Source organism: Callorhinus ursinus, unplaced genomic scaffold (assembly GCF_003265705.2).
Source record: "Callorhinus ursinus isolate GAN/ISIS: 27379988/994484 unplaced genomic scaffold, GSC_fseal_2.0 scaffold17, whole genome shotgun sequence".
Lineage (NCBI taxonomy): Eukaryota > Metazoa > Chordata > Mammalia > Carnivora > Otariidae > Callorhinus > Callorhinus ursinus.
This window is the reverse complement of record NW_027397079.1, coordinates 22,922,205-23,210,562: the sequence shown is the minus strand read 5'-3', so window position 1 is coordinate 23,210,562 and position 288,358 is coordinate 22,922,205. Positions and strand designations below refer to the sequence as shown.

At 35.5% G+C, this 288,358-nt stretch overlaps 1 protein-coding gene across 5 annotated transcripts; it reads left to right on the top strand.

Annotated features, from left to right (window-relative positions):
• The first annotated feature begins 59,561 nt into the window (after positions 1-59,561).
• Positions 59,562-272,856, top strand: TUSC3 (tumor suppressor candidate 3). Of its 5 annotated transcripts, none has more exons than XM_025886249.2 (11): positions 59,563-59,915; positions 130,624-130,793; positions 164,962-165,079; positions 170,345-170,485; positions 172,629-172,769; positions 186,344-186,433; positions 242,335-242,398; positions 259,432-259,506; positions 262,957-263,047; positions 267,346-267,408; positions 272,563-272,856. In XM_025886249.2, the coding sequence occupies exons 1-10, from the start codon at positions 59,778-59,780 to the stop codon at positions 267,362-267,364; spliced, it is 1,047 nt and encodes a 348-aa protein (XP_025742034.1). In that variant the 5' UTR covers positions 59,563-59,777; the 3' UTR covers positions 267,365-267,408; positions 272,563-272,856. The 5 variants fall into 5 exon arrangements, with proteins under 5 accessions (XP_025742037.1, XP_025742034.1, XP_025742036.1 ...); XM_073902373.1 differs by lacking the exon at positions 59,563-59,915 and adding an exon at positions 60,117-60,232; XM_025886251.2 differs by lacking the exons at positions 267,346-267,408; positions 272,563-272,856 and adding an exon at positions 267,141-267,316.
• The last annotated feature ends 15,502 nt before the right edge of the window (positions 272,857-288,358 follow it).

Here is a 288,358-nt window from a genome sequence, read left to right as displayed (position 1 = left end):
CACAGAGAAGGCATGATCCCCACAAGAATGCTGCCCAAGGAGGAGGTAGGGGGAAAACACCCTAGTTTTTTCCTCTCCTCTTCACTGCACCACACCCCTCTCCACTGCTCCCCCATTATCACCCTGTAATTTCCAGCAGTGCCTCCCATTAGCTGTACCCAGCTGCAGACCTGCTGACACTGAAGCCTGGGAAATGCAGCTTGCAGGAGGAAAAATGAGGAATGGACAGACGGCTAATAGGGCCAGGACAGCACAAGTAAGGATGAGTGTGCTGGTTTTTTCCTCCAATAAAACAGTATATCCTTTGTCTGATGCGCCTCATCTTTGTTCCAGGGAAGCTTATCTAAGGTAAGACTGGATTTCTAGTGAAGAGAATTACAGACGTATTCCATAACCACAGAATACTCTCTCAATTACACATACTATGCTAAATATGGCTGATTATCCTTGGGAAGTTCTCCCTGACCTCTCTGTGTTGTACTCTCTCCAGCTGGTTCACAAGGCAGAGGCTGGAGAAACCAGGGAACCTTACATATTCTGTAGTAGCTACCTCTCAACCAAGAGACTTTAGCTAAAGAACAGGCCCGATGCACTAGGCTCTATTCTAAGTAGTTTACACATATTAGCTGCTCTAAATCATTTAGTTACTTTGTATACTAACAACTTTAATATTCTTTAGTGTAGTTAATGCCATCTAACTAGTTAGAAAGAAATACCTGTACCCCTAATCTACCTGGCTATATTTTACTCAATTTATTTGTAAAACATGTTGAGTACTTACCACATGGATGTCTCCCTGCCACCATATTGGAATTCATTAGGCTGCAGGTGAACGGAAGAGAGGTGTCTCAGTCCTATTTGGGTGGAGTGATGAGACGAAGGGCAATAGGAGTTAGCACCAACTTAAGAAATGCCCACGCTTTGAAGTCTCCCCTAACTGACCACCCAGATATCAATATTAATATGGTAGTTAACATTAGCTACTCTAATGTTATTATCCAATATTATTTCCATATCTATTATTTGAAGAGCTTGTATGCACCCGAGGCTTCTCTATATGGTTCCAGAAGGCAGGATTAGGACAAGAGGGAACAAAATCATCAGCGTCCTAATTTGTTTTCACATTAAAGATGAAATATTCTGATGTTAAGAGCTACCTCCCAAACTGAAGACTGGTAGTGGTAGGAGCCCTGCTTCTAGAAGTGTTCAAACAGGAACTGGGTGGTCCTAAGGATATTATAGAGAAGGTACTGAGTAGGAGATTTGATGTGGTGACTTCACAGATTACTTCAGACACAAATTATGTAAATGTTTAAACATATGACTTAATAATGACTTATATGAGGTTTTGTCCTTGCATATATGCAAAATATGCAAAAACACAAAAGGCGTGGACTATCTAGTGATAATGCTTCACCGAGTCCTATAATACATTATAAAAAAGACAAAGCTGGTGTACCTGGGTGGCTGAGTCAGTTAAGTTTCTGATTGTTGGTTTCGGCTCAGGTTATGATCTCAGGTTCATGGGATGGAGTCCCCCAAGGGGCTCCACAGTCAGTGGGGAGTCTGCTTGAGGATTCTCTCTCTCCTCCCTCTGCCCCTTCCCCCACTCATGCTCTCTTTCCTTCTCTCTGTCTAAAATAAATAAATAATCTTTAAAAAAAAAAGACAAAACTGATGACAGTGGCCACCATTTATTGAACTTCTGTTGTGTTCCATGCACAGTGTTAGGGGCTTGGTAAATAAAATCTTTAATCCTTATAAAAGTTCTGCAAGGTAGGTATTCTTAGAACAGTAAGAACTAGAAGGGTTAAGTAACTTATCCAAAGTCACACAGTGCATCAAAGAGCTAAAAGTTCTACCCTGATCTGACTGCGGATTCTGTACTTCATTGTATGATTCTCAGGTTTAGGCATCAACTTTAAAAAAAAGAAAAAAGAATCCCTAAATATTTACTGAACACTGGGTACTAGAACAGCACTAAGAAGCTATAATGAAATTTTAATATAAATATAAAATGTAATTCTTGACCTCAGGGATTGAACTATCCAGTTAGGAAAAGAAGACACTAACCATCAAGTAAAAAAAAAGATGAGTGCAACAGATCAACCTGAAATCAATTTTACATCTATAAAATAAAATATATAATTTTCCATCATAGCAATCAATTAGCCAGTTATAACCTTTACTTTTTATTGGGTTTGGAAACCAAGATACGAGAATGTCTAAACATCACCCTTTTTTATGGCTGATGGACTATACTAATGATTTCCACTGAAAAGGCCAATAATTGTGCTATAATTTCTTCAGTGACCTGTGCACATAAATTTGCCCTTTGATTTGCATGTCTAGCTGCTATTTAGATAACATGGTATTCTTTGCATTGCCTTCTCTTTAGTAATATGTTTGAAATTTTTGTTCACAATAACCCCAGCTTGGGCTCCATCAGCTGTTCTGCTCTCTACTATCGCTATTGTCCTCAATCTCTACCAGGCTGTTGTTTCAAGTGGTCTTTCAGCGTGCCATATAGAGTCAATGAATTTTGGGTCTGAATTCCTTCATTGTATCTGGATGTCATATGGAGGCATTATCTATCTATCTAGTGACATGGAGCAATGTTTTATTTAACAGATAATAACATTATATACTGTAGATGAAAGATACCTATGTAACTATGAGACACCTCTAGTCAAATTTCCAACCTATGGACACATATCTCGATTGGACTAAAGAATTATTACAAGCAATTCTCAAACTCATATTCTTGACATAGGCAGAATAAGTAATGAATAAGTAATGTGTCATGAACATATATGTTATACTATTTTCATATATATGGCTATAATTTTTTTAAAAAGTCACTGAATTTATATAGCTTTTATCATTTTCTTTAATCTTGTCTCTGCAAGATTATAATTATAAACTTGTTTTAATTCAAGTAGAATTAACATCCAGTGTTATATTTGTTTCAGGTGTAAAATATAATGATTCCACAATTCTATACATTACCCAGTGCTCATCATAAGAGTACTTAATTGCCTTCACCTATTTCACCCACCACCCACCTCCCCTCTGGCAACTATCAGTTTGTTTTCTAAATTTAAGAGTCTATTTTCTCGTTTGTCTCTTTTTTTAATTGTTTGCTTTTTTTGTTTCTTAAATTTCACACATGGGTGAAATCAAATGGTATTTGTCTTTCTCTGACTTATTTCATTTTGCATTATATTCTCTAGATCCATCCATGTTGTTCCCAAATGGCAAGATTTCATTCTTTTCGTGTCTGAGTAATACTCCATTGTGTATATATATATATATATATATATATATATATATATATATATACACACAACATCTTTCTTATCCGTTCATCTATGGGTGAACACTTGGGTCATATCCATATCTTGGTTATTGTAAATAGTGCTTTCTTAAATTACTGTTGTTTTCTTTAGGTAACTACCAAGTAGTGGAATTATTGGGTCACATGTTATTTCTATTCTTAATTTTTTTGAAAAATCTTTATACTGTTTTTCACAGTGGTTGCACCAACCACTTGGTTATTATTTTTTGTCATTTTGATAATATCCAATCTTACGGTTTTGAAGTGACACCTCATTGTAGTTCTGATTTACATTTCCCTGATGATTAGTGATATTGAGCATCTTTTCATGTGTCTGTTGGCTGTCTGTGTGTATCTTTGGAATAACATCTATTCAGTTTCTCTGCCCATTTTTATTTTTATTTTTTGGTTGAAGTTTTTATTTAAATTCTAGTTAGTTAACATATAATGTAATATTGGTTTCTACTACTCAACTTCCAGAAGTAGAATTTAGTGATCCATCACTTTCATATAACACCCAGTGCCCATCACAAGTGCCCTCCTGAATACCCATCACCCATTTAGCCCAGCCCCTGCCCACCTCTCTTCCAGCAACCATCAATTTGTTCTCTCTAGTTAATAGTCTCTTGTGGTTTTCCTCCTTCTCTTATTTTTTCTTTCTTCCCCTATGTTCTTCTGTTTCTTAAATTCCACATATGAGTGAAATCATATGGTATTTGTCTTTCTCTGGCTGATTTATTTCACTTGGCATAATACACTCTAACTCCATCCATGTCATTGCAAATGGCAAGATTTCATTCTTTTGATGGCTGAGTAATATTCCATTATATATACACCACTACTTCTTTATCCATTCATGATTTGATGGACATTTGGGCTCTTTCCATAATTTGCCTGTTGTTGATAATGCTACTATAAACACAGGGATGCATGTGCCCCTTTGAATCAGTATTTTTGTATCCTTTGGGTAAATACATGGTACTGCAATTGCTGGGTCATAGGGTAGTTCTATTTTTAACTTTTTGAGGAACTTCCATACTGTTTTCTGGAGTGGCTGCACCAGTTTGCATTCACACCAACAGTGTAAGAGGGTTCCCCTTTTTTGCATCCTTGCCAACATCTGTTGTTTCCTGTCTTGTTAATTTTAGCCATTCTTACAGGTACGAGGTGATATCTCATTGTAGTTTTGATTTGTATTTCCCTATTGATGAGTGATGTTGAGCATCTTTTCATGTGTCTGTTAGCTATTTGTATGTCTTCCCATTTTTAAATTGGATTGTTTTTTGGGTATTGAGTCATATAAGTTCTTTATATATTTTGGATATTAACCCTTTATCAGATACACCATTTGCAAATATCTTCTCCCATTTAGTAGGTTGCCTTTTTGTTTTGCTGATGATTTTCCTGACTGTGCAAAAGGTTTTTATTTTGGTTGCTCCCAATAGTTTAATTTTGCTTTTCTTTCCCTTGCCAAATGAGACATATCTAGAAAAATGTTGCAATAGCTAATGTTAAAGAAATCAGTGCCTAGGTTTTCTTCTTGGAATTTCATGGTTTAAGGTCTCACATATAGGCCTTTAATACACTTTAAGTTTATTTTTGTGTATGGTGTAAGAAAGTAGCCAAGTTTCATTCTTCTGCAAGTAGCTGTTCAGTGTTCCTAACAGCATTTGTTGAAGAGACTGTCTTTTAACATTGCATATTCTTGTCTCCTTTGTTGTAGACTAATCGATCATAAGAGTTTGAGTTTATTTCTTCACTCTCTATTCTGTTCCCTTCATCTATGTGTCTGTTTTTGTGCCAGTACCATACTGTTTTGATTACTACAGATTTGTAGTATATCTTGAAATCTGGATTTGTGTTCTTTCTCAAGACTGCTTTGGCTATTTGGGGTCATTTCTAGTTCCATGGAATTTTAAGATTATTTGTTCTAGTTCTGCAAAAAATGCTGTTGTTATTTTAATAGGAATTGCATTAAGTCTGTAGATTGCTTTGGCTAATATGGGCATTTTAACAAGATTGGTTCCTCTAATCCCTGAGAACATAATATCTTTTCATTTGTTTGTATCATGTTCAGTTTCCTTCATCAATACTTTATAGTTTTTGGAGTAGAGGTCTTTTACCTCCTTGGTTAGTTTACCTTCAATATTTTATTATTTTTGGTGCAATTGTAAGTGGGATTGTTTTCTTAATTTATCTTTCTGCTACTTCATTATTAATGTATAGAAATGCAACAGATTTCTATACATTAACTTTGTATCCTGAACTTGACTGAAATTAGTTCTAGTAGTTTTTTGGTGGAACCTTTAGGGTTTTCCCTATATAGGATGCTGTCATCTGCAAATAGTGACAGTTTTACTTTTTTCCTTTTAATTTGGATGGTGTTTCTTTTTTCTTGCCTGTGGCTGTGGCCAGAACTTTCAGTACTATGTTAAATAAGAGTGAGAGTGGACATCCTTGTCTTATTCCTGATCTTAGAGGAAAATCCTTCACTTTTTCTCCATTGAGTATGATGTTAACTGTAGGTTTTTCATATATGGTCTTTATTATGTTGAGATATGTTCCTTCTAAACCTACTTTAAGACTTTTTATCATGAGTGAATGTTGTACGTTGTCCAGTGTTTTTTCTGCATCCATTGAAATGATCATATAGTTTCTATCCTTTTGTTATTGTGATGTATCACATTGATTGATTTGTAAATATTCAACTATCCTTGCATCCCTGGAAAAAAATCACACTTCATCATGGTGAATTATTTTTTTAATGTATTGTTGGACTCAATTTGCTAATATTTTGTTGAGGGCTTTTTCATCTATCTTCATTAGATATATTGGCCTATAGTTGTTTGGTCTTATTGTTTTTGTTTTATTTTTTTGAAGGGTCTATATCTGGTTTTGGTATTAGGGTAATGCTGGCCTCATAAAACAAATTTGAAATCTCTCTTATTTTTGGAACAATTTTTTAAAAGATTTTATTTATTTATTTATTTATTGGGGTGAGGGGAAGAGAGAGAGAGGGTGAGAGAAAATCTCAGGCAGACTCCACACTGAGCACAGAGCCTGACACGGGGCTCGATCCCATGACCCCCTGAGATCATGAACTGAGCCAAAATCAAGAGTTGGATGCTTAACCAACTGAAACACCCAGGTGCCCCTAGTTTTAGAACATTTTGAAAAGAAAGGGTATTAACTTTTCTTTAAATGTTTGGTAGAATTTACCCGTGAAGCTATTTGGTTCTGGACTTTGGATTGTTGGGAGTTTTTAAATTACTGATTCAATTTCATTACTATTAATTGGTCTGTTCAAATTCTCTGTTTCTTCCTGATTTGGCTTTTGAAGGTTTTATGTTTCTAGGAACTTACCCATTTTTTTTAGATTGTTGGATTTGTTGGCACATAATTTTTCATAATATTGTCTTAAAATCCTTGTATATCTGTGGTGTTGGTTATTTCTCCTTTTTCATTTTTGATTTTGTTTATTTGAGTCATTTTTTTAATGAGTCTAGATAAAGGTTTATCAATTTTGTTGATCTTTTCAAAGAACCAGCTCCTATTTCTGTTCAAAGAACTAGCTCCTGTTGATCTGTTCTATTGGGTTTTTTTTAGTCTCTATTTCATTTATTTCTGCTCTAATCTTTTTTTTTTTTTTTCTTGTACTGGCTTTGGGTTTTGTACTTCTTTTTCCAGCTCCTCTCGGTGTAAATGTTGGTCCCTTATTTGAGATTTTTCTTGCTTCTTGAGGTATTGCTATAAAATTCCCTATTAGAACAGATTTTTCTGCAGCTCAAAGATTTTTTTGGACCATTGTTTTCACTTTCTTTTGTCTCCGTGTATTTTTTTTTAATTTCTTCTTTGATTTCTTCATTAATCCATTCATTATTTAGCAGCATGTTATTTAATCTCCATGTATTTGTGTTTTTTCCAGATTTCTTGTGATTGATTTCTTGTTTCATACTCTTGTAGTTGAAAAAAATTCATAAGAGTTCAATCTTTTAAAATTTGTTGAGACTTGCTTTGTGTGTGATAGACGTGTGATCTATTCTGAAGAAGGTTGCATGTGTACTTGAAAAGAATCTGTATTCTGTTGTTTTAGGATAGAGTGTTCTGAATATATCTGTTAGATACATCTGGTACAATGTGACATTCAAAGCCACTGTTTCTTTGTTGATTTCCTATCTGGATGATCTATCTTTTGATGTGAATGAGGTATTAAAATCCCTGCTATTGTATTGCTATTAATTTCCTCCTTTATGTCTGTTAATAGTGGCTTTATGTATTTGGGTGCTCCCACAGTGGGTGCATAAATATTTATAATTGTTATATCTTCTTGTTGGATTGTTCCCTTTATCATCATGTAATGCCCTTCTTTGTCTCTTGTTACAATCTTTATTTTAATGTCTATTTTGTCCAATATAAGTATTGCTACTTGAGCTTTTCCTTTGCTTCCATTTGTGTGATTAATGTTTTTTTTTTCCTATCCCTTCACTTTCAATCTACATGTATTTTTAGGTATGAAGTGAGTCTCTTTTAGGCAGTGTATAGATGAGTCTTGCTTTTTTATCCATTCAGTCACCCTATACCTTTTGATTAGATTCAGTCTACTTACGTTCAAAATAATTATTGATAGGTACGTACTTATTGCCATTTTGTTACTTGTTTTTTTTGGTTGTTTTTGTAGTTCTCTGTTTTTTCTTTCCTAGCTCTCTTCTCTTGTGATTTGATGACTTTCTTTAGCAAAATATTTGTATTCTTTTCTCTTTATTTTTTGCATACCTATCACCAGTTTTTAATTTGTGGTAAAATGCATTTAGCAGTCTATATTAAGTTGATGGTCACTTTAAGTTTGAACCCATTCTAAAATCACCAAAATATATACTCCTCCCCCTCCACATTTTAGATTTACAGTGTCATACTTCACATCCTTTTATTCTGTCAATCCCTTGACTGATTTTTATAGATATATTTATTTTACTGTTTTTGTGCTTAAACGTCCACACTGGTTTTATGTGATTAATCTACTTTTATTACGTTTATATGTACCTGTGAAATTTTTTCCTTTCACCATTTTCTTATTCCTGATTATAACCTTTCCTTTCCACTCAAAGAATCCCTTTCTTGCAAGACTGGTTTACTGGTGATGAATTCCTTGAACTTTTGTTTGTCTGGGAAACTTTATTTTTCCTTCTGTTCTGAATGGAAAGAGTGTTCTTTGTGGTGGTGTTTTTCCTTTCATCATTTTGAATATATCATGCCACTTTTTTCTGGCCTACAAAGTTTCTGCTGAAAACTCAGCTGAGAGCCTTATGGAGCTTCCTTTTGCATGTAACTGTTTTCTCTTGCTGCTTTTAAAATTCTGTTTTTCACTAGTTTTTGCCATTTTAATTATTATGTGTCTTGGTACGGACCTTCTTGGGGTGATTTTGTTGGGAGTTCTCTGTGCCTCTTGAATCTGGATGTCTGTTCCATTCCCCAGACCAGGGAAGTCTTCATCAATTATTTCTTCAAATAAATTTCTGCCCCTTTCTCTCTGTTCTTCCTCTGGGATCCCTATAATGGAATGTTATTATGCTTGATGGTGTTGCTGAGTTCCCTTTACCTATTTTCATTTATTTTGTTAAATCATTTTTATCATGTTTATCATTCTTTTATCTTTTTTATCAATATATATTTAAAGATATCTGTTGTAGATTAGCTTTTCGGAGAAGCAGACTCTGAGATGGAGCTTAGCACACAGGATATTTATGAAGGGTTGTCTGTGGAAGGGGGAAGAAGCAAGAATGAACAGAGAGAGTTTAGCTCTGATGCTGGACAAATGACGGCGTCAGCTGTCCTCATGGGGGACACTGGAGCTAGAAGGTCCCTTCAGAGTAGTCACAAGTCAACCTGAGATCAGCCATTGCATGTAATCTAATCAGGAAGTGTTGGCCAAGTCTTTTTGTCAAGTTGTTTCTTCCCTGCTGGATCTTCACTGGGGGGATTAGCATGTGATAGAAATATTCACACTTTGTGCCCATTCCCTTATGTCCAACCTCATAGTTTTAGCCCAAATCTATTTTCCCAAACTTCTACTCTTTCTCATTCTTGGACTCTGACAAAGGGGACCAGGCTGTATATCATGTACCTAACCAACCAAGCCATTCACTACTGTCCATGAGTGCTAATATGTTTTATATATGTGGCACTTCTCTCTTCACACCAAAGTAAACAAAAAACCACATTAATCATTGTACCATCTTCTAGTGTCCACCCATCAACAGGGCTGTGTCGCAGTTACCCTCCATTTTCAACTTGTATCTATTGAGCTAACCCATTTGTGAACCAACTCAGGCTTAGTTCATAGATCCTCCATATATCTATAGGTATAAGCTAAAGGAGAGGTACTAGTTCAACAGTGGCAAGTCACATGCGTGTCTTGGGTACCTGTTCCTATGCCCTCTAGTCCTGCTCATACTTCAACCAAGGTGTGCAACTTCCACATAATGGTGGATTGATGTTGGACCTGCCCAACCGGATGACTTGATAGTTCATGACAGAAACCAACTCATAATGAGTAGTTATGGCTACCAAGTCACTCAGTACCTGTATTCATTTCCTATGCCTGGTGTCACAAATTATCACAAATGTGAGGCTTAAAGAACACATATGTATTTTCTCATACTTTTGGAGACCAGAAATCCAAAATCGTAACCTTGAGCCAAAATCAGTAACCTTGGGCCAAAATCAAGGTGTTGGCAAGATCATACTCTCTTAAGAGGCTCTATAGAAGAATGCTTCTGGCAGTGGCCATCATTCCTTGCCTTGTGGCTGCATCACTCCAATCTTTGCCTTCATGGTTGCATTGCCTCCTCCTCCTCAGTCTATGTCAAATCTTCCATCTCCCTAATATAAGTATACATGTCATTGTATTTAGGACCCACTCAGATAATCCAGAATAATCTCTCCACTTCAAAATTCTTAATTTAATTGCATCTGCCAAGAGTTTGCCATGTAGGAACATTCACTGGTTTTGGAAATTTGAATGTGGATATCTTTAAGGGAGCCATTTTTCAGCCTACTGCAGTACTTCATGGTCAGGCATCTTGGCTTTACCAGCACCCAGTAGCAGGCCTGGAAGTGGTTTTTCAAAGATATATAATTGTCTGCTAAAGATGCCATGACATTGTGTAGAAACCTAGCCATCTAAATTGTGAGTTTCTCATTTAGACAGCATCTTTTCCTACCACTACAATGACTAGTTCCATAGGGTTTTCGGGGTCATATGTCCCAACCTGCAGGGAAGCTTGTAGCACAGACCATACCTGCTGCAGAGCCCTTTTCCTGCTCTGAGAGGCTCTCAAATTTTGCAGTATTTAGAATCATCCAGATTATGTATCAGAACATTATTCCTAGGTATGGAATATCCTGCCTCAAGAGCCAAAGAATTTGACATGGTGTTGTGCTTCCTTTGCCATACTGGAAGTGAGAGATGCGATAATTTGTCCTTTGTCCTTTGCCTTTGATGAGATATTAAAGCATGCTCCTAACCACTGGACCCCTAAAAATTTTACTGATAAAGTAGGCTTCTAAATCTTTATAGAGCTTATCTCTCACATTTTTACCAAGGTTTCCAGCACTCTAGCCAGCTTTTGCACATCCTATCTGGTCAGCATGAAGTCATGGATCAATGTGATGTCATGTAGAATGTCCAGACAGAACAGATCTCTTGGGGCAATATTATGGTAAAGGCTAACAGAAATAATATAGTCCTGCAGCAGAACTGTAAATATATACTGTTGGCCTTTCTGTGTAAATGCAAACTGTTTCTGATCCTCTTTCTTTGCTAGGAATGGAAAATAACTCATTTGTCAAATCAGTGGCTGCATATCATATAGCTGAGGTCATATTAATCTCTTCTAGCAAAAATAGTGCATATATGGCATAGCAGATGCAATTGGGGATTTCTTTTTTTTTAAGATTGATTTTATTTATTTATTATTTATTTATTTATTTATTTATTTATTTATTTATTTATCAGAGAGAGCACAAGCAGGGGCAGCAGCAGGCAGAGGGAGAAGCAAGCTCCCTGCTGAGCAGGGAGCCTGATGTGGGACTTGATCCCAGGCCCCTGGGATCATGACCTGAGCCGAAGGCAGCTGCTTAACCAACTGAGCCACCCAGGCGTCCCAAGGATTTCTTTTAATTGAATTGGTGGTAGTCATTTTCTAGGATCCTTCTGATTGTTGCATGGGCACCAAATTGATTAAGTTAAGTGGAGGTATGATAGAAACCACCAGTCTTAAACCCTTTAGATGTTTTAGAGTGGCACTAATTGTTACAATCTCTCTGGGGCAAAATATTTATTTTGCTTTCTTTCTTGGCTGTACTGGGGAAGAAAGGAGGGCAGTTTCAGAGACTTCCATGTGGCCTTCCCAACTGTGGTAGATTTAACCCCCAAAAGAACCCAATGGTGGTGTTTTGACAAATACTAATTATTTATATTCTGAATATATAATCAAAACCCATAGAAATGGCCTTTGGGTAGGTTCACAGACCAATGGACCCAATATGCTTGGATGGTTATCATTACTTCATTTTTTACCTGTCTTTAATATGCCTCATCTCTAGCAGGAGCCTGTGATGATGTTTTCAGTCTCAAGGTATTGGTGACAACTCAGATCTTGTGCCTTGTAGCTCTTGAAATGTTCGTGCATTTCTCTTTCCCTACCATATAATTCCACCAAAGAAAATGGCTATAGGTCCCTTTGGGGAAGGATGGAAACCTTTACCAAGTATACCTGCCATAATCTTTCAGGGTCATTATTCCAGGGGAAGTGGCCTCTTTAGAGAGTGGGTTCCAGATCCAAAAAGTAGCTCAGGCATAGAAATTGGGAAAGAAATTATAGCCTTATATTGGAGAAATTGCCCTCAGATTTATAATAACCCACCTTTAGTTTCCTTTGATTTTACAAAATGAGTGTACCCTTGTTTCCTACTCACTTATTTTTATCTCTAAGGTCATCATGTTCTATTAAATTTGTAAAACCCTTGCTTTTCCTTCTACTTTACCATTAAATATGAAAATTGCATCTCCCTAACTTCTAACAGTTAATGCTATCAAATGTCCTCTATTTTTCCAGAATCCTATCATCCCTATTGCTATCAGTGATCCTAATTCTCTAATACCCTCTCTTATTGTCAGCCTTCTCCTACAGAGGAAAATCAGCACCACTAATTTTAGTGATGCTGGTCACCCCCCTTTCAATAGTACATTCTTTATAGACTTAATAAATGGTCTACCCCCTGGGTCTTTCCATGGCACATAATCACCTGGTACATCTCTTTGCCTTACATAGCATGCCCACTTCCTTGTGCCTTTAAACAGTTTTTGCTCTCTGCCAAAGTGATATCTGGCACTTCAGCTTAAGTTAGCAGAGGCCATTGATTATTCGATGCTTCCAGGAGACATCCTAAAGGTAAATTTATACCATCCCCTAGTGTCATTACCAAGGTGTTAAATCTAGTATGCTGGGAGAGTGATCTCAAATTAATAAACTTTCCCTTATCCAACCTTACACACTGGCCCTTTTGATCAAAAGCCCTCAAAATTAAATACAACACATATTTTCTTGGCTTTGGTTGTCACACTACTGGCAAAGTCTTGAGAGTCCTTTTGGATAGAGTCATTTTCCTCCTTTATCAGATTCAGCCCATTCCCAACTGGACTATTCTGTAATTGAGCCTAGATACAGACGCAGCGACTTGGTAGGGAATAAGAATAGATCCCGAAGAAAGAACATGTCTTGCATGGGAAAAGCCTCTATATTATCTTCAAGCAAAAAGGAGTTGGTCATTTCAATAGGGAAGGATGAACCATAATAGCGTCCCACTAACCTTCAACTGACCATTTCTTCCATATTTATTAGACTCATGATACATCACAACAGCTAATTCAGTCCCTTCATTGGCATGCCATACCAAATCACTACTAAAATAAAAGTTTTAACAATTAGACAGAGGGGCTAGATAGCTGGGGCTATCTCTGTTCTATCTTCGACCAGTTATGGGATCCTTGTTGCCAGTAGACAGTGAGTGAGTAGTAGACAGACAGTGAGTGATGCACCTCCAAACCCCATCTTAGCACCTGCTTTCTCAAAACATTCCTGGTATCAAGTATCACAGGTCAGTTTGGGTTCCCTGTGAAGCAAATTCCTAAATGGAGTTTAGCAGGCAGGATTTTTATTAAAGAGTACCTTTGGGATCAACACTTGTAGAACAGAGTTTGATGTGTTCAATTTCTGTTGAAAGCAGGAATTTCTATTGTTTTAGATCATGACCATGGGACCAATTCAAATGTTATCAAATGTGTAAGATATAACCAGAGAAAAATAAAAATACAGGAAAATTTGACAAGTCTTTTTCAATGTTTATATCTTACATTAAACCTTAAAATTCACTTTGTTTTGAATGAATTTTCAAAACCTTGACTGATGTGCATAGAGAATTTTCAAAGCAGAATTAAAAGAAGCTACTAGGGCGCTTGGGTGGTTCAATCGTTAAGCGTCTGCCTTCGGCTCAGGTCATGATCCAGGATCCTGGGATCGAGTCCCACATCGGGCTCCCTGTGCCGCAGGAAGCCTGCTTCTCCCTCTCCCACTCCCCCTGCTTGTGTTCCTGCTCTCACTATGTCTCTCTCTGTCAAATAAATAAATAAAATCTTTAAAAATAAATAAATAAATAAAAATAAAAGAAGCTACTAGTAGAGTGACACCTGGGTGGCTTAGTTGGTTAAGCGTCCATCTCTCGATCTCAGCTCTGGTCTTGATCTCAGGGTTGTGCGTTCAAGCCCTGTGTTGGGTTCAACACTGGGTGTGGAGCCTACTTAAAAAAAACAAAACGAAACAAAACAAAACTAGTGGTAGAAATCTAAGAAGGATAAAAGGTAAATTTACTTATTCTTTTAACATATAGTTATTGAATAGCTACTATGTGCCAGATCCTGTTTTAGACACTAGGAATATGTTGGTGAACAAAACAGAAAAAGATCTCTGTCCCCAAGAAGATGAGGGAGGCAGACAATCAGCAATAAACATACTAAATAAGTAAATGATGTGGAAAATGTGATAAGTGCTGGGGGGAAATGAGCATTAAGAGTGTGATGATGATAGCTTCTTTTTTTTAAGATTTATTTATTTATTTGAGAGAGAGAGAGCAGTGGGGAGGGGCAGAGGGAGAGGGGAAGAGAGTCTTAAGCAGACTCTATGCTGAGCATGGAGTCCGATGTGGGGCTCAATCTCAGGACACTGAGATCACGACCTGTACGGAAACCAAGAGTCAGACACTTAACCAACTGCACCACCCAGGTGCCCCATGATGATAGTTTCAAATGAAGGGGTATTCATTGTAAGCATCTCTGAATTTAAGTTTGAGCAGAAACTTGAGGGACAAATGAACCGTGGTATACAGTGTCAACATTTGTCCTCAAGCCCCAATTCTCACAGGATGATATAGAGTGCCCAGTGATGAGTACACAGAGAGTGGGTTGCATTAGAGCAAAAATTCCCTAAGTTTAGGGTATCCCAAACTTTTATACTGAGCAGTAATCCTGCTTGACTTTTATCCCCATGGGGAGACACTAGTTCTTTCAAGGTTGGTTGCTACACAAACAACCTTAAAACATATTCTAGAACAAAGGGAGTCAGTGTCTCTTCTCACAAAACTTAACAGAAATGCTATAGACCCAAAAGGAATGGTTTGTTTTTTTTTTTAATGGATGAGACCTTAACAAGAGCAATCCATGGGATCAATGGGATTTAAAACCTAATTGGACTCTGAGAAACCAACGGAGGGTTCTAGAGGGGCGGGGGGTGGGCGGATGGGTTAGCCTGGTGATGGGTATTAAAGAGGGCACGTACTGAATGGAGCACTGGGTGTTATATGCAAACAATGAATCATGGAACACTACATCAAAAACTAATGATGTAATGTATGGGGATTAATATAAAACAAAACAAAACAAAACAAACAAACAAACAAACAAAAAACCTATTGGAATTAAGTCCTAGAGAGAATGGAAGGAGAGGATTTAGAGACAATAATTACATATAGACAATTATTTTTGAAAAGCTTCACTGCAAAGGAGGACAGATAAGTGGGATAATAGCTGGAAGAGAAATGCATTCAAGACACATTTTCTCTTTTTGGTTTTTAAGATGGAAAAGACAAAAGCATTTGTATGCTGATGAAAATGACCTATTAGAGAAGGAAAAATTGATAATTTGGGAAGGGGATGCAAAATTACTGAAATAGTGCCTTTGAGTAGAGAAATGGGATGAGATTTATTTTAAAATGTAGGTTTCAACCTTCAGATTATAGCTTAAGGGGGAAGAGATCATAAGAACACAGAATAAATGAATAGAGGCAGTGGTAAGTTTGTGGAAGCTTTCTTTTGATCACTTCAATTTTCTCAGTGAAGTAGGAACTGAAAGCAAAAGTTGAAATTGAAAATCAGAAGTGTTAGAGATTTGAGTAGAGATGAGAAAGTATAAAATAGTATTATGGGAGGGTGGGAGAGTGCATGAACCGGAAAACTATACGGTTGCCAAGGAATCTACCTAAGGCCCCTAACCATGAATTTGAAGGTAGATCATTCGGCATGTTTTTGTCTTTTCCCAGTCTTGAGTAGTGGATTAAGTGGATAGTGTTTCAGATTTTTCCATCTTCCTGCTCCTTCCCATCAACTGCACTGTCAAGGTGTCAAGACAATGAAAAATATATAGGTTCTGGTTTATCTTTATGCATTCCAGTTTTACTTGTTTTCTCCCCTTCAAGCTTTTTCTCCCAATTGTTTACCCTGCTGACCTACAGTGACTCTTTGCCACCCCCAGATGCAGAGACTAGAGCCTTCCATAGACTCTTTTACCAGTTCCTGCAAATGTGTAAAATCTGATCCATACTATAAATTTCTTTGTTTCTTATCACTCACAGTGTTTCTGCTCACTTATTTGAACCTCAGCTGATACTGGTAGCTTTCTATATACTCCTACAGACCTTCTGAAACTGGGTCTGGAGGTCAGCTAGGTGTTTTCTTTGTTTGTCATTATTGGTTATAATTACTCTCCCTATTCTTCCCTAACCTCTGTCCCCCATCTCATTTTCAAATATCATATCATCGTGTTATATCACCCACTACTTTCCTTATTGCTTTCATCTTGATGGTTTCATTCCTGGTTCAGTCACTCCCTCCAATGCCAACCCAGCCCCTTCTCCTGTTCTCCTTGCTTTCTCTTTCATATCTAAAATTCTTTAAACATTTTGGGGTTTTTATATATTTTCCTTATTGAGGTATACTCTACACAATAAAATGCAAAGACTAAAGTGTGCACTTAAATTAGTTTTGTCAGATTTTACATCCATATTACCATCACCAAATCAGATATTGAGCTTTTATATCATTCCAGGAAATTCATCTGTGCCCATTCCCAAAGAGCATTTATCCCCCACCCTGCCACATACACACAGGACAAAAGCTTTTGTGGTTCCTCCCATATTAGATTAGCTTTGACTGTTCTTTGTAGTTCATATAAATGAAATCATATGTATTCTTTTGCATTTGCATTCTCTCACTTACCATAATTTACAATCCAATATTAACTCTTGGTAAGTTCAATATCCATATAGATAATAGTTCTAATACCCTATATTTTGAATGCCTTTCCTTCAATGATTTTTTTTTCTTAACTGATCTTATCAATTCATTTCCACTGTTAACCCTTGTTTAGTCGTGATCAACAACAGATTCCTCACACCTTAAAATCTTAATTCCATGCATCCCACTTTCCAATCACCACCACACAATTCTCCAGCCAATGGAATTTTTTTTTAAAGATTTTATTTATTTATTTGTCAGAGAGAGAGAGACACACACACACAACCAGAGAGAGTAGGAGAGGGAGAAGCAGGTTCCCCACTGAGCAGGGAGCCCGATGTGGGGCTCGATCCCAGGACCCTGGGACCATGACCTGAGCCAAAGGCAGACACTCAACGACTGAGCCACCCAGGCGCCCAGCAGCCAATGCATTTTTATACCCTCACTACAACAGCCCTTCAATTCTATCAGAGCACATAATTTATGAATACTATTACCCTTTACTTTTCTCATCTCCAGAATGTCCTCTTCTTCTCCCTTGCCCACTTTAAATTATCCCAGCCATCATTATAACCACCTTCTTGCATATACCCTCAATTCCCTTGATACTTTCTCATTGCCTCCAAGATTGACAAGGCTGGGTGACCTGCAGAAGATGATGATTTTCTCCATGGAGCTATACACATACCTGGCGCAGAACTTGGAGAAACTAAAGGAGGTGACTAGGAAGGTTTTTATGCTGCCCCATGAAAATAAGATGATCCAGGAGAGCAGTGAAACTATGGCACTGGCACACTTCACTGACCTTCAGAACATAATGGCTACTGCTTCACTTTTGTCTTTCAAATACCATGCAAATTTCTCTTATAGCCAACTTTTGCCTAGAGCCTTAAAAGGAAGAGAATTCTGAGAATCATAGTTTCACTTGAGCTGAGTTGACCCAGTACGAAGAAACCAAAGGCTCTCGAGAGAGAGCTGTAGGGGAAACAAAGTTCTTAAGAGAAAGCCAAGTTTCTTTTAGAGCAAGAAGATAAAAGGAACATTTAGAGAAATTATGACAAAGCATAATTCCAGTGGGAATAGCAGAAGTGTTTCTGTAGATGGAGAGGCTTTGGTGATTAGGACAAAATAAGAAGTGCAACCAGTTAATTGGAAATCAGAATGCTGGTGTGGAGGGTGAGGTGGGATATTGGTGTTTATTGAAGCCACATATATAAAGATAATGGAGTTAGCAAGATTAGTTCTGTTGGACTACAGGCTGACCATGGTGGAGAGGCTCTAGTGATTGGGGACAGACAAATTGGTTGTCTGAGAGCTACCTTTCAGATACAAATAAGCCTGGGCTGGTGGTTTTACTCCAAACTCAAAAGGATCTCACTTGATGGAAGTGAACAGATCAGGGGAACTCAGGCTTTCCCTTATCTCATACTTAATTTCCGCAAGAGCCACTATTTTATAACTTATTTGTTCTCGACTTAACTTTTCACCAAAGGTCCCATAGACTCTTTTCCCTCTATGGTATTCACATTTTGAAACTGTTTCTTAAATCAAATACATTGGGATTTTTTAGTCAATCAAAGATTTAGCTGCCAATCAAAAGTAGATTTTCATGAATCAGTCACTGTTATCACAAAGAAGAGAAAAAAATCAACATTCTAGTTGGTCTGAGAAAGGTCATAAAGGAAACAAATTTTTTTTAATTTGCTCAAATTCCAAAAATATTGAAAATAGTGTAGGCTTCAGTTGAACCTGATAGACTAAAAAAAGGAAGCTATACTAAATAACATTAAATAGATTTTTAAAGTTATTAAAAATCTACAAAGAAAAATGGGACATGAAACATCAGTAGATAAGTTATTTTAAAAAACTGTAGAACCTGAAAAGTTCCATGATTTACTCTCTATTCATGCACATTAAGCCTTCAGCAACAGCCAAAATGGAAGAATCCCAGTTCTCTTTCTTTCAACTGGTCACTAGCCTTGGCTTGGTTAACGTTTTTTTCCAAAGCAATAGCAACAAAATTTTAACTTTTAAAATTTAAGTCTTCCATGTGTATATATAGCTAAAATGCCATGTATAACAGTTTTCCTATCCATTCTCCCTACTGTCCTCGGTCCAACCAAGTTTAAGACTGAGACAGTTTATGAAAACTGAGAACACTCAAAAAAGTTGTCCCCCATTCGTCTACCTTCATCAGTTTCCATGTCTCTACATTCCTTTACCCTGAACTTCAGCCACAATAATTATGAGGCTTTTCTCACATTTTGTTTTCTATTTTCAGGCTTTGCTTCACCCATTTTCTCTTTCTGGACTTCTTTCCATTTTTTTTTTAAGATTTATTATTTATTTTGAGAGAGAGAGAGAGAGCACAAGTGGGGGAGGGGGAGGAGCAGAGGAAGAGGGAGAAGCAGACTCCTCACTGAGCAGGGAGCCTGACAAGGGGCTCGATCCCAGGACCCTGAGGTCATGACCAGAGCCGAAAGCAGATGCTTAACCAACTGAGCCACCCAGGTGCTCCATTCCATTTCTTTCTTTTTTTTTTTAAACTTTTTTTTTTAAGATTTTATTTATTTATTCATGACAGACAGACAGAGAGAGAGAGAGAGAGAGAGATTGAGAAGCAGGCTCCCAAGGAGCAGGGAGTCCGATGCGGGACTCGATGCCAGGACCCTGGGATCATGACCTGAGCCAAAGGCAGACGCTTAACCATCTGAGCCACCCAGGCGCCCTCCATTCCATTTCTTAATTAAATCTATGAACACACTCTCAAGGATTAAATTAAATACATATCACCTCCTCAATGAATCCTTCTATGAACCCAAAACCTAGACCAATTGTTCTGTATTTCATGTACACATAGTACTTTGCTTGTACTTCACTTTGGCAATTAACAAAACTTGACACATGTTTATCATGACCTGTAGGCCTTACGTTACTGGAAAACAGAACAATGTCATATTATTCATCTCTGAATCACTAGTGCCTTGAAAACAGTAGCTGCTTAGTAAATAAATGTATATTGAATTTGGGAATGGTGGTAGGTTTGTTTATTCATCTTTCAAGTTGGTCATAGTAGTTTGGAGCAGGAAGGAAGAAGCCGGGTTGATTTATGGGAGAGCTCCTAACCTGAAGGAAGGCTTACATAGGCACCCAGAAGTGCTGATGAGAGTCTATGACTCACTCTCTTACCCCACTCCTGTATTCCCACTCCAGCAAAGGGTAATAGTAAGAATGACATAATACTTATTGAATGCTTACCATAGACCTAACAGGATGCTCATTGCTTGACCTATTTGTTTCTAGTGCTCTTTTAAAAAGTTTTTATTTCTATTAAAGTCATACTAGTACAAAGTTAAAAATCAAATTAGGTTTAAAAACATAATTTGCAAAAAGCAGTCTCTTATTTTACCCATCTCTACCTTCCTCCTGTCTTTATCCCTAGAAGTAACCACTGAGAACTTTTAATCTATTCCCTCTGATACCCACCTCCATATTTCCAAACAATGAGCTCATGATATTATTTCCCGATTTTTCAATTTTAGTTACCATCTATTGATTTTCTGTTTTTCTAAGGATTTAATCCCTTTATATTACCATTTCTTGTTTTTTTAAAATTTTATTTTTTTATTTGAAAGAGAGTGGAGAGAGAGATAGCATGAGCCAGGGAAGGGGCAGAGGGAGAGGGAGAAGCAGAGTCCCTGCCAAGCAGGTAGCCCGGCGTGGGGCTCAATCCCAGAACCCTGAGATCATGACCTGAGCCGAAGGCAGATGCTTAACCAATTGAGCCACCCAGGCGCCCCTATACTACCGTTTCTTATATTTTACCACCATGCATCCAGCAGCATATTTTCACAATGTTCACATCTAAGCCAAATAGTAAACTATGAATGTGTCTTCCTCTCTATATGTTTTGCTGAATGTATAAATTCCTTAATTCTTCACTTGCTTAGTTTTATATATACATTTTAATTTTTTCCCCAAATGCTCCACAATTATATGCCTTGACACGGGTCTTTTAAATTTACCGTGCAAGGCCCTGAAAGTGAGTGTTAAATCTAAGGTCTCATATGCTTTCTTTCCCAAATGTGACTGGATGCATACAGTTTATCAGTTTTGAGTGGTTTTGTAAAAGACCTAAGAAGAATTGTCAAGTACATGATCTTATCACTATAAAATTTCCACAAGTAAAAGCATTTAGGGCAGAAAAAGGAAATAGAATGTATTGTTTGCCCAATTGACTCTCTAGGCACAGGCTGGCCTCTTATTTTCATTTTTATTTGGCACTTGGGCAAACATGCTATTTTACACAGTTTTCATTTTCTAATTTGAGATTAAAAAAAAAAAACTTTGAAGGGTCTAAGCTGTTTTTCTTCAATACTTTCTCATTTTTCTGGGTCTCAGTTTCTCCATTAATAAAAATTATCCTCTTTCGTCCGTAAATTTCTGTAGGGTAAATAAAATATATACACAAATTATTGGATATACTAATCCAATTTCAGTAGGCCAGAGTAATGGCCCTCGGAGGTGTCTACACCCTAAGCTCCAGAACCTGGAGCGAATGTATTACCTTACATGGCAAAGAGACTCTTCAGATGTGACTAAGTTAAGGATCTCGAGATGGGGAGATTATTCTGAATGATATGGAAGTGCTCATTATAATCATAAGGGTCCTTATAAGAGGGAGACAGAGGCTTAAGTGAGAGGAGAGGATATGATGATGGAATCAGGTCAGAGAGGGAGAGGAATATGCTCTGTTGCTGGCTCAGAAAATGGAGGAAAGGATCATGAGCCAAACAATGCAGGCAGCCGCTAGAAGCTAGAAAAGTAAACATTCTCCCCTAGAGCCTCTGGAAGGAACCAGCCCCACTCACAGCTTGATCTTAGACCTCCAGAACTATCAAATAATATGTTTGCATTATTTCAAGCTACCAAAATTGTATTAACTTGCTACAGCAGCAATAGGAAATAATATATCAGTTTATAGCACATCAGTTTTGGAACTCATATTAATCTGGTTTTGACACATAATTATCATGTAGCACTTATTGGTTGATTTTGTAACAATCTCTTTTTAGGGCTATCTACTGAATTTTCACTATATCCTGGGATGTAGGACCCAGAGGTATGGATATAAAAAGACTCTCTTTGGAAAAGAACACACAGTTTATTTCTCCCTGTCCACTGCTCACCTTGGACAAGAGTCCAGTCAGGCACCGAGTGCATCCAGCAAAGACGAGTCTTTAATACTATAGAGTAACGGTTAATATAGCATAGGCCTCAGAGACAGACTGCCTGAGTTCAAATGCTGACTCTGCCACTTGCCAGCTCTCTGACTTTGCAAGCCTCTGTTTCCTGAATTATGGAATAAAGATTAGAACTCCTTCTTGTAGAGGTTTCGTGAGAATTTAATAAATTATTCCATATAAACTATTTAGCACAATGCCTGGCACAAAGTAGGTGTAAGCACTCAGCAAGGGTAAGTTATTGTTAGTATTAGTTATCACTATTATTATTATCATCAGTTTATTAAACTACTCAAAAGAAAACACATTCCTCTTACTGCCACAATGTTATCACTCGTTAGGACTGTGTCCCCAGTTCCCCAAAGGAATTCTATTAATGGCAACATTTGAGCCCCATTTTGTAAATTTTTTCTTTCTTTTTTGTAATTCATATGTTTTCCATTTCAGAAGAGTTAGAGACTTTCTTAACAATACTATTTCGATATCCATTAAACATTAAATGAAACAATAGAAATCTTATTGCCAAATGGCAAGAGTCTGGAAATATTGCCTCCCACATTATGAAAACATGACACATTGCCATCCATCCACCAAGCCTACAAATTCATCAGTTGGAATAAATCATCCCTCTTAGCAACATGAGAACTGGCTTTACATCATGACTATCTTTTTATATGGCTCAGATCCTTTCCTATAGCTCCTTTTTTGTGATAAAATATTTTAGGAATACTTCTGCCAAACAAAGCAACTATGTCAGTAAGTTAAACTGCACTGTTAATTCCAAAAAAAAAAAAAAGAAAAGAAAAGAGAGAGAAAGAGAGACAGAGAAGAAAGACAAAAAGGAAGGAGAAAAAAAAGGAAAAACAAAGAAAAGAAGAAAGAAGAACCAGAATGCTGTTTTGATGGTCAGGATTTTAATCTGTTCTTACGGCATTGTGCCAAGTCTAGTTGTTTTTTGACTTTTTTTTAGGTTTGTACCCAATGTACCATGTCTATATCATTATCAGTCAATTTGAGTGTTAATTGCTGGTGCATAATCTTAGCAACATTATTATTCGTGTTGATAAAATTTTCAGCAGTGAACAATGGGACATTTCCCAGTTGCGTGTTCCATTACCACACTTGTTATATCTTCCCATTCTCTGGTTTCGGTAATTTGCCACGGTATTTCCCAAATTTGTGTGTCCTAAGAATCATCAACTAAAAACAGAAATACTCAAGCTTCTCCCATGGAGAATCTGACTTAGCAGGTCTGGGGGTAGGGGTGGGGGGTGGTCAGAAAAACTATAATTGTAACTGATGAACCCAGTGATTAGGTAAATTAGAAACATTATATTTGTGAAGTTACAAGTCTGGTTGTTCTGTTTTTTTTTTGTTGTTGTTGTTGTTTGTGTGTTTTAAGCCCCTCAGAGGCAGTAAGGATTGATAGTAAAAACATGGAAGGATTTGATGAGCTTCCCTGGTTGAGTGAGAACATTCCTTTCCTGTACCTGAATACAGATCTCTGTAAAATCCTAGGGAATATATTCTTTCCCAGTCTGGCCGCACAAGCAATAGGACACAGTGAAGAGGCTAAAACCAATTTTTAGAATCTATTTTATGAACTCTTGATCCTTGTCCACAACAACCTGGTGTACTAGTCCCTGCAATGGCTTCTAGATGAGAAATTTGGCATCAATAATTGTAAAAATGCCTTGAGTGGAAATTAACAACTTCCATCTCACACTGGAACACATAGTATATTATCCAAACTCTAGAAGAACTCAGGATCCACATTCATTAAGTTGACAGAAAGTTAAGGTGAATTTTAATTTATCATTTCAAAGCATGATTCTCTTATTGTATGTATTAATTCCTTGCCCTCAGGGTCCTTTATAATTGAGGAGTGTTTGTTTTTTTTTCATATATTATATATATATAACTATATATAATATACATAATAATAAATATATATAATTCTGATCACTTTATATATATATTTCATACCTTACCAAAATTTTCTTCATATAGATCTGTACAGTGGAACATGGAATTTTGTGAAAATCAGACAGATGGTGATCTGGCAAAAAATAAATGGGAAAACATCCATTTTCTTTGTATCTTTTAGATTCCAGCTACTCTTTATACTTAAAGAAAATTAAGAGTCTGTGCCCTTTCTAAGTTTTATCAATTTTTTAAAAAACTTAAGTAAAATTCTTTTAAAACTAAAGGAATCTCTAAGGATAAAGACAAGACATAGAAAAAGATGTAAATCAGGACAATTTCTATAACCTCCCATATTCTAAATTGTTTCTGAGCACTAAGTACTGAGAACTTGGTATTTGTTGGAGATTCAAAGAATAAAAGTCGTTGCACTCTTGTAGTTAACAGTCTACTGAGGGGAAAAAAGAGAGAAAGAAAAGGGAAGAATTATAGTTATGTGAGAAATATGCAAAGGGAACAAAAGGGAGAAATTGCTGAACCAATAGGTAAAGCTAGACAGAAAGGAGTAGAGGTGAATAAATGTTAATAGAGAGGTAAAACTTGAACCAGAGTAATAAAAGATGAGTCAAAACTTGCTCTGGGCATACTGTGAGTAATAAAAAATTCTTTCTTAATGGGACAGACTTGAGGATATTTTATTAACTAAAATGAAGGACCCTGTGAAGTGTAAGAGGGCTGGGTGATTGACAAGATCTGTGAGGGAGGAAGAGCATAGGATCCAACAGCAGGAGATCAGATTAGCTAAAACTAGAGATGGAGTACGCTTCCTTAGAGAGTGGACCAAGAAGGTTAAATGGAATTAAGTGAGATTATAGATAAACATATAGGTCCAAAGATAAAACATGAGGTAATTTAATCTAAGGCTTCCTTTCAAAGTGAAATAAGGAAAAACAGATACCAAAAAAGACCACAAAAGCCAGTTTATTGACTGTAGTATGCCACCCACTGTGTTAAGAGCTTTAAATTCATTACCTTACTTGATTTCTCCCAACAGAGTTGGTACAATTACTGTCTCCATTTTACCAAATAGGAATTTAAAAATTTAAGAAATGATGTAACTGCCCCAGGTTACAGAAGTCTTGACTGGTGAGATTATAATTTAAGATAAGAACATCAGCTCAGAATGAGAGGGATAGTTAGGGAAAGCTTTGAATGGTGAGGATAAACTGTCTCGGGAATGGGAGAAGCAGCTAACGGGGATAAAGAACAGCTGAGGAACATTAGTGACCCCAGTAAGGAGAAATTCCTTTGCCTTGATAAAAACCAACATTATTTTAGAGAGAAAAGAATGGATATTGGAGAATAATAGTAAGAGTTTTTTTTCTTTTTTTTCTTTTTTGATGTTCTTACTTGTCAATAATACCTTATGTCGGTTTCCTTTTTTTTTTTAAATCTAATGATCTGTGAAATTTGAAATCATGATGTAATAGTGCAAAAACATCAAGAGTAAGTATTATCAGAAAATTAGAGTCCCAATTTTGGCTTTGTAATTTTTAATATCCATGGGCCTCACCTCATCTTTAAAATGCAGATGATTTTGAAGTTCACATTTCATCCCCATAAATTAACTGACCTAATAAATTAAAAGTGAAATGAATGTGAATACATGAAGGGACTATTTTTTGTGTATCAGTTAATCAAAATGTGCACATGTATATATTTTTTATTTTAATAAGTTATTTCTCATTATGTAATGCTGAGTAGGAGATTCCAGAAAGCTTTGACAGTTCAAACGTAGCAAATAGTAATAAAAATTATCTCTGTGTGCTTTACATGAACAAGACTTAGTTCATCTTCTGTCTTCTTAAATACCTCATTTCCAGCTTAATTCAGCAGTCAGATTTAAATTTAACACTAAGACAAAAGGAAGTCCAATGTTTGAAAGTTACCAAAAAACGAGGCATGTAGTGCTTTTTAGTAAAGTTTCAATGAAGAATAAGCATCTTTGAGAAGCTCAGAGGGTAAATTTCTTCTTGGCTAAAATTTACTAGAACATTATAACTCAGATTCTATCTTGCTTTACCCTGGGAAACAACCAAATTCATTTAGTTTATAAACGAAAATAAGTTTAAAATAGAATGCACATACTTTTTCAAGTGCACATGGAACATTTACCAGACAGATCATATTCTGAACTATCAATAGATTTCAAAGGATTGCAGTCATACGAAATGTTTTCTGTCAAAATAGAATTGAATTAAAAATCAATAACAGAAATATATCTGGAAAATCCCCACATATTTAGAAACTAAATAACACATAAGTCAAAAAAGAAATTACAAGGGAAATTAGAAAGTATCTTGAGCTGAATGAAAATGAAAATACACATATCGAAATTGTGGGATGCTGCTAAAGGAGTACTTAGGGAGAAATTTGGGGCACAAACCATGTATAATAGAAAAAGAAAAAAAGACCTCGAATCAAAGTCTTCAGCTTCAAACTCCAAAAATCTAGAAAGTTAATCAAATTAAATCCAAAGTAAGCAGAACGAAGGATATATTACAGATCAAAGTGGAAACCAAAGCAATAGAAAACAGAAAACAAATAATAGAAAAAAATTAAAGAAACCAAAAGCTGGTTGTTTGTGAAGATAAATAAAATTAATAAACTTTTAAAAAGACAAATCAGAAAAAGAAAAGGTACAAGTTAACAATACCAGAAATGAGAGAAATGACATCATCACAGAAATTATAGATATTACAGTGATAATGAGGGATAATATGTACAAATGCATACCAATAATCTCAGCAACTCATACAAAATGACAATTTAGTTGAAAGATAACCACTCACTTATGAAGAAGATAGATGGAAAGAAAAAAGAAAAGGGATATTAACTAGACTTATTGTGGGCACCATTTTATAATGTATAAAAATATTGAATCACTGATGTTCACCTGAAACAAATAAGATATTGTACATCAATTATACTTCAATAAAAGAAATTAAGGTAGATAATTCTCTATTTTTTAAGATGAATTTGTAGTTAAAAACCTTCCTACAGAGAAAACTTCAAACCCAGATGGTTCTACTGGTGAATTTCATCAAAGATTTGAAGAAGTGATGATACCAATTTCACACTAACTCTTCCAGAAAATTGAAGAGGAGGGAATATTTTCCAACTTTTCCCATGAAATCAGCATTACCCTGATCACAAAACCAAAGATAACTATGAAAGAATGAAACCAGAGACCCATTTCCCTCATCACTATGGATGCAAATATTCTAAATAAAATGTTAGCAAATTTAATTTGATAAAGTATATAAGAGATAATGCTTCCTTATGAAACTGAGAGGGGATTCATTCCTGGAATGCAAAATTGGCTTAACATTTGAAAAACCAATCGATGCAAATCACCTTATTCACTAAAAAGGAAAACCACTGGGGTCTCTCGTCCAAATGGTGACATAGGAAGACCTTGAACTCACCCCCTCCATAGACCATGTCAGCTTATACATGTTTATAGAGCTTCTGAGGAAGAACTGAGGGCTGACTAAAGAGCTTCTGTACAAAAAAAGATGGAACAGCAAAAGAGAACATCAAGAGAGATGGAGACACCATAACTAAAGAAACCCCTGCCCCCAGTGCTGTAAACTGCTGTGAGGAGGGATGGTCCTGAGGGACTGGGAGCAGATTTGTCTGTCCTTTAGCACAGAAAGAAGCTGTGGTTTAAGTTAATAAAAGATTTAGCCCTAGAATTCTGCCAAACAGTGGAGGAGCTGCTGGAACTCTCTCTGGGTCAGAGGGACTGGAAAGCAACGTGAATTATGGTCCTCCTCCACCTTGAAAGCATAGACCAGTGTATGGTCCAGGTGCCCTAACCGGCCTGCCCCCTCAGTGAGCCTTGGGCCCCTAGCCCACACCAGACCCAGCCATCCCATGAAGGTAGCCACAGGATGGTGCATACCAGGACTGGTTAGCACTCACTACAGCTCCAGCCTTCATGTCAAGGTGACACAAGCCCAAAGTACCCAAGAAAACTCCAGGCCTATACCATTTCAGCTTCACACAGCTTGCTAGAGCACCCTGGTGCATGGTGCTCCAGAACCTTCTAGCTGATGTCTGCTTCAGATCCAGCCACCCACCAGGGTGACCCCTGCACAGAACACCTCGTAACATGCCCACCCATGTCAGGTTCAGCCCCATTCACCCAGCCAGGGCACCCCTGCACTGAGTACCCCAGAACACCCCACTTGGACCCACTTTAGCTTCAGCCATTCTACCAGTGCACATTTTTGTGCAGAGAGCCCAAGTACTACACCAGTCTGCACTGACTTTAGCTTTGGCTGTCCTGCCAGGGCACCACTTGCATAGAGCACTCCAGGAACCCCCAGCCTCAACCCCACCTTGGCTCCACCTGCCCCTCAGAGCACCTTTTGTGCACTCATGAAACAGTCCAGTTTATACCACTTCAGCTTCAGCTATCCTGCCAAGGTGCCCTCTGTGTATAGTCTTGGGACACCCCAGCTTGTACCCACTTCAGCTTCAGATGTCCTGCGAGGGCACACACTGTGTGGAGAACCCAGGGATCTAACTGACCTGTGCCCACTTCAGCCTTAGCTGTCCTGTCAGGGTGCCCACTGTGTGGAGAGCCCTGGGACCCTCAGCCCACAGCAGCCACAGCTCCAGCCAGCCAGCCAGCCAGCCAGCCAGCAAAAAGTCACCAAGCACACACAGTCTACATAGGGAATGACCATGCACAAGACCATTCCCTCAAATTTAGGAGAAGTAGTTGTCCTGCCTAATCCATAGAAACAAACACAGAAAGTCACAGGGTAATGGAAAGCACTCAAGCTGAAGAGTGAAAGGAAATTTTTAAATGAGGTTAGGTTAAGGGGTCTCTTGGGCAACATCAAATGAACAAACATTTCCACTATAGGGGTCCCAGAAGAAGAATAAGAGAGAGAAAGAAGCAGAAAACTTATTTGAAGAAATAATACCTGAAAAGTTCCCTAACTTAGGGAAGGAATAGACATCCATGTTCAAGAAGTGCAGAGTTCCAAACAACATGAACCCAAGAAGCTCCACACCATGACACACAATAATTAAAATGTCAAAGGTTAAAAATGAAGAGAAAAATGTAAAAGCAACAGGAAAGTGAAAGGTTATATATAAGGGAAGCTCTGCAGGCCAGAAAGAAGTAGAATGATATATTCAAAGTGTTGAAAAGAAAAACCTACAGCCAAGAACACTGCCCAGCAAGATTATCATTCAGAATTGAGGGAGAAATTAAGAGTTTTGCAGACAAAATTAAAGGAGTCTATCACCACTAAACCAGCCTTATAAGAAATTTAAAGAGACTTCTTTAAGTGGAAAAGAAATGGCCGTAATTAGACATAAAAAATTTTGGATGAAAAGATGTAAAATATGACAGCATACACATAAAATGTGGAGGAAGGAGTTTTAAAAAGTGTTTTTTTAGAATGTGTTTGAATTTAAAAGACCTTCAACTTAATATTGACTGTTATATCATTAGGGTGTTATATATGAATCTCATAATAGTCATAAATACAAAACATATAATAGATACACAAAAAATAAAGCCAAACATAACATTACAAAAACTCATCATCGCAAAAAAAGAGAGCAAGAGAAGAAAGGAACAGAGAAGAACTGTAAGAACAACCAGAAAACAACAGAATGGCAACAAGACTCAAAAAGTACTTTAAATATAAGTGGCCTAGATGCTACAATCAGAAGATACAGTGTCAAATGAATAAAAAAAAAGCAAGACCCATCTATATGCTGCCTGCAAGAGACTTACCTCAGACCTAAAGACACATACAGACTGAAAATAAAGGGATGGAAAAACATTTATCATGCAAATGAAAGTGAAAAAAAAAAAGCCAGGGTGGCAATACTTATAGCAGACAAAATACACTTTAAAACGAAGACTGTAACAAGAAACAAAGAAGGTCATTACATAACAATGAAGCGATCAATCCAACAGGAGGTTATGACAATTATAAATATCTATGCAGCCAACATGGGGGCACCTAAATACATAACGCAAATAATAGATATAAAGAGAAAAATGGAGTAATACAATAAGAGTAAGGTAAGAGTAGGGGACATTAACACCCCACTTACATCAGTGGATAGATTAGGCAAAAAAATCAATAAGGAAAACAATGTTTTTGAATGACACATTGGTCCATTTGGACCTAACAGAGATATATATATATATAGAACATTCTATCCAAAAACAGCATAATATACATTCTTTTCATGTGTACGTGGAGCATTCTCCAGAATAGATCAACTGTTAGGCCAGAAAAAAAGTTTCAGTAAATTTAAAAAGATTGACATCATAGATGGATCTTTTCTGATCACAAGGAGACTAATTATCATGAGCAGTGGCATTAAGTAGAAGATTATAGCCACTGCCTAACTGCTCCCCATCAAGGAGGGGAAACAGAGGAATAAATAAGTTTCTCTCCTCTCACCTTCTAATTCTCTGCCAGTGCTTCTGATTTGCTGAACTCAACTGGAAGGCAGAGAGCAGAAGAGGATCTGCTTATATGGATCTTGGAGGCCAGCCTCAGGCCACAGATCAGGGAGAAAGGGATGGAGAGTAGATCTGCGGAACTCAAAAATACTATTCAGCACATCACTTGCTCTCTACCTTACTTCACCTTCCATTTTTCACCTCTTCTTTAGCCTAGACTTCACTAAGATTGCTTATTACTTAGATTCTATTCTAGGTGACTTCCAGGGAAGATGGCAGAGTAGGAGGATCCTAAGCTCACCTCATCCCACAGATAGACCTAGATAACATCCACATCAGTGTATATAACCCAGAAAATGACCCAAAGCCTGGCAGAACAGACTCTTCATAGCTAAATGTAAAGAAGAGACCACACTGAAGAGGGAAGGAAGGGCAGAGATGCAATCAAGAGCTAAATGGACCCACGGGACTGTTGCTGGGAGGGCGGGATGCTGCAAGCATGGAGAGGGGGGAAAAAAAAACAGACCCTCACACCAGGGACCCCAGGCACATGGAACCCACACAGGAAAGAAGAATCCCCATAACATTTGACTTTGCAAACCAGAGAGGCCAAAAGTTGCAAGTTCTTACAATCAGCAGGGCTTACCCCCTGGAACTTTAAAAATCAGCGGATTCAGCTCTGGGAGAGCAGGAGGGCGAGAGAAAACTAAATCCCCACCCTTAAAGAGACAACACAACAATCCTGAAATACAACATAGAAGCAGCAGTTTGAAAAATGCCTGGGGTATACAGAAGGGAGATTTGTTTACTAATCTCAGAGCATGTGCTGGAGGGACAGGGAATGTTGGGAGACTTCTCCAGGAACCAAGGAGCTGGCAAGCAGGTGCCATCTTCCTCCCCTCAGCCCCCAGCCTAGATACATGGGACACCTGCAGGAACTAGTGCAGCTCCCACACTTGCTACCTAACTTGCTAACAATGTGCCCCTCATTCTCCTACAGAAACACCCCCTCTGGCCAGGACTTGGTTCCAGGACTCCTTCCACAGCAAGCTCAAGAAACCTCGCTAAAACCACACACCCCACCCTCAAGCCACTTCTGCAGATCCACCCCCTTCAACCTGGCCTGACTTGGTCCTGGCAGCTGCAGGTCCCTTTCCATAACAGATCTGACAGACCTTGCTGGCATGGTGCCCCTTCCCCCATGTTCTCCTGTGGACCCGCCACCTCTAATATGCCCTCGGCTAGAGTCCATCCAAAATGGTGCCAAAAATTGGCAATGTGCAAGGGTCCCTGACAGGGGCCAACACCACTCCAAAGTGACTCTTGCCCTGGGGAGAGGGGAAGATAACAACCCACACCAGTCCAACTGGCCCCAGCAAGGTACTGGGGGCAGACATCTAGTCTGACTGCAAGCCCTGCCCACCGATGAAAGCTTCTCAGGGGACAACACAGGAAAAGTGCCTACAGTTTTGAGACACTGCATCTCTGGCAAATGCCTAGTCTGACCCAACTCAAGCCCAAAGAGGCCCCAGACTGGCCAACTAACAACACAAGGACCAAATGCTTCCCACAATGGGCCAAGAGAGTCATCACAAATGACTGGACTAAAGGCAAAAGTGGCTCAACCACAATAGGAGGGCACACACAACACACTTAGGAGATACTCCTGAACCACCAGATTCTGGTGAGCAGGGGACATTGCACTGCAAGGTACTACAAGACCTCTTCTTCATAAGGCCACTACTTTTAAGAGCAAGAGATGTAGCTGTCTTTCCTAACACATGGAAACAGACAGAGAATTAGATGAAATGAGGAGACAGAATATGTTCCAAATGAGAGAACAATACAAAATCACAGCAAGAGACCAAAACGAAATGGAGAGAAGTAATATGCCTGTCAGAGAATTTAAAGTAAGGATCAAAATATACTCACTGGCCTTGAGAAAAGAGTGGAAGATCTCAGTGAGGCCCTTAACAAGAAGATGGAAAACATACAAAAGAACCAATCAGAGATGAAGAACTCAATAACTGAAATTAAAAATACACTATATGGAATAAACAGTAAACTAGAGGAAGCAGAATGGAGCAGTGACCTGGACATCAGAGTAATGGAATGCACTCAGCTGAACAGATGAGAGAAAAAATAATAACAAAAAATGATAATAGACTTAAGGAACTCAGGGACACTATCAAGAGTATTAACATTCACCTTATAAGGATCTCAGAAGGAGAAGAGAAAGAAAGGGGAGCAAAAAGTTTATTTGAAGAAATAATGGCTGTAAACTTCCCCGATCTGGAAAAGAAAATGCATATCCAGATCCAGGAGGCACAGAGATCCCCCAACAAAATCAACTCAGGGAGGTCCACACCAAGACACATAGTAATTAAAATGGCAAAAAGTAGTGCTAAAGAGAATTTTAAAAGCAGCAAGAGAAAAGAGAACAGTTATAAACAAGGGAAACTCCATAAAGCTATCAGCTGATTATTCAGCAGAAATTTTGCAGGCCAGAGAAAGTGGTATGATATATTCAAAGTGCTGAAAGGAAAAAAAACCTCTAGTCAAGAATATTCTACCCAGCAAGGCTATCATTCAGAATAGAAGGAGAGTTAAAGTGTTTCTCCAACAAATAAAAAAAAGGAATTCATGACCACTTAGCCAGCCCTACAAGTAATGTTAAAAAGGTTTCTTTGAGTGGAAAGAAAACACCATATGTAGGAGTAAGAAAATTAAGAAGCACAAAAGCTGTAAAATTAAATATATCTATAAAAATCAGTCAAGGGATTCACAAAAATACTTAGATTCTAATCTAATATTAAAAGTTCACTTCCAGAAATATTTTCTGGTATATATACTTTCATTTAGCCTTTATATTACACATTCATATACATTCAGCAGTTATTTGTTTAAATTTAACTAAATATATATTTTTAAATTTTTCACTCCACATTATTTTTCTTCCCCACATATTCACATATCTTGAGGCTTGATTTGATTTACTTGCTTGGTTAAAATTCTCTTACAAGTATTTTCCTGAGATAGAGTAAAATACTGGTATGATTTCTAAATCTCTGTATACCTGAAAATATCTTTTCCTTAAAACAGAGGAAAACTTTCTTGACTAGAAACAGGATTTGGAGGTTAGAGTAATTTTCTTCAAAGAAGCCATTGATGTCTTTCATTTTCTTAGCATTCAGTGTTATTACTGAGAATTCCAATGACAGTCTAATTTTTTTTTCCTGTATAGATATATTTTTCTTACTGTCTGGAAACTTATGATTTTCTCATGGATTTCTGAAATTTCGCCAGGATATAGTATATGTGCACTTTTTTAAAAAATGATTTTATTTATTTATTTGGCAGAGAGAGACACAGCAAGAGAGGGAACACAAGCAGGGGGAATGGGAGAGGGAGAAAAAATAATGACAAAGCAGGGAACCCAATGCAGAGTTCGATCCCAGGACCCTGGGATCATGACCTGAGCCAAAGGCAGACTCTTAACAACTGAGCCACCCAGGCACCCCAAGAGACTCCTAACCATAGGAAACAAACTGAGGGTTGCTGGAGGGGAGGCAGGTGGGGGAATGGGGTAACTCGGTGATGGACATTAAGGAGGGCACGTGATGTAATGAGTACTGGGTGTTATATAAGACTGATGAATCACTGAACTCTACCTCTGAAACTAATAATACATTATATGTTAATTAATTGAATTTAAATTAAAAAATAAAAAAACAGAAAAACAAAAAACGAAGTTTTCAGAAAGTGCGTTATGAAGCTGTGGGTCAACAGTTTTATTGAGAATTTTGGTATTACCTTATTGACACTTTAATTGTCAAGATGCTCTACACACTTTTAGAAAGTAGGCAAGTTAAAATGAAGGTTACAGGGGCACCTGGGTGGCTCAGTCGTTAAGCATCTGTCTTCAGCTCAGGTCATGATCCCAGGGTCCTGGGATCGAGCCCTGCATCGGGTTCCCCAGCTCAGCAGAAGCCCGCTTCTCCCTTTCCCACTCTCCCTGCTTGTGATCCCTCTCTCATTGTGTGTCTCTCTGTCAAAAAATAAAGAAAATCTTAAAAAAATAAATAAATAAAATGAATGTTAGAGTAGTTTGTGGTAGAGTGCATTGTGTCCCTGAGTCTATGCCAGATTTTCCTCCACTTGAAAGCAGCAGGTTGGCTCTGGGGACAAAGAGTAGGAATCATGTATAGGTGCTAGATTCTGACTACACCTATATCTTACCATGATGACTGAGCAGGCTCACCCTTTCTCTTTCCCTTCCCTCCTTCCTCGCTTTCTCTCTCTCTCTGTTTCTTTCTCTCCTTCTCTCTTTCTTTCTTCTTTCTTTCTTTCTTTCTTTCTTTCTTTCTTTCTTTCTTTCTTTCAGTGGGGCTTAACCCAAAGTGGGGCTCGAACTTACAACCCTAAGATCAAGAGTCACATGCTCTACTGACTGAGCCAGCCAGACATCCCTAGTTCTTTCTTTTTTCAATCTTACTCTTACTTTTCCCCAATTTTCCCTCTTTTTGTCTCATCTACATTACCGCTGCCTGGTGCCTTGGTTTATTTTTCTGTCCACTCTTCCTCCTCCTGCTTCTCCTCTGCTCTTCGCTTCTTACTCCTCTCTTCTATGTATATCTGTGCTTCTGTTAACAACATATAGGAATATGTCATGGTTTTTACTCTAGCAGCGTGGAATTCCCTTCTATGTAATACCACTTCTCAAATATTCATTAACAAAGACAGTTGCTTTTTGTTGGTGTTTATAATTTCCACCGTAAAATCTAACTGGATTTAATGTGCTATCATTCAGATGTTTGTTTCACTCTCTGCAGCATTACTTAAGGGACTGCTTTGCTCTTGTAATTATATAGATACTTAGATCCATTTTGTTCTTGTGTTTTGTAAATGGTGAAAGAGTTATTAGATGTAAGCTAATGAAATAGCTATTTTCTTTCACAATAACATTTATATTTGTAGTGGTCATTTCTTTTTATATTTTAGATTTTTTTTCATAGCAGTGTGCCAACAGTGAGTTAAGCAAGAAAATTAATATAACAAGGATACTAAAAAATTGCTCATCGTTACAAAGCATGCAAGATAAAACGTCGTCCTTTGGATACTGTAATACTTTTAAATATTTTAACTATAAAAGACAAAGTAGAAGATTGTGAAATCTGAGGTGCTGATTCACATTATAATTGCTGAAGGCAGAACTCCACCCTCTCCACAGGGCAGAGCTCCGTGCCTCCTGCACATTCAAGGTACACAATCACTATATCTTATTTTGGTTTTTGGTATGGAATTGCCTAATATATTCATTTATTGAACTATTTTTACAATTATGTTCATTTGGTGTTCATAATATTCTTCAATATCTACTTTATCTTATTTATTTTATGAGGATATGTCAAAGTAGTCACATAAGGTGGTATTCATGATTCCTCTGGAAGCAGCCTCCAAATCAGGGGAACCTGCATTCAGAATTATGATTCAGCCACTTACTAGTGGGTTGGCTTAACTTCTCTCTACCTCAAATTCCTTATCTATATAATGGGTGTAACAAAATGGCTGTGGTTATGAAAGGAAGAAAATAATGTAAATATTCTAGCTCAATGCCTAGCATATAAATGATACTCCATAAATGATAATATTTTTACTTAATTTTGGTTGGAAAATCAATGGACTGCAGATGTTGGACTTATTTCTGGAAACTTTTTTTTCCTATTGATAATCTATATGTTAATCTATTGGCCAAGACCACACTGCTTGATTATTGCAGCTTTGTGTAAAGTTTTAGAATCAGAAAGTGTGAGTCCACTGACTATTCTTGTTCAAGATTGTTTTGGCTATTTGTGGTCCCTTGCATTTCCATATGAATTTTAGGATTAGCTTGTCAACTTCTACTTTAATGTTTTTTAAAAGACTTAATAAAAAAATCCAGTTCTGTCAGGTGCCAGTCCTCAGTGAGATATAAATACCGCCGAACATAAACATACATTTTTTTTTTCTAACTTGCTCTGCTGAGGAATGAAGATAAGACCTCTAAATGATGAACTAATTCACGGAAGATTGACTGATAATCTAGTTGTGCATTTTACTCAAATTCTACTCCCTCAGTTCTAGTATGAAAGGTCATTCAGCATCCTCCTGACACTAGCCAATGTTACATTTTTCTCAGTTCCTTATTCATGTAGCATTTGAAATCAAATTTGGAGACTGTCCAAACATAAACCTAGAGAAAATGACAATGGAGTTTTTATTAATTGTTTTCAGATACAAAAATTTGTACAGTACATTTTCTAAGATTTTATTTATTTATTTGACAGAGAGAGAGGTGAAAGAGAGCACGAACAGGGGCAGGGTGTGCAGAGGGAGAAACAGACTTCCCACTAAGCAGGGAGGCTGATGCTGGGCTCGATTCCAGGACCCCTGGATTATGATCTGAGCTGAAGGCAGACGTTTAACCAACTGAGCCACCCGGCCCCCCCATACAGTATATTTTGTACAAGAAATTCATTATTCAAAATTTTTTCCTATATCCTCATTACTTTCCCATAATTTTCTATTTTTTTGAAATGATTCTGAAAAGTTTTAGGGGACTTTGGAGGAATGTATAAGGAGGTAAAGCTAGTATAGATTTTTTACAGTTACTCATTGTTAATGACTTTCATGGTTGAGTTAACTGAATTTGACTCACCCTCATCTACTATCTCAGAAATGCTTCACTGATCTTAGAATTGACTTATATTTCCTACATTATTATGTCCTTGATATATTCAGCATATAGTGGACATTAAAACAATTACAGAGGAATGCATTGCCAACCAATATACAGAATTCATGATCTATTTCAACTTTTTAAAGCAAGTTATTAAAATGTTTCTAATGTTTTCACCTGACCTTAATTACTGACAGTTTCATTTTGTTTACTAGCTTTCTTTGTTGCAGACTGCTTTTCACTTTGATTACCCTAAGGCATCAGTCATTTCCAATACATTACACTTGGACTGTGTGTCTCTTGATACATACATAGCTTCTTGATAGTATGGCAGGTGATTTTTTCCCCCCAAAATGGTTTGGGTTTCCATTACCATGAAGATTACTTTTCTTAATTAAAGTGGGTAGGTTTATAAATTGGAGCTGAAAGCATTTGGTTCTTCCATGAAACTCTGTTCTGCCATTCATTACTTGAAGTGTTCTCTCTCACATTCACACTACCATTAACCAGAGGGCAAAAATGCTTCTGATTTAGACAGGCTATATTTAGAGAATTAATTCTATGAAGTATAATGGGTTACTCACTATTCCCTCAACATTTGTTGAACAATAAAAATGATGAATAATAGACAGACAAAATATAAAAATAGGCATTATCAATCATGAAGAATATATTTCCAAGTGAGCCTATGGTTTTCATGGTAGTATATAATGTTAAAATGTTTATATTATTTAAGTTTAATTTTAAGGAGTGAACTGATTAATTTTGTATTTGTTTATACAATTAGTTGAATTGACGCTAATTGGAAAAAGTCAATAAAATGTGATAGAATTTTAGAAAAATGAAGGTTTTTAAAGATCATCTAGTTCATGGTACCAATACCTAGATTCATTTCTTCCCTTATACTCACAATTGAAGTCATTAATCAATACCTGTGCTTTCCTTGGGAACCTGAACTTCCTTCTGAACAAAAATTCTAGAGAGCCTCTATTGGTAGCTCGGAGTTGTCACTTGAAATCACAAGTATTGGCCACAATTTATCTTAATCCAAACCTTTTTTTAATGGATGAAGAAACTGAGGAAAAGAAGTAAATTGATTTGTGTAAGTTCATAGACAGTTATTGCCAAAGCTAAAAGAAGAACTCAAACTGCCTACCCACCATTACAGAGTTCTTTGTACCTCATCAAGCTGACCTCCACCCCATTCCTTCCTCAGCATTAACTCTATTGCCAATCACACACATGTGCACACACACTCGTGAAGTCAGAGACAAACAGATAGACACGCACACATCTGTTAGGGCTAAGGTGAATAACAATGTAAACTTTAAATGATTGTGAGAGCTTCCTAATATTTAGTATGAGGCAAAAAGACACAACATTCACATTTAAGGTTTGCACATGGCTATTGGATGATTGCACTTTCTGGAAAAATTATCAAATTCAACAATGTATTCCTCAAAGGGAGAATTTCTTTGTACCTCAGTTTATACTGCACCCTACACAATTACTAAACATCACATCAAACAATTGTTAAGTATCACCTGTATTATAAGTTTTTCACCTCCAATTATGTATTTCCAGATTTTGTGCTTGTTTGATTGTTCTTTTTTCCCCTGAAACATAATTGGCAGATTTCCACCAATGTTGTATATATATGGTGGATGTGTGTCATCTTGAAATAAAAGAGTAAATAATACAGTTTTAAATTTCATTTTTATTTTTAGTTTATGATTAACATACAGTAAAATTTACCCATCTAAAGTATATAATTTAGTGGTTTTTACTATGTTCATAACATTCTGTTATCATCATCACTAATTCTAAAACATTTTTGTGACCCCCAGAAGAAAACCAGTACTCGTTAGTTGTCATTCTCCACTCTCCGTTTGCCTCGGCCTCTGCTAACTACTTATCTACTTTCGGTTTTGATATATTTACCTATTCTGTAGGCTATTCTGTAGGTTTCATATACATGGAATTACCTACTCTGTGGCCTTTTGTATCTGGCTTCTTTCAATTAGCATAATGCTTGTGCTATCTCTTACAATTTCCTTTTCTAGTTTTATGATTTGTTTAGTATTTTCATAATTTTTACTTTTATCATTTAAAAGAAAGTATTTTACACAATAATATATGCTTTTATATTTACAGTTATCTCACATTATAGATGTTATGGTTTTATCTGTATAGTGTGTGATGTTAAGGAAAAAATAGAAAACTAAATACAAAATAGAAAAATAAAGAGAAATAGAAAAAAAATTTCAAATTATTTGTTCTCCATATTGAAAAAAATTTTCAAATCTTTATTTGTTCTCCATAATTATTTATATATATATAAAATGTGTCAATATGTATAAAAGAATATAGTAACATATAGCTATAATATATATCTAATATAAACAGAACATTACATGTGCATATATACATATGTATTATATAGAAGAATTTTCTTTTAACTAATTGAATTAGATTAGGTTATCAAGTCACTTCTTATCAAAAGATACTCTGAGTTTCTATAATTTTTTTCCATAGAATTGTAAACAGGCATTAAGTAAGCTATATATTTGGAGGAACGCTTACTAGTCATGGTAGTAAATTTGAACTTTGAGAGAATAGCCTAGGGTTAAGGCAATGTATGTCATTAAAGATTTATTCAGGGATACTTCTAGTACATACTTAAGTAAGGATTTAAAGCTAGCAATGCTAATAATCCCTCATCTTTTCATAATTAGGTATATACTAAACACAAGTTTTATGCTCAGATTTGCATCTAAACATGAAGAAATAATTTCATTTTAAAAAATAGAATCAATCTAAATTATATTGTTCTCTCTATTCGAAAATGTTTATTGAACTATGCCCATGACACTACAAGACTATCTTAAAATTGAATCAATAAATGAAATCTTTGTATGCAAATAAGTCACAAAATAGCATTTGCTTATACAACAGAAACATTACAACAGTGCTGTGCAGTCCTGTATTTTGGCTCATTGATTTGGCTCCCTGCTCACTCTCATATACACATCTGCTGACATAAGATTTATCACCCATCTTTTAATTAAATTGTTGAAGCATGATGGAGAAGTCATGATTGTGAGAATAATGATTGCATTTTATACTCTTATTTGGCTAATTTTAGGATAGTTTTAAAACTTTTTTTGGCGCTTAAATCCTAATTGAAACTTATTAAAGATTGTGAAGACATTAGTATCTTTTGATAATAATCCCCCAAAGTATATTTTATATAATTAGTGTTTTTCATAGCTCTTCCCTGTGTTATACTTATGTAGGCTTTGAACTAATTTACTACTCATAAATTATAGAACCTTGAAGCTATAGTAAAATCAGTAGTCATAGTGTTGTCAAAAGGTCTATATCTGTCACCAGAAGGAACTGGATACTTGTTTCATTTTAAAATATATTTACATGTAAAAATTCTCTAATTCTTTGAACTGAGTAGTCTGTTCAATAGGAAGCAAGAGTCTTGGCATGTGGTTATAGCCACTATAACCTTTAATCTATCTAGATGGAGAAACTGGAGGTACATATGGATGAAACAGTTGGGAGACTCTGCTCACTGGTGGCTCTTAAGTTAAAACTGCCGGATGTTATTCCCTCAGCCCCCTTCCCTACAATATACCTAATTGGAGTCAGATAGATTCCAAAATTGTATCCTTCCAATTTACCACTTCATCCTGCTTCTCCTTTCATCACCTCATTTTTCTGGAGTGGCATGCTATCTTTTTTGATCACATTTTAGATGAACTCAAATTCAACCAACACTCCCTTTTTGCCAGGCATTATGGAAACACTGAGGGAGAGAGAAAAAACATAAGGCATGGTCTTTGCCAATAAGGATTCTTGATTTTGTAAGTAGAGAGACATGTTTAAATATCTTTAACATTATGAAGACGGAGATTAATGCTGAATTGGATTTTGCTTCCAGGTGTACCATTTAACAACATTATGACCTTGAATAAGATATTAAACTTCTGGAAGCCTTCATCTCCTCATTTGTAAAGGAGATAATTTATGCAAACCACTTGGTCCAGTGCCTGTCACAGTTATAAAAAAATCTTTCCTTCCTTAGATACTTGTTATTTAAACATCAACCTGCATTTCTACAACATCGAAAGAGTCCAATAGGATGCCACGGGTGCCTGGGTGGCTCAGTTGGTTAAGCGACTGCCTTTGGCTCAGGTCATGATCCTGGAGTCCCGGGATCGAGTCCCGCATTGGACTCCCTGCTCAGCGGGGAGTCTGCTTCTCCCTCTGACCCTCCCCCCTCTCATGTGCTCTCTCTCTCTCTCTTATTCTCGCTCTCTCAAATTAATAAAATAAAATCTTTAAAAAAATAAAAAAAAACAAATGGGATGCCACGAAACATCCCCTCCTCTGTATTGTAGGAAACCTCTGCATTATATGATAACAAACAACGTTTTTATTGTATATAGAGATAAACAAATGGTAGAGGAGATTCATGGGTTTTTCCCTCCATAATTTTTCTCATCCTTTCATATTTCTCTTTACCTATCCAATTCCAGCCTGCAACCTGTTATTGCCTCTACCCACAGGAAATTTCTCAAAAATGCTACCATTTATCCATCAAAAATACAGTAAGGTTTTACTATGTGCTAGGCTTAGGAGATGCAGAAATAAGTAAGTAAAAATTCCCATCCATATAGTCTTGTTGGAAGAGGGGGGAAAAAGTAGTCAACCACTGCTTACAGTAAAAATGATGAAAGTGATTGCAAAAGCAGAATCTGAAACAAAGGCTATGTGCGGGTAGTTTATTTAGGAACTGATCTCAGAGGAGTAAGGGGAAGTGGGAATGAAACAGGGAAGAAAGAAATCCTTCACAAGGATGTGTTACCTAGTTGGCCCCAAATGTTGGAGACTGGCACATCATCCCCTTGGACCTTCTGAGGCACTTCATGAAACATGTCTCAGAATTGGTGTCCCCTTTTGGCCACTGACTTCTTTTTCTCATTGGTCCCCTTCCCCATTGGTCAAGGCTAATCCAGGCCTTTAATTTCCCTTGCATTTTCAAGCTGTGCGTGTTTGAGTGACTAGCAGGTCTTGCAGGGACCCCACGGGGCTGTATGAGGAGTAGGTTCTAACTTTCCAGCCTACCTAGCCTCTGATTCCTTTGTTTAAAGCCACAAGGAGGGTAATTTGTGCTTGAATAATTGTGACTGTATGTGACTTCCCTGTTTCTTTTAATTATTCTCAAGTAGATAGAGATATCGATCAACCTTATGAAGGACTCATTTTTAGAGACCCAAACCTATGGTTTAATCTATGGTAAAAGTCTTTTCTCTCATGGGTGTACGGTGGGATTTTCCAGAATTTATATGATGTGTGATATCACAACGGATTAAATGTAGAAACAGAATGAGTATACAGCTGTCTTCTATTAAGCCAGACATGAAGAAGACTGGCAAAAATGTAAAACATCACTCTTTTCACTAATGCCTTAAAAAATATAAATGTTATTTATGTTAAGCAATGGACTTACTATAATTTTTAAATAGTTTGTTTAAATTTTTTTCTCAATTTTACTTTATAATATGACAAACATTGATATATATATAGCCCACATAAATGAAAACTCTTTGGGTCCTCAATAATTTTCAAGAGTATAAAAGTGTCCTGAGTTCAAAGAGTTTGGGAACTGCTACAATATATCAAGAAATGTCCAATTTGTTGGACAAAGAACTCAGAGAGTTCTTGGTGGACTGGAGGATTCTGTGAGGACTTCTTGGAGAAACACAAATGTCTACTGAGTCTTAAATGATACAGGATGATTTGAGCATTGTAGAATGGAAAGGAGCCAGAGAGTCAGGGAGCCAAAAAGAACAAAGACACAGATGCCAATCCCAGAGTAGTGGGGGGTACAGAAGTTGGATCAGTTTGGCTGTAATGAGAAAGCAAGTAACAGCAAAGTACTTAGAAAAGAAAGGTACGGAAGACAAAGACTGGAACACAGGACTAGGGGAGTTTAATCATATTGGCTTTAGGGAGCCAGTGAAGGGTTTTAAGCAAGAGGGTGACATAAATTTAACTCTGCCTGGGAGAAATTCGTCTTGCTAGTGAATTAGATTCCATAAAGAGGGAAACTAGTAGAAATGCTATCATAGAGTCCATATATAAAATGATAAGGACCAGTGCTAGAGTTTCAGGGATTGATGCCTGAGGGATGGGGGGGAGAATGGGGAAGCATTAAGGGAAATAGAGCACTCAGCAGGAATAAGAAAGGAAGATAAAATATGGATTAAGGTAATAAATTGCCACTTGATATTCAAGAGGCTTCTAAGTCATAATTACTAGTTGATATTTGATATTTGGTATAGTTCAAATATTAAGTTTCTTTTTTGGTCATATTGGATTTTTTAATTGTGTGAATGCATAAGCAAAGTGTATGAAAGTTTAAAGTTTAATTTGAAAAACTGATGAATTTCCCATTTTCTTTTTTTATTAAGTTTTTAATTCTAGTGTAGCTAACACACAGTGTAATATTAGTTTCAGGTGTACAATATAGTGATTCAACAACTCCATACATCACCTGGTGCTCATCATGACAAGTATCCTCCTTAATCCCCAACACCTATTTCATCTACTCCCCCATCCATGAACTCTTCATTTCTAATCATGCCAGGTCACTATAAGTTTACTATAATTTGCACATTGATATACACTATTCATCTATTTCACTTAATGATAAAGAAAATACAGTCCTTATTGATTTAAAATTGTTGATTCCCCACCCTTCCACCCCCCACCCCCGCTCTCTTGCACAATCTCTCTCTCTCAAATAAATAAATAAATCTTTAAAAAAATTGTTGATTCACACATTATTAAGCCCTTTCTATATGAAGTATGAATGTTCCTGAAGCTTGCTTTATTTTCAATCAGAAAGGTACTATACGCAATTACTAAGCATTGCTACTGAGCAACAGCTTCCGTATCATTGGACAAAATAAATCCCTGACTTGGAAGGCTTTTTCTCTCATTCTTTAAATGTTCCATATACATTCCCTTCTTCCTACCCTATATTCATTGATATACAATTTTAATGATTAAAATGAGGGTTTTTTTTAGCAATGAAATCAATGTAGATTAAACACCATTAACTAATAAATTGGGGTATTAATTTTAGAGCTTCCTGGTTTTAGCTTTGTGAAATATCCTTTGACATATTTCTTAATAACTAATTTAATCCCTGGAATAAAATGATGAACTCTTGCAGGAAACCAATAGAATTTATCATAATTCTACCACTATAACCTAATTACTGATAATTCCAGCTAAAAATTTAATGTTAATATGAAAAAAAGTCATGCTTAGCTCATCATTTGTGATTTTTTAAAGAATTTATTTATTTATTCATTCATTCATTCATTTATTCATTTAGAGAGAGCTGAGCAGGGGGCGGGGCAGAGGGTGAGGGAGAGACAGAATCTCAAGCAGACTTGCCCTGAGTGGGGAGCCTGACATAGGGTCCGACGCAGGGCTTTATCTCATGACACTGAGATCAGGACCTGACCCAAAATCAAGAGTCGGTCACTTAACCGACTGAGCCACCCAGGTGCCCCAGCATTTGTGATTTTTTTTTTTTAAAGATTTTATTTATTTACTTGAGAGGGAGTGAGAGAGAGTACAGAGGGAAAGGGAGAAGCAAACTCCCTGCGGAGCAAGGAGCCTCATGCAGAACTGGATCCTAGGACTCTGGGATCATGACCTGAGCTGAAGGCAGATGCTTAACCAACTAAGCCACCCAGGTATCCCAAATTACAGCATTTTAAAACCATGAGAACCACAAATAAAGATAACACTGTTAAGTATTCTGCAGCAAACTCACATCTATCCAAGCTTAACAACGTTTGGCATAATAAGGATAGTGAAACTATCTCTTAAGCTCACCTGGCTTCATAATTTCCTTTCCAATATTTTCCTGGCTCTGTAGAACATTTTTTAAATTATTTTAGAATCTCAGAGATACTCTCTACACACTCCTGTGACCCTCTTGGATTCTTTTTTTTTTTAGTATTTTTTTAAATTATGTTATGTTAATCACCATACATTACAACATTAGTTTTTGATGTAGTGTTCCATAATTCTTTTCTCTTTCTAAAAACTTGCTACAGATTGCTTGAATTAAATAGCTTCAATCATCTGTCCATATCCCTACCTTGCTTCTATATCATTTCAGTAAGATAAGTCAAATTTTCTTAGGGAGTCTAGAAAACTCTGGGAGCATCCTGCTAAAGCGCATCCAGACTTCGGACTTAGACTTCAGAACATCTGATATACAAGAATTTAAGGAAATAATGCCTTCTCCCTTGCTCCCCATACTGGGCCCCCAGTTACTAACCAGTGAACAGTCCTTTGAAATGATATTTCTTGGTGTTAACATATGCCCCACTGACCTTTTCGGATACATGGAACATGCTGAACAAATAAGTGGAAAGGCTGTTTGAGTTAACCATATGTTCAACATAATGAAATCATATGCTGACGATTGTTTCTGAAAACATCCCAAACATAGGTTCTAAATGTAATTGTGCAGGTGCATGTTTGTAGTAGTATAATTCATTTGGTAAATCTTTTACTAGGCTATTCTTTAATTCTGCATTTCAAATATGAATTTATATTGATTTTGATAGAAATTCTAGGCAGGAAATATCATATGCAATGAATTTTTAGAAATGCTACTAAGTTCTATGAATAAAAGAAAATGTTTTAATGAATGCCATGGGAAGTAGCATTAGGTTGAAGTTTAGCAATATTTACAAAAATAATCTAATTTCTGTTTTTTACACAGACATAATAGCTCAAGCCTCCAGTTATTTATTAAGATACAGTTTTAAAATAATTGAACATAATTTATCATGATATGCAAAATCACTTTTATTCTGGAATACTTCTAGGAAACACACTCATTATATAAAATTTATTTTAAACAGTGAATATTAAAGTTATTTAGATTTACTAACAAATGAATATATTTAAAAAAATGAGAAAAGGCAGTTAGGATTAAGTATTAGTGCCTAATATTTCCAACTATTAGTTTTTCAACTGTGTTTCTTGGAGCTCTACGGGTTTTCCCTTTACACTTTCCTCTGTATATTCCATATGGGCATCCATATAATAGTTAGGTGTTAAAAAAGTTTTTATGCTCCTGTATTACATCATGTATGGTACTAGGATGTGAAATCTAAGCTCACATCCTTGCTCCCTAGTAGTCTGTTTGCAACACAGCAACTTCAGGGACACTAATATGTCACTGATGGGCTCATCCCTCCAATGGAAACATGCTAAATATCTATATCTGTTTCTTAGAGAAGGACTATGCCTCTTATTTCTTTCTTGCCCTTATTCCTGTATTTACCCTAGTGTCTGGTAGAGGAGAAGAATTCATGTCTGAAGTCAGTTAAATATTTACTGAGTACCTACACCCACAATGGGAGTTAATCTATAGCATTTACAATGTGTCAAGTACTCTTCTAAATATTTTGCATGTATTCACTTCTTTCATCTTCAAGGTGCTATAATTCGTTTCATTTTACAATAAAGAAACTGAGGAACAGAGCGGTGATGTAATCTGCCTACGGACACATCGTTAAGAGGTGGAGAGTCCAGCTCCAAAGCCCATGCTCCCAAACACCTTGCTTTGTGCAGTGGTGGTGTAGGCAGTACACATTGGGGGTAGGGAATACAAAGATAATTAAAGCTCCAAGTGCTTACTCTTCAACGGGAGGGAATTGAACATATGTTCAATGTGATGGCAAATGATGATAACACTAGCAAATATTAATTAAGAATTCATACCTTCTGAGCTATGTAATAATTTCCTTATACCTATTAGTTAATTTAATCCTCACAAGAGTCCTGTGATTTTTTTGATTAGGAAATTAAGATAATTTTGCCCAAGATGTGGAAAGAACAAATCAGCTCCTGGAGCTGATCTGGCTCAAACGGGCCTTGGTATTCCTCTGCTAAATATAAAAAATCCCATAGAAGACCAACATCAGACAAGGCCACTCTGTGACCGTGACAGAGCAAGACAAAAATGAGTACCTTCCATAATCTTGTCAGAAACAAGAACACTGTATAAACCACAAAAATGACCAAACATCCACCTCTGTCAGCTAATATAAGTGTTCCTTTTGTGATCGATTTTATATTTAGTTTTACTTTGTTCCTTTCACCTTCTAGACAAAAATTAAGATACCCTACCATGGAATTTCTCCTGCTTCTGACAGCTCTGAATCCAGAATAGAACCACATTCCTTGAATCTTCCCCAAAAGATTAAGAACAAATCTAAATGCTATAATGCTTCCCTTCTAATACTCTCTTGCTCAGATTCCCTGAAACTCCTCATGGAATAGGATTGAGCATTTGCAATGAGCCAATAAACCCAACTCAGTTTGACTTCGGCTGTGTTGTTTAGATGAAGGATAGTAACAGAAATAGAGATTCCAGCAAGGGTTAGCTGAGCCCCTCACTGCTGGACCGGAACTTTAGACTCAGTAATAATGTACACATTGGAGGTCCTAGAAATCTCTGTTTAAGTGTTCAAATTATCACTCTGGCCACAGATGGGAGGTAAGTTTTACTCTGAACTGAGCTCTGATTAATATTTCATTGTGATTCTTCTGCACTGGGTTTGTTTTGTTTTCTCAGGAATAAGTTCTTTTGGGGCTTTTTGGTTATATGATCGGATTTATATTGTATTCTTGGTGAATTGCTTTTCTGCCTTGTGGTATTTACTTCTATGGTCTGCTGGTTTTGTCCATACAAAGAACAGTCTATGAGGAGGGTCTGGACATAGAACTGATAAGTCCGTAGGTCCATCCTGGGGCGATTGCTGAGGAAGGGGGAGTCCAGAAGGTGTTCTCAGACTGATGGTCTTTGGGTACATGTTGCTTTAGGCCAGCATTTCAAAACCTTGTAAGGGGTCCTCCCCGGTTTTGTGAGAAATGATTTTAGTTTCATGTGCCCGTCAGTTTTGTCTGGCCCCTGATCAGTGCCAAGTTCCACCAGCACCAACCTTACTGATGGCTAGAGTTCTCATGGGGTCTTCTCAGTGTGAAGCTGCACATCTTTCAGGCCAAACCCCTGTTTCCTTTATGTTTTCTAAATATAATGTATACTTATCCTCTGACTGGTAGTATTTTGCAGAGGTAAATTGGAATTGCAGTGACTACTGGGGGCAACGTTTGATTTTAGCAAGATGTTCATTCGGTAGCTCCCTTAGAACAAAAGGAGAAGAAACACGCATGAGAAGATTGTCTTGTGTACAGAGGAGAGATCATTTTCTTTCATGTTGAAGATTCCTAATCTGTTTCATTTCTGTACTTTGGGGTTCCAAAATCTCTGGCTTTTTAATTGTATGGCTTGATAAAATTGCCTAAGGACTTTCTCTTGTCTATGTATACATGTCAAAATGGGTTTTCCTGCATCTAAACTTTGTCATCTCTTTTGTAGATAGGACATAATTAGTTCTTTATAGTGACAATTTAATATTTGTCTGAAATTGGCTTATTTGCACTTCTAATTTTTCTCTTTCTGCCTCTCCCTCCCTTTTTCTGATGCCAGGAAATTTTAGAGTAACAGATTACAAAAATCACTCTGTTGGTATGTGTGCCCTCTGGGAGTATCTAGTGGAGACAAACTGAAAGAAAATTTTTTAAATAAATAAAGACATTATTGTTACATTTATTTTAAAAATTGTGGTGGCTGAAGAGTACATTGACTTAATAGGCTTCGTTACTATAATTATGAGGCTTTCAAAAAAGACCTTAGTTCCCATACGAGAGAACTTTGGCATTATTTAAGGAGTGTAAAATTTGGTTTACCAAAAAAAAAAGAACTTCAGCACAATATTTAGATTTATACAAGACCAGGGTTAAATGTCACATGGTTTAAATTCACTAAACTGATATCATGATTTAAGTAAATTATTACTGTTTTCCTGACTTTTCAAAAAATTGAGAAATATAAAAACATATTTAAATAATAAAATGATAATAATGGATGTTTTTTTAAAAGTTTAATTTTATAGGGGCACCTGGGTGGCTCAGTCGGTTAAGCATCTGACTCTTGGTTTCAGCTCAGGTGATGATCTCAGGGTCGTGAGACTGAGCTCTGCATCGGGGCCCTGGGCCAAGCAGGGAACCTGCTTGAGATTCTCTCTCTCCCTCTCCTTCTCCCTCTGCCCCTCCTCCAGCTCACACGCACATACTCTCTCTCTAAAATAAATAAATAAATCTTGAAAAAAAGTGATACAAGTTTAATTTTATAAAATTCTTATAGTGCTTCTAATCATGAAGACTTAACATTTTAACTAAGATTATATTCCAGGTTTTAAGAACTTAGACTATTCAGGACAGTAGCAACTACTATAATAGCCACTGTAGCTACTTAAAGTTAAATTAATTAAAGTTAGATAAATTAAATATTCAGTTCCTCAGTTGTATTAACTATGGTTCAAGTGTCCAATAGTCACAGATGGCCAGTGGTTACCATATTGGACAGCTTAGATATAGAAAATTTCCATAATCACAGAGTTCTATTGATAGCACTGCTTTAGACATACGATTAAGCTAACTAATAAATAATCTTTGGGTGCCTGGGTAATTTTTAAGTAAGACACAAACAAACAAAAAGAAACCCCAAAAAACACCAATCACTAAAAGGATTCTGCACCACCTACCAGTGTGTGGCAGGGATTTTTCCACAGCATCAAACAATTTTCAGACACTAGGTTGATGTCTTATAATTTCAGACATTAAAATCTACCAGGAGATAGTATCAGATCCCATGGATTAAGGGCTCAGTCCTACAAGACTGCTTCTCTTCGCCCACCACCCCACCAACTCCAGTCACATGGCCAGGTTAACATCACCTGTGCTTCTGACCAACTGGCTCTAGGTTGGAGGTTTCAATGACCCCCTCCTTAGGTTTGATTAATTTGCTAGAGTGGCTCACAAAAGTCAGAGAGACATTTTACCTACTAGATTGCCAGTTTATTATAAAAAGATATAACTCAAGAACAGCTGGAAAAGGCGAAAAGATGCCTAAGGTATTGTATAAGAAAAGGGGCTTGAAATTTCCATGCCCTTTCCAACTATACTATTTTCCCAGAATCTCCACGTGTTCACCAACCCAGAAGCTCTCAGAACCCAGTCCTTTCGGGTTCTGAGGGTGGACTCAAAGTTCCACCCTCTAATCACTTGATTAGCCCCCTCGGGAACCAGCCCCCACCCTTAGGTGGAGTCCAGGAGTCACCCCATTGACATAATAACAAACATCTTTATCACTCACATTACTTAGGAAATTTCAAGGGTTTAAGGAGCTCTATGCCATCCCCTAGGATCCTCGGTTTTGTTTCTTAAATTCCACATATGAGTGAGATCATGATTTGTCTGATTGAGTTATTTCGCTTAGCATATACCCTCTAGTTCCATCTACATCGTTGTAAATGTCAAGATTTCATTTTTTGATGGCTGAGTAACATTCCATTGTGTGTATATACCACATCTTCTTTATCCATTCATTTGTCGATGGACATCTGGGCTCTTAGGGGAAGGGAGGGAAAAATAAAACAAGACGAAATCAGAGAGGGAGACAAAACTTAAGAGACTCTTAATCATAGGAAACAAACTTGAGTGTTCCTGGAGGGAGGGGGATGGGGGATGGGGTAACTGGGTGATGGACACTGAGGAGCGCACGTGATGTAATGAGCACTGGGCATCATATGAGACTGATGAATCATTGCTCTACTTCCAAAACTAATGATACACTATATGTTACGAATTTAAATTAAAAAAAATCTGTGCTAAAGATCTAAAATATGAAGCTAAAAAAGTAGATGTATATAACTAGTTTATATTTATCATGATTATATATACTGTAGGATTTATTTTGTGTTTTCTATTTACTGGTTTTATTTTTCATCATTTGTTTTTAATTCCCTACTTCTTTTTGTTTTATGCACCTGGGTGGACAGATAATGTACTCTCTATATGTTCCTCATGCTCCTGTTGTTTTAGTAATAGAGTATATAACTCTTCTTACAACAGTTGGCTTTAAATATGTAATATGTATCCTTAACTTTTTTTCTAACACAATGTAAAATTATGCAGTAGCAGTATCTCTTCAAAAGACAAAAATGTTCGTTGTCTTAACCACTCTCTGAATAATACCTCTCTTGCTGCTAAAAGAAAAAAAAAAAAGGAGCACTGTGCCAGAAACGGGGATGAAGACCAGATATATATTTCTTATTATAAATCACAATATCACAATCACTAAACATAATTTTAAATTTTGTAGAATAGGTAGAGATGGGCAAAATATACAAATGCATTTGAATTACCCTTGTAAATAGATATAAAAGAAGACATTAGCACTCATGAAGAAAAGATAGCTAAATAGTTCTTGCTTTTCTGTCTTCTGTTTTTCTCTTGTGTCTGGAGAAAAAAAGTGGTTACTTTGGTTAAATACGGTAATTAATACAAATGTTTGAGTATTCTAGGTACTCTGATTACAAAGATATATATATATTTATATAAAATAATGCATGTAATTTTCTGTTTATTAAGTTATTATAGTTTATCAATATGGTATATTATAATATATACATTGTTTTGTTTAATATATTAACAGGTTGTATTTTAAAGCTACAGTCAAAAACTTTAATTTACAGATTTATTCATTTTTTATCTGTGAATGCCTAAAAACACGTATGGTAAGGTGTTTAATAAATCTTTTACTATAATATTATTTCAGGAATAATGTAGAGAAGGCCTAAAATTATAATTTTAATCTCTTTCTATAAAGTCAACGTTATTTTATGACTAGATTAGCACTTCATTTTTGTCACAAAAAGATGCTTTTTATATCTTCTCAAATGATTTTTGAAAAGATTACTTATGTTTGAAAGAAAAGTTAAGTTCTTAGTAATCATTACTATTTATTTCAGTGTTTTGACACAATTACATGTAAATATTTTTTGTCTTTAAAGAGATACTTATGATTTAAGTGAGTTTCAATAAGCAACTTGCAAACAAATATATATACAGAAACAAAGAGAAAATATTGGTTACTGCTGGATAGGAATTGGAAATCACAACAGAGATGATATTTAAGTTGTGCACTGAAGAATGAGCAAGATTTTGAAGTACAAGGAGTGTAGACAAGGTCATTCCAGAAAGATGCAACAGTGATAGGGGCAGGAACGTGCAGAATGTGGTCTATCAAATTGCTTTGATAACATCCCTCTACAAGAATTTAGACTAGATATCCCTTTGTGCATTTTAAAGTAAACATCTAAAAGTTTTCATTATATGCTTAAATACTTGCGATTACAATTTCCATCAAGTTATAAATATTGATATTAATAAAATAAAACTGTCACAGCATTCTTATAAATATTACCAAAGGAATGGAAATTATAGCAATCTTTATCCATCAAAAAACAAACTCACAAACAAGAAGGAACTCTTCTTTTTAACAATTGGATATTTTATATTATCTTTTTATCCTCCTATAAACTTGTATTTCCATTATGCTGTCTCCAAGGGATTTGAAAATTTTACTTTTTAAAAAAATTATTCTTATTTTTTTAAGATTTTATTTTTTTTAAGTAATCTCTATACCCAACATGGGGCTCAAACTCACAACTCCAAGATCAAGAGTCACACATTCTTCGGACTGACCCTGCCAGGTGCCCCCCAAATTATACTTTTTTTTTAAAGATTTTATTTATTTATTTGAGAGAGAGAGAATGAGAGAGAGAGAGCACATGAGAGGGGGGAGGGTCGGAGAGCGAAGCAGACTCCTTGCCGAGCAGGGAGCCGGATGCGGGACTCCATCCAGGGACTCCAGGATCATGACCTGAGCCGAAGGCAGTCGCTTAACCAACTGAGCCACCCAGGCGCCCAAATTATACTTTTTTTAATGAAACTTTTTATTAAAAAGTAAATTTTGTATTGAAATATATCATATATACATAAATCACAAAATTATGGCTCAATAAATTTGCACAAAGAAGATACACTTACATAATAACCACCAATCAGAACAAGAAATAGATCATAGATTTTTTCTAGTACTCCATAACCCTCTTGGTTCCTCTTCCACCATCCTGACTTCTCACCTGAGGTATTTAATACACTAACCAACTTAATGGTCAGATCATATATAGAAATAGAACTCTGACCTATAACCTGCAATATGTGCAGGAAACCAACCGCTTATCTGTAATAAAGCCCCCAGGAAGCCAGCCTGGACCTGTAGGAGGTCAGACTGCTATCTCTAGTCAATCCAGGAGTCCAAACAATAACTTCTTTAACAATTGGCCCCAAATGGCCAGCACTTAATTAAAAACTGATATCTACCTAATTTTTGTCCCTGTTTCAAACTTAGGACCAACTACAAAAAGCCAAATACGCAGCCCTAACCAATCACAGAGATGTCCTCCTTCTATTTAGCCCACATACAAGGCGGGGGGGTGGGTAACCTGAGGCCTTCCCTTTTTTCTATTAAGCTTTCCTATTCCTCTGCCTGCCTTTAAGTGTGTCAAAATGCAAGTGGGGGTGGCTTACTCCCTTGCTATAGCAAGCTCTGAAAAAAGAGTTTCTTCCTGTTCTCATCTGGTTGGTCTTTGTTTATTTGCATAAATCCAAATACATTAGTTTTGTGTCTGGATCCTTATATTGTAAAATTCATTCATATTATGCATAGATGTCATTACATCATTTTTATTGATATATAGTATGACTGCATCACAAGTTAATTATCTGTTTAACTGTGGATAGATGTTTGGTCTCTTTCCAAATTCAGGCTTTAAGAATAAAGCTGCTACACACATTTCTATATGTCATTTGGTGAATATATGTCTATTTGGAACTGCTGGGTCATAGGTAGGTGTATTAACTTTAGTAGATATTGCCACTTTCACAAAGTGGTTGAACTGATTTAACCTCCCACTGGCAGTGTAAGCAGATAGAATTTCATCCTAATTTTTTTTATTTTATGCTTGAGAGCCTTCTTTGCAAAAAAGAATTGTATGAATTGAAATTTGATTTAAACAAACTTCTGACTGTGAGGCTATATTAAATTTTATCTGTTGCACTGAGTTACCATTAGTTATTAGGTGTACCCAATTTATCAAAATAACAACATATATTACGAATTTGAGAAAATAGTAGTAAACATGAAAAAATGCAAAACAAAAGTGTATTGGGAAAACATTACTTATAGAAATAATTAAGGTTTTAAAAATTCATTTACATGTCTGTGGATAAATATTAATTACTGCTAGAACAAGATAGTATTCAGCATCATTTTATTCTTATTTTTAATTTTTGTTTATAGTAAGTATTAAAGAACTATGATTACAATAAGGAGTCAGGAATAGGAGTCTGTTATCACAATATCAGTCAATTGCTTGAACTCCTTTTGAGTAAAGGGCCAAAAATTACATAGTGTTCTATTCCCCAAACAATTTTTAAATGATCTATAGCTGATAACTGGAGCATGTCCTCCTTCAATACTGTTGAAAGCAAAAATGGGGATGGAGGGAGAGATCTCCTTCTTTAGCTAAGATAAAAGGCAATTGTCCTAACAAAGCTGGGCAAGAAGAACCAGTAAGAGTTAGCCTGCACCTCAGGCACTTCTTCCAAGTCCATCAATTTTAGGAAGGAACACAGGATTGCTGAGATTTTGGAAGTGAATTCTTTTAAAACTATTTGTCTATGTAGTCTTTGGTGTAAACTCCAGTTTGAAGGCTGCTTCAAACAAGAGTAAAGACTTTAACTTTGCTCCAAGCCATTATCCAGAGTTTGGACCTCATTTGGAACCTAGGGATGAGCTACTGAAAGTCTGTGGACTAAAGACAGTGACATGCTTAGTATTGTACTTTAGGGAATAAACAGAGAATGGCTGGATGCATTCATTCATTCAACAAATGCACTATTCTGTATAGTGTGGACTCAAAGAAAACAAAGTCTTTGCCTTCATGGAGTTTACACTCCATTGGGGGGAAAGACAGATAAATGAATAGAAATGCATAAGGCATAATAGTCAGTTAGTGATAGATATTATAAAAACTGTAAAACAGGGATTATTCTAGACAGTGTAGGTGAAAGCCCTGTTTTACCGAGCTTACATGCTAATCCTAAATAAATGAATCAATAGCTTAATTTCAGATAATGATGAATGTTACAAAAAAGTTAAGTGTGTGTGTGTGTGTGTGTGTGTGTGTGTGTGTGTGTGTGTGTGTAGGGTAAGGAGTTTAGTTTTTAGAAAGGGTTGTCTGAGAGATGAGACTGATGCAGGCAGGCTGGGTCCCGAGGACCAAGAGGGGGTCCAGCAGGACCAGCCAAGAGGGTCCTTGCTAAGCGCAGCAGGATAGAAATCAAGTGTGAACCAGTAGGAAGTGCAGCAGAGTTTATTGAAGATATGTAGAGAGTGCAAGTACAGACAGTGTCCAGGAGACTTGGAAAACAAAGGAGAGAGAGTCTCTCCTTTGTTTGGGGTCTAGGGTTTTTATTGATGATTGTGGTCTGGTGCATGTGTCCTCTCAGGCATCTACAAGCAGTCTGAATGAGAACAGGGTCCAGATGTCTATCATAAGTCACTGATTCCCTGGAGCCAGGAGGTCTTGGTGTTGAGATGTCTAGTGCCAGTGGTCTAGAAAACACACATGATGGCCTTGCCTGGTCATTCCTACCCAGTCATTCCTGAGATGTTATCTATTGTGCTGGAAGACTCCAAAAAAATCATTAACTCCTTGTCCTTTACAAGGAGGACATACATTAAGGCAAGTGTGTGTGTGTGTGTGTGGGGGGAGCGGGGTGCACATCCTAGCAAAGAACAGAAGCAGGAAAAGGAGCTAAAAAGCCAGTTTTCTTCCCCCCATGGGTTCCCTTCAGTTTCCCTATCTCACGATGACATTTTAGGAGCTCTGAGCCTCAACGTAAATAAAGTGACAAAGTTTGCCACGTGACCATCTATCTCTGTGAGAAGGGCGAAGGAACAACAGTGTGAAGGACAGAGACAGAGTATGCTTGATGTATTTAAGGAAAAGGAAACAGCCCCGCTGGAGCAGAGTGAGAAAGCAGAAGTAGGGGATGAGGTTGGAAAGGTAACCCGGCTCCAAGTAACAGTAGCGTCCTGAGGGCGTGGAAAAGACTGATTTTTATACTGAGGACAGAGAAAATACTTTGCACTGGTTTATGTATTAAAAGGATCACTCTGACTAATTTACCAAGAATAGAATGCAAGAAGGTAGGATTAAAAAGTCTTGGATTAGGCTGGTAGAGGAGGATGGTAAGATTAGAAGCAAGGGGAGATTGGACTAATAATGATGTCCGATGTCTGTCTAATGAATGCTGGAGTTACATAATAAAAAGAAGAAAACAAATTCTTAAGACACTGTGGAGGCAGAGGAAGTTGGAAACCAAATACAATGGCAGTATGGTTGGAGAGAATGGGCAGCTTGGAAGCTCTGAAAATTGGGAATTAGGAGGACGATGGTGTCACAAACTAGATCCCAAGACCTGACCTTTACTGCTTATATTCACCTCCCTCTGTCCTACATTTTTCCTTAAGCTCTTCCTTCTGCCTTATATCTTAACTCAGGCAAATGGAAAGCAAAACTACCCCTCAGGCAATAGCAACTGCCCTGACAAGACCTCCAGCCAGCCCAGACCACTCAGACAAGTTTGACCGTAACTCCCTATCATGTATCTGCGCAGGTCACCATGGAGTGGCCTCTAGAATGACCAATAATTACCTTTGTCTCATTATAATACTAAACAATGCATGTACAGGCATGTTTCCTTAAGGTGCACTGCGTGACCTTATGCCCACCTCTATATACAATAATAAGGATCCCCTTTTAAAATATTCCTCCTAAACCTAAACAAAAGGAACCCATTCACCCTTGCTCCAGGAGTCACGGCTTTGGAAGTTATTTCCTATGATGTCCTTATTTACTGCAAATAAAGTTCCCTTTGTGCAACAACTCAACCGGTGTAGTTTCTATCTGTGACCCAGCGAGGAGTGAACTCACGTTGGTTCGGTTACAGTGATACCATTAATTGAAATAAAAGAAATTAAGATAAATTTGGGAGATGAAGAGGCAGATGGTGGATTTTGATTATGTTGAGTGTATCTCCATATAAACCATAAAGTTACAGACAGATAAAAGTGGACGCCACTTTCACAAGTCTGAAGGAAAAAACAATGGGCTATTCTTTTGGGGGAAGTTACTATGGGCAAAAATGCCCACACAATAGTGGGAAATCAAAAGCCTGGAAGATAGATTTATTTGTAAATTCCTTTTAAAAAGGTCGCATAGCATAGTATATAATAGTGGCTATTGAGCTTGACTGCCAAAGTTCAAATTCCTGGTACGCCTTTTTCTAGTTGTATGACTTTGAGTTAGATCTCCTGGCCTTAGTTTCTTTATGTGGAAATTGTTACAATAGGACTTATCTAATAAGGTTGTTGTGGAGCAGGAGTTCTTAATCTGGAGTCCATGAAATTTGAGGGCATCTATGAAACTTGAATTGAAAAAAATTTAACCGTATTTCTATTAACCTCTTATGACAATCTTGTTTTCTTCAATTATAAAGTAGAAAGCAAAGCATGGTAGTATTAGCAGTACATATGGCTTTGTTCCCTGCAGAAATTACAAATAATTTCATATCACAGTACAGTAGTAGTAGATATTTTGAAACAGTTTGTCATCATATTACCATATTTATTCAAATTGCTGTTAGATACCCTGCTAGATTTCATATGATTGCAGAATTTATTTTCAGCCCTCATGCTACTTAGTTGGCCACCTATCCTACAGTTCTGTGCCTCTTGGTCAATCATAATCACACTGTGAAGTCTGAATGTTTATACATTGGTTCTAACATCTACCCTTGCTTTCCAGCTTTCCCCAAATACAAACCACCAGGTGAAAGGAGGTGAATTATTTTAATTTTGATAATGGTATTTAATTATAACTGATTCCTTTGTAATCTTATGAATTTAATTTTTGCAGTTAGAAATACTGTTTTAAGACTGGGCCAGTAGGTTTTATTACATGATCAGAAATGTTCATGATAAAAGAGAAGAAATCTTGAGGTAGAATAAAAGCTACATTAGAACAATAATGGAGGATAGTTGGAAGAAAGGCAGGCAGGAACAAGCCCTTACCCCCTCCCCCCCCAAGAGGAAACCACCCTCAAAAGGATTTTACACCACCCTGAAAGGAGCCCTCCACCCTTTTCCAAGTGATAGATAGATGGCAAAAACCTGACTGGATGATGGAGGGTTAATCAGATTAAAACCGCCCTCCAACAAGCCCATAAAAAACCCTTAGATCTAAACGCCAAGTTGGCAACCCTCTTGGAACCTCTCCCTGTTGGGAAGCTTGGTACTTTCACTCAATAAACTTTGCTTTGCTGCCCTCCACTCTTCCTCTGGTCTCCCTCGTCATTCTTCCAAGCAGCCTAACCAAGAACCCGGCACCGAAGTTAAAGAAATCCTGTAACAACAGTACTTGACCCATAACAGATAGGTTTGCTGCTATTGTTCTTAAAATGTTCAGAGAGCAGGAATTAAAAGTCCTTTTCATTTTTGCATTCCCACTTGTCTAGTCCAGTGCTCTGCACTTCGGCGCTCCATGGTTACTGAATGAATGGGAAGGAGTGGTGCGAAGGTTGGCTCCTCAGGCCCCTCAACTGGGGCTGCAAGGAACAGCTGTGAAGTTGCAGGCGGCTAGTAGGACTAGTGCGCATCCGCGGGATTATACTACGTGGATTGTATTAGAGGCTTGAGAGGGCTCAGTATGTGAGCCACAGATGTGTCTCTAAAAACCTCCCAATGGAAATGGAGATTGCCCCTTGGCCACAGGGGCCATGTGCTTATTAATTCCTTAAATCGCTCCTCCATTATCCTAGAAGGCAATTAGGTCTGTGGCTCCAGGTAAACAGGAGTTTACTTCGGCAGGACTGAAGAGGCCCCTCGCTTATTCCCGGAACCTCGCACTGGTTTCAGTAACAGTGCAGCGTTCAGCCGGCCAGCTAGAGAACCGTGGCCCCGCGCCGCGTGGGTCTCAGGGAGAACTCTGGCCGGGGGCGCAGCGCGCCGTGCACGAGGCCCCCATTCCCTCGCCACGCCCACTTCCTGCCCCATCCCAGGCCTTTCCAGGTCCCCTCTCCCGGTGAACCGGATGCTCTGTCGGCTTCCTCCTCCGCGTCCTCGGCGGCCTCCGCTTCCCTGGTGCAGCCGCAGGCACCCCCGAGGGCACGGGCAGGGGCTCCCGGCCGTTAGCCTGGCAGGAGTAGGACGCCGGTAGGAGCTGGGCGCGCACGGTTACCGAGCGTGGAGGAGACACTGCCCTGCGGCGATGGGTGCCAGGGGCTCTCCTTCACGCCGGAGGCAGGCGGGGCGGCGGCTGCGATACCTGCCCACCGGGAGTTTTCCCTTTCTCCTCCTCCTGCTACTTCTCTGCATCCAGCTCGGGGGAGGACAGAAGAAGAAAGAGGTACAATGCATCTCTTGGCCTTCCGGGTGGGCCCAGGCTGGCTAGGGCGGGCCGGGGGGGTGGCGTTGCCAGGCAGCCTGGCCGCGTTGCTAGGCAGCCGGGCGGCTGGGCTTGGGCGAGGGCGGCTTGCGGGCAAGAGCCCAGCGGTTGGGGAGCCGGTGGGCCACGCAGTCGCGGATGTGGGGTTAGCCTGGTGTTTTCTCAAAAACAGTAAAGCGTGCCCTTTCACTCTGCGCCTGAGCACCGCACACCTTTCAGACTCACGGCGCCCTTGACCCTCGGAGGCCGAGCTCTGGGCCCCGGAGTCACTAAAAGGGGTGTGTTGGATGTGAAAATACCTTTTAGGAGTATTTGCAAACCTACGGAGAACTATGTGGTCTTTCTGTTCGGTACTCAGCTTCCTTCGTTATTCGTTTACGTTTGTATGCATAATTACCATTTTTAAAGCTGTAAGGTTTGTTTTTCTTTAGGTTGAACTCCTGTAACGGTGAGAATAAACTCATAATTTTGTTAGGTAAATTTGTGAAGATCACCTGATTTCAGTCTTAGTCCTCTAAAAACTTTGATTAAGAGGATTGAAATCACTATATTTAAAATAGTAATTTGTGAATTTCAGTTATCCCTCTTTGCCTTGGATACTCAATCTAGCAGGATCGGAAAAAGTTATTTGGAAATGCGAGTAGTGTTTCTAAGAGTACATTGTTTTAGTAAGAGTATTCGCTTATTCAAGATAGTTTTTCCTGGTGAAGTATTACATACACGTGACTCAAAATCTAATTCGTGTTTAAAGTATTACGACAGGTTTCCTGATAGCTGGGTAGAGAGTGAAAAAACAGCTTCATGTGTAAAAATAATTGATTCTCTTCACTCTTTGCCTGAAACAACTCTGAACTCAATAGTAACTTCTTCCCGTTCGCTTTTTAATTTTATTTATTTTTATTTTTTAAAGATTTTTTTTCATTCGACAGAGAGAGACCAAGTGAAAGAGGGAACACAAGCAGGGGGAGCGGGAGAGGGAGAAGCAGGCTCCCCACTGGCAGGGAGCCCCATGCGGCTTGATCCCAGGACCCTGGGATCATGCCCTTTTGAAGGCAGAGGCTTAAACAACTGAGCCACCCAAGGCACCCCTACCTTTTTAATTTTAACATGAAAGTAGACATGAGAAATTCTTCGTGGAATTCTGGTAAGAGGTTTAGAGAACTGTTAAAATTAAAACTATACTTACAAATAGAAAGATATATATTTTTTAGCATTTTTTTTTTAGCATTTACATACCACATTCCAACAGTTTTAGATGTCATAGTTTTTCTTTTGTTTCTTTTTTTTAAAGATTTTATTTATTTGACAGAGAGAGACACAGCGAGAGAGGGAACACAAGCAGGGGGAGTGGGAGAGGGAGAAGCAGGCCACCCGCGGAGCAGGGAGCTTGATGTGGGGTTCTGTCGACCTGAGCTGAAGGCAGACGCTTAACGACTGAGCCACCCAGGCGCCCCATGTCATAGTTTTTCTTGAGGAAGGGAGATTAAAAAGTTTTTTTCCGAGGATTACCACAGCAGAGGGCAGTAGAAAACAATGAGAAATTCCATGGAAATTTGATGTTTTACTTCTTAGAAAGATCACTGTGGGGGCACTTGGGTGGCTCAGTCCTTTGAGCATCCCCCTCTTGATTTAGGTTTAGGTCAAGATCTCAGGGTCTAGAGATGAGCCCTGCCTTGGCAGTGCTCAGCAGGGAGTCTGCTTGAGATTCTCTCTGGCCCTCTCCCTCTACCCCTTCCCCCCACCTTCCATCTCGCTTTTGCCGTTCTCTCTCTAAAAATAAATAAATCTTAAAAAAAAAAAAAAGAGGGGGGGGAAGACCACTGTGATCACAGTAACTTTCACTTGGAAGAAAAACCCAAAAATCTGTAAAGTGTACCTCTTCAAAGCATCTTGGTATCCAGTTGTACACTACTTTACAGGTGAAAAGCCTTGTTAATTTAGCACAATTACAATTAACATCTGTTCCATTAACATATTTATAAAAGAAGTTTTAAATGAAAAATTGGAAGAAAATTGTTAAGGATTAGAAAAGGATGTCTTGGGGCGCCTGGGTGGCTCAGATGGTTAAGTGTCTGCCTTTCAGGCTCAGGTCATGATCCCAGGGTCCTGGGATCGAGCCCTACATCCGGCTCCTGGCTCAACGGGGAGCCTGCTTCTCCCTCCCTCTGCCTCTCCCCCTGCTCATGCTCTCTCTCTCGTGCTCTCTCATCTGTTTCCCAAATGAATAAATAAAATCTAAAAAAAAAAAAAGAAAGAAAAGGATGTCTTCCAGAACTACTTTTATTTCTCTTAAACGGGAGGGTCTAATACTACTATTTGGTGGTATTGCAGAATACATATGTTTAAGGAAAAGAAGAGCAAAATAACAAATAATTGAAGTTTTAACCAACTAAGCCACCCAGGCGCCCAAATAATTGAAGTTTTAATACTTTGCTCAATGAGTACACATATCTGGAATGTAGTATGTGAGAATAAACTCACATTACTTAAATCTATTTGTGAAGTTCAGAGCACCTGATTTCAGTCTTTTTTTTTTAAGATTTTATTTATTTATTTGACAGAGAGAGAGAGCACAAGTAGTCAGAGAGGCAGGCAGAGGCAGAGGGAGAAGCAGTCTCCCTGCTGAGCAGAGAGCCCAACATGGGGCTCCATCCCAGGACCCTGAGATCATGACCAGAGCTGAAGGCAGACATCTAACCGACTGAGCCACCCAGGTGCCCCACCTGATTTCAGTCTTAGTCCTTAGTAACTTGGAGGGCTGTGGTGTCTTTCAATGCTAGAAGAAATACATTCTTTATTAGAAATAATGGAAAGTGGTTGGTTATCATTGTGGTACTTTTCTAGGGGTATTCCAGGGTTGTTTTGAACATGTCGCTTCATTCTTTGCTGAATTTAGACACGACTGAATCAGCAAGTATAGCAGTTGGAACTTAGTTTACTACAATAAATATTACTGATGTAAGTGCTAGAGGAGTTGACTTGGCATGAGTAGTATATCCCTTCATACTGGGGAGGCCAAATTGACGTCGAAAGTTAAGCCTGGAACCAAGAATGGACTTTAGTTGCTTTTAAGGAAGTAATAGTTACGAGGTTTTTGAGTCAGACAGATGGTCCATTTACAACTCAAGTCACTATCTAATTGTATGACATCAGGAAAACCACTTAACTTCCCTTAATTTTAACTTCGTTTTAAAACACAGATATAATACCTACATCTCAGGGTTGTCACTGGGATTGAATAAGATTGTATATAAACTACTTAGTGCAGTGCCTTGAACATAACAGATGAACAATACTGGTAGCTATTATTATGTGTTCATTTAATGAGAGCATTGGATATGATGAAATCCTAAAATGTGATAAAATATTTTAAAATTTTTTTGCTAAAGTGATTTTATCGTAATTGTAAAATATATAGTTATTAGAATAAATTGCCTATTTTATTATGAAACACAGAGAGTTCCAAACTCTTATATTGTTTGAGAACTTCCCCGGAGATTTTGCAACATGGAAGAATTGGTGGTATTCATGAGTGTGTGTGTGTCTGTCCACATACAAGTTTTTGTATCTGTTTCTTCATGAAGACATTTAATTCATTAAAAAATAATTTTGTTATATTCTCTAAGAATATAGTGAATAGCAATAGATGAGTGAATAGGCAAAGAAGATTGGAGATTTTTATAGTCACTTTCCTTAATTACATGGAATATAGTCATTAAACTAATTTTTGAATCCTCATGTAAAGTGATATGGATTTGTGGGAGACTAGTTTCTTGGTAGTATATCATTTGCATATTTAGTGCATCATTTTCTTTTTATTTTAATGGCTTCCCTATTTTCTACATTGTTAACACTTAACCAGTTAATCAGCTTCATTTAGAATTGTTTTAATCTATAATAACACCTGATAATATAAAAGGAACTCAAAATCTGTAATTATTTTCAGTGGATTTATTGACTTTGACATTATCAAAAGAAGCTATTAAAATAATTTATCCTTTACGTTAGCTAATAGGCTATGACATGTAGGTAACAATGAATATGCATTATGAAAATTTGAGCAGCTCATAAATATTTTTGCGAAGTAATATGATTGCCTAAATGAAATATCTCAATTGCTTCTGACAGAACTTCTGTATGTCATTAATGTTTTTAAGCACATTTTACACTGAAATGAATATATCCAGTTATTTTTTTAGTGGCATAACCATTAAATAGAGACTTGACTATCTTAGCAAATGAAGAAAAGGGAGAGGATGGAAGTTAGCAATGGATTTTATCTTTAAACAAAGAACTCAAGTTGAAAACAAAGTAAGTTTGTAAATACATGAGCACAACTTTAAGAAATGCACAGTAATTATGCATCGATATATATACACATAGACCACGGATTATGCCCATGCAGGTATTTCATCTAGGCTAGACTTTGTGTATAGAAACTGTTTGCTGAGTAATTGGAAGTGACAGAACGGCTTGTCAAGTACTGTGAAGGCTTAGCCCACTGTAGTTTCACAGATGATGGCAGAACGCCTGGAATTCCCTGGCCCCAGGTGGACGGGTTATCACTCAGCAGCTGCAGATTTGCCAGAGTATCAGCATTCATGCTGATGACACAGGCTAAATGACCCCTACAGGTGTAGGAAGTTTTGTAGCAGAAGAACCTTGAGCTTAAGGAGCTCAAATCTTTTATAATGGGCGGAAAGCTTGTTTGACCTTTGACCAGAGGGTGACACTTTCATTTTAGAAGGGACACTGTCTTCCAAGGCTTGTGTACTATATACATCCTTGAAAAGTTTTCCAGAACAAAGTCCGTTAGTACTTTGCTTGCATGTTATGTAGAAATCTATGAAGAATTGTTTCCTTAAGTAAGAGAGTAATTTTGTCGAAAGAGAATTTTGGAATATTTTCCTCCGTATACATACACCACCAGTATATTCAGTTCCAGATATGTGATCTGTTCTACATGGAAGACAGAAAGGGAAAGGGCAGAAATACATAACCTGAGCCACAGATTTATCAGTTGTTAATCTTTTGCCGCATTTACTTTTGCATTTTCTCCATATTCAGTGAATTTGGATGAGTGTGATCCGGATGCCAGTGACTGACATTGGTTACTTTGGTGGTCACCACGGTTTATTTATCTTATGATTGCTTCTTTCCATAAGACTCCCTCCTGGAGCATCACGCTAATTCCACCAAGATAGAAAATTTACCTTTGTCTGAGTATAGGAGTGGCTCTTATTCCCCTGCTAGACAACAGGTAGATCACGAACAAATGTGTATGTTATATAACATTGAGAGAGAGAGAGAGAGAGAGAGAGAGAGCGAGCATGTGTGTGCAATAAAGGGACCAAATAGTATTTATGTAAGTGTCTATCTACTTTTTATTTTACCTATTGGGCAAGATATCTGCTGCTTCTCAAATTGAGCATATCTAAAGGGGAACTCTTTTTTTTTTTTTTAAAGATTTTATTTATTTGACAGAGAGTAAAGCGGGGGGGCCGTGGGCAGAGGCAGAGGAAGAAGCAGGCTCCCCGCCGAGCAGGGAGCCCAATGCGGGGCTCGATCCCAGGACCCCAGGATCATGACCTGAGCCAAAGTCAGACGCTTAACCCACTGGGCCACCCAGGGGCCCCTAAAGGGGAACTCCTAATCCTTCTCTTTGCCCACCTGTTTTCTCATTGCTGTTAACAGTGCTATTTTATGGGGAACAAATTTTAACATCCTAGAATCTCATTTTTTAAATATCACTTGCCAGTATAATATGACTTTGTCGCTCTTACCCTGTATTTTGCACATTGTATACAGAAAGGCTGGCTCTGCGTACTTGCTTGAGGAGTTGTACACAGATTTGAAGAGAACATCTTGCCAAAATTGGGTTTCTTCCTTAATAGCTATGAAAAACACATAAACAATGAGTTTGAATATTAAAATTTCAAAAAAGTTATTTAAAACAATAGGTAATATTTTTTTTTCGTAGTAATTGGTATCTATCTGCCTTCCCACATCGTTGTCTGTATTTCTATTTAATGATAAAAGAAAAAAGATCCACAGTGAGCTTATGGAGTTCTTCAAAATCTATGATAAAAGTCTTAACATAGAAGAGTAGAAGAACTCTGAAGCGATTTATCAGCTGAAAAAAAGTTAATAAAAGGAAGTCTTTACTAGTTTATTGTTGATTGTTACTAAAGTTTTGGTTGATCATATAAAGATACCTAATTAGTTTGACATTTGGAGGTGAAAAAGAAATTTCTTTCCATTGCATGTTACCATGAGAACTTAACTACCTCTAATGAAAAGGAGCACTTGAGTTTAGGTTGAATAAATTGTGATACTGATTTTATTAAATGGAACTCTTGTTATTTGTTTCAGGAGTGTATTTTTAGAGATGGCTTAACATTGTCAATATGATTTAACTCAACTTTTGGAAATATTTTAATTCAAGAGTCTTCTGTGCTTGGAAAACAAAACCACTGGGAAATTAATTTATATGAGTATTGTGGTAAAACTTGGGGTACAGAATTCATTATAAATTGTGGAATCTGCTTACTACTCATATTAAATATTAAATTGAGGGGCGCCTGGGTGGCTCAGTCAGTAAGCGTCTGCCTTCGGCTCAGGTCATGATCCCAGGGTCCTGGGATCCAGCCCTGCATCAGGCTCCCTGCTCAGCAGGAGGCCTGCTTCTCCCTCTATAGCTCCCCCTGCTTGTGTTGCCTCTCTCACTGTTTCTCTCTCTGTCAAATAAATAAAAAAAAATCTTTAAAAAAAATTAAATTGAGTTACCTTAGGATAGATAACTCATTGAATTTAATAAACTTGGAAGTTGGAAATAAGTCTAAATTATATTAGGAAATGAAAAAAAGTTACAATAGAACAAATAGGAGATAAAATGCTAGGTATTTCACTTAGGTTAGATATGGTCTTTACAGTATCTTTGCTTGGTGGTTTGGCAGACAGCTTTGTTTGCCTTACCTTTATTTTGCTAATAGTACCTTGTTTTGATTTAGAGAAACTGGGACTGTCCCAAGCCCCAAACATTTAAGTCAAAGATTATTATTATCCAAATACCTTAGAAATTATTGGTTTAGGAGTGAGCACATATGCAATTATATGGGGACTTGTGACAAGTCTCCTCCTCTTTCATAAAGGACACAAGGAAGGGGAATTCTCTCGTCTTTGTTATATGAATATGAGAATATGATGCTTGAGTTCCTGAACCCATTTTGTAAACATTAAAATACAAGCCTGAGGGCAAAACCAGTAAGTTCATGATGGCAGAGTAGAAAAATGGAAGGAATATGGGTGTTTAACATGACTTAACTAGCCTTGTAATTGCTGTAACTCTGGACTCCTTGTTAGGTGCTAATAAGTTTCATATTGTTTAGGACATTTTGAATTGAATTTTCAGATTTTTTGTATTTGAAAGCATTCTGTTGAGGAAAGTTATCTTGGATTAAGAGTTTTACCCATGATTGTCATTTAGCCAACTTGTAAATTTACAGTCTTCTTTCTTTTTATACTGTGCTTAGTAGCTTAACAATTATCTAGCTATATGACCTTCTTTGTTAATTAGATAATAAATGTTAAAGGATTATTTATATATATGTAGATCTCCCTTATCTTTGTATATTAGTGATCATTATTAGAAATCTGTATGTTTTGGTGTTTTTAGAAGTGAATTTTTCTATGTGTTCCTTTTATTAATATAACTTTGTTTTTATTGTATGAATTGAAGTTCTCTAAGTATTATATGTCCAAAAAATTGTAGGAAAGGAATTGGAAATAAATTTATTATGTGCCTTAAAAGCTCTTAGCCCAAGAAAGGAGAGAAAGGGTAAGGCGTGCCTCAGATATATTTCCTGTATGCTGTTTTCTGTGTGAATGCTTTACTTATTTCTTTTGCTTTTGTGTGTGTAATAGAGTGGTACATAGTTTCATTCTAAAGACTCCCAAATGATCATGTTTTAATATTGTTCTTTTGGTTTACATTTGAGTTTAAGATTAAGCAAAAGAAAAGTTGGGACCCTCCTCCCTCTAAGGATGAGGATATTGGGCAATGCTGATTGTTCCATGTTTTTTTTGTTTGTTGTTTGTTTTTTAGCATTGGAGCTTTCAAAGTGAATAAAGGATTTTTGTCATGCTCAGGAAAGTGAAGTGGTATGCTTTGTCTTGCTATTGTCTCCTGTACTTTTTCCCCTTGGAGACTTTATGGGGAAAAGAGTGGCTGAGTCCAGGTGTAATACTATCATGGTGGTACTCTAAATTTAGCTTCCTATTGACAGGTACATGAGTCACATGCTTTGATGTTGGAGCATATTCCAAATCATAAAGAGAGTCGTAACCATAGATTTAAAAAAAAAAAATTCTGCATTATGGAATGTTAGAGCAGAAGTGTCAGGTTTCAGGCTAAATAACAAAGTTGGGAATAGAAGTTTGGTTTCCTGACACCAGAGTTTATATTTCCATATTCCCATGCTCAATTATGCTGTCAGATTTTCCTCCCTCCCCCCAGCCCCTTCACCACTTTCATTATACTCTATTTTCCTCTGTCTTTTCATAGCTGATGTTTTAACTTTATAACTTCCTCTTCGTGGATATTCGTTTTTTAAAACCTAAATGATTAAAAGTTTGGCAGGTGTAAAACCTACTAATACTGCTTAGACATGATTCCTTTGAGAACATAACTTATAAAATTAAGCCATCTCTTTCTTTATGAACCTGTGTAAGTAAATGAAGTTAGGCGACGGTAAACCTTAGTCACAAGAGTCAGAACTCTAAAACGGCGCAGAACCCAAAGCAGTGCCTCCTCTAATTCCTAATACTAAGTGAAGCATATTCACAAATCTATTTGCCAAAGCCAGAAATCTGAGCACATTTCACTTGGTCTCAAACCTTTACTTACTTGTGACTTTTTTTTGACACTCCTTCCGTCACCCCAGCTAAAGATATTCTGTAACTTCTCCGACCAATGCTGTTTTTGAGGAGTACTGTTTACTTACTGTTTAAATGCCACAGGGTGCAATCCAAGGTTCTTTGCGTGCTATTAGTGCTTTTCCTGAGTGAGCCTCTGTCTGACTTTTCCTTTTGGCTCTCTCTCTGCTCTGAAATGCTTCCCTTCAGTGGCAAGTTAAGTCACTTACCCCCCTACCCCGTTTTGGATGAGGGACTCCTCACACAAATGGATCTTTGTGTTTATTTCTTTATAACACTTAGGTGAATTATTGTCTCGTCTGTCATTCCTGTTATTCTACAAGCCCTTTGAAGAGAAGGGTTTTTTTTTTCCCTTCATTTCTATACCCACATATTCAAGCATAGTGCCTTGCAGTTGGTAAATGCTTAGTGAAGTTATTTTGGTCAAGTTACTTAATCTCTCTAAGCCTCTTTTCCTTATCTGTAAAATGAAGATAGTGTGTTCGTCTGTACTGTAGAGCTGTGAGCCTTACATGAGATAATCCAGTAAAGGATTTAGCAGCATAGTGCATGGAACATAGTAAATGCTTCGTGTTAGCTTTGATGCTGATATTGGTGAATGAATTTGTAGGGTGTATTCTTGGTTGTTTTACATGAATAGCACACATTGATTTGACATTACAAGAGACAAAAACTAATGCATTTGATATGCATAATTTTTTATAAATAGTTTGTTTTCCTATTTGACAAGTTAGGGCTCTTGAGAATGTCATTGCTTTCTTCATTGCCAGACATAATGGGTACTTTTACTACTTGACTTTTATATGGTATTTAACATTGTTGGCTACTACTGCCTCACCCTCACCCTCCCCAGCTTTATTGACATATACTTGACATACAGTATTTTGAATATTTAAGGTGTATAACATGCTGACTTGATAACACTTATATATTAGAAAATGATCATCACCATAGCCTTAGCTAACAGCTCTATCACATCACAACTTCTTTATCTAATCTTTTACTGATGGACATTTAGGTTGTTTCCATATTTTAGTATTGTAAATAATGCTATTAGGAACATGGGGGTGCAGATATCTTTTTGAGTTAGTGTTTTTGTTTTCTCTGGATACATTCCCAGAAGTGGAATTGCTGGGTCATATGATAGTTCTATTTTAATGTTTTTAAGGATCCTCCATTCTGTTCTCCACAGTGGCTATGCCAGTTTACAGTCCCACCAGCAGCATACTCACAGGTTCCTTTTTCTATGTATACTCACCAGCCTTTGTTGTCTCCTATCTTTTTGATGACAGGCTTTTTAAACAGGCATTACTTTTTTTTTTTGATGGCCATTCTAACAGGCATGAGGTGATATCCCATTGTGGTTTTTTTTTTGTTTTTTTTTTGTTTTTTAAAGATTTTATTTATTTATTTGACACAGAGAGAGAGACAGCGAGAGAGGGAACACAAGCAGGGGGAGTGGGAGAGGGAGAAGCGGGCCTCCCGCGGAGCAGGGAGCCCGATGCGGGACTCGATCCCGGGACTCCGGGATCATGACCTGAGCCGAAGGCAGTCGCTTAACCCACTGAGCCACCCAGGCGCCCCCCATTGTGGTTTTGATTTGCATTTCTCTAATGACTCATGATGTTGGACATCTTTCCATGTAGCTGTTGGCCTTTTGTATACCTTCTTGGGGAAAGAAATGTCTATTCAGGTGTTTTGCCCATTTTTTAAATTGGATTTTTAGGGTGTGTGTGTGTGTGTGTGTGTGTGTGTGTGTGTGTGTGTTTGTTTTGTTTTGGCTGTTGAGTTGTATGAGTTTTTTATATGTTTTGCGTCTGGCACAAATATTTTTTCTCATTCTGTAGGTCATCTTTTTACTTTGTTGGTGGTTTCTTTTGCTGTAGAAGCTTTTTAGTTTGATGTAGGCCCACTTATTTTTTGTTTTGTTGCTTGTACTTTAGATGTCATAGCCAATCATTGCTAAGACCCATGTCAAGGATTTTGTTCCTGTTTTCTTCTAGGCATTTCATGGTTTCAGGTCTTATGTTTAAGTGTTAATCCATTTCAATTTAATTTTTGTGTGGTATAAGATGGGAGTCTAGTTTTATTGTTTTATATGTGAATATCCAATTTTTCCAGCACCATTTTTTGAAGAGATTGTGTTCTCTACACTGAATGTTCTTGGCTCTCTTGTCAACTATTAGTTGACTGCGTATGCTTGGGTTTATTTGTGAGCTCTTGATTCTGTTACATTGATCAATTTTTTTTTTGTTTTTATGCCAGTACCATACTGTTTTGATATTTAGTATTATAGTATTGCTGGAAATTAGGAAGTGTTAGGTCTCCTGTTTTGTTCTTTCTCAGGGTTGCTTTGGCTATTTGGGTTTTTTTATGGTTTCATACACATTTTAGGATAGTTTTGTCTACTTCTGTAAAAATGCCATCGGAATCTTGATGGGGATTGCATTGAATTTATACGTAGCTTTTGGTAGTATGAACATTTAACAATTTTTTTTTCAATCCATGAACATGGGATACCCTTCCACTTATTTGTGTCTTCTTCAGTTTCTTTCAGTCTTGTAGTTTTCACAGGGGCACCTGGCTGCCTTAGTTGGTAGAGTACATAACTCTTGATCTCAGGATCATGAGTTTGAGCCCCATGTTGGGTGTAGAGATTACTTAAATAAAATCAGTCTTTTTTTTTTTTTAAGATTTTATTTATCTATTTGAGAGAGAAGAGTGAGAGAGAGAATGAGCACAAGTTGGTGGGGGGAGATTTTTGTCCCATGGAGACAGGGTGGTTAGGGGAAAGAGCTAGACCTCAAACACTGATCTTCTGACTCTAAGTTCATTATTTTTTCCATCAGACGCTTAAGTATTTGATACTCAAAGTAGTAGCAGGCATTTCCCAAGTATACGAGGTCCCCTTTAACTGAAATTAACTAATACTGAGAAATAGATTTATGAATCTAGTTAAAATTAGGAACAGTGTTTCATAGAAGTGAAGAAAAAGGAGCTACCCATATAAAATTAAATCAAAACTATGAAAATTCATTCAGCTGAACGTGTGTTTAAAATTTAGCTTTTAATTCCAAGTAGTCATGATTTGTTAGAATAACAGTGGATGAATAAATGCTGATATTTTTGGTGTGATTTTTCTCAGTAAAATTGTATGATAGCATGATAGGACATCTTCAGTTAGTGCTTGACTTTTGACTATGATTTTGGAGATTACTTTCACAAAAATATTTTCAGGTTTACCAGTTTTCTCAGGGGCATCTCTGTTATTTAATATTCATATTCTTTTTGATGTACCTAATGTCATCATCCTTGTTGGTTTTTCTTTTATATGCTAATTGTTATAATTCTGACATGTCCTCATTTGTCAGTGATTTTACATATAATTTGAGTAGTTCTTATGCATCAGTTTTTAAAAATCAACTTGATGAAATTCTTTGCTATTACTAAGATTGTAGTCAAGTGTGAGAATGACCAAAAAGTAGTGTGACATGGTGTGTTGGGCTATATGCTGGGGTGAAATGAGGATGGATGTCTGCACAGGGACTACTTTTAGAAGTGGTTGGTTCATTTGTATTCCTCGGTATTTAGGTGCATATACTGTGTTTATTTTCTGAAAAAGTAATGCATGGGCTTCTGAAGAGAAGATACGCATATATAAGGGACAATAAACCTTGTCCACATGTAAAAAAAAAAAAAGTGGTTGGTTCATTAGTGAATGTAACATAAACAAACATATATTGCCTCTCTATGCAACTTTGTATTTTTGTGTGTGTGCACATATTGAATACTTAGATAAGGAGCATCTCTTGTGGCATATGCAGGACTGAAGACTGCTATGAAATTGCTGAGTCCAGTGGCTTGTGTTAGGTTACCAGTAAGAAAGGACAGCTTAAATAACATGGGGTACCTATTATTTTTGTCCTCTGTAGGCCTCCTCTTTCTTCCCTCCTCTTTGTTTTCATCTTTACACCCTTCTTTATGACCACATAGGTGAGTGTATTACCAGGCTAGGCTAGTCGTACTGCTCATTGCACTTGTCATATTTGGCACAGGGCTGGGCAGGTGACTTAGACTCATTCACAGGTTTCTCTATGTGGAGCTAGTAGTACAATTACCTTGTTAATTGGTGCATTACATTGGAAGGATGTGATTTAAGGTTGCCTATCATTCCTGGCATGGAAAACTCTAATGTGTGGAAACTAAACAGATATGCAAAGACTGAAGAGATTTTTCACCGATTCAGTAAACCCTTGAGTATTGACTTTGTGCTGGTCTTTGTTCTAGGTACCATCAATACAGAAGTAAACAAAACATATAAAAAATATTGTCTCCTTTGAGTTTCTGTGGCTAGAGGGAGTAGTGACAACACCAAGTTAGTAGATCAATGATTAAATGCATGCACAGTAGTCAGCAATGGGAATTTCAGACTCTGGCAGGACTGGGTTGTTATATGGCCCAAACTAGAGTTCTGTTTTTTGATTGAACCAACAGTTGTTAGGTTTCCAATATTGTTTTTCCTTTTCTGGGACCACTTGTTGGGCATCTCTAGTCAGTTTTTCTAGATTGTCATTTGAGGGGATGTTCCTTTGGAACATGCCAGAAGTTTGGTCATTGGCCCTTTTGAGAGCAGCAATCTTAGCAGAAAAATCACCATGGTAGTCCCCTTTTGCTTCTAGGAAGTTAAGTTTGGAATTTCCAGGGACCCTATAATAGCCAAAGTAGCTGGTAGGAGTATGGCATCTAGTAATTTGGACATTACAGCATTTTTAATCTTGTTTCCATTAGAGATAAGAAAACCTTGCTCCTTGCAAAGTCATGGGTCACCTCAAAAGTTTATATTATCAGTGTAAATATTAGGGGTTTTGCCCTTAGCTAGAGTGTAAGCCTGGGTAAGAGTATGAGTGTGAGCTGAGTATGAGTATAATGGATTTTTCATATATGGCCTTTATTATCTTGAGATGTAGTTCCCTCTAAACCAACTTTGTTGAGAGGTTTGTTTTTTTTTTTTGTCATGAATGGATGTTTTATTTTGTTAAATGCTTTTTCTGCTTCTCTTGAGATGACCGTGTGATTTTCCTCCTTTTTCTTGTTAATGTGATCTATCATATTGATTGACTTGGGAATATTGAAGCTCTCTTGCATCCGTGGTATGAACCCCACTTGATCATGGTGAATGATTACTGTGTTGTTGGATTTGATTTGCTAACATTTTGTTGAGAATTTTTGCATCTATCTTCATCATAGATATTGGCCTGCAGTTTTCTTTATTTGTAGTGTCCTTGTCTTGTTTTGGTACCAGGGTAATTCTGTCTGGCCTTGTAGAATGAATTTGAAAGCTCTTCTTCATCTTCCTCTTCTTCATCTTTTTCTTATATTTTGGGAATAGTTTGAGAGGAATATGTATTAACTCTTTAAATGTTTGGTAAAATTCACCTGTGAAGTCATCTGGTCCTGGACTTTTGTTTGTTGGGAGTTTTTTGCGTATTGTTTCAGTTTCACATTGCACTTTACACTTTAGCACTCAACTTATTACATCAATAGATAGATCATCCAGAGAGAAAATCAACAAGGAAACAGTGACTTTGAATGACTTTTTAGAGCAGATGGACCTAACAGATACATTCAGAATATATGATTCTGAGACAGAATACAAATTCTTTTCAAGTGCATATGGAACATTTTCCAGAATAGATCATGAGTTGCAATAAATTGAAAAACATTGAAATCACATCATGCAATTCTTTTGACCACAGTGGTATGAAACTAGAAATCAAGCACAAGAAAAAATCTGGAAAGAACACCAATACTTCTAGTTTTAATAACATGCAACTAGACAATGAATAGGTCAACCAAGAAATCAAAGAGAAAATAAAAAAAAAATACATGGAGGCAAATGAAAACGAAATCATAACAGTCCAAAATCTTTGGGGTGCAGCAAAAGCTGGTCTTAGAGGGAATTTTATAGCAACATAAGCCTACCTCAAGAAACAAAAAATCTCCAACATTCTTACCTTACTAAGGTAAGGTAAGGTAATCTAAAGAGGCTAGGAAAAGGAAAAAACAAAGCCTACGGGCAGTAGAAGAAAGGAAATAATAAAGATTAGAGTGAAATAAATGAAATCGAGTCTAAAAAAGCAATAGAAAATATCAGTGAAATCAGAAGCTGGTTCTTTGAAAAGATCAACCAAACTGATATTCCTTTAGCCAAACTCTTGAATAAAGAGAGGGGACACAAATAAATTAAATAAAAAATGGAGGAGAAATAACTGATACCACAGAAATACAAAGGTTTATGAGAGAATGTTACGATAAATTAGATGCCAAAAATTGGACAACCTAGAAGAAATGGATAAATGCCTATAAACATATGACCTACCAAAATTGAATCAGGAAGAAATATAAAATTTGAACAGACCAGTTACTAGCATTGAAATTGAATCAGTAATCAAAAAGCTCCCAACATACAATATTTCTCTAATTTTTAAACGCTGCTTTTAAAATTATGCCTACTATTTGTTTTTTCATCAGTTAAGCAACTCATTTTCATTAAAATAGAGGCTTTTTTGCATACTTTATTAATAATGAATTATGGTTTATATATACAAAACATTGATGGATAAGTTTTCTCAAAAGAGCCCGTAGATATAAAAAAGGTACCCACATTATTGTTATTCATTTATATCTTGTCTGTAACCCTGTAAGTTCTTTGTAACTTTTTCTGTATAGTGAAACTGATTTTGCACATTATATGATCTTCACTGAAATTTATTTCATTTCATAAAACACTGTTGCACATGTTTTTGTTTTGGAGCGTTTAAACAATATTTTATGTACAGACACACGTACATTGAATGCTGAAACACTTCTTTTGAATGTTAACTGATCTTCCTGATGATGTGTGATGGAAATTGGTTAAAAGATTGTATTTGTTGTTTTGAAATATGTCAGAAGTATATAGCATATGGAAGTACATAAACTCAAATATAGACTTGTGTTTTTTCCCCCTCCTTTGTTAATCTAAGGAAAACTCAAAATTCTCTTGAGTAGCAACCACTAGTAGTTTTGTGCTTGGAAGAAGAATTTGGAAATTATTTAAAAAACATAATTGTTTAGATTTAATTAAAATAGGCACTAAAATTTACATATCATTGGTATGTTCCACTGTAGTTTATAATAAACAAATTACAATAACTAGCATTTATTAAATACCTGCTATGTGTCATGCTTTGAGTATTTTTATATATGTCATCTCATTTAAGTACAACTTAGTGTAATTTTATTTTATAGATGAGGTTCACGTAGTTGAACTATTTTGCTCCAAATCATGCAGCTAACAATTGTGCCAGTATTCAGATACACAGTTGACTTCTAAGTTGTTCATTTTAACGAACTACTAGTTTATCTGTGCTTCTCATGTTAAGGGCAGAAGAGTGAATGCATCCTTTGGGGCATCTGGAGGTGTAGCAGGATACTGCCTGATTGTTCAAAATGTCTGTGGTATTAGATTTTATATTAAACATTCTGCAACTTTGCCTTCTATTGTATTATGTTAGGGTTTAAAAAAATTTTTTTTTAAATGTAATTGTCTATTTTTTGTACTCTCAGTTGTTGAATGTAACTATTGCTTCAGGATAGCATACCATGTTTTTCTTGGCATACCAGCAAGTATGGTATGGTATGGTAAGGGTGCCTAGGATTATTCTCTTTGTGAAACAGGAGAATCAGAGCTATCATGCCTTCCAGTAGAGTATTCGTAGTTATTACCAGTTTCAGCCATACAGAACTTGTGTATGTCAAGCATTTAAACAGTTCCTAAACATCACTGTGGTGGCATCTGCTAGGTTGCCTTGCCACACTTAAATAGAACTTGCTGGTAAGGAGATCAGAGAACCCAAAGGAATTTAGACAGTTTCATTACTCCAGACACAGAAGGCATTATGACCTTCAGGTTCTAAAGGGCTCCTCTATCTCCACTCATGGGGGTGATAGAGAGGTGGGCTCTGGTGGATGCTGTGCACTCGGTAAGTCTGTGTCACAACTGAGGAATCCTGAGTTTAGGAAACCTGTTCTTTAAAGGAGTCCTAACCTCTTTGCAGTCTTTGGCCTGCAGAGGGCATATTTTTATTATTCTGGTTGGGAAACAAACTGTTCTCTGACCCAGAAGGAAACCCCTGTCCCTAGCTTCTGCGACTTTTTGTTTTGGAAACATTACTGAAAAGATATTCTGGGAGAAAAGCTGTCGTAAGACATGCAGATATTGGAGATTTGTCTCCCAAGCACATGCCACCTTGCAACCTCCCTGGCAATTCCAAATATATGGAGAAAACACAATTATCTTCATTGTGCAAGGTAGAGAATGAATTGGCCAATCCCTTTCTTGGGTAATTTTAGCTATTTCCCTAGCCATTTTTGGGTGATATTTTGTTCCTGGAAGTTTTTCCAGTCTTTTTTTTTGAATCCTTTATCTCTGTTAGGTGCACTTAGGGAAATTCAGCATTGTTCTGTTAAAGGAGCCTCAGTGACAAATTGTTAATCTACCTTAGTCCCTCGTTAGTTTTTTTATGCACTCACCCGATAGCTTTCTCCTTCGGTGCCTCCCTCTCCTGCTGTTGTGTACACTTCAACACTACCAGGAAGATCTGTAGAGGTATAACCTGCCGCATTCCTCTTTGTTGCTATCGGTAGCAGACAACTATGATTGTAAATATAGCTATGATGAGGATGGGAAGATTGCATAGGTCATAAAAATGTCAGAAGCCATTATTTTTCTAGCGCTCAGCTTCTTCTCTGTTGTCATCCTGTTCTTATTTTTTCCTTCGTGTAGTTAGACTTCATCACATTGTCTCTCTTGCTCAGACTCTTTCTTAAAACCAGAGGTTCTTTTCTTTTTTTGCCAGTTAGATTATGATGGGACTGGACAATAGATGTGATTTAGTAAAGCATTCAGCTGCCTCTCAACCCCATGAGCATAATTTATTTATTGATAATTGTGGTAACTGCCTCACAAAGCCTACTTCAGGGTTTTTACTCACAGGTGTTTCCATAGAGGTAGACTAGCATTCTCATTCCTTTTCAGAATTTGGGAGGATTTATACACTGTCTTAGTTGGGGCAGCTATAACAAAATACTGTAGACTGGGTAGCTTATAAACAAGAGAAATTTATTTTTCACTGTTCCGGAGTCTGGAAGTTCCGTGAGGGTGCCAGTATGGTTGGGTTTTTATGAGAGTTCTGGGTTGCAGATGGCTGACTTATTTTATCCTCACATGGTGGAAAGAGGGCAATAGAGCTCTCTGGAGTCCCTTTTATAAGGCATTAATCCAATACATGTGGGCTATACCCACATTACCTAATTACCTCCCAGAGGTCCTACCTCCTAATGCCATCACATTGGGAGTTAGGATTTCAACATGTGCATTTTGGGGGGGACACAAATACTCAGTCCATTGCATCCATTTTAGAGAAATCACTCAAACATTTTAAGCTAGATGTTACACATTGTGTGCAAATGAGTTTTCATCCAGAGTTAATTCACTTGGAAAACATTTAGAGGGATCAGCCAGTTAGGACCTGTTAAGTATGCCTAACTTAATACTTCCAGCCTTAGGGAATGCCTCCTGCTGTGGAGCTAACTATCCCAGGGTTATTAGAGACACACCTAGTTTGTGCTTCCCTTCATGATGCTTCAGATACTGCACTTTTTTCTTTCTTTCTTTCTTTTTTAACAAATTGGAGGTTTATGGCAACGCTGCGTCCACGCACCATTTTTTTTCTTAACCACATTTGCTCACTTGTCTCGGTTATATTTCACTAATTCTTGCAATATGTTAAACTTTTTCATTATTATTTGTTATGGTGATTTGTCATCAGTGATTATAACTCACTGAAAGCTCAGATGATGGTTAGATTTTTAGCAATAAAGTACTTTTGGATTAATTTAAATAAATTTTAAGTTAATGTTTTTTTATTTATCCTGCTTAATAGACTACAGCATAGTGTAAACATAACTTTTATATGCACTGGGAATCCAAAAAATTGACTTGACTTGCTTTATAGTGATATTAGCTTTATTGTGGTGGTGTGGAAATGAACTTGCAGTATCTCTTAAGGTATGCCTTGTATTTTTTTAAAAGTTATCTTGAAGGAGAAAAGACAGTTTAACTTTTGGGATTTGGGGGGCTTATTTTTATATAATATTTAATTTTTATTTACACTTTTCTTGAATTTATTGTTAGCAATTTTTAAAAATACATTGTCATTTAAAATGCATATTTCTTGGGACATAGTTGAATAATATTTGCATATATACATACACATATTTTATATATGAACATATACTCTGTGTTAGAAAATAACAGGAATTTTGTAAAGTTCAGTTTTTTTTTTTTGGTAAAGTTTATTTGTGTGAGTTTGATCCTTAACACTTTGCTTTGTTTTATTTTTTTTTTAAAAGACTTTATTTATTTATTTGAGAGAGCGAGAAAGAGCACATGAGAGCGGGGAGGGTCAGAGGGAGAAGCAGACTCCCCGCTGATCAGGGAGCCAGATGCGGAACTCAATCCTGGGACTCCAGGATCATGACCTGAGCTGAAGGCAGTTGCTTAACCAACTGAGCCACCCAGGCGCCCAACTTTGCTTTGTTTTAAAAAGGACTACAGCTTCCTTGTGAAGTAGCCAGTGTAGTATAAAAAAGCGGCTGAACTGGGATAATTTGATTTTATTTTGCAATGATTATTCACACTTGGTTTTCAACTGCAATGGAGTCTTTTCATGACAAATTAAAATATTAAGTTAGATGAATCTAATGTATGTATGTATGTACATACTTTGTTTTATTAAGTAAGAGGATAATTTATTTCAGAAATTCTTTTGTGTTATACTTCTTTTACAAATATGTAATCTTACTTTTGGTGGAAATGATAGATGTTTTAGACTTCTTAAAGATACTTTTACACCCAAGATTAAAACGAATTTTAAATCTAGGAAAGGGTTATAAAAGTCAGTCAGAAATTTGTGATTTATATATTAAAATATGTATTATTTTCAAGTGGGAATAGTAGCAACTGAATAAGATTACCAATTTCAGATTTTGAACTGATCTTAGTTTTTTTCCCCTATGGAAATTTAAAAGATACTATACTTAGGTTCATTTTTGAACCTATGTAGCACAAAAGTTTTCATTTTCATTTTTCTAAATAAAGGTTTTCTATTAAAGCAACAAATCAGTTTTTAAGTGATGTGTGCAGAATTCTTGCTTTCTTAACTGTGAGAGACTAAACTACAAGTTCATTAGTTGATGGACCGGCTTCCTTTTGCTAGGCAATTAGGAATCTGCTTTTTCTATCTGATGTGAAAATAGAATTAAATATGTTGTTTCTCTTGAATGAAACTTGAACTAGTTTTTATAAATTTTTTTTACTGTTTCAACATTTTTCTTTATTGTTACTTGTGCACCCAAGTGGATTGAGGGATACATTCATGCTGTAAGAAAGGGCATTTGACTACTTTGATTATACACAACAACATATTAAGTTTCTAAAAATTCATATTAACATTTTAAATGGCAAATAATGAAAGATTAAAGAGAACAAAAGTTAAAGATACTGTAAATAACTTGAAAGATACTTATAGGTTTGTAGGTGACCATATAATTGACATCAGAACTGGAACAAATTCGAGAGTAAAAGGGGGTGCTCATAGTAATTATCCTGTGGTAATAGGAATGATGTAGGATGATGGCTCAAGCATATCTAATACAAGTGGTCTTAATGATGTTATTAAGGACAATATAAGTTGTATATTTTGGCATAGAAATTTTTAAAATGTACATTTGCCTTTTTACACAATGCATCCTAGAGTTAAAAATCAAAATAATATGTTTGATGTTAATCATGTCAGGACAGTTTAATCCTACTTAGATTTTTTTGAGGTAGAAAGCATGTTTCAGACTTTTGTTTTTTCATTTGGTCGTGCTTTGTAGTTTGTTTCTTTATTTTTAATCTTTATTTGATGAATTGCCATCCTTTACTTTTTCCGGTGTGGTTTTTTTTAGTTGTTTGAACATACGTATAATAGCCACTTTGAGGTCTTTGTTAAGCCCAGTATCTGGACCCACTCAGGCAGTTATTCTCTAATCTTTTTTTTTCCTGTGCAAGGTTTGCACTTTTGTGTTTCTCTGCATGTCTTTTTGTTGTTTCTATGCATGTTTTTTGTTGAAAACTGGATATCTTAAAGATATTTTAGGAACTCTGGATTCTGACTATTCCCTTTTCCCAGGCCTATTCTTGTTCTTTTACTTTTTTATTTGTTTAGTGGCTTGCCTGGATTAATTCTGTGGAGTCTTTTATTTCCCCTGCAGTGTTCCTCCTCTGACTTTAATGCTTAGTTTTTTTGCATCCTTGTTTCTGTTTTTAAGCCTGGCTTCCTAGGAATTGCCAATGATTGGTTAGAGGTTCCTCCAAAAATTAATGATACAACTACCATATGATCTGGCAATCCGATTTCTGGGTATTTATCCAAAGGAATTGAAATCAGAATCTTGAAAAAATATATGCACCCCCATGTTAATTACAGCACTTTTCACAACAGATGTAGAAAAAACTTAAATACCCATTGACAAATGGATAAAGAAAATGTGGTATATGCATTCAGCCTTGAAAAAGAGGGAATATGTGACATGGATCAACCTTGAGGACATTATGCTAAATTAAATGCCAGTCACCAAAAGACTGGCATTTTGATGAGACATCTAAACTAGTCAAATCCATAGAATCAAAGAGTGAAATGGTAGTTGCCAGGTGCTGGGGGGAGGGGAAAGATGGGGAATACTAATCAATGGACAAAACATTTCAGTTAAGCAACATGAATAGATTCTAGGGATCTGCTGTACAACATTGTACCTGTAGTCAACAGTAATGTATACTTGAAATATTAAGTGTTCTTAGTATAATAAAATAATTTTAAATACTATCTCTGCCCCCCCAAAAGACTGTGCTAAGCACCAATTGGAAACAGTTGTGAATGAGACAAAAATTTGACTATGTTGCTGTATTAAGATACAGCCTATACTGTGTTTTCTTACATCTCTAAAATGTTTTCTGACTTCATAGACAGGAAGCATTCAGTAATGCCAACTGAATAGGTTAACAGCAATGAACATTTCTGGTAGGAGGAGGAGCCATTGCTGATGTGGTTTCTCTTTTGCTGCTACCTACCTTACATTCCTTCTGATCCTGAAGTTGAAGAGGAAGTTTTTTATTTTTTGAAGGTGCTTTAGAATTTTTCTATAGCATCTCCTGATTCTGTTGATTTTGTGATCCTAATTTGGGTTAGAACTGAAGATTAGGCATAGTGCTCTGTAGTTTTTGGCAGATTTTTAAACTTCATTGTTTAGCAATTTGACATTTAAGAGAATGAAAATGTTTTTAAAAATCCAGTAGTAGAATGAGCAGTGAGAAATGTATAGAATCGTTGAATCGTACACCTGAAACAAATGTAACACTGTATGTTAACTGTACTGGAATTAAAAAAAAAATCCAGTAGTAATTAGGCTATTCTTACATTGATTATCTACACATATTTCAGATAAAGTTCTTTACCACTACAAAGATAATAAACAGTGGACCCGTTAATTTCATTTGTCAAACATTTAAGTAGACTGCTATGTGACACTGTTTTCAAGCACTTTACAAATATAAACTTAGTGCTCTGATTTTTCTACTAATTGTAGTCCATTAAACATTTCATATTTAATCACAGCAGTTATAGGATTTGGTAGTATAGGGATTCTTTACTAAGTTGTGTTGTTTTTTGTTCCAACATTCGTAGTCACTTGGTAATGAAATGAAGAGCAAGTAAAGCACTCTTAAGGTTTGAAAACTCTGGCCAGTGCAGAGAAAATTGACGGAGATGGTAAAGAGTGAAAACCACATTACTTGGGGAATATTGGAAATAATTTGGCAAGTTTAACTTAGAAAATGAAAGATAAAGGCTCATTATTGTTCCCATTAAATATTTGACAATGTATCTTCTATGGTTAAGACTTACTTTTGTAGCTCCAGAGGGCAAAATTAGGTTCAGTGGATGGTTATTATTTGAAGTATTATCACCATTTTGAAATTAAATCTGCCCGTTGAGATAGCAAGCTAATTTTTATTAAAAGTATTGACCTTTGGTGATCAATTGTCAGGATATTGTACATGCCGTATTGTGTGGGAGGTTTAATTAAATTATATCTACTCCAATGCCAATTATATCCTTTTGTGAAGGGAAATAGTGAATTATATTTTAAAAAAGGAAATTTTTTTGGTTGTTGGACAACTCTTAAAAAGGTACATTATAAGCATGAGCCATTTCTATATTGTAAGCCAAAAAAAACCTTCGTATTTGAGAAGAGTCTTCTCTAAATGATTAGAATACATTTTTAGGAAGGAAAAATCAGGAATGGGAAGAAGAAAGGGGAATATGATCTCAGTGAGCAGATGTGCTTAATCAAGTTTCATGACAAGTGGTATTAAGTAGATTGCCCTTTCTGCTGATGGGGTGGTAGTTTGCAAGAAAATGCTCTTAAAAACAGCTACTTATGGAAAGTGTGATCAAATGCATTGGCACAACTGTTTAATATTTCTGTGGGAATTAAAAATATTTAGATGCTTAGTTGATGTTAAACATTTAATTTTCTTTAACATATTCTCAATTGTGAACCTCATAAACATCATTAATTTGAGTAGAGGACAAATGTTTTGATATGTCAGTGAGTAACTGTAAAATTGTTAATCAAGTTTAATTAAAAGCAAACTGATCAAGGAGGATAGTGTATTTGTTTTTGTATTGTAAAAGTGGAAAAATATTCTACTTACATGTAAGAATTGTCTTATAATACTTTTATGTGTTTTGATGAATTTATTACTTGTTCATTAAATGTATACTAGCACAACTGGAGGAATTTCCAGGTTTAGGGGGAAATCTAAAGGCAAAGAAAGTATATCCTATTCAGAGACTGTTTAGTGAGAGAGACCTATATAAATACTAATAACAATAGATAAGTGCTAGGTAGATTCACTTTATGACCCGATAAGAATAAGTCCATATCTCTACATGGTAAGACTTAGAAAGGCTTCAGAGTTAGGTATTTGATTGAATTTAGTTTTGACTAATGAGGAGTTTGACATCTTGGTGGAGGATTTAAGTGGGTGGGTGGGTGGGTGGGTGGTGGTGGTGAAGGGAGGAGAATGGAGAATCTCAGCTGGTGAGAACAGCATTCCCCAAAGGTACAACAATCTGAAAGTATGAGTTCAGGGGATTTCAAATACTTAGGGCCTTTGCATGTGCAGGGTTCTGTTGGGATTAATGTGAGGTGAAGATGGACAGGCAAAAATGGAAGCCAAGCTTTGAGGGTGTGAAATGCTAATACAGAATGTTTGAAATTAACATTGTAGGAGATGTGAAGACATTGAAGGATAATACACAGATTTGTGATACACTACATATCTGTGTTTAGAAAGATAACTTACAGTAGTAGAGAAGAGATTTGGGGCTGGAGATGTTTTTTTAAATATAACACTCTTAGAATAAAGACCAGTCAAGGCTATGAAAGTACTAGTTTGGGAGAGATAATGAAGCCTAAGATATTATGATAAAAGGAAAGGAGAGAAGGGGATAGAGCCAAATGTTTTAGGAGGTGGAAGGGCTGCTAGGGTATAGGAATGGAGGAGAAGGGGGACTGTAGAATGGATTGTATGTTTCTGGCTTAGGCAACTGATGTATTCACTGGCATTAGGAATATAAGTGTGGGAATTATATTAGGATACACATGAATTCAACTTTAGACACATGGCATTTGAAGTCCTTGGCAATTTCATTTGAGGTTCAGGATATAAACTTTGGAATCCACAATTGGTGTTACAAATGTGTAAGCTGATAAAGCCATAAATGGAGATGAGATCACCCAGGGAATTCATATAGAATGAGGAGACAAGTTGGCCTGTCTTAAAAATAATTCAGAGGGGAAGGATACAGTGAAGAATGCTGTGAAAAATTAGTGAGGGTGGGATGAGGAAACTAGGAAAAACATCTTAAGGAGGGAGTGATAAATGGTTCCAAATACTATGTTCAAATAAAGTAAAGCCAGAAGAGTATCCATCAGATTTGCCAAGTCATTTTTAGTTTGTCAAGAACAGTTTAAGTGGTTAAGTATGGAGGATTGAGTGTTGTGGGTTAAGGAGTGAATTCAAGGCAGAAGCAATTGGACAGATTACTTTTTAAAGAGCAGAAGTGGGGAAGAACACAGTTAACTAGAAGTAAATATGAGCTCAAATGATAAGTGTTTTGTTTTTTATGGGAGAAGCTAGAACTTGTCTACAGGAAGAACATCAATAGAAGCCAGTAATAATTGATGAAGGTGGGTTAGTAGAAGGCTAAATGATTAATCAAGGTCCTAGAATGACTTGATTTCTGTGTCCCTTCTGGGACACATACCTTTGGATCAGGAGGTCCAGAGTAATTAGTGTGGATGTAAATAATTTAGGGGTGAGAAGTTGAAGGGTTTATGTAATAAATAACATGGCTTAATTTTTCTCCATGAAGTAGGAGGCAAGTCATCTGTGTAGCAAATATACATTGTTCAGGGCCAAACACATCTATTGCTGTGGAGCCAGTGCTGACATGGAGAAGTAGCTGTGGAGCAGAGTCCCTAGATCTTTGATAGATACCAACAGCAGTTGAATGTAGTGCTTCTCAGTGTGGTCTTTTGACCAGGAACTTATTAGAATGAATATTTGGGGGCCATACTGACCTACTGACTTTAAAACTCTTAATTTAAAAAAATGAGCCCTCAGAGTAATTCTGACTCATGGTAAAGTTTGGGAACTATTGCTGGTTGGGGGAATTACACTTTGAAAAACACAGTTTTTTTTTTAAATACCAAATTGTCCTGACTTTCTTAGTCCTTGTTGCTATTGTAGCAGCTGTTTTTCATCTTGTGCTGAAACAATTAACAGAAACTTCATGATCAACTGACTGTATATTCAGATTTTACTACTTACATACTGGATTACTGATAAATATGGCACAAACTGAAGGTAATGTTTATGGACTTTATTCCTTACACTGCCCTTTCTACATTTATCCTGATCTTGAGTTTATTTAAATTTTTTTTCTAGATATACCTGTATTCACTTGCCAGAAATGTACTTTTTTCCATGTAATGTGTTGTTATAACATTCAGTTTTATTACTATTTCTGTCTTTTATATTACAAAGAAAAGGATCTGCCATTCATATTTAAATGATACTCCCATGGTTTTTGGGGTTTTATCTTATTTTATTTTTAGAGAGAGCGTGCATGAGGTGTGGAGGCTAAGGGTAGGGGCAGAGGGAGAAAAAGAGAGAATCTTAAGCAGGCTCCACACTCAGCGCTGGGCCTGAGGCAGGCCTCCATCTCATGACTCTGAGATCATGACCTGAGCCGAAACCAAGAGTCAGATGCTTAACTGTTTAACCGACTGAGCAGTCCACGCACCCCACCCCCATGGCTTTTGAATAGCCCTTATTGTATATCTTGTTTCACCCTGCTACCCAGAAACATGCCAAAAGGAAGACTTATTAAAGTAGGGTTTTAAGTTCTTGAATAGAGTAAGTAGAGTTGTAGAGCAGTTTGGCTCTGGTGTTTAAAAAGAATTGACACTTAGATAACTTAGTCTCTCAATAGAACTGCATTACCAAAGATGTTATAAGTTGATAGTATTGGTAGCATAATTATGTGTAAATGCTGTATTTATACCACTTTTTAAAAAGTGTTCTAGATTCATTAAGTGTTTGAGTTTCTTTATTAGAATTAGTTGACTTTATTATTTTCAAATTAACATAGTTTCTAGGTTTTTGCCTCGGAAACAAAGCTTTTTTCCCCAGGTAGTTATTCTGAGGTTGCTAGTATTTTGACTATTACTATTCAAAGTGTGGTTCTAGATTGACAGCATCAGCTTCACCTGGGAGTTTAACTGTAGCAGTTTGGACTCACACTCCAGACATTTCGAGAATCTTCAATTTAACAAGATCCTTAGGCGATCCATATGCACATTAAAGTGAGAAGCATGGCTTTAGAAAATAGAATAGGGTAAGATTAGAATCTGTGTTAATGTTGGTAAGTTGATCAATTAGAAACTGTGAAAATTTAAAAGGACAAACCTCACTAAAAAAGAGTTGCTAGGCCATAATGAGGAGCTTAGAAGGGAGTCCTAACATTCAAATGTCAATTATAGGAAGAATTGTTAAATAGGAACTCCAACAGTCCTGTCAGTTACCTTCCCCAAGGAAGAATCCTCAACAGGAAAGAATCTGTCACAGGCCTCAACAGAAATTGGCTACGCCTGCAACTCAGTGAGTGAAAAGCCATTGTCACCCTGACCTCTTGCTTTTCTCCAGTGGACTGTCTTTCAGAACAACCTCTCCCAACTTCCTCCTCCTTTTACCCCTCTCCTTTGTTGGACTTGCTTATGGTTTTGCCTTAGCTTGCTTGTCTTTAATTGCAGTTCTCTGCTATTTTCAAATAAACCCATTTTTGCTGGTAAAATCACTGGCAGTTTTATTTTTAAAGGTAACAACATCGGGATGAAGTTGGGAAGGAAAAATGTAGTATGGAGCAGAGTTAATTTAACGTAAGGCCATTAGTAGGTAATTAAAAATTAAATTTTAAATTAACATTAAATTTACTATGAGATAGAAAATAAGCCCACTGCCACATTGGAATTCATAAGTAGTGTGCTGGATCACTAAGCTCATATTATTACATCCCATAATTGTTAGATCATATTAAAATTCTATGTATAATTCCAAGCTTTGCAGCCTTAGATGAGTTGGACAATATGTGTAAGTTTGAATTGAAAATTTCAAAACTGGGGCGCCTGGGTGGCTCAGTCGTTAAGCGTCTGCCTTCGGCTCAGGTCATGATCCCAGGGTCCTGGGATCGAGCCCCACATGGGGCTCCCTGCTCGGCGGGAAGTCTGCTACTCCCTCTCCCACTCCCCCTGCTTGTGTTACCTCTCTTGCTGTCTCTCTGCCAAATAAATAAAATCTTTGAAAAACAAAAAAAAGGTTCAAAACTGAATGAAATTGGAAAGGGACAGTAAAAAAATTTTAGAAACACCTTTACTGCTAAAAAAAGATGAAAAAAAATACGGACTTGAGTATTTGCTTCCTGGTAGGTCACTTAACTGCCATCATCATCACCACCTTACAAACAAGTAAACAGCATTAGGCAATGTAAGTAATATAGTCAGTGTCCCACCAGATTTTATGATAGAGATAAGACATGATTTGAATTCTTCTGGCTCTTGGAGAAGTTGGGGGAAAAAGATACTTCCATGTAGGAGCAAATGAGTATAAGATCTCACTGTCTTAAGTAAGGATAGAATAGCAAAGAATTAATAAATTAAGTTCTCTTTAAGATAAACTTACTCATGTTGGTGGGATAAATTTCACTTCATCATTAATGTATCTCTAATTCGTGATAAGTATTTAAGTTTTTAATTAGACTCAACTCCATTAAATCTCTGTTTAAAGTCTCTGATTTGGATTTAGGCAGCCACATATTATATTGTAATAAAATAGATGGATGACACTTATGAATATTTCAATTTTAAGATGAGTCATCCTAGATTTTCTTTCCAGTTTATCCCAAAATATTTAATTATTTATGCCCAAGTTCTTATAAGTTTGTTTTTCTAAATCTTGAGAATTTTGTTATATAATTACTCGTTTAGTACAGTTGACCCTTGAACAATCCCAGGGTTAGGGGCACTTGACCCCCTATGCAGTTGAAAATCTGTGTATAACTTCTCACCTCCTCTAAACTTTACTTGTAGCCTACTGTTGATCAGAAATCTTACTGATAACATAAATAGCTGATTACTACATATTTTGTATGTCATATATATTTTTTACTTTATTCTTATAATAAAGTAAGCTCAAGAAAAGAAAATGTTATCATAAGAGAAGTACATTTATAGTACTGTACTGTATTTATCAAAAAAAATCCACGTATGAGTGGATCTGTGCAGTTCAAACCCATGTTGTTCAGGAGTCACTTGTATATACATTTATGTGTACTAGATGGGATAGAAAAATAAGCTACATTTCTACTCTAGTTAGTAGTTTTTGTTTATTTTTTGTTACTTAACCCTAATAATGTAGTTTTGCTTTATTTTTCATGTCTGTTTTCTTTAGGTTTTAATATTATGTTTCTTCAACTGTTGTGATACTCACATGAGAAACATTCCCATACTCACTCTTCTGTGGACCTCTACTCCTTGACCATATGTAACTGATTTCTGTATGTCTTTTGTCAATAAACTAGGGGTATAAAAAGTTACATGCCTTTACCGCTTCCAAAATACTTGTAGTTTATTCTGTTGATTTCTCCTCTGTGAAGATACATCTTAGGAGATAAATCTTAAATTATTGATCCGTTCAAATAAAGAAGTTGTGAAATTTCCCTCTCTGTTACTAATGAAATGTTTAATCACGTTAATAACAAATTAAAAAGAGTAATAAATTTTGTCCTCTTTGAATGATTGCATGTGTATTCTGAGATAACTAGAATAGTTATCTCAGAATACACATTAGAAAATACTATTAGAAAATAGTATTTTCTTTTTTTTTTTTTAAGATTTTATTTATTTATCTGACAGATAGAGAGGGAGAGAGGGAACACAAGCAGGGGGAGTGGGAGAGGGAGAAGCAGGCTCCCTGCCAAGCAGGGAGCCCGATGCGGGGCTCGATCCCAGGACCCTGGGATCATGACCTGAGCTGAAGACAGACGCTTAACGACTGAGCCACCCAGGTGCCCCGAAAATAGTATTTTCTAATACTATTTTTGTCTGTTTCAGTGTATTAGAATTTTTTTTGAGGTATTAGTTTTAGGTGTACAACATGATGCAACAATTCTATACATGCATATTTTTAATAAAATTTGATTTTATTTAATGGAGAATTTACTTTATGATGGCAATGATAGGGGCCACACAGAACCTTGAATTTTTATACCAAGCTGAGCTTGCAAAATAGCTTTGCCATTAACTGACTATGAGTCTTTTCGAAAGTCATTTTTCTTCTCTGAAATTCTCTGGAATTACTCACCTACAAATTAAGTAGATGGACCAGAAATTTATAGCCTTTTCTTGATACCATTTCATAATGGTACGAACCATTATTTTGGTAGGTGTGGTAAGGAGATAATTATGTTCTTACTTAGTTTTTTAACATTTAAAAGGTAAATAATATTTATAACTAATTTTAGTTTCACCGGAGATTTCTTGGCTGTATGCCTCCGATCTTTGCTGTTTTCCACTCAGATATTCATCACTGTTTTTGTTTTGTTACCTCTCAATTAATTGATGTATTAGCTTTTGGACTCAACCATTTCTTATACTTTTATTTAGAAAAGTTTTTTTTATTTATGTGAGCCTCAGCTTTACTAAAATGTTCTAGTCATTTCAACCGTGAAGCAAAGGAATGGATTTTCTAATACTATTTTTGTCTGTTTCGGTGTATTACAATTTTTTTTGAGGTATTAGTTTCAGGTGTACAACATGATGCAACAATTCTATACATTACTTAGTGCTCAGGTAAGTGTAGTCATCATCTGTCACCATCAGCAGTTTTAAAATCTTACTGGCTGTATTCCCTCTGCCCTACATTTCATCTCTGTGACTTCTTTATTTTGTAACTGGAGGTTTGTACCTCTTAATCCCTTTTATCTAGTTCAGTCATCCCCCCACTACCTCCCCTCTAGCAACTGCCTCTTTGTTCTCTGCATTTAACATTGTTTTTTGTTTGCTTATTTGTCTTTTTTTTCTCTTTGTTCGTTTTTTTCCCCTTAAATTCCACATATAAATGAAATCATATAGTACTTGTCTTTGTGTATGACTTATTTGACTTAGCGTTACACCCTCTAGTTCCATCCACATTGTTGCAAATGGCAAGATCTCATTCTCTTTTATGGCTGAGTAATATTCCTATATTTATAAATCACATGCACACACACACACACACACACACACACACACACACACACCCCGCATCTTTATCTATCCATCTACTGATGGGTGTTTCGGTTGTAAATACCCAGTAGTAGAATTACTAGATCATATGGTATTTCTATTTTTAATTTTTGGAGAAACCTCCATACTGTTTTCCATAATGGCTGCACCAGTTTGCATTCCCACCAGCAGTGCACAAGAGTTTCTTTTTTTCCATATCCTTGCCAATGTTTGTTATTGTCTTTTTGATTATAGCCTTTCTGACAGGTGTTAGGTGGTAGCTCACTGTGGTTTTGATTTGCATTCCCCAGATGATTAGTGATGTTGAACAACTCTTCATTCGTTAGCCATCTGTACATCTTCTTTGGGAAAATGTCTGTTCAGGTCTTCTGCCCACTTTTAATCAGAATATTTGTTCAGTTGATGTTATTTGTGTAGGTTCTTTATATATTTTAGATATTAACTCAATTGGAATACCACTGGCAAATATTTTCTCCCATTCCGTAGGTTACCTTTTTGTTTTTTGTTTTGTTTTGTTTTTGATGGTTTCCTTTGATGTGCCAAAGCTTTTTGTTTTGGTGTAGTTTTGGTAGTTAATTTTTGCTTTTGTTTTCCTTACCTTAGGAAAACTGTCTAGAAAAATGTTTCTGTGGCTTATGTCAAGAAGATTACTGCTTGTGTTTTCTTCTAGGAGTTTTATGGCTTCAGGTCTCACTCACATTTAGGTCTTCTAATCCATTTTATGTTTATTTTTGTGTACGGTGTCAGAAAGTAAGGTCCAATTTCATTCTTTAGCATGTAGCTGTCCAATTTTCCCAACACCATTTGTTGAAGAGAAATGTCCTTTCCCCATTGTACATTTTTGTTTGTTTTGTCGTAGATTAATTGGCCATAAAAGCATGGGTTTATTTGTGGGCTCTCTCTTCAGTTTCACTGATCTGTGTGTCTATTTTTTGCTAGTACCATACTGTTTTGATTACTACAGCTTTGTAGTATATCTTAAAATCTGAGACTGTGATACCTCCAGCTTTGTTTTTTTTTCCTCATGATTGCTTTGGCTATTTGGGGTCTTTTGTGGTTCCATATAAATTTTAGGATTATTTGTTCTAGTTCTGTGAAAAATGCTTTTGGTATTTTGATTGGGATTGCACTGAATCTGTAGATTGCTTTGGCTAGTGTGGACGTTTTGATCATATTCATTCTTCCAATCCATGAGCGTGGTATATCTTTCCATTTGTTTATGTAGTCTTCAGTTTCTTTCATCATTGTCTTATATTTTTCAGAGTACAGGTCTTTCACCTTCTTGGTTTAAGTTTATTCCTAGGTATTTAATCTTTTACATGAAAGTGTAAGTGGGATTCTTAATTTCTCTTTCTACTACTTCATTATTAGTTTATAGAAATGCAGCATATTTCTGTATATTAACTTTGTATCCTGCCACCTTACTGAATTCATTTATCAGTTCTAGTTGTTTTTTGGTGGAGTGTTTAGGGTTTTTTTTATGTATATAAGATCCTGTCATCTACGGTGACAGTTTTTCTTCTTTTCCAGTTTAGATGCCTTTTTCTTTTTCTTGTCTGATCGCTGCAGTTAGTACCACCAGTACAGTGTTGAATAAAAGTGGTGAGAGTGGACATCCTTGTCTCGTTCCTGATCTTAGGGGGAAAACTCTGTTTTGCACCACTGAATATGATATTAGCTATGGGTTTTTCATATATGGGCTTCATTACTTTATAATATAGCTCTCTCTAAATCTCTCTAAATCAAATCAGTTTTGTCGAGAGTTTTTATCGTGAATGGATATTGTATTTTGTTAAATGCTTTTTTGCATCTGTTGAAATGATCATGATCATGTTTTCCATCCTTTCTCTGTAAAGATGATGTATCACATTGATTGATCTGTGGCTATTGAACCACCTTTGCATCCCTGGAATGAACCCCAGTTGATGATGGTGAATGATTTTTTTAATGTATTGTTGAATTTGGTTTGCTAATATTTTGTTGAGGACTTTTGTATTTATCTTCATCAGAGATACTGATTTGTAGTATCTTTGTCTGGTTTTGGTGTTGGGGTGATGCTGGCCTTGTAAAAAATGAACTTAGATCTTTTCCTATTTTTTGGACTAGTTTGAGAAGAATAAGTATTAACTTTTTAAAAAAATATTTGATAAAATTTACCTGCAAAGCCATCTGATCATGGACTTTTGTTTGTTGGGAGTTGTTTGATTACTGATTCAATTTCATTGCCAGTACACATCTGTTCAAATTTTCTATTTCTTTTTGATGCAGTTTAGGAAGATCTTAATATTTCTAGGAATTTATCCATTTCTTCTAGGTTATCCAGTTTGTTGGCATATACTTTTTCATAGTATCCCCTTTATAATCCTTTATATTTCTGTCGTGTTAGTTGTTATTTCTCCTCCTTCATTTCTGATTTTGAGTCCTCTCCCATTTTTTCTTAATGAATCAGGCTAAAGGTGTATCACTTCTGTTTATCTATTCAAAGACCAGCTCCTCATTTCACTGGTCTGTTCTATTGCTTTTTTTAGTCTTTATTTCATATATTTCTGCTTTAATCTTTATTATTTCCTTCCTTATACTGGCTCTTTGCTTTTTTTGTTCTCCCTGTTCTAGCTCGTTTAGGTGTATGGTTAGGTTGTTTGAGATTTTTCCTGTTTCTTGAAGTAGGTCTGTATTGCTATAAAGTTGGATCCTAGAACTGCTTTAGCTGCATCCCAAAGATTTTGGATTATTGTGTTCTTATTTTCATTTTCATTTCCATTTCTGTCCATGTGTTCTTTTTAATTATCTCTTTGGATTCTTGGTTCACCCATTTACTCTTTAGTTGCATGTAATTAAACCTCTGTGTATTTATATTTTTTTCAGACTTTTTCTTTTAATTGATTTCTAATTTCATAATGTCAGAAAAGGTGCGTGATGTGATTTCAGGCTTCTTGAATTTATTGAGACTGGTTTTGTGGTCTAACATGTGATCTGTTTTGGAGAGTGTTCCATGTGCACTTGAAAAGAATGTGTATTATGCTGCTTTTGGATGGAGTGTTCTGTATATATTTTTTAGGTCCATCTCATCTACTGTGTCATTCAGAGCCACTGTTTCCTTATTGATTTTTTTTTATCTGGATGATGTAGCCACTGATGTAAGTGCAGTGTTAAAGTTTTCAACTCTTAATGTATTACTGTCAGTTTTTCCTTTTAGGTCTGTTAATTCCTTTATGTGCTTAGATGCTCCCATGTTGGGTGCATAGATATTTACAATTGTTAATATCCTCTTGTTGGATTTTTCCCTTTATCATATATAGCGTCCTTATTTGTCTTTTGCTACATGTGTGTTTTAAAATATGTTTTGTCTGATACAACCACTGCTCTCATAGCTTTCTTTTTGCTTCCATTTGCATGATAAATGTTTTTCCATCCCCTTACTTTCAATCTGCATGTGTTAGGTCTGAAATGAGTCTCTTGGGGGTAGTGTATAGATGAGTCTTGCTTTATTTTCCATTTAGTCACTGTATGTGTTCTGATTTGGGAGCATTTAGCCCATTTACATTTGAAGTAATTGGTGATAGGTATGTACTTATTGCCATTTTGTTACTCACTTTTCAATTTGTGAAGTTCTCTGTCCTTCTTCTCTTGCTCTGTTCTCTTGTGGCTTCATGGCTTTATTGTTAAGCTTGGATTCCTTTCTCTTTGTGTGTGTATCTATTATAGGATTTTGATGTGTGTTTACTATTAGGTTCATATATAACATCTTATATGTATAGCAGTCTATATGTAAAGGTGATTGTCGCTTAAATTTGAACTCATTCTAAAAAGCAGTATATTTTAACGCCCCCTTGTTTTATGTATATGATGCCATATTTTACCTTCTATTTTGTGAATCCTTTGAGTTTCATAGATATAATTGATTTTACTGCTTCTGTGTTTTTTTAAAGATTTTATTTATTTGAGAGAGGTAGAGAGAGAGAGGGAAAGAGGGATTGAGAGAGGAGCAGAGGGAGAAGCAGACTCCCCACTGAGCAGGAAGCCCAATGCAGGACTCGATCCCCGGACCCTGGGATCCTGACTCAAGTTGAAGGCAGACGCTTAACTGACTGAACCACCCAGGCACCCCTGCTTTTGTGCTTTCACTTTCAGAATAACTTATAAGTTAGTCTAGTACCTTCGTTATATGTTTGCATTTACCTATGAAATTTTTTTCTTTCATAATTTTCTTCTAGTTATGGCCTTTTCTTTCCACTCAAACAATTCCCTTTAATGTGTCTGGTTTAATGGTGATGAACTTCTTTAACTTTTGTTTGCCTGGGAAACACTTTATCTCTCCTTCTATTCTGAATGATAACCTTGTAGAGTATTCTTAGTTGTAGGCTTTTTCTTTTCAGCACTTTGAGTGTATCATGCCACTCTCTTCTGGCCTGCAGTTTCTGCTGAAAAAATCAGTTACTAGCCTTATAGGGTTTCCCTTGTATGTAACTATTTTCTTTTGCTGCTTTTAAAATTCTCTTTATCACTGCTTTTTGCCATTTTAATTATCATATATCCTGGTGTGGTCCTCTTTGGTTTAATGTTGTTTGAGGCTCTATGTGATTCCTACATCTGGATGTCTATTTTTTCCCAAGGTTAGGGAAGTTTTCAGCTATTATTTCTTCAAATAAGTTTTTCTGCCCTGTTCCCTCTCTCTTCTTCTGGGATCCCTATGATGGAAATGTCATTATGCGTGATGATGTCACTGAGTTCTCTTAACCCATTCTCAATTTCTGTTATTTTTTGTTTTTGCTGTTCAACTTTATTGTTTTTCATTACCTTGTCTTCCAGATTGCAGATCCATTACTCTGCAACCTCCCATCTGCTATTGATTCCCTCTAGTGTATTTTTATTTTAGTAGTGAGTTCTTCATCTCTGACTGGTTCCTTTTTATATTTTCTGTCTCTTTGCTGAAGATCTCACCGAGATCCTCCACTCTTTTTTTTTTTTTAAATTAGTGCGTATCTTTATGACCATTACTTTGGATACTTTGTCAGGCCTATTGTTTATCTTTGTTTTAGCTCCTTTGCTGTAGTTTTGTGCTTTTCTTTCATTTCGGATATATTCCTTTGTCTCCTCATTTTGGCTCTCTTTGTTATGTTTATCACTTACTAAAGTGCTATAAAGTACATTTTCCCATGGCAGTAGCATGGTCAGAGCATTATTACATAATGATATTTAAATAAGTCATTAATATTTATATATGTATTTTTATGAGTTTCATTGTTGTTTTAAAATTTTGTTTAAAATGAAAACTGTTTGAGTTAGGATTTGTCACCGGTCAGTCCCATAGATTAGTTCAATAATACAGTTACAATTCAAATGGCCAGATTTTTGTTATCCCATCTCTGCTATCCTTACTTTTGTAACTTTTTATAGTCTTTTTTTAGTTTTCACCATCATATTGAAATTACTCTGTTACTTTTTGCTGGTTTTCTCCTTTCTATACCTAAGATTCTTTTAATCCTTCTATTCTTTATGCGCTTTGCATCTTTGTTTATCATTGCTTAGTCCCAACTTTCTTTTTGTCCTTCTTGCCTTTTAATTACTGCTATCCCTTATTTTCTTCTCCATCAATCAAAATGTTACCAGTTCTGAAGACCTAGTGAAAGCATTAACCTACTTGGTTGTCTCTGATCATTATAGCCAATATTAATATTCTTTTCATTATTCTCTATCACTAAGTTTGGCATGTACTAATAATACTAAGATATGAGATGTTTTATACATGTATGTCTTTTCTCCCCCACTTTTATTTTAAATTTATGTTCTGAATTCAGTTACCCTTATTTGAGAGAAGCCTTTTTAAATTAGAGAAAATCAAAGCATTTGGTTTATTTTGAGTTCTTTCATGCACTGAGGTAAGAGCAAGCCAAGAAATCAAAGCTGTAATAGTTATGTTGGTATCAGAGGTCACACTTGATGTTTTTGTGATATTCTGTTCTTGAATTGTATGAGTGTTAACATGCTATATTTGTGCTAATGGTATTTACTTGAGAATCAAAATTGATGTGTGTTTATTAATTCACATGTTAAAAATAGGCTTGAGGATGAATGGAAACAAATCTGAATTTTTTTTTTTAATGGTGAACTTCATTTTAAAACCATAAAATTTCCTGATTTGGAATTTGGAGTATAAAGATTTTGGGATTTAGTATAACATCTGTATATAAGTTAAATGTATATTCTAGTGTGATTATATGTAATGTATCAGTACTTTAAATATGTCACTGTGCTCTCTCTTCCTGGCATTATATCCAGTTGGAAATCTGCTATAATCCTGTCTTTGTTTTTGTGTATGTAGTGTGCCTTTCCTTTTCTCTTGCTCTTTTTAAGATTTTTTTTCTAATACCGGTTTTGAGAAATTTGATTATGCTGTGCTTTGGTGTAATTTTCTTCATGTTTCTTGTATTTTGGATTTGTTGCATTTCTTAGATCTGTGGGTGCATAATTTCATCAAATTTGGAGAAATTTCAGCCATTTATTTCTTCAGATATTTTTTTTTCTGTAATTACACATTTATTGGACCACTTAAAGTCCCACAGCTCACTGATTTTCACAACAGTTTTTATTGGCATGTCTTTAAGTTCACTTTTCTTCTATATGTCTCATCTTCCATTAATCCCAACCATTATGTTTTTCATCTCAGATATTAGAGTTTTCATTTCTGGAAGTTCACTTTGGGTCTTTTTATATCTTTCATGCCTAACATTTTGAATATATTGAATGCAGTGAATTATACTCTTTGTTAATTTCACCATCTCTGTCAGCTCTGGGCCAGGTTTGATTGATTCATTTCTCATTATGGAATGTATTTTTCTGCTGCTTGACATGCCTGGTAACATTTGATTGGATTCAAGAATTGAAATATTACCTTTCTGGATGCTGTATATTTTTGTATTCCTATCAGTGTCATTGAACTTTATTCTGGAATGCAAGCATTTTTGATCCTTCAGGGCCTTGATTATAATATTTATTAGGCAGTACCAGAGCAGCATTCTGTTTAGGGATGATTATTACCCCCTATTGGGGCAAAATCCTGTACTGCACCCAGTGCCTTGTGAATTAAGTTTTACAGTCTGGCTGGTGACACAGGCACTATCTTGGTCCCTTTGTGAGTGCTGAATACTGTTTTCATTATCCTTATGGGTAGAGCTTCTTCCTGGCCTCAGCTAATTTCCTTTTGTGCAAGTTTTGATCACCACTGGGCTGACTACTCAAGGGGACCAGCGGTAGACCTCTGGGTTTCTCCCCATGCAGTTCTCTATCCCCAACTTCTCTGTCCTGGGATTCCAGCTGCTTTGGTGACTTTCAGCTCCTTCTCCTTAACTCAGGAAGTTACCTGAGATCTATCTGTATTCTTCCTCTCCCTGCCTCAGCCTTGAATCTGTCTCAGGGCCATAGGTCAGAACAGCCATAGGGCTCGCCTTGTTTGTTTCCTGTCTCTTCGGCTTCACTGTCTTTTATTTCCTGATGTTTACTGTCCTAAGAACTGTTTAATATATTTTATTTGCTTTTGTTTGTTTCAGGTAGGTGGGTAAATACAGTCCCTGTTGCTGCTCTTGGCCAGAGATGAAAGTATTCTATTTGTTGTTGCTTTTTGAAAAGCATTATGAAATTGATGAGAGAAATTTTTAGAGTTAGTCATTTTTAAGCCTGGTGTAACACAATGTAACCTTCATATCGGCTTTATGTTACTCTGAAGTTGTCTGAAAAATTCAAGAAGTATTTTCTAGAATGTGTATGGAAATCAAAGTAGACTTGAAAACAAATTTTTTTTTTTAACCATACAGGTTGTACTTGAGCTATTTTTGCTGTAAGAATTAAAATGACAATCTTAATAAGTTCAAGGTATGCTATAGGGAGTTAGTGGTTTTAGCAAATGACTATAATTCGACCAGTTGAATAAAGGTTCCAAGGGTATATTTTCAACATATTTCTCCAGGTCCTTACAATTAAGGTTTTGTATAAAATAGCTTTAAGATGATAGGCAGTCTGAAAAATAAACTGAGGTTTCTAGAGGGGAGGAGGGTAGGGGGATGGGTTAGCCTGGTGATGGGTATTAAAGAGGGCACATTCTGCATGGAGCACTGGGTGTTATGAACAAACAATGAATCATGGAACACTACACCAAAACAAATGATGTAATATATGGTGATTAACATAACAATAAAAAATTAAAAAAAAAAGATGATAGGCAGTCTTCCTCAAACTTAGACATTTTTCTAATCTCTCACCTACAGTTTTAAAACATTTATTTGCTCAGAATGCATTTACAGGGAGCATTTAAAAACCTGAGTATTCCTTTTCATTTTATAGTCACATGTTCTTACTGGGAGCATATAGTCTATCTGTAATCATGAGATGAATTTTCTGAAATGGGTTGTTTTTAAAGTTGATTTTATTTGCTCACAGGAAAAACATATTTTTTTCAGTGTTGTAAAAAATTATTTGGAACTTCAGTTAATATGCCTTCTAATAGTAGTAATTGTAGGCTAATTATGGGGTGTACTGTTCATGAGTTATAACCTTAATTTTTATACACTGTTGTTATGCTAATATCCTCATATGTCAATTATGCTTACATTTTCTCTATAAAAACCCAAATTTAAATGACTTATGAAGAGGCTTTGAAAGTGGGATATATGGTGTGGGCATTGGATAATTTACATTATTTATTTATTTATTTATTTATTTATTTTTTATTTTATTATTTTTTTAATTTATATTACTTTAAATGAGTAGATGTGGTTTTTTGGCTGGGATTGAATATAGTTTTATTATTCATAACTCTTTTCTCCCTTCCCTTGAATGTTTCATAAACTATCTCTCTTCTAATGATACTCAACTATTAGAAGATATTCTTTTAAAATTTAACATAGTAAACTGGCCATCGCAGACTGTGATGGGGGGTGTGCAGTTGGTGATAGGGTTGATAGTGCAATTTAAAGCTTGGACAGATAGCAGCATTTGAAAGTAAATAATTAGTTGTGGAAGGCTAGGAGAAAATGGATCAGTTCAACAGAAGTAAGAATTATTACCCGAGAATTATCAACAGGGAAGATGTTAGAAATAGAATAAAAAGTAACATATGAGGATGAGGTAGCACCTTGCTCAAGGTCAGAAATATGACAGTGCAAGGAGGAGCTATGGTAGTAATAAAGATCTGCTGCAGATTTTAATGGTGGTAATTTAATCCTTCTTGGTCCAACCCAGGAATTGTCTGTACTGATTGAGAAGGCCCAATGGCCCTATGAGCCTGGGTGATCTGACCGAAATATCGTTTAGTTTATCTGAGTATAATCTGGGAAACTTTTTTTTTTTAAGATTTTGTTTATTTATTTTAGAGAGAGAGAGTGATTGAGCACAAGCCGGGGGTGGGTGGGTAGAGGGAGAAGGAGACTCCCCACTGAGCAGGGAGCCTGGGACCTGGGATCATGATCTGAGCTGAAGGCAGATGCTTAACCAACTGAACCACCCAGGCGCCCCGGGAAACTATTTTTTTGAAGGAAATTTTGTATTATTCTTGGGTCAATTAGGTGCTGGGTTCCTGAAATATTAGTTGTTAATTTCAGTTTATCAGTATGCTTGGTAATTTATTGAGTAAATTCATGTGCTACTTTTCTTCTTTTTCTTTAAATTATTCTCTTCAGCTTATTGAAGTTTGGGTTATATAAAACTCTGCAAGTAATTTTTTTAAATGATCAGGCCTATAAAATAGTAATAACCTAACATCTAAAGTATTAGTTTCACGAGCCTAAAACATTGGGTATATAATAGCAAAATATACATTGAAATGAGACTGACACTAGTTAGAAAAACCTTCATGAATGTGTTCTTGGAAAATGATGACCAGATATCTGTTACTGGAATTAAGGACATCTATTGAAAGTATATGTCTAATTGGCTTCTTGCCTTGTAACAATTTTACATTTTATCATTTGTCAGAAATAAGAATCACCTAAATTTTTAAAGCAATTGGAATTCTAATTTAGTAATAAGGGGAGAACCCTTTACTTGATACTATGTGTTGTTTTAGATAATACTAATAATAGTATGTAGTAATGTCCACTGATCAGCGTTTATATATGTATACATACATACACACACACTTATTCTGTGGACCATCAGTGATAATTTTGAAGCGCTTTATATATGTATATGTACATACACACATGTACACTTATTCTGTGGGCCATCATTGATAATTTCAAAGTGCTTTCTGTACAATTTCTTGTTCTTTCTAGATTCACGATAAATAATTGCAGTGAGCATCTAGCTATTTCCAAACTCCAAGAGTTTCTGGTTGAATAAATCTGACTCAAGGAGGGATTGGGAGAACATAATATAAATTTAGTTTTTATATGATTCCTGTCATTATAATCTAGACCTTCATCCACTCCCCCAACACTACACCCAAATGTTCATTAATTAATACATTAAATTTTTTTCTTTGGTTTTTCTTGTTTATACATACTGTAGTTTCATGATATGATCCCCTTTTTACTGAAATTTTGATTGAGTTAGATGACCTTTAAGTTTGTTCCAACCTAGAGTTGTGATATTTATAATGTTTTCCTCTGTCTTATAGTCAAAACTAACATGTTATATTTTGTTCCATTGCTGCTGGATCATAAGTAGAAGTACTGAAGTAGATTTCCATTCTCTTTTATTTCTGTACTTTAAAATAGGTTTGTAGCAACTTTTTCAAAGTTAATTAATTTCAAGTAAAATACTCTTCATTTAACCAGTACACAAGTATAATTCAAAATGTTACTATTGATTTGATATTTAATCTATGCTGGATAATTTAGGAGATCTTTTTGTGTTGATGAAGTAATCAGTATTTTCCATTTTTATATAATGACTTTCCTCTTAAAGATGTATAATTTTAGCATGGTAAGGCAAAATTTCATATAATTAAATAGGATATGTGTACATACTAATTTTCTATTAGTCCATGGAAGAACATTTAAGTGGCAGTGTGGGGAATGCTGACATTTGCAATGAACGTAAAAGAAAATAATATTGCTGTAGTAATAATAATTAAGAAAAATGTTGAAAGGTTAAGTTAGGTAAATATATCAGAAGTGCTTATATTTAGGGATAAGCACATTTGATTAGGATTTAGGTAGGCTTAGAGAATGTAATGAGAACATTAATTAACTTGAGAATTAGAGATGAGTGATGATTCTTATAGTTTATTTTGTGTATAAATTTCTTTCCCTTGATGAAGTTTTACCATTATTAGGATCCTTAAGTTTGTTAGGTGTATAAATGACATTGTTTTATCTTTGTTTTGTCTTAATGGTTACAGAATAAAATGAGTTGGTTGGGCAATGGGGGGAGAGGGATAAACATGAACATTTGAGGAGGTGACTCAGTACTGGCCATGAGATATGTATGAGATGTGAGATACTGTTTTGCCATATAAGTTAATAACTGAAATCACTTTTTTAAAGATTTTATTTATTTGAGAGAGATAGAACACATGCACGAGGGAAAAAAAAAACAACAAAAAAACACATGCACGAGAGAGGGAGCGTGTGTGCACCAGCAGGGGAGAAGGACAGAGGGAGAGGGAGAAGCAGGCTCCCTGCTGAGCAGGAGCTTGAAGCGGGGCTCCATCCCAGGACCCCGAGATTATGACCTGAGCCAAAGACAGATGTTTAACTGACTGAACCACCCAGGCACCCCTGAAATCACTTTCTTCTTGAACTCTCTCAATGAATACTTCAGCTACTTGCTATAGATTGTGATTTTTTTTGTGTTTGTTAGCATTGTTGAACTTGCTAATAACGGAATTTGTCCCCGGTAGATTGGGTAAATAGAGTATCAACAGTGTGAAATTGCTTTATAACAACAGAAATAACTAATCCCAATAACTTAATGATGGTAATTATACATATTAAGAGCTTATGTGTGCAGGTACTGTGTTAAATATTTTATGTATTTAGTGTAAATAACTTTTTTTCATTTCAGCGGGAAAAACACAGGTTCACTCAAATCAAGAAAAGTAAAGTCGATAACACTAAAGAACTTTAAAATATGGGTTAACTTTGTAAAAGGTCATCAGTGGATTTGTTTTCACAGTATCCTTGGGTAGCAAGCCTAAGGTGGGTTTATTTAACCAAAAGATTCTTATGAGAATGAGGTCTTAACCAGTTTCAGGGACTGTTGTTTTAATAAGCAGCATGGGTATTTATTCATTAATTATAGTGATAGCTGTCTACTTTTTTTTTGGTATTGTATAAAATACATTACCCCTACCCCCACAAAAAAACCCCACAAAAACCTCTCACACAAATCTTTCTTCAAAGTGTTCTGTGACCAGTAGGCACTCATAATGGGAAGGTCTAAGTGCTTGAAGCAAGAGGTTTGTAGATTGAAGGGATCTGAGAAGAGATGCTAGTCCACTGAACAAGACCATAGTGGTGACGCACTTACCTAGTGGCACTGCCTGGTAACCTAAAACAGTAGAACAAAGCTTAGGTCCCTTTCTGTGGGACACAAGTGATCAGAGCTAAAATTTTGGTTACTCCTGTAACAGTTTTAGGTTTAAATTTGATACTTTCTATTTAAATTAATCCTCCACTTAAAAAATCTGTTGTCCTGTATCAGTGGAGACATTGCTTTAATGTTAGGTTCAAGCAGAATCTGAGGAGACTTTATGCAGGCAGTAGAGATTTATAGTGGTCTCTTAAAGCTAGTGACGATGGTTCTCGTGCAGCCTGGTGGCCTGGGTTCAGCAGTGGCAGCACTGCTGGGCCTGTAGACTGTGACAGAGGCCTGGAGACACAGTACAGCTGCCCTATCTGTCTGAAGGTACATCACCACCCCATGACCTTTGACACCCGTGGCCATGTGTGAGTGTGCTGGCCTCTGAGAAGTGATAGGGTGGGGTGTCTGTGCAGGGCCTGTTAAGGCCCGAGGCTTGTGGCCTCCCAGTAGAGCCTTGAAGCCTGCTGGACAGAGGACTAGGGCAGGGGCTGGGCAGCACCAGGGGCACAGGTCTCCCTGTGTAGCGCCATTCCTGCCCTCTGGGGGCTTTCCTCCCCTTGTCTGCCAGCCCCAGGCACTTTATCTGACCACCCTTTGGCATACAGGGGAACCGGCAGCCCTTCCTGGTCCAGCACCCTGGGGGCTGCTGGTGGCCTTAGTAGGCCTTTCTGGGTACTCAGAGGGCAGCATTCATGACCTCTGCACCAGTAGTTCTCAACAATTTGTTGAATGGATTCTATCAATTATATCTTCACATTTTACACTCACTTGTTTTATATATATATATATATATATATATTTTTTTTTTTTAATTTTATTTATTTGATAGAGAGACAGTGAGAGAGGGAACACAAGCAGGGGGAGTGGGAGAGGGAGAAGCAGGCTTCCCGAGGAGCAGGGAGCCCGACGCGGGACTCAATCCCAGGACCCTGGGATCATGACCTGAGCTGAAGGCAGACGCTTAACGACTGAGCCACGCAGGCGCCCCACACTTATTATAAATATTGTTGAGTTTATATTTAGAGTCAGTTTCTCATCTTGGAATGAGAAGGTAATTCAGTAGATTGAGATAAACAGCATAGAGTTTGCAGATCTTGTGCACATTTGTTAACAATATGCACAAACCCCTCACACACAGTATCTGTTAACATAGTGCCTATGTGTTCAATTTATGTTAGCTGTTGTTATCGGTACAAAATGCAATAAAAGTGATCTGTAGAAAAGTGAAATTAGATGATTACCTCATACCACAAATAAAAATAACAAAAATAAAAATCTGTTAAATAAAATTTTAATGCTTATATTAGAATATTTTATGATATCGGAGTAAAGAAGGTCTTTTTAAATAAGACAGAAAGAAGTACAGATTATAAAGAAACATACTGAATTTGACCAATTTAAGAAACAAAATTCTGTATTACAAAAGATATCATAAATTATTTGTGGAATCTTACATGATAGAAGATAATTGTCACTCATGTAAATGATTAATATTAATTACTAATACATTGCTAATTAATTACCAATTAAAAACCAGGAATTCATAAGAAAAGACAACTATAAACAAGCAATTTGTAGAGAATACTCAAGTGGTTAATAAACATTAAAATGTCTTTAATATCATTGGTCATGAAAGATATGAGAATTATAAGATTGAGATGCCATTTGTTACTCATCAACCTGGAAAAATATTTAAAAGTCTGAAACTTCTTATGTTGATAAGGGTATGGGAAAATGAAAATTCATACATTGCTAGTGGGAGTGTAAATTGTTATAATTAGTTTGGATAAGCAATTTGGTAATATCTTACAATTGGTCACTAACTTTTTGGTGTGTTGTGGGCACATTTGACAGTCTGGCATCTGTGTACTTCTTCACAGAATAATTTTTAAATGAATAAAGTATATAGAAATGCAAAAGATAACCATACTGAAATATAATTATCAAAGTATTAAAGAATGTGATACAGTATATAAACAATAAGTTATCTAACAAACTGAATAAAATAGTAAAATATCTGTGATTTCTATTGGTTATCAAGTCAGGTATTGTTAATTCTACTGTTTGGTTGTTTCCATTTATCATTGAAATGTTAAATTTCAGTTAGACGTTTGTGAAAATGAAGACCTGTTTCTTTTCCCCTTTCCAAGTTTATGGTCTGTCTCTGAATTCTTATCACGGAAGCTATGGAGACCCAGTTTAAGAACTCCTGTAGAGAGAGTTGCTAAACCGTTGGACAGTGCTCATGATTGTAGCATTGCTTATAAGAATTTAAAGAATAAGCAGGAAAAATCAAAATGACTTGTTAAAAAAAATTGGAAAATGTTAGAATGATATATGTATATGATGGGATGCAAATGAATTACATATATGTTAACATGCATAGGTTACTAAAACAAGATTTTGACTTAAAAGTTCCAGTATGATATTTGAAGCGAACATTATGCAAATTTAAAAAAACCCATATAAAACCATATTTTGTATTGTTTGTGATTTTATGTACCTGTGTGTGTGTCTGTATAGATACAAAGATAGATTTGAAAATATAATACTTTTACCTGGATGGGAGAGAGAGGGAGATGGGATAAAAGAGTTCAGATACACCTGCAAGTGTTTTAATTCTTTATGTTGAAAAACCCGTCAAACGTTATTCAGTGATAATTGTCATTTATAGATAGTGGATACATAGGTATTTACTTTGCTAATCTTTGTACTTTTCTTAAAACAGTTCTCAAAATTCTTAAAATGATTATGATAAAAATATAGTTACTATAAAGAAACATTATAATAAAAAAGTGGCACAGAGATAGTTTAGTAGAAAAGGGAGTAAACTTCAGTCCTTTGTTCCAGTTATATATAGCTTATTTAAGCACATACTTAAACAGTTGATATTTTGTGATTAATGCAAGATTTGGTTTGCCCTTTGCTTTTCTGTTTAGATAGTAATAGTAAGCCTTTGACTAGTGGTTGATGTTTATGGTAGCACAATGGGAACTCTATGAATAAGGTGGTTAAGACTGTGTTACTGGGCAAGAACTTAATAGCCCTAAATTTGTCCATTTCTGGCATGTTTATTACCAGAAAAACTCAAACCTTTATCTTACTAGACACAGGCAGATGGTTTTATTTTTTTTTAATTTTTTATTGTTATGTTAATCACCATATATTACATAATTTGTTTTGGTGTAGTGTTCCATGATTCATTGTTTGCTCATAACACCCAGTGCTCCATGCAGAATGTGCCCTCCTCAATACCCATCACCAGGCTAACCCATTCCCCCACCCTCCTCCCCTCCAGAAACCTCAGTTTGTTTTTCAGAGTCCATCATCTCTCCTGGTTCGTCTCCCCTCTGACTTACTCCCCTTCATTCTTCCTCTCCTGCTATCTTCTTCTTTTTCTTTTTTCTTAAAATATGTTGCGTTATTTGTTTCAGAGGTACAGGTCTGTGATTCAACAGTCTTACACAATTCACAGCGCTCACCGTAGCACATACCCTCCCCAATGTCCATCATCCAGTCACCCCATCCCTCCCACCCCCGACCACTCCAGCAACCCTCAGTTCAGGGTTTTTTACCTTATCTTGGTTTCTTGTATCTCTTCTCTCTAATGGTTTACTGGATTAGATTTGAAGTGTCTGGAATTGCTTTCTTCAGTTTCTCGGTAAAGAGAGACATAAAATCCTGATTATTGAAGAAGAATTTTTGATACTTGCTCCAGGTCATAAAAGAAGGTGTTGGTCAATAAAGATGAATGTAGTAGTAACTGCAAGTTAGAGTATAGTAGTCCCCTCTTCTCCATGGTTTTGCTTACCATCCTTTCAGTCAGTCATGGTCTGAAAGCAGATGATCCTCCCGCTGATAGATGATCAGTCAATAGTAGCCTCAGAAGATCAGTAGGGAAATGAGACAACGCTTTGTCACAATGCCTCTGTCATTCACCTCACTTCATCTTGTCATGTAGGTATTGAATCATCTCACATCGTCACAAGAAAAGAAGGGTGAATACAGTATAAGATTTTTTGAGAAAGACCACATTCATATAACTTCTATTATAGTATTTTATAATTCTGTTTATATTAGTTATTGTTAATCTCCTACTGTGCCTAATTTATAAATTAAACTTCATCAAGGTATGCATGTGTAGGTAAAAACATAATAAATAGAGATTGGTACTCTGCAGTTTTTGGCATCAACTTGGGGTCTTGCAGTATATCCCCTATGGATAAGGGTGGACTGCTCTATAATGAAACATCCTCATTTTCTCAAATACCAGACTGACCAAAAGTAAGGATTAGATGGAAGTGAAGTGAGTGTAGCTTCCAAGAGAGTGGAATCAATCCATAGATGGGAAGATTAGGGTAGGAACACAAAGAGGCAAACAGTAGTGATGTAACACCTGGCTGTGTTAAGTATTTCTTCCTAGAGGAATCAGAATTTCTTATCTTTTAACTTCTCTATTTGGGATATCTCTTTCACTGTCTCTTTCCAATTGGCAATAACTATTCTGTGTAAAGTAATGCAGGTGAAAATTTCAAACAACATAGACATTTATAAAGTGCGAATTAAATATACCTCTGTAATCTCTAGAAATAAACCATTATCATTTTGCTATACATCTTTTCAGATATTTAGCATATATGTAAAAACAAGTTGAGTGAATAGACATAAACATATTTTTAAAATATGAAATAGTACTTTACACAGATTCTGATAAGAAATCCTGTTGGATTACTTAAACATAAGTTGTGACTATCCTTTTAGGTAAGTCTGTCTCATCTTCTTAATGACTACAGTAGTGTTCTACTTTATACTATATTATCATCCAACCAGTCTCCTTTTTATAGGCACAGAAATTATTTCCAAATACTTGTAATTATGAACAGTATTGCAGTGCACAGCCTTTGGTATAAACACATGTGCCTTGTCTGACTATTTTTTTAGGATAAATTCCTAGAAACATTATTATCGTACTAAAGGGTATACACATTAAAATTTTATATGTATTAGTAGTGTGATCTTGAATGATTATACTAATGTACATGCATGTGGTGTCCCTTAACTTTTTCAGTGACATTTTCAATATAACAGATTTATATGTGAAATGAAGCAAAATGGTTTTATAATATTTTTGCCAAATGACTATTAGCACTAAACAAGGACCTGTGTCCACACTACTTCCAGGTTTTAATGATGAACTTTTGCTTTGGGCTGCTGTCTCTAGTCATAATCACAAATGTTTTAAAAAGCGTAATTTTCCTTCCTTCCTCCCGGGGAAGGGTGTCTGGACTGAGGACCATGTTAGCCATAAAGGGGCTGTGTTAATTCTATTTCTGCATTTCCAGTCAGTTACTTCATTAGCTATATAAGTATTTATTTAAGAGGCATGGGCCTGGTCACTGGAGAGACAATGATGAATAAGACACAGTTCTGGGCTTTAAGTTCTGGGTTTTAGTGGTAGAAATTTAGTGGTAGAAACTGATAAATAGATAATAAGCCACTCTTCTTAAAACTAGCATCATAGTTATAAAATGATATATGTTTGTAAATTGATACATTATAACAAAAGGAAAATAGAAATGTTCAGAGATGAGCGCAAAAAAAAAATTCACAAAAAAATTACAGCATCCAGAAACAACTGTTATTAATGTTAGGTGAATTTCAACATTTTATTGCGCAGATTTTCAAACATACAGAAAAGTTAAAAGAATTTTACACTGAATAATCAAATACGTACCACCCAGATTCTACAGTTAACATTTTACTTTGCTTGCTTTATCATGTGTCCATCTTATTTATCATCCATCATTCCATCTTTTTTCAATGGATTTTATAGTAAGTTGCGGACATAATTATACTTCCTTTCTTCAACATGCATAAATTTATTTTAAATAACATCATGTTGTGATTAAAGCCTATATTGATTGACTTTATCCTGTAGATGTGGAAATTTGTATTCTTACATCCCTCTCAGATTTCTGTCTCCATCTCTAAATATTTAATAACTTTGTCTAATTATGAAACATAATGTGTTATAAATCTTGAATGACCATATGACTTAACCATACTGGGATATTTTTGAGAGAGAAAAGGGGTGCTATTGATGAATACGTAGGGACAACAAGTACAATTTGGGACTTCCTAGGCAAACCAGGGTGGTCTGACTGTAACAATAATTGCTGGAGTTTGTTCTTAGTTTTATAGTTAAGTGTATTTGCATTTAATACATTAGACACTGTAGTCAACATTTGGTCTTTTACCATAGCTTCTTTATTTCCTGAGTTCTTTATTCTGATTCACCTCTTAGCTGGATTTTATCCATAGTTTTTCCTTTCATGAGTTATTTATTTTGATTTATCATTTGGCTGGGTTTTATCCTCAAGTAGTCCCTCCTCTGCCCCAAGAGGGTCTAATTTGTACTGAATTTGTTAATTTCTTTTTGCTTGCTTTGTTATCTTACATTATTTTTGTACTTTTAATAAACAATAGATTTCAGTGTGTTTTTGTTTTTGATATTGTAGGGATATATGGAACAATAGTAGAGGCATCTCAGTCTATCTTGGACTGGGGGGGATGTGAGATTAGAATCTTATCTCCAATAGTACTCAATGTTTTCTACATAAAGCCCCATGTAAGAAATTTCTTTGGAGATTTTGGTGCCCCAAACTCTTTGGGGCTCTGCCAAGAACATAGATTTCAGTTAGTAGGTAGCTGTGATAGTTTTTAAATAGCATACCTTTTATACAGAATAACCCAAACAAATCTTTTTTTTTTGCTCTCCAAAAAACTTAATTTGCTCCTGCCATTTGGAAGTGATTTGGTGGACCAAATACGATTTAGGCTAATAAAAAAGGAATTGGAAAACTTCCTAAGTACATGGAAAGCTTTGTTCTTGGCTTGTTTTCTGTTGGATTCCATTTAATTTTTCTTGGTTTTAATAATTTAACTATCACAGATTTTACTGGTTAGTTTGTGTGACTCAAGAATAAACTTGCTGAAAAAAAATCACTTCTAAGTTTTGTAATTTATGAATAGTTAATGTTTTTATTTTTTCATATTCTTGCAGTAAAAATTTCTTCAGCTGTATCACTCAGTGTGATGCTATTAATAGTGAAGTTACATACAAGGACTTCTAGAGCAGTGCAGATTATTTTATGATCTAATGTATTATTATAATAGGGTATCTGCTACACTCATTTACTCTGGCAATGGCTGCATCCGTGCTTGCTCTCAAGGGGGAGTAAGGCCAAATGGCTGTGTACAGCTGCAAGTAGATTTTCTCTGCTCTTAATAGCTGCCATGGATTCTTTGTTATCAGGTACCTGTTTTAAAATGAGATATTTATTTATACAACAGAAGGTATATGAAGGAGTCCAAGAAAGATGGTGACAGAAACTAATGCAGTGGTGGAATGAAAATGAGTTGCTCATTTAACCCATTTTGTGATTGTCCCTTCTTTCACTTAGCATAATACCCCCTAGGTTCGTCCATGTTGTTGCAGATGGCAAGATCTCATCCTTTTTTTATAGCTGAGTAATAGTCTGCGTGCACGCGTGCGTGTGTGTGTATGTGTATATGTATCTCATAGCTTCTTTATCCATTCATCTATCAGTTGACATGTGGGCTGCTTCCATAGTTTGGCTATTATAAATGATGCTACAATAAACATAGGGGTTCATATATCCCTTTGGTTAGTGTTTTCGTATTTTTTTGGTAAATACTAGTGGGATTTCTGGATTGTAGGATAGTATGGTTTTTAATTTTTTGAGGAACCTCCAAATTGTTTTCCAGAGTGGCTGCACCAGTTTACATTCCCACTGGTACTACAAGAGGGTTCCTTTGTCTCTACATCCTCACCAATACTTGTTTCTTGTGTTTTTGATTTTTGCTATTCTGATAGGTGTGATGGGATATTAATATTTAATTATTTATTCAAATTAAATTTAAAAATAATCCATTTGAATAGGGTTAATAAATGATCAATTCCTAGGTTATAGCTTAAAATCTTACAAATTGTCCATTCATTGAATACATATACATAGGGGAACGTATATAGAGAGAGAGGAGCTTCAAGGCCTATCAGGAACTAGCCATGTTCAGATACATTTGAGGGATACAAAATAGCAAAAATGCGGATCTTTCCTCAGGGAAATTTTCCGAGCAGAGTTCAGGTTGATAAGGCCACTAATTAAGAGTTTTACTGGAAATATTTTTACTGAGTTTCTAGAAAAAGTTTACTTAACTGAATATTGTAGCACCATCAATGGAAGATTTTTCCTTTCTAAAAAGCATGGACATTTGGATAAACTTTTTCTCAAATACCTTTATTTCTATATTTCTTATTCAGATCTGAATTGAATTACATATTATCTTTGACGTGTTGGGCTTAAAAATGTATGTAAGCCCCCATATAAACTTGTGGATACTGCTGTATTGTCTTGACAGCTAGAATCCCTTTTATGTTCTTATACAGACCAGGATCTGCTATGAGGTGGAACTGGTCTGGGGTTTTCTCCTAGTCCTTTAATTTTAAAGTGCTTAATGTTAAATACATCAAAAAACTTTCAGTATGGGGTGCCTGGGTGGCTCAGTTGGTTAAGTGGCTGCCTTAGGCTCAGGTCATGATCTCAGGGTCCTGGGATCGAGTCCCTCATCGGGCTCCCTGCTCTCCCTTTGCCTGCTGCTCCTCATGCTCTCTCTCTCTCAAATAAATAAAATATTTAAAAAACAAAACAAAAAATTTTCAGTATGATTTATTAAATGTATTTTGAATCTCTTACCAAAACCCTTGAAATAATAATAGTTGAGATTTTCCTATAGTGTAAGATTACATTTCCTGCCGAGATACCATGATTTGCCAAGTTCTTAACTGATTAAACCAACTTCTTGTTTGAACCTTTGTCCTCTTCATGGCATGTGTACTGCCAGAGGTTTTATATTTTCGATAAAAATGGTCTATTTATCTTATTGTGTAGCTCACTGTGGTCTTCTCAGTGCTCTTAAGCCTATTGGTGATCTTTAGTGAACAATTTGTAATGTATTTGGGGTGGTATAGTGATTAATCTCTGATATTTTGGTTTCTGGAAGCCTTAATTGCCGTTTATATTTTTTTCAACTCTGAGAGCAATGACATAATATTAATGAATAAAGGTTTTTAGTATCAGATAATTTCAGAAGTTGAAGGAAGATAACTTTTCCCCCAAATGTAGAACAATATACATCTGGCTGCTTCTGTTTGATTTTTCAGTGGGCTTTGGTTGAACATCTTAGATTTTAAAGTCTTGAAAAGTAAAGCTCTTTTTCTCTCAGAGGTCTCTATAAAATACAGGGAAGAACAGAAGAGGTCACGACGTTTCTGTGTGTCACCAAGAGATGTATTTCAACATGTACTTCTTGTCTTCCTTCCAAATCTATATCCTGTAAGTGTGATAACACATAGTACCTGCGTAAATACTATGTAGGTAACTAGTACACAGACCTGAATAGCTAGCTATCCCTCTGGCAGATGTCTTTTTTTTTTTTTTTTTTTTTAATATGTAAGACCATATACATATTTTTGTTTTGGGGTATCTGGTTATTATTAAAATGTACCGAAGGATAAGATGGTGGAAACAGAAACACGAGTATAAAAGTATTAGATTAGTGAGGCTTTTTTCCTGTTTCAGCTTTACTTTGGAATGAAGTTTAATTTAATGTTGTATACATGTACCATTTCTTTGTATTTTTGTTAAGAGGGTTCTAGAGGGGAGGGGCGTGGGGGGATGGGTTAGCCCGGTGATGGGTGTTAAGAGGGCACATGTTGCATGGAGCACTGGGTGTTATAGGCAAACAATGAATCATGGAACACTACACCAAAAACTAATGATGTAATGTATGGTGATTAACATAACATAATAAAATTAAAAAAAAGAATTGGTTTGTTTAAAAAAACATGAATTGTGAAGAAGTTGAGTAATGTCACATATTGGGGACTGGCACATAGATTATGCCAGTTTGTTTATTGTATAGATTGCCTTAAGATTCAGTTTTCATAAAAGCATTAAGATAAAAATATAAATCAGAAAGCTGGGCCCCTGTAGTTAAAATGACTGCCTATCTTCATTAATATGTGGGATCTGTTCGTCTTTTCCTTTTGCAAAGTAACAGGTAAGAACAGGGTTTCCCCTTGAAGAATCTAAATTTTAGATTTCTTTTTCTTTTACTGATACTGTCAATTTATGGTACTTATGTACCTGTTCCCAGCCTTATGCCAGAGCAGACAAAACCCATCTACTCACACAGTCTTCACTGATATTACCAGTCTGGGTTTCAGAATTTTCCTTTGTACTGAATTTAAATTAGCCACTATCCATCAGGTAGTGTTCGTAGAAGTAAGATCTTATATGCCATCCTTTCCTGAGTTGGCACTAAGCCATTTACTTAAAGCCACAACCGCTACACATCAACACAAATTAGCTTATTTGCTATAAAGGCCTTGACAGTGAGATTTGTTGTATGCATTTTTCATTTTCCATAAATTTAAAACAATGCTTGTCATGTAATTAGTAATCCACAATGCTTGTTTATAAATTTAGCACAATGCTTGTCATGTGATAAGTACTCACAAAGTATTTGGTAACTCTGAAACAGAAGGTATTAATGAGATTTTTTTAAATTCCCGCTGTTCCTTTAGCAGCCTAGTCCTAACCCAAGGACTAGGTTAGAAACGGTCAGTTTAGAAACTGACCCGAGGCAAGGAGCAAAATTTGTGTACCTATCCTTTGCAAGATGATGCCCTAGAAGTTTTCCATATATTAACTTATTTAATCTTACCAACATCTTTATGAGGTATTATTTCAATGATATTGATGAAGAAACTGAGATTTACAGAAGGAATTTGGGCCAGTCACATTGCATGTAAATACAGAATCATCATTTGAACTTGAGCTGTCAAATCCTTTTTCTATTTTTAAAATGGTCGTATGGCACTTTCTCAGCTTCAAAAGGTTGTATTATATTTCATCTTACGGACATTTCTGTGTTCCCTTAACTACACAAAGTTCCCTTAGGCATGAGTGTTTTTTAATTCTCCAGTAGGAATAGGGAGTTCAGATTCATGGGCATCACTTTCTTTAAGAGACCAAGGGGAACGCCCAAACACCTAAGGAGGTGAAGTCTTGGAAGTAGTAAGTGAAACTGTAGCAGGAAGAAAAATCTCCCAGTAAAAAGACGTACAAATGGCCTTGGAAAGGGAAATACTTGGAAGGGATAAATGTACTCAACCTTGTCCATAAACAAGGCCATATTCCTGTCACAGAGAAATGCAGCAGTGGAATAATCTCTATTTATGGACATAGCTCAACATGTGAGTCTTTCTTAAATTTTAAAAGCTTGTATTCAAATTAATCAAATGTTTTCTCCTTACTGAATATTTCTCTGATGCTGTCTTGTAACTTTTTTTTTTTTTTGAGAATTAGCTCAACCTTTGTAACAAATGCTCTTGAAAGTTTGAGTTAGCCATGATGCCCTAAAAAGCTCCCTTCCTAGAGCTTTTTTTAAATTTCTGTACAAAAGTGACTAGTTCAAGGTGCTGTGCAGTTTTCTCTTCTGTTGTTGCGTTTTCACTTCTTCAGTATGTAGACTCCCTTGCTTAACATTTTATTCCAAATGCAGCATGTGTATTTTAGTATTAGGATATTGATTGCAAGAATTTTTTTTAAAGATTTTAATTTATTTATTTGACACCGAGAGAGAGTACAAGCAGGGGGATTGCAAGAATTTTTTTTTTTTTTTTAGGTTTACTCTTTGTTTTACTTTCTGTGGGGTTTGAATTTTTTAAATTTTTTTTAATTTTATTTTTATTTTTTATTTTTGTTTATTTTTTTAAAGATTTTATTTATTTATTTGAGAGAGAGAGAGAATGAGAGATAGAGAGCACAAGAGAGAAGAGGGTCAGAGGGAGAAGCAGACTCCCCGCTGAGCAGGGAGCCCGATGTGGGACTCGATCCCGGGACTCCAGGATCATGACCTGAGCCGAAGGCAGTCGCTTAACCAACTGAGCCACCCAGGCGCCCTTATTTATTTATTTATTTTTTTAAGATTTATTTATTTGACAGAGAGAGAGACAGCGAGAGAAGGAACACAAGCAGGAGTGGGAGAGGGAGAAGCAGGCTTCCCGCGGAGCCGGGAGCCCGATGTGGGACTCGATCCCAGGATCCTGGGATCATGACCTGAGCCGAAGGCAGACGCTTAACCAACTGAGCCACCCGGGCGCCCCGGGGTTTGAATTTTTAAATAATCTCTGAAACCAGTAAGATTCTGCAGTATAGTATAGAGGTTTAGTGTATATACTTTGGAAGAAGACTGTCTGGGAATCATGAGTCTACCATTTGCTAGCTGTGTGATCCTGGACAGGTTACTCAACCTCTCGGTGCCTCAGTTTCCCTCCCTCTAAATTGGAGAGAGTGATCACCCCTCTCATGGGATTGTTATGAGGACTGAAGAATTCACTGATGTAAGGAAAGTGTTTTGTAGAGTGCCTAGCATATAGTAAGCATTCAGTATCAGTGTTAGCTAGTATTACTACTACTACAGTTCTTTAAGGTTCATTACTGCTATGTTTATAACACCTTTTGTTTTTCATATTTTTTTAGACTTATTAATTTGTTAGTATAGTTCAGTATCTTCAGAAATTGTTGCTGTTTTGTGTATATATTTTTCACACGGACATTTTATTTACTAAGTATATATATTGTCTTTGCTATGTATAGAAATTATTGACTTTTAAAAAATTGGAACGTTTCTTTTAAAAAATATATACTAAAACTAATCCTCTACCTCTTAGGCTGAAGTATTTTATCTCAGAGGATAGGTCAGCAGTATCTTTTTACTGTAGTAATGGGGTGTTTGCAGCTTGTCAAATAAGTAAAAGTGAAAGAACTCACTAGAGATGTCAGTTGTTAGATTAAGATAACTCTGTTGTACTTTTTAGAGTCTGTTCCTAGTATACTATTCAGCGTAGGGCAATGGTGAGAGCTGAACTTCTTTAGACTTTTGTTCCTCATCTGTAAAGATATCTGTCTGCTGCTATGATTGTTATGTCAGTTTGCTAAGACACCATATGTGATGTCTACTGCAGAGTCTTTAGCGTATAAAAAGCACTTAAGATTTTGTGTAGTAACTAGACAAAGATAGACTTTTATTTGGGAGATATCTCATTATTTTTTTATCATCTAGTATTTAACCTGAATATAAAGATCTTCTCAAGTTCTCTCGTAACAGCCAGAATTAAAACTATGGTTCTCACTGAAGTGTTGTGTTTTTGTTTGTTTGTTTAAAGATTTTATTTATTTATTTGAGAGAGAGAGAGAGAGGGAGAGTACAGAGGGAGAATGAGAGGGAGAAGCAGACTCCCCGCTGAGCAGAGAGCCCAGTGAGGGGCTCAGTCCTGGGACCCTGAGATCACGACCTGAGCTGAAGGCAGACGCTTAGCCGACTGAGCCACCCAGGAGCCCCTGAAGTGTTGTTTTAATGTATTTTCAGAATATGTGGGAAATTTGACAGGAAAGGAATTGTAGAATTATAGTGGTAAGATCATCCTTTGTTATTTTAAAACAATAAAAACAATATTACCAATGCTGCCTTATATTTGTATAGTACTTTATAAGGATTTTTATCATCCATTTGTGTTTATCAATAAATCTTTATGTGGGCAGGTCATATGTAGTACATGAGTCCATAGGTTCTAAGAGGTGAAATGATTTGTCCAAGCTTACATGTTTAGTGACCAGAACTTAGCCCCCTTGCCCTCCTCCTTTTTTTTCAGTATTTGTAGACTTTGCTTGGTGCTCTCTGGTGTAACTATGTGTATCAAGTTTCATCAATTAAGTTATGCTTGAGTGTTGAAGCTAGAAGTCTGCAAATAGAAATTTAGTAAATTATGTATTCCTTATATTTTTTAGGCATTATTTTTCTTGAATTTTATAATTTAGGTATAGAATTTTAATTCAGAACATAAAGGCTTTCTTTCATCCTGATGTACTTTTTCCATAACTTTATTCTTACCATTTAGGAAAATGTAATGGTCAGTGCTTATAGGGTATGTGATGTGCCTAACAGTACTTACCTGGGATACTTTTTAAAATCAGAAAAATACATAAGTTATAACTATATATTTTGGTGATTTATTTTTTTTTTGAAACTGACATTACCAGAATCCCAGAAGTTAGCCATTCAGTTATTACCCATCCCCGCTCCCAAAGTTAGTGACAGTCTTGACTTTTATAGATTACCTTTATTTTTGAATAGTGGGGGCTGTACTTTTCTACTCATCATTATATTTGTGAAATTCATCCAAGTTTTTCAAGTAGTTGTAGTTTAGTCATTCTTACTGCTGTATAGTATGTGTCATATGAACATACCGCAATTTATTAATCCATTCTGTTGATGAGCTTTAAGAGTTGTATCCAAACTGGAACTTTTAAGAATAATGCTGCTGTGAATATGCATATATTTGCCTTTTCAAGAGCATTCCTATATGCATTTCTATTAGATATTGATCTAGGAATGGAATTATTGGTTCATAATACATACTGTCAAATAATTTTCAAATCCATTGTACCATTTTACACTCCATTTAACTATGTAGGACATTCAGGGATTGTCTGTTTTTCCCTTGTAGCCTTTCTAGTGGGTACATAGTATTATCACATTATGGTTTTAGTTTGCATTTACTTGATGAATGATCATATCGAGCACCTTTTCTAATGTTTGCAGATATTTTTTCTTGGGAAGTGCCTGTTCAGATCTTTTTGTGCTTTTTAAAAAATCAGCTAGTCTGCCTTTTTCTTACTGAATTGTAAAGAGTTCTTTATACGGTCTTCTTACAAAGTCTTTGTCATATATGTGTATTGCCAATATCTTCTCCCATCTGTGACTCGCCTTTTCCCTCTTTATGATATCTTCCAGCAGTTAATAAAGTGCAGCTTATCAATGTTTTTCTTTGATGTTTAACACTTTTTTTCTTTCTTTTTGTCTTTGTATATCCCCAAGCCACAAAGATTCTAACTTACATTTAGTTCTAAAGATTTTGTTTTGCCTTTGATATTTGTGTCTGAAATCCTATCTGGAATTAAATTTTGTATACAGCTTTGAGGTGTGGATCTGGATTCAAACTCAAATTTGAATAACCTGCAAGTATTACACATTTTCCTTTCTCTGAGTGGCATTTATGTAATTGTACTGGTTTAAGATTGTTTATCTGGCCTAGTTCTTGCCATATATCATGCATGCTTACAAAGAATTACTTTCTAGGCGTAGTCAGGGAATTAAATTAGAAGAACTTTCACAATAAACTGTCTCACTGGGTAGAAAGGTCTAATTTTGTTTAAATAGTTGCAATTTAAAAAAAAATATATTGCATATGTATATGCATATAATATAAAATACATATGTATATAATATACATACATATGTGTATCTGTATAACATACATATACGCACACATCTCATTACATAGAGAAAACAGCACAGGCATTAATGACAGAGAAGCCAAGTTTGAATCCCTTTTAACTACTTACGAATTTGATCTCAAGTAAGTAATTGTTCTCGGAACCTGAATTTTTTCTCTATAGAATAGGGTTGTCGGTATGGCACCTGACACATTGTAAAATGGGACATGCCTAGTATGGTGCCTGATACATTGGAAGTACTTCCTAAATATTTGTTCCTTTCCATTGATTTGGAGCCTTATATTGTACAGATGATAATGGTACATTTTAAAAATAAATTATTGTTTTCTTTAATGAATGTGGTTAAATGTCATTGTCTGTGTCTTTATCAGTGATGATATATTGACATTAGTGACGTGGGAAGTAAAAAATCTTAATTTAGCTTGTGTAGGTTTTATTTTTTCCTTCGTTTATAAACGTCATTTATATAGTTAATACATTGCTTGTATGCCTTTAGTGTTTCCTTGTGTTTTTCTTGTGTGCACAGATGAAACCATTCAGAAATAAATCAAAGGTATATATTTTATTTTTTTTAGTATTTGAGAGAGAGAGAGAGGAGTGGGAGAGATAGAGCGTGCCTGCGGGGGGGGGGGAGGGGAGGAGAGAGAGAATTTCAAGCCCACTTGGTACTGAGCTTAGAGCCTGACATGGGGCTCAATATCATGACCCTGAGATCATGACCTGAGTCTGAACCAAGAGTCGGATGCTTAATTGACTGTACCACCCAGCCGCCCCATGAAGGTATATATTTTAATTTCAAGTGTCTCTGACTTTTGGATTGTTGGCTTTAAAACAGGGAAGAGATGTTTTAGGTAGGAGATATAAAAACTGATCACTTTGCTTCTTATGCTTGAGTATTTTAGAAATACTCAAAAAAAAAAGAAGAAAAAGTAGAGGTCTTATTCTTTACTGCCTTTTAATAGTGACTAACTTCTATCTTAGACGCTTATAATTAATGGTATATATTTGCATATAAAATTTAAACTAGGGTAAGAGGGGAGGCAGCATACAGGTAGACCATGACGATGCGTGTGGTAGGTGGTCTGCTAGTTTCTACAAAGGGGAGGGACTGAGGATCCCTCAGGGGCTTTATGAAAGAATCCTTGAATGTGGTTTTATTTGAGTTGTCCCTTTAGGACAAGGATAAATTCACCAGGGACTGGCAGTGGAAAAGGGTGAAGTACATATTCCGTGCTAGTCTGGTGATGTAAAAATAAGTGCCATGTTTCTGAGATTGATTAAAACAGTGGCTTCTCAACTTAGTCTTCATGTTAGAACTGTGCAGAAAATTTATTAAGGAAAATACTGGTTCTTAGATACTCCCAATCCAGGTATAAGATATATGAGGTAGAGAATGAGGTAACAGTAGGAGGTAAAACTAGTGAAATAGAGATTAGGGCCAATAGTGATCTTGGTTCTGTGTGCCATGTAGATTTTCTTCTGTCCACTGGGTAGGCGCTGAAGGTCCCCCCCCTGCTGCAATTCTCTCTACTTTTTGTGTCTTTCAGGGAAGTTGGAACTTGAAAGTCAACATACCTTTTATTAGCATGCTATAATTTTTTGATTTATTCTGCAAATATTTATTGATGCATGCTATGTGCTAGGTGCTATTTTAGGTGTCTAGAATTCAGGAGTGAACAAACAGACCACACGCAGTCCCTGACCTCAAATAGAGGGTCATCAACATCCAAAACTGAACTCAGTTTCTTACAAACTTGCTCTTCTATTTGTGCTTTCCTGTCTTAGCGAATGAGGAAATTGTTTACCTCCATGCTCAAAGCAGAAACTTTAGTATCATTCTTTAGTATCATTCTTGATACATTCTTTGAGAGAAATGTATCAATCTACATTTCTCTCATCTCTTCTCCCTGTGTACTGCTTCTGGTCTGCTCTATGTGTTTATCATTTTAAGCTGACTTCTACTGCCTCTCAGCTGACTCTTCCCTCTTCTGGTGGGTTCTCAGGCTTGCAGCTTGAGGAATCTTTCCAAAACAAAAGTCCATAGCCTTTAACTTTTTAACTTAAATATTTTCTTTTTGACAAAAATTACTTATATTTAAGGTGTACAACATGATGTTTTGATATATACACTGTGAAATGATTACCACAAACTAACTAACATATCTGTCATCTCCCTTAGTTACCATTTCTTTTATTGTGGTGAGGATACACTTGACCCTTGAACAACTCTGGGGTTAGGGGTGCCCACTCCTATGCAGTCGAAAATCTGTTATAACTTTCGACGCCCCCAAACTTAACTACTAATAATCTAGTGTTGACCAGAAGCCTTACTGATAACATAAAAAGAAAATTAACATTTATTTTGTATGTCACATGTATTTATACTGTAGTCTTACAATAAAGTAAGCCAGAGAAAAGAAAATTATTAAGAAAGTCATAAGGAAGAGAAAATAATTTATAGTACTGTATCTAGTGGCAGTGTTTCCCTAGTTGGCTGGCCTCAGCTCAAAGGCATGAGGGCAGTAACAGCCTGGAGGTTCACCACCACCCGGTGGCCGTCTGCATGTGCGGCCACATGAGAGTGCGCTGGCCCACAGAGGCTGTCAGGCTGTGGTGCCTCGGCAGGCAGGTGTCTCACCCTGTCCCAGAAGGGCAGGCCCTAAGGCTAGGGGTCCGCCCCGGAAGGGGGAGGACCTGGGAGACAGGGCTCTTGGTGGAGCGTGGAGCGTGGAGCCAACCCTGCCCCCTTCTCCAGCCTGCTGCCCACCGGCCTGGGGCACGCTCCCCCGGACCATTCCTTCTACTGTACCTTAGCCCTGCCTGGTCCTGCCCTTCCAGCAATGAAGGGGAGAACTTGGGGGACAAGGCTCTTGGTGGAGCGTGGAGCGTGGAGCCATCCTTGCCCCCTTCTCCAGCCTGCTGCCCACCGGCCTGGGGCATGCCCCCCCCCCCCCCCCCCCCCCCCCCCCTCCCCCCCCGCCTGGGGCCCCCCCCCCCCCCCCCCGACCACTCCTTCTACTGTGACCTTAGTTGTGCCTGGTCCTGCCCTTCCGGCAACAAAAGGTCTCTGCAGGCCTCCCAGGTACTCAGAGGGCATTAGGTGCCACCTTTGCACCAGTTGCCTGTGATTTGGTCCTGTGGTGACTGGGGTAGGAGGTTATAAATAAATAACTTGTGGCTTTTGCTATTAACTCTTAAAATAAGCAAAAAAAATTAAAACCCACATATAAGTGGACCTGCCCAGTTCAAACCCTTGTTCTCATGTTAATTGTATTTGAGATTGCTCTCTTAGCAAATTTAAAGTATATAATACATTATTATTATTATTATTATTAACTTAGTCACCATGCTGTTTTAGTTTCCAGAACTTAACTTATAACTGAAAGTTTGTACCCTGTGATCAGTATCTACCCTCAGCCCCGACCCTCCAGCTTCTTGGTAACCACCATTCTATTTTATGTTACTGTATGACTTTTTCCTTCTAATTTTTTTTTTTTTAGATTCCACATGTAAGTGACATTACGTGATATTTGTCTTTCTGTATCTGGCTTATTTCATTCTGCTTAATGTCCTTCAGGTTCATTCATGTTGTAAATGGCTAGATTTCCTTCTTTTTTAAGGCCGAATGATACTACATTTTGTGTGTATTTCACATTTTCTTTATCCATTCATCTGTCAAGGGACACTTAGTTTGTTTCCACATCTTGGCTTAGCTTTTAATCATTTAAGGCTTTTATGATTTTGCCTCTGTTTTCTTTTATAGCACAATTATCTCACCAAATAGCAAAAAAAAAGAAAAATTCATTACACACCCAGTATAAAGAACATGTACCTTCATTAACAGTGCTGTCAGTGTCATTTTAGGCTTCACTAAACATCATCATTTACCATATTGATGTTTGATTTTATTAATAAGTTTTGACATTACTTTTGTATATAGTTTTAAATTTGTTTTATTTAAGTTAAATAAAAGTTGTGCATCTGCATCCTCACCAACACTTGTTTCTTGTGTTTTTAAGTCATTCTGACAGGAGGGAGATGATATATCATTGTAGTTTTGATTTGCATTTCCCTGATAATGAGTGTTGTTGAATATCTTTTTCATGTGTCTTTTGGCTATCTATATGCCTTCTTTGGAGAAATATCTGCTCTTGTCTTCTGCCCATTTTAAAATTGATTTTTTTTGTTTTTTTGGGTTTTGAGTTGTATCAGTTCTTTGTATGTTTTGGATACTGACACTTTATCCATTATGTCACTTGCAAATATCTTCTTCCATTCAGTAGGTTGCCTTTTAGTTTTGTTGATTGTTTCCTTTGCTTTGCAGAAGTATTGGCAAAGATTTGGAGAAAAAAGAGCCATCATGCACTGTTGGTAGGAATGCAAACTGGAGCAGTTGCTGTGGAAAACAGTATGAAGTTTCTTCAGAAAGTTAAAAATAGAACTACCCTATGATCCAGTAATTGCAGTATTGGGTATTTACCCCAAAAATACAAAAACACCAAATCGAAGATACACATGCGTTCCTATGTTTATTGCAGCATTATTTACAATAGCCAAATTATGGAAGCAACCCAGGTGCCCAATGATTGATTAATGGATAAAGAAGAAGTGGTATATATATGCAGTGGAATATCATTCAGCCATAAAACGAATGAAATCTTGCCATTTGCAAAACACAGATGTATTTAGAGAGTAAATACTAGGTGAAGTAAGCCCGTCAGGGAAAGACAAATACCATATGATTTCACTCATGTGTGCACTTTAAAAAACAAAACAAATGAGCAAAGGAAAAAAGAGACAAACCAAGAAACAGACTCTTAACTGTGGAGAACAAACTGATGGTTACCAGGGGGGAGGTGGTAGGAAGGATGAGTGAAACAGGTGATGGAGATTAAAGAGGACACTTGATGAGCACTGTGTAATGTATGGAATGGTTGAATCACTATATTGTACACTGAAGCTAATATAACACTGTTAACGATACTGGAATTAAAATAAAAAACTTAAAAAGTTCATGTCTATATAAAAAAAAGTTACACATCTAAATATAGAAGCCAAAGTCTATACCTGTTATATATCTACATATTGAAATAATATAGTAAAAATAATTAAGACACCTGGGATCAGCACACTATTAAAATTTAAGAAACACCACTCTATAAAGTCAGTGACATCAGGGACTTTATCATATTTTACTCTTATATTCTCAGGTCCTAATTCTGTGCCTGGCGCATAGGAGATACTCAGTAAATATTTTTTTGAATTAGAGAATGGCTCACATGTATAAATATGTGCACTTTTGGAGCTGTGCTTCAGTTTTTCAGTGTGCTTCACATATCATCCTGAGGATTTCCCAGCGAAGTCTACCAAAATCTGTTGATCTAAGAGTTTTGCCTGATTGTTTTCTTTTCATCACACCTTCATGATCCTGATCATAATATTTCCAAAAATTAAAAATAATTATTCATTTTGAAAATGGGCTAGGGTAAAGCAACACTAGCCTGTAATTTTCTCTCTCTGAACTTTGAGCGCAGAAGTTTTCATTCCAACATAGACTGACCAAGAGGTGAAACCTGTGTGCATTAAAAAATTTAGGGTGTAATGTATTTTTATATCTTATATTTATGCTTTTCCTTTTTTATTTTGAAATATAGTTTACCTTTGAACAACATGAGTTTGAACTGTGCAGGTCCAGTTATATGAGGATTTTTTACAGTACAGTACTGTAAATATATTTTCTCCTTTTTATGATTTTCTTAACATTCTTTCTGTAGCTACTTGGTTATAAGGATACAGTGTATAATATATATAACATACAAAATATTTGTTAATAGACTGTTTATGGTATCAATAAGGCTTCTGGTCAGCACAGTCTATTAGTAGTAGTAGTAGTAGTCTACTACTAATAGTATTCTATTTGGGGAGTTAGAAGTTACTAGTGGATTTTTGGCTGTGTGGGGGGTCAGGGCCGCTAAGCCCAGGGTCTTTCAAGGGTCAGCGGTAATTTTAAACTTACAGAAAAGTTGCAGAAGTTGTGCGGTGGTCCCATATGCCTTTCACTCAGTGTCTCCCAGGGTTAACAATATGTACAGTTTCAAAAATAAGATGTTAACATTGGCTCAGTATTATTAACCAACCTATAGACATTTAAATGTCACTAGTTGTTTGACTAATGTCACTTTCTTGTTCTAGGATCCATTCCAGAGTTCCACATCCTATTTAGTTGTCATGTCTCTTTAGTCTTTTCCAGTCTATGACAGTTCTCTGTCTTTCCTTATCTTTCATGAACTTGATACCTTTCAAGAGTACTAGTCAGTTACTTTGTAGAATATTACTAATGTGGGCTTGTGTGATGTTTTTTCATGATTAGATTGAAGTTATGTGTTTTTGGCAAGAATACCACAGAAGTGATGCATTCTTGTTAGTAGATTGTATCAAGGGATACATGATGTTGAGAAGTCTTATTACTGATATTGTTAACACTGATTACTTGGATGAGGTGTCCGCTAGGTTTCTCTATTATCACAGTACTATTTTTCTATTGATAATTACTAAATATCTTTGGGCAGGTACTTTGAGACTATGCAAATACTATGTTTCTCCTCAAAATTTTACCTATTAAGCTTAGAACCCATTAGTGTGTATTACTAATTGTATTTCTGTTACCTCTGCTACCTCTCCTTTATTATTTGGAATTCTTCTCTAAGGAAGAGTAATCCCTTTCTCCTGTTTGTTTATTCATTAAGTTATTTATATATATGTAAGTATGGACTCATGGACTTTTTTCATTATGTGATTTAGAATTCAATACTATTGTCATTTTTCTTGTTGCTTACATTTTTCAGCTTTGGTTATTGGGAGCTTTTTCCAGTTGGTTCCTGTGCCCTTTGACATGCCTTTCTTGAGCACTAATTTACTCTCTGGTACTACGAGATAATCTGGTCTCATGTTGTTTTTCTCTGTCTCAGCCTTTTAATCAGCTGCTACTCTAAGAAAGCCTGGGTCTCTTTAATGGAGAATGATATTTAGAAACAAAGATCTTGGTGCCATGTGTGCTCATTGTATTGGGATGTCATTGCTCCCCAACCTTCTTATTGGACAGAGCTGGAAATATATGTATACTAATCCATGTATTCATACAGGTTCATAGTTTTATCTGTATCTATCTATAAATATATATGTGTCCATATTTTTATGTATGTATGTGTGTATGTATGTGTATGTGTGTATGTATCTATACATTCAATCAAATACTCTTTTCCAAAGTTATGTGTATATTCTTGATTTATAATACAGTTAGCTTTATTTTTTAAGGTTTATATTTCATTTTGCAATCTCCTCCCCCTTGGTTGAATTTTTAAAAATAATTACTTAGAATTCATTTTTATGTCATATATTTCTTTGGGTTTTGACAAATGCATAGATGTGGTTCTATCATCACAGTCATGAGAGAGAATACTTCAGTCATCCCTCATGCTTAACATTTTGGAAGAAAATATTAAAAGTGGTTTGGTGCTTACAGTGCATAGGAAAATTTTACCAGTGGATTTTACTGGTGTTTGGTTTGAATAATCACATTAAGAGCGAAACTTGTTTAATTAATAAAGCAGTTAGGATATTAGAACAGGAGGGAGACTTCTTAATGGCACCATCATTTGTTATTCATTGTGGCTCCAGAACATGGATTTGTTTTTTCAGATTTTAAAGAATTGAGATTTTTAATATAATAGAGATTTTTTAAATAAAAGTAATTCACAAGATATAATCAAATAGATATTTTTAAAACATTACTTTTCTTATTGGCTCTATGTTCACCCTGTAAGCAAAAAGAAGATAATTTAGAAGTGATAAAATCTAATCCTAGTGCTATTTTAATTTGTTAGTATGGAAAGGGTTTTATTACATATATCTAAATCTCTTCTATCTAATAAATTACATTTGTGAGTAGATGAAAGATAAAGGACATGAGATAACTAGTAAAAGATGTAGAACTGATATGTAGAATTGTGGAAAAATGTTCCATTTTGCCAGAAAATAACAGTGCAGATTAAAACAATGAGAGGGCGCCTGGGTGGCTCAGTTGGTTAAGCGACTGCCTTCGGCTCAGGTCATGATCCTGGAGTCCCTGGATCGAGTCCCGCATCGGGCTCCCTGCTCAGCAGGGAGTCTGCTTCTCCCTCTGACCCTCCCCCCATCTCATGTGCTTTCTCTCTCATTCTCTCTGTCTCTCAAATAAATAAATAAAAATCTTAAAAAAAAAATAAAAAATAAAAAAATAAAAAAAATAAAACAATGAGAAACCATTTTAGTTATTGAGAGATTTAGTTATTTAGTTATATGAGTGAGAATGAATACCCTAGTCTGGTGAAGGTGTTGTGAAACTCACTCAAATACATGAGTACATAGCAGGTAACATTAGCATTTCACACCAATACCATACTTTTAAGCATGGTAACTACAAAAATACTGATACAGTTGACCCTTGAACAACAGAAGAGTTAGGGGTGCTGACCCCCACACAGCTGAAAATCCAAGTACAACTTTTGAGTCTAACTACTGTATAGAATACAAACAGCATACAAAGTATGTGTTAATTTTGACTACTGATGTCATAGGTAAGGCTTGCAGTCAACAAAGGTCAAGTAACACTTACTTTGTATGTTGTTTGTATTCTATACTGTATTTTCACAATAATACATAACTTTTTTCTTAATTTTTTTCAGTATTTCTAAGCCACTCATTTTGCAAGTTTTCCAAATTGTCTCTCCAAAATATTTCCCATATATTTATTGAAAAAAATCCTATTTATAAGTGGACACATGCAGTTTAAAACCTGTACTGTTCAAGGGTCAACTGTAGTCTGTCAGGCTGATGCACACTTGTGGGACTGGTGGGTATTTTCTTTTTTAAAAAATATTTTCACTCATATGTGGAACATAAGGAACAGCATGGAGGACATTAGGAGAAGGAAGGGAAGAATGAAGGGGGGGAAATCGGAGGGGGAGACGAACCATGAGAGACGATGGACTCTGAGAAACAAACTGAGCGTTCTAGAGGGGAGGGGGGTGGGGGATGGGTTAGCCTGGTGATGGATATTAAGGAGGGCACGTACTGCATGGAGCATTGGGTGTTATACGCAAACAATGAATCATGGAACACTACATCAAAAACTAATGATGTAATATATGGTGATTAACATAACAATAAAAATGTGTGTATGTATAAAATGGAATCATTTATATGTTGAATTTAAAAAAGAATTCAAATAATAGAATCAAATAGAAAAGTGGTTGCCGAGGGCTGGGGCACATACAAGGGTTGTGGGGGGGGGACAAGGAAAGGTCGGTAAGTGGGGACAGACTTTCAGACATAAGATGAATAAGGTCTGAGGATCTACTGTGTAACATGGTGACTATAGTTAATACTGTATTGTGTAGTTGAAATTTTCTGAGAGTAGGATTTAAGTGTTCTCACACACACACAGCACACACACCGAAGACAAAAAGGTATTCTATGTGAGGTGATGGATGTGATAATTAACTAGACGGAGGGAACCCTTTCACAATGTATATGTATATCCAATCATCATGTTATAAAATTTAAATATTTTACAGTTGGGTCAGTTATACTTGGTTACTTATACTTGATTGAATATACAGTAATATAAGTAAAGCTAGAAAAAAATAAACCTTGTTGAGAAAAAAAGTCTTATTTCTGACTCAGGATTCTTGTTTTTGCCAGCATCCATGAAACTGGCTTGCTTCCTCGATAACTCAAAAAGTAGAGGTAGAGCAAAATTCCTCTGCCTTTCACAGTTATTTAATGCCTTGAAAGATACATATTGGTGTAATGATGTGACTTTTTTAAAAACAAGAACAAAGAGAGTAAGATTACTTTAGAAATACAGAATTTAAAAGGAAAGTGTGTGTTTGTATTTGTATTTATTGTATTTATTGAGAAAAGTATATGAAAATACCCTAGGAACTTGCAGGTAAGTATCTGTTTTTTAGACCACTTCCCTTCTGCCCTCATGAGGGTTTATTTATCTCGCTCAATTTCCAGTCTGGAGGTTCTGTCTCTACATAGAGGGTCACAGTCCTTCTTATAAATAAAATATTTATACAGTATATATTTTATTATTTTAAAATTATTTCAGAAGAATTTATAGATCCTGAATTAACTCACTGAGTGTTAGGGTAAACAATTGAAGATTTTAAAATAGTAAGACAAACACTAGTAAATTATGCTTAACATGGAAAAATACTTTCACTATTTCTCAGAATTCAAACCAAGAAAAGTTAGTAAAAGTCCTTCTGCTTAGGTTTTAGCTATTTTGTGTGTATTGATGAAGCAGAGCAGTATCTTCTAAAATAAGCTTTAATTTTCAGTTTAACAAGAGTATTGTTTTGTTTTGTATGGAAATATATTCATATTATATTTGCTGTCAGAATTAAAGGCCCAAAGTCAAATATAATCAAATCCAAATAATTTGTTTTGACATTAGAATGAATTTCAGTGAATACCTTTTGTTAAGGTAAAATTTTGTGTTGTTTTTTTTTTTGTAACAATTATGCCAGTAATTAGCTATAATACTTCTTTTTTATACCGTCAGTCTGCCATTGTGCACTTACCTCAATGTTCCGTCCCATTACTAATTAAGCATGTTGCTCTTTGACCAAGCTACTGCCCCTCTGTCCCTCCTCTCTTTCATTTCTTTTGATTTATCTTTTCTCTTCCTCAAGTAGGTGCAGAGCAATTCACCAAGTCTTTTGCCCTAACCCAGGAAAGAGGTCTGCTTCTCCTCTCTCCTTCTCCTCCTCTTTTTTTTTTTTTTTAAAGCTATGGGTTATAATCGATATACAAAACATTGAACACATTTGATATATGTATCAGTGAGTTTGACATATGTACACATCTGTGATTCCGTTACCACAATCAAAGTACTAAACACCTACATCACCTTTAAAAATTTTCTTTTCTTTGCATGTGTGTATAGGTTGTGGTACAAACACTTAACATGAAATCTGTCCTTTTTAACATTTTAAAGGTCACAATACTCTACTGTTAACTATAGATACTATGTCACAGGGAATCTCTAGAACTTACTTATCCTGCACAGCCGAAACTTTATATCCATTGAGTAACAATTATCCATTTCCCCCTCCCCTAACCCCTGGCAACAAACATTCTTATCTCTGCTTCTAATGAGTTTGACTATTTTTGATACCTCATACAAGTGGAATCATGCCATATTTGTCCTTAGGTGACTGGCTTATTTCACTTAGCATAATATCCTCTGTGTTTATCTGTGTTGTTGCAAGTAGGGTTTCCTTCTTCTTCTTTTTTTTTTTTTTAACACTGGACATCCTTTTTCAGAGCCTCCTTCTGTTTGTTTTTTTTTTATATAATGGCCAGAGTTTTTTGTTGTATTTAGTGAGAGGATTAGGAAAAAGCATGTCTGTTTCATCTTTATGGAAGTGGTAGACTGTTTTTGCTTTTGTTACTGTTGTATAAACCTTTGTGATCATTAGGAAAAATAAAATGAAATATTTTATGCATACATAGTCAATTAATAATGAATACACTCACCAAAAGGACTTTTAGCAGAAATTAGTTTTGGTTAAGACACAATTTCATGTAATTCAGTTTATATGAAATACAAAGTGAAGAACTTTAACTCTGTGTTAAATTTAAATTCCTATGTTTAATTGCAGAATCTTTTAGCTGAAAAAGTAGAACAACTGATGGAATGGAGTTCCAGGCGCTCAATCTTCCGAATGAATGGTGATAAATTCCGAAAATTTATAAAGGCACCACCTCGAAACTATTCTATGATCGTTATGTTCACTGCTCTTCAGCCTCAGCGGCAATGTTCTGTGTGCAGGTAATTTATGTATTCTAAAAATATTTTAAATTATTATCATATGCTTGTATATTTATTACATATATATAAATCTGTATAATAGAATTCAACAGCTGTTCAAGGTTATAGTCAGCTATAAATGTGGATTTAAAAGTAAACTCAAAATCAGGGGCGCATGCGTGGCTCAGTTGGTTAAGTGTCTGACTCGGTTTTGGCTCAGGTTGTGATCTCATGGGTCCTGAGGTTGAGCCGCAGGTCAGGCTCTGCTCTCAGTGCAGAGTCCGCTTGAGATTCTCTCTCCCTCTGCCCCTCACCCTGCTAGTGAGCATGCGCGCGCCCTCTCTCTCTCTCTCTCTCTCTCTCAAATAAATCTTTGAAAAATATAAGCAAGCTCAAAATCAGTGTATTTTAGAAAATAATTTGATAGGCTAATATTTTATTGTGTAAAATACTTATTGATCAATCCATTTGTAATCATAAAACAAATTTGCTTCTTTATGTCCTGTATGAAGGTAAATATGTGATAGAATTTGGTTTGAATATTGCCTTGTAGGTCACCTAATTATGTTTTATGGGCAATGAAGTCATCTCCTTAAACATATTCTATTTTAATAGTTTAATAGAGAGGACACACTTTTACCTACAAAAGTCCATTTACTTTTCATTACCTCAATGATTAGAAATTTCTCCCAATGATACAGAAGTACATCATTTCAAATGAATGAAATATTTTTTTTAGTGGGAATGTACTAAAGAAAATTTTGGACAAGTACAAATACATATGCAGCAACGCTTTAAAAAATTTCTGTTTTTGAAATAATTGTAGATTTACATGCAATTGTAAGAAATAATACAGAGAGACCCTGCATACCTTTTATTCAGTGTCCCCCAGTGGTAACATCTTGCAAAACTATAGTATAATATCACAAGCAGGGTATTGGTATTGATATCGTGAAGATACAAAACAGTTCCATCACCATAAGAATCTCTCCTCTTGCCCTTTATAGCCACACCCACCCACCCATTCCCATTCCACTCCCACATCCTGAATTTGTGCTCCATTGTGTTGTTCCAGTAATGTGATGTGAATGGAATCCTACCCTTAAAGATCTTTTGGGTTTTGCTTTTAATAACTTAACATAATTCCCTCAAAATCCATCCAAGTTACTGCATTTGTCACCATTCTTTTTATTACTGTGTAACATTTCATGGTATGAATGTACTGCCATTTGTTCAGCCATCCGTTACAGAACATCTGGGTTGTTTCTAATTTTTGACTATTACAAATACAACTGTTGTGAACATTCTGGTACAGGTTTTTCTATGAACTTAAGGTTTTATTTCTCCATGATGGCTAGGTTGTTTGGTAGTTGCATGTTTAGCTTTGTAAGGAACTGCCAAAATGTTTTCCAGAGTAGCTGTATTATTTTACATTTCCTGTAGCAGTGTATGAGTGGTCTAGGTTATCCATATCCTTATCAGCATTTGTCACTATTTTACTTTACTCAGTTTGCTAAGTATGTAGTGATAACTCATTATGGTTTTATTTTGCATTTTCCTAATGGCAGTGGTGTTGAAAATCTTTTCATGTGTTTGTTATCTGTATATCACATTTTTGATGAACTATCTGTTCATGTCTTTTGCCCATTTCTAATCAGATTTTTTACTGAGTTTTGAGAGTTCTTTATGTATTGTAGATACTAGTCCTTTGTCAGACATGTAGTTTTCAAATATTTTCTCCTAGTCTATAGTATATCTTTTCATGTTCATGACTGATCTTTTGCATATTTTAATTTATGAGGCCAGTTTACCAGTTTCCTATTTTGTAGCCTACTTTTGTTATCCAGTTGAACTCTTTGCCTAGCCCTGTATCCCAAAGTTTTTCTCTAATTTTTTTTTTTCTGAAAGTTTTATAGTTTTTTGTTTTACATTTTCATCTGATCTTTGGAAGAAAGTATTTAATCATTAATGATGGTACTAGCTGTAAGATTTTTGAAGATGTTCTTTATCAAGTTAAGGACGTTCTCTACTAGTTTGATGAGAGTTTTGATCATGAATGGGTGTTGGATTTTATCAGTTTTTTTTGGTGTGAATTGATATGATTTTTCACCCTTAGGTGCTTGGTATAGTGCTTTATAGTAATGGATTTTTGTATATTGAACCAGCCTTGCATTTTGGAATATATCCTACTTGATTATGGTATATTACTCCTTTTATGTATTACTGGATTCTGTTTACTAATAAAAGTCTATTAGAAATTTGCATCTAAGTTCATGATAGCTATTTATCTGTACTTTTCATTTTTTATACTGCTTTTTGTCTAGTTTGGTATTAGGCTAATACTGGCCTCATAAAATGAGTTGAGAAATGTTCCCTCCTCATTTACTTTTTAGAAGAGATTGTGTAAGATTAAATAATTTTACAAGATTGTGTAAATTCTTTAAGTATTTGATGGAATTCTTCAGTGAAACCATCTGGGCCTCATGATTTTAAATTACATATTTCATTTCCTCAATGGCTAAGGACAATTCAGGGTGTCTCTTTTTGGCTGAACACTTTTTCAAGAACACTTTTTATGTGGTGATTCCACTTAGTGACTCTCCACATTGCATAGTCATTTGTAGACTTTTAGAATTTAAATCATTTTGAATTCTAGTGGAAACAAGTTATTAATAACATGGGTCAATGAAAAAAAAAGTTTCAGACTAGTTTGCAGAAAGGGAATTTCAGTGTCTCAACATTTTCTAGAAGATCTTATGATTTAATAATGACTGTTGACTGTATGTTGGGGGCATGTCTAAAAGTGGGTAGAGAAGATGGTGAGCAAAAGTATTTTGAGGGGCTCCTGGGTGGCTCAGTTAAGTGTCTGCCTTTGGCTCAGGTCATGGTCCCAGGACCCTGGGATCAAGCCCTGCAGTAGGCTCCCTGCTCAGCAGGGAGTCTTCTCCCTCTGCCCCTCCGCCTACTTGTGCTTTCTCTCTCTTGCTGTCTCTCAAATAAATACAAATAAAATCTTAAAAAAAAAAAGTGTATTTGAAAAACAGCGTTGTAGATGATTCTGGATTCTCCTTTCATCTTATATAAGGGACAGTATGCAAGTTGGCATTAAAAGTGTTGTCAGAATTGGGCTAGCACATTTGGATGAGTCTATATACTCAGACTGTCCTACTCAGACAAAAACACCACCTTAATTGGCATTTTGGTGTAACAGTTAAGTTTCCACTAAAAATACGTGTCTTCTGGCATCCTCTAACACCATATATATTTTAGGAAAATCATTTGCTCTTAAAAATTGAATATATTGCTTTCTTATATTTGCCACTATTAGGAAGTATATTTAATTGATCATTATATTTTTTGTAGCTGTAAACTAGAAAGACTTTATTACCCAAGTATTTACTTCATAGTTATATAAAATTGTATGTATTGTGATGATACAAACTATAATGTACTGTTAAATGTTGTATCCTTTAGGTATTATTTTACTTAATGCATTATGTCATTAAATGAATTGCTGAACATGGAGCCTTAATTTTTTTAATGACACATAGGTCAAAATAACCTGTTTTTTACAGCCTATTTTGTAATAAACTTGAAAATTTTAGAAAAGTTTTGGATTTATAAGAGAAAAAGGTTGAAGTTATTAGAAAGTTAAAATAATAACTTTAGAGAAGAAAAAGTAGATTAAACTTTAGAAGCAAATAAAAAGTAAAGAGCAGACATGGTTCCCATACCCAGAATTCTTCTCCCTCCCCTGCATCAGTATTCTGACTTAATTGTTTTTGGGTAGGGCCAAGACATTGACATTTTAAAAAGTAAGATCTCTAGGTAATTCTAGTGTGCACCCAGTATAGAGAAAGAGAAGGTAATAAAAGCAGGTACGTGATTCATAGCTTTTATTTATTTACTTTTCATTGAGCAGTGGGAATGGGAAGGTTTAACTAATTGGATGACCATATAGCATTGAGAATCCTTTTGAAACTATAATACCCAAATTCTTAGTGAAGAATCTGTAGAATTTAATGATTTTCTTCCCCAGTACTTAGCAACGGAGGAGAAAGAACACTCTGCTTAGAGGTTAATATGTTTGGTTTATGGTGTGAAGTGGATTAGGTAAATGATTTTAGGTGCTAGTGAGAGTATATTTGAAAGATATAACTGTGGGTCCAGAATTGGCTGGGGGTTAGAGGACGCCGGGGATAGCTGATAAACTAGATGTGATATAATAAAGCTAAATTTTTCGTGAGAGTGAAAAACAGGTTTTGTGTAAAAGTAAGGTGGAATTGAAAGGAAGTAGTTATAAAAGGCTTTTTTAAATAACTAAATTGCTGAAGTATAATGTAGATGATTGTTGATCTTGTAGAGACATTTGAGGAACTATAAGGCTGTGGTGATGTCTGGTTTATAAACATGTATTTGAAATTACTCAGGATGATAAGGGAACTGGAGAGGAAAAAAAATTAAGTGAGCTGATAGAGGGATACCTTGGACTTTATTAGATGAGGATGATAAATTTATTCTATAGGATAAGTAAATCTCAAAGAAAGATCTGTTAAATAATTGTGGTGGAGCAGTGGTCTGTGATCTATTATTGAGCCAAGAGAGTATTTTTTTCATATGATAGTGTATTTCATATGATAGTGGGCAGTGTGGATCAAACAGATCCCAAGGTGACAACTATGATGAAATATAGAGAGGAGTTTCCAGAAAAATTTTCAAGAAAAATTATTCAAACTTTATTTCTTTATTACAAATTAAGCCTCAAGGGGAGATGCAGATTCCCTGAGAAAGGCAACCAACCCATCATCAGTAGCCTTCTTTTTTTTTTTTTTTTAACATGAATTAAATTTTCCTGGATCCTTCTGTGTCATTAGAATTTTGGACCATTTTTATAGTACTGCTATAAATTTTTATAATTCTACAGAATCATTGAAAAGTTCATAGCTATAATTTTTTTCATAGCTATAATTTAAAACTCTTAGTGCTTCCCTCTGTGAGATGGAGATGTTTTTTGCTTTTCTTCTTTTTTTTTTAAGGAAAAGTGAAATTTTCTTTTAGAGTTGACTCATACTTAGATTTTCCAGTTGCTTTTCTTTGCTGAAAGGCTAGTGAATGAGCTATTGGCTTCCTATAAGCCCTCTCACTAAATCATTCTGCTTTTCCTTTTTACACAGTTAGTTTATTCACAAATTTCAGAATTCAATTCTCACCTTCATCAATGCTAATATCAAACTCCTTGGCCAAATAAAGTTGTTAATTAAGACTACGCAGTACAATTCTCACCTCCCCTAAGTGTTAACTCCAAACTTCCTTTATCAAATTGTACTATAGAGAATATTTCCTATAATTGCTAAATCTCTTAGGTGTATTCTACCGCAAAGTTACTCATTTCTTCCAGAATTCACTAAAAATTCTAGGAACAAAATATCCTTTTCTAGGGTTATTACTATGGATCAGTAGATGCAGGAAAAAAAATTTAGGTGAAGGAAAATTAAAAAGTACGTGTAGAATCAAGCAGAGTGCATGAATAATCAAAGTTTGCTGACATGTTGGAGATTAATATCTTATTGGACTTCAATAAATGAAAAAAATTAGCAATTACATATTTTAAAAAGCATGAATAAATTATGATATTGACACATGAATGTTCCTTCCTCCTAAATATAATTATTATGTGTAAACTATTGGGGTTGCATTATTAAGTTGTTGTGTGTGTGTGTGTGTGTGTGTGTGTGTGTGTGTGTGTGTGTGTGTGTGTGTATATATGTACACACCCACACACATACATATATATATATAATCCTACATCATTCTCACTAGTCAAGAAGGTAGGCCTGAAAAAATACCCATTTTATAGATGAGAACATCAAAGCTGACGGGTTATATAATTTATCCAAAGTCACACAGCTGTCAGGGTTGAGTTTTGGAACTCCAGATCTAGTAGAGTTTAATGCTTCCCTTAAGTGTATATGTTCGTCATTGCTTTTACCGTGTAAACTGTATTTGCATTTTGATTTTGTGTTCCCATCTAAGATTATTAATCATAGGGCAGGATCCGTCTGCCAGCATTTCTTAAACTCATTAGATCATGAAAAGCTTTCATTCAGAGTAGCCATCTCATAATGGACTGGCGATTTAAATGGCTGGCCAAAACTATGTGGAAAAGAGCTCATCAGCTCATCAGCCTTTTGTTTTACTACAGTGAGGTTACATCTCCTAGGAGATTAGATTCTAAAGTGAACACAGAAGGTGAAAATTATGTATAAATAAAATTACTCTTGTACATAACTTGATGCACTTGTAAGTGCTTTATGAATGGTTTTGGGATTATAACTTTTATCATTTCCTTTTTTCCTTAGATAATATTTCTCCATGGACTTAATTCTTAAGTTTTCCTCATATGCGTGGCTACCTGAACAGAATATTTCACTTCTTTGACAAAGACTGGCAAACTCTTTTGACGTTCACACATTCTTTGCCTGGCTTGGGTAATGAGAACTGTGTCAGGTTTGATTGAATCCATGACTAGTGTAATATAAATGAAGATCTCAGTTTATTGCTGAGCTCCATCCAGTTTAATTTTTTTTTTAAGTGAAAGCATATACATAACTTCATAAATTTCTTGCTAGGTGTCCCTTGAGATTGGATAATCTCAACTCTTCTAGTATTTTCAGTGAACTCTTACTATCTATGTGACATTGTAGCATTTTCGGAGCTCTTTGTATTTTCCATATTCCAAATTCCATTTCCATGTTTATAAGCCCAGCTTTAGTCCCCCGTCTTTTAAATTTCAAACCTACCAAAGTTGAAACAGTAGTACAAGGATACCAGTCTACCCTTTACCAACATTCACTAATTATTACCATTTTGCCACATTTTGCTTTAATCCTTTTTTAAGTCAAAAATGCATCCCATATCACCAAACGTATCTATAATTTTTAGATATTTTGAAATATCACCATTGAGTAGTATGCAACTTTTCAGAAAGGGACTATCTTACATAATCAGAATACCATTATCACTTTTAAGAGAATTGACATTAATTCAATGATATATTCTTCTTATACTGTCCATATTTAAATTTTGCATTTGTCTTCAAAATGTCTTTTATTTCTTATTTTTTGTTTCAATTTTTTAAAAATTTGAAATGGAAGTATGGTGACATGTAATAAATTAGTTTCCAGTGTATAACATAGTGATTCAACATGTATATACATTACAAAATGCTTACCATGATAAGTGTAGTTACCATCTGCCACCATACAAAGTTACTACAATATTATTGACTGTATTCCCTATGCTGTACTTTTTTAAAAATTTTTTTTGAAACTTAATCTTTTATTTACTTGTAAGGGTTTTTTTTACTTAGAGAGAGAGAGAGAGAGAGACAGAGGGAGAGGGAGAAAGAGAAGCTCAAGCAGACACTGCTCTGAGTGAGGAGCCTGACGTGGGGCTCAGTCTCAAGACCTTGAGATCAGGACCTGAGAGTTGAATGCTTAGCCAGCTGTGCCACCCAGGCGCCCCTAATGGTGTACTTTTCATTCGCATGACCTATTTGTTATAACTGGGAGTTTGTACCTCTTGATTCCCCTTCACCTATTTCATCCATCTCTCCAACCCTCTCTCCTCTGGCAACCACCAGGTTTGTTCTCTGTATTTGAGTCTTTGCTGTTACTTGTTTGTTGGTTGGTTTTGGTTTTTAGATTCCACATATAAGTAAAATCATATGGTAATTGTCTTTGTCTGTTTCACTTAGCATAATACCCTCTAGCCAATCCATGTTGTGAATGGCAAGAATTTGTTCTTTTTTAAGGCTGAATAATATGCCATTGTATATATACCACATCTTCTTTATCCAGTCAGCTATCAGTGGATACTAATGTTGCTTTCATACCATGGCTATTGGAAATACAGCTTCAGTGAACATAGGGGTGCATATATCCTTTTGAATTAGTGTTTTCTGTTTCTTTGGATAAATACTCAGAAGTGGAATTACTAGATCATATGGTATTGTAATTTTTTAATTTTTTGAGGAGCCTCCATACTGTTTTCTGCAGTGGTTTGCATGAATTTACATTCCCGCCAGCAGTGCACGCGTTTCCTTTTCTCTACATTCTCACCAACACTTGTTATTTCTTGTCTTTTTGGTACTAGCCATTCTGACTGGTGTAAGGTGATACCTCATGTGATTTGGATTTGCGTTTCCCTAATGATGAGTGATACTGAGCATCTTTTCCTTTGTCTCTTGGCCATGTGTATGTCTTCTTTGGGGAAATGTCTATTCACGTCCTCTGTCCATTTTTTAATTAGATTGTTTTTGTTTTCTTGATGTTAAGTTGTATGAGTTTTCTTATATATTTTGGATATTAACCCCTTATCAGATATGTCATTTGTAAATATCTTGTCCTATTCAGTTTGTTACATTGTTTTGTTGATGATTTCCTTCATTGTGTAAAAGCTTTTTATTTTGATGTAATCCAAATTGTTTCTTTTTGCTTTTGTTTCCCCTGCCTGAGGAGACAGACGCCAAAACAAACAAACAAAAACATTGCTAAGACTCATATCCAGGAATTTATTGCCTATGTTATCTTCAAGGAATTTTATGGTTTCAGGTCTTACATTTAGATCTTTAAACCATTTTGAACTTATTTTTATATGTGGTATAAGAAAGTGGTCCAGTTTTGTTCTTTTGTATGTAGAGATGGTTTTAACCCCATTGTATATTCTTGCCTCCTTTGTTGTGGATAAATTGACCCTATACATGTGAGTTTATTTCTGGGTTCTCTGTTCTTTTTCATTGATCTCTGTCTTTTTTTGTGGCAGTACCCGTACTTTTTTGATTATTATAGCTTTGTAGTAGATCTTGAAATCTAGGTTATGATACCTTTAGCTTTGTTCTTCCCTCTCAAGATTGCATTGGTGTTTTGGGGTCTTTTGTGGTTCCATACAGATTTTTAGGATTCTGTGTTTTAGCTCTGAAAAATGCTATTGCTTTTTGATTGGGATTTCATTGAATCTTTAGAATGCTTTGGGTCGTATGGATGTTTTAACAATATTTATTCTTCCAGTCCATGAGCATGGAATATCTTGCCATTTGTTTGTGTTGCCTTTAGTTTCTTTCATCAGTGTTTTATAGTTTTCAGGGTACAGGTCTTTCACCATCTTAGTTTATTCCTAAATGTTTTATTCTTTTTGGTGCAATTGTAAATGTAATTGTTTTAGTAATTTCTCTCCCTACTACTTCATTATTAGTGTATAGAAATGGAACTAATTTCTGTGTACTAAATTTGTATCTTGGAACATTACTGAATTCATTTATTCTAACAGTCTTTTGGTGGAGTCTTTAGGGTTTTCTATGAATAGCATCATGTCATCTGCAAATAGTGACAGCTCTACTTTTTCCTTACTAATTTGGATGCCTTTTCTTTTTCTTGTCTGATTGTTGTAGCTGAAGCTATATGCTTTTTTAAACATTAAATACTAGGTGGTCTGTTATGACTGACCCATCCTTAGGTACAGTTTACCATGGTACTGAGGGATGTCAAGATAGTATTAGACTTTCACATGAGAAGCACAGCCCTAAGGAGTGTATATAGTGCTCCTATGAAGTGTTGCTTACAATTATTGACATTCCCCAAGTGGGACCTGCCTCATTTAAGGGGTACTGCTTGACAGTGCTTCCAATGTAGTCTTTTGACTGGTTGGTAGATTTTGGGTCCCCAGCTCAGTTTGCATGATTAAATTGTGTTCCTTATTTCAGACAGCCCACTTGAGGATAGTCTAACTTGCCTTATTTGCCCATGCCACTAACATGATATCCCTTGTGTACTCCCAGGAAACAATAGCCAAGGGAATGGGCTGATAGAAACATCTAGAAAGGTCTATTGTATTTTGTATGGAAGCCCAGTAGCCATTAATGTTTCCCATAAATTCCTCAAGCTTAAGAAGAATGGCAATCAAAGTTAGTCAGAGCCCACTGGTAGAAGATGGCAGGTCCAGCACTTGGTTAATTAAAAGGTGCTTGAATTGCTTTGGAGAGCTGCAATTCGGTATATTTTTTTTTTGTGAGAAAGTCTCCAGGAGTGGTTCTGAAAGGCAAAAGTTCATGGCTCTCCTTTTCCTGTACCTCCCAGGGTCTGAGTTGTTCTCTTTTCACATACCGAGATTGCTCCTTGCCTTTTAACACCATAAAATTGGTGTCTCCCATCCTCTCCTTTTTAGTCCAACTTTTATATCATGCCTTTTCACTTTCAGTTTTTGTTCTCTTACCTGTTTTAAATTCTTTTCAGTAGTGTCCTTTATTACGTTTTCAGTCAACTCTGGCTTTTGAGCATTGAATAATGCAGTGTTCATTTCTGCAAGGATTCCATTTTTAGTTTTTTCCTTGTATTGGTTTTTAGTCAGCTCTCATGTAACATGTTTGTTTTTATTCACTTCTATTTTGAGTTTTTGAATTTATGATTTGAGATTTTTTTTTATGTCTTCAAATGCTTATTTAATGATGCCTAATACAAGTTGGAATACTGTGTTTTATTTTTCTCGTCATGGTTGTTTTTTTCAGGTAAATTTTTTATCAGTTGAAGGATTATGCTGCTTTTCTTTTCTTTTTATAGTAGTGTTGCATGGATACCACTTGCTATGTGCTGCTTCTAAATTTTTTTTTTTTCTTTCCTAGACCAGAAATAACAATTTATATGTGGAGGTGATGGTGATACTTCTGAGTAGCCTACTAATTTTTTTTAAGTTTTATTTTTAAGTAATCTCTACACCCAACTTGGGGCTCAAACCTACAACCCCGAGGTCAGAAGTCACATGCTCTACCAACTGAGCAAGCCAGCCACCCCTAGAATACTACTTTTTGAATTTGTTAATTCAGGTACCCTTTTCTCTTTATAAAACAGAATACGTTGAACACAGCAGTTTTCTTCTTTACCTTTTCCTCCCTTTTCCTTTTTTTTTTTTTTTTTGCAGTAGCATCTTCTGGTTCTAAGATAATTTCGTGTTTCCATAGGTCCTGTACTTTTCATAACTTGCTTCTCCCTTTCACTGTATCACCAAGCCTCTAAGGACTGTCTGACTCTTCTTTGTTGCCTCTCATTCCCCACAAAATGGTACATCCTTAAGGCTGCTGTGTTTGTTCCTGTGGACTTGTAAGCCTCTTCTTTTACATTGGCTAGCAGCCACTTTCTTATCTATCAAGTCTTAGTCCTGTTCTCAATATTGCCTAATTCAGGTGAGATCTTTTCTTTCTCAGTGTGTGTTTTTGTTTTTTTTTTGCATTCCACATCTGCTAAGATTTCTGTTCCCCCCTTTTCTGTGGTCCCTGTCCTTCCTGTTCTTGCATGGGGGTCTGAGGTCACGGATGTGAATTTCCCCACCTTTCTATAGCTTTACATTCTCCAGTTTTTTTTTTTTTTAATTCTAGTTATTCTCTAGGGATGAATAGTTTTGTTTTCTCTTCTGGTAGATCTGCAGTTTTTAGAAGCTGTTAGTTGGTTGTTATTATCCAACAGGAAGACTGAACTCTAGGCAGAGTTAATCTTAGTAGGAAAACTTGGAGTCTTTACACAAGTGAGAAAGTTCTCTGAAGGAAAAACTATTATACAAATACGATGATGATGGTGACATGCCAATGCTAGGTCACATGCAGTTAAGGGCTTTGCGTTTTCTATGTACTAAGTAGGATTTTATTGAATGAAACTAATGATTAATACTATATATTGGAAAAAAAACACATTGAAAAGTTTCTTGTTATGTAATTATGAAAGTAAATAGGCTATAAAACAGCATTTTATTCCTTTAGAAAGCTTTATTTATGAAGAACATAACTGAAATGATACAGTTATAGTCTTTTTTTTTTAAAAGATTTATTTATTTATTTGAGAGAGCGAGAATGAGAGAGAGTACATGGGGGGGGTCAGAGGGAGAAGCAGGCTCCTTGCTGAGCAGGGAGCCCGATGCGCGGGACTCGATCCCAGGACTCCGGGATCATGACCTGAGCCAAAGGCAGTTGCTTAACCAGCTGAGCCACCCAGGTGCCTGATACAATTATAGTCTTGATAGCTACTGTCAAGCATTCAAAATAAAGTACATTTTTTCTTTAAAGCTAGAAATATTCATACATATAAATTCATGTTCACAAATGATAGCATTCATGTTGTTTTTAAGCATTTGTTCTTGAGTTCCATGATTTTACGATGTTAGTCATTAACATATTAAATGTAGTTTACTATTGATTGTGTTCCCCACCTTAGTCCCTAAATAATTTCTCTTAGATGCATAGGAGGCTTGGTCCCATGGGAATAAATTTGTACAGTCCAGGGCTTTGTCAATTAGAACAGCTTCAGATTTATTCTTTGTAGTAGATCATTGTCTTTGTGAGTAAAATCCAATGAACAACATGACTTGTTCCTTATTTTTTTGCGTAGGTGATGAACCTGTGCAAAAACAAGTTAATATAGCAGACCTGAGATTACTGTCCTTAGAAAGGTCTTTCTCAAAAGTTCAGTTCTTCATTGGTGTATGGAACTTGGATTTTAAGAATGTTCCCACAATTCCATAATTGGTAAGAGTCTCACTGTGCCTAAACTCTTTATACAAACAATGTGGTTTATGCTGAACACGTGCTTTTGTTCTGAGAGTCTGGAATTTTGGTCTGTGCTAGGCAGAGGGTATCTACATGACCAGCCCTCAGTATACATCCTGGACACTAAATCTTTAATATGTTTTTTTGGTAGACAGCACTCTGCATGCACTGTCACAACTCACTGTTAAAGGAATTAAGTGAATCTTGTGTGACTCCATTGGGAGTCACTCTTAGAAGCTTGCATCTAGTTTCCTTCAAAGTTTTTCCAGGTGCCTTTTCCCTTTGCTGATTTTGCTTTGTATTCTTCCACTGTAGTAAATCTTAAAACTTTCACTGTAATGAATACTGACTATAGACTAATTCCCATGAGTCTTTTTTTGTGAGTATCTGAACCTGGGGTTGGTATTGAGGACACCCAGCATGCAACCGTTTAATAATTATGAAGTGTTTCTTAATACTATTGATGACGAAGTTATGTACTTAATATTCATTTTAGTTTTTTAACTTAAATTCTCATGTTTCAGGTCTGCAGAATAGTGTTTGTTGATTTGTTTTTCCCTTAAGAATCTTAAATAGAACTGGCAATAAAAAGAATCTTTATAAAGTTATGGCTTTTTGCCATGGAATTGGATACTACTGTGATGATACAATATTATATTGATTCTGACATTTAATTTATATTTTGAACCAATATTTTTTGAACAGTCACTATGTATAGATACTGAGCTGGATACTAAGGAGGTAATGTGAACAAACTGACCAAATTGCCCCTGTCCTTGATCTCAGAATTTAGTTGAGGTGCTGAACAGTCTCTCATTACACAATTAACCTTGTAATTACCTATTGCCTAAATACCATGAAGAAAAAGCACAGAGATCTATGAGAAGACCCTGGTTTTATCTGTTAATATCGATGTCTAAATAAAAAGGCTTATTGGGGAGGCTGGATGGCTCAGTCAGTTAAGTGTTTGCCTTCAGCTCTTGTCATGATCCCAGGGTCTTGGGATCAAGCTCCATGTGGTCTGTCTCCCTGATCAGCGGGGAGTCTGTTTGTCCCACTCCCTCTTCACCTCCCTTCACTTGTGCTCTCTCTCTTGCTTTCTCTCTTTCTCCAATAAATAAATAAGATCTTTTAAAAAAGGCTTATTTTACAAAGTAATAACTGAGGTAATAAGATCTGCAGGATGAGTAGGAATTCACAAGGCATGTATATCTGCTCCCGTGCCCTGGACATGGCTGTGCTCTCTGTCTGTAAAAGATAGGCTAGAAGAGAAGGAAGGAAGGAAGAGCACCTAAAAAAAAAATTCAACTTCAAGAGTAAGCCTAGTTTGTTGAGGGAAATAAAAGAGAACTTTTAGACCTGGTATAGGGTAAGAGGGGAAATACCTAAGGATGAGATTTGAAAATTCAGTCAATGGATTTCAAGCTAGATACTGGACACACTGAGATTTGCATAACCCTTTGCCATTTACTAAAGATGTTCTAATATCTCATGCTTTTAATTTCATGACAATCAGGAATTATTGTCATGCTACAAAGGGAAAAATAAACAAAGTATATGTGACTTTTCCAAGTTTATATATTATGAAGTGCAATGCCAGTACACAAGTCCAGATTTCAAGAACTCAAATGCTATGTATATATTTACTACTTGGCCAAAAGGATAATAATAAGAGTAGTATTACATTATTTGGAAGTCATGTTGAGAATGTTATGGTAGTTTTATATTTGTTTTATTTTACAGCACATTATTGTACTTTTATACATAGAGTGTTTTTCTTTCTGAACATAGATTAACATGTTTAACTTTTGAGGGAAGACTAGTATAGGATCAGATGAAAATACTTCATCTCTGAAACCTTTCCATTGTTTTGGAGTGTTCATTTTTACCAGCTATTCCCATACTTCTCTGTGCATAAAATATACCTGGAAAGCTGGTTAAAATATATTTCTGGAAGACATTTTTTTTTAATTTTTTATGGTTATGTTAATCACCATACATTACATAATTGGGTTTTGATGTAGTGTTCCATGATTCATTGTTTGTGCATAACACCCAGTGCTCCACGCAGAACGTGCCCTCTTTAATACCCATCACCAGGCTAACCCGTCCCCCCACCCCCCTCCCCTCTAGAACCCTCAGTTTGTTTCTCAGAGTCCATCCTCTCTCATGGTTCGTCTCCCCCTCCAATTTCCCCCCCTTCATTCTTCCCCTCCTGTTATCTTCTTCTTTTTCTTTTTTCTTAACATATGTAGCATTATTTGTTTCAGAGGTACAGATCTGTGATTCAACAGTCTTGCACAATTCACAGCGCTCACCATAGCACATACCCTACCCACTGTCTATCACCCAGCCACCCCATCCCTCCCACCCCCCACCACTCCAGCAACCCTCAGTTTGTTTCCTGAGATTAAGAATTCCTCATATCAGTGAGGTCATATGATACATGTCTTTCTCTGATTGACTTATTTCACTCAGCATAACACCCTCCAGTTCCATCCACGTTGTTGCAAATGGCAAGATCTCATTCCTTTTGATGGCTGCATAATATTCCATTGTGTGTATATACCACATCTTCTTTATCCATTCTTCTGTCGATGGACAGTCACAGTTTGGCTATTGTGGACATTGCTGCTATAAACATTGGGGTGCACGTACCCCTTCGGATCCCTACATTTGTATCTTTAGGGTAAGTACCAGGTAGTGCAATTGCTGGATCATAAGGTAGCTCTATTTTCACCTTTTTGAGGAACCTCCATACTCTTTCCCAGAATGGCTGCACCAGCTTGCATTCCCACCAGCAGTGTAGGAGGGTTGCCCTTTCTCCGCATCCTCGCCAACATCTGTCGTTTCCTGACTTGTTAATTTTAGCCATTCTAACTGGGGTGAGGTGATACCTCATTGAGGTTTTGATTTGGATTTCGCTGATGCTGAGTGATGTTGAGCACTTTTTCATGTGTCTGTTGGCCATTTGGATGTCTTCTTTGGAAAAATGTCTGTTCATGTCTTCTGCCCATTTCTTGATTGTATCATTTGTTCCTTGGGTGTTGAGTTTGATAAGTTCTTTATAGATTTTGGATACTACCCCTTTATCTGCTATGTCATTTGCAAATATCTTCTCCCATTGTGTCCGTTGCCATTTGGTTTTGTTGACTGTTTCTTTTGCTGTGCAAAAGCTTTTTATCTTGATGAAGTCCCAGTAGTTCATTTTTGCCCTTGCTTCCCTTGCCTTTGGCGATGTTTCTAAGAAGAAGTTGGTGCGGCTGAGGTCGAAGAGGTTGCCGCCTGTGTTCTCCTTTAGGATTTTGATGGACTCCTGTCTCACATTGAGGTCTTTCAACCATTTGGAGTCTATTTTTGTGTGTGGTATAAGGAAATGGTCCAGTTTCATTCTTCTGCATGTGGCTGTCCAATTTTCCGAACACCATTTGTTGAAGAGACTGTCTTTTTTCCATTGGACATTCTTTCCTGCTTTGTCAAAGATTAGTTGACCATAGAGTTGGGGGTGCATTTCTGGGCTCTCTATTCTGTTCCATTGATCTATGTGTCTGTTTTTGTGCCAGTACCATACTGTCTTGATGATGACAGCTTTGTAATAGAGCTGGAAGACCGGAATTGGGATGCCACCACCTTTGCTTTTCTTTTTCAACATTCCTCTGGCTCTTCGGGGTCTTTTCTGGTTCCATACAAATTTTAGGATTCTTTGTTCCATTTCTTTGAAAACAGTGGATGGTATTTTGATGGGGATTGCATTGAATGTGTAGTTTGCTCTAGGTAGCATTGACATCTTCACAATGTTTGTTCTTCCAATCCATGAGCATGGAACGTTTTTCCATTTCTTTGTGTCTTCCTCAATTTCTTTCATGACTGTTTTATAGTTTCCTGAGTACAGATCCTTTGCCTCTTTGGTTAGATTTATTCCTAGGTATCTCATGGTTTTGGGTGCAATTGTAAATGGGATCGACTCCTTAATTTCTCTCTCTTCTGTCTTGTTGGTGTATAGGAATGCCACTGATTCCTGTGCATTGATTTTATAGCCTGCCACTTGACTGAATTCCTGTATGAGTTCTAGCAGTTTTGGGGTGGAGTCTTTTGGGTTTTCCACATAAAGTATCCTATTGTCTGCAAAGAGTGAGAGTTTGACTTCTTCTTTGCTGATTTGGATGCCTTTGATTTCTTTTTGTTGTGTGATTGCTGTGGCTAGGACTTCTACCACTATGTTGAATAGCAGTGGTGATAGTGGACATCCCTGCCATGTTCCTGAACTTAGGAGGAAAGCTCTCAGTTTTTCCCCATTGGAAATGATATTCGCTGTAGGTTTTTCATAGATCCTTTTATGATATTGAGGTATGTACCCTCTATCCCTACATTCTGAAGAGTTTTGATCAAGAAAGGATGCTGTACTTTGTCAAATGCTTTTTCTGCATCTATTGAGAGGATCATATGATTCTTGTTCTTTATTTTATTAATGTATTGTATCACGTTGATGGATTTGCAGATGTTGAACCAACCTTGCAGGCCAGGGATAAATCCCACTTGGTCGTGGTGAATACTCCTTTTTAATGTAAGGTTGGATCCTACTGGATAGTATTTTGGTGAGAATTTTTTCATCCATATTCATCAAGGATATTGGTCTGTAATTCTCCTTTTTGATGAGTTCTTTGTGTGGTTTGGGGATCAAGGTATGGTGGCCTCCTAAAACGGGTTTGGAAGTTTTCCTTCCATTTCTATTTTTTGGAACAGTTTCAGGAGAATAGGTATTAATTCTTCTTGAAATGTTTGGTAGAATTCCCCTGGGAGGCCATCTGGCCCTGGGCTTTTGTTTGTTGGGAGATTTTTGATGACTGCTTCAATTTCCTTAGTGGTTATAGGTCTGTTCAGGTTTTCTATTTTTTCTATTCTATTCTATTTCTATTTCTTCCTGGTTCACTTTTGTAGTTGATATCTTTCTAGGAATGCACCCATTTCTTCCAGGTGATCTAATTTGCTGGCATAGAGTTGCTCATAATATGTTCTTATAATTGTTTTCTATTTCTTTGGTGTTGGTTGTGATCTCTCCTCTTTCATTCATGATTTTGTTGATTTGGGTCATTTTTCTCTTGTTAAGTCTGGACAGGGGTTTATCAATCTTGTTAATTCTTTCAAAGAACCAGCTCCTAGTTTCGTTGATCTGTTCTACTGTTCTTTTGGTTTCTAGTTCATTGATTTCTGCTCTGATCTTTATTATTTCTCTTCTCCTGCTGGGTTTAGGCTTTATTTGCTGTTCTTTCTCCAGCTCCTTTAGGTGTAGGATTAGGTTGTGTTTTTGAGACCTTTCTTGTTTCTTGAGAAAGGCTTGTATTGGTATATACTTTCCTCTTAGGACTGCCTTTGCTGCATTCCAAAGATTTTGAACAGTTGTGTTTTCATTTTCATTGGTTTCCATGAATATTTTTTAATTCTTCTTAATTTCCTGGCTGACCTATTCATTCTTTAGTAGGATGCTCCTTTGCCTCCATGTATTTGAGTTCTTTCTGACTTTCCTCTTGCGATTTGAGTTCTAGTTTCAAAGCATCGTCATCTGAAAATATGCAGGGAATGATCCCAATCTTTTGGTACTGGTTGAGACCTGATTTGTGACCCAGGATGTGATCAATTCTGGAGAATTGGCTGGTCCCATGTTAGGGGCATAGAAATTTACAATTTTAGAACTTCTTGTTGGATAGACCCTTTAAGTAGGATATAGTGTCCTTCCTCTTCTCTTATTACAGTCTTTGTTTTAAAATCCAATTTGTCTGATATAAGGATTGCTACCCCAGCTTTCTTTTGGTGTCCAATAGCATGGTAAATGGTTTTCCACCCCCTCACTTTCAATCTGGGGGGGGGGTCTTTGGGTCTAAAATGAGTCTCTTGCATTTAGCACATTGATGGGTCTTGTTTTTTTATCCAATCTGATAGCCTGTGTCTTTTGATTGGGGCATTTAGCCCATTTACATTCAGGGTAACTATTGAAAGATACGAATTTAGTGCCATTGTATTTCCTGTAAGGTGAGTGTTACTGTATATTGTCTCTCTTCCTTTCTGGTCTATGTTGCTTTTAGGCTCTCTCTTTGCTTAGAGGACCCTTTTCAATATTTCTCGTAGGACTGGTTTCGTGTTTGCAAATTCCTTTAGGTTTAGTTTGTCCTGGAAACTTTTTATCTCTCCTTCTATTTTCAATGACAGCCTAGCTGGATATAGTATTCTTGGCTGCATATTTTTCTCATTTAGTGCTCTGAAGATATCATGCCAGTCCTTTCTGGCATGCTAGGTGTCTGTGGATGGGTCTGTTGCCAATCTAATATTTCTGTCGTTGTAGGTTACATATGTCTTCTCCCGAGCTGCTTCCAGGATTTTTTCTTTGTCTCTGAGACTCGTAAGTTTTACTATTAGATGTCGGGGTGTTGACCTATTTTTATTGATTTTGAGAGGGGTTCTCTGTGCCTCCTGGATTTTGATTCCTGTTTCCTTCCCCACATTAGGGAAGTTCTCTGCTATAATTTGCTCCAGTATACCTTCTGCCCCTCTCTCTCTTTCTTCTTCTGGAATCCCAATTATTCAAATGTTGTTTTGTCTTATGGTATCGCTTATCTCTCGAATTCTGCCCTCGTGTTCCAGTAGTTGTTTATCTCTTTTTTTCTCAGAGTCCTTATTTTCCATCATTTGGTCTGTGTGTCACTTATTCTCTCTTCTGCCTCATTTATCCTAGCAGTTAGTGCCCCCATTTTTGATTGTACCTCATTAATACCCTTTTTGATTTCGACTTGGTAGATTTTCGTTGTTTTATTTCTCCAGAAAGGGTTTCTCTAATAACTTCCATGCTTTTTTCAACCAAGCTAGTATCTTTAAAATCATCATTCTGAACTCTAGTTCCGACATTGTACTGTTGTCTGTATTGAGTTAGGTCCCTGGCAGTCGGTACTGCCTCTTGTTCTTTTTGTTGAGGTGATTTTTTCTGTCTTGTCATTTTGTCCAGAGGAGAACAGATGAATGAGAGAACAAAATGCTAACAGGTTAACAACGTCCCCAGAAAATATACTCTAAAGAAATCAGAAAAGACTTGAAACCGGGGGAAAGAAAGGGAAATAAAGATAAAAGAAAAAAAAAATTAAAAGAAAAAGATAAAAACAGATACAGAACAGAACAAAACAAAAAACAGAATATGATCAAATATGATTAGGCTGGTGCATAGATCAGTGCCACACACTAGATTTTGGGTGTATTTTGGTCTTTTAGAAGAAAGTGCCTCCCAAAATTTTAAAGAAAGAAAATCTTATATATGTACAAAAATAAGGGATGGAATATGACTGTAAAGATGAAAACTATGAAAGATTTTATAAAAGGAATTGATAAGAAGTTGTTTGAAAAAAGAAAGAAGAGGTTTTAAAAGAAAAAAGAAAATAAAAGGGAGAGAATGTGATCAGGCAGGAGACTAGAACAAAGCCATACATTAGAGATTTATGGTATATTTTGATCTTTTAGAAGAAACTGTATCTCAAAATTTTAAGGAGAGAACAACTGATATATATATATATATATATATATGCCAAAAATAAGGGTAACTACTATGAAGGGATAGAATATGACTCTAAAAATGAAAAATAAAAATGTTTTTTAAAAAAGGGATTGATAAGATATTGGTTGAAAAAGGGAAAAAGAAAAATTAGAAAAAAAGACAGTTAAAAAAATTATCTTTGAAAGACTAAAGAATCATGGTAAAAAAGCCATGAATTCTACGTGCAGTGTTCCCCTAGCGCTGGAGTTCTGCCGTTCTCATTGATTGGTAAACTTGATCTTGGCTGGCTGTTCTTGCTGATCTTCTGGGGGGGGGGCTCTTGCCATGGTTCCCAAATGTCTTTGCAGGAGGCGGAATTGCCCCTCCCTTGACAGGTCCGGGCTAAGTAATCTGCTCAGGTTTGCTCTCGGGAGCTTTTGTTCCCTGCAAGCTTTCTGTACAGCTTTGTAGTTGGAGAGTGAAAATGGTGGCCTCCCAATCTCCGACCCAGAGGAGCCAAGAACTCGGGGCCCCGCTCCTCAGTGAGCCTCCAGAGAAAAGCATCAATCACTCCTGTCTCTGCAGTCTCCGGCCGCACTCCGTGCTCACCCGGCCTGTGACCCGAGCGTTTCTGTCTCTGGCACCCGACCCTGTGCGGCGTCTCCAAACCCAGCAGATTCCTGCGGTTCCCCCTGCGCTGCTCCTCCCGGGGGAGGAAGGGGAGTCTCCCCCGATCTGCCGCTTGTTGGGTCCCTGCTTCCAGAAGGTGGTCGCTTTTCTGTTCAGAGAGTTGTTGCTATTCTTTTCTTCGATCTCCTTTTGAGTTCATAGGTGTTCGGCATGGTTTGATCCCTATCCAGCTGAATTCCTGTGACCATACGAAATCCAGGTCTCCTACTCCTCTGCCATCTTGTTCCTCACCCTCTCTGGAAGACATTCTTAATAGACTCTAACTTGTTATGTGATCACGGATTTGTGTTTACTAAAAGACACTAACATAAATGAAGATTCCCTTTTATGGACTTAGTAGTAGACTGAATATGAGCTGGAGGATATATCAGTAGAATCCTTGAAAACTAAAAACCAGAGGGAACGAAGCTTGAAAAAAAATCCAGAATATCCATGGACTGTGGGACAACTACAAAAATTTCAATACCAGTGTATAATGGGAATAATCAAAAGGAGAAGGAAAGGAACATAAGAAAAATTTGCAACAATAATGACTGAGAGTTCTCCAAATTAATGCCAGATCTCAAAGTACAGATTGAGAAAGCTCAGGGAACACCAAGCAGGTTAAATGCCAAATAAACAATACCTTGGCATATCATTTTCAAACTATAGAAATTGAAAAACAAACAAAAATTCCTGAAAGAAGCCAGCGCTGGGGGGAAAAAAACCTATAGAGGAACATGAACAAGAATTACATCTGACTTCTCAGAAACCATGTGAACAAGAAGACAGCAGAATGAAATATATGAATGTTGAGAGAGAGTAGAAGAAAAAGCCAACCTAGCACTTGCACCCTATAAAATTGTTTCACAAGTGAAGGATAAATACTTCGTCAGACAAACAAAAATTGAGATTTGTTGCCAGTTGACCTGCCTTGTAAGAAATGTTTTAAAAGAAGTTCTTTAGAGAGAAGGAAAATATATAGGTCAAAAACTTTTGGGTCTATTTAAAGAAAGGAAGAACATCAAAGAAGGAATAAATAAAGGTCAGATAAAAACTTAGGAAATAACATATATACAGATTTGGAAGGAAGACATAAAACTATCTTTGTTTACAAACAACATGATTATGTAGAGAACACAAAAGAATCAACAAAAAGACTTTTGGAACTAATGATTAATTATTGCAAGTTTGCATGATATAGGGCAAATATGCAAAAGCCAATTGCCTCCTGTATACCAACAACAACACATGAAATTTGTAATTAAAAACACAATACTATTTACATTAGCACCCCCCAAAATGAAATAAAGACTAAGGTATAACTCTAACAAAATACGTAAAAGATGTATATGAGAGGGTGCCTGGGTGGCTCAGATGGTTAAGCGTCTGCCTTTGGCTCAGTCTGCCAGAGTCCTGGGATCGAGTCCCTCATCGGGCTCCCTGTTCCTTGGGAGCCTGCTTCTCCCTCTGCCTCTCTCTCTCTCATGAATAAATAAGTAAAATCTTTAAAAAAATTTATATGAGAAAAATTACAAAAGTAATGAATGAAATCAAAGAATAAATAAGTGGAGAGATATTTTATGTTCATGGATAAGAAGACTCAATATTGCCAAGATGTCAGTTCTTCCCAATTTGATCTATAGATTAAATGCAATCCCAATAAAAAAATTCCAGCAAGTTATTTTGTGGATGTTGATAAACTGATTCTAAAGTTTATATGGAGAGGCAAAATACCCAGAATAGCCAACACCATCTTGAGGGAGAAGAACAGAGTTGGGAACTGACATTACCTGATTTTAAGACTTATTCTAAAGCTACAGTAATCAAGACATTGTGGTACTGATGAAAGCATAGATGAATACATCAGTGGAACAGAATAGAGAACCTAGAACTGCACCTCCATAAATAGCTGATCACTGACAAAGGGTCCAAGGCAACACAGTTAAGCAACAATAATCTCAAATAGACATCCACATGCAAAAAATGAATCTAGATACAGACCATTATAACTATCACAAAAATTAAAATGTATAGACCTGAATGTTAAATGCAAAACTATAAAATTAGAAGATAATATAGGAGAAAACCTGGATGACCTTGGGCATGGTGATGCCTTCTTGGAACACCAAAGACATGATTCATGAAAGAAATAATAAAAAACTGAACTTCATTAAAATGAAAAATTTCTGCTCTGTGAAAGGACAATATCAAGAGAATTAGTAGACAGGCCACAGACTGGGAGAAAAATATTTACAGAAGACTCATAAAGGACTCGTATTATCTGAAATATAAAAAGCACTCTTAAAAGAATAAACACACACACACAGACACACACGCAAATGGGCCAAAGACCCTAACAGACACCTCACCGAAGAAGGTATATAGATGGCAGATCAGAATATGAAATGATGCTCCACGTTGTATGTCATCAGGGAAATGACAATTGTGATCACAATGAGATCCCACTACACACCTATTAGAATGCCAGAATTCAGAAAACCAAGAACACCAAACGCTGACAAGGATGTGAAGTAACAGGAACTCTCATACATTGCTGGTGGGAAAGAAAAATTGTATAGCTACTTTGGAAGAACGTTTTTGTACAAAACTAAACATAATTTTGTCATATGATAGCAGTCACTCATGTTGGTATTTATCCAAAGAAGTTGAAAACAATGTCCACATGAAAATGTGCACACAGATGTTAATAGCAGCTTTACTCATAATGTCAAAAACTTGGAAGCAACCAAGATGTTTTTCAGTAAGTACAGATAAACTGGTACATCCGAGCAATGGAATATTATTCAGTGCTAAAAAGAACTCAACTATAAAGCCATGAAAAGACATGGAAGAACCCTAAATGCATGTTACTAAGTGAAAGAAGCCAATTTGAGAAGGCTACATACTGTGTAATCCCAACTATATGACATTCTGGAAAAGGCAGAAGTATGGAGACAATAAAGATCAGTGGTTGCCAGGAGTGAGTGGCGAGAGATGAATAGGCAGAGTACAGAGGATTTGAGTGAAAGTACTCTTGAAGATATTATAATGATAGGTATATATTTATACTTTTATTCAAGCCCATCGAATGTACAATACTAAGAGTGAACCCCAAGGTAAAGTATGGAATTTGGGTGATATGATGTATCAATATATGTTCATTTGTGGTTTAAAAAAAAAAAATGTACCATGCTCGTCAGTGATGTTGATAATGGGGGAGTCTATGCATGTGTGGGGGCAAGGAATATATGGGAAGTCTCTGTTCCTCCGATTTTGTCATAAACTAAAACTGCTCAAAAAACAAAATAAAGTCCGAGAAAAAAATCCCAGATGATTTTTGATGCAAGTGGTCGGGGAACAATAATACTCTTGAGAATTGAGTTTGTATCTTTATCTTTATATATAGCTGTAGGTGTAGTTATAACGTGGCTCTTATTACCTGAGTTCAAATTCTGCTGGCTCTAATAATTACTGGCCATGAACAGAGCCAAGTTGATTAATTCTGTTCTTCAATTTCCTCAAATGAAACAGAGATAAAGCCTAGTACCTGTATTAAAAGGCTTTGTGGAGACTAAATGAGAGAAGTGTAAATACCTAAAAGCACACTTGCACACTGTAAACCTCAAATGTTACTGATGATGGTGATGCTTTTAGTTAAGTAGAAAACACCTAATCTCCATCTCATGGAACACAGTGTTTTTCATCTTGTGTCTGCCTTTTTGATTCATTGCCATTAAAGTTCACTATAAAGTCTGCATATTTTAGGCTCTTTACCACATGTTCAGGCATCCTGTAGGATTCATATTACGAGTTAATGCTTTCCTATTTTCAACTTGTTAGGTTTTGTGATAAATGTATTCTTTTATTCAAATATTTTTGGATATTCTAATAATTCCTGGGCAAGTTATTATAAACAAGATTTACATTGTTTTGAACTTGTTCATTTGTTGTTCTGTATTCATTATTTAACATTATATACATTTCCCTAGTAGGTGGACATATCATATGGCAAGGGCCTATATCTTTCTGCTCACTTTTACAAAACCCTTCCACACCCTGTATTACTTCATCCATTTATTCATCCATCTGTTAATTCTTTATTGTTCCACAAATATTGATCAATATATACTACAGTTTTTATGTCTATAGTGTGTGTGTGTGTATAAACTTGTTAAGTGAACAATGGATGAATCTGTTTCTTTACTACATTGTGTATCAGTCTTTTTCAGACTCAACCTCTAAGCATTTATATGTTATTGTTAACCATTTTTTTAAAGAGAACAAAAATTCTACTGACTTATAACTGAATGTTTACTATGTGTGTGTGTATATATATATATATATATATATACACATATATAAAATTCAGTATCTCTTATGTTCATACACAATTTTGACTTGAGATACATGTTTGAATCACATATTTCATGTTACAGTTGTTTTCCAAGGAAAGGTAATCTACTTAGGTCTGATAAAGGGAAAAAAATACATGCATAGAAAACATGGAACATGATTGACACAACCTCTTTAATTTTTCTTACCAAGTAGTCAATCACAATATAGTATTGAACTGTTGATACTTCAACTCTTCAGAGGCATGGGGTTTGTTGAATATATTTCAATATATTTATTAAAGGTCCTGGGAATGTATAGCATAACCAGAGGAAAATCACTGTTAAAATGTTTATATATTGTGCTGTTTACCAGTTTGTTTGTTTTCAGGGTACCAGAACCGTAAGTAATAGGCATTCTACTCACATCAGATCTCTCTTTACATATTGTTATCTATAAAAATTGATTAATTAGGGGTTTTATGAAGAAATACTTTGGAATAACTTTGTAATGTGTATTTATATACATATATGTCATCATAAATCTATGACTCCAAAAGACATACATTGAGATTTTGATAAGAATCTGTTACCTTATAGGAAGTTTGATTAACATTAAAAAGAAAAACCATATTTCTTTAAGAAAAGTCCCTTCAAGGACATTAAAGATAAAAATTACATTCATCATGGGAAATATATTAAATATCTACAGCTACAGATGAGTTAATAATCCCTTTTAGTTTTACATAACCTTTTAAAAAGGGTTATAATATTAAAAAGTTACAGCGTTTGGATTAGGTGATGTTTTTTCTTGTTCCCATAATAAAAAAATTTAGAAGATTTAATATAACAGATTTAACAGAAGCATGCCCTGAAGTTATTGCCTAAGCCCTTCTGGATGCTTTGATGCAACTTGACTGCCCTCTTCAGGCTGTATAAAAGTATATTAGAACAATTTACAATGTCCTTTAACCTTAAAGAGAACTGGGTTTACGTTATCAGGGCACATTCCTTCTCAGGAGTCCTTTTTACTTTGAATAGGTATCATTAACTTTGAAATACATATTTCCCAGTCTCATTGAATTATTTAATGACAAACAGATCTGTTCACCGATGCTATTGCTACTGAATTGCACCCAACAGAAAAAAAGGCCCCCATTTACGTTGTCAGTATTATATTTTCTCTAATTATTATATTTGTGTTAAGAAAGTGTAATTTGCTTGGCTTCACTGGAATTCTCTATTCCAGCTAGAAATCTTTTTTTCTTTTTAGATTTTTTATTTATTCATTTGAGAGAGAGTAGGGGGGAGGGCCAGAGGGAGAGGGAGAAGCAGACTCCCCGCTGGAGCTCGATCCCAGGCAGAGGCTTGACTAACTGAGCCACCCACACACCCCCTAGCTAGATATATTCTTAAGTAGAAGCAACCTGTCTAGAAGAGTTTTTGGTTGCTTTGTGCTCTAGATTCCAAAGGAAAATATGTAAGAAATAGGTCATAACTTCATTTATATACTAGTTTAATAACCTCGTATATTTTCCCAACTAGACTAGTATAGTAACATTTTAAGTGTTTCCCAAACATTTATTTTCTCCACCTCCAATATACAATACACACTGTTGCCAGATACCACTTTTTAAATTAATATTTTGTACAATCCACTTTTTTCAGAACATTTATAGTTGTTCACTGTAGAATAAAGTCAAGGTCCTATTTATATTTCTACTGGAAGAGAGCTTCCAGTCTCTTCTTGCCTTATTTTCTAACATGAAACTTGTATTCTATTATTTGAGATACATAATACACATTTCAGGCTGGGTAGTCTTTTTTTATACTGCTTCTGCTACCTTAATATTCTCTTTCTGTCCTTACTATAATTTTAGTCCTTCCATTCTTTTCTGAATATTTTCACATTCATGCTTTGTCCAACTACTGCAGTCCACTGTGATCTCATTCTCCTCTGTATTCCATATATATCGCACTTAGAATCTGCATTCTTTTTTTTAAATGTACAGTTGATCTTTGAACAACACAGGGGTTGGGGCAATGATCCCTGTATACATTCAAAAATCTGTGCATAACTTTTGACTCCCCCAAAACTTACTAATAGCCTACTGTTGACAGGAAGCTTTACATATAACATAAATAATTGATTAGCAGATATTTTGTATATAATATGTATTATATACTGTAGTCTGATAATAAAGCTAGAGAAAAGAAAATATTAAAGTTATAAGGATGAGAAAATACGTTTACAGTATTGTATCGAAAATTTTTCATGTAAGTGGACCTTTGCAGTTCAATCCCATGTTCAGGGGTCAACTGTGTATGTATCTTATTTATGCATTAGTACATTTCTATTCATTTTTCTTAAAGGTGGAGATTGTGAGTTCTACTTTATTATTGTAGCACATATTAAAATGCTGAAAAAACATCGTTAAGTTCTGGGTTCCATATTTGCATATGAAATTGACATTATGAATTATGTTAGATGATGCTTTAGATGATGTTAGACGTTAGATGATGACTTAGTCATTATATTAGATGATGTTAGATTGATGATTTAGTCATTATAACCTTTCAAATCATGCCTAGTATTCCTTTGGCAAATAGCATGTATTTGTGATGGTAAATAGACTTAAAATATTTCTTTTTCTTCTTCCCAAGACCACCATCCTCTTTGACTCCTCAATACTCTTTGTCACATATTCTTTTTTTTTTCAAGAGACTATTAAATCATTTATTGATTACACATGATAATGGATGATACACAAGCTTTAATCCCATCTATAATTTTATCTGATACCATAATTCAATTTAGATATATTGCATAGGATGTGCCAACAATCATATTAATAACCAAATAAACTCCAGGACTTTGCTTGGGTGACCCTTTTAATGGTGAACTCCAGGTCACAACACATTAAGTGTCAGTTCAACTACACCAAGGTTTGTGGAGACAATGGCTTCTGTGCCCAAGCAGGTTGCAAATCAATTTCAAATGGAACCTGGCATCACCCTGAAGGAATTCCAACTTCACACTGTTGGGGTAGTATACCAAGATGGCTTCAGAGTAGACTAACTTTACACAGCACATTTAAAAAAAGACACATTTAATCAGCGTCATGATCAGACTATTACATTTAGCAATCAACAGCATGGGTGCAAAAAAAAAAATCTACATTAAAACCCTTTGTTGGAATGCTTTACACTTTCCACAGAACAGAAACTAAAATAACCTGTTATACAATTAGTCACAAATACAGTCCTCGAGTTTTTTGCCCGTACACATGAGTATTGTCTAAAACATGTCTTCTTTGTAGCAGCTAGGCCCTGCCACCACTGTGCTTGGCTGAGTTCACAAATCTGTTGTAACCTGTAGCTTCCCTGTCACTTCTCTGGCTCTCCTCTCCTGCAAAGCTTTGTTTCCTGGCAGTAATTAAAACCTTCTGCCACTGCCATAGCTACTGCTGCTGCTGGAACCACCTTGGTTTCGTGGTTTGGCAAAATATTGGCCTCCACCACCATAGGGGCCAGAGCTTCTGCCTCCAAAATTTCCTCCTTTCATGGGTCCAAAATTTGAGGATTGATTGTTGTAATTGCCAAAATCATTATAGCTTCCGCCCCCTCCAAAGTTGCTTCCATCATTACCAAATCCGTTATAGCCATCCCCACTGCCACCATATCCACCACCACCTCGACTGCCACCAAAGCCACCTCGACCACTGAAGTTCCCTCCACGACCAAAGTTGTCATTCCCACCAAAACCACCTCCACGACCACCACCAAAGTTTCCAGAACCACTTCGACCTCTTAGGCTGGACAAAGCACTAGCCATCTCTTGCTTAGATAGGGCTTTCCTTACTTCACAGTTGTGGCCATTCACAGTGTGGTATTTTTGAATGACAATCTTGTCTACAGAGTCATGGTCATCAAATGTTACAAAAGCAAAACCTCTCTTTTTGCCACTGCCTCAGTCAGTCATGATCTCGATCACTTCAGTTTTCCCATACTGTTCAAAATAATCTCTTAGGTGATGTTCTTCAGTGTCTTCTTTAATGCCACCAACAAAAATCTTTTTCACAGTTAAGTGGGCACCAGGTCTTTGAGAATCTTCTCTTGAGACAGCCCTCTTTGGTTCCACAGCTCTTCCGTCCACCTTGTGTGGCCTTGCGTTCATGGCTGCATCCACCTCCTCCACAGTGGCATACGTGACAAACCCAAAGCCTCTGGAGCGCTTGGTGTTTGGATCTCTCATTACCACACAGTCCGTAAGCGTTCCCCATTGCTCAGAATGGCTCCTCAGATTCTCATCGGTTGTTTCAAAGCTCAAACCTCCGATGAAGAGCTTCCGCAGCTGTTCAGGCTCTTTGGGAGACTCTGACTTAGACGTGACGGCGGTGGGAGGGGAGACTTTAATGATGCTTACTCTGCGGCGTCCACGGGCAGAAAGTCTTTGTCACATATTCTTGTTTTACTTTCTTCAGAGTACTTATGATTATCTGAAATGTTGTATATACTTGTATGGGCCCTCTCTTTCTCACTGGACTGTATTCTCCTTAAGATCAGAGCCCTTGCTCCTTTTTAATTTTTGGCAGCACTAATGTATATTTGTATAGTGAATGAATGCATGAATGTATATTTAGTAGATTCTAGTAGGTCTGGGCTAGGTTACAGCATTATGAGGGAAAGAAATTCAACATTATTCCTATGCTACATCATTCTATAAGATACTATACATAGATGTTGAACACTAAAATTTGATTGATTTCTTCTTGCATATTTTTCAGAATGAATCATTTTCATTTCTTAGAATATCATTGTCACAAGAATGCCAGCTTTTGCTGATTTGCTATTTCCCTTAGTTTCAGTTTTTTGAAGTTAAAATGTTCTTTTGTGGAAAAATATACTGTTTTTTTTAATTGTGATGTTAATCTGTTTAATGATTTTTTCTAAAGGTAGCATTGTTCTCTTGAGGTTTGTTAGTGTGCAAAGATGTTCAGACCTACTTAATTGTTGGTGCCAATTTACTGTGTGAAGTGCTTCTTTAAAAAAATCAATGATGAATACTTACCAGTATTATATTCCATATGACAAAAATCAAATCAGATTTTAGGGCTTATGCTGGTTTTTACTGTTTTTATTGTAGCAGTGAGGCACTGTTTTAAATAGATGAGGGAGGGCATAAGCTCTGTATTCTCTGTGTATTCCTCTAATAAACAGAGAGCATGTTCTCATTTATGTCACAGCTTCATTTTACCAGCATCTTAACTTCTTTCCCTCCTTAGGCCTTTGTGCTTGCTTTTCCTGCTACCTGAAATGTTTATTCTCTAGCTTCTTTCAGTGTTGTGATTTTCTCATCCTTGGGATTTGAGCTTTAGAGTCATTTTATCTGAGAAACCTTTCTTGACATTCCATGTACATAGATCCTCCATTATTTTCTGTAATACCATTCTATTATTTTCTCAGTGTGTATTGTGGATTTTAATTACATATTTGGTTGTTTATTATATGTCTCTCCACTGAAATATCAACTTCATGAGAGCAGAGACCTTAGAAATTAGCTCACTTAGCTATTAAGTGCTCAATAAATGGTTTTTGAGTGAATTATAGTAAATTAAATCTTATTCAACCACCAAAGCTTTAAAAGATTGTGATCATTTTCATTGAACATGTTCTGCCTACTGAGCGCAGTGCAGTCTTAAGCTAATCCTTACAATGATCTGTTTTTGTACTATGGTCCAATAAAATGATGCCCTTAAGGTCTTTATGCTAAGTGACCTCAGATTATAGCCCTGTTCGTATTTAACTCTTTTAAATATATATATTTTAATCACAGCAATATTATGTGCTCTTTGTTAATTTAGAAAGCCTAAAATGAACAACTACACTCCCTAGCCTCTACACTCATCTGTGTGTATACTTGGCCATAGGCAATCACTATTACTCCTTTTTATTTTCTTCCTCTAGTGATTTTTTTCTTGATATTTCCAAATATTATTTTATAACGGTATTTCATAAAGCAGACTTGATGTTTCTTGCTATGGTAGGTAAGGATTTAATTCATCTCTCCTTATTTTTATAGCTTCCTAGTTCTTCTTTTATTATTGTAACAGTAAATAGCATCCTTCTATTTCTTGTGCATTAACTATAGATGACCTCTCTTGATTCCCTATTTGGTCACATGAAGATTAGTAAGTACGCCCCTTCTTCTCACCTCTTCCCCTTCCCTTTTACCCACCAAATCCTGTTAATTGTACTTTTACATCATCAAGGGTTGATAGCATTTACATTCCATACTGTTCAAAGTAATGAACCTTCCTCATTTCCAATTAAAATTATGATACATTTTAATTTGCATCATATATATTCATTTTCTTGTAGTTTTTCCTGGACCAAATATGTCTTACATACTATGGTCTTAATATCTTCAAACTTCTACTGATTCTAATGATTGCTTAGAATCTTTTTATCTTAAAGTCCAATTAAATTTCTGTTCTAATTTGTACTTTATAGCTTCTTAGGTGGATCAGTTTTCTTACACATCTTCTACCCTGCCTACCTTAACCATAATTCTAGTTGCCCTTTTCCCTTTCTTACAGCGTTTCTCTCATACTCTCAAGTTTTCTCATTTTTTCATTCATATTACCTTTCTTTCAGTTATATCCTAAGGTAATTTCACATTCCTTACATTTCTGAGAATATGTTTATTTCAAACTTAATTGTTTGGCTTGATACAGAATTCTACATTGAAAATAACATGCTCTCAAAACTCTGAAGGAATTGTTCAATTATCTGCCAATATCTAGTGTTGGTAATTACTGTTCCAGTCCCAATCTCATCATTTGTCATTGTGACATATTTTTTTCTCTGACCTTCTTTTTCTCTATAATCTGGAATATCACAGTATGTCTGGTGTTGGCCTTTTCTTGTTTTTCTTACTTAGAACCTGGGAAATAATTTTAATTTGAACACTTAGTCTCCTTTAATTCTGTCTCCAGAAATATTTCCTCCATTCTCTCTCTCTCGTATTTCTGGGTCTCCTCTGAAAGTTGGAATTTTTGGATTATATCTCTAGGTCTCTTTCTCTCTCTTTTTTTCCAGTATAGTCCACCTGTGAATTTTTTATTCTGTGATTTTTATTTAACACTACCTTCTAATACTGGTATTTAATTTGAACAATCATATTTTAAATTTTAAGTGCTCTCTTTTACTTTCTTTGTTCCTTTTTTCTATGATATTGGGGTGTGTGTGTGTGTGTGTGTGTGTGTGTGTGTGTGTGTGTGTGTGAATACTATTGGAAGAAGCAGGCTATCGTGGGCCTTGAGCATCCCTGCATGTTCTGACTGGTTATGCCAAGAAGGCAGAGGCCTGATTGCTCTTTACCTGGGCAGTGTCTCAGGGGTGTGTGTGCAGTGAGAAGCCTTAAGGAATGAAACAATGTCTCCCACTGAACAAAGCACAGGCTTCTTCTTACTTATTATAAAAACAGTAAGTGCCTCAACCTTGGTGTTCTCCTTTAACACAGTTAACTGTGTGTGCTGGCATTCACGAAGGACCCTTTGTGTCACCAGTGAGATTTGGGGGCAGGGGGAACTGATGTGAATGAACATGAAGTAATAAAGTCCTCTGTCTCTGACCCAGCAGTCTCATCTTTTCTGCCAGCCTCCATGAAACAGTAACAGGGTAGCTTGTTAGCTTGTATATAAGATAAAATCTCATACCCTGCACGGTTCTTGACAAATTCCTCTGACTTTTTCTGAGTATATTAAGTTTCTTCTTAATGTTTTTGTACTTCTTTGAATTATGTTTCTTCTGGAGTCTGTTTTGTTTGGGATTTTTTTTTTTCTTTAATCATGTTGGGTTTTTCTCAGTCACATAAAGTGATTTTTTTTTTTTTTTTAATAGTCCAGTCACTTAGGTATAGAAAGACTCACATAGGAATTGGTTGGGAGTGGGGCAGGAGTTTGGGTCTTCTATCTCATATAAAGAAATTGAATTATGATCTCTGAGTTCCATTTCTTATCTCCAGACTCCGCTGCTTCTTAATCCAGCATTTTTCCTCTTTCCTGCAGTGCAGTCTCCTTTTGTAATTGTACATTCCTCCATCAAAACTTTTCCACTAGCTTTCTGTTTTCCAGGTATTTCTTGAACTCTCTTATTTACTGCTGACTACTCCAAGTCTTTGTGTTATTATGAGATTATACATTTTTATCTCTTCCATTTTGGGAGAGGGAGGAGATAGACTCCTTTCTCAATTATGTGGAGGTAACACACTTTATAAAAACATGTTTTAATGATCACTTGTTGCTTCTTGTTTCTATGACTGTACTTATAGCCTTCTAGCAATGCCGTGTCTCTGTTTCTACTCCAAACCTACACTTAAATAAAGCTTTATTATTTGGAAAATCAACAAAATGTCCACTAGAAATTAATTCAAAATAGGAGTGGATAATGTTCATAGAAGAGGGCTTATTTGTGGCATTTGGTTTAACTACCAGTAGAATTTTTACTTACTTTTGCTAATTAGTAATTTTGAATGTAAATGCACTTTTAGATAAATGGAGTATATAAAAGATGCAGTATAATTGCGTTCACAATGTAAAAAAATGCCTATGATTTTTGTTCTGTTATACTGAATTGCCCATATTCTTAAAAATTGCTTTATGTCCTTTACATAAAAATCATCTGAAGATTTAAATTTTATGTATAGGGGATGCCACAAACCCTAGAATAAGAAATGTCGGTTATTTAAAGTGCCATGCCACACACTTTTTGGCCCACATGCTTTCCATTACAACTATTCAGCTCTGCCCGTATATAGTACAATAGCAGTCATCACAACACAAATGAATCAGTGTGGCTGAGGTGCCATAAAACTTTATGAACAACATGATACGAATCTTAAATAATTTTCACATGTGATGGAATATTTCTCCTATTTTGTTACAATCATGTAAAAATATAAAATCAGTGCTTGCAGTCTGTGCAGAAATTAGCCAACCCTGGTGTTGGAATTACCTGTTATTAATAGCTTTGTTAATGCTTGAGTACTGATATGTTTTTACTCTGCCCCATTCTCCTTATCAGGCAAGCTAATGAAGAATATCAAATACTGGCTAACTCCTGGCGCTACTCATCTGCCTTTTGCAACAAACTCTTCTTCAGTATGGTGGACTATGATGAGGGGACAGATGTTTTTCAACAGGTATTATTTTGCTAATAAACTTAATAGAGTTGGTTATGGTACGTTTTTGTCAGTCAAATAAAAATACAATTCATTGAATAAGTTAATAAAGACAAGTAGTTATAATAAATTCTGTGATGTGATTAAAATAATTTTAACCAATGTTATCTTTATCATTGAACAGTTTTTGCTATTAGTATGCTAAACACATTTTAACTTTTCCATTATAGAGGAAATAGATATATATATTTTTAAAGACTTTATTTATTTATTTGACAGAGAGGGACAGTGAGAGAGGGAACACAAGCATGGGGAGTGGGAGAGGGAGAAGCAGGCTTCCCGCTGAGCAGGGAGCCCGATGCGGGGCTCGATCCCAGGACCCTGGGATCATGATCTGACCCAAAGGCAGATGCTTAACAACTGAGCCACCCAGGCGCCCCGAGGAAATATATTTTTTCCAGTGTATAGTGGTAGTTTACATTTTCCTTATTTTGACGTTTAACTGTATTGGGTTTAGGTGATATACAAATTTATTAAAATTTATATAAATTCAACGTAATTTTTACTTAACCCTCACTTTTTCCAATGTGACAGAGAGAATTTTACATGTAAAGTCATAAATATTTATTTAAAAGTATTCCTATTGACTGAATTGTGTGCCTCCCAAACTCATGTTGAAGCTATAACCTAGAAGTAACTGTATTTGGAGCAAGGGCCTATAAGGGATAATTAAGGTTAAATGAGATCGTAGAATGGGACCCTAATCCAATAGACTGGTGTCCTTATAAGAACCAGCAGATACTGGGAGAGTATGTCCACAGAGAAAAGGTCATGTAAAGACACTGCAAGAAGACGACCGTCTGCAAATCAGCAAACCAGGTCTCATCAGAGACCAGTTCTACTGGCATCTTGATCTTGGACTTCTAGCTTCCAGAACTGTGAGACAACAGATTTCTATTTTTTTTTATTATGTTATGTTAATCACCATACATTACATCATTAGTTTTTGATGTAGTGTTCCATGATTCATTGTTTGTGTATTACACCCAGTGCTCCATGCAGAACGTACCCTCTTTAATACCCATCACTGGGCTAACCCATCCCCCGGCTAACCCATCCCCCCACCCCCCTCCCCTCTCGACCCCCCAGTTTGTTTCTCAAAGTACAACGTCTTTCATTAAAAAAAAAAAAAAAAATTCCCCCCCTTCATTTTTCCCTTCCCCCTGTCTTCTTTTTTTTTTTTTTTAAACACATAATGTATTATTTGTTTCAGAGGTGCAGGTCTGTGATTCAACAGTCTTACACGATTCACAGCGCTCACCATAGCACATACCCTCCCCAATGCCTGTCACCCAGCCACCCCATCCCTCCCACCCCCCACCACTTCAGCAACCCTCAGTTTGTTTCCTGAGATTAAGAATTGCTCATATCAGTGAGAACAAATTTCTGTTTTTTAAGCCACCCAGTCCGTGGTATTCTGTTATAGTAACCGGAGCAGACTAACACATTCTCATTTACACAGTCTTCTCTGTAGAGCAAGATAATGAATTATAGCGTAAGGATGCTAGTTGTCATCAATTTTGTCATGGTTGTGTCATCATCATTGCTAACATTAAGTGCTCATGATCCAAGCACTCTTCGAAGTGCTTAATGTATATTCTTTCATTTAGTTTCACAATGATCCGATGAGGAAAATAATGTGATTTTTATTTCACATATAAATAAATTAAAGTATGGAGAGGTTGCTTTTCTAAGTTTACAAAGTTAGTGTAATATAGGGCTAGAGTTTGAGCTCGGTCGTCTGTCCCCAGAGCTCTAGTTCTTAGTTATGCTGTTACCTTGCAGCTACTAATATTTTTGTATTTATCACTATGTGATCAGTGCCTTTCAAATGTAAAATTTATTGTAGTACATGGCATTGATTAGTTTGGTCTCTTTTATTTTTCTCATATGTGACATTCTTTGGCATTATACTTTATGAGGTCATGGAAAAGCATTTAGTTCTGTAAAGAATCTAGCTCACTAATTATAAAGGGGCCATTCGTAAGTATTTTTTCTTATTTGCTTCCAGATTGATTATTTGAATGCCAGTTTCTAGTTGAATAAGAAATTCTTTTTTTGCCTTCAGAACCCTTTATTCTTGGTCTTTCCTGTTAGTATTCCTCACTTATTTCTTCCCCTATAAATTTATTGTGCCTTTTGGGATGTTTCTTTCTGTTCACCTATTCAGCAAATGTTATTGACTGTCTACTCTGTAGGAGCAATGGATTGGTGAGAAACACATACATAGCTCTTCCCCATAAAGAGCTTACAGATCAGGGAGCTGATAGTAATAATATCATAATAATAACACACACACACACGTGTATGTACAGATCTTCCTTGACTTACATTGGGGTTATGTCCTGATAAAGCCATTGTAAGTCGAAAATATTGTAAGTCAAAAATGCATTTAATACTCCTAACTACTGCATATCAGTTTAGCCTACCCTACCTTCAGTGTGCTCAGAACACTTAAATTAGTCTACAGTTGGACAGAATCATCTAACACAAAGCCTATTTCATATTAAAGTATTGAATATCATTGTGATTCATTGAATATGGTAGTGAAGGTGAAAAACAGAATGGTTGTCAGTGTATCAGTTGTTTCATGATCTCATGGTTGACCGAGAGCTTTGGCTCACTGCACTTGGTCAGCATCATTAGAGAGTATTGTATTGCGTATCACTACTCCACAAAAAGATCCAAATTCAAAATGTGAAGTACAGTTTCTACTGAATGTGTGTCACTTTGGCACCATTGTAAGGTTAAAAAATTGCAAGTTGAACCATCATAAGTCAGGGACCATCTGTAATTTCAAATAACCTTACAAAGGGAAATTATAGTACTATAAGAACCAAATATTATTTCATGTAATTTATAGGTCTCCATGGAATCTCAGGAGAATTGACCTTAGAGATCATCAGGTGAAGTGCTATTCATTATACGCTTGAATCCTCGCTGCCATATTAGGGAATAGCTGTCCAGGTCCAATCTGACCGCTAGAGCAGAGGCTTCAAGCCCAAATATCTCTCCTGGCCAGGTTTGTAAACTAAATGAAGAAAGCAGATTGGATTAGTTTAGTTGCATTATGGTATCTTTATTTATGTACATTCTTAATATATTAAACACATTAGTTCTTGTATAATTACATATGTTCTCTCCTATTTTCATAAAACGAAGTCTTTCTGGGTCTTTTTTTATAAAATAAATCTTTAGTGGAAATACTATTTCATTTTTCTCCTAACTACTGTAAGAAATAAAATCAGCAAAACAGTGTGGAGCTGACTGTTGATCTCGTTGTTGAGGAACCAGTATGGTGTGCATGAGGACTGCAGCAAACTGGAGCAGACAAACTTGACCTCAGGGATGCAGCTTGGTCCAGCTGTGTTTACCAAATGCAGGCCACATGTAGCTAGAGCTGTTTTTTTCAAGGAGAAACCCAAATATGAATTTTTATATCTTTAAAATGTGAGCAACTAATTCAAACTGTGCTGAATACCGACTGCATAGGCTGCCAGTATATAACCATATAGATATATTGTTAGATAGAATCATTGAATTCTTTTGTATGCTTTAGACATAAGTTTGTTTTTTTTTTTTTAAGTTTGACATAGATATGAAAGTTGACATCAAGATTGTTTTTAGTTGAAAATTTTCCTCAGGTTAATTTTGATTCAGCAGAATTCTGAATATAGAACTGCTTTGTCTTTTCTAAAACCTAGCCCCTGGCTTAGCAATAAGAGTTATTTTAAAATGCATAAAAGTAACAGTTAGTGGCTTTTATGTGGAATTATAATGTACAAAAACAGGGAAGTACATATTTTGCATTATTGAGAACTAAAAGATTTTTAATGCTAGGTTTCTTTTCTAACTATTGAACCACATTTTGTTGAAGTGCTCTTTCTAAACTGCCATTTTAAAACATTGTGCTGTCTGAAGATAATATTAATATGAATGCCAAAACTTGGTAATTCCTGATTTACTTGGGACTTGTTGGGAAAGTAACTTCAGTTATATATGATTCCCATGCAATGGTTGAGGCTAAGTGAATGATGACAGACCAACCAGTTAATGATTGTGCTGTGTTAGAAGCAGGTCTGGACTAGCAATAAGATCTGCGTTGTACCCTGCTTTGTGTAGCCTTGGGGAATTTGTACATTTTAATGATGATGAAAGCTTTGAATTGTATGATTTTTTTTTAAACTCTAAGATTTTTAGATCTTAAACCTTAGTAGGAATTTTTTGATTGTTCCAACGCAGAGAGTTTTTACTTGTAGTATGTTATTTACGTGTTGGCTCTAGTTATCTCTCATGCATCCACCATGGACACACACACGAACAAAGTCTAGCATGGGAAAAAGCACAGAGAAGAAAGCAACTGGTGACTGTGTGTTTTGTTCTCTTTAACCAGCCTTACTAATGTCCATAACGTGCAAGCCCACTGTTGGTACTGCTGCATCTTTACTTTGATGTCAGCTGCAATGACAATTTTTGCTTTGATTTTGCTTTTAATTCTCAGTATTGGGAAATGCTGAACTATATTGCAAGTCAAGGCCAAAAATCTAGTGGCCTTTTATTTGAGACATTTTTCATATTTCTGAGCAGTGAGAATTTAATTTATATAATTTTTGTAGTTTGCTATTCCATGCAAATTAACCTAACATTTGTTTTAGGTATTATATTCTTAATAAGCACCATTTATATTAAAAGTAGTCTTCTATTCAATGCACTTTTCAAATGGAATTACCTTTAGAAAATAATTGTGAGATATAATCATTTTTAAGACACTTGAATTAATAGAGAAATTGAACAGAAAAAGATGATCATTGTGGATTTCTCCTGTAGTCTGGTAAATTCAGGTTGTTTGTGTTGGTTTCTGGTATAATCATCATTTTTAAAAAGTCTTCAAATTTTTAACAGAGAATTTAATAATTTGACATTAATGCTTTTATGCATTTTTTTTCAACAAGTGCCAGTACTTTTTCTTTAATAACTGCTTAAGTGAAATTGTAATGTTGTATGTGAAGGTTCTGAGAATTTAGCCAAATTCACAAGTTCTTTTTCAGTCAATAGCATATTACAATGAATAAGAACAATAATTAAGCTCTGGAAAGCCACTTAGATTTTCATAATATATGCTATCTTTTTAAAATTCATGCAGGAAAAACCATAAAATGTTAGATTAATGAGATATAAAGATTGCTGGGATATTGTATTTAGTATTTTTTATCTTATGTTTTACAGCTCAACATGAATTCTGCTCCTACGTTCATGCATTTTCCTCCAAAAGGCAGACCCAAAAGAGCTGATACTTTTGACCTTCAAAGAATTGGATTTGCAGCTGAACAACTCGCAAAGTGGATTGCTGACAGAACGGATGTTCATGTATGTTTTTATTCGTCACAGTTTTAATAATAGACTAATTAGTTTGGTTTGTTATAACACTGTAGTAAGGCCACAGGATTCTTAAAATTAACTCTATAGAACATTTTTCCTTGCTTAGAGAAAACTGTGTGATAGCTGTAACCCGAATTTTGACTGAGTTAGGTGAATTTAAATGGTTTTTAGAATAATGGTACATTGATATTTTAAGAACCACTAAAAAGTACATGAGTTGAGCACAAAGTAATTTCAGAGGCTAAAATATATATGGAATATTGTTCAAAGGTATTAGTAAAGAAATTCTAGAATATGTGCTATAGTGAGCACTGTGAATTGTGTAAGACTGTTGAATCACAGGCCTGTACCTCTGAAACAAATAATACCTTATGTGTTAAAAGAAAAAAAAAAAAAGAAGAAGATAGTTGGAAGGGAAAAATGAAGGGGGGGAATCGGAGTGGGGAGACGAACCACGAGAGACTATGGACTCTGAGAAACAAACTGAGGGTTCTAGAGGGGATGGGGTGGGGGGATGGGTTAGCCCAGTGATGGGTATTAAGGAGGGCACGTTCTGCATGGAGCACTGGGTGTTATACGCAAACAATGAATCATGGAACACTACATCAAAAACTAATGATGTAATGTAGGGTGATTAACATAAAAAAGATGTGTAATTTTTATTTAGCTTTTGGGCAAATACAAATGATATAATACTTTTCATGAACCACGTGAGAAAATATGTATACTGTTCTTTGGACTATGGAATAACTAATTCTGTGTGTGTAATGTCTTTATTTTATGTAATTGAGCTTTAACAATTCTACTTCTAGAAGTTTAACCTAAGGATATATTAGGGATGATTCAAATACTCAGCCATAGAAATATTTGTTAAGTAACATTCATTATAATGGAAAACAATTGGAAATAAGTGAAATGTCTAAAAATAGGAGACTACTTACATGTACTGTAGCATAGACAACAATGGTCTACAAGTATTCTTGACATAGAAAGAAGCTCAAGGTATAGGTTAGAAAAGTAGTATTTATAGTATGATCTAGAATTTTGTTTTAAAGCATAAATATGAGTGTAGATATGTAGACAGTTTATTGAGGAAGTAAACAAACCGAAATCTTGATGGTGGTTAATGTCTATGTGGAGGGCTTAAGGCTGCTTTATTCCTTCATCTCACCAGAATTTTCTTTTTTTTTTTTTTTTAAGATTTTATTTGAGAGGGAGAGAATGAGAGATAGAGAGCACGAGAGGGAAGAGGGTTAGAGGGAGAAGCAGACTCCCTGCTGAGCAGGGAGCCCGACATGGGACTCGGTCCTGGGACTCCAGGATCATGACCTGAGCCGAAGGCAGTCGCTTAACCAACTGAGCCACCCAGGTGCCCCTCACCAGAATTTTCTATAGTGAACAATTATAACCAGTAATTTTAAAGTACATTTATTCTAGAATATGTAATTTTACCATAAGGTCTAAACACATTCTTGGTCAAGATGGGTGTCTCTCATCACCATTAACTCTTGTCATCTTTTTTTTTTAACCTTTTGGCAAATACTCAGTTCTGCAACAGTATCATTTAGTTCATAGAGGATACTAAGGGTAATACTGAAAAACTACTATTAATTCTTTATAAGGGTTACTGAATTTTCATCAGAAATGATTCTAATCTATTGATCATGCCTACACTTTAAGTTGCTTGATAACCCTGTGAATAGAAAAACCACTGGTACACCAGGTGAATTGTATGGTGTGTGTATTATATGTCAGTAAAGATGTTAAAAAATGTTAAAGATGTTAAAATGTCCCAATTTGGAATAATAAATATATTACACGCCTATTTCCTCCCCCTGTACTAGATGATCCCATGTTTCATAGGTGAAACACAGCAGTTCTGGGTTAAACATAAGTAATGTGTATGTATAGTAACTGTTCACCTAAAGCAGGTCTTTTTACACAACCATGATGTTGGAAGCCATTTGTTTCTGATTTGTAAAGGGTAAAAGGAATGTTAGTTCCACAAATGAAAAGTAGGGTGGCACCTTTTTAAAGTTTTGGAGTTGAAAATTGGAAGGACTGGAATATGGTCAAGAGAAAAACACTTTTACTTTATTCAGCTCTTAAAATTTTCATTGCATGTTTGCAGATTCGAGTCTTCAGACCACCCAACTATTCTGGCACCATTGCTTTGGCCCTGTTAGTGTCACTTGTTGGCGGTTTGCTCTATTTAAGAAGGAACAACTTGGAATTCATCTATAACAAGACTGGTTGGGCCATGGTATCTCTGGTATGTTATTACACTATACTTTTTCTCCTTATTTCTTTGTAAATAGTATAAGTTGTATGGTTGTTGATTTTCAACAAGTGTCAGAGTATTCAGTGAGAAAAGAACAGTCTTCAACAAATTGTGCTGGAACAGTCAAATGTCCTCATGTAAATAATGAACCACAACCCTTAACTCACACCACATATAAAAGTTACTCAAAATGGATTATGGTTCCATATGTAAAACTAAAATTATAAATCTTCCAGAAGAATACCAGATCTTTATAACACAAAAAGCATAAACCATGGGAGAAAAAATAAAGATTAAAATATTTACTCTTCAAAAGAATCCATAGACTCAGAGAAAATATTTGGAAAATATATGTGTATGGGGCATATATCTAGAATATGTGAAGAATTATTGCTACCCAGAAGATAGAAATCATGGTTTTAAAAAAATCGTCAATCTGTTTATAGGTAAGATGGTATATAAACATACTAGCCTCTCTCTCCTGCTAACAGAACTATAAACCTGGAGTGAATGCAAAGCTCCTCAGGTATTTGGTGTAAAGATCAGGTGGATCAGGTAAGAATACCAGCATTCAAGATGACATTTAGTTAGTAGATAAAAAATTACCAACCTTCTGCATCTCTACATCCTTGATTTGAGTTTGGGCAATTTGGAGCAGACAGAGAGGTATCTAGGAGATACCTCTAGTTCTGGCTCAGGAGAGTAGAAGAGATTCTTGTGTTTTTTTTCTATTTTCTTCTACTCCAATTCCTCATGCAATCCTGTGGCAGAACAGTAGAGACAATGAAAGCAGTTGGTAGTGGAAACTATAGGAGCCAAACTCTTAAAGGGGAACCTTTCTCATCATGTCAAAATTTATAGAACTGTATACCAAAAGAACAAAAAGTCAATTTTACTGTGTACTAATTCAGAAAATAGGCAAAAGATTTGAAGTGGTGCTTGACTAAAGAGCATAGACAAAGGGCAAAAAAGCACATGCAAATTCCATGGTAGTGAACACACATGTGGCTTGGATGTTCTCGTGGTCCAATAAAAGTTTCTGTTCTGTATACTGACATATATCCTGTGCGTCACCTAAGGCAAAGTGACAGCGCCCTGTTAAAGAAGATGCTGAACTTAGAATCCTCCATTTTTGGTTGGTAATTGATTGATTTTGATTGTGGTACTTGTAGGCAAAAATCCATGTTCTTCACCCTGGGGATAAAGAAAGAAAGAAGTTATAGTCTTCCACTGCTGGCTGTTGAATAGCCATTCTCCTCTCTCTTCAATTTGAGACATTGCATAGAGGTTAAGAGCTTGAAGGATATGATAGGCCCTTGTGGGGTCTTCTGTGGAGACCAGGATATCAGTGTTGTAAAATAAGGGTGTACAATTGGAAAGAAAGGGGAAGGTGGCCTGGTTAATCCTGTAGAACAAATAAGAAATATCCTTTCGGAGAATTGCTGCATTGAGACCCCACACTGCTGAGTAAAACAATGTATAAATCTAGAAACAGTAGGCTTTTTGTTTGTTTCTTTCTTTGCTATCTATAAGGAAAGGACTCCGCCCCCCCCCAGCTTTACTGAGGAATAACTGACATATAACATCCTGTGAAAGTTGAGGGTATACAGTGTAATGACTTGATACCTGTATATATTGCAAAATGATTACCATAATAAAGTTAGTTAATACCTTTATCACTTCATATAAATTACCTCTGTGTGTGTGTGTTGCGTGGTGAGAATATTTAAGATTAACTCTATAACTGGCAATTTGTACCCTTTGACCAACATCTCCCTGTTTTCCCCACCTTACAGCCCCCTGAAATCACCATTCTATTCTCCCTTTTTTTAGATTCTACATATAAGGGAGATCATAAAGTATTAGCCTTTCTCTAACTTATTTTACTTGGCATTATGCTCTCCAGGTCCATTCATGTTGTTGCAAATGCATGATTTTGTTTTTTGTGGCTGAAATGTGATATATATATATATCCATATTCATCTGTCAGTGAGCACTTAAGTGGTTTCTACATCTTGACTGTTGTGAATAATAATGCAACGAATATGGGGGTTCAGATCTCTCTTTAGGATAGAATATGGTTGCTTTCAGTTACATACCCAGAAGTGGGATTGCTGGATCATATGGTAGTTGTATTTTTAATTTTTTAAGGAACCTCCATACTGTTTTCTATAGTGGCTGTACCTTCTACCTTCCCACCAACAGTGCGTAAGTATTCCTTTTTCTACATCCTTGCCAACACTTGTTACCTCTTGTCTTTTTGATAATAACCATTCTAATAGGTATTAGGTTACTTCATTGTGATTTTGATTTCCATTTCCTTGATAATTGGTGATTTTTGAGCATCTTTTCATGTACCTGTTGGCCATTTTTAGGTCTTCTTTGGAAAAATGCCCATACAGGTTTTGTGTCTACTTTTTAATTGGATTTTTTTTCTTGAGTTGTGTGAGTTTCTTATACATTTGGACTCCTTCTCCAACATATGACTTGCATATTATTTTTTTTTGAATGACTTGCATATTATTTTCTCCTGTAAGTTGCCTTTTCATTTTGTTGATGGTTACCACTGGTTTGCAAAAGCTTTATAGTGTGATATAGTCCCATTTTTACTTTTGCTTTTGGTGTCATATTCAAAATATTGTCAAGACCAATGTGAGTGAGCTTTTTTCATATGTTTACTTCTAAGAGTTTTATAGTTTTGGGTCTTAGGTATAATCCTTTAATCCATTTTGAATTAGTTTTTGTGATTGGCATAAGATAGGTGTCCATTTTCATTCTCTGGCATGTGAAGATCCACTTTTCTCAGGACTTTTTATTGAAGAGACTATGCTTTCCTCATTGAGTGTTCTTTACTGCCTTGTCAAATACTTGTTTTGTTTTTCTGCAATTTTGGTATGTATGTATGTATTTTATGTTCAGTTAGCCAGCATATAGTAGTACATCATTAGTTTTTGATGTAGTGTTCAGCCATTCATTAGTTGTGTATAACACCCAGTGCTCATCACCATACATGCCCTCCTTAATACCCATCACCAGTTACCCCATCTCCACAGCCCCTTCCTTCTGTAACCCTCAGTTTTTTTTTCTGGAGTCTAGAGTCTCTCATGGTTTGTCTCCCTCTCTGATTTCTTCCCAGTTTTCCCTCCCTTCCCGTGGCCCTCCACACTGTTCCTTATGTTCCACATAAGCGTGAAACCATATGATAATTGTCTTTTTCTGTTATGACTTATTTCACTTAGCATAATCCCCTCCAATTCCACTCATGTCGATGCAGATGCTGGGTATTCATCCTTTCTGATGGCTGAGTAATACTCCATCACATCTTCTTTATCCATTCGTCTGTTGAAGGGCGTCTTGGCTCCTTCCACAGTTTGGCTATTGTGGACATTGCTGCTATGAACATTGGGGTGCATGTGCCCCTTCTTTTCACTATATCTGTATCTTTGGGGTACTTGTATTTACCCCAAAGATACAGATGTAGTGTCAAATACTTGATGATAGTACTTCTGTGAGTTTATTTCTGGGCTTGCAATTCTATTGCATTGGTCTATTTCTGACAGTACCATTCTGTTTTGATTACTTTATAACATACTTTGAATTCAGGGAATTTCATGCTTCCAGGTTTGTTCTTTCTCGGTATTGTGTTGGCTATTTGGCATCTTTTTATGGTTCCATACAAATTTTAGGATTTTTTTTTTCCTATGTGAAAAATGTCATTGGAATTTTGATAGTGATTGCATTGAATTTAGGTTGTATAGACTTATTAACAATATAAATTCTTCTCTATGAACACAGGATATTTTTCCATTTGTTTCCTTTCTTTCTTGAATATCTTTTACCTCCCTGGTTAAATTTATTCCTAAGAATTTTATTGTTTTTGATGCTATTGTAAATGGGACTTTTTTAAAAAAAAATTTTCAGATGTTTTGTTGTTAGTCTCTAGCAACATAACTGATTTCTATATACTGAAACTTTATTGCAATTGGTTATTCTAATAGGTTTTTGGAGGAGTCTAGGAATTTCTGTATATAAGATCATATCATCTACAAACAATTTTACTTTTCCCTTTCTGATTTGGATAATAGTAATAATAATTTCTTTTTCTTGCCTATTTGGTCTGGCTAGGACTTGCACTATGATGCTGAACAGGAACGATGATAGTGGGCACCCTTGTCTTGTTTCTGATCTTAGAGACCTTCCAGCCTATCATCATTTAGGGTGATGTTAGCTGTGGACTCATCAAATAGGGCTTTTATTATGTTGAGCTATATTTCTTCTATATCCAATTTATTGAGAGTTTTTCTCATGGAAGGATGTTGAATTTTGTGAAATACTTTCTGTGTCTATAGAGATGATCATATGGTTGATTTTCATCTTTCATCCTATTAATGTAGTATATCACATGCCTTATCTTTATTGAACCCTCCTTGCATACATGGAATAAATCCCTCTTAATCATGGTGTATAATCTTTTAATGTACTGTTGAATTTTGTTGAGAATTTTTGCATTTGTGATTCATCAAGGATGTTTATTTGTAGTTTTCTTCTAGTGTCTTTATCAGGCTGTTGAAATTGGGGTATTGTAGTCCCTGATTACTGCTGGGTTTTTTTTTTTTTTTTTTGTACCTTCAGATATGTTAGTGTTGGCTTAATATGTTTAGGTTCTGTGATATGGTCATATATATTTACAACTATGATATTTTTGGATGAATTGACTCATTTTTCATTATATAATGACCCTATTTATCTCTTGTGACCATTTTTTACTTCACCTCTATTTTTTTTTGATGCGTGTATAGCTACCCTGTTCTCTTGGTTTCCATTTCTGTGGAATATCTTTTTCCATATCTTCCCTTTGAAAGTATTTTCTGCTTGAAGCTGAAAGGAGTGTCTCCGGGGCACCATATAGTTGGGTCTTCTTTTTTTATCCATTTATCTACTCTATACCTTTTGAATGGATAATTTAATCCATTTACATTTCAAGTAATTATTGATAGGTAAGGACTTCTTAATGCCATCTTAATTGTTTTCCGCTGCCAGAGGGCTTGGGGTTTTATTTTTTTGGCAGGCGGGGCTGGGGGGAGTCATTTTGTCACTTTCCCTCAGTTGAGCATCTAGGAAGTATTAAAACTGTGAAGTCTTCTCAGTGCACTTTGAACCTGGAAGACAATCCAAACAGGCCCCTGGGATTATGAGTCTGGGAGGTTGGACATGTCCCCTCATCCAGGAATTGTGATGTCTAAGGAACAAAACCCAGACTCAAAACAATAAAATAAATTCCATACCCCCAACCCAGGGGGAAAAAAAAATCAGTCTATATGTAAGAGGCTACTGCCAGCTGTTTCTGGCTGGTTTTTTGTTCCCTCCTTTATAAGGTGATGATTGTTTACCGTGGTATGCTTTGACTCCCTTCTCTTTTTCTTTTGTGTATTTTGTGTAGTTTTACTTTGTGGTTACCATGAGGCTTACATAAAACATCTTATGATAGGAATATCCTTATGATACTCCTCATAAGGATCCTTTGTTATTGAGAGAAGCAGAAAGTGCTAAAGGGTGCAGTGTTAGTGGCAGGTGTCAAAAATTGGCGAGAAATATTTCTTCCCAGACAATGAGGACCCCGTCCTGAGGAGGAATACTTGTGGTTGGGACCTTACTTGGATACAGAAGGATTACATGGGGAGGTGGTAAGGACAGCTCAGGCAATGAGTGCTAAGGAGCCAGAGATGGCAGAATTCAAAGTACAAGCAAAGATCAACCCAGGAGAATGAGTGGTTTACCTTTGAAGTACTGATCATGTTTCTTAGTGGCAGTGGCTCATGAAGAAATCATGGGGAGTAAAGATTTAGGGGAAGAAGTCTGCCTGAAATTGGTTAAGTTCTGAGAGACAAAGGAGGTATGGTTACACAGAGGCATCATATTTTAAGGAAATGGCCAGTTTTCATAACAACAACAACAGATTGAACCGCTGAGTTATGTGGTCTCTTGCTTGTAGCCATTTCACCAGTTCAGGAAAAATGGATGCTATTCAAATATAAGCAATATCAGAGCAATATCAACAAAGGATTTAACACAGTATCTGTGCATATCTGTTACAAGGAAATAATTTACAAATGAGAGCAGCTTTTCCTACAGATACAGAAAACTTACCAGAAAACTTTTGCTGGAAAGTTAAGTGAAATTATAAAAAAATCACTCTAGTATGGATAATGAAGTGCTTGCAAGAAAGAATGTAAAACTAAATATGAGAATTTAGAGATGGCTAGAAAATAGGAAGTAGTAATGTGGCATATGACAAATCTTGCTTATGAACATGGAATCAAAAGGTTTTTCTTTAACAGTACTACCAACCAAATTTAGCTGTATATAAAATAACAAAAGTCAGTTTGTAGGAATGGTTGGTTAAGCCATAGGGGAAGTATAAATTAATTGAAAACCATCACAGTAATGGCTTAAAGTAGAAGTACTGTTACTAATACCAGAGAAATTACTTAATATTCATCACTTAAGATTTTAAAAAGTTAGCCAACTATAAATACAAGTGAACTTTCTTAATTAGGTAAAGGATATCTTAAAATGTCTAGCAAATACCTTATTTAGTAGTGATAATTTAAAATAAAGCTTATTACATACTATTCATCATTTTATTAGTGGTCTTAGTCAAAGCTTAAGAACAGAAAAAGAAATGCAGGGAGTAAATAAATGTAAATGAGTAGATATGTCATATTTACTTATGATTGTCCACATGGAAAATTCATCATTTATGGAGAACCAACAATAAAAATTATTACTAGAGTTGAACAGGTTTTCTGAATTCAAAGTCACTATCCAATAATCATTAGGATTTTTATACAGTAAACAATTTATATAATTGGACATAAGATTTTTAACAATAGGAAGAAAAAATATACTTAAATCTAACAAAAGGGGCGCCTGGGTGCCTCAGTCGTTAGGCATCTGCCTTCGGCTCGGGTCATGATCCCAGGGTCCTGGGATCGAGCCCTGCATTGGGCTCCCTGCTCTGCAGGAAGCCTGCTTCTCCCTCTCCCACTCCCCCTGCTTGTGTTCCCTCTTTCGCTGTGTCTCTGTCAAATAAGTAAATAAAATCTTTAAAAAAAAAAATAAATCTAACAAAAGATGTAAAAAATGTTTACAAATAGAATATCAAAATTCAGACTATATATATCTGTATATATTTATAGCTCATTGTTGGTTTGTGTGGTAGTCCTTTATCCTTCAAATATAAATTTGAAATTTGAGTTTTTTTTCTTTAAGTTCAATATTTGCTTACTTTTGATAATTGAATTATAATGGATCAATTATACTCCAATATAATTGGATACTAGAGGTGATCTCAAGCACCTTAGTAAGTTTAAAAGTGTTTTGGGTTTTGCTCAGGCTAGTTTTCGAGTTGTTTCATTCAGTAAAGCTACCCAGGTTTTTTTTTTTTTTTTTTTAAGATTTATTTATTTGACAGAGAGAGAGAGAGAGAGACAGCGAGAGAGTAGACATGTCACTCCCCATCCCAAGCAGGGGGAGAGGGACAGGGAGAAGCAGGCTTCCTGCTGAGCAGGGAGCCTGATGTGGGGTTTGATCCCAGGACCCTGGGATCATGACCTGAGCCGAAGGCAGATGCTTAACGACTGAGCCACCCAGGCGCCCCTACCCAGGTTTTTTGATGAAAATATAGTACTTGTTTCAGTGTTTTTGTAAAGTTAAAACTTATTTAGTATTTAGTGTCATGCCAAATCTTGTCACTGTTTTAGGCTAGTGAAACACTGATAATCTCTCTGAATTAGACTCAATTGAAAATAGCATGCCTTCATTATCCTCCTCCCCAGAATTACTGTTGTAAGCTAGTAGTAATCATCATTACTATTTTTTGAGTCTCTTCCTTCTTTGCGGTATGTTTTATGTACTTATTCCTTACAATAATGATGAAAAGGTATTCGTATTGTCCTCCTTTTATAAACAAGGAAGCTAAGATTCAGTAAACTCAACTCGTAGCTCACACAGCTAGAAAATGATTAACTAGGAATTGTTTCTACGTGTCTGACTTCAAGTTGTATATTCTTTTCACGATGCTGGGCTTCTCTAAATCTGGACACATATCTCATATGTTGGATGTTTAAACCAATGGATGTAGTGGGCCATTATGACTACAAATAAATGCCTAAGAATATTTATATGGTGCATAAATGTTAAATACTTGAACAGATCCATTTTCTTCCATCCAGATTTTGTATTTCTGCTTTGAATCCTTGGAAGCCATTTACCTTGGCATAGCAGAAAATATTCTAATATTCACAAACACACACTTGAGAAGGAAATCTTGGCAAGTGTGCATGCTCCCCAATGGCAGACTTTTAGAAGTCAATAACAGGCTGCAGAGTACAGACATGTTTTCAAACAATATGTTTTAAAACTCTGATGACAAAATGTTGAATTAAAAAAAGCTCCTCTTGAAACTTTTCTCCCTCTGTTTTTCATTAATATAGAAATGTACAAACTGTAATCTTTTCCTTAGCTGTTGATAGCTTATGGAAACTAATTTGAATCTTCTTTACATTCTGCCTGATAGCCACCACTACCACCACCAAACCTGACTCTATTTATTTTTAAAAAAGGCTAGGTTGAAGTGAAAAGATGGATTTGTTCATTTCTAATCTTATCCAATTCTTAAGCTATACTTACAGAGTTAACAGGCTAGCTACCCAAAATGCTAACCCATTTATTCAGATTCTCAAACATTTGTCTGTGTGAAATAACCAATATCCCATTTTCCTTCAGGAAAGAGAATGTTTTATAGTAATTTTTGGCAAACTATTATCTGATTTGTGGAAACTCTGATGAAAGCCTTGGATTGCACAGAAAAGGAAAACTTCTAAAATAAAAATAATGAATTAGAGCGGACCACTTCTGTAATACCAAAAATCGTATGCAAAATGAGAATAATGAGAAAAAGTTTGTAAAAGAAGCTCTATCCACATACCCATTTCTTGGTAAAGAACAAGTCTGTATACAATTAGCAATTGTATATTGAACCTATGCAAAAATAATCTCCCAGGGGATTACTGTTACACATCCTTAGTTCTATAGACTGTATTCTATTGCTGTTTTTTTTTTTTTTTTGTCTTTTTCATTATTCATATTATTGTATATGACTCACAGGTAGGCTGAGAATGCAGTATTTCTTGGTGAGAGGAAGCTGTTCATAGTGCTTTAGGGTGTAGGATAGAGACAAAGTTTGCAATTTCCTTATATAGAGAAAGATACGCAAATATTTAAAAAGGTAATATTAGAGCTTCCTGATTCTGAGTTTAAAAAAAATTTGGTAAAGGAATATTCATAGGTTCCTCCTGGTCTTGAAAAAAAATATTATTAACTCCTGTTTATAACTGATGATAATTGTTTATAGAGCTGAATAAGCATTGATTCTGGTTTTATTCCATTTTCCTTTCCTCCCTAAAGAAGAAGGATGATAAACAATAAACTTACCCAGTACCTGTTTTATGATGAGTTTAAAGTAGAATGTTGGGTAAAATATTGAACTACACTGGTACATAACTTTAAGGAGTATAATATAAATATATAGTTTATGGTTTTCAGAAATAAACGTTGACTTGGAATATCAAAATGAGTTAAAATGTTATGTTCCGTAGCCCTTAGCATAGATCTTCATGGCAGCCTAAAGCTCCTCAAAGATGGCTATCATTTGAAAGCAGAAATATAAGTGTGATAAATAGTTATATTCATTTCACATGCAAAGAAAAAAATCCTAAGAATTTACAATTAAAAACATGAAAGATAAACATCACTTTAAAAATCTAATAACCCAAACTTTGTTATCACAGTAAATCTTAGTAGGACAGAAGCTGTTTTCTGCCTTTTAACACTGATGATCTATATTGTAAAATGATTCACATATCTTAATGTGTCTTCTGTCTCAAAGAAATTATATCAGTTTAATTAGGTAAGTTTTGTGACAAACCTAAGCTTGAAATTAATACAAACGATTACACAATTTTCACATTCCTGAAGGGTTCTTTGGTGTCTGCATATTGTGTTGTATCAGTCAAAATGTATTTCTTGTGACCACACAAAAATGCAAGGTGGCTCTGGCTTCAGAATGAGCACCTTTACAAATTTATTTGAACTAAATTATGTAATTTATGCAAGTACTATCTCTGTGGTTTTTTATTTTGTTATCTTTACAAGTGAGAAGCAGATAAGTGCTGCTAATATTTTTTTCAGTAAAGCAACTGTTGTTTTTAAGTTTGAGTCGTTTGAAGATGGGTAGGTCTGTTTGCAAATTGGTAGTTTCTATATATAGCCTCATGTATATTTTTGTGTTAGGATTATGACAAGAATATTATGAAATTTTAATATATTTTTAGGTTATACTTTTCTTAATAAATTTAGTTCCTAATTTTGTGTAATGAGGACAGACAATAGCCCAGTAATTCAAAGAGTAGTCAAAGATGACTGTAGAGAGGATTATATAAAACAGGATATTTAGTCTTTCCTATAAACTGAGTACAGTTGACCCTTGAACAAGTCAGGTTTGCATTGTGTGGGTCCGTATATCAGATTATTTTCAATAAATACAGTACAGTACTGGTAAGGTATTTTCTTCATGATGTTCATACTATTTTCTTTAGCTTATTCGAAGAGTAAGTATATAATAGGGGGCACCTGGGTGTCTCAGTTGGGTATCCATCTGACTCTTGGTTTCAGCTCAGGTCATGATCTTGGGCTTGTGAGAGGGAGACTGCTTAAGATTCTCTCCCTCTTCCTCTGCCTGTCACCTCTCCCCCCTTAAAAAGATTTTTTTTCTTTTTTTTTTTTATTTGAGAGAAAGAGAGTGAAACAGGCAGGGGCAGAGGGAGAAGGAGAGAGAGAGAGGGAGAATCTCAAGCCGACTGCATTGATTGCAGAGCCCAACACGGGAGAGAGTGCGATCTCACAACCCTGAGATCATGACCTGAGCTGAAATCAGGAGTTAGATGCTTAACCAACTGAGCCACCCGGGCACCGCCACCCTCTTTTTTAGTATAGTCTTTATCTGGTTTTGGTATCAGGGTAATGCTGGCCTCATAGAATGACTTTGGAAGTTTTCCTTTCTTTTCTATTTTTTGGAATAGTTTGAGAAGAATGGGTATTAACTTTCCTTGAAACGTTTGGTAGAATTCACTTGTGAAGCCATCTGGTCCTGGACTTTTGTTTGTTGAGAGTTTTTGGATTCCTAATTCAATTTCTTCACAGATTATTGGTCTGTTCAAATTTTCTATTTCTTCCTATTTTGGTTTTGGTAGTTTATGTTTCTAGGAATGCATCCGTTTCTTCCAAATTGCCTAATTTGCTGGCATGTAATTGCTCATAATATTCTCTTGTATGTGTTTTGGTGGTGTTGGTTATTATTTCTCCTCTTTCATTTGTGATTTTATTTATTTGGGTCCTTTTTCTTTTTGGTAAGCCTGGCTGGAGGTTTATCAATTTTATTGATTTTTTTTTTTTTTTCAAAGAACCAGCTCCTAGTTTCATTGATCTGTTTTATTGGGTTTGGGTTTTTTTAGTTTCTATATCATTTATTTCTGCTCTAATCTTTATTATTTCCTTCCTTCTGCTGGCTTTAGGCTTCTTTTGTTCTTTTTCTAGCCCTAAAGGGTGTAAAGTTAGGTTGTTTGAGGTTTTTCTTACTTCTTGAGGTAGGCCCGTGTTGCTATATACTTTCTCTTAGGACAGCTTTTGTTGCATCCCAAAGATTTTGGACTCTTGTGTTTGCATTTTTTCCATGTATTTTTTTTAAATTTCTTCTTTGATTTCCTGATTGACCCATTCATTGTTTAGTAGCCTGTTGTTTAACCTCCATGTATTTGTGGTCTTTACAAATTTTTTCTTGTGGTTGACTTCTAGTTTCATAGCACTTGGTCAGAAAGGGTGCATGGTATGATCTCAGTCTTTTTGTATTTGTTGAGGCCTGATTTGTGACCTATTATGTGTTCTACTCTGGAGAATGTCCCATGTGCACTTGATAAGAATGTATAGTCTGCTGTTTTGAGATGGAATGTTCTGAATATATGTTAAGTCCATCTGGTCCAGTGTGTCATTCAAAGCCATTGTTTGCTTATATAGTTTTTGCTTAGATGATCTGTCAGTTGATGTAAGTGGAATGTTAAAGTCCCCTGGTTTGTATTATTATCAATTAGTTCTTTTATGTTTGTTATTGTTTTACATATTTGGTTGCTGTCAGGTTGGGAACATAAATATTTACAATTACTATATTTTCTTGTTGGATTGTCCCTTTTATTGTGATATAGTGCCCTTCTTAGTCTTCTTGTTACAGTCATTGTTGTGAAGTGTAGTTTGTCTAAGTATTGCTACTCCAACTTTCTTTTAATATCCATTTGTATGGTAAATGTTTCTCCATCACCTCACTTTCAGTCTGCAGGTGTCTAGGTCTAAAATGGGTCTCTTGTCTGCAGCATATAGATGGGTTTTGGATTTTTAGTCCATTTACATTCAAATTAATGATAGATATATATTTAGTACTATCTTAATTTTTTTTTTTTTTTTTTTGGTCATTTCTGGAGATTTCTCTGATCCTTTGTCTTTGTCACTTTTGGTCTTTCCAGTCAAAGAACCCCATTAGTATTACTTGCAGGGCTGATTTAAATGGTCATGAACTCCTTTAGTTTTTGTTTGGGAAACTCCTTATCTCTCCTCCTATTCTGAATGATAGCCTTGCTGGATAGAGTATTTTTGGCTGTGGATTTTTCCCATTCAGCACGTTGAATATATGATGCCACTCTCTTCTGGCCTGTAAAGTTTCTGTTGTGAAATCTCCAGCTAGCCTTATTGGTCTTCCCTTATCAGTTAAGGACTTCTTTTATCTTGCTGCTTTTAAGATTTGTTCTTTATCAGTATATGTCTAGGTGTTGCCCTGCGTTTGTTGATTTTGATTGGGAGTTCTCTCTGCCTTCTGGATCTGGATGTCTGTTTCCTTTTCCAGATAAGGCAAGTATTCTATTATTTTTTGAAATAAATATTCTACTCTCTTTTCTCTCTCTCTCCTTCTTCTGGGACTCCTATAATATGAATGTTACTATGTTTGATGGAGTCACTGAGTTCCCGGAGTATATTCTCATGTTCCATAATTCTTTCTCTCTTTTGTTCAGCTTCATTATTTTCTGTTATTTTATCTTCTGCGTCACTTATTTGTGTTCCTGTGCTTCTTCTAGCCTGCTGTTCATTGTATTCTTCATCTCTGATGGATTCTTTTTTAACTCTTTAATCTCTGTGGTAAGGATCTCCCTGATGTCTTCTATTCTTTTCTCAAGCCCAGTGAATATCCTTATGATTATTGCTTTAAATTTTCCATCAGGCCTATTACTTATATCTGTTTCACTTATATCTCTGGCTGTAGCTTCATCTTGTTCTTTCATTTGGGATGAATTCCCAAAGTCCCATAGTTAGTGAAAATTATTCTAATGGGTGAAATTTTTAAAAAAAATGCAGTACTGATATTCCTTGATGTACGTATTATAACATTACACCCTGTTTTTCAGTGTATAGTCTTTGCTATGACTTCTGGCCAGATGTGGAATCATATCCGTGGGCCTCCATATGCTCATAAGAACCCACACAATGGACAAGTGGTAAGTGCATGTTCTAAACATCCATATTTTAAACTTTAATCCTGTTTAATTTTTAAATAATATTCACACACACGTGGGGCCCGAACTGAGGACTCTGAGATGGAGAGTCACATGCTTTTCTGACTGGGCCAGTCAGGTACCCCTTTCATCCTGTTTATCAGAAATCATGTGCAGTATTTAGTGAGAAAGGATTTTGTCTGTAAATCTAAAGTTTTGTTCTTTCTCTTCTGCTACTACCTCTACTGTATGCATACACACATGCACATATATATATGTATATTTTAGGGTGAGGACTGCTTTACTGTTTAAGAAAATTTGTGTACCTACCACATCAAATAGCCATTCATAACCTAGTTTTTCACCTTTACATATTGCTATGGCAATAATATGTAATGCCAAAAGAGGAAATAGGAACAGTTTATAGGCGGTGTCCCATAAATGGTAAATTTAGTTAAGGAGAGATTAATTAATTAAAACATCATTAAGAACCCTGGCAGTCATATTAGATTGCTAAGAAGTGTTTGTTACAAAATTGAAAGGGAAATTGATATGCAGTTAAATCAGTAGCAAAGTTCACATTAGTAACTGCTACTGAATTTATTTATTTTGTTGCTTTACTTCTTTAGGTTTTTTGTTTTTGTTTGGTGAATGGGATATATTGTAATAGATCAACTTTGGAAAAATAGATCAACTGTCTTTGAGGCTTTAACATTTATTAGGTTGGTGAAGATTAACTGTTTAAAAATGTGACCTTTTTTCTGTAACTCTTTCATTTGGAAAACATACAGATTTTGAGAGAATAATGTAATGACACCCCTCATGTACCTGTTACCAAACAATTACTAGCCAGTAACTAATACTTGTTCCATCTCTTCCTCCATTCAGTTCTCTTTACCTTCTGTCGGATTCTTCTGAAATAAGTGCTCAGTATCATTTCATTTCATACAGAAATACCTTCGTAGGAGTCCCTAAAAGATAAGGTCTTACCACAGTCACCTAGAATATTAAATTCTTAATTTGTTTTTTTGTAAATAAATTCCTAAAATTGTAATTCTGAATAAAATTTTCATATGGCAAAATGTTATAAATTTTCTGGAACTCTATAAATATAGATTACAACATAAGTTTGAAGATTGATTCTTCATTGCTTTTATAGTGCTTCAAATACCTTTAATATTAAAGCCAACAAGTTATTATTTCTTCTTCCTACATTGTGACTTTCTTTGAACTTCTTCGTGGAACTCTGTACATTGGGAAATATTTCACTTTATTCATTGCCCGTTCCCTGACTGCCCAGTCAGGTTTTAAGGACTAGTGGCTAATTGCCAGAGTTAGATAATGATCAGCTTGGTCTCAGATTTCTCCTGAAGTTGGCAATGATACGGAGTTAGACTGGATGATTAGCTGCCATAGTCATTTAGACTTGGGTTTTGCCACGTGTGTATATTTTTGAAATCTTTCACTACTTAGAGGGGTTATTGAATGTTTAAATATTCAAATTGAATTATTTTAAAGAAAAATAATTGGAAATAATTATCAAGCAAGTCTTTCCAACAGCCCGACTAGTAGGTGGTATCCTTTCCTCTCCTCCTCCCCGATACCCCCACTCTGTCTCTTTCCTGTTTTATTTTGCCTTCGTAGCACTTAATCATCTTCTAACATGCTATCAAATCTACTTATTTTGTATTTTTATTTCTCTGCTTTTTATCATGACATCAGTAAGACATAAAAAGTCCTGCTGTCAGGTCTTATCAGTTTTTGTCACTGATATGTTCCTATTTCATAGAGAAAGTCCTGATGAAAGATTGGATCACTATTATGTTCCTGCTACCTCAGAGAATATTCCTTAAGTTGAAAAGCATGAAGCATTGCTTTTTATTGTTTGGTTGTTAAAGTATATGGAAAATTAACCAACATTCTTATGAAATATGTTTACTTGTATAGGGGAAGAAAAAACAGTTTTTCTCTACTCTTCTGAGTGTTTGGCTAGGACCCCTATAACAAAATAAAGAAGTATAAGAGAAAAACTTATTAACACGTATACTTCCTGTACACATGGGAGAGACTCAGGGAAAAATTAGTAACACTCAGAGGTGTCTTAGAGTCCAGACTCAAATAACCATCTTCAGCTAAAGATAGAAAAAAAATATGTGCAAGGGAGGCCACTTACATGGAGGTGACCAGGAAAAGCAAGGTAATTAAAAGTAAGATTTATTATGCAGAAGTCAGTCACAGGTACCCCCCTCCACACATTTTTTGATAAGGGTCTAAAGTTGTTTGTAGGAATTTACCTTTGTCATTCCTGGTAGAAGGGGAGGAGGGACACCTTCGGAAACATGTGCTGCCTTTAGGCAGATTGGGGAGGCCAGAGAGCTTTTCTTGTATCTTCTTCTCAACTTCCTTCAGGCCAAAATAATCCTTACACGAAAGTGACATATTTTTCTTACTGTAATCTCTGTTATCTATTGCTTTTCTAAACCATCTAATCTCCTTACATGTAGTTTACTGGAGTAAGAAGCTCCTAAAGTTTGTGCCAGTAACAGTAACTGAGAATGGATGTGACCTATTGTTTACTGACTACATGTGAGGCAGTAGACTTCATAAGCTGAATATTTTAGGCTACCAGGTGAATATTCCTAAAATATAACTTATTATAATATGTATGGACCTGAGTTACCAGTGTACAATCCCAAGTACCTGTCCCATTTCCTGACCATTGTGATTTTGCTTTTCAACCTGTTAACTCTACTACTTTGCAGAGAAAGTGTTAGCCTGTTTGTACTGTTGTATGTTTCCTAAACTTTTTTTTTGCTGCTTCCATTCCTGGAATGTCCTCTGTATCTATGATTGTACCTCTCCTTCATATCTCACCTGATTTTGCCATCCTGCTGAGATGTGTTACTTCTTAATTACATTGGAAGTGCCCCCGACTTCCCTTTACATATTTATTAACATGTGGTTAGTCCACTTATCTATGCATTTTTTAGTATAATGATTCTTTAATGTTTCATATATCCCATTTTAGTCAAGTCCTTATACATATGGAGTTTCTTTGAAGCTATTTTCATCTCTACAACTTGCATTGAGCTGGTCCTCAGTAAATGTTTTATTAAATGATTGTAAGGACTCATACTAGAAGATTTTTGTTTCTAAAATTGGATTATCTTTTAATTTTCTCACTAGTCAGAAGAATAATAGGATTAACATGTCACTATTAATTAAGCATAAACCAGTTACTCACCTTAAAGTTCAGGTTAGAGATTTTATTTATTTAGAAAATTATCTTTTTCCACATTTTTATATTACTATTTTTCAGGTAGTGATTGGCATGGCCCTTAGGAAAAGGTACTCTGAGGCCCAGAGGAACACATTAGGAGAATTTTCTGTATTTTTAAATGGAAAAGCATTTCCTTCATACATACATCTTTTAACATATTTATCTTAAATTTCAGCAACTTAATCAAAAGTTAGAAATAATGAAATTTAAACCAAGGTATTTAAAAAGATGAATTTTGTTCCAAACTCTACCCTCTTGTATTTTATAAAAATATAAAGATTTTAGAAATTCAGGAGCCTCTTTTACAGCAACAATTGCATGAGTGTGCTCTTGGCCACAGAGATGTGGATACAGTTTTAAGTTGATATGAGATATTAACTGCTTAGCCGTATAGACAAAGCCTTTAATCTGCCTATTAAAGCACAGTGAAAAGGGCAGCAGAATGTTGCCTGTTAGTATATAGCTTTTTTCTTGTTTTGCATTTTGACATATTCCAACAAAATTTCTCTTCCTTCCTTTTTATATGCATAATGTCAACATACACTGAAACAGGAAATTATGGTTTAAGTTTTGCTTTAATGAATTGCTTTACATAATAATGTGTTTTCATATTACTGAAACATGGTTACTGGTACAGAACTTTAAATAATGATTGTTCATTAGAATGATAACAGCAGATGTTTTTCTTTATAATAGATGTGTTCAAATTTCAAGATATAACTTGAAAATTAGTACTATCCTTCTTTGGTAATTTCTTCATATTTTAACCTGTATTTCTAAAGAGAAATTACCAAATCTCTAAAGAGAATTTGTGTTTTTGAGAATAATTATCATGAGGCTATTTACCTCTTTCAGTGGTATGGAGTATCTTATGAATATATAAAGAAATTTTATAACTTGGCATTAATTCTTGATGACCAGTGTACATCAAGTGCATTAGGGTGGAACTAAGAGAGTACTTCTTACTGGTTTTCACATCTGTAACAATTTCCATTTACTCTTATTTGTAGGTAACTATTATACACAAAGATCAGCTGAGTTGTAATTTTTGTTGAGTTTTGCTAAATTAATTACATAAATGTTTTACTTCAACTCAGATGTTTTGAGGAATTCATTCATGAAGAATTTATTCAGTGTTATGTTAACGTGAACTAACTTTGTAAATACTTGAGGATTGCATTATGAAAGTCTGTGATTTACAGAATTATTTTTTTCCTTTTCTCTGAAGTTGTGATTTCTATATAGAATTCTGGGTGATTATTGGTTCTTTTGTCCCAATACTATATAACTAGATTGCCATTTTTCCTGTATAAGTTTAGAAAGAATTTAAGATCAAATTTTATATTTTTTAAGCATAAAAACCACATTAATTATAAAAAGGCTTACTTTTATTTTTTTCTTCACCCTGACCAATTTTCATTTCAGGCATTGATTTATTAGTATTATCACTTGATATTTTAAATTACACTTTAGGAAATTCAAATGTTTAAGAATAGTAAGACAATCTTGAAAGAGAAGTACAATGCTAAATGACTTTAGGTTACAGATTTCAAACCTTTTATTAATTGTGAAAGTATATTCTGTTAAATTGGTGTATTTGTCCTTCATGCATATGCACACAGTTATGGCAATAGTAATGCCAAAATGCAGTGTGGAACATTTAAAAATGTAGAATCTTAACAGTTGTCATATACCATAAATATAAATCCCATATGGATTATGGAGGTAAATATGAATGGAAAACATGCTACACTGAAAGACATTATAATTAGGAACTTTCATCATCAAAATGTTCCTATCAGGAATGTGAAAAGGTAAGTCAGAGAGTGGAGAAATCTTCGCAAGGACTTGGATCCAATACATATAAAGAAGAAACACAACTCAGTGGCAAAAATTTGGGGAAGACTTGATCACACTTTCTCAAAAGAAGCTATTGGAATGGCCACTAAACATATGAAAAGGATTTCAGCATTATTACTTAAGTAAATTGAAGTTAAAACACAGTAAACTGCTATGATACAATCACCACAATGATTAAAATCAGTAACACTGATACCATGCAGTTTCAGTACCTAGAAAATGAATTCATTCAAGCAGTTTAAAAGCTGACAACATGTATTAAAACAATCATACTCATACCCGTGATCCTGAAATTTTTCATAAATACATATTCAAAAGAAATGCATACATATGAGTGCCAAATGCAGTGTATAAAAATGTTAATAGCATTATTCTCAGTAGCCCCAGAGTGGCAACAACCTAAATGTCTATCAGTAGAATGATTAAATAAATTATAAATAGTGGAATATATGTAACTACTTATAACAAAAAGAACAAATCTCAAAGATATAAAGTAAGAGAAGTCTGGCACAAAACCAGGCAGAACTTAACTGTGGGTTAAATGTCAGAGAAGGTACCTTTGAGCTGTGTGGGTTGTAACTGGAATGGGACAGGAGACAGCTTCTAGATACCCTATTTCTTCATTTAGTTAATAGGTACACAGGTGCAATCAGTTTGTAACCTTGTGAAATGTGAACTCTTCTGGGTGTATGCTATACTTCTATAAACATTTTTCTATACTCTGAAAACTTTAAGACGTTGATAAAAGAAATTGACAATAAACACAAATAAATGGAAAGATATACCATGCTCATAAGTCAGAAGAATTAATGTTAAGTTGTGCAGTGCATACTACCCAATGCAATCTGTAGCTTCAGCGCAATCCCTATCAAAATACCAATGGCATTTTTCACAGAACTAGAACAAAGAATTCTAAAATTTGTATGGAACCACAAAAGATATGGAATATCTTGAGAATTAGAAAAGCAAAAGCTGGTGATATCAAGAGCCCTGATTGCAAACTATACTACTAAGCTATGGTAATCAAAACAATATAGTACTGCACAAAACACATAGAGAGTCCAACAATAATTGACCATATAAACATGGGTCTAATCTTTGACAAAGGCAGCATGAATACACAATGGTCTCTTCAATACATAGTGTTGGAAAAACTGGGGAGCTAAATGCAAAAGGATGAAACTGGACCACTTTCTTACAACATACATAAAAATAAACTCAAAAGGGATTTAAGACTTCAATGTAAGTTCGGAAAAATTCTTAAAAGGTAACATGGTATTGGATATTTGCCTAAGCAATATTTTTTTTGGATCTGTTTAGGCAAGAGCAAAACAGGCAAAAATCAACAAATGGGACTACGATCAAGCAAAAAGCTTTTACATAGGGAAGGAAATCATTAACAAAATGAAAAGGCAACCTACTGAATGGGAGAAGATATTTACAAATGATATATTTGATAAGTGGTTAATATCTAAAATACACAGAAAACTCCCACAACTCAGTATCAGAAAAACAATACAATTAAAAAATGGGCAGAGGACCTGAACAGACAGTTCTCCAAATACATACATACAGATGACCAACAGGTACAGGAAGAGATGCTTAAAATCACTAATCGTCAGTGAATGCAAATCAAAACCACAATGAGATACCGCCTAATGTGTCAGAATGGATAGTATCAAAAAGAAAATAAGGGTTAGCAGGAGGAAAGGGAACCCTCATACATGGGTGATGGGAGAACAAAATGATGACACCACTATGAAAAACAGTATGGATGTTTCTCAAAAACTTAAAAATAGAACTGTGTGATCCAGCAATTGCACTTCTGGCTATTTATCCAGAGAAAATGAGAACACTAATTTGAAAAAAAAACACTAAATGCACCCCTATGCTTATTGCAGCATTATTTACAACAGCCAAGATATAGATGCAATGTAAGTGTTCATTATTAGGTGAATAGATGATGTTTGTGATGAATTTGTCCCCCACCCTTAGGGAACATTTGGTAGTTTCTCTGCAATTTTGGTTGTTACAACTGTGGGGGCATCTGCCTACTAAGGGCAGTTAGTGACAGAGGCCATAGATGCTGGTGAACATCTTACAATGCAGAGGACAGTTGCCCACAACAATGAATCATCTGGTCCCACATGTCAGAAGCAGCCCTGTTATAGAGCTACAGAGAACCTTAAATATAATTTTGTCTTCTCAGATGTTTTGCAGCCAAGGAAACATTCCACTTAGCATTTATACTCAAAGGTTGACTTTCTTAAGAAAATAAGTAAATTGAAGTAACCAGTGCTTAGGATCACACTGACCTATAGTTCGATGTTTAGGATTGTTGTAAATATTGAAAGCCATCAGTAAATATATTGATATAGAGATGTTTTTGATATAATCATTTTCCTTAATATACCTTAGTAAACATGATTTAATCTTAGACATTTAATATGCTTAAAAAAAGATGTTTACATAAGAGAAAGTGAAGAAGACTCTTAATCCCAAAGACTCCTTTTTATGCCTTTGTTCTCTACTGTTTAAGAAAAACAGGGTTGAATTTTTCCCAAGCTCTCCTCTTACTGGTTATTTCATTAGGGGGTATTATTGAGTCTTTCTGTTCTTCTGTAAAATAAGTCTAATCTTGCTTTTCTTACCTTGTATAATTCTTTATGAAATAAAATATGATAATAGATGTATAATCAGTTTTAAAAATGGAAAGCACGCAGCCTTAGTTTGGATTCCTCCCAAAACAGTCTCAAAGGCAATAATTCAAGTAAGAGTATATACATATTTAAGAATATCTATTGTATCTTTATTATAATTTTTAGCAACTATATAGATTGACAGATCATGTATTCCTTTATAGAAGATTTGTTATTTTTGCTCCATCAACAGGGTCTGTGTTTTGAATTGTATTTTCCAATAGTAGTATGGATTGCAGTCCTCTGAGCTCTGCATCCCTACTGCTTTTTCACCTTAAAATAGACAGTATACACTTAGGGAAACACGGGTGAGAATGGCACAAAGTTTGTGGCCATCAATAGAATCTACGTGTAATGTGTCCATTTGTCAGCTCCAAACTTTTCATTCTAGTTTTAATAGTCTAATATTTTAACTGGACTGAGCTACTTGGATCAGACAGCTTAATAAAAGACTATGGGGGACGTCGTTGGGTCTTAATTTAGCTATTAGTTTACAAAATTCAACATTTGTAATGTTGGTGACTTTATATTTCCATATATTTTGGAATAAAACATGTCTACAAGATCTAAAAATGCTATTATAATTTCACTGCATTGAAAATGTAAGTGTAGATAGAGTGTAAAGAAAATTAATAGCGCACACAGTGTGATGCTGTGCTGATTTGCAAGTTTGTTTGTCACCATTAAGATGCTTTGTAATGGCACAAGCCAAGTACTAATGGTCTACTTAACAGCATGAAAGTCATCACAAAAGCAGTTATTACTGTGTAGCTAAAGGGAAACTATACAACTAACTGTATCATTACATAGGACATAAAAAGATATTTTCTGTTAAAAAAAAGACATCATCCTGAATGAAATGCATTCAGTGAAATAAAGCTTATATTTAGATAATAACTCCCAACATATATAAGTGTAGTATTCTTTTTGTTTTGTTTTAATTTCCCAGGATTTGGCTTTTCACTGCTGCCTGAGGATTGCTATGGGTTTACCATATAAAATCCAAAATATTTCACTGCACTAAACCTAGTTCAATTGTGAATGAAACTAAGAGCTGTGTTCTCTGTGCACATGCAAAAATATTGTATTGCAAAAATGGCGTGCTGCTTAATATGGAATTTATCAAAATGGAGCACTTTTTCTGTGTCTCAGGCAGCCACAATAGTCTTACACTTTCTCAATTCCTTTATACTTTTATGCCTCAGGGATTTTGCATATGCTGTCTTTTTGAGGGACATATTTTAGCCATAAGTTGGAAACTGTATGGACTTATTTAAACTAAGAAAAATTATTTTGAATGAAAATATTTACAGGGAATTCAATAGTTTTACTGTAATCTTCATACCTCCACCAGAGACAATGTCAGCATGCAATTAAAATTTTTAAATATTTGCAAATGACACTACAGACAAAGCGCTGATATCCAAAATCTATAAAGAACTTCTCAAACTGAACACCCAAAAAACAAATAATCAAGTCAAAAAATGGGCAGAAGACATGAACAGACACTTCTCCAAAGAAGACATACAAATGGCTAACACACATGAAAAAATGTTCATTGTCATTAGCCATCGGGGAAATTCAAATCAAAACCACACTGAGATACCACCTTACACCAGTTAGAATGGCAAAAATTGACAAGGCAAGAAACAACAAATGTTGGAGAGGTTATGGAGAAAGGGGAACCCTCTTACACTGTTGGTGGGAATGCAAGTTGGTACAGCCGCTTTGGAAAACAGTGTGGAGGTTCCTCAGAAAGTTAAAAAGAGAGCTACCCTATGATCCAGCAATTGCACTCCTGGGTATTTACCCCAAAGACACAGATGTAGTGAAAAGAAGGGCCATATGCACCCCAATGTTCATAGCAGCAACGTCCGCAATAGCCAAACTGTGGAAAGAGCCGAGATGCCCTTCAACAGATGAATGGATAAAGAAGATGTGGTCCGTATATACAATGGAATATTACTCAGCCATCAGAAAGGATGAATATCCCAACTTCTACATCAACATGGATGGGACTGGAGGAGCTTATGCTAAGTGAAAGAAGTCAAGCAGAGAAAGTCAATTATCATATGGTTTCACTTATTTGTGGAACATAACGAATAGCATGGAGGACATTAGAAGGAAGGGAAAAATGAAGGGGGCGGAAATCAGAGAGAGACGAACCATGAGAGATTATGGATTCTGAAAAACAAACTGAGGGTTCTAGAGGGGAGGGGGGTGGGGGGATGGGTTAGCCTGGTGATGGGTATTAAAGAGGGCACATTCTGCGTAGAGCACTGGGTGTTATGAACAAACAATCATGGAACACTACATCAAAAACTAATGATGTAATATATGGTGATTAACATAACAATAAAAAATTTAAAAAAATTTAGATAATCATAATCGATATACATTGAAGATATGCAGAAACCTTACAGTGGATTTTGGAATTGGGATTCTGCTCTGTCATTTATTCATGTTTTTATTTTTCCATCCAGTAGACATTTCCTGAGAGCCCATTAAATACTAGATCCTATATTTGCCTTAGTAGTGCCAGTATATCATGGAGCTCATAGACTAGTGGAGAGATGTAACATCATACGGGTTTGCATAAAAGCTCAGTTAGTAAAGCCTCACCAATTGGTGCATTGCATGGCATTAGAAACTGGAATTGTTCTCTCATTTTGCCTCAGTACCATGGTCACTTTGTTGCTGTGACCCTGAATCTTATTTTTTAGAAGTTTGGCCTTACATCTTATTCCTTTTGATTTTTAAACTTTTTGTGTCTATTTGGACTCTGGTAAAACTCCTTGCCTTTAGCATCTGCTGCTGCTGTTCTGTGCCTTCATCATCGCAATATAGTCTTAATCCTCAACTCTGCCTGACCTTGATTACCAGCTTCTGGAACCAACCCAAACTATGCCTACTCTTACTTTCAGCTGTTGCTACTTGTGATCAGGCAATTAAGAAGGACCTTGTGACTTGTATCCTTACCTCTAATCAAAGCATTTCACATGATAGATACTAAATAGTTGAATAGATGGATAGATCTTTCTTTGCAAAAAAGAGTTCAATGTATATTTTTAGCCTCTCAAAAATGTTTGTTTAAAAAAATGGTTTTCCCTAAATTTTGTTTGTATTTTGTAATTAAGACCTTGAAAGCATATACACAGAGAATTATAGAACTACAAAATGAGAATGTGTTTTCTTTTGTCACACTTAATCTAATACAGTTAAATATTCTGAGACTCCAGAATAAATGCAGTATCAGAGGAGAAAATAGACAAATAGCCATCCTTTCCACAGAGAAAAGGATATATTGCTTTCTAACTGGTTCGTATTGTTTAAATTTTTTCCAATTTGGGAAAATTATTTAGTGCACTAGAAAGAGTAATGTGGTCTTTAAAAGCCAAGGAAATTATTCTCATCCTACCAATGAAACTGAGTCAATTATATTAAACATAATTCATAATAGGCATACACGTTCTAGTTTGAAAGAAGCTAAAGTTATGTCTTTACAGCTTCAAAATAAGACCATGTAAATGTCAGTAACACAGTAATTCTTGTTTAATGTATGTTTTTTAAACATTATATTTTGATTTTCTAAAATGCTAATCAATGATTTAAATACAACTATTCTTAAACCTGGATGAAATTTACATTCAAAAGTTACTTCAGTATATCACATTTAGATAAAAAGATTAGGAGCTATGAGAAAACTTGTAAAATTTAAGATTAGGTTCAGTGAAATATGTTTTACTGTTTCTTATATTAAGGAAGTTTTGTGGTTTTTTGTTTTTATTTTTTTTTTTTGGTAAAGTCCTAAGCACCACCAGTAACATGTCACATACTTACCAAAACAGAGAACCAAATATACTATGTCACTTTTATATTAAAGGTCACAATAGGATTTGGTAATGTTGTTGGACCAGATTATGCTTTAGTTTATAAGTTCTAAAACTTCAGAATAATTGATAACTCTTAAGGGAAGAAACAATAGATATACATTGGAGAAATTTCCCATTACTTTGGATGAGTCATGCTGAATATTTTAAAATAACAGTAGATCTCTCTCACCTACTTCCTCCCTCCCCCTAAATGTTATTAAACTTGTGGTGTCATTTTAGCTAAAAAAAATCAAATAACCTAAAGGATGGAAGAATAGCATGCAAATAGAAAAATGAATCAGATATATTTTTTTGTTATTTCTGATTTAAAATAAACACATAAAATATTTTATTGTAACTATTATAAATTTTGGAATGATGGTCTTCCTTTCTCCATACTTCTAAATCCTTTCTCTCCTAGTTCAGCTGTCACTTTTTTGGTAGAGTTTCTTCTTTATGTTCTTGGATGCATATAAAATTTTCCTATTCAGAACGGCCATGATAGTTATTTGTCTTACCTTTCAGTTTTATATTTTTGCATAATCATGTCCCCTAATTAATTTTTCAGAGTATCTTGAGCACAGAATCAAAATATTACTTGTCTTTATAATCCTCTATGAGACTGTATACACTTTGAATAAATGAGCAAGCCAAAAAATATACACACAAAATGACCAAACCTAAGGGATTTATATAGTTTTTTTTTTTTCTATATTTGGGCTACCAATGCTGCCTGTGTTTCCCTAGCTTTTTATAAAATGTCGAAGTTTTTATGTTTTTTTTTATTTTTGGCTTGTTTTATGTTAACCTTAAAAAGTGCCTGATTTTTTTTTTTTCTATTAACTAGGAGACCATTGACTAATATAGTATAGAAATGATTATTTATGAAATTATTTCTTGCTCTATAACTATATTTACTCTACTTAATATTTTTCCAATATAGGTTGTAATTGTTTATTCCTTATGTGCACTAAAGTTTAATCTATTTGAAAGATTTTGGACTGGTTCCAAGTGTGTGTATTTAATTTGGACTTACCCCAAATTGTGTATTGAAATACAGAGTTAATAAATATATACCATAAAATGTTTTAAAACAACTTAAAAATATTACTTGCCTCTACTATAATGTATAATCTCTTATTTTATCCATGAGTGTAACTTTTTAAAAGCTTTAAGATTCATTCCTGCATTTTATAATAGATGTACTACTAACAGAGGAACTGCTGTGTTAATAATGCAAAAATGCTAAAATTCTCTCCCAAGGAAGCAATTACTGTGAATAGCAACATTTTATTTCTGCCAAGAAATGAAATTATTGTGTCCTACATCACATCTCACAAGAATCTGTCAAAAGCTCTGAAAGTTAGGTAACATTACAGTTTCCTTTCGCTAAAAAAAATGAAAAGGTTTTTTTTTTTTCCTCACAACAGAAAGGAACATTATGAAATAAATCATCACTATTTATTTTATCTGAAATTTGATTTGCAATTTACTTATTAAATCTTTAAGGTTCAGGCTCAAAATGTAAACTATGAATCTTTGGGGATGATTTTCCAGTTATAGGAGATTGCGTCATACCACTGTGCTCTTTCTTTGAAGCACGTATCTGTTTAGGTTCAGTTTAAGTGGATATGCAAACTAATACCTACAGTTTATTCTCATATACTCAAACCTGTGAGGCACCAAAAATGGTATATGCTTTTCAAAAAATTTAATAGTATAAATAATATGTAAGTTTGCACACATATTACGCCACCACTTTGTTGTTCTTCAGGAATCCTACAACTGTTCATACAAACTACCTCAAGCCTCATATATGAAGAAGAAATGTTTGCATTATTATTATGATAATCTCTATGGAATCTAAATTGTTTGGAACTGTTACATCTCAAAATAATGTTTGCTATTAGGTAATTATAGTTTCTGATGTATATTTTGATACTGTACCATTCCTACACTTTACATGAAAATGAAGTGTTTTTTTACACCTTTCATTGTGATATGTCCTCACGATATTCTGGTGCTGTTTATATTTTAAGTTTTGATAAATAGAAATAATTTTTTTCTCCATTTTGCTTATTAGTTAATATATTGAGTTTTGAAAGCATGGATTGTCTTCAACCATATATTAAACAACTAACAGCTTTATTAAAATACACTAAATATAACTAGCAATCACTAAGTGTAATAACTCTTCAGTGAGTTGTTATTTACACTTCATTACTGATTAAGCCATTACTAAAGGCATTTTCATTTTACAGTGTTTTCATTTTCTCATTTTTCCCCTTACACTCCTTCCATTCATCATGGTTTTAGAAACTTTCAAACCTTTATTCTGCTCTCTTGTTCCCTCTCTGTGTTTACTATTTCATTAATGCTAGTAAAATTCTGGACAACCTAGATTTTTTTTTAAGTATCCAGCTATCAGCAGTCAAAATCTATGGTAAAATCTAACATTAAAAGGGATGGTATAATCTGAGATAATTAATGTGGCTTTTAAAAGTGCTAATTGCAAAAAATAACAATGTATGAGAACCTAGCTTCCTTGTCTACCCACAAAGATCAAGGGTTAGACAGCTATCCACAAATAAAAACAACACTGCAAGAGGCTATAAAGTCCACTGTTAGCAACACAGTGAACAAAAAAAAACTGAGAATAGTAGCACAACAAAAGAAGGAAGACTGCTTCATTTTGCATGCATCATCCCATGCTGGCATTATTCACAAAGAAAGAACTTTCCCAGCTAGAAAGTATTCCCAGAGCCTAAGAGGGAAGAGTGGATGAGCAAAAAGCCTTTTGGTGTACTGTGCCCTGGTCCACTTCAGTTTTACCCACCCAGACCAGCAAAGCTGAGACATATAGTACCAGCTAGGATCAAGGAAGACAAGAAGAGGCTGCTATTAGCTGACACCCAGCAGGAGAGATTTCCATAGAGATTTGCTCTGAGCACAAACTCAGTAAGTAAAGCCACTGGTGAAGCCAATGGCCAGGGTAGCCACCAAGGACCCCCTGCAAATTTTGCCATTTTTCACCCCACAGGTATTTTCTTTTTTTAAGTTTTATTAATTTAAATAATCTCTACACCCAACATGGGGCTCTGACTCCCAGCCCCAAGATCAAGAGTGGCAAGCTCTTCCAACTGGGCCAGCCAGATACCCTACCCCCCACCCCACACAGGTATTGCTATTCACTGACCCCAGCTGCTGAGTTCAACCCTGCCCCACTGGAGCCTGGGAGTCCTGTTGGAAGCCAGTTCAAGACTCTGCCATGCAAGATGAAAGCCTAGAAGCCCTGCTCATCACTACCATGGTAGACTGAGCTAAAGAATAAAGAAACAGCACACCCCCCAACCTGGTACCAATACATTCCCCTCACTCGGTTCCCTGGACCACTAGACACAGGGTGATATCACCCTCTGCTGTGCAAGGTTTTTTCTTATCAAAGTCAGTCTATAAGGTCTGGAAGATGCAACTGCTTCTTACAATGCTTAGATACCAAAGCAAGTCTACAGGGATTGCAAAGAATCAGAGAAACAAGACAAGACTCCACCAAAGGAGAGTAAATCTTTAATAACTGTCTGCAAAGAAATGGAAATCCAGGAATTGCCAAATAAAGAATCGAAAATAATTGCCATAAAGATGATCAGAGATCATACATAAGAGAATACAAATAAACAATACCAGGAAAACAATACAAGAACAAAGTGAGAAATTCGCCAATGAGCTAGAACAGTAAGATTAAAAAGACTCAAATACCCACAAGCAAGCTGATGATGGCTGCTGCCAAGGCTTAATGCTAACAATGTGGGGAAGAAACTGCCAATCAGGGTGCCCACCGCAACTGATTGCAGGCAGCAGGGCTGAGTAGTAACCTACCCATCAGCAAGCCTGAAGGGGCTGCAGCCAGGCCTCTCTGCTAACAGTGTGGGGAGCAAACCTAGATAGTAGTTCATTGCAGACAGTCCTTTCAGCTAACAGCACAGGGAGCAAACCATGCCCAACAGTATACCCACAGCAATCGTGGCTCAGCCATAACAGGAGGGCATATACAGCTCACACAGGGAACATACATCAACCACCTAGTTCTGGTGATAGGGGGAATTGCACGACAGGGAACCACAGGAACCCTTTTACATAAGACCACAACTTTTTTTTTTTTTTTAAGATTTTATTTGTTTATTTGAGACACAGAGATACAGAGAGAGAGGGAACACAAGCAGGGGGAGTGGGAGAAGCAGGCTTCCTGCTAAGCAGGGAGCCCGACGTAGGGCTCGATCCCAGGACCCTGGAATCATGACCTGAGCTGAAGGCAGACGCTTAACGACTGAGCCACCCAGGCGCCCTAAGGCCACAACTTTTAAGATGAGGAGACATAGCTGACCTGTGTGATAGGTAGAAATAGAGTGTTAGACAAAATGAGAAGGCAGAGGAATTTGAGGAAGCCAAATGAAGAACAAAACAAAATTATGAAAAAAGAACTAAACCTAACAAAAAGCAGCATGACCAATGAAGAGTTCTAAGTAACGGTCATAAAGATAATCCTCAGACTTGACAGAAGACTGCATGAACACAGTGAGAACATCAGCAAGAGATAGAAAATTTAAAAACCAATCAGAGCTGAATATACCATAACTGAAATGAAAAATAAACTAGGTGAATCAGCAGTGGATTAGAGGATACAGAAAAACGTATCAGCACTCCTGAAGACAAGGTATTGGAAAGCAACCAAACTAAATAGCAAAAAAGAAAAAGGATAATAAAAAATGAGGTAGGTTAAGGGTACCTCTGCAACATGATTAAATAAAATATTTGCATTATATATAGGGATCCCATAAGGAGAGTAGAGATGAGGAGGCAGAAAACTTATTTGAAGAAATAATAGCTAAAACCCTTCCTAACATGGGTAAGAGACAGAGACTCATGTACAAGAAGCAAAGAGAGTTCAAAACAAGATGAGCCCAAGGAGGTTGACACCAAGATTACATGGTAATTTAAATGACAAAAATTAAAGGTAAATGGAGAATCTTAAAAGCAGCAAAAGAAGAGCAAATTGTTACATACAAGGGAAATCCCACAAGGCAATAATTGCTGGTTTTTCAGCAGAAACTTTGAATATATCATGCCATTCCTTCTGGCCTGCAAAGTACAAAAAGGAAAAAATTTACAACCAAGCATACCTGGTAAGGTTATCATGCATAATTGCAGGAGAGTTTTCCAGACAGACAAAATTAAAAGGAGTTCACTACCAATAAACCAGCCAGCTTCAAAGGTGAATTCTACTAAACATTTAAAGAAGAGGTAATACCTACTCCCAAACTATTCCTATAAATAGGGAGAGGAAAGCTTCCAAATACATTTTATGAGGCCGGCATTACCTTGAAACCAAAACCAAACACACTAAAGAACAAACAAAAACTACACACCAGTATCCCTGATGAACACAGATGCAAAAGCCCTCAAAATATTACCAACTGTATTCAATAATACATTAAAAGAATCATGATCACATGGGATTTATTCTGGGGATGCAAGGATGGTTCAATATTTACAAATCCATCAGTATCATAAACCACATTAACAAAACAATAAAAACCATATGGTTATCTCAATAGACAAAGAGAAAAAGCATTTGACAAAATTCATCATCTGTTCATGACAAAAATTGAACAAAGCACGTTTAGAGGGATAATCCCTTAACGTAATAAAGGCCATATAGGAAAAACCCATAGCTTAAATCATAATCAATGATGAAATACTAAGATCTTTTCCTTTAGATCAGGAACAAGATAAGGATTCCACTGTCACCCACTATTATTTCACATAGTACTGGAAGTCCTAGCCACAGTGATCAGATAACAAAAGAAATAAATGGCATCCCAATTGGCAAAGAGGTAAAATTGTCACTCTTTGCAGATGACATGATACTGTAATAGAAAACCCTAGAGGCTCCATCATATAACTATTAGAATAATTGGATTCAGTACAGTTGCAGGATACAGAAATCTGTTGTGACAACACACTAATAACAAAGTAGCAGAAAGAGAAATCAAGAAACTTTCCATTTATAATTATACCAAAAGAATAAAACACTTAGGAATAAACTTAACCAAGTTGCTTAAAGATGTGTATTCAGAATACTATAAAACACTGATGAAAGAAACTGAAGATGACCAATAAATGGAAAGATATTCCATGCTCATGGATTGGAAGAATTAATATTGATAAAATGTCCCTACTACCCAAAGCAATCTACAGATTTGATGCAATTCCAATCAAAACAACAGCACTTTTCACAAAACTAGCATAATCCTAACATTTGTCTGGAACCACAAAAATCCTTGAATGGCCAAAACAATCCTGAGAAAGAACAAAGGTATAGGTATTATCCTACCAGATTTTAAGATATACTACAAAACTATAATTAAAATATGGTACTGACCCAAAAATGGACACCTAGATCAATGGTACAGAATAGAGAGCCCAGAAATAAATCCATAGTTATATGGTCAATTACTCTATGGCAGAGGAGGCAAAAATATTCAGTGGGGAAAGGACCTCGTCTTCAGTAAATGGTACTGGGAAACCTGGACAGTTATTATAAAAAGAATGAAACTGGACCACTTTCTTAACCATACATGAAAATAAACTCAAAAGGGATTAAATGCCTAAATGTGAAACCTGAAACCATAAAACAAGAAAACATAGGTAGTAATCTCTTTGGCATTGGCCTTAGCAAAATTTTTTAGATACGTCTGCTCAGGCAAGGAAAACAAAAGTAAAAATAAACTATTGAGATTGCATCAAACTAAAAAGCTTTTGCACAACAAAGTAAACCATCAACAGAAAGACAAGGCAACCTACTGAATGAGAGAAATTACTTGCAAGCGATATATCCAATAAGGGGTTAATATCCAAAATATATAAAGCACTTAACTCAATACCGAAGAAACAATCTAATTTAAAAATGGTCAGAGGACCTGAAGAGACATTCCAAAGAAGATACACAGATGGCTATTAGATACATGAAAAGATGCTCAACATCACTAATCATCAGGAAAATGCAAATCAAAACCACAGTGAGATAACATCTTATACTTGTCAGCATGACTAATGTCAAAACAAGAAATAACTAGTGTTGGTGAGGATATGGTAAAAAAGGACCCTCATACACTGTTGATGGGAATGTAAATTGGTGCAGCCACTGTGGAAAATAGTATGTAGGTTCCTCAAAAAATTAAAAATAGAAATACCATATATACTACTGGGCATTTTCTCAAAGAAAACGACAACACTAATTTGAAAAGATATGCACCCCTATGTTCACTGCAACATTTTTTACAATAACCGAGATATGGAAACAATCTAAGTGTCCATTGATGGACATGAATGAGTAAAGATTTGGTATATATACATACAATGGAATATCACTTAGCCATAAAAAAGAATGAGATCTTGCCATGTGTGACAACATGAATGGACCTAAAGTGTATTATGCTAAGTAAACTAAATCATGCAGAGAAAGACAAATACATATGATTTCCCTTATATGTGGAATCTGAAAAACAAAGCAAACAAACAGAAAACAGAAACAGACCCATAAATATAGAGAACAAACTGGTAGGTTACCAGAGTAGAAGTGGGGTAGAGGGATTGCCAGATGTGTGGAGAGGAGTGAAGATACAGGCTTCCAGTTATGGAATGCATAAGTCACAGGCTGAAAGGTACAGTATAGGGAATATAGTGAATGGTATTGTAATAGTGTTGTGTTGTGACAGATGGTAGCTACACTTGTAAGGATAATGTAAAAGACAGTATGTTTTATACCTAAAACTAATATAATATTGCCAACTATATTTCAATTAAAAATTGAATCTTCCTATCAAAAGGCACAGAGTGGCTGGATGGATAAAATAAATGTACCTACTGTATGCTGCCTACAAGAAATTTACTTCAGCTTTAAGGACACACAGGCTCAAAATGAAGAGAAGGAAAAGATATTCTATACTAGTATAAACAGAAAGAGTGCAGGGGCAGCTCTACTTATGTCTTACAAAACAGACTTTAAACCAAAAATGAGCAGGCAACTTCAGGAGATAAAAGATAAGAACTTCATTATATAATGAATAAGGAGTCATTATTAGTAAAGAGATCTGAAGAAAGAAGTAGGCAACAATACAGTAATAGGGACTTAAGTAGAAACAAAATATAAATCAAAACAAAATGTCAATGAAACTAAAAACTTGTTTTATAGAAAACAAGTGATTTTTTTATTAGAAAAAAATGCCCTATTTTAATACAAGATCACTATGAGAATGTGTACTATAGAATGCAACAAATTGGTCTTAAAAACAAACATTACAATAAGAGAAAACTTGATATACTGCATCTTCGAGGAGGCCAACTAGAAACCAGGCCAACTAGAAATAAACACACAACTCCAATCACCCCCACACACAAGTATGTACAGGTTACATCAGCAAACATTTAGAAAACGCACTGGAAGATGAGGATGAACACACCCACATGTGTACATCCACATATGTATATGTTTACATGAATTTCCTTTATTTTACTCAACTAAAAGAAATTCTTGATCTAAAATTATTTCATGCCTAACACTCTTAAATATATATATTTGAATATATATGAGTGTACACACACACATATATATGTATATATTTTTAATATCATAAAGCAAGTCTACATTCTCCTGGGAGCTGTGCACTGGAAGTATAGGTTGTATTTTGAATTCTCTTAGGGTAAAATTTGCATACAGATAGCAGTTGTTACATGGCGTTTGCCATTTAAGTGTAACATTACCACAAAGCTTTATACAGCACCATTTACACTATGGAAGAAGAGTATCAATGATTGGTGATCAGTGCTTCAAACTTTTAAACAAAAGTGACAAGTTTTTAGCTTAATTCAGGAAACAAGACACAATTGGAAAGAAAAGACATTAAAAGTGTTAACATCGAAATATGAAGGATGATGAGACTACTATGAACAAAACTGTGCCAATAAACTATAGACCTAGAAGAAATGGATAAAGTCTTAGAAACATACAACTAAGACTGAATTATGAAGACATAGGAAATTTGAAGAGACTAACAATGAGTAGTAGATTAAGTCAGTCAACAAAAGTTTCTTGATACAGAAAAGCCGTGGACCGTATGGTTTCACTGGTGAATTCTACCAAGAAATAATTAACATCAGTTCTTCTCAAGCTCTTCCAAACAACTGAAGAGGAAACACTCCCAAACTTACTTTTACAAAGCCAGCATTACTTGGATACCAAAGCGTTATACAGACATTACAAAAGAAGAAAATTAGCAATATTTCTGATGAATACAGATAAAAAAATTTTGGCACAATAATAGCAAACCAAATTAACAGTACATAAAATGGATCATATACCACAGTCAAGTGGGATTTATCCCTGAGATGCAAAAGTGGTTCATCATAGGCAAATTAATAACTGATTTACCATAGTAAGAGAATGAAAGGTAAAAACCTTATGATCATCCCCACAGATGCAAAAAAAAAAAAAAATCATTTAACACGTTACCACATCTTTTCATGATAAAAGCACTTAACAAATGGGTATGGAAGAAACATACTTGCACACAATAAAGGCCATGTATGACAAGTCCACAGCCAACATCATACTCAATAGCAAAAGGTTGAAAGCTTTGCTTCTAAGGTCAGAAAGAGTATTCACTCTCATCACTTCTATTCAACAGTACTGTAAGTTCTAGCCAGAGCACCACCCAAAGCCATCTATTAATGAAGCGTAATCCCTATCAGACTCCAATGACATTTTTCACAAAAATAGAGGAAAAAAATCCTGAAATTTGTATGGAACCAAAAAAGTAAATAAATAATAGCCCAAGCAATTCTGAGAAAGAATAAAGCTGGATGCATAACACTTCTTGATTTCAAACTATGCCACAGTACAATATTAAAGCAGTATGGTACTGGCATAAAAATAGAAACATAGCCCAGTGGAATAGAATCAAGAGTCCAGAAATAAACTCTCTCACAAATGGTCAACTAATATTTAACAAGGGAGCTGAGAATAGTCAGTGAGGAAAGGACAGTCTTCAATAAATGAGGTTGAGGAAACTAGGTAACCACATCCAGAAGTATGCAAGTGGACCCCGACCTGTTACACCACTCAGAAAATTGAGTTTGAAATGGATTGAAGACTTAAATGTAAGACTTGAAACCATAAAACTCCTAGAAGAAACATTGGGAAAAATTCTTTTGACGTTGGTCTTTGCAATGATTTTCTGGATATGATACCAAAAGCACAAGTAACAAAATCAAGGATAAAATGGGACTACATCAAACTAAAGAGCTGCACCGCAGAAGAAACCATCATCAAAATGTAAAGACAATCTACAAAATGGGAAAAATATTTGCAAATCATATATGTCGTAAGGAGTTAATATCCAAAATGTATTAAGAATTCATACAACTCAATAGCAAAAATTACAAAGAACTTGATTAAAAAAGGAGCAGAGGACCTGAATATATTTATCCAAGGAAGACCTACAAATGGCCTACAGGTATATGAAAGGATGCTCAGTATCACAAATCATCAGGGGAATGCAAGTTAAAACCACAATGAGATATTACTTCACACCTGTTAGAGGGCTGTTATCAAAAATGTAAGAAATAATCTGACTTATTTATAACTAGAAGTTTTTATTTATTTTTTATTTATTTATTTTTAAAAGATTTTATTTATTTATTTGACAGAGAGAGACACAGTGAGAGAGGGAACACAAGCAGGAGGAGTGGGAGAGGGAGAAGCGAAGCAGGCTTCCCGCGGAGCAGGGAGCCCGATGCGGGGCTCGATCCCAAGACCCTGGGATCATGACCTGAGCCGAACGCAGACGCTTAACGACTGAGCCACCCAGGCGCCCCTAACTAGAAGTTTTTATTAATCCCCTCTACATATCTTGATGTACAGCATCAGGAATATAGTCAATAATATTTTAATAATGTATGGTAACACATGGTGGCTCTAGTTACTGTGGTGAGCATGCAATAATGTACAGAATTGTCAAGTCACTATGTTGTACACCTGAAGCTAATATAACATTGTATGTCAACTATACTTCAATAAAATAAAAAAATATATATGTGAGATAAATTGTTACTGAGGATATAGAGAAAAAGGAACCCTTGTGCCCTTGTGTAAATTGGTACAGCCACTATGGAAAACAATGTGGAGATTCCTCAAATAATTAAAAATAGAACTACCATATGATCAATCTTCTGGGTGTATATTCAAAAAGTGAAAACAAGATCTTGAAGATCTTGGAGATACCTGTGTCCTTGTGTTCACTGCACCATTATTCACAATAGCCTAGATATGGAAACAACCCACATGTTTGTCATTGGAGGAAGGGATAAATAAAATGTAGTGTGTATGTGTGTGTGTATATATATATATTGTTCAGCCATGAGAAAGAAATCTTGCCATTTTCAACAACTAGAATGAACCTTGAGAGCATTACACTTTAGTGAAATAAGCCAAACATGATAGGACATAATTTAATAGTATAACCTATGTATGGAACCTTCAAAAGCTGCACTTAGAGATATAGCAGAGTGGTGGTTAGCAGCATTTGGGGATGGGAAATGGGGAAATACTACTCAAAGGTACAGACTTCCAGTTTAAAGATGTATAAGATTCTGGGGATATAATTTACAGCAGGATGAATATAGTTAACAGTACTGTATTATATACCTTAAAGTTGCTAAGAGTAGATTTTAAATATTCTCACCACAAAAAAAAAAAGGAATGGTAATTACGTGACAGGTTGGAAGTGTTAGCTAGTGCTATGGTGTTAATCATTTTGCAATATATAAGCATATCAAATTAATGGGTTGCACACCTTAAACTTACACAGTGTTATAAATCTTTATCTCAGTTAAGCTGAAAAAAAAAATACTGCACAAAAACACTTTAAAAAAAAAGGCTACTTGCTCTAGAAAGAAGTTTAAATGCAGGATGAAACTTACTTCATTATTAATTATAGTTGGATTTTCAAATGAATTTTATATTCTGGTAGCACAGGACTTTTTTCCCCTCATAAGAGTTTAGATAAGGACAAGCCATTGGAATGCTTTGTGGCTTTTTAGACTTTGTGTAGTTACAAAGAGCACAGACTTTCTATTAGGCCATAACTAAGGCACTGGAAAATCTAATTCAATGTTACACAATACACTTATAGATAAAATAGAACTTTTAAAAGTATTTTTTTTTTGACCAAGTGGTTGTCCTTGCAACAAATGCCATTGAAGAATTACATAAACAACAAAAACCCATATAAAAAATCTTGCTAGCTCATTAGCGGGATTTGGGTCCACATAAAGAGTAATCTCATGCTGCAGTCTACTTATAGAATCCATTTGAATAGAATCCATTATTAGTTGTAGAGACTGAATACCTTGTCTTTTGCACTTTCCTGGGATGAAAAAAAGAACAAGATTACAGGGACTGCAGTAAGCCTAGGTAATGATATAATAAATATCCCAAGTTTGCTCAACTCCAAATAATCTGAGTCTAGGAAACGATGGCAGTGACTCAGAAAAAATGAAGTTCACCATGCTGTACCACTGGAAATATTTACATTTGAACCCATTCCAGTTTAATTCAATGAATAACTCTGTGTTGCTCTGATGTTGTAACAATATTCTGGGCTTCATTCTGACATTCATGAATTTCACAATTTAGTCAAGGATGTAGGTAAGTATACAGTTTGGTTCTGATACTGTGACAAAGAGCTATAATCATGATACAAGCAAAATGATACATGAGCACAGAGTAAGGAGTAATGAAAGACCTTTTCCCTCAGGCTGAGTATTGTAGGAAAAGTAAAATTTCATCAAAGGACAAGCAGAAAGTATATTCAAAGTAGGACAGAATGAGCAAAGGCCACATGCCTTGTCCAGAGAACAGAAAGTAATTTTATGTGATTAGTGCCTTTAAGTGTTGAGAAATAAGGCTATAATGATAACTTTGTGCTAGATTTTGAAGCACCTTGAAAACCTTGTGGTGATTTGCTCATTATCATGTGAGCAGTAGGAAATCATGGAATGATCTGAAGCAAGAACTGGGTGGAGTGACCTGAGAGAATGTCTGTATAAAAGTTTTTCATTATTGCTAGGCTGCACCTGTCTTGGTCCTTTCGGTAGAAACAGGCTTTTATTGGAGTTTTTTTGGGGGGGCGGCGGTGGAAGCTGTCTGGGCCCATTGGCGTTTCCTGGCTTGCCAGCTTCCTCAGTATCATCCAGTCTCAAACATATCAAGTGCAAAGAAAACTCAGTGAACTCACTGTTGTGTTGAACCTGGGTTCCTGAGGTCCCAGGACTATATGTTTCTTCTATTTTTCTGAGTCTTTTTATGTTTGTTTTATGTATGACATAACAGGGTTTAGGACAGTATTTACTGGAGAAACGGAGAAAATGCACTTTCTCCATCTTGTCCAGAACCAGTAGTCTTAATTTGACTTTTATTTTTTTATAGAAATAAAGTATACAACAGTATAAGAGATCTTAAATACACAACTTGACAAGCTTTGATAAATACATGTCTTAACAGTCAAGATATAGACCATTTGTATCCCACCACCACAGGTTGTTTTTAAGTCCTCCATTTATACCCTCCCCCTCCTAGGAAGCCACTGTTCTGATTTTCATCCCCATAGATTAATTTGCCTGCACTAGAATTTTTTTTTAATTACATTGTATATGTCTGGATATGTTTGTTTTACACAGTGTTCTTGAGATTGAAATGATTTGTAAAATGTGAGTGTGTTTGTGTACATAGATTTTACTATTAAAATTTTTAAACCATAGAACAATATATTAAAAGTAATGTTTTAGAAAGGAATTTTGTAGTAGGTATATTAGGTATTTGGGGAGTGAGGGGATGGTTGGTGGGTCATTGTCAAAAGTAGGTATACCTGGAGATGTTTAACTCCCCACAGTGTCATTGTTAGCTGTTAAAGCAGAGGTAAACGTATTAGAACTTTACTACAGTAAGAACGTCTTTGCCATGTCTTGTAAGAAATAGAATATTTATAAGATCTTGGGATCTGGACTCAGATGATTTAAAAGGCAGAAACTGATTTGGATTAGGCAAAATTTCTTACAGCACAGTTTAGGTTTGCTGAGCACTGTGGAGCAAAAAATCATAATCAGTTTGGCCAGGTGTTCAGACTATTGCCTCTGACAAATTGATAAGAATTTCCTGAAGCAAACAATGAGTTGTTTTGTGTGAGTGTGCGTATGTGTGTGTATAGTCTTATCTTCGCTAGGCAAAGATTTCTTTGGACAAACTACTAAGTCATGTTGACACAGATAGTTCTCAGAGATAAGTTAAGAGGTTGTTGATGAATTTCAGGTTACTAAGGCTGTAAACCAGGTAATAACAATGTGATGAGAATGGAAGAACCATTATATAAGGAACCAATTGGGTGTGTGGAGTAAAATTAAAGGGATTCTGTTTTCAGGGCCTGATAGGGTTTATTTTTATAGACTTTTTGCTTTGTCATTTATTCTTCAAAGACTTTTCATAGATCTTAATGGGTGGAAGGGAATCTAGAAGTTATCAAAGCCAGAATCCTCTATTTGGCTGAGCAACCCCTTTACAACATCCATATCAAATAATAGTGTTTGAGCCCCTTAAACAATTTAGATGGTAGGGAACTTTCTCATGAGACAGCCAGTTTTAGCTTTATTCGTTGGGAAGATGCTTTGCATATTGAGTTGAAAACTCTTTCTTTGTAATGCCTAATAGAGTACTAGTACTTTCCTCCCCACCGCCCCGGAATCTCAAATCTGGACTCTTTCCTAGGCAACTTGTCTTCAGGTCCTTGATGGTGTAACTCCTCACCACCTGGTTACTGCTGTTTGCTTTCTGGTTGGTCATGCCACTCTTGGTAAACTGCTCTCCAGATGTGTTCTGAACAGGGAGAAGTATCGCTATTATTGCTGGGTACCAAACTTATATTACTTTAAAAAAATTAACAACACAACAATAACAAAAATAAATCTAGCTTTTCTCTTGGCTTTTCTAATTGCTACATCAGACTGTTCAGCTCATGATTCACTTGGTTTCAGCTTTACTAGGCACAGGTGAAAATGCCAGGTAGTGGAGTTAGAGGGAGGGAAAATGGAACTGCTTGTTTATGTGCACAATACCTGGAAGTGTACTGTCTCTGTTCACTGATTTAGTAAAGACTCCTCTGCTCTTTGCTTCATATCCTGTTCACCTCATTTGCTTCTAAAAGTGAATGGTGGAAGAAAGTATTTATAATGAGGCTGTGTGAGTCAAAACCACACTTCTGCAAGTTAAGAGAGAAAATGTTGCTGTATTTCTGATGTAATCCCCCCTCAAAGAGTTAATGGTTTCAAAAAGGAGAGTAGAAAATATTGTCAGCAGAAGTCCAAAAGAATAGACAGCTTTTGGGTTTCTCATTTGTTTAAATAAGCCTCTGTCCTTTGGTAATTAACTCTTAGATAGGGAGAGATACAACACATTTGAGTCTACTTGAACCTGAAAACACTTGTGCAAAGGAGGTAGCATTGAAGCTATCTTGTTATTGTTTAATTTAGATCCTAGAACAGGAAGAACTGCTGAGATGCTTGCTGTTGATTGCCCATATGATGACAGAATCTCGTTCTAGTTGCATGGCTTGCTATTATTAGGGAAAGAAGTGTCTAATCTCTTTTTGAATTCAAGGACATTGTAAAAGAATTAGCAGGGGACACTGGTATGGCTGTAAACTTTAAAGAGAGGTGCCTGGATCCAGCCTAATTAATTACAGAATATAATATCATGGAAATAGAAGTAAAACAATACATTCCAACTACCCTACACTATTGATTTCTTTTTCTGAACCATTTTAAGTGGGAATTTCTTCTTCAAAGTTAGCATACTTTGGGTTGCAAATGAGTTGGAGAATTTGATGTTTCAGTCTCATTTTTAACATATATGTATATTTATTAGTGATGCTGAAAATGACAATTTTTGGCAGCCTTGTATTCATGTCTTCACTCAGGAGAAGTCTAAAGAGTGTCTACTGTGTGCCAGATATTGTCTTAGCCTGGCTGCTAAGTGATCTTGGTTAGGCACTGTAAATTAAGTGGGGAACAAAACAGATAAATCTCCTAAACTCTAAAAGCTTTCATCTTAGTTAGGGGAAACAGACAATAAAAAAGCAAGTGTGCCAGGTGGTACTAAGTACTTTGAGAAAAAATAAAGCAGAGCGGAGGTTGGGAGTTGGGGGAGAATGCTTTTTTATATAGTGTTTTGCATAGTTCTATCCCCAAAGAGGTCATGTGAGCCTAGACCTGAAGGAAATGAGAGAATAGAGAATGATTTGTACTAATACCTGGGAGGAGGACCAGGAGCAGCAGTGGCAGCAAATGCAAAGACTTTGAGATGGAAACATGTTTAACTTTTTGTAGGAACAGCGAGGAAGCAGTGTGGTTGCAGCAGTGAGTGAAGGAGAGAGTGTTGATGGAGGAGATCAGCGAGCGTGACAGCAGGGTTCCAGGGGCATGGGTCCCCGGAGTGGGAGTGTGGGTTAGCACGCATATAGTGTATGGCCCTGTGAGCTATGGTAAGGACTTTGCATTTTAATCTAAGCGGGGTGTTACCGTAATGGGAGGATATTAACCAGAGTGGTGAGATGAAACTGACATGTTTAAAGAATCACTTTTTCAAAAAGACAGTCACAAAGCTTAGTTTTCATTCAATTTATGGCAACCAATACAGTAGCTTCTAACACTGGTTCTCCAGAGGACACGTACTGCTGCTCTCTCCCCTACACAGAAATGCGTTTTGGAAGTGCAGGGAAATATTTTTGCTTTTTTAGAGACCGAGGATCAGAGAAGCAAAGTGTTCTGCAGTATGTGGGATACTAACAATAAAAATTGCCCCACACCAAATGTTGTGCCCCAGTCCAGAAACACTGCCCAGGAGCAGCACCAAGAGACCCGTGCATGCCAGTTAGACGACCTTTTCTTTCTTCCCCCTTCCACCTCCTTCCTTCTTCCCCACCTCTGTGCCCACATCTCCTTCCCTCTTTTCCTTTTTCCTCTGCAGCAGATTTACAGTGCTTGGAAATAGAAAAAATGAACAACGTTTGTTCCTTTGTGACTAAACTTTATCAGCATAGATTTTGTAATGGGAAGGATCCTTACTCAATCATTTAAATTTTTAAGTGAAGAAACCAGGAATCCAAATAGATTAAATGATTTGCCCAAAGTCACATAGCAAAGTTGGCATCTCATATTTTATGCCTTTATTTCATTAGTATATTATTTACATTCTTGTATTTTTATGACCCATTTGTTCAAAGATAATTTAAAATGCCCTGGAAGCATTTTTTTTCCCCCCTGATCTTTTTAAAGACAGGAATCAGAGCCACAGTCACCAGAATAATTATTCCAAAGAAGAAGGGCAGGAACAGTATTTTGGTGATGAAAAGCAGTACTGCTAGAATATTTTCTTAGCTTTTTATGGTGAGTGCAACTTTATGGTGGCATAGATTTTTTTAAACATATATTTTGAACAAAAACAAACTAAATTTTAAAATATTCTAAACATAAATAAGCAGTAATACTTGTTTTAGAAATCTAATGCAGAATCTATTCATATTTAGAAACCAAGATGAATATAATAATTGTTAGTAAGATGTGATTACAATATCATATATATTAACTTACACATAAATTTAGAATAAAGTAATAAAGTATTTATGTAACCAATTTTTTGGTAATAGAGCTACCAAACTGCCTTTAAAATGACTCTTACCTAAATGTTGATAGCTTGCTCTGATAGAACTTTCTCAGAAGACTGCATTCTAACCTCCTTAAGCATTACTCTATGATAGATTAGAAAAAGCAAGGTCTTCGTGCATCTCCTCTGGAGTACTGCTTCAGTCCTGTGGTAATGGCAGGTAGGTCTTATGCAATCACTCACATCTCTTAGATATTTTAGAAATAGCTTCTCTTTCTGCTGTCATTCCCCCCTTTATGCTCTGAGTCTTACTTATAATCAGGTGAAACTCCACGTTTCCTTTTTGCTCGTAAAACTTGAATCCCTGTGATGTGACTCAACAGAGGTCAAATTCAAGGCATCCATTTTCTACTATGTGTTTTCTTATATGTTGTAAATTTGGGGTTTGGGTGCCAGTTACATATTCTCTTTTAAGATGTTCATATTGTACATGGTTGAATCTCTCCTAGTTTCAATAGTGGGCCTAACAGAAATAGTTATCTTTTGTAACTAATTCAACTAGACTGTGATCTAGAGACAACAGCATTACCTCCTATTGTCTCAGTACTCCTGATATAGCCCAGTATTGCATAATGCTCCTCTGAATATTGGTAAATAATGAATGACTATTAAGGCATACATTCATGGTATCTTTTGATGTATATTTGTATATCTGCTGCTAATTTTAATTTTAGAGCCTAGGAATATTATTCTTTGTATTTATTTTATCAGTCGATCAGTTAAGGAAGCAAAGGGAAAGAAGAAAATGTTATTTCTCATGAACAGCATTCTATTTTGAGGTGTTTTCCCCAGGTAATGGAGCAAAGATTTTTCATAATATATAATCTAACAAAGATATTCAATTAGGTATTAAAATACTAATTCTTAAGTAAGCTAATCAAGAAAGTAACTTCCATCAGGACTTTGTACTTTACCAAACATGTCACAATCAAAATGTGAATTAAGGGTTTGAGATATCAATAGAAGCTTCCATTCTGAAATTATATTTGTAGGAGTGAAGAAAAGATAATACTATGATCAATTTTTTTTTATATATAGTATAGCCAATTTCATGTTTATATTAAAGTGTAGTCTATAATAAAAGATATTAATACAGTGATAAGTATTTTGTAACTTGAAAGTAAAATCACAGGCCTGTGTATGGATGAAACATGAACCATACTGAACTCTTGATTATGCAAAGATGTGATCACAAACATATTCTGAACATCCTTCATTCTACAACAATTTCAACGTTTAAGGAAACTGAAGTACTTCTAGAGAAGTATATATTAAGCGTCAAATGTATTCTGCTCTTTATTCTACTGTTTTGTGCTTTTAAATTTGAAGTTGTAAGAGAACTCATGAAATTGATTCAGGCATCCAGAACAACATTAAAACAATAATAACTAGAAGAATGCTAGTTTTGATCATTCAGTCGTAGGAATTATAAATCATTTGCTAACTATAAAAAGTATATTTCATGAGTTTTAGACTTCATTTTTTTCTGAATACTCATTTTGTTTTCTTTTTACAATATTAAGTCTCTCTAAGTTTTACACCTATTTACTATTATATTAAACATCTGTAAAGATAGAGAAACAGGTGGTTGTAGAAGGGAGAAGGGTGGTGGGGTCGGCCAGAAAGGTGAAGGGGATGGAGAGGTACAAACTTCCCATTATAAAATACTATAAAAATTTTGTATGGGGACAGATGGGAACTACACTTGCTGTGGTGAGCGTTTGGTAATGTATGTAACTGTTGAATCACTGTGATACACCCGAAAACAATATAATATTAAATGCCAACTCTACTTAAATATTTTAAAAAGTCTTCCAGACTAACCTAATTTTATATAAGGTGGTATTATTCACTTTGAGATTCAGCTACTTCTTGCATAGTGCCTACATAGAGTAACTGAACTAGATAATAGGTGAATGAAAATGCATATACAACTGGAAAATGCTTTTGACAAGTTAATCTCAAAAGCTTTAAATTTACTTTTTAAAAAAATCTGAAATTAGGTTAAAGTTGTTGGGCTTTTGTTTCCTATCCTTCTGTGACAAGCACTGTAACAATAGTGTTGAATATAATACACAAGTGTGTAAGTTGAATGGTTTATGTTTTTTTCTAAAACCTATACATTTATTTTTTCAGCAAGTAATTCTTGACCGTCTATTATGTCAAGTACTACTAAACACTGTACATCAAAGGAAAATGAGTTTGTTTTCTCTCTTGATAGGCTCTCAGACCCACACTCAGTGATAGATATAAAGTCGGATATATTTCCGTGGGAGCGAAAAGGTAGCAACAGTTTACTGCCTGGATACATCTTCAGGAGATGAGGAAAGAGAAGTGGAAGAACCCAGACCTTTACAATTAAGTAGGATTTTTCACAAGCAGATAATTGGGTGTCTTAGTTTTCTAGAGCTGCCATAACAAAGTGTACCACAAACTGGGTAGTTTAAAATAACTGAAATTTGTTCTCTCACAGGTAGGCATTAGCAGGGTTGGTTTCTTTTGGAGGTTCTGAGAGAAACCATGCCATACCTCTCTCCCAGCAGTTCTTGGCATTCCATGACTTACACGTGTTTCACTCCAATCTCTGCCTCCACCTTCATATCACCTTCTTCTCTGTTTCTGTCTCCCAGTGATACTGTCATTGGATTTAGGACCCACCCTAATTAAGTATGATTTCAATCCTAACTAATTACATGTGCAAAGACCCTATTTTCAAATGAGGTCACACTGAATTTCTGGGTGGGCATGAATTTCAGGAGTCAGTATTCAACACCCCCCCCCCCACTACACTGGCAAAGTAGCATAAAGTAAAGAAAATGCCTAAAGGCATAGAGGCATGAAAAGTTATTGGAAGGTTCAGGGTAATAAATTTAGAGGAAATGGAGTAACCTGAGAACTGTTCAGGCGACACTGAGGAAGTCGACTGGGCACAGACTTGGAAAAGCCTCGTAGGCTACACTAAGATGTTCACACTATCTTCTCTAGGCATTTGGCTCTCAGAAGCCTATCAGCCTTTGAGCTGCACAGGCAGATTTGTATTTTAGGAAAGTGATGTATGAAATTGTTGAAAGTCTAGTTTGGAGATTGAGGCAACAGATGAATAAATGTGTGGTAGTGACTACAGACAGATAATTACAGAACTCCACAGGTAGTAAAATGAGCGGAGTTAAAGAGAGGATTGAGATGGTTTTCAGATTGGCTTGGGAGCAAGTTGATAATGCACGCCATAACAGATTTTTGGTGGGGAAGGAAAGAACATTGGTATTTTAGATACAGCATGTGATTGAATAATCAGCAGTTATTTAAGAACACTTTCTGTTTAGCATTATCCTGTGTACTTTGGAGATTCATGTGCATAATTTTGATCCTATTTCAAGAACTTTACAAACCGTTTGGAGTCATGAGACTAATAATAAAGTGAAGCAGAAAACAATTCAAATCCGTATATAGGCAAGTATAAACTTAGTGGTTCTGATTTATAAACACTTCAGAGTTTCAGATTCAAAAAATATTTGTGTGGAGTTGAGTGCTATGAAAAGCTTGATTGTGAAAGTGGTACTTAATTTAGACTTGATAAGTCATATTTAAGTTGGTTCAAAAGAGGACAGGAAACACTCAAAATGATAGGTGATCATACATTAAGATGGGAAGGCATCAATGAAAGTGGTGTGTGTTATACAGGAAAGATAGCCTGCGGGCAGCCAGATGTTACATAGTATTAAGTTTGGAAAGATACATTGCAGCTGGCATAATCTGTCTTGGAAGGTCAGGTAGGCAGATTGGTTACCTGCTTAGCTGATTGGTTAGTTACCTTTGAAAAGAGTTTTCTTTTAGTAATATTAATGTGAGAACAATGTACAGTTCTGTTATTTTACTAGACGGACGAGAGCCAATCTGGGAGCTTTTGCCCAAATCCAAGTATGAGATGATGAGAACAAGCATTATTAGATTTTGTGTATTTTGGCTCTTCCATATATTTTCCAGTTCTCCTTTGGCAGATTGAACTCGACTTAATCTATCATCTTGTGTATTTTATCTCTTAATTTTCTTTTTCCTTCTCCCTTACCCTTTAATTCCCCCATCAGAATTTAGTTCAGGCAAAACTCACACGAGCCATCTAAATACACTGAATCTAAGAACACAGGAAAAGCAACGAGCCATTGAAAAAGTGGGTGATGATGACAATGATGATGAATTACTAATGAACACATTAGGATGTGTTAGGAGCTTTCTGTGTTACCTCCTTCAGTCTGTACAGTGCTCTTATATGAAGTCATCACTATTATCTCCCAATTACAGGTGAGGAAACTGTGACTCAGAAAGGCTAAGCAGCTTGATCAAAGTAGAGTCGCAGTGGAACCTAGATCTGTCCAACTGTATAGTCTAGATTCACAATCACTGATAACAGCATAGTGACTCACCTTCATCTCACTCTTGTTGCAATCCATTAAGTTGATGGCTTCTAGATTCAGCTTCCTAAAGTCACATCTCTTTTCTGTTCAAAGTCTTCTGTGACTTCTTATGCCTGTAAAATTAAAATAAGGTATAGTTATTTCTGCCTTTTGTCTAAGGCCTCTCCAAATGTAGTGACAACCTACATTCCTAGGCTGTACTTTCTTCCTGGTAGCCCTTTATATAGACTATATCGTTGCTTACCTCAGTGCTCCCCGACCTGCCCTTTCTGGAAATTTTCATTCTTTTTTCTAATGTTGAAATTTACTTTAGGTTTTATCTAGCTTTTATGGTATCCTGTGTCGGAACTTCTGCTGTCCTATGAAAGCCGCAAAATGCCTGGCAGAGAGATTGAACTAGAAGATGACCAGCAGCCATTACAGTTTTATTCTGTGGAAAGTGGAGATTGTCTATTGGTGCGATGGTAACAGTGAACTAAGAAAGTTCAGGGACTGCACTGTTTATCATGACTTGGGGGGGAGCACCGGAAATAAAGGATTTATTGGAACAGTTCTGTCAGAAAAAGAGAGAGGTTGTACACCTTACCCTAAGTATAGAAAAGGTGGTATTTTTCATCGGGAAGAGACCATTTCTAGGCTTGTATATAACAGCAGTAATAAAGGCTTTGCACCTATAAAAAAAAAAAAATCCTCTAAGAGAGAATTCTTTCTCTTTCATAGTGATTTGCTACCACTTATGCTACATAATTTTTTTTGTATTTTATGTAATATATATTTAAAGTGGATTTTAAACTCCTTGAATGCAAAAACTCAGTTATTTTTGTGTTATCTAGTATAGGGCCTGGTGCTTTTTTAAACCAAGATATAATAAAAGATTAAGAGTGGAAATGAGTTCTGACCTAAAGTGAGCCCTTATACTATAGTCAGTGATCAATCAGCTTTCTGGACAACTGGAGTAGCAGGGTTTAAAATCAGTAGATTCATTGAATGACCTAGAAATGTCTATGGAGGGAAAAAGCATTGCTGAGCTGATAAATTACTCTGAAACTCTCAACTATTGTTTTTCCAATTATGTTCTGGAGATCAGCTGCATAGACCCGCCCCGCCAGGGTACTTGATAAAATGCAGATTCCGGAAAATGGGATGCAGAAATATACCTTTATAGCATGATTCCTAGACTATTTACTTATTTATCTGAGTGGAATTTCTAAAGAAACACTACATCTCTTTGGAAAAATGCACAAATCCTGTGTGCAGCTTAGTTAATTTTCATGAAAAGAAGACACCCATGTAACTAACACCAGATCAAGAACTGGAACATAACCTCCATTCCAGAAGCCATTCCATGCTCCTCTGTAGTCACTAACTAGTCTACCACCTCAACCCGCCCACCCGTGCAAGGGTTTCCTGAGTCTTACGTACATTAAATTTTTGTGCATTAAATTTAAGAATTTCTGCCCTAAAATGCAGGCTTGTTTCCGGGAATGCAGACATAACAAACATTATTCCCCAAACCTACTACCTCCTTTTCTTCTTCCTCCTCTCATCCCCTCCCTACTAGCTGTCCTCCTTTGTAATGAAAATCATGAAACATTTCTTCTGAAGAATTCATCTAAAGTTTCTCCTCTGTGTTGAACTCCTTAAGCTCTAAGGTTACGTTTCTCTCCCTTCTCGTGTAGTGTTCCTTAATTCATCCATTAGGCATAGAACATTCTACCTTTTTTCTCAGACATTTGGAAGATTGAGAGGATGGGCATAATTTCAGAGTATCTGTGCCATTGATAATCTATTTTACTTTTTCTAAACCAAAAATTTAGGTGACTAAAGAGGTTACTAGGTTCTAGACCCCCCCCCAAAAAAAAGTACAAAAGACAGATTTTTAAGTTGCTTTAAGCATTAATCAAGGACTCTTAATTTTGGAATTTGTGATAGTTTAACATTATCTTTAGATAAGTTTATCATTGTACTGTGCAATCCTGTTTTACTAAGCAATTAAAACTGCAAACACTTTTATCTGAGTTTTGTTTAATTTGCTCAAGCAAATATCTTTTAGTGAACAATAGTACCTTGATTGTTTATATCTATTGGGATGATCTAATTGCCAGTATATTTTATTGAAATAAGTTTTCCACTTGGAAAATTTTATTTGACAATTAGAGTTATTCTATTATTTAAGAATCTGTTTTAAAATTTATATCTTCCTCCTCCCCCCAATTTGATATAGTCAGGTTTTCACTATTTTTAGGGACTGAAAGGAAATCATAAACAAGAAATTAACTTTATGAATTCATTGTTATGATTTGTTAAGCAAAAACATTGCAGTAGCTACCATATGATATTCCAATTAAGATAAATCATAATTGTTCAGCCCTTTATTTTTTATATTTTCAAGGGAAAAAACCTCAATAAGTTGATTTGCAGTTTCTGTAAATGATGCTACATTTTTTTATTCCTTAGAATTGACTATTCTTTGTATCACTTATACTCTTTTTTGAAAGTGTCACCTATTTTTTTAAATTTATTTATTTTTGCTTAAATTCAATTAACATATAATGTATTATTGGTTTCAGAGTTGTAGAGGTCAGTGATTCATCAGTCTTATATAATACCCAGTGTCAGCTATTTTTTTTTACAATATTGAAAACAATCACGTAGTAACTTCTTTGAAAAGTAAGATTAGAAGGTCTTAAAAGGACTTTTAAAGGTTATCTAATTCATTCTTCTGCCTTCAGATATGATTAAAAAAAGTTTTTTTTAAGTCCCTTTGTTGAGAACACCCATGCTGTCAATTCTTTTAGCACACTGACTTCATATTATCATTTTTCTCTTTAAATTCTATAACCTACCTTTCCATTCCAATTAAACTGCTCATTTGGGAACTAGCACTTGACATCTCATCAAAACTTGTGACAATTCCAAAACCAAGATCTCAAACTTGAAATTAATCATTGAATTCAGTTTCTTCTGCTCTCTTATTTTTGCTTATTCTGATCTTTATTCCTTATCTCTTTTGTTGAATCCCTCCTATGTTTTCCTATTTTGTCAGCCTCTTTTAAGGGACTCAGCTGGTCTCCTAAGGACACTAAAATCAATTTTTCTTTAGAATCTCCAGCCTATTTTTTTCAACCATATCCTTCTTGCCAGTCCTCATTATTAAGCTCTGCTCTTCATTTGGCTGCTACTTGTAAATAGCGTGGGAAATAAGGAAGTTTTGTTTTGATAATGTATTCCACAATGTTTATTCCTAAAGTTTCTCACCACTGCACGTCTATCCCGGTCTTCACACTCATTAGATGACCTTATTTCCTGGGTGAGATACCAGAAAAGTTGTCTGTATCCATAAAGTTACTTAATTTCCTATTCACTTTTCTGTGCACTTCAGTCTGGCTCTTGTATCCACTGAAAATCACACTCACACACACAAATTCCATATAATTTCACTTACGTGTGGAATCTAAAAAACAAAAAACAAAGCCACTCTAACAAGTATTTCCATGTTGTTAGATGGACATTTTTCAATTTTGAAATTTGATTTGTCCTACACCATTTGCAGGCAATTCTTATTTTTCTAGAATGTTACAAACTACTAGATGGCAAGAATATTTTTGCCCTTCTTTAAAAGAACATGTTGATCCCCACAGAATACTCAAATACTTTTTCTAACATTGTAAAAGACTCAAATAATACGTAACTATATTTAAAACGTATAGGCCTCCTTTTCATTACTCTACTGTCAGTTTGTAAAATTTGTTCCACAAGTAACAGTGATTTACAGTTTTGTGGGGATCTTACCAATTGCTTTTCCACACATGTCCATTTGTAAAATATATATGTATGTGTAATATATATAATTTATGTTTATAAACATTTGAAGTTCATAAATGGGCGAAGATACTTGCAAATGATATATCTGATAAGGAGTTGATATCTAAAATTTATTAATAAATCCCATAATTCAATAACAAAAATGATTAGAAAAAAGGAAGAGGACCTGAAGATTTTTCAAAAAAAGACATACAGATGGCCACCAGACACATGAAAAGATGCTCAACATCAGTCATCATCAGGGAAATGCAAATCAAAATCACAATGACATACCACCTCACACGTGTCAGAATGGCCATTATCAAAAAGACAAGAAATAACATGTGTTGGCGAGGATGTGGAGAAAAAGGAACCCACCATATACTGTTCAGTAGGAATAAAAATTGGTACAGCCATTGTGGAAAACAGAGTGGGGGTTCTTAAAAAAAAACAGGGGACACCTTTGTGGCTTAGTCGGTTAATCGTCTGCCTTTGGCTCACGTCATGATCCCAGGATCCTGGAATTGAGTCCTGCATCAGGTTCTTTGCTCAGTGGGGAGCCTGCTTCTCCCTCTGCCTGCCGCTCCCCCTGCTTATGCTCTCTCTCTGACAAATAAAATCTAAAAAAAAATTAAAAATAGAACTGCCATAGGATCCAGCAGTTCTTCTCATGTATATTTATCCAAAGGAAACAAAAACACTAATTAAAAAAGATAAATGCACCTCTGTGTTCACTGCTGCATTATTTATAATAGCCAAGATATGGATGCAACCTAAGTGTTCATCAGTACTTGAGTAGATAAAGATATAGTATATATACACAATGGAATATTACTCAGCCATAAAAAGAATGAAATCGTGCCTTTGTGACATCATTGGACCTAGAGGGATTATACTAAGGGAAACAAGTCAAAGAAAAACAAATACCATATAATTTCACTTATGTGTGGAATCTAAAAAACAAAAAAACAAAGCCAGAAACAGCCTCACAGATAAAAAAAACAAACTAGTGGTTGCTGAAGGGGAAAGGAGTGGGGTGAAATAGATGAAGAGGTTTAAGAAGTACAAACTTCCAATATAAAATAAGTCTCATAGAGATATTAAAGTACAGTGTGCAGAATATAGTCAATAATATTGTAACTTTGTATGATGACAGATGATAACTAGACTTATTGTGATCATCTCATAATGTATAAAAAACATCAAGGGGCTCCTGGCTGGCTTAGTCAGTTGGGCGCACAACTCTTTATTTCTACTCAGGTCATGATCTCAGGATCTCGGGCTCCATGCTCATTGTAGAGTCTGTTGGTCCCTCTCCCTCCTCCTTACCCCTCTGTGCACACTATCTCTCAAATAAATTATCTTTTTAAAAAATCAAATCACTATGTTGTATACCTTAAATTAATAATATATGTCAATTATAATTCAATAAAAAAATCATCTACAGAATAAAATCACTCGTGTCCTAAACAACAATAAAGAAATATTATTACATTTTTAAGAGTAAAATCCAAATGTGATGTTGCTATTATTGTTCAAAAGGAAACTGACAATGAGAATTTCAACCATCAATCTCAACAATTAAAGTATTTTAAGAAAACTAGCAATAATTTTTTAGGTTGGAACATGTATTATTTTGCCAGGACTTCCATAACAAAGTACCATATATTGGATAGCTTAAACAACAAAAACTTACTCTTTCTCACAGCTCTGGAGACTACAAGTCTAAGATCAAGGTGTCAACAGGGATGATTTTTAGAGGTCTCTCTCCTTAGCTTGTAGATGGCTTTCTTTTCTTCCCTTCCCTTTGTCTTTTTTTTTAATTTTATTTTATTATGCTATGTTAATCATCATACATTACATCATTAGTTTTTGATGTAGTGTTCCATGATTCATTGTTTGTGTATAACACCCAGTGCTCCATTCAATATGTGCCCTCCTTAATATCCATCACCAGGCTAACCCATCCCCCATCCCCCTCCCCTCTAGAACCCTCAGTTTGTTTCTTAGACTCCATAGTCTCTCATGGTTCGTCTCCCCCTCTGATTTCCCCCCCTTCATTTTTCCCTTCCTACTATCTTTTTTTTTTTTTAACATATAATGTATTATTTGTTTCAGAGGTACAGGTCTGTGATTCGTCAGTCTTACACAATTTACCACACTCACCATAGCATATACCCTCCCCAATGTCTGTCACCCAGCCACCCCATCCCTCCCACCCCCCCACCACTCCAGTAACCCTCAGTTTGTTTCTTGAGATTAAGAATGCCTCATATCAGTGAGATCATATGATACATGTCTTTCTCAGATTGACTTATTTCACTTAGCATAATACCCTCTAGCTCCATCCACGCCATTGCAAATGGCAAGATTTCTTTGGTTTTTTTTGATGGCTGCATAGTATTCCATTGTATATTATACCACATCTTTATCCATTCATCTCTTGATGGACATCTTGGCTCCTTCCATAGTTTAGCCATTGTGGATATTGCTGCTATAAACTTTGGGGTGCATGTACCCCTTCGGATCCCTACATTTGTATCTTTGGGGTAAATACCCAGTAGTGCAATTGCTGGGTCGTATGGTAGCTCTATTTTCAACTGTTTGAGGAACCTCCATACTGTTTTCCAGAGTGGTTGCACCAGCTTGCATTCCCACCAACAGTGTAGGAGGGTTCCCCTTTCTCCACATCCCCACCAACATCTGTCGTTTCCTGACTTGTTAAATTTTAGCCATTCTGACTGGTGTGAGGTGGTATCTCACTGAGGTTTTGATTTGGATTTCCCTGATGCTGAGTGATGTTGAGCACTTTTTCATGCGTCTGTTGGCCATTTGGATGTCTTCTCTGGAAAAAATGTCCATGTCTTCCGCCCATTACTTGATTGGATTATTTGTTCTTTGGGTGTTGAGTTTGATAAGTTCTTTATAGATTTTGGATATTAGCCCTTTATCTGATGTGTCATTTGCAAATATCTTCTCCCATTCTGTCCGTTGTCTTTTGGTTTTGTGGACTGTTTCTTTTGCTGTGCAAAAGCTTTTTCTCTTGATGAAATCCCAATAGTTCATTTTTGTCCTTGCCCTTGCATTTGGCGATGTTTCTAGGAAGAAGTTGCTGCAGCTGAGGTCGAAGAGGTTGCTGCCTGTGTTCTCCAGTAGGATTTTGATGGACTCCACACCAGAATGTGACCATATTTGGAGACAAGGTCTTTAAAGAGGTAATTAAATTAACATGAGGTCATTAGGGTGGGCCTTAATCCATACTGACTGTCTCTCAAAAAAAGACCTTCCCTTTGTCTTTATATGGTCTTTTGTGCTTGTCTCTGTCCTTATCTCCTCCTCTTAAAAGGGCGCCAGTCAGTATGGATTAAGGCCCACCCTAATGACCTCATATTAATTTACCTCTTTAAAGACCTGGTCTCCAAATATAGTCACATTCTGAGGTTCTTGGGTTTGGTACTTCAACACAGGTATTTGGGGAATAGTGACACAACTCATCCCATAAGAGAGCATTACTATTCATTAGAAACATTTGTTAAAAATGTTTCTCATAAAAACTATTGGTCACTTATTCATGCTCTTGACCTCATTTGAAAAGTGTTTAATGGAGTACAAATTTCATGTTAATGTACTACAGATTAAATGCACTTTGAGTGAAAGTGCATCTTGAAGGAAACTGCCTATTTATTGAAGCTTTAGCAGTTGTTCACAATTGAGTAACTTTCAGTAACTTCTACGTCGCTTGTTGAGAATGGGATAGATATCTTTACTGGTGACATAAGGCATTTTGAGATAGTGTGCATAAAGTACACAGTACATTTTAAAGTATTCACATTCTGGACGTTACCGTTACTAAAAGTGTTCCGTTGTTAGGAGTCTAACAATAGAATTGTTTTTGTAGCTCTACCTCAAACACATTTATAAAGGATTTGGATAATTAATCTATAAATTTATGTAAAGAAAAAGTATTGCAAATACAGATTTCATCTTGAAACCCAAGTTTATTGAAGTTATTATGCAATCATCTAAAGATAGAGGAATGAAACAGATAGCCTTCTTAGCTTCTTTCCAACCATAAAATATTTTAATTACCTCAAATTTATACATTATAAACATACTATATTTTTAGTTACATTTGGTAAGTTATAATTGCTGGAATTGCTTATCAGGAAGGCTTTAAAGTTGATAGCAACATGGTTCTAAAATAATCATACTAATAATAAAGTTGTGAGTTACTTTAAAGCATCTGGTATTAATCCAAAACAGATTATTTCAGTACTGAATAAATAAATACCTAGGTTGTATTTCTCTTGAATGGTAAATACATAGTTTTTTGTTCTCTACCTGCTGACTTTTCTTTCAATATATTCATAGTTTTATTAAGAACAGTTGAAAATCCTTTCAAATTTCTTCATCGTTCTCTGTTTTAGAAAAAAGTACTTCCTTATTATAAATGAAAAACTTACGGAAGTAGTTTACTATTGGTATGATGGAAGGACTCATTTCTTTCCTATTTTTTCCAAATAATATTTCTTTGAAAATAATACCTCTCTTTTGTGTTGATGCATGATTTGTATACAGAAAAATGCAAAGAACATGGCGAGGGGAAGAAGAAAACCAAGAAACAGAACTCATGGTTACCAAAGGGGGGTAGAGGGATGGGTAAAATAGGTGATGGGTATTAAGGAGGGTACTTGTGATGAGCACCTGGTGTTTTATGTAAGTGTTGAATCACTAAATTCTACGTCTGAAACTAATATTACATACACTGTACATTAACTGGAATTTCAATAAAAACTTGGAAGAAAAAAATGCAAATATTAGAAATCTGTAATTGCAGATGAGTTTTGACTGTGTTTTCCCAAGGGAGAATTTGTGAATGCCCTTTCCCCCCTAATATGTATTTCTGATTAAGGATAAATCTGAGGGATTTCTTATGAATTAGCCAGCTAAAAAAAATAAATAAAGCTTACAGATAAAAGAGAAGTGCTCTTCGTGTTTAAGGTAGGTGAACTTAATGGTATCATACTTAATAAGTGAAAGTAAATTTTGATTTTGATATTTGGAAGCTAATGTAAGTTTTGAAATCTATAAAGTTAACTAATATTTTAAAAACAGAAGCATATACAACAAAACCAGTTTATGTGTAAAAATTGGTCATGTGCGTGCAAGTATCCCCTTGTAATACACTAATACACAAATATATTTGTAAAGCATTAATTACTAATGATGGAATACACTTGAAATCTCCTAAAAAATACATTTTTTTAAATTATATCCTTGTAGTGCATACCAATAACCACCAAAGGTTACTATCTGTGTTAAAAAATGTTATTGGCTTTTGGGGCACCTGGGTAACTCAGTCGGCCAAGCGTCTGCTTTCAGCTCAGATCATGATCTCAGCGTCCTGAGATCGAGCCCCACATCGGGCTCCATGCCTGGCATCAGGCTCCCTGATCAGTGGAGAGCCTGCTGTTCCCTCTCCCTCTGCCTGCAGCTCCCCCTGCCTGTGCTCAAGCTTTCTCTCTCTCTCTCAAATAAATAAATCTTTAAAAAAAATTTTTTATTGGCTTTTGAAAAAAACTGTTTACTTTAGAATCATTAAAGAGCTCACTAAATCTAAAACCAGTAAACTCTGATTTTATTAATTTTAAATAACATTCACTATAGTTTAAATCATCACTCTTTTTCTCTAAGAGTTATATAGATAAAAAAATCTGAGTTAAACTGTTCATTCCAGTTTGAAGAATTTTACTTCAGTTTTAGCTTCATTTGAGAAGTTAAAAAAAATAGGGAATTGTTAATAGATGTTCTGGGTTTTTATTTTAAATTCCTGAATCACTCTAAATATATAGATTCTTATAATCATTTTACATTTTACTTTAGGGTTTTAATGTAGTTTATATTTAAATTGTTTTTAAAATACACTGAAGTATTTAAAGACTGTTCTCTTTTTTAAAATAATGTTTTGTGGGGCACCTGGGTGGCTCAGTCGATTAAGCATCCAACTCTTGGTTTCGGATCAGGTCATGATCTCATAGGTCACGAGAATGAACGTCCCATGGGCTCTGCTGCTCAGTGGGGAGTCTGCTTGAGATTCTCACCCTCTGCTCTTACCCCTAGTCAAGCACTCACCCAGACTTGTGTGCTCTCTTAAATATTTTTTAAAAAATAATGTTTTATGTTTGTATTCTATAATATATCCCTTTTCCTGAAACAGGATTCTAGACTTAAAACTCAAATGAATAACACTAAAATTATAAATGACTAAGATGCAGATTAAATGTGATAGACAATAAATATTATAATAGTTTAAGAGCCGTAAGTATTTCCCCAAGACAAAATTCTCAGGAAAGGTTTTATTAAAAGATGGGGAATTTAAGTTTGCCTTAAAATCAAGGCAATAAGAATAAAGCTCATTCCTTGGTATGTATCAGGAAAAAGAGAAATGAAATAGCCGTAAGAACCTGTATAGAGGTAGAAATGGGAGAGAATATTTGGGAGCTGTGAACAGAATTTTTACTGAAACATAATTTATATATATATATGAGCAAAATTGTGCTTGATTTGGCTACCTCCAAACTCCTTCCCAGTTAAGATCACATAAACAATTTTGCTTCCCATTTTGTGTTAGTCTCTTTGTCACATTCTACCTGTTTGAAATTCTCCCATGTCCCTAGCTTCTCTTAACATAAAATACATTGAAATACCCTGTTTGAGAAGAAAGGGAAAAATAAAGCAGGGGGGAACCAGAAGGGGAGACGAACCATGAGAGACTATGGACTCTGAGAAACAGACTGAGGGTTCTAGAGGGGAGGGGGGTGGGGGGATGGGTTAGCCTGGTGATGGGTATTAAGGAGGGCACGTACTGCATGGAGCACTGGGTGTTGTGCACAAACAGTGAATCATGGAACAGTACATCACAAACTAATGAAGTACTGTATGGTGACTAACAAAACAAAACAAAAACCCTGTTTGCAGTTAACCATCTTTGGAGTCTTTTTTCTTCCCTTTCAGCATTCAGTAAGTTTGCCTTTTATATTTCTCTAAAAGTCATTGTACACATAAGTAAGTTGATAACCAAAAGATAAGAGTCCTTACTAAATGCCATGCAGCTTAATAGCTACTTTTACTAATTTACGATGTCTAATCCTATAGTATTTCTCAATAAGAAGGATACTCTTACTATCCCCATTTACAAAGGTAACTCAAGCACAGATTCAAATCTTGGTCTACTAAATGTACAGGGTTAAGCACAGTGCTCTCACTCTCTTTTGCCTTTATGCTTAGATATTTCTTTATGCACATATGCTATATTTCCTTTTGAGAAAAAAACACCATGTTTTCTATTTACTTGTTTTTCTCATTTTATGAAGTGCAGTATCTCTTACTCCTAAGTACTGAATAGGTATTTGTTGTATTGATTGACTGATTGACACAAAAGTATCTAGCTTATATTGGCAAGGCCTCTCAGCAACTTTAAATTTTCTAAAGTTTGTGAGTAGTAGGCTGATGAAAGTGGTGATTTTGGACGATTTAGCTAAAAGTGAGAGATTAGAGAGTAAAGATTAGGAAACCATAATCCAAGCATGATATGATAAGCATTCACACAGAATCAGTTGTGTCAAAGTAATAGAAAAATGCCAACTATAGAATAGAAAGTGTTCACTGACTTTGTGACTAATGTAGGCACAGATGTCAAAGTTGAAAATGAGATCAGAAGAATGCCTGTATTATTGAGAGAAGCATGGAATTCTGGCAAAGAAATTAATTTGGAGAATATTGACATTTGAGAATATTTTAAAGTGTTAGGATATTCAAGTGGGATATTCAAATAAATATACACAACTTATAGTATGATTTGAAAATACAGACCTGGCTGAGAAGGGGTGTTTCATACAACAGAACTGTTTGATTGAAAAGTATGCATCAGTCAAGAGAGAAAATATAATAGAGAACAGAACTTCATGGGCAAATAATGTTAACGTTTTTTTATAAGTATGTTTACCATTTGAGTGACCTGTATTTTAATAAACTCATACAACAGAACCTGTAGATTGTTTTAAATTCCTATTTCCTTAACTGAATGTAAATGTTCTATGCTTGTATTAGTTAAAATACTACAACGTATATGTTTACTGTGATTTTTTACTTTACATTTTTACTACGCATTCATTCTATCATTTATAAAGTTACACTTTCATCTTGCATAAAAACAGAGGAAATAAGAAATGCTGTTCTTCCTTCAAAATATATCCAGGATATATCACTTCTTAAATACCTGCCATCAACCTTCTTTAAACTATCAGCATTTTATGTCTGGATTACTCTGGTAACTTCTCTCTGGTCTCTTTGCTTCTATCCTTGCTTCATTATGGTCTGTTCTCAGTATAGCTCCTGTTACTCCTCTACTCATAGTAGACTGTAAGCCTCTGAGGCCAGGTTTATTTGTTACCTATTTTATTTCAAGTGCCTAGAAATGTACCTATGATATATTAGATATTCAGTAAATATTGGAATAAATAGAATGACAGTAATAGCTAACACTTAAGGCTTACTTCATGTTATACTTTTCTAAAAGCTTTAAATTTTTATAAGAACCTAGTTTTATAGATGAAGAAACTGAACCCAAGGTTAATTAAATAACATACCCAATCCCTCAAGCTGGAATTCAAACCTAGCAACCTGAGCTCTGTAACCAGACCTCCCAACCATTAGAGTATGGTACTTCTATTAAAGATTATCATGTTTGGTGCTATAAAGTTTTTTTTAGTAGAACCTCAAGTTGTATATCAGCCTGTTATATGCAGACTACTTCTTATATAACTGAATTCATATTGATAGCGTACTGATTAAATATAAAGATGAATGTTGATAATTTATAGCCTTCAAATAGTTAAGTTTAAGGAAAGAGAAAATTAAACCAAGAATTTAATGTCTTGTTTGGCAGATTAGCAGGTTCAACCAGTAACACCCATCATTAGTTAAACCCATTCTCAAGGCCTACAAAGCCATGGTACTGTCAGCCGTGTTATATGGGTCTAATATCTGAATCCTTATCAGTCTCATTTTCACTTCTTAGACAGGTTTCATTTATCATACTTTTGTACTATATTTCATATCAAATGTCAAGATAGAGTCTCTGATGTCAAAGATTTAGAGGCAGTGATTTCCTAGTTTCACTCATCAAAATGCAGTGGTCCTAGATGTATGGAGAAAATGGATGACACTGGACTTTTAAAGCAATTGGCAAACTTCAGAGAAAGTGTCATTATTAAGACAATATAAGTTTCAAGGATATAAACTAAAGCTTTCTGAAGAACTAGACTAGAAGAACTGCCATAGCAGATAGTTCAGCATGATGTAATGGGACTCGACTCAGCAATATTTTGCTCATATTGCAATCAGTGAGGCAGCAACATGAATAAATACAAAGTACAAATAATGTTCAGAGGATGATTTAACAGATATGCTAAAAGATTCATTATTAAGGAATAATTGCCTGGCCAGCCAGGGCATTTGTCATCTACATGAATATGCTTATGTGTATAGAATTACCAAAGAATTATCTATCATGTGAGTACTAAGAGTAGAGATGTAGACATCCATTTTCACAGACACATGAAAAAAAGAAGAGAAATGTAAGAATCTGTGCTTCAAAAGAGTGATTCTTGTTTTTTTGTTTAAATGCCTTTTATAGACTTTGCTTGATAATATCTTTTTTATCACCTAATAGCTTCATAGGTAACAGTGATCTGTACCAGGAAAGTGAATTACAGAGATATTAAAAGGCTTTCCTGGGGGGAAATCATTCAGTTTGTTGGCAAAACTGGAATAGGGTACAGAGAAGCTCTGTTCCTAACACATGTCTTAGACCAGTCACAGGTGTAAAATATTTGGTGATATAAAATGATTTTATTTTTAAACACAGAATGATGTAAAATTTAAGCTACATTAGTTGTTTTGTTGTTATTGTTCTTGCATTTTGGATTAATTTTATAATAACAACTTGGGAGTATTAAACTACTTGACGGTTGCTTATTTTTGAGGATATAAAGAAAAAAAACATACATTTTTATTATACTTTTCATATATACCTGATATGACAGAACTAAAGCTTTCACATTATAGATTTACATATTCAGTATATCTCACATTAAAAGCTATTCAGTTGGATTTTAAAATGCTGAACATAACTTCTTTTGAACATTTTATTTAGTTACAAAAGAAAATTCTATGAGAATAATTATACTGTGCCTTTCAAGTTTTCTTTTGTTACTCAATGAAATGAAAACTGTAATAAGGCTAGAAAATGTGTTGTCAACAAAATATTACTAAAATTACTTAGAAGGTGAGTCATAGGGCCTTTTAAATTTTTGCCGTACACTTGGAAAAAACAGTCTCATTATGTTATAGTTTTACTCTCTCAACATTTTGAAAGTACAAATGAGATCTTTATCTCATTGGTCATATTACCAGTTCTGTTCAGAAAGTAAAAGACACCTCTCCAAACATAGTTTATCCCGTTTCTCTCACTAGTGTCTGAGGCTTAGGGTTGTTACTTCTTAACCCTAACTTTTCCAGCCCTGCACTCTATGTTCTCATTGGTTGACCTTCTAGGAAGGGACAATTATAATGAACTGTTACACAGAATATTCTGTTTAGGATTTCCTTAGTAATGGATTGAAAAAATTTTTTTTATTCTGTTTTGTTGTTACTAGCCCTGCCCCCTTGCAATACAGGAATTACCAGTCAGTAAGACTGGTAAATTCAGGTAAAGCTCATGAGAGAGATTTCTCCACTTTACTATCAGGGCTCATAACTTTTTGTGGAGAAGGGTTTGAATTGGACCAACCACACCCTTTCTAGCCTGGGGTCACAGTTATTCTAAAACTGTCAGTTTCTCTTAGGTCCCCAGTTAGGAGCTGCTAGCCCACCATTTGGTTCTGCCACTTCCAATATGCTCAGTTTCCACTTCTTGGTGACTTTTACCCTGTGTTTTGTAGTGTTCTAGAAAATATCTCATAATACTGGACAGGATGACTGAAATTTGAATTTTCAGACTTGTGATAATATCTGTTGCTCACACATCATGTAGTTTTTCTGTTGCTTGGGGCCGATTTGCAGCCAGCACTCTTTTTATAGGCTCGTGTCCATAGAGCTAAATGACTACATTTGAAATAACAATTCTTTATTATTTATAAAAACAAAAACTCCTCCTACTAATAAGGTGTTTTCTCTGGATATGTAGCAGTTCTTTTATTATAAAAAAAAAAAAAGACAACCAAAAAACCCAACTTCTTACAATAAGATGTTTTCTCTGAATATGTAGCAATTCTTTTATTACTTAAAACCAAACTTACTAGTAAGACTTTTTTTCTCAGTAAGTAGCCTCTCTGACAACTTTCAAAGGATTACACATTCCCTTCTTCCTATACAGCCTCTTACAAAATGTAGATGTGTAGAAATGGCTTTCAGCTCATGAGCGGTGCAAATTTCTGGTACTGCCACAGACCTGTTGCATTATAATCTCCACATATGATGTCTGAGAATCTGTTTTATTGAACAAATATCCCAGGTGAATCTCATGCACCCACATTTTGAGAATCACTGACCTAGGTTAACTGGTCAACCTTTTTGGTCTTCAACTGTAATAAGAAAAACTGAAGAAATCCTTTTTGGAATATGGCTGGGGCAGGTAAGGGTTTCATACTCCACAACTGGTCATGCATTAAGTTCACCTGGAATAGGGCTTAAAGACGCCCTAAAATTTCAGTTAAAGGGAGAGTGGTAGCTTATTGCTAACAGCCGACTGATGAAATACTTTGAGAGGCAGACAGATTTATTAGTTTTCATGAAGAACTGTTTTAGGTCTATTGTAATTATTTAGTAAGCCAAATATTTAATGAAGTACTTAGGAATTTCAAGCCTGAGGTATGTGCACCCTCTGGAGAAATCAAACACAGTGGCATTCTTTGCACCTAGATGTAAGATAATACTTATTTATAGCTCTTCTTTAAGTCAAATCCAGAAGGACTCAGCCTAGCTATTTTATGATCGATATCACATCTGCCATTTAGTGTAGCAGCCTAGCAAAAACTGGTGCTACCTTAGAAAAGTTGCTGTAGGATGATGAATAAAAAGCCCCTAAGGAAAAGGCTAGAAATGTGTAACTATCAAAAAATAGAGAAATCTTTTATTAGAATGTCAGAGTGATAAGTACCTTGGGATTTTAACTTGTTTGTGCAGTAACAGTGGTGACTCAGCGTACTTCCTTTTGCCATTAGCTAAACAGAAGCTTGTCTGCCTTCCTACCCTCTTCTTTCTCTCACACTTTGTTTTTACTAGAGACCCAATTAATTCGTTCCATGTTAAGCAGGCATCATGCAGGGGAAGATCATAGGACGCCTTTAAGTATTTCTATTAATTTTAACACTAAGTAAGATAGTGTATCTTAACATTTTAAAAGACTCCTTTCCTGGACATTAGAATTCCGAGGAAGAAACTGAAAAGGAAATACTAAAGATTATTCCATCTTAGTGTTCGGTGTACTTTCGTGCACAGAGGGGTCTCAGGACGAGGATGTCATTGCTACGGTCCTACTACCGTATGTATTTTGAAGTACCATCTTATTTCCTTAGAATTACATACTAAACAATGTGGCTCAGCTGGTAAGCGTCTGCCTTCGGCTCGGGTCATGGTCCCGGGGTCCTGGGATCGAGCCCCACGTCGGGCTCCCCGCTCCGCGGGGGAGTCTGCTTCTCCCTCTGACCCTCCCCCCTCTCATGCTGTTTCTCTCTCTTAAATAAATAAAATCTTTAAAAAACAAAATAAAACTAAATTAAAAAATGATCGATTCTGTCATATACAAAAAATGGATCCCTCATTCTACATAGGCTTCGATCAGGAAAGCAACGGTTCTTCTGGTGGCAACTCTTAAATAGCCAAGATTAATTTCAAAGACAAAAATTTAAAAGTAGTGAGGCAATTCTTTTGACTTCTTGGAAGTGCTGTCATTTATTTCATGTTGATAATAAACTGTGTTTCCTTTCCTTACCAATGCAGTATTTCTTTTGCAAAGAGTAAGAATCATACACTAGACAATTGAGAGTCTATCACTTAAAAGATTGTCTTAAATTTTATGTGTCTGCTGTCCTTGTACTAGGAGTAAGGGACTGAAAAAGTCTAAAGGATTCACATAAGTCGTTTTTTGCAATATGTACAAAAAGGGGGAAAGGAAGTGGACAGAAAGGAAATTTACATGTCATTTGGGTCAAAATACATGAAAAAATTAGAAAAAACTCACATAGTTGCTAAAAGATAATCCCCAGCAGTGTTTCTTCTAGCAGTTGACAAGTTCTTGGTTCATTATGCAATCATGTATTTTAAAATGAAAGATGGGACCAAAAGCACTTTTGTGGATTTGACCTTGAACTGAGACAGATTGCCATTTGGGTTAACACCCAACAATATCCAATCTTCACTTGATGCATTTGCCATTTTCTTGGTGTTATTAACAATTCTTTTAAAATAAATTACATTTTTTAAAATGATCAAAATTCAAAACTGTGGGATTGGTTTAAGTACACTTTTGTTTTTTTCCTCAACAAGACACTTATGCCAAAGCAGATAGATACGAGTATATATCTTAATCAGTGAATAAAGGAGAAACAACTAATTTGAATCCTATGCATTAGTGTCTTCAAAAGAGTTATTTCTTGGCTTATATAGGTTAGTGAATAACTTTTTGTATTCTGCTTATGTTAATATTTGGTTTTGCTCCAAAGCCCATTTAACTGCAATAGTCTTTGTTCAGGTTCATCAAACAAGTTGGTTGTTTAGATCTTGCTTTTGGTCCAAGACAGGTAATTTTAATATCAGCTTGGAAGTTTAAAAAATAATTATTCACTGACAGGGAGAATTTAACCCAGACATATTCTGCTGTTAATTGACTATCAATAGACATAAAATCAATGACCATTATGTTCATCTGTGAGTTACATACCCAAGTAAAATGTTGAAATTCACTTGAATTTTAGGCAACTGATGGTAATAATAATGATAACTTATCAATGGCATACTGGTTTTTAGGCCTGATACTAAGTATTTCACATGTATTAGCTAATTCACTTCTCACATTTTGTTTTTTTCAACTGGAAACACATTTTATTTTGAACAATTTGAGGCTTAGAATAATTTTGCTCAAGGTCACACTTGTGGCATATCCAGGATAGGAATTCCAACTCCGGCAGTTGGATTGAAATGTATTTTATAAACTACCATACTATCCTGTTTTCTTGATATAATCAATTTCAGTGTCTTTGTTTTTCAGATTAGGAAACTGAGACCCAAATGATGGAATTGACTGAGATTAACAACTAGTTTCGTAAATTAAATGGAGTTTATCAGCACTAGAAACCCAGACTCCTGACTCTATGTTCAGTGTACTTTTCATTACAATAACTTCCTTCTCAGAGAACAAACTGTTGGTCCACACGAGCCAGTTATTTTCAGAATATTTAAGTGTATAAAAGGACCCCTTACTGATTACTCAGTACCAACACAATTTTAAAGCAATATTGAAAAAGCAGAGAATGACAGATACCATTTTCCCAAGAATTTAGGATTAAATTAAATGGAATGAGGTTCCTTTTTTCTACTGACCTATACTATATTTAGCTTAATTTCTATTTCCTTTTCTGATACTCTTCTAAAAGAGGCATTAGAACCATTGTATTAAACAAAACATAACTTTTTTATTTTCAAATATGTTACTTGAAATTAAAATTATTTATATATGTTATTTACTTATATTATGCTATGCAAAATTCAAATCCTCTAATTTTTCTTCTTAATAAAATTGGCCTTTAGGTGGTATCATGATAAGGAACTTTCTGATAAAGAAATGTTTATGAGTCAGTCTTTCATTTGATTTTGATTTATATGCTCTATAAGTAAGTGCTCAATGGACTGGTCAAGAGAAGAATATATTTGTGGTTTGTTAAAACATTTTATCTCCATGGAAAAAAAATAGGTATGTATCAAGAAGTATCTGAGACCATGCAGATTTCCTTCTTGCCCGTTCATCATTCTGTAAATGTGCTGTGTGTATATACTTAGGATGAAATTACCATTAGTTACTAATACTTATCAGAATTGGTAAAAATAAGAAAGGGAAAAGATGTTAATCATGCTAAAGCTACAAAGGAATTTATTAGTTGTTATTTCTTTCAAAGGATTTTGAAAGCTGTTCATTAAATACAGTATTTTAAGACCAACTTAAAAGTCAAGCATAAGTTCATTTTAATTGAATTAAATCATTGCTTTGGGTGGCCCCATAAATTAAAGATAACTATTTCTAAGGTCAATGCTCAAGCCTTTGGAATGTTTGTGCTTATATATTTCTTTATTATTTGTGTTTGTATTCTTGTGTTTGCTCTTATGGCTTTTAGTGTGTGCCAATAATCTGTTTACTTTGGTAGACAAATAGTGTTCTCACAGTTTGAATGTGTAAGTCATGAAAACATAGTTTGGGGGGTGTTGGTTGTTTTTTGTTTTGCTATGCTGGGTCCCCATTGCCTAAATTAATACCTGGTAATAAAAATTGCTCAGTAAAAATTTATCAAATGAATTCTACTTTATTAAAACCTGAAATCTTTCAGGGTATCTGGTCTTAAAGTCATGTCAATGACTAAGGAGATGGATAAAAGTCAAATTTTAGTACAGGTTCCTATCATCTTTTTAAAATATCAGTTCAACAAACTAAATTTACCTGTGTAAATAAAATAATTTGTGAATGGTATTTAAGCATGTTTGTCTAATGTTTAAAAGATACAAATAGTTTAGAATAGAGATTAAGATGATTTGTCCCTGATTATTTTTGACTATGTACTACAAAGAAAGCCAGATGCTGTGCTAATTACTTACCATGACATTATCTTACTTAATTTTTAGGGCAGTATTTTGAGGAATATCTTCCTAGTTTTTTAATAGGACTATTAAAGATATGAGGTTAAGTAATTTGTTCAGGATAACACAGCTAGCAAGTAGCAGATTCAGGACTTTCTCCAAGCCTTTACTCTGTACTGCCTCATGTATATAAGAAGTAAGCCCACAAGTAATCTAGATCGGATATAGTGAAGTAAGTCTCTAAGGACCAACTTTAGATTTTTTTTAGTCTAACTATTTTTTAATTAGAGATATGTAGATTCTTTGGAATTGTGATTAGAAGCAGATAACAGATTATATCATATAATATTTTTCTCACACATTTAAGAATTGAAGGATTCTGAGTAGGGTGATGATAGTTTCTCATTAGTTTTAGCAGGATTAATTTGGCTGGCAAATAGACTTTAGGGCAGAGGCAGGGAGAAGAAAGGAGGATATTGCAATAATCTAGGCAAGAGATGGTGACTGCTTAGACCAGACAGTAAGTCTTAACCTTCATCCTTGAGCGCTTGGGTTTTTTGTTTTGTTTTGTTAAGATTTATTTATTTTAGAGGGAGAGAGTGTGAGCCAGGGGAAGGGCAGAGGGAGAGAGAGAGAGAGAGAGAGAGAGAGAGAGAAAGAAACAGACTCCCCGCTGAGCATTGAGCTGGCTCAGTCACACAACCCTGAGATCATGACCTGAGCTGAAATCAAGAGTTGGACACTTAACTGAGTCACCCAGGCGCCCCCCGTGGGCACTTTTGCCAGTGCTTCCTTGGAAGTGGTTACGACTGGTTGAATTTGGAATGGATTTTTAAAGTAGAGTCAGTGGCATTTTCTGAATGATTAGAGATAGATGAAGAGAGGAGGGAGGATGAAGAATAGACTAAGATGATTCCAAGGTTTTGGTTTAAACAACTGGAAAAATTATGTTGCCAGTTCTGGGATAGATTCAAAACTTTGGTTTGGACCACTTTAAGTTTTAGACTTTCAAGTGGCGTATGTTAGTGAGAACTATTAGACTACCAAGTCTTTTTTAGTCAGTTTGCTTGAAGCTGGGCTTAAAGAACTTACCTAAACATATCTTTGGATAAAGCAGCAGCCGTATGAATTACTGATGTTAGAGATAGAAACAAAGACCGTTTAGGTCAGAGTAGAAAAAACAGCCTTTAATCAAAATACCAAGACACAATTTATGAAAAAACATAGAAGACTTTATATACTTCAAAAAGATCACAGAAATCCTCTAGTTCAGCTCCCGATTTTATAGATGAACGGATATTGAGTTTCTGAGAAATTTGGTGACATGTCCAATATTAAGGCCAAGAAGGAATAATTTTCTGATTCCTAGTTACCCTTCATAAGAGCATACTTCAGGTATGTTTTCATCCGTATTTATTGTCAAAAGTAAAAACAACCTCTCTAATGATAATTATGCTTCAAATGTGACAATTTGAGGACATTGATTTATACCATAGATGTTATTTTTTTCTCCAAACTTTTTTTTTTTGATAATCAGATAACCTAGAAAAGGATTTGTATTTAAAGCAACTGCATAGCAATTAATTTTCATAAGAAGTTAACAGCAGAAATAATGGGAGTCAGTTTTTTAAGCAGTAAAATATCCTAGATTGAGATTTGTGTCATATTTTCTGTAATTGATTGGCATCAATTATTAATAGTTCTTACTAGGTATGGAAAACTGTACATTTCTTAGTGTGGTAAAACAATTTTTTTAAAAAAAAAGCCAATTTAAATGCTCTAATGGAATGAATAAATTTATAAAGGTATCTTATTTTAAAACTCTGATAATGTGGAAAAGAGCAATTTAATATTTGATAGGTCATTTTTTTCCTTAAAGATAAACATAGTTGCTCTAATTTGTGTCTTACATCTTATAGTAACTGTGGAATAATCATTACATTGTATGCTTGTGTTTGTGGTAAACCTTTTAACAAGTTATATTAAATTTACTTTTGATATTAAGTTGCTTTCTACAAATTACAGTAATATCAACCAACATATTCATCTGTTATTTCTAGTTAATTATTTTATTCAAAAGAATTATAAATAGGAGTTCAGATTTTTCTATTATTTCCCCTCATGGTATAAAATTAAAAATGCCAAAAACAAAGAAAAAAAAAGGAAAAGGAAAAATAAAACTTACAAAAAGATCATCTGTTTTTCTGTAGATTGTAATTTTTGCTTCTCTGTCTTGTTTTATAGAGCTACATTCACGGAAGCAGCCAAGCTCAGTTCGTGGCAGAGTCACACATTATTCTGGTACTAAGTATCCTTAAAAATACTGACGGATTGAAAAGGACAAAAGCTGCATGCTATCAAATTGACTTTTTTTCATGACAATAATTATCAAGATTTTAAAAGGTATTAAATTTTAAATGTTACTATGTCACTTTCTAGTTCCTATGCTAATTATTTCTTATTTAATTTTGTTTTTATTCTGAGTCATTAACAGCCTATAATTTTCTCTTTTTTTTTTTTACTGACTGTTGAATTGCAAAGTATAGCTTTTGCTCTGCATTGGTTATCTTTGGCTAACGTCTTTTCGTGGAGTTTTGTGTGGTTTTACCCTATAGGATGCTAACAGGGAGAAAAAAATGTCCTAAAATATAAAAAGCAGAATTTTAAAATACTAGCTTACTACTGGTTCCCTGAAACAGTATGGTAGGTCAGAAGAGGGAGATTTAAGATGGTTAGACATGTCTTTTTGGAACATACCAGACTAAATGTTTTGAATCAGATAATGGAGTACAATTCATGTTTGCTGGTAGAAGGGCAAAGAAGACAGGATAGAATAGGAGAGAGGTAAGGTTAAAGTGTCTGATTAAAGCCAATCTCTGAATACCCTTAGAATGAAATAAAGTTACTCTTTGGGTAAACAACTGTATCTTGGGGGGACACTAATGTTTGTGTGTCTTGGGAAATATTTGAAGGTTAAATTTATAATGTTGAACATATTGAGTCATCATCAGGATTTAAAGTGTGCCTATAGAATTGTTTATAAAATTTGATTACTTTCCTGCTTACTAAGATTCTTATTCAACTGAAGTAATCTAGCCCAAAGTTTCAGTATTGTATATTATCAGAGCTCTTTAAATCTTTAAGGAATCTTAGAACTCATCTAGGTCCAAACCTCATTTTATAGATGGGAAAACTAAAACCCACAAAATTTAATTGACTTGCTTTAAGTTGAAGGAAGAAATAGGATTAGAATTCACTTTTCTTTTTCATGGTCTGTTGGTTAAGTTTTGTATATGTTATTACGGTCTGTGGTACAGGATTTCATGAATAAATGTCAGTCATGCCATTTTGAAGTTTTTACTTTTAATCTGGAAGGAAACGACTATCTTTAATATCATTAAGGTTTTTGTATTTCTCTACCTTATAACAGTGCATTTTTTTAATTCACCACCAAGTATGTATTTTCTACCTTCAGCTTTTTAAGTAATCTATTTTATTTGCATAATATGTTCTGGACAGTGTGTCAGGTGTCTGTGTGTACTGAGTCTTCTGTTAATTGTAGTGGAGGAAAGGGGTAGGAGTGCTTAAAGCACTTTGAATTCTCAAGAAGCTCACAGACTTCCTCATTTATAAAATCAGGATTAGCCAGGTAACCACATGGCACTTCTGTGTGAAGTAAATGAGATAGCACACAAAAACCATCGAGTACTCACTACAGGCTGTTTTGGGTTTTTTTCCCCTTTTATTTTCTCATCAGTTCTACATTTGTATTTCTTCCACCCTTTACACATACTTGTGTGCATATGTGGAATTGTGCATATCTTCAGCCCATTTCTTGCTTGCAATTACCTGTGTGCTTTATTAAGAAGCTACTAGTATGTGTATGTTTTTGCTGTAGTGTGTCTCATAGATTAAAATCAGAAATATCAGTATTTGAATTAACATTCTCAAGTTTTGTGATCTTGATCCGTACGTGCCAGCTTTCTCTTTTCTAACTTTAGTTATTTATTTTTTTTAAGATTTTATTTATTTATTTGAGAGAGAGAGAGAGAGAGAATGAGAGAGAGAGAAGAGAGCACATGAGAAGGGGGAGGGTCAGAGGGAGAAGCAGACTCCCCGCCAAGCAGGGAGCCCGATGCGGGACTCGATCCCGGGACTCCAGGATCATGACCTGAGCCGAAGGCAGTCGCTTAACCAACTGAGCCACCCAGGCGCCCTCTTTTCTAACTTTAATACGGTAAGAGATTCATACTTTATGCACATCAGAGGTGCTTTGAGTGAGAAGATGAAATATTTCCAAATCTCTGTATTGGATCTTCTCCTTCTCCTTATTGGAAAATAAAGGAAGACCATCTTTACCCTTTACTTATCTCTCCATTATATAAATGTACTTATGAAGCAAAATACATTTGTGTTGAAGCATATTGTTAGGAAACAAACTATTTATTGCAGGTAACTTTTTAGCTCTTATTTATATATTGTAGGCTTTTGTTTTCTATCCTATTTCAATCTATGATATGGCATTTTAGCAGGGTACTTTTTTCCAAGCAGCTAGTCTATGAAATACATCCGGAGTACCTAGCAGAAAGCTATGTTGAGACCATCATTGTATGGCAGGAATTCTCCAGGGTTTCATTTCATGGCTCATGGACATCAGGCTGAGATTTAGGATGCAAAGAAATTTCACAGGCAATATGAAGTCTTCCATGTAGATTTTTAACAGTAATAAATAACAGATTTAATAGTACTTATTCTCTTGATGCTACCAATAGTTACTTGTTGCTTTATTCTCCTGGTTTGTTTGTTGTACAGATAACTGAAAAAGAGAAAATGTCTTTTAAAATGGTGGACTCCTTAAAATTGGTGAAAGTTAAAAAGTAGCCAAAGTAATAATTTCTGATTTTACTTTCACTTGGCAGACTCTACTGATATTTTTTAAACTTACCATGTATTTTTTTTTTTTTGTAATTTGCATGTGTATTTTTTCCTTTATACCAGAAAAAAAAAAAAAGTAAATTCCAGATGGTCACTTTTTGTTTATCTGGAGAGAATATGCCTGCTTTTTGCTTTTCTCCTTCTGATTTAGTAAGCCAAATCATTAGATGCAATTGCTGTATGCAAAATTTTGTTGAAAAAAACCTAAGAACAGATGGAGTCATTTGATGTCATAGGTTATAGATTCATATTTACTAAAAATAAGATTTTTGTCCCTATTAGTGGTGTTTTATTTTCTCAGTACCTTGTTTAGGGAAAAAAAAAAAAAAAGAAAGAAAGAAACAGTCCTAAGTAGTTCATTAGAGAAAACTATATAAAGAAGGAGTAAGAAATACCACATTTTAGTCTATGGCCATACCACCCTGAACGCGCCCGATCTCGTCTGATCTCAGAAGCTAAGCAGGGTCAGACCTGGTTAGTACTTGGATGGGAGAAATATCACATTTTAATATGGAATATGTGAACTAAGAATAACTTATATCATCCTTTTATTTTTCCCCAGTAAAAATTTGTTGTTACTTATTTTTCATTCAGTTATGTTTCAATACCTGATGCAAATGTAAGATATTTGCTGTTTACAAGATGGTGGACTGATAGAAAAATAATTATAATTTAGTGTGACAAATGTTATAATGAGTGCTTGGAAGCACAAAAGAAGGAGCAACTCACTGCCTAGAGAACTTGCACTGACTTTTCAGCTGGTTTTGATAACAGTGGAAAAAGGAGTTTCCCAGACAGCGAATGAATGAGAATATTCTAGTAGAAGGTCCGGCAGGTACAAAAACAAAAAATGAGAGAGAATATTCACAAATGCTTAAGAGAAGATTGATGAAAGTTTACTTTGGATGGATAATGAAAATCTTCCCATCTTGCTAAGAAATTTGAACCTTACCTGAATTCACCAAGATGTGGTCTATATGTGCTAGTTGATAGAGGATACATGAGTTCTAGGACTGGCTTTTATTTTTTTTAAAACTTTGATCTGCCCCTTAGTTCTCCACATCCTTCAAATTCTAGGGTCTCAAGATGATGACATGAGATAAACATCTTTTGGAAGTAGAAGTGCTAATATAAAAGACGAAGGATACACTAGCAATAATTTTAAAATATATATATATACTTATATATATACACTTATAAAAATCACATTTGCTTTTTCTCTGAGAAATACATTTGTTCTCCATTTATTATAAATGAATATTATTTTACCTTGCATCTGTTTTCAATCTGTGATAGAGAGCAAATGTTTTAGTATGTTATATCCGAGGAAAAACAAACTACATATAAATTAATGATGGATGCAAACTGAAGATAATTTTAAATTTAGATCTCTAAGTCTTCTATAATATGCCAACATTTTTTTGACTTCTGTTCTCATTTATCTTTAAATTGACATTCCTCATTCTCTTCCTAGAAGTAACAGTAAACTTAACATCATGTACAACTGAGAATAGATCATAATATAGTGCACATGTATTTGTTACTAGTTCAGTAGGATGCTCAGTGCCTCTGGGTACTATATATAATTTATACAAATAGCAGCTTCTGTTTTATGTGAGATTATGTCAATATTTTGACTTTTTAATCAGTAAAAGGTGATTGACAGATTCAGCAGAGAAACTCAGGTGTGCACAGTAGTAAGTATATATTGCTGTGACATTATTCAATACAAATGAGAAAGTAATACATGAAGTAGACTGGGGTGTGTGTGTGTGTGTGTGTATGCATAGGCATTAGCAAACTCCGAACAATAGAAAAAGTCTCATAGTTCATCCACTATATAGTTCCATCTCCTATTCTAATGTTGGGACTCTTCAATAAGACACAGCCGAAATGGCCACACCCACAGTTTAATGGCAGAAAATCAGCTGTTATTCCAGAGTTAAACATCAAAACTCCAAACTCTCAGATTTGTGCTGAGTCAGTCAACCCTCTACTCAGTGAAGGAAGCCCTACATATCAAGTCTGACAGATCATCATCTAGCTTTTACCTGTTTCTAAAAATTAACACTTTACCTAAAAATTATATTACAGATGTGGGTTTTTTTTCCCCCCAAATGATAAGTCTTATGTATGCCCTTTTTTAACCAAAACTTTTTTTCAGTGATATATTGGAACTTAAGTTAAATAAGTAATAATTCTCAGTACTCAAAGGCTTTAATTTAAAAAGTCATCTTTAAATAAAAGAGAGGGGAAATTGGCTAATTTAAAGCCATTTTACTTTAATTCATACAGCTTAATTACAACTATCAAGTTTAAAGTAGGTTCACACTTATTTTTTGGTAAAGCCTAGAAAACTCAAGTTTGCAGGAAATACTCTGAAGATAAGATCACACTTGTTTCTTGACCCTACTGCTTTAGAATAGAGTATTTTACCTTAGGGTTATACACAACCATATAACTTTTAGTCATTCCTTTGTTTTTAAATGCTACTTTGGGATTGTATGCACTGTATTTACTAAGTTCTTGCATTTATTTTCAAGTAAATAAAACTAACTTCCTCTCAGATATAACAGTTTATATGCCTTTGACACTGCCTTGGATCCTCTAACAACAGTTGACAAACTAGGACCAATAAGTGCCAAATCCAGTCTGTCTACTATTTTGGTAAATAAAGTTCTATTGGAACATGGACACACCTATTCATTTCTGTACTGGCTAGGATTACTGTGCACCACAACAGCAGAGCTGAGTAGTAGCCATACATCATACGGCACAGACAGAAGTATTTACAGTTGAACCTTGAACATGTGTGTTAGGGGTGCCGACCCCTCCCCCACACACTTTTAGAAATCCACATAATACTTTTTACTCCTCAAAAATTTATTAATAGCCTACTGTTAACTGGAAGTCTTACTGATAACAATCAATCCATATTCTGTAATATTATATGTATTATATACTGTATGCTTACAAATAAAGCTAAAGAAAATATTAAGAAAATCATAGAGAAACTACATTTATAATACTGTACTACAACAACAAAAACATTTGCATACAGGTGGACCCCAACAGTTCAAACCTGTGATTTTCAAGGTCAACTGTACTTTCTAGGCCTTTACAGAAAAACTTGGCAAATTACTGCTCTGTAGGGTGTGGTAACTCAAGAGCAAAAATCCACAACCTTATTACCTCAAGATAATTGCTGTTAACTTTATTATCTATCGTTGCACTGCCAGCTATTTTGTTCCTTTGCCTCTCTCTCATGATTTTCATCTAACCTTATGATATCATCCTACCCCATTTCTTTTATGGTTTTTTTTGATTGGCAACTGTCACTTACTAGTTTTGTGGCTTTTCATAAATTATTCAGACCTCTCTGCTTCATTTTCCTTATTTGGAAACTGAAGAAGAGGAAATCTGTGTCAAAGAGTTGTATGGCAATGAATGAGATGATGAACAAAAGTTTCCTTTTTGGGGGCTAACATTCTAGTGGCAGGAGAAAGACAGTAAGTAAATTAAAAAAAAAATTGAGTGTGACATTTCTTTCAAAAACAATGTTGCAGAGAAAAAACAGGAAAAAAGTAAAGAGGTTGGAGGAGGCTTTTCTGATAAGATGTCATTTGAGCAGAAACTAAAAGGGAAGTGAGTTATGTGGATATTTGGGAGAAGAGCATTAAGCAGGGGAATATCAAGTACAAAGATGCCAAGGCAGAGAGTCCAGTTTTGTTGGAAAAATAGCTAGTAGGACAAGAATAAGAGCAAACAAGAGCAGAGAAGTATAGGCTGTGGATCAGGGTGCAAATCATGTATGGTCTAGAGGCCATTTTGAAGTCTTGTTTATTCAGAGTGACATGGAAAGCTTTTAAATTGTTCTGAACAGAAGAATGACATTACCTGACTTAAAGATACTAAGAAAGAGAATGTTTTCAAGATTTAAGGGTAAGAATTTCATAAGCAAGAAACAACCACAAAATTCATAGGGAAAGATATATAATTTGCCACATTAAAATGACAACTCTTCATAACAAAGCAATTTAAAAAAAGAATGAGGTCAGCATCATCACAATATGAGTTGTTCCTTTTGCTTTTTGATTTACAAGTAATTGGACATCTGTAACCAAACAAAAGTACCTCTGCTCAGTACACCAGGACACCCCTCTGTATCCCCTATAGTCAGTGAGTAGGATGTCAGAGAGGGCTGGATCCAAAGGAGTTTGTGAGCCTTACCCCCTACCCACTTGCTGCCATCAGAAAAGGTAATGTGGAGAGTGAAAAACTGGTACACTAACTGGAGATGGATATTTGGGGGATCCCACCAGCCTGATGGAAGAAACTGGCAAAGGGTCAGAACAGAACAGAGACAAGTTTGGGGGCAGAGAAAAAAAGAGGAAAACATACCAAGTTGCCCTTCTGCCGCAGGGCAACACTGCCACCTGCTAGGCTGGGAGGGTGGTGAGCAATAGCAGCTACATCTCTGGCAGAAGAGGTGGAAAAGGAAAGTGGTGAGGGACAGATGGCCTGGCAGTGCAGGCTGCAGGGACCAACAACACCCGGCTCTCTGAGGGGGAACCTTATGACTGGGGGGAGGAAGAGTAAAGGGAAAAAGGCAGACAAGAACATCAAAGGGTCTTAAAAGTGTTTCCTGCAATAGGCTCCAGGATTTCAGCAGAAGGTCAGCCCATGGACCTCTAGAATTTTCCCACTGGAGGATTCTCTTACTGGCTCAAGGGTACTCCCAAAGCCCCAGGTGCTAAGCCCACACCTACTCCGACTCTGCCACCAGTTTTTTGTTTGTTTTTTTGGTTTTTTTTTAAACACAGTTATTTTTACAGGCCTGCTCCTGAGGGTAGCAGTGAAAGCCATCTCGCATAAGAAAGCCCAAAAACTTGTGCTGTAGCACCACCTTCTGGAAAACAAGATAAAATTTTCTAATTGCCAGCCTGTTGAACTGCATGTAACAAAGTAAACAAGAAAGTGGGTGCTACTTCAAATGGGACACCAGAGGCACATTTCGTTAGAGACTGAAAAACTTAGTAATATGGTATCACAAAAAGGATAATTCAGCAACCAAACTTCAAGGCATGGAATATTATAATCTAACTGATAATTCAAAATTTCTTTAAATAAGAATGAAGAAATTTAATTAGCTACAAGAAAACTCAGGTAATTCAGTGAACTTGGGAATAAAATTAATGAACAGAAGGAGTTCTTTACAGAGAGATTTAAATTAAAAAAAAAAACGAAACAAATTCTGGAGCTGCGAAAATAAATGAGATAAAGAATACATTAGAAAGCATAGAAAATAGGGCATATAAGATGGAAGAAAGAATAAGCAAGTTGGGGGATAGGAATTTATAAATGACTCAGTTGGAAGAAGAAGGAACTAATATTTTTAAAAAGTTAAGAAACCCTAAAGAGTTATTACTCTTATCAGACAAGCAAATATCAGAATAATTGGTATACCACAAGGAGAAGAGAAGGAGGAGACAGAGTTTATTTAAAGTAGTAATAGCTGAGAACTTCCTAAACCTGGGAAAGAAACTAGACATACAAGTCTGCTAAGGTAAGGGAACATCTTATTATCTCAGTGCAAAAAGAGCTCCAAGAAACTGTTGAAAATCAATTATAAAGAAATCATCTTAAAGGCAGCCAGGGAAAAAAGGAAAATAACCTAAAAAGGATTAAGCTATCCCCCATTAAGTTACCAATGGATTTCTCAGTAGAAACTCTATAGGCCAGGAGAGAGTAGAATAACATATTCAAAGTATTGAAAGATTAAAATTACCAGTCAAGAATACTTTATCTCCTAAAATTGTCCTTCAAATATGAATGAGAAATAAAGGCTGAAGAAGCTCAACACCACCAGATCTGTCTTATAAATAATGCTGAAAGGAGTTTTTCAAGTCGAAATAAAAAGATGTTAATTAGAGACACAGAAAAAAATGAAAGTCCACAAAACTCTGTTAAAGGTGATAGAAAACTGTAACTTTATAATAGAATAGTATGTTAACCACTTAATATAAAGATTAAAGGAAAGAATATTAAAAATCATAGCTACTGCAATTTTTTAATGAATTCACAGCATAAAAAGAGATATTTTGTGACATCAAAAATAAAAAGGTGAGGACTAAAGGGTAGAACTTTTATGGGTGAATCAAGTTTTTTTTTTTTTTTTTCCGCTGATAGCAACTTATCTAAGATGTTTTATCTAAGCCACATGATAACCACAAGTTAAAAATCTAGAGACAGGAAACAAAAAAATGGGGGAGGATTTAGGGGGGAGACAACAAATTACTATGGAAAAACCACAAATTTACAAAGAAACGGGGAAAAAGAAACATTGGAGATACAAACATCCAGAAGACAAAAGATAAGATGGCAGTAGTAAGTCCTTATGTATCACTAATCATGCTAAATGTAAGTGGATTGAAATCACCAATCAGAAGGCACAGACTAGCTGAACAGATTTTTTTTAAAAAGCAAGACCCAAACATATGCTGCCTGTAGGAGACATTTCAGCTCTAACCACACACGGGGGCTCAATATAAAGAAATAGAAGAGGATATTCTAAGCAAGTGTAAACAAAAGAAAGTGGGACTAGCCATACTTAGATTGGGCAAGATGGACTTCAAGCCAAAAATGTTAGCAAGAGACAAAGTAAATCATTATATAATGATAAAGGGGTCAATACATCAAGAAGACATAACAAATGTAAATATATATGCACCCAGCATATCAGAGCAGCAAAATATATTCAGCAAATACTAGCAGATCAGAATAGAGAAATAGAACACAATGCAGTAAGAGTAGGGAATTTCAGTAACCCAGTGTCAGTAATATATAGACCTATCCAGATAGATCATCAACAAGAAAACGTTAGAATTGGACCATACTTTAGAACAAATGGACATAGGACATTCCATCCAAAGCATAAAACACATTCTCTTGTCACGTGCACATGGAACATTCCCCAGGATAGATGATTTCATAAGACCCACAACACATATTAGCAAATTTAAGAAGATTGTAATTATACCACTATCCTTTCTGACCACAATGGTATGAAACTATAAATCAATTTAAGAGGAAATCTAGGAAATCTACAAATATGTGGAAACTAAACAACATATCTCTAAACAACCAGTAGGTCAAAAAGAAATCAAAAGGGAAATTTAAAAATATTTTCAAATAAATGAAAATGGAAATACAACATGCCAAACTAATGGGATACAGCAAAAACAGTTCTGGGAGGTAAGTTTATAGCAACAAATGCATATATTGAGAAATTATAATCTCAAGTAAACAACCTAACTTTATACCTCAAAAAACTAAAGAAAGAACAACAAATTAAGCCCAAAGTTAACAGAAGAAAGGAAGTACAAAGTAGAAATAAATGAAATAAAGACCAGAAAATCAATAGAATGGACCGATGAAACTAAGAGCGGATTCTTCGGAAAGATACAAAATTGACAAACCTTTAGCTAACCCCCAAAATAAAGACTCAAAATCAGAAATGAAAGCGGAGATATTAGAACTGATACTTCAGAAATATGTAGGATCATAACAGACTTCTATGAATAAGTATATGCCAAAAAATTACATAATGTAGAAGAAATGGATACATTCCTAGAAACATAATTTGCCAACACTGAATCAGGAAGAAATAGAAAATATGAACAGATCAAATACGAGTAAAAATAATTCTATCTGTAATCAAAAACCTCCCAACACAGAAAACCCAGAACCAAGTGGCTTCACTGGAGAGCTGTACCTAACACTTAAATAAGAATTAACACCAATCCTTCTCAATTCTGCCAAAAAATTGAGGAATAGGGGACATTTTCAAACTCATTCTATGAGGCCAGCATTACACTGATACTAAAACCAAATAAGGACACTACAACAAAAGAGAACTAGAGACTAATATCCCTGGTGACTACAAATACAAAAATTTGTCAACAAACTATCAGTAAACCAAATTAAAGAACACTTAAAAAGAATTATACACCATAACCGAGTGGGACTTATCCCTAGAATTCAAGGATGGTTCAACACGCAAATCAATAAATGTAATACATAACATCAATAAAATGAAAGATAAAAATCACGTGTTCATCTCAATAGATGCAGAAAAAGATTTGACAAAATACAACATCCTTTCATGATAAAAATCCTTAATAGATTGGATATGTCAGAACATCAGAACATACCTCAGCATAATGAAAGCCATATACAAGAAACCCATAGCTAACACTGTATTTTTTTAAAAAAATTTTATTTATTTGAGAGAGAGAGGAAGCAAAAATAGGGGGAGGGAGAGGCAGAGGGAGAAGCAGACTCCTGCTGAGCAGGGAGCCCTATATGGGGCTCGATCTCAGGACCTTGAGATCATGACCTAAGCTGAAGGCAGACACCTAACCGATTGAGCCACCCAGGCACCCCGCTAACATTGTATTCAATGGAAAATATTGAGAGCTTTTCCTCTAAGATCAGGAACAAGACAAGGATGCCCACTCTCACCACTCTCATTCAATACTATACTGGAAGTCCTAGCTAGAGCAATCAAGACAAAGAAATAGAAGGCATCTAAATTGAAAAAGAAGAAATAATATTGTTGCTACCTGCAGATGATATGAGCTTATATATATCTATATCAGTATCAGAGAGAGAATCCCAAACTCTGAACCAAAAATCTGTTGCAACTAATCAACAATTTCAGTAAAGTTGCAGGATACAGAATCAACTTGCAGAAATGAGTTGCATTTCTTTACACTACTGATGAAACATCTGAAAAGAAATAAAACCATCCCATTTACAAGAACATCAAAATCAAAAAAATCTTAATAAATTTAAACAAGGAAATGAAAAATCTGTACAACAAAACCACAAGACTTTGCTGAAAGAAATCAGAACACAAACAAATGGAAGTACATTCTACATTCATGGATCCAAAGAGTATTGTTAAAATGTCTCTACTTCCTAAAGCCATCTATAGATTGAATGCAATCCTCATCAGAATGTAAAGGCATTCTTTACAGAAATAGAAGAAACAATCCTGAGGTAAAAGAACAGAGCCAGAGGTATCACACTTCGAGATTTCAAACAATTCTTCAAATCTGTAGTAATTAAAGCAGTATTGTACTGGCACAAAAACAGACCCAGAGACCAAGGGAATAGAACAGAGAGCCCAAAATTAAACTCCTGCATATAAAATCTACTAACATTTGACAAAGTATCCAAGAACACTCAGTGGGGAAAATACGGTCTCTTCAACAAATAGTGTTAAGAAAATGGATAAGCACATGCAGAAGAATGAAATTGGACCCCTATCTTGTGCCACTCACAAAAGTGAACCCAAATGACTTAAACATAAGATCTGGTACTATAAAACTCATAGGAGAAAACATAGGGAAGAAGCTCATTGACGCTGGTCTTGATGGCAATGATTTTTTGGATATGTCACCAAAAACATGACAACAATAGAAAAAAATGGAACTACACCAGATTTAAAGGCTCTGCAAAGCCAAAGAAACAACAGTATGAAAAGGCAACCTACAGAATGCAAGAAAATTTTTGCAAACCCCATATATCAGATAAGGGGTTAATATCCAAAATATATTAAGAACTCATGCAACTCAATTACAAAAACACAACCTGATTTAAAAATGGGCAGAGGAATTAAATAGCCATTTTTCCAAAGAAGACATGCAAATGCCAACAGACACATTAAAAGATGCTCAACATCACTAATCATCAGGGAAATGCAAATCAACACCACCATGAGGTATCACCTCACTCTGTTATAATTTAAGCCTGTTATCAAAAAGATAAGAAATAAATGTTGGTGAGGCTGGAGAGAAAAGAGAATCCTTGTGCTCTGTTGATGGGAATGTAAATTGGTGCAGCCACTATGGAAAAACAGTATGGAGTTTCCTCAAAAATTAAAAATAAAACTACCATATAATACAGCAACTGCACTTCTGGGTATGTGTCCAAAACCACTAGTTTAGATACATACATGCACCTCTGTGTTTACTGCAGCCTTATTTAGAATAGCCAGATATGGATACAACCTAAGTGTCTGTTGATAAATGAAGGGTTAAAAAAAAAATGATGCACAAATATTGTTCAGCTATGAAAAAGTAGGATGTCTTGCTGTTTGCAACAATATGGATGGAATTTGAGCACATTGTGCTAAGTGAGATCAGTCAAAGAAAGACAACTACTGTATGATATCACTTATATGCAGAATTTTAAAAAGCCAAACTTGTCAAAACAGTAAAATGGTGGTTACCACAGGATGGCAGGAAGGGTGATAAGACAGTTAAGGGTATAAAGTTAGCAAATAAACCATAGAGATTTAATGCACAGTGAAATGAATATAGACAACAATATTGTACCATAATCAAATTTGTTAAGAGTCTAGAACTTATTTCAACCTTTAAAAAAGGATAATTATGTAATGATAGAGGTGATAATTATCACTACAATGGCAATCAAATTACAATATATATCAAATTAATATGTTGTACTCCTTAAATTTACACAATATATAAATAGAAAAAAGGAGAGGAGACTTCTCTTGCATTGTAGTTAAGAGCAGATGGGCACTGGTTCAGATAGCCTTGGTTTGAATTCTGGCTCCAGCACTACTGAACACCTTGTGCCAGTTATTAATCTCTAATTTTCATTATCCCAATTTATAACTAAGACTAAAACAGTACCCACCTCACAGCACTGTTAGAAGGCTTAATGAGAGAAATCCATGCACAGAGCTTAGCTCAGTTGCCTGCACTTAGTTGGGGTAAATAAATGTTGGCTATTAGTATTAAACACATACATACATATATATAAGACAACACATAAAGGAAGAATCCAAATGCAACACTTCAATCAATTCGCGTCCAGACAAAGGAAGCACCATACAAATTAAGAAAAATACAAATATGGGTAAAAGACTTACGGGGAAATGGGCCAAAAAAAATGAGCAATATACAAAAGGTTAAACAAAAAGCGGAATGAACTTATCAAAGGATGCTCAGATTATTGATACAGATTGTCACTCATCAGTTTGATAAAATCAATAGTTTGGCAAAACTATTGGTGAAATATAAGAAAAATACAATATGACTGTACCTTAGTAAATTTGATAATACACATATGCCCCCTCTAAAAAACTCTGCCTCTAAGTGTAGATCTTACAGAAAATATTGCACGTGTACTTGTAAACAGATAACCTTGTAGGAATATTTATAATAGCAAACATTTGGAAACAATTGTGCATCAGTAAGATAAAGCAATAAAATGTGATTATGCTTATGAAAATCCTATAATTCTGTCACAAAGTGAATTTGCGTGAAATTCAAAAACAGTTCCAACAAGAAGCATGTTGTTCACATAGTTTTCACATTGTAACTTAACTATTTGCAGAGGAAAAGTAGTCAAAAATGGTATGAAGATCTTTTAATAAGGATATGTTATACTTGTGTAACCATAGTTAATATCCAATATTCCTTTGCCTAATAAAGCATACTTTTTCTTGAGATTGTATCTGTGAATAGGTGTGTTTATAACATACACACATAGATGTGCACACAGGTGTTTATATATAAAATTTTGTCCTGAAAATATTTTTACATATGGCTATACTTTTATTAAAATTTGTAAGCATTTCATTTTGTAAAACTTATTCCCCAGGAATAGAAAGTTCCATTTTCCCCATGATTTTATTAAGTGGAATTTCAGAAGCATTTGGAGTGATATTTATTTTACTTAATAATATCTACATAAAATCATCTTAAATGTCATTTATATTTTGAATACTTGCAAAAAGTATTTTGTTAGAGTTAAAATAATCTGGAATCCTGTGTCAATTTTCAGATCAAATGTGTTTATTTAAATGTGTAGATTCAAATTTGTACCTGAATATAATAAAGGGTGTTAAGGTGACTTACAAAATAGAAACCAGACTTAAGAATTCCCTTAGCAGACAAAATCATTTAAGCCACATGAACAAGACTAAATCTAGCCCTTTTCATGAGTATAAGTGAAACTTAACTTGGGATATTTCTTATAAATGTGTCTGATAATCATAAAAGAAACTGAAGTCATCTTCCTAAAGATGGCATGAGAGATCATCACTTATAACCAACCCCCTGCTGTGTGGAAACCCCCCACTGTAATAACCAATCACTGTAAAGGTCAACAACTTCTTCATTTTTACTTTATAAGCCATTCTGGGGGCGCCTGGATGGCTCAGTCGTTAGGCGTCTGCCTTCGGCTCAGGTCATGATCCTAGGGTCCTGGGATTGAGTCCCGCATCGGGCTCCCTGCTCCGCGGGAAGCCTGCTTCTCCCTCTCCCACTCCCCCTGCTTGTGTTACCCCTCTCAGTGTGTCTCTTTCTGTCAAATAAATAAATAAAATCTTTAAAAAAAAAATAAGCCGTTCTGTAACTTCATGTCCCTGAGTTTTATATTAGTCCTTGAATTTGGGGACCCCTAGTTTAAAAACTGTTATTACACTTCCAATAAACTTTTATTACGTACTATTTATGGATGTGATGGGTTTAACTTTGTTATTTCTGGATTTTGGACAGATGTAACTAGAGAAAGATGAAAGGGAATCCTAATTTAACTCCTTATTAATGATCTATACAATCACAGTAGCTTAGCTCCACTAAGCAATAGAAATTCCCTACATATGAGCAGTTTGAATGATAGGAACTATTAATTTTTTCCATCACTTTATTATTAGCATAGTCCTATGACTCTAGGCTCAAAGGAATTTTTATCAGTGGATTGTCCAAAACATTTTAAGAATGAATCCTTTAAGTCCACAGACTACCGTACTGGTAAAATGAAATATTTGTTCTCTTACATTGCTCTTTTCAGGCCATCAAGACATGACTGAAAGGCAAGGAACTCAAGAATTATCCCATTTCAATGGTTCTCAAACTATGTATCATGATTCCCTAAAAGTTCATTGGTAGTATATGGTATATATGTATGTTAGGCTTGGTTTGAGAATGGGGAGTGGGAGGGGCTGGTATTGCACAGTGCTGATAGAGGCTTTTCTCTTGTATGCAGTAGGTTTCCAATCAAGGTTGGTTGGTTGGTTTTCTCCAATAAGGGTTCCATAAAGGATTGCTAAATAGAATAGACTGAAAGCCATTTGTATAGTGAGAGGTTATTGTAAGCATAAATACCTAACTGGACAAGTCAGGTATTTATTGTTTTCCTGAAGTTGGATAATATGGTCATGAAAGACTCAATTACTTTATAATTATTTATTAATCAATATTTTGATATAATGGTTATGAAAACAGTGGAAATATTTACTCTGCAGAATTTTCCCTGACCTCCTCCACTTAATTGTACAGACATAGCCAAATAATATTCTCAGAGCTCGCACTGTTTGGAGTAGAATATATCCTGTGCAGCAGACTTGCTGGTGCTGGTTGTACCTAGATAGCAGTAGAAATGAATACAAGGGGACCATGATAAATTTGAACAAATTGAGGGATTTGGGGGCTAAAATTATTTTAGTTTTCTCTTCATTTTTCAATCTGTTAGTCATTTGGGCAGAATTCATAATATAGTTCCAGAATTGATGAGTTCTTAAATCTTAACTATAGTCCTTGTCAAACCTGTTTTAATAACATAGCAAAGAATGTTCTTATAAAAGTGAAGCTCCTATCATTTTCTTAATCTCTGGCGTCTTTCAGTATGGTATGGATATATTCATCCTGCAAGCAGACATATTAAGTACAGCATTTTGTGTTCATTCTTAAAATGTCGATTTAACTAAATTAAGATCCTGCTAAATTTGTGAGAGCATTTTATTATAACGTGCTTGTTGCTTTTGTAAGACTTGTAATTGGTAACAGAAATTTCCAAGTGACACAATACCGGACCTTAATAAATATTTCTTTAAAAAAGGTAATCTATGAAACAACACATGAAATAGAAGCCAAGAAAAAGAAAGCTATGCACACAAGCCCTGGAGTAAATATATTCTGATTTTCTATGATTGCCGATGAAATTTGTCCCTGTGACTGTAACTAGTACATATCTACATCTGTAATGTGAAATGGTATATAATTGATGATGGGAATCCATATAATTCCTATGTGCTAAGAAAATGAAAGTTGTGGAACTTAACATTTAGAGTTAGACCTTCAAAATCTCACAGTTTCATGTCATTTATTTTTAAAATAAATTAAGGCATATGCAACACACGAAGAATGGTAATTTTGCGCTGGATGGAGAGAGTTAAATCATAGTTAGCTCTGTGTGCAGTTGTAACCTACCCATTCTGGAACAGAACACATGGTGTTCGGATCCAGAAAAATTAATAGATTTTATTCGCATGTATTTCTGCTGTTTCCTTGACAACTACTATAGATGCTGCTATTACCATGGGAATGGTTCTTCTAAATGAAGCAGCAACATCCAAGGGAGATGTTGGAAAAAGACGGAGTAAGTCTGTGTTGCTGTTTTTGTAGTTTTGTTTTAAGATTTAAGTAAAATGGGAAATATATAAAAATCCTTAATAAACAAATTTCTAAAGAAATGTTCTGATATGAGAAAGGTCACAGTTTGTTTTTGTTTTACTTTTTTCTGTTTCTTGGATGTGGGTGTACAAATACTTAAAAATATATTTCTTCCAAAATGGGATTGGGTGATTTTCTGTGGGAATGCATGTAAAGGCAAGCTGTCAGCCCTTGTCAGGGGTGCTGTGACCCATGTCTGCTGAAGCTGTAGTCTCCATAATAATGTGCACACTACAGGGAGACACACAATTCTGTGGCCAGAGTCTTCAGAGATTTTATTGGCAAATGCTGTGTTCCTTATGCCACAAGAATCAGGTTTACATTCAAGGACTCACAGTTTTCAGATAGGTTTTGTACACTGAAATATAATACCTTCCGAATACCTCCAGACTTCTTTTGATCAACATTTGAAAAGGAGTTAGCTGTTCATAGTGTCTTTTCCAGGCTCTCTGCCTTTTCCAGTGGTATTCCAAGATTTACAACTCCATGGATTTCCAGCATTATGTTTCTAAGCAAGTTAACTATGTTTTATCCTTTGATGGAACTGTTCTCTTGTTTGGGGGCGGGGGGGGGTTTGTAGGAAAAAAATATTTTTATGAAGTTATAGGTTTTGACAAGACAAGGGAAGAACACAGGAGAAAAATCTGCCCTTAGGAGCATAGGTTAGGAACGAAGAGAGGGCCTTAAAATTTCCTGCCACAAACCTTTTTATTATTATTATCAAGTTCCTATGTAATTTAATGATTAAACCTATAATTAAAATTTTTCCTAGTATGCTTTGCATTTCCCGAACCTTTTTAAACTCAGAATTTATGTGTGAGCAGCATAGATGTCTGAGAAAGACAATTTATTAAATTTAAAATAAAAATCCAGACTTATTTTCTTCTTGGAAGTATTAGCTATGGTGACGTGTATATAAATAAATCATAGTGATTTCTAAATAGTTGTCTCAAGTGTTAAAATATTTTGGATTTAATACACAGTTTAGTCTGTCCTTGGTTTTCCCATGATGGTGTCTTTACACCATTGTAAAGAAACCACAAAAGAATCTAATGCATTACTTTTAGTTAAGCATTGTGCAGAATATCATTTTATGATACATCTTTTGAACAACGTAATGCTCTTGCAATTGACAGTGTTTATGAAGACAAATTCTTATGTGATTATTATATATCCTGTCTTATTAAACTAAGTAATAGTAATAAATACATAATTTTTTTTATCTTACAACATCTGTGATACTGAATTTACAAAATCACTACTTCCAGCTTCCCTCTTGGTAGATGTTTCTCTACATATCACTCCAACGCTCAGCACTGTCAAATTATTTATTCATGTGTAGTGTGAGAGAAAGAAAGAGACATGGGAAATATATTTTACAATTACTCCTTTGTGATATATAATACAACTACTGTGATTATTATTGCTCAGATCAGAATGATCCTGTGTCATCCCAGCATTTTCTTATAAGTATGTTACCTTGTATGGGCTGCAGCGGTCCATTCAGTAATTACTTACTCCTTACTACTACTCACTCAATTCTGCTGCTCCCTTCCCTATATACAAGGACTTGAGTAGCACTGTTTTGTTCCACTGCACAGAATCAAGTAAATATATTGTTTTACTTGATCATGTACTTTGAGCCTCATTTCCCATTGAGCACAACCAAAGTGGCAAAGGGAGTAAAAGTGTTTTATTTAGCTTCTGAAAATTTAAAACAAGAAAGGAAAGGATGAAGTGTTTGATAAAAATACCAAATGTGGTAAGGTGTAAAATAAAGCATTAGGTAATTAATTCTAGGTTTAGTAAGGTCGTTGTAAGAAGGGACGCTATTGTTGTTGTATCCAGTGCCTGGTATCTCTCATACTTGGATAGTCTACATATTTTTAAAAAGGTGTTTTTCATTTTGGGATATTCAGCAACCTACTTTTTACTTTATCTTCTGCCAATATTCATTTGAAGTTCAACTGCATGAACTGTGTCTGAAATGGAATGTCACAGAGGCTACAGTTGAATGTTGTTAAGCACTTATGACTTCCAAGAATTTATACTCAAAACTGAAAGAACGATATTCCTACAGAGCTGAAAGAAAACTGACAGATTCCTAGACCATTTTTTGACAGTGTGAGAACTTATCGACTCCTTGATTTCCAGGATTGTAATTAAACCTGGTCTCAGACCTGCTAGAAGGATTTTTTTAATGTATTTCATCATTATGGAAGTATATTGAACTGCTAACTTTTCCTTGTGTTCCTGTGCCTCCATTTCTTTTCTTTCTAATTATTTCAGATATTTTCAGTATTTTTATAAGAATTCTCTGGAACTAATGAAGGGATACAAGTATTGTACAAGTGTTTTATTCTTAAATGCTTAGATTTTTCTTAAGAATTAACTCTATTTCCTCCTTAGGGCATAGATTTAAGTCCATTTCAATTCTTTAAATACATTTTTTTTTATTCCAAACATATCTACATTTAATTGGCTCAGATTCTTAAGCATTTTAATTTTATAAGCATATATTTTACTAATAAATCTTGTTTATATACTCTATATATTTGCATACATATTTCCATTGTATGTATTACATATATTTATTACTCTTTGACTTTAGAATAAAATCTTCCTAACCATAACAAAAAGGAAAAAGAAAACAAAAAAGTGTTTTCCCTCTTGTTAACTTGGCTGGGATTAAAGGGATACTGAAAACCTAGACCACAGCACATTCTACTCTAAGAATAGCCTTCTGTTCATTTGTTAAAAGAAATAACAGCACTTTGACACAATTATCTACTCTGTGGGGGGATTTTCCCTCCTTTGGCTCTCCAGAATCCATATTACTTCACTCCCAAAGGTTTTATTCCTAGCTTTTTGTACACTAGGATGACTATTTCTAAGTAACAGACAATACTCTAACCAATAATCTAAAATGACATTTCTTTGTAAATACTGCATGGCATCTGAAAAGAATAAAATTCTGTTTAGTATTCTAATAATGCAAATGTCTATGCTAATATAGCCAACGCTTTATAAGGCAGGGGCTGGTAATCTTGTTTTTGGTTTATCACATATTTTGTTTTGTTTTGATCCGTCTGAGGCATTTTAGTACTTGTAGGAAGGAACTCTGTAAGAGAAGAAAAGCACCAGAAGACTTAGATCAGTCACTTTTGTTTTCATACCCCAAATAGTACATTTTCATTGAGAAGAATGTGGAAAATAATGAATACATTGTATTTTGGATTATCTGGTTTGTTGTGCCTGTATGTGCCATGAACTATTAAAATGTAAGTATACTGTTATTAATTGAATGCATTTATAAAACATACGCATTTGGATTCCATGTGTCTAGACACTAATGGCATTTTCTGTCTCTTTCTAGTAATTTGCCTAGTGGGATTAGGCCTGGTGGTCTTCTTCTTCAGTTTTCTACTTTCAATATTTCGTTCCAAATACCACGGCTATCCTTATAGGTAATATCATTATACTAATGTGAATGTTTTTAACTAATAAACAATTTCATTGGTTAATGTATATTTAAAGGCTAATATAAAGTAGCTAACTCATTTGCCAAGTGATTGTAAACTCAGTTAAGCAAGTCTTTGAGCACCTGCCATTCGTTCGGCTCAGACTTTGCAGAGGACCTATAAGGCATGGGGCCTTATAGGCAGAGTAGAGTTTCATTTTAGAATGAAATAGTTTTCATTATATACATATATACAGTGGGTTTTAGCCTTATGGAATTCATCAAATTTCTTTTTCTCTTGTTTTGTCTGTCCATCCGATCATTCACATTCAAATTCTTTGGCTTCCTCAGGTTTACATAGGATATATGTTTCCTCCCATGACATTTAAATAAATGCATGTCTCAGAACTAACAAAATATAGTAAAGGGAATCAGTATGCAACCTTAAAATACCAATTTTACATTTGAAAAGTTTTGTCTTAATTAATCTAGCACATGGATTTTTGCTAAAGTTACCTTAGTTGTGGTAGATCCTGCTTGTTTTTTTTTTAATTGCACTGCATCATTTTCCTTTTGAATTATCTTTTATTTTTTTCTCAGAAATGTTAATCAGTTGTCTTGTGAATGTGGTAATAAATAGATGATAAACATCAAAAGCAAGTGTAGCTAAAAGGTCTGCAGAGATTACCAGAGTCTTGGATAAATCCTGAGCTAAATCCTAAAAACCTGACAGCACAGGGGGAAAATATACATCTTTACAGCTAGTTCACTGGAGAAAAAGTAAAGATGATAGCACAAGCAAGAGTGAGAGAGCTAATGGGAGAGAGAAATAATTCTGAGAAGTGGAAATGTGAGATGTTGCTAAAAAAGAAAAAGATCTCTCTTCCCACGGAATTATTCTGCTTGAGAAGCTTGGTCAATTATGAACGTAACATAGCACCGCATTCTCAAACAGTTTGCATTCCCAGAAGTGTGTTTCTGTGGCACAAGCATTAGAGTACTTGATTAAAAAAGAAGAAAAAAAAAATCAGCCTTGCTCATCTCAGATAAAGGCAGTTTATAAGGAATAAGAGAGTGGGATACAGGACACCATCATTATAGGAAAGGAAAACATGCAAAACATTCCAGAAGGCATGTGCTGGCCTGAGTACTTCTGAAAAGACATTTGTGGGTATCTGTCTGCACAGAGAGGCCCTACTATTAACCTTGGGGACCAAGAGCTAAGCAGCAGACATACACTGAAGTAGGTTTGCAAAAGAAAAGAAGAATAGTTTTGTCCAAGACCATATCCTTGACTTTGAGATGAACTGCAAGGACAAACACACTTTTTCCCTTAAAAAGATTGAAAAAACTTCCCACTTCTGCCTGTTTTAGCTAATACCTGTACTTTGGATAAACGTGTTGAGGTATCCTATAGTGAAAATGTACATTTGAATATAATACCATATACTAATTTAAAAATCGCTTGTAGCCAGGGACTTCAGCTCCAGTGCCAAAGTACTTTCTTGGGTGTAATGCCCTAGCGTTTTGTGGCCTTCGATTTCTTCCTTTTAAATTTCTATGAGTTACAACTTTTGTATCAAGAAATACTACTGATAGTTTAAAGGTTATAGTTCTGGACATAGTTCTAATTTTTTATTCCTCATAATTTTGAATTCCGTTTAATCTACAACCTTTAATTTCTTCTGTGTGGTGATCTTTATGTGTTTTATTTTTGTTTTTCTTTTAATCTTAAGCCTCACAAAACCTTAAAATTTATGTTCTTCATTATATTTTCTCAGTACTTCACACTATTATTTTTGTTGATCTTTGTAACTATTTAAAGGGATAAGTGTCTGCTTGAAATATTTATCCTTTTTCCTTAAATCTTTCCCACATTTTAGACTTAAGGGTGCTTTTCCTACAGTATCGATAGGTTTCATGCCATCACTGAATTCTCCCAGATTCTGTTAGGTTTCAATAAGCAAACTTGTTGGATTTAAATTCCTGATTTAAAAAAAAAAAACAAAAACAAAAACAAAAAAACCTCCTGATCTGTTACTGTGTGACCTTGGACAAGTTACTTCATTCTTCTAAATACTGGTTTTCTCATTTGTAAATGGAAAAAAAAATTACCTACTTCATTTGACTATTGTAAGGATTACATGAGAGAATGATGTAAATTACTTAACACATTGCCAAGTATTAGTAAATAACACATAGTATTACTCAATAAATGTTAGATGCTTATTATTAATTCAGATAGATGTAAATATTTCAAACTCATTTATATTTAATTTACTTTTCTAAGTAGGATTTTCTTTACACTGAAGATTAAGTAACTTTTCTATTTGCATGGTTCAGTTGAGTAAAGAACAGATTGTCCCTGAACCTTTTGATGAACTTAATTGGGCTCCTGAGTCCCTTGAAACTACCAGTGAAATATCAAGATTATTAAGAATTTGGTCTAATTACCATCTGAGCCATAGTTCAAAAAAAAAATTTTATTCCAGTGGTAGCACTGCATTCATTTTGTGTATTAAAGATTAACTTTAGGTGCATCCCCATTTTCAAAGAAAAGCAAAGAGCTAATAGCAATACATGATAGTCTTTACATGGGTAATTTCCCATTTTTTTCCCACTGATGCACTTTGACCTACAAAAATTCAAAAAATTTCTATATAAGTACTTCTGACCCAGGTCTCTACTTTAGTTTAAAAAAAAAAAAAAAGAAAGAAACATTCTCTATTCTATCACTTTGCATCCTATTTATAAAACTCTATAGTTGTCTTAGCAAGATAGAGTAGCAGAATGGAAAAATAATATTTACAATCAGAAGAGCTGAGTTCAAGTTCAATATATAATTTTGTAATTAAGAGCTCTACCTCTACAGTCACACAAATCTTTGTTTGAATTTTAGATCCTCTCCACCAACTTTGGGACTTGGAGTTAGTTACTAAGTTCTGCGTCTCATTTTTCTTCATTTGTAAAATCATGCTTTAGTTTTTTTTACGGGGTTGGAGACAGGCTCAGTTGTTAGGTTTGTCTCATATTATTTCTCTATCTTTTGCCAGGATATTTAACTTTTTTGAGCTTCTTTCTTCATTTGTAAACTTGGTATAACACTGTCTCAGAATTCTGTGGGGATAAGTTATATGATCACTTTGTAATGCCTGAAATGTAGTGGGGTTCTCACTAAATATTTACTTCACCTCCTTCTTAACCTGTACAAGCCCTTCAGCTTCAGCATCTTCATTACATTTTTGTTCAGCACTTTACTTCATTACATTGTTCATTAAGTATTCATACATAACTGTTTTATATATTAAAGTCATGTTCATTCTGTAATATCGTGATATATTTTAGAGAAGAGTCTTTGAAAATACCTTTTTGTATCTGCAAAGTGCTGTGCGCATAGTAGGTGCTCATCATATTAATTTACTATTTAACTCAAAAGCATTTTTTATTTATTATCTAAATGCAGCAGGAACCATTAAGATAGAAACAGTGAAAAGAAGAGTACTGGCTTACCACATTGTACAACTCCACCTCGTGGGGTGGTCAGGTTATTCCACACACCTAAAGGGATGTGTGGTGTGTGGAAAGATAATTATTCCAGAAACTGGAGCTATAAAGATACTTACTGCAAACTCAGATTGAGTCTTAGCTGGCTGGCATCAAATAATAAAAATATATTTTAATTAAGCTTATAATGGACATAGAAACTATCTTCTGTTGTCTTTAAAAAAATACTTTTAATTCCTGATGTCCTTGGCTATTTTGAGAGATAATGAATAACAACAACAACAAAAAAATGGAATGACATTCAGTAATGGAAAGTACAGAATAACAGAAATGAGACATTCATATGAATTTTGAGGAAAGTATGATAGTGAACAAGCATAGCAAGGCAAAAAAAAAATCCCAGGGTATACAGTATTGCAATCTCACATTCATTTCTATATCTTACATGTGTATCTTTCATCTGTAGAGAAAATATTAAATATAATCTTGAGCTGTACAAGTAGAAAAATAATATCGAAATGATGTGGTGATCAACCCACAATACCTATCACTGATAAGAATTTCACTGGGATTGTCTTTCTCCTGCTGAGTTCCAGCTTTGAAGAATGACATAAAGGACCGAAGATTTAGAGAGGATTCGGAGAAGAGCTGGAATGCTCTAAAGGCACCATTGTCTGGCCCCTATCTTATCTAGATAAGGAATACAGTGCTAAATCTTGTAATAATATTTTGCAAATGGAAATTGAATCTTAAGGACTATTTTTTCCATATTGTTGTATTTCACTGTGGTGTATTGGAAAGTGATCTGGACTTTGAGTGAGAAGATGTGATTTGGACCATGGCACTTTAAAACTATAACCTCAGGCAAGTCTTTTAATCTTCTCTGAGCCTCAGTTTTCCTCATCTTTCAAATAAAGACCATAATATTTCTCTCATACGTAAGACAAGTTGCAGCAAACTATTGTTTTACAGATGTAAGATAACTTTTAACGGTGAGACCCTACATTCCAGTCTTAGGCTGTTGTACTTCGCTGTAGAAATAAGCCCTCAGGTACAGGTGTCTGCAATAGACTTTGACCCATGGAATTAACCATTTTGACAAACAGTAGGTTTTTAAAATACTCCCATATATGGATATGCACTCCACTCCAAACAAAATATAATTTCATTTAGTTACTTCTCTCTTAAAACTTTAGGGAGGAAAACAGAACTAAAAGAAATGACAGAAATACATTTCATTCTGCCTAGGACAAATGTAGTCACGTCTCTCCCACTAACGAACGGTATAAATTTTAATTTCCAAGATAATAAGACAAACTATAGATCTTTTAAGTATATACTAAGATTTTTAATCAGCATTTGGTAATTTCAGAAATAGATAGTAGGAACCTCTATATAAAAGAAAATAATTTCTGTAGAAAATTGTTTTTTGTTTTTCTTTTACATTTTGTACTGCTCGTTCCAACCCCTCCAGCCTCACAACACACAGTCTGAATACACATGCACAAAATAGCTCCTAGAGGGTGAGTTCCATCTTGAAAATGCAACTTTTTTACTTTGATAGAAACTCCACCATTCAGCATCCGATTGAAAACAGTAAAAACATAGGCAGCTCCTGTGGTCTAAAAGACATTTTTCTTCTTCACCTATCCCCTAACCTTATTCCACACCCTAGCTTTATTACTCTTTTTCCCCCAGACATAGTATCCACCTTCCTGATCATGCCTAATTATTAATAACCATGCTATGAAAGCTGTTACTTAAGTCTCTCAGTTTAGGCTGCGTAGAGAAGTGGCCTTAGCAGTAATGAGACTTAACTGTTGTTGCCCTGTGTAACCATAGATCTAGAAAGGTTTCCATCCCAAAGATTCTCCTCATGAAGCCTTCAATTTCTCTAGGCCTTTTTTTGGATTGCTGACTTCAGACTTGAACATTTTTCTGGGTTCAGTAATCTTCTATTACAAAGCAGAGAATCAGGCTAAAGAGGGCTGGCTAACAGCCATAATGTACTTCTCTCTTGCATCCCCCTCAGAACATTTATGAATATAAAATAAAGGTTAAGAAAACCCTAAGAACAGTGAATCATTGAGTTCCACCAACTGCAAGGCCAGTTGAACAATTCAACCAGTGGACGATCCATGCTCTGAGTAAAGAAGCGAGGCTTTTCCTCCCTTCCACACTTTCTTTTCAATACCAGAATGAAATCTGAGCAACTGCCCCTTAATCACGAAAATGATTTCTGTAAGACAGAGCGTCATGTCACCATTAGGTCTCCCTGACTCTTCCCCAGTTGGAGAATAGGAAGTACAGTACACAAGAAAAGTCTGTCCATCTGAAGAGCTCAGAGACTTTAACCAGCTCTCAGTTGGACAGAATTCATTTAAGAGTACTGTGGACACACTTTTTTAAAAACACCAACAACAGATAATTAGTTTAAGGTAAGTAAAAACAAAATGCAAGCCACTATTTCATGCCTATTTAGTTTTTTCACGGGAAGAAAAAAGGAATAAACATGCTTTACATATAATATGGGTCTCCAGTGACCACCCAGTGACCAAATCCAGAGGTTTTTTTCTCATTCTGCAACAGCTTAGTTGAGTGGTTTCAACAGAGACTTAGAGCCCACAGTGTGTATTCACTTCCTGGCCTTTTACAGAAAGTGTATGGACTCCTCATACTAAACATAACACACTGTCATTTTCATTCTTGGGCACCCTTCTTCATTCCTGTAGCCTAGGCTACTATCTCTTCTTTTAACTTGTTTTCAAAGTCAGAGTATTGCTTTGTTTTCCAATTCCTGTAACACTTGGACGTGCCATCATATCAAGTATGTCTGTGTTACACTTAATTGTGTCCAGGTCTTACTCTCCTTTAGGAAAGAAACCTAATGGCCCTGACTTTTAGTCATGACCTGTCTTACGACACCCTTCTATACACAATATTCTTGTATGCAATAAATGGGCAGTAAATCTTTGCTGAATAGTGATTGAGACAGACATTTTTTTGGCTCAACTTTGAGAAAATAATTACCATTTTAAATAATGTTTCTCTAGAAAAACTTACTTGGGATTTCAAATAATAACCGTGCTACAAACTTTTGGAACATCACTTCTCTGCAAGTCAGGGACCACATTTTTATGTAAATCCTGAATGTTAGTATGAGGGAGTAATTAGGAAAGAACCAAACTTGCAAGTTTTGGGAGATCTTCATCCCATTCCTTCTCTGTATACACAATGCCTGTCTGCATCCCTAATGTACTTTTAAGTGGTAATCAAATTACACAGACCAGAAGGGAATAGTTGCAGCCCTTCAGGCTAGAAAAAGAGGGAGTTTCTGGGGCATATTCATGCTGGTTCTCATCTGCTCTGTAATCTTTCTGTGTACAACTCTCTAGACTTGCCATGTAGCCTCCATCTTCTGTTGCCACTTGAGTCAGTTGACCAGTCACTTCAAATTAAGCTAGCTGCAGTAGTCAGTGTTAACACACGTACACACTGCCATGACCTGTGAAGAGAGTCATTCATGACAGAGGGCAGAGGGGAGTCCAGACAGAAGTTGATGGTGGTACCCAAGGCAGCTGCTCCCGCTCTGAAGAACCCCACCACAACCCTGAAAAATACATTCCAAGTAAGAGGAGTCTATTTGGTTTTTGGTATTCAACAATTTCCATGTTATAAAAGTATTTTTAAACATTTTTACAATAAGCATTACTAGGAAAGATACTCTCCAAGCACTATTAGAAACATAAATATAGGAGAATTGTTAAATTATACATGAAAATTACTAGACAGGTAAATGTGAAAAGAAAAAAATTCATGTCAGAACCTGACACATAGGAATGAGGGACTAATCTCGAGTGATGAAATCCATATAAAACATTCATACTGGAATATACCTTGGATGTTTAATAGTAATACTGAATGATTACCTAGAGAATAATAGTTTATGCTTTTCTAAGAAAGATTTTAACAGACATTTTTGACACACTTCGATCTTTCCAATGTCTTGAACAAACACTTGTAAAGTTTTTAACTTTTTATGAAAAATACTTTAAATATAAAAGAACAGGTAGTCTGTTAAACTTATCCTTTATTGTAAGACAATAGGATCACGTTCAAGATAAAATATATAATTTGTCATTGCATAATAAAATGTAAACAAAAGATTGTTTTAACAGCTTTTTTTTTTTTTTTAGAAAAAATGGTATTTTAGTTTGGGAAAAATCCCTAGTGTGAACCAATAGTGTGGTAACTAAGGATTCTTAGTTTATTTGAATAGTAAGATGCAGAGATCCTTTTATTTTGTGAATTTAACAACATCTAAAAATCACAATCTTTTGGACTTTTCTAGGGCTAAAAAGTTAGGAAGTATAAAATAATCATAAGGGTCACATTACTGTTTTTGCTTTGATGGTATAGTATTTTTAGCAGTGATAAAAGGTGATCTTTAATGCACACAGCCGGAAATGTTTAGACCAGTTAAAAAATAAATAAACCCTACAAATTCTCAGTTTTCTTAAGTTATAATTTTTTCAACTTTAAGTTTTAAGTATTTTATAATCAAGTTTTCTTTTCATCATTAACCCCCATTCTTCACTTAGCTTTAATCTTTAGGGGAACTTAAAATTAAAGGCAGAAAATGCCAAAGAGTTCATCTACAAAGGACACATCTCTGTGCACTGCCATCAGTGTTAGGGATTATTTGGATTGAATAGCAGCCACTGCTTACTGCTCTGAGGAAGTTTCCCTGCTGACACTCTTCTTCATGAAGATGGTTACCCCTACAGGATCGCAGTCATAACTAGTTATTTTGAAAAATAGAAGCAAGGTCTTATTGCATCGAAGAATCAGCACGTGGTTTCTAGCCTTTAATAATTCCTCAGAAATGGAGTACTTATTTTAGTTTGTATAGCCTTTTTATTTTATAATTTTGTATTATATTTATTATATTTTTATTATATATTATATAACATTTTAAGTATTTTTAAATACGTGTTTACTTTTAGCACATAGTGTCACTAGGTTGATAAAATATGAGCACTGTAAAGAACTCTGGAGATCAACCAAACATTCTTTTCACTAATGAGGAAACCGAGGTTCAGAAAGACAAAGAAATACATTCTTAGGGTATTAGGATTTAAATATCCTGATGTTAAACTTACGAAACTAAACAGTTTTCCAACCAACTACATGGCTTTCCCACTATAGCAGCAATTAATTTCATTTTTGTTTTAATATTTGGTTAAAACATGGTTTGTCTCTGGTTGTCCTGCAAAGTTATATTGTCAAAACAAAAAAACCTTGCCACGTGTTAGAAAAAAGGTAAAAATATCAAGCAGAAACTTAGTAAATGTTATTTAAATTGACTTACCATCTTACAACTTCTATTTCTGTTCATGGATTAAAACTTTGCTTAGGGAAGTTAAAAAAAATAGCTCCCTTTTACTTTAATTTCTATCTGTACAAGCATCTATGTACAGATATTTATGTACTCAGAATCTAATGACACCAATTCATAAATACATTCTTTTTGGTTGCACAATATATTTCAGCTATAAAGTTCATTAAAAAACATCAAGCGTTTAGTTATTTTATGTAAGTGAATGAATTATAGATTGAAGTTTTTTTTAAGACATTGAAACAACCCACTTCAAATTTTTGTTTTAACCGACACTTTTTGTTCCTTTTACTTACATTACCAGTTTAAATGCTGGTTTAACTACTGCTCTAAGCAACAGTGAAAGTGGCTCACAGAAAGAAATAGGGTATTTTACCCAAACTTAAACACTGCTAGTTCAAGTTCTTATCAGCATCCTCTCCCAGCCCTGGCCTATTCTCACCACAAGTGTTGACCCCATTCCAGGAACTAGTTCAGAGAAATTGCCCTGATAAAAAATTAGAATGGGATGAATACAATTATGACATTTTTATATGCTATTTACATGTACTATTTTAGAGTGAATAAAAAGTATATTGTTTTTTCCTTATTTTCAGCATATAATTTTCTTTCTTTTTCAGCTTTTTAATTAAATGAAGCCAAGTGGGATTTGCATAAAGTGAATGTTTACCATGAAGATAAAGTGTTCCTGAGATATAGTTTGAATTCTTGAGTTCATTTCCATGTTGTGATAATTCTAGCTTATTCTTGTATAATTTTTGAAATGTGTTTTCCTAGTGAATTTAATTTATAGAAGTGGATGGTTAAATTTCATATTAGCACTGGAAAGAACAAAGGAAATACTGAAGTGTTTTCAAGCATATTATATTCAGTATATGCTATAGGACTGAAATAAATGACAATGTAATTATGAATTCATGTGTTAGAACTGTTCACTCATTAGTAAAGAAAACCACAATGTTAGTAAGGGAAAACTATGAAATATATGTTAAAGAATCCTTAAGGTTATACGGAGATAAGGTATATGCACGATATGTCACGTACTGAAAAATTATACTCATTGTCATTTCAGTATAAAGGATGTGTGTATGGTTACAGATGGTTTTGTTCTTATTAATCACAATTAGATGAAGAGACAGGGAGCTGGATGAATAGTGCCTGCAACTTGGAAGCCTAACCTGGGAAACGGAGGTTTTTCCCAGGACATAAATTTTAAAGCAAACAGGACTAAATCAATAAGCTTGAAAGCATCAGGTGATAGAAGCAACACACCAAAACTAGAAATTAATTCCTCTCTAACTTTAGAAGGGTCACCCAGGAATCTAGACTTGTAACTGCAAAACTGATGCATGATGGCCATTTTCCCCACGTGTTATATGGAAAAAGTTTGCCATCAAAACTTCATTCCTTAAATCCAGATGAAAATTATCCTATGCATGAATGAGTCAGTGAAGCTTTCTTGAAAACCAAATATAGGAGTCTAATCATTATGTTTGTATATCCTCTTTTAGTTTATAAAGTACTTTTGCATATGTTATCTTTTTTCTTTACAACAACCCTGTAAATTAGACAGGAAATACAAATTTTGTCTGACTTACAGAAGTATTAGAAGCTGAAAGCCAAAAAGAATAGAAAAATAGAGCTTCTAACTGGGCTTTCAAACTCTGAAACCTGAATTTTTATTTTCTGTGGTGCTGAAGAATAAAAATGCAGTCAGTTCAATAAACTTTTTTCCTTTTTTTTTAAGGTTATCTAATTTTCATTAAAATCTAAATAATAGAACATGGAGAACTTTGTTAGGAGTTTCAGGTATACAGTCTCAACAGGAACCAAGTGCACATCTACTGAATTTGCTTATTTCATACCTTTATGAAATTCAGTAAAGAGTGGGAAATATAAAATCCTACAGGGGTATATGAAGCTTAGTTCCAGGACAATATGTGTGCTAGCAATAAGTTATCTTGTCAAAACAGAATATTCAGTGAAAATTGCATAATTCAGAACTATGTTCACCTTACCACATATTCCCAAATCTATTCTTAAAAAGCACATTAAGTCCCCTAGTTCCTGTTCAAAGTGTGATAAATTTAGTACTGGAATGGCATTTATGGAAAAGCATTAAGTGATCATGATCATTTGTTTAATGCCTATCCCTAGGTAGCACTTGACATATAAATGTAAATCCATTGAGTATTTTTACATTTTCTAAGGTTCATTCAGAACAGGTATTACAATTGGAGTCTGAGACCAAATTTTACATGTAAACATCTTTATTATAATTATATTTGTTTGTCCCCTTAAGGCTCAAAGTTGTTATTAAACAACATACCTTTTGGGCGCCTGGGTGGCTCAGATGGTTAAGCGTCTGCCTTCGGCTCAGGTCATGATCCCAGGGTCCTGGGATCAAGTCCCACATCGGGCTCCCTGCTCCTTGGGTGCCTGCTTCTCCCTCTGCTTCTTTCTCTCTCTCTCTCTCCCTCCTTCCCTCTGTCTCTCATGAATAAAAAAATAAAAAATAAAAAATCTAAACAACATACCTTTAGTTTGTCTATAAAGCTTTAATATAGTGTTCAGTCACGACCAAAGTCAGACAATGACCAAGGTAAGGAGAACTTCCCTATTCCAGATTAGTAAAAGTTTTGTAGCCTATTATATAATTTCCTCTCAGTCATTATATGCCTACAACAAAAACAGTCTTTTAGCATTTTACAGCTAGAGAGCTGTCACTTTTCTATAGACTGTTGTTGCATTAGAGAAGTGATTCTAGAGGGAAATAAACTGCCTCAAGACAAGTTGTTCCTGGAAAGTGCTGTAGGCAAAACTACAAAGAGTGGTTCAAATGTAGTTTCCTTTCAGAATTTAGCATATGGAAAATCACATATGTAATATAGGCTATCTTTACCTTTGCCAAACAAATTAAATTGAAAAATTAATTATCTGGTATGCTGTATCCTCCAATGTCACTTTTCAACCAAATTTACTGTATTGAAGTCTCCCTTAAATACTGATTATATGTTGAACAGTCTTCAGTTAGAGGAAAAAATCTTAACAGAAAATTCCATCTAAAGGAGTTTAATTTCTAACAACATCTGATGAATAAAATGTTGCATTTTGCTCAGCATACTGTTCCTTGCATCAGATATTCACATGAGTAAGCCCAATAGTGTTGTGTGTTTACTATAATTTTCTTTTGTGTATAAAGTAATATCCCTTGTCAATTAACAATTCAGCAAGCATGGTGATTTGGGGAGATTAGATCTTGTAACCATAGAAGAACCTCCCTAAGGGTACATGAAGGGAGTAGTTATTTCTAAATAAGGCATGACATACTATTTTGAGATCAAACACATGACAGTAAACATTGTGTTTTAAGAAGTACTGGTAACAAAGGCAAACATTAACTAGAGCATCTAGCAACAAAACATTTGAATGGACTTTTGGACACAATGTTCCTAAGAGCTCATTAACATTCAATTTAAAATATTAAAACAAGAGGCTTTTCATACTCTAGCAAGGACCTGTATTGGGTCAAACATAATTGTTCTGATAGTATTTTTTCTAATAGTGGGGAAAGGGTGAGCATAGGAGTCACACTACAAGGGTACAAGTGTGTTCATGCTAGCCCCTCAGTCCCCTTATACGATCCATGAGTTTGTGTCATTTATGAATTCTTCTATACTCCTTTTTTTTACCTACTTATGTCTGAAATATATATGCAATGTTTTTATCATATAACTAACAGTGTAAGTATTTACTAAGTTTGAATAAAGCATCACACATTCAGACTATAATAGGAAAAATTGGGTCACATTCAGCCAAATGTTGGTGTGTCTATTTCCATTAAAAATTATGCATGCTTATAGACAATGAAAATGGCAGAATGAGGAACTCTAAGGACCCATCCATTCCACAGAAACACTAGAAAGACTGGCAGAAACTGTCAATATTGTTCAAAGTCTGGAAGATAATGTAACATAAATCAAATGAAAGCTTAAACAAAAAATGACTGAAACTCAGATGGATAGCTTAATAGCATTTATCTTAGTCTTTCCCCATCCTCCCCCCTGGTCAGTAGTGGAGGAGGATGAAAAATTGCAGTCTGTAACTGGTATGGGGGCCTGGCTCTACAGGAGGCAGAATGCTCCTGTTCCCAAGGAATAGTGTTTGTTTGGACCTGCGGGCTACTGGGAGGATTCAAGCAAGGGGTTCACCTTTGTTTCACCTAACTCAGGAGTTTCTCAGGGTGTTGCTACAAGAGGGTGTTTCTCCAAAATACTGAAAAGGAAATGAACATGCTCCTGCCTAAGGCAAGAATTAACAGTTGTGACAGACAGTAGACACATGGCTAAGGCCTGAATGAAAGGAAAAGCTGGAGGGTGAAGTACTTTGGGGAATAAAGGCTTTGAAAAGCTGCCACATGCCAAAACCCAGATCAGTATACGTCCTCAGAAAAGATCTGAGAAGACCCTAGGCTTTTACTTCTTAATGATGTTTACACCCAGCCCAAGCAAGACTTGTGAAGGCTAGAGCATAGTTGTAAATCCCTGGATAAGTACTGATGGCGTGACCCAACAATCTGCAAAGCCCAGGGGACTAGTTTCTTTTATTTCTTTTTCTTTCTTTTGTCTGCAGGCACTTAAGGACAGCTCTGTCAAACCACTAGCTGACCACTAAACTAATGAAATACAAACTTCAGAGACCACACGTGACAAGGAACACAATTTTCATAAAAATAGTTTTGAAAATTCACTAAATAATCACAACTTAGATCAAGCAACAAAACTAATTCTAGAGAGGGAGCAGAATCCAATTTCCAGAGTTGCTACATTGGAATATTTAGAATGACCAGTTTGAAAAACAAAGAAACTAGAAAGCAGACAAAGAAAGAGAAAAGAGGTTAACACTGTCCTTAAAGCAGAAATTCGCTTGCTAAAAACGTTAAGTCTTTAATGAATTCAAAGAGCTAAAGAAAACCATAGACAAAGGAACTAAAGGAAACAAATGAACAATGCATCATCAAATAGAAAATATCAACGCAGAAATAGAAATTATAAAAGGAATCAAATACCAATTCTAAAACTGAAAAACCATAATTGAAAAATTTGCTAGAGGGACTCAACACACTTATCAGACACAGTGCATGAAATGTAATTTGACAATAATCTCATAAAACGTATGGCTAGAATTGTAGAGGAGCAGTTCTTGTATACTGTTGAATGTAAGCTGCTATTCCAACTAGACTGTGGATAAATTTAATATAAACCACAGAGTAGTAATGGAAGAATTGAGTAAATATATATCCCATATAGAAAACAAGTTGTAAAATGACAGAAGTCCCTATCAGCAATTTCTTTATAAATGCACTAAACATTCCAACCAAAAGCAGAGATCTGTCAAAAGGATTTTTAAAGTGTAACTATATAAAATTATATACCAAAATAAATCTCAAATCAATACCCTAACTTTATGCCTTAAGGACCTGGAAAAAGAAAAGCAATCTAAACCCAAAGGCAGCAGAATGAAGGCAATAGTAAGATTAGAGGAGAAATAAATATGATAAAGAATAGAGAAGAGAAAAAGTCAAAGCAAAACTTGGGTCTTTGGAAAAAGCAACAAAATTGAGAAACCATCAGCTACACTAATAAAAACAAAATAGTTCTCAAACTTCTAAAGTTAGGAAAGTAGGAACGAAAATTAACACCTATCCTACAGAAATAAGGAGCGTTATCAAAAAGTTCTATAAAGATATTTCAGGAAAATGGTATTGGGGAAGGATCCTGAGCTCACCTCTTCTTATGGACAAATCAAGGCATGACCTACATATAATGCAACGCTCTGAAAGTGACATAGTGAAAATGACAGAAAACAGAGACACAGTGGGAACCCACAAGCAGGAGGGATCGTATATGTCCGAAGGTCTTCCGTGAGGAACAAAGGGATCAAGTCCCATATGGGGCATGCCCAGTCCTGGAGACCTGCACCAGGAAGGTGAGTCTCCTAAGAACTAGCAGGGCTTAACTCTGGGACCTCTGCAGCTCAGTGGGGCTTAGCTCTACCTAAATGCAGTCAGGACTGGCATTTTCCCAAAAGCACCCACCACCCATCACACCTGGCAGGCAGCCCCAGCCAGGACCAGCACTCCTTGAGAGCAACTCTTGCCCTGGCGAAGGGGAAGCCAACCCCATTCACCAACACTCCTACATCGTTGCGACCCGGTCACAGTAGGAAGGGCCCTACAGGATGCCTTCTGCATAAGGCCACTCCTTCAAGACCAGAAAACATAGCTGACTTCCTTAAAGCACAGAAACAGAGACAGACAAAATGAGATTATGTTCCAAACAAAAGAACAAGGCAAAAAACTCAGAAAAAATACCTAAATGAAACAAATAAGCAATCTATCTGATAGAGTTCAAAGCAATGGTCGTAAAGATACTCACTAGACTGGAGAGAAGAATGAATTACCTCAGTGAGAACTTCAACAAAAAGAACATATAAAAACCATTCAGAGCTGAAGAATACAATAACAAATGAAAAATATGCTAGAGGGAATCAACAGATTAGAGGATGCAGAAAAACATACAGTGATGTGGAACACAGGGTAATGGAAAGAACCCAACCTGAACAGCAAGAAAAAAAAGGAAGTTTAAAAATGAGGATATGTTAAGGAATCTCGGCAACAACATCAAGTATACTAATATTTGCATTAAGGGATCCAAAAAGAGAGAAAATAAGGTGGCAAAAAATTTATTTGAAGAAAATTTCCCTAACAGGACAGATCAGGCATCCAGCTTCAGGAAACACAGAGCTTCAAACAATATGAACACAAGGCAGTCCATACCAAGACACATAATAAAGTCAAAAATTAATAAAGAGTATCTTAAAAGCTAAAAGAGAAAAGCAAATAGTTGCAGACAGTAGAAACCCTATAAGGCTATCAACTCATTTTTCAGCAGAAACCTTGCAGTCCAGAAAGCAGTGGCATGATATATTCAAAGTGCTGAAAGAAAAAAGTATACAACCAAAAATATGCTACCCAGCAAGATTATCATTCAGAGTTGGAGGAGAGAAAGAATTTCCAAGACAAAAGTTAAAGGTGTTCATCACCACTAAACTGGCTTTATAAGAAATGTTAAAGGGACTTCTTTCAGTAGCGGGGGGAGGCCATAACCAGAAGAAAATTATGAAAGAAAAAAATGTCATTGGTAAAAGTAAACATACAGTAAAGGTGGTACATCAAATACTTACAAAACTAGTATTAAGGTTAAAAGACAAAAGTAGTAAAACCAATTATCTCTACAAAAATTAGTAAAGAGATACACAAAATAGATGTAAAACATGTTATATACATAAAACATGGAGGGGGGAGGGAGTAAAAATATAGCCTTTTAGGGTATGTTCAAGCGAACTGATCAACTTAATATAAGAAGTTATTTACTAACCTCATGTTAAGCACAAACTAAAAATCTATAATAGACACACAGAAAAATAAAGAAAAAGGAAAATCACAAGAGAAGAGAGCTAGAGAAGAAAGAACAGTTGACAATTAAAACAACCAGAAACAATTATCAAAATGGCAATATGTTCATAGCTACCTATAATTACTTTGAAGCATTAAGTCCATTTACACTTAATCAGAAGACATAGGGTGCATGAAAGGTTAAAAAATCTATATGCTGTTAAAAACTCGCTTTAGTACTAAAGAAACATACAAAGTGAAGGAATGGAAAAAATAGTCCATGCAAATGGAAGCAACAACAACAAAAAAATGAGATAGCAGTACTTATATCAGACAAAATAGACTTTAAACAGACTGTAACAAGAGAAAAAGAGGGCCATTACATAATGCTGAAGGGACCAACTCTACTAGAGGATATAACAATCGTAAATATCTATGCATCCAACATAGAAGCATCTAAATTTATAAAGCAAACATTAACAGATGTAAAGAGAGATTCACAGTAATATAATAAGAGTACTTTAACACCCCACTTAGACCAATGCATAGATCACCCAGACAGAAAATCAATATGGAAACCAGTGGCATTTACAGATACGTACAAAACATTTTATTCAAAAAGCAGAATACACATTCTTTTTAAGTGTGCATGGAACATTCTCCAGGATACACACGTTAGGCCACAAAACAAGTTTCAATAATTCAAGAGACTGAAATCATATCAAGTATCTTTTCTGACCACAACACTATGAAACTAGAATTCCAAGAAAAATACTGGGGGGAGAAACACATGGAGTCTAAACATTCTACTAAACAACCAATGGGTCAAAGAAAGCAAAGAGGCAAATAAAAATTACCTGAATGCAAATGAAAATGGAAACAATAGTTCAAAATCTTTGGGATGCAACAAAAGCAGTTCTCAGAGGGGAATTTGTAAGGATACAGGCCTACCTCAAGAAACAAGAAAAATCTTAACAGTCTACACCTGCACCTAAAGGAACTAGGAAAAGATCAAAGCCCAAAGTTAGTAGAAGGAAGAAAAGATTAGAGGGAAATAATAAAAATCAGAGTGGAAATAAATAAATAGAGACTGCAAAAGAAAACCATCAATGAAACTAAAAGCTAGTTCTTTGAAAAGATGAATAAACCTGAGAGTCATCAAAAAAAAGGGGCGGGTCGGGGAGGACTCAAAATCAGAAATAAAAGCGATGTTATAACCTACACTACAGAAATACAAAGGATTATAAGTAACTCCTGTGACAAATTGTATGCCAACACATTGGAAAACCTAGAAGAAATGGGCCAATTCCTAGAAACAAAATCTTCTAAGACTGAATTGGAAAGAAATAGAAAATCTGAAAAGACAGATTACTACTAATGAAATTCAATCAAAAAACTGAACAAATGTTCAGAATCATATGGCTTCACAGATAAATTTTATTAAATATTTAAAGAAAAATATGTATCCTTGTCAAACTATTCCTGTATATATATAGAGAGAGAGAGAGAAGCGATGCTTCTACCTTAATTTTATGAGGCTAGCCATTGCCCTCATACCAAACCAGATAAGGACACTACCAGACAAACAAAAAACAAGTTAAAGACCAATATCCCTGATGAACATAGATGCTAAAATCCAATAAAATATTAGCAAAACAAATTTAACAATATATGAAAAGGATTATTCACCATAATCAGTAGGGTTTATTCTAGGGATATAAGCATAATTCAACCTCCCAAATCAACATGATACAACACATTAGTGAAATGAAAGATTAAAAAAAAATCGTGATCATTTCAATAGATGGAGAAAAGGCATTTAATAAAATTAAACATCCACTCACATTTAAAAAACAAAAACAAAAAAACCTCTCGACTAGATACGAAGAGAGGGAGCATAGCAGAATAAGGGCCATTCATATATGAAAACACACAGCTAAAAACATACTCGATGACTCTGGCAAAAAGCTGAAAGCTTTTGCTCTGAGATCAGGAATAAAATAAGGACGTGTTCCTTAGAAACATATAATCTTTCAAGATTGAATCAGGAACAGAAAATCTGAACAAATTTTTATTTTCTAGGAACAAGATAAGTCCACTATCACAACTTTATCCAACATAGAATTGGAAATCTTAACCACAGAAATTCGAAAGTCATCCAAATTGGTAAGGAAGAAGTAAAGCTGTCACTATTTGCAGATGACAGGACCCCCATTCATAAAAAGCCCTAAAGAGGCCACCAAAAACAATAGAATAAATGAACTCAGTAAAGTTGAAGGACAGAAAACTAATACACAGAAATCTGTTGCATTCCTATACACTAATAATGAACTAGCAGAAAGAGAAAATTTAAAAACAACCCCATTTACAATTGCATGAAAAATAATAAAATACCCAGAGATAAGTTTAACCAAAGAGGTGAAAGAAACACCTATACTCTGAAAACTATGAGACAATGATGAAGAAATTTGAAGACAACACACACACACACACACACACACACACACACACACACACACACACACACAAATGGAAAAATATACTATGCTTATGGATTGGAAGAACACTGTTAAAATGTCCATAAAAGCCAAAGCAATATAGAGATTCAATGCAATCCCTATCAAAATACCAATAGTATTTTTCAACAAAATTCAAACAATTGTAAAATTTGTATGGAACTGCAAAAGACCGAAAATAGCCAAAGTATTCTTGAGAGGAAAAAAAAGTAAAACAAGCAGAAGGTATCATAATCCCAGAACTTACACTACAAAGCTACAGCTATCAGACGAATTTGTTACTGGTACAACAGACACATAGATCAATGAAACAGAAACAAACCTACACCTATATGGGCAATTAACCAACAAAGGAGAAAAGAACTTAAAATGGAAGAATGATAGTCTCTTCAATAAAAGGTTGAGAAAACTGGACAGCTACATGCAAAAGAATGAAAGTGGACTCCTTTCTTATTACTATACACAAAAATAGAATTCAAATGATTAAACACCTAAATATGAGACATGAAACCATAAACCTAAAAGAACACATAGACAATAAACTCCTGGTCATCAACCTCAGCAATATTTTTCTGGATCTATCTCCCCAGACAAGGAAAACAAAAAACAAAAAATCATAACTGGGCTTATATCTAACTAAAAAGCCTTTGCAAGGTGAAGAAAATCATCAACAAAACTAAAAGGCAACTTACTGAATGGGGGTCAGATATTTGCAAGTGATATATCTAATAGGGGGTTAATATATAAAGAACTTTTTAATATATAAAGAACAATTCAACACCACAAAAATTCTGAGTAAAAATGAGCAGAGGACTTGAATAGACATTTTACCAAAGACACACATGACCAACACATAAAAAGATGCTCAACACACCAGGGGAATGCAAACTAAAACCACAATGAGCTGTCTCCTTACACCTGTCAGAATGGCTATTACCAAAAATTCAGGAAATAACAAGTGTTGGTGAGGATGTGGAGAAAAGGGAATCCCTTTGCACTGTTAATGGGAATGTAAGTTGATACAGTCATTATGGAAAAACACTATGGAACTTTGTCAAATAATTAAAATTAGACCATACAATTAGTAATTTCATTTCTGGGTGTTTACCCAAAGAAAATGGAATGCTAATTTGAAAAGATATATGCACAGAGGTCTGTTTATTGCAGCATTATTTATCCAAGATATGGAAGCAACCCAAGTATTTATCAATAGATGGATGGATAAAGAAGAAGTGGTATATATATATACTCAATGCAATATTTGTATCTAAAGACAAATGAAATCAGATCTGGGGAAGATGGTGGAATAAAGGGATCCTAAGCTCACCTTGTCCCATGAATACACCTTTACAACATCCACATTAACATAAATAATCTAGAAAACAACCTGAAGACTGATAGAACAGACTCACCACAACTTATTTAGAGAAGAGACCACGTTGACAAAAAGTAGCAAGGGCAGAGACATCGTCAGGAACCAAAGTGAGCCACAAGACTGACCTTGGGAGAAAAGGACACTACAAGCACAGAGAAGAGAAAGGAGCAGACCCCGTACAGGCACCCCAGGCATGGCGAACACACCCTAAAGACAAATCCCATGACAACTGGCTTTGAAAAACAGAGGAACTTAACTTTCTCAGTTTTTACTATCAGTGGGACCTAGCACCAAGAACTTTAAAAATCATTGAGCAGAGCTCTGGGAGAGGTGGACAGCAAGAGGAAACAGTCTCTGCCCTTAAAGAGATGGCACAAAACAATGCCACTAAAGATACAGCACAGAAGCAACAATTTGAAAAATGCCAGGGATATACAGGCAGGAGATTTATTTACTAATCTCAGAACAAACACAACAGGGTCGGGGATCTTTAGGAGACTTCAAAAACAAAAGAGCTATAAGCCACCATTTCTCTCCCATGCTCCCCCCATCTCATCAAGATAAACGGACATCTGCAAGAACCGGCATAACCACTCCATGTAGCTTCCAAACCACACAGCCTAACCCCACATTTTCCTGCTGATCCACCCCATCGAATCCACCTCACTTGGCAGGAGTCCATCTGAAGTGGCACCAAAATAATGGTATTGTGCAAGCAGTCCAGAAAGGGGCCACCACCACTCCAAAGTGACTCCTGCCCTGGGGAAAAGGTAACCACACACACCAGTTTGACTGCAGCCCCAGCAGGGGGCTGACATCTGGTCTGACTGCAGGCCCAGTCCACCAACAAAAGTGTCACAGGGACAACACCATGCACTTTGTTGTGACTGCATCTCCAGCAAACATCTGATCTGACCCAACTTAAGCCCAAGCAGCTGCAAACTGGACCCTTAACAACACAGAGGCCAAACCCTGCCCACAACAGGCAAGAGAGCCACTGCAGATGACTGAACTGAAGGCAAAAGTGTCACAGCTACAATAGGGGGTATGCAACAGACATAGGAGACACCCCTGAAGCACCAGGATCTGGTGAACACGGAAAATTGCATGGGAGGGCACTACAGGACCGCTTCTTCCCAAGGTCACTGCTTTTAAGAGCAGGAGACCTAGCTGACTTTCTTAACACATAGAAATCGACAAAGAGTTAGACATGATGGGTGACAGAGGAATAGGTCCTAAATGAATGAATAGGACCGTTATAGCAACAGAGCTAAATGAAATGGAGATAAGCAATATGCTTGATAAAATAATGGTCACAGGGTCATGAAATTGAGCCCTGCATCCAGCTCCATGCTCAGTGGAGTCAGCTCAGGATTCTCTCTCCCTCCCCTTCTGCCCCTTCCCCCACTCTCTCTCACACTCTCTCAAATAAAGAAATAAAATCTTTAAAAATTTTTTTTGAAAAGTAATGGTCATAAAGATACTGGACTTGAAGAAAGAATGGTGAATCTCAGTAAGACCCTCAACAAAGAGATAGAAAATTTAAAAAATTAAAAACAAAAACAAATACAGAGGTGAAGAACCCAATAACTGAAATTAAAGATACAATGGAGGGGAAACAATAGTAGACTAGAGGAAGCAGAAGGATGAATCAGCAACCTGGGGGCAGAATAACGGGGAGCAATCAAACTGGACAGGAAAAAGAAAAAAAGAATTATAAAAAATGAGAATGCATGGAGAGAAGTCAGTGACACCACCAAGTGTAATAACAATCACATTATAGTGACCTCAGAAGGAGACGAGAAAAGGGGGCAGAGAATTTATTTGAAGAAATAATAGCTAAAAACTTCCTGAATCTGGGGAAGGAAAGAGAAATCCAGATCCAGGAGGCAGAGAGCCCCCAACAAAAATCAACCCAAGGAGGTCCACCCAAAGGCACATAATATTTAAAATGGCAAAAAGTAGTGACAAAGAGAGCATTTTAAAAGCAGTAAAAGGAAACAGTTACATACAAGGTAAACCTCATAAGGCTATCAGCTCATTCTTTGGCAGAAACTTTATAGGCCCAGAAGGGAGTGGCATAATATGTTCAAAGTGCTGAAAGCAAAAAACCTACAACAAGAAATACTCAATCCAGCAAGGCTATCATTCAGAAAAAAAGTGGAGATAGTTTCCCAGACAAACAAAAGTTAAAGAAATTCATCACCACTAAACCAGCCTTTCAAGAAATGTTTAAGAGGATTCTCTGAGTAGAAAGAAATGACCATAAGCAGGAGTAAGAAAAGTAGGAAAGGAAAAAATTTCACAGGTACATACAAACATAATAAAAGCATATTATTCACTTACCAAACCGGTGTGGAGGTTAAAGCACAAAAGCAGTAAAATCAGGTATATCTATAAAAATCAGTCAAGTGATTCACAAAATAAAAGGATGTAAATTATGATACCATATGCTGAAACTGTGTGTGTGGGTTGGGCAGGGGAGGGGGGAATAAAAACTTAGTGCTTCTTAGAATATGTTCAAACTTAAGCAACCATCAATGTAATGTAGACTGCTATATCCATAAGATATTAAAAATAAATCTAAGGGTAACCACAAATCAAAAACCTATAATAGATATGTAAAAAATAAGGACAAAGGAATCCAGGTATATCACAAAAGAAAGCCAGCAAAACACCAGAGAAGAAAGGAACAGAACTACAAAAACAACCATAAAACAAATAACAAAATGGCAGTAAGTACATATCTTTAAATTACTCTGAATGTAAATAGACTAACTGCTCCAATCAAAAGACATAGGGTGACTGAATGCATTAAAAAAAAAAAAAGACCCATTTATATGCTGCCTACAAGAGACTCATTTCAGACCTAAAGACATATGCAGATTGAAAGTGAAGGAATGGGAAGCAGTTATCACGCAAATGGAAGTGAAAAGAAAACCAAGGTATCAATACTTGTTATCAGACAAAATAGACTTTAAAACAAAGACTGTAACAAGAAACAAAGAAGGACACTATGTAATCATAAGAGGAACAATCCAACAAGATATAACAACTGTAAATATTTATGCACCTAACATGGGAACACCAAATACATAAAGCAGCTAATAACAAACATGAAGTAATTGATATTAATAAAACAGTAGTTAAGGACCTTAACACCCCACTTATATCAATGGATAGGTCACCCAAACAAAAATTTAAAAAGGAAATGATGGCTTTGAATGACCTATTGGACCAGATGGATCTAAGATATAATCAGAGCATTCCATCCCCAAACCGGAGAATACCCATTCAAGTGCATATGGAACATTTTCCAGAAAGATCCCATGTTAAGCCACAAAACAATGCTCAGCAAATTCAAAAAGATTGCTATCGTATCATGCATCTTTTCTGAACACAATGCTACGAAACTAGAAATCAACCACAAGAAAAAATCTGGAAAGACCACAAATACATGGAGGTTAAAAAACATGCTACTAAACCATTAATGGGTCAACTAAAAAACTAAAGATTTGAAAAATTATATGGAAACAAATGAAAATGAAAACACAAAAGTCCAAAATCTTTGGGAATGCAGCAAAAGCTGTTCTAAGTGGGAAGCTTAGAGTAATACAGGCCTACATCAAGAAGAAAAATCTCAAACAATCTAACCTTATACCTAAAGGAGCTAGAAAAAGAACAAACCCTCAAACCAGCAGAAGGAAGAATATAAGATTGGAGCAGAAATAAATGATATAGAAACTAAAAACAACTACAACAACAACAAAACTACAAAAATTACAATAGAACAAATCAATGAAACCAGGAGCTGGTTCTTGGGGTGGAGGGGGAATCAACAAAATTGATAAGCTCTAGCCAGACTCAAAGAGAAAGGACTCAAACAAAATCACAAATGAAAGAGGAGAAATAACCAACACCATAGAAATACAAACAATTGTAAGAGAGTACTGTGAAAAATTATATGCCAACAAATTAGACAACCAAGAAGAAATGGATGAATTCCTAGAAACATATAACCTACGAAAACTGAAGCAGGAAGAAATAGAAAATTTGACCAGACCAATTACTAGCAAGGATATTGAATCAGTAATCAAAAAGCTCCCAACAAACAGAAGTCAGGGTCAGACAGCTTCACAGATGAATTCTACCAATATTTAAAGGAAGGTTAATACCTGTTCTCATACTATTCCAAAAAATAACAAGAGGAAGGAAAATTTCCAAATTCATTCTGAGGCCAGCATTATGCTGATACCAAAACCAGATAAAGATGCCACAAAAAGAAGTGAACTACAGACCATTGTCTCTGTTGAACACAGAAGCAAAAATCCTCAACAAAATACTGGCAAACTGAATCTAGCAATACATTAAAAAAATCATCACAATCAAGTGGGGTTTCCTCCTGGGATACAATGGTGGTTCAATGTTCACAAATCAATGAACATGATACATCACATCAATCAGAGGAAGAATAAAAACCATATGATCATTTCAATAGATGCAGAATAAGCATTTGACAAAGTACAATATTCATTCATGGTAAAAAAAAAAAAAACCCTTAGCAAAGTAGATTTAGAAGGAACATACCTCAACATAAAAAAGGCCATATATGAAAAAAGGTACAGCTAATATCATACTCAGTGGTGAAAAACAGCTTTTCCCCTAAGGTCAGGAAAAAGACAAGAATGTCCACTCTTACTCCACACAGTAGTGGAAGTCTAGCCACAGCAGTAAGACAACAAAAAGAAATAAAAGCCATCCAAATTGGTAAGGAAGAAGTAAAACCATCACTATTTGCAGATGACATGATACTCTATATAGAAAACCCTGAAGACTCCACCAAAAAACTACTGGAACTGATAAATGAATTCAGTAAGGTTGCAAGATACAAAATCAATATACAAACCCTGATGCATTTTTATATACTAATACTGAAACATCAGAAAGAGAAATTAACAATCCTATTTATAATCACAGGAGAAATGATAAACTATCTAGGAATAAACTTAACCAAGGAGTCAAAAGAACTGTACTCTGAAAATTATAAAACACCAATGAAAGAAACTGAA

Bases quoted from the DNA above. Each gene is read 5' to 3' on its own strand.
- TUSC3 (XM_025886249.2), top strand. From the start codon at position 59,778: ATGGGTGCCAGGGGCTCTCCTTCACGCCGGAGGCAGGCGGGGCGGCGG. The intron at 186,434-242,334 runs GTAAGTGCATGT...CTTGTTTTATAG, and splicing joins ACCCACACAATGGACAAGTG to AGCTACATTCACGGAAGCAG. The intron at 259,507-262,956 runs GTAAGTCTGTGT...GTCTCTTTCTAG, and splicing joins AGATGTTGGAAAAAGACGGA to TAATTTGCCTAGTGGGATTA.